This window comes from Schistocerca nitens, chromosome 8, assembly GCF_023898315.1.
Source record: "Schistocerca nitens isolate TAMUIC-IGC-003100 chromosome 8, iqSchNite1.1, whole genome shotgun sequence".
In the NCBI taxonomy this organism is placed as follows: domain Eukaryota; kingdom Metazoa; phylum Arthropoda; class Insecta; order Orthoptera; family Acrididae; genus Schistocerca; species Schistocerca nitens.
This window is the reverse complement of record NC_064621.1, coordinates 32,881,834-33,170,191: the sequence shown is the minus strand read 5'-3', so window position 1 is coordinate 33,170,191 and position 288,358 is coordinate 32,881,834. Positions and strand designations below refer to the sequence as shown.

The 288,358-nt window shown below is 43.4% G+C and overlaps 1 protein-coding gene across 1 annotated transcript; it reads left to right on the top strand.

The window, feature by feature from the left end:
• The first annotated feature begins 63,654 nt into the window (after nucleotides 1-63,654).
• LOC126199113 (odorant receptor Or2-like) lies at nucleotides 63,655-261,413 on the top strand. Its single transcript, XM_049935869.1, has 6 exons — nucleotides 63,655-63,669; nucleotides 68,457-68,689; nucleotides 100,918-101,017; nucleotides 110,339-110,446; nucleotides 242,730-242,885; nucleotides 260,911-261,413. Exons 1-6 carry the CDS (start codon nucleotides 63,655-63,657, stop codon nucleotides 260,965-260,967), a joined length of 669 nt encoding a protein of 222 aa, XP_049791826.1. The 3' UTR covers nucleotides 260,968-261,413.
• Nucleotides 261,414-288,358: the final 26,945 nt, after the last annotated feature.

Below are 288,358 nucleotides of genomic sequence, written 5' to 3'. Positions count from 1 at the left end.
AATTAGTATGGATAGAGGTTTTACTTGAAAACCGGAATAAAATAATAATTGGTTTCTTTTACCTCCCTCCCTCCATGCCGACCTAGATGATACAATTACTGAAATGTTCAAAGAAAACCTGAGTCTCATTTCAAATGGATACCCCATCCATACAATTGTAGTGGGTGGTACTTCAATCTATACCCGATATGTTGCGGTAGATACATGTTTAAAGTCGGAGGTAGGTATAAAACGTCGTCCGAAATCGTTCTGAATGCGTTTTCAGAAAATTAGTTTGAACAATTAGTTCAGGAGCCCACTCGAAGTGCACATGGTTGCGAAAACATATTTGACCTCCTAGCATCAAATAATCCTGACCAAATAGGGAGCGTCATGACGGATACAGGGATTAGTGACCACAAGGTTATAATAGCGAGACTGAATACTATAACATCCAAACCCATCAAAAATAAACGCAAAATACATCTATTTAAAAAGCAGATAAAAATTCGCTTGCAGCTTTCCTAAGAGACAGCTATTGAGAGATATATACCAAAGAAAATAATAAGAGATGGTACTGATCCCCCATAATACACAAAACAGGTCAGAACACTCGCAGAAGCAACGAAAAAGCGCTCCAAATTTAAAAGAACACACATCCTCTGAGATTGGCCAAGTATTACTGTAGTTAGAAATGATGCACGAACTGCAACTCGATATACTTTTAATACCTTACGCAACGAAACTCTGTCTCAAAATCTGATAGAAAACCCAAATTTAAAAGAACACACATCCTCTGAGATTGGCCAAGTATTACTGTAGTTAGAAATGATGCACGAACTGCAACTCGATATACTTTTAATACCTTACGCAACGAAACTCTGTCTCAAAATCTGATAGAAAACCCAAAGAGATTCTGGCCTTATGTAAAGTACACCATCACAAAGACACAATCAACACATTCACTGGGCGATAAAATTGCTGGTGCTACTGATAACAGTTATCCGAACCAAGAACAACCGCCAACATGAGTAATTAGAAGTAGATGTCCTCGGTGTAATAAAGTGGCTTAAATCACTTAATAAAGGCAAGGCTTTCGATTCCTTTCAGAGTATACTGGTACAGTAGTTCCTTATTTAGCAATCATATACAACCACTCGCTCGCGAAAGATCCATACCTAAAGACTGGAAAGTTGCACCAGTCACACTAATAACCAAGTAATAAAATAGAAGTAATCCGCAAGCGTGCAGACCAATATCGCTATCGTCGATTTGTAGTAGGCTTTTCGAACATTGTTCGAACATTAAAATTATATCGAAGAAAACGATTTATTCATAAACAGCCAACAAGGATTCAGGAAATATCGTTCTTGTGAAACGCAAATGGTTCTAATGGTTCTGAGCTCTATGGGACTTAATATCTGAGGTCATCAGTCCCCTTGAACTTAGAACTACTTAAACCTAACTAACCTAAGGGCATCACACACATCCATGCCCGAGGCAGGATTCGAACCTGCGACCGTAGCAGTCACGCGGTTCCGGACTGAAGCGACAAGAACCGCTCGGTCACAGCGGCCGGCTTGTGAAACGCAACTAGCTTTTTATTCGCACGGTGTAATGAGTGCTATTCACAGGGCGTGTCAAAATGATTTAATATTTTTAGATTTCCAGAAGTCTTTTGATACCGTACGTCACAAGTGACTTCTAATCAAATTGCGTCCCTATGGAATATCGTCCCAGTTATGCGACTCGATTCGTGATATCCAATCAGAAAGGTCACAGTTCACAGTAACTAATGGAAACTCATCTAGTAAAACAGAAGTCATATCTGGCGTTCCACAAGGTAGTGTTATAGGCCATCTGGTGTTCCTGATCTACATTAACGATTTAGGAGACAATTTGAGTAGCTCTCATATATATATATATATATATATATATATATATATATATATATATATATATATATATATATATATTTGCAAACGATGCTGTTGTTTACCGTGTTATAAAGTTATCAGATGATCAGAACAAATTACAAAACGATTTAGACAATATATCCGTATGGTGCGAAAAGTGACAATTGATTCTAAATAATGAAAAGTGTGAAGTCGTCCACATGACTACGAAAATGAACCCGCTAAATTTCACTTCAGCGATAAATCACACAAATGTAAAGGCTGCAGGTACAATTAAATACTTAGGGATTACAATTGCGAATAACTCAAGTTGGGGCGATCACGTAGATAACGTTGTGGGTAAAACACACCAAAGACTACGATTTATTGTCAGAACACTTATAAAATGAAACAGGTTCACTAGAGAGGCTCTGTGGTTAGCACACTGAACTCGCATTGGGAAGACGACGTTTCAAATCCGCGTCCGGTCACCCAGATTTAGGTTTTCCGCGCGGGGGTAGCCGCGCGGTCTGGGGTGTCTTGTCACGGTCCGCGCGGCTCTCCCCGTCGGAGGTTCGAGTCCTGCTCCGGGCATGGGTGTGTGTGTCGTCCTTAGCGTACGTTACTTTAACTTAGATTAAATAGTGTGTAAGGCTGGGGACCGATGACCTCAGCACTCTGGTCCCATAAGACCTTACCACAAATTTCCATTTCCTTGTCATAATCCGAGCTCGTGCTTCGTCTCTAATGACCTCGATGTCGATGGGACGTTAAACCGAATCTCACTTCCTTTCTTCTTTCAGATAGGATCGACGGAGGACATTGAGCAAGTTCAAAGAAGGGAAGGTCGTTTTGTACCATCCCGAAACAGGGGAGAGAGCGCCACGGATATTATTCGCGGAGTGGGCTGGCAATCATTAAAGCAAAGCCGCTTTTCGTTGCGGTGTATCTTCTCATGAAATTTGAATCGTCCTTTTCCTCAGAGTGTGAAAATATTTTGTTGGTGCCCACCTACGTAGGGAGAAATGATAATCACAATAAAATAAGAGAAATCAGAATTCGCACGGAATGATCAAGGTGTCGTTTTCCCCGCGCGCTGTTCGAGAGTGGAGCGGTAGAGAAATAGCTTAATGGTGGTTCGATGAACCTTCTGCCAGGCATTTAATTGTGAATTGCAGAGTAAATTGCTTAGACGTATATGTAGATGTAGCCGTGTACGAATTACAGTCCAGGGGTCGTATCTCGGAAGCTTTCTGGAAGTAGATGTATTGCTACAAGAATTTGATTATTGAAATTGGAGTAATGAGAATTTTAATCTGTGTTGCGGATTAAACCGAGGCTGGCGATCCTTATTTCGATTGATATTGCAGTGTGGCGGAACAGAATTAATCCGAATTCGTCAGTAAATAGCCTTACGTCGCGAAATTTCTGTCGCCCGCTGCACATCTACATCTACATCTACATCTATACTCCGCGAGCCACCTTACGGTGTGTGGCGGAGGGTACTTATTGTACCACTATCTGATCCCCCCTTCCCTGTTCCATTCACGAATTGTGCGTGGGAAGAACGACTGCTTGTAAGTCTCCGTATTTGCTCTAATTTCTCGGATCTTTTCGTTGTGATCATTACGCGAGATATATGTGGGCGGTAGTAATATGTTGCCCATCTCTTCCCGGAATGTGCTCTCTCGTAATTTCGATAATAAACCTCTCCGTATTGCGTAACGCCTTTCTTGAAGTGTCCGCCACTGGAGCTTGTTCAGCATCTCCGTAACGCTCTCGCGCTGACTAAATGTCCCCATGACGAATCGCGCTGCTTTTCGCTGGATCATGTCTATCTCTTCTATTAATCCAACCTGGCAAGGGTCCCATACTGATGAGCAATACTCAAGAATCGGACGAACAAGCGTTTTGTAAGCTACTTCTTTCGTCGATGAGTCACATTTTCTTAGAATTCTTCCTATGAATCTCAATCTCAACCAAGAGTGCGTGATTTTTGGATGCCGCGGAAACCCCGAGATACGAACGATGGAACATTTTTCAACGACTTTGCAGTCAATACTTTATTTCTTGACGTGACATGGAAGGAATGGCTTTGGGTGTAATATGTGAAGCAGCAAGGTACTCCTTCCATCATATCTGCCGCATACAAAAATGTTATTGACCTGATATAGATGGTTAATGATGGCTTACTAAATTTCATTCAGCCTTAGAATTTGCTACTGAGAAAGATAAAAGCTTTACTTATTCTGAAGTGTTCGGCCTGATCTACTAATACAAAATATCGGCGTTCTCGGTCAAAGGGTCAAGTTCTTTTACGGAAGCAGTGTCTTCCTACCACATAAAGAAATCATTCTCTACATGGGATCTTCAAGCTACAATGATGATACGATTGCACCTGGAGTGCGCTAGAATGACGTCCGTCCCTACGTACGTACAATTATAGCAGTCTCCAGGGACACGCGAAGAGTACGGAGCCCACTTATTACGCCTTCGTAATTGTTGACGCTCCGTCCGCTGCGGAACGGTGGGATTGCGAAAGCAGGACGCCTGTTTGCTGTGCTGGGTTGCCTAAGTGAATTTCTCTGCTATCACAGGGGCAGCAGTAGTGAAGTGCTGCGCTGCAGGGTTGCATCTCATCCTGCGCTGGAACCACCTCACTCACGTTGCTCGACCGAAGGTGGGTGACTCATAACAGAGAGCAATCTCCTGTTTGCTTGGTTGCCAGATGAGGAACGGAAGTGACAGTGTATAGATAAGAAATCTCATGCGGTCGCGTGGTACACCTAACATTGCCGTAATCTGTGATGAGTAAATGACGATGCCCCTTCCAGGACTTTTAAGTCGCTGACTTGACTGCAATTGGAAGTCGCTGACTTGACTGCAATTGGAAGTTCAAGGCTTCGTTTGGTGTTTGAGATGATTTTAAGGATTGAAAAACAGACAACCTGGAGTAATGTTTGTTTACTATCATTCAGTGCAAAATAATAAAATACTGCTTTTCTTCTATATGGAAGTCGTCAAGTACTTACTAGAAGGCAAAATGCCCACTGCAGGGAAAAACATCGCTTCCAACTGCCGTAGTTTATTAAAAACTAGTTTCAACACTGCCCACAACTGCTGACTTTCAACTAAGAACTTTTTTTTAAGTATGGTGCTTTTGACGTCATTACCGAGGTGTCAGTGAAGTCCTTCGTAAAAATTGTGATGTGTCTTACATACTGAATTATCGTCTGTACAGTTTCAAATGACACTGAAGGCCAATTTTCGGTATGATTCAATGGGTAGAATTTGATGACTGTCATAAATTATTGGTTCTGTTCTCTCTCTCTCTCTCACACACACACACACACAATGACAGCGAAAAATCGCAACACCAAGAAGGAGTTTTGCGACTTAAACGAAAGTTGGTAGAGGTGTTTCTACATCTGAAAGATGACGTCTATTAAGATTTCACGCCAGGCACATAAGAGTGGCTCTAGTGGTGCCATTATGAGGTTAAATGCGCGCTGTGAAGTTCGTGGGCGTTAGTTACCTTTAGAGACTAGACGTGACGAGTTGATGTTGATCAAGAATGCCTTTAGGGTGCAGAGACGCCTTTATCAACACTTGACTTAGTTTGACTGAGTTCATGTATAGGGTCACAAGAAGCTGACTGTTACTTCTGCGCTCGCATCTCGTGGTCGTGCGGTAGCGTTCTCGCTTCCCACGCCCGGGTTCCCGGGTTCGATTCCCGGCGGGGTCAGGGATTTTCTCTGCCTCGTGATGGCTGGGTGTTGTGTGCTGTCCTTAGGTTAGTTAGGTTTAAGTAGTTCTAAGTTCTAGGGGACTGATGACCATAGCTGTTAAGTCCCATAGTGCTCAGAGCCATTTGAACCATTTTTGTTACTTCTGCGATACACCAGAAAGACTTGACAGTAATGTAGAAACTGCGTATGGTTGCTGCCAGCAGTGGCCACGAAAATGTACAGTTGCAAGAAGACTGGGCTCCAGATGACCACATGGCACTAGCGAGAGGGAAGAGCATCGTGTTCGGCATTGATTCTGGTGCATCCTTCTGTATCTGCGGCAGTTGGCACCACAGTGACACAACGAAATGTTACAACGGCTCCGAGCCAGACGCCCTATAGCGTGCACGCCATGACTCCGAACCACTGCCACCTGCCACTTCACTTGCGTGAAGCGAGAGCCCATTGAAGGGCAAGGTGCAGGACTGATAAGTTCTGATGAAAGCCGGTTCTGCCTCGGTGCCAGTGATGCCCATGTGTTGGCTTCAACGAGGCCAGCTGAGGACCTGCAACCAATGTGTCTGCGTGCTAGACTCATTGGACATGGAGTAATGGTCTGGGTGTGATTTCGTAAGACAGTAGGAGCGTTTTTGTGATTATCCCACGCACGCTAACTCCAAATTTGTGCGTCAGTCTGGTGATTCGAGCTGTTGTGTTACCATTCGTGATCAGTATTCCACGAGGAATACTGTTCATGATTTCCAAGAGGATAACGTTCCCCCACATACCGCTGTTGTAACCCAGCATTCTCTGCAGAGTGTCGACACGTTGTATGGGCCTGCTCGATCACCAGATCTGTCTCCAACTGAGCAAATAAGCGTCATCCACAACCAGCATTAACAGTACCTGTAATGACCGACCAAGTGCAACAGACATGGAACACAAACTGACATCTGGCAACTGTACAACGCAATGCAAGCACATTTGCATCCTTGCAGTCAACATTCTGGCGGTTACATCAGAACATACTTTTATCACGCGAAGATTTAGGTTGTTGTTGTTGTTGTTGTTGTGGTCTTCAGTCCTGAGACTGGTTTGATGCAGCTCTCCATGCTACTCTATCCTGTGCAAGCTTCTTCATCTCCCAGTACCTACTACAAACTACATCCTTCTGAATCTGCTTAGTGTATTCATCTCTTGGTCTCCCCCTACGATTTTTACCCTCCACGCTGCCGTCCAATACTAAATTGGTGATCCCTTGATGCCTCAGAACATGTCCTACCAACCGATCCCTTCTTCTGGTCAAGTTGTGCCACAAACTCCTCTTCTCCCCAATCCTATTCAGTACCTCCTCATTAGTTATGTGATCTACCCATCTAATCTTCAGCATTCTTCTGTAGCACCACATTTCGAAAGCTTCTATTTAGGTTATGGGGAATAAAGGGGCTTCCTTCTGAAGTAATTGAAGAGATAATGTTCGAGAGCTTGCAAAAGATCTCTGAGTAGCAAAAACGACTGAGAGTTTCTCTTTTAATGAAATCTTCACTGAATTGCTAACGGCTAATGAATAGCGCGCACGTTTTGGAGACTATGGTTTTCAGTTTCAATAAATGTGTTCTCACAGTGAGAGCATCTACATCAGAGACAGACACCGTTCCCGTTGCCCACCGTGGTATGTGGTTGTAATAACGCCTGATTCTGTATCATTTTTCTGAGTAACCGTGGCAGATTGATGACTGCAGCGAAATACACCGGAGATTTATTTCCGAAGGCGGGCAGCCTATTGGTATAATAAGAGTTCCAATGTTAAGGGTTTGCCGTGAGTGCCAAATTCGTGGCAGGCCAAGACAATTTGCAGTGAGAGATGACCGTCCGCTCGCTCGTGCAGTAACAAGTGGTCGACTCGCTACATCGCACGAAATCATTTGCCAGCTAAACAGTGGATAATAGCTACATACGAGCATTCCCCCTTGTATTTAAACAGTTCAAACAAGTACTTTTTCAGAGAGAATGTTCACCTATTTAGTACCCTACAATGTCCTTCCGCAGACTAACACAATCTCTAAGTAATCGCTCCTGAACAAAGCACAAGTTACGAACACACTCCACAGACGTGAAAAAAGATGATTGGACTCTGGGGTTACTTCGTGTCAGTCCTGTGGATAACATGCAGAATTCTGTCATGTGTAGCCTATATACACTAAAGCGTCAAAGAAACTGGTATAGGCATGCGTATTCAAATATAGAGATACGTAAACAGGCAACGCCTATGTAAGACAACAAGTGTCTATCGCAGTTGTTAGATCGGTTACTGCTGCTACAGTGGCAGGTTATCAAAATTTAAGTAACGTTGAATGTGGTGTTATAGTTGGCGCACGAGCGATGGGACACAGCATCTCCGAGGTAGCAATGAAGTGAGGATTTTCCCGTACGATCATTTAACGAGTGTACTGTGATTATCAGGAATCCGGTAAAACATCAAATCTCCGACATCTCTGCGGCCGGAAAAAGATCCTTCGAAAACGGGAGCAACGACAACGGAAGAGAATCGTTCAACGTGACAGAAGTGCAACCCTTCCGCAAATTGCTGCAGATTTCAGTGCTGGGCCGTCAGCAAGTGTCGGCTTGCAACCATTCAACGAAACATCAGCGATATGGCTTTCGGAGCCGAAGGCCCACTCATGTACCATTGACGACTGCATGACACAAAGCTTTGTGCCTCGCCTCGGCCCGTCAACGCCGATGTTGGACTGTTGATGACTGGAAACTGGTCGGACGAGTCTCGTTTCAGATTCTATCGAGAGGATGGGCGCTGCAAGTCAGCAAATGACTCTTGAATCAGGTGGAGGCTCTGTAATGGTGTGGACCGTGTGCAGTTGGAGTGATATGGGACTACTGATACTACTCTGACAGGCGACACGTTCGTAAGCATCTTGTGTGATCACCTGCATCCATTCATGTCCATTGCGCATTCCGACGGACTAGGGCGATTCCAGAAGGCAACGCGACATTCCACAGGTGCAAAATTACTAGAGAGTGGCTCCAGAAACACTCTACTCAATTTAAACACTTCCGCCGGCTACCAAACTCCCCAGAAATCAACTTTATGAGCATATCTGGGATGCCTTGCAACGTGCTTTTCAGAAGAGCTCTCCAACTTCTCGTACTTTTACGGTTTTATGGACAGCCCTGCAGGATTGATGGTATCAATTCCCTCCAGCACTACAATACACGAGTCCATGCCACGTCATGTTGCGGCACGTCTGCGTGCTCATGGTGGCCCTACACGTTATTTGACAGGTGTACCTGTTTATTCGGTTCTTCAGTGTAGCAGCAGCCCACCATCCTACTAAAGATTGCACTGAGTGGTGATGAATCTCCATTGTTCACCAAACTTCTACAACTTTACTAAGGAGAAATGGCGACTGTTTACGAAGTCCTACGACAGTTGCTAACAATCATTTTTGCAAAAGGTGGTGACAGTAAACATTGTGGTGATTCGAAGACTGTTATGCATTGATGTTTTGTTACAAACTAAGTTAACAAAGCCTTTTGGATAGTGGTCGTCATAAAATTTTCCTTTGATAAGCATTTATCTGCTCAGTTTGTAAGCTGTCGCCAGTAAAGCGGAGCACTCATGTCGTCAAAATCGGTGTCATTGATTATTGAAGTAAGTGGTACGTCTTGTGGTTGAGGCGCAATGAGAACAGTTTTATTGAAAAGTACATAAACGAAAATATCCCTGTTTTGGAGATGAGCTAGTCACAACAACAGTTTGCGAAAATTCGTGATTAGCACTGACTTTACACAACTCCGAACTTAGGCTGAAGACTGTAGTGATGAAATTGTAAAAATATTCACTCTGAAGCAGAACCAAGGTCGATGGCCAATACCAAGTTCCTGGCCACCTCTGATGCAGGACCAAATCGCGGTCATAGTGAAGGCAGACACTGACAGCTCCCTTTAACAATGGCGGCAGGTGCAGCATGGTGTCGTATGTAGTGAAGGTTCCGGTCGAGACTCTGACTGAAGAGCTGTGAGTGCAGTCAGTACCTTGTTAAGACCTCGCTGGACTAGTGGGCTTTCCGCTATGTAAGTGGCCTATGCATCACATCCCTTCCCCCCCCCCCCCCACCCCCTCCCACCCTTCCCGCCGCCCTCCATGAAAGATGAGAAGATGGTGCTCATCTTAAAGCTCAGGAAGCATGTGCCGCCCACAGAACTTGTGACCCAAGAGACTCTGGGCAAGGTCCATCGCCGTGGGTGCCGGGAGCGGTCTGATGTCCCTGAAGCTGGGGCCAACAATCCTATTCAGGCAGTGGTAGTTGGCGTTGTCCCTGGCACCAGGAGGGAGGTGGTCCACGTTTCGAACAAAATATCATGAAAATCCTCTCGTAAGGAGGTATTGGTGTTTGCCGGGGTACACCTGGTTGATCTGGTTGAAAGCATGTGGATCTGACCATGGACATACCCAAAAGCACAGATGGCCTCCAGTGGTGGCAGTGTCGAGAAATGGAGGTGTCAAAGTCGTCCAATTTCCATGTCCCTAAGCTGGAATAGGTGGAAATCCTGGCTTGGACGAACTTGGAGTAGCCGGCAAGACTGCCAGCAGCTAAGACCAAACCATCTGGACAGAGTCTATAAGGAGGCGAAACATGGGAATAGACATACAGGAGATAGATGGCTGAGTCCAGGGAGTAGAAGTGAGTGCAGGAGCACGTGAAAAGTTAACATGCTGAGTCCAGAGGGCATAAATGAGTTGGAAGCACGGGAAATGGAAAATAATGTTACTTCGAGGCAAGAGGTGGGTGTGGTAGCATTTGATGTGTAAAATATTTATGCCCAGATGGAAGAGGAGTGTTCTGGGAGGGTAGATGTCGTTGTGGAAGCACTACAAATTGAAGAGTATTGTGTCTGGAGGGCAGAGATGGGTGCGGGAACCCTTGGGAAGGAAAATGATTGTGCGCAGACGGCACAGTCGGATGTGGAAGCAGCTGAAAAGTAGGAAAGAGAGTGCAGCAGAAAGGAAAGTCAAAAATGTGTGCTGGTATTAAACTCAGAAGAATGGACCTTGTGGGAAGGAATTGGTGCAACTACAAAGGTGTGCTGGTAAGAGATGCTGGAAGGATTATGTTCAAATGGTTCAAATGGCTCTGAGCACTATGGGACCTAACATTTGTGGTCATCAGTCCCCTAGAACTTAGAACTACTTAAATCGAACTAACCTAAGGACAGCACACACATCCATGCCCGAGGCAGGATTAGAACCTGCGACCGTAGCGGTCGCGCGGTTCCAGACTGTAGCGCCTAGAACCGCTCGGCCATACTGGCCGGCCACTGTTTACAACGTAAACTAATGGATATCGGCGGAACCCCCTTCATGTTATTATTGGACGATACTCTTGTCCGTAGAAAGTCTTCAATACCGGTTCGTAGAAATGCTTCAGTATCGGAAGACAGTAGCCAAATGCAAAAGGGCTTGTAGAGGATGGTCGATTGGTGTTGGGGCTGTTAGCTAAATAAATGTAACAACTGCAAATAAGGAAGCGAAGAGATCGGTTAGAATCTAATTACACTATTGCAAACAAATCAATGGGAACAGTAAACACCGTAAAATACAGTAGCTTCCAAAAGTGGAATGACCACATAAAACAAACTGTAGGAAAAGTAGATGCCAGGCTAAGATTCATTGGGAGAATCTAAAGGAAATATAATTCATCGGTGAAAAAGGTGATTTTCAAAACAATTGTTCGATCGACTTTTAAGTATTTCTTATCTTTCTGGGACCCTTATCAGGTTGAATTAACAGAAGAGAGTGAAAATTTTAAGAAGTCGCTTAACAGAGTCCAACGGCATAGGCTACAAAAAAGGCACTTAGCATCAGGGACAGGTTTACTTTCGTAATTTCTGAGAATGTACGTTCCAAAAATTATCGGTCGGTATACTACTTTCTCCCACATATTTCTTCTGAAATAAGCACGATGAGAAAAATCGGAGGAATTAGAACTAATGCAGAAGTTTACCGACAATTAACCTTCCTACACACCATTCGCGAAAGAAACAGAGGATATCAGATAGTGGTAGCCCAAGTACTCTGCTACACACCGCAAGATGGCTTGCAGAGTGTAGATGTAGATGTTTGCTAGATAGAAATCATATTAATCGGATCTTGAGAAACTGGACGTGTGTTTTAATAAAAACTATACGATAATGTAAAGATCTTTAGTTCATTACCTGCGCAGTCTACAAACTCCCTACAATATTTCATTATTTTCATTACATTCATCTTTAGCAGCAAATGCGGAAATGCTTGAAATGTTGGAATATTTTCAACTCAATTGAAATCGAAAATACCATTCTTCTCGAGACTAGATGTTGCGTACGAAAAATATTTGCTCACCAATCGCATGTCCCACGCTGTTTTCCAGCATTCTGATGCAAATTTGTCTGAACGGACTTGTTGCCACGTACATTATTCTTAACCTTGCTTGCGAAGGGTTAGCAGCGAAATTTTTTTGTGAAATACGAGAACAGATGTGGCAGCAAGCAAAGTAGTTACGGTAGATATCCACGTTTCCTGGCTATATTGGGTGTGAAACAGAACTCCACCGACAACATTTCGGAGGATGTTCAGGTTATTTTCCCAGTGGTTTGGTTTAGTCGACCCGCGGCCTCCGATGGTTCGTTACACAGTAATTACGTTTCGTTTGATTTCTTACCCCTTATGTCAGTACTCCATTAAAAGTACCTGCAAAACAATTCAAATGTCGACAGTGTGAGATGTGTGCCTTATTTGGAAACAAACTTGTACCACTCACTCACAGTGCTTGTTGTTGGCGACACTAAAGCCTTGTGTTTGATTATCTTGCAATGTTAGTTTTAGGTTAAAGGCAGCACGGAAGTAACTAACGAGGCGTTCACCGACGTGCGCCTCGCGTACGGCACGCTGTGCTCAGCTGTTTTCGCAGCGACGGTGACCGCATAGCATTAGTTTTGCATCTGTACATGGGCATCCAAAAATAACCGAATCCTTTCATGTTACTATCCTTTGGTAACTGCGTATTACATGTTTTTCACTCTTATGAAGGTATTTCCACAGAAACAAAGATAATTCTAGTAACAAAGTCGAATAAATCGTAATTACGTTATCATTCTGCAGCAAGCCACACGCGAAGTACTCAGAAAATATACCTGAAAAAACTCCGAAATTTTGGCAGTCGGATTCTGGTTCGTCCGGTATACAGACAGTCCCAGGAAAACGGTCAATATTCAGGGATATGACAAGAACGATCATTCGAAGCAAAGAAGTCCATTAAACATCGGCTATAAAATACATACCTAAAGAGATACAGGGTGACAATTATTGAACTAGATGAACAAAAACGTAAATTAGTTGCAAACTAGTGCCTACATACACTTTATTCAACAAGTAAAGTCATTACAGATATTGGAATTTAGGTTATGATATATTCTATATGCCTGTAATCATTGGCGATGATGTGGCACAGACGAATATCGTAATTCTGCATGACCTGCTGAAGTGTTGGAAGAACGATGCTGTCGATGACCTCCTGTTTGTCTGTTTTAGCTCAGCAATGGTTTTAGGGTTATTGCTGCACACTTTGTCTTTAATAAAGCCCCACAAAAAGGACTCGCGTAAGTTCAGATCCGGAGAATATGGCGGCCAATCGAGGCCAATGCCAGTGGCCTCTGGGCACCACGGAGCCGGACTGCGGTGTCCAAAGTGCTCCTCCAGGATATCAGACACTCTCCTGTTTTGCTGGGATCGAACTCCGTCTTGCATGAACCACAACTTGTCGAAATCAGGGTCACTTTGGATAATGGGGATGAAATCGTATTTCATAACCTTCGCCTATTGTTCGGTAGTCACCGTACCATCAAGGAATATCGCAACGATTATTCCGTGACTGGACATTGCACACCACTCAGCCACCCATTGAGGGTGAAGAGACTTCGTGATCGCGAAATGCGGTTTCTCAGTCCCTCAAATGCGCCAGTTTTGCTTATTGACGAACCCATGCAAATGAAAGTGGGCTTGGTTTCTAAACCAAACCATACAGTGCACAGTAATTCTCACCATGTCCCGCGGCCAACCGTGTAGATTGAACGTCCTAACGCAAACCTCTCAGAAGTTATGACGACGAATTTTTTCATGTAGTTCAATAATTGTCAGCCTGTATGAGTACTCGTTTATCTTCACTAGTGTGAAACACATCTCTTCCACTGAACGAGTGCTCACAGCTCTTAAGGTACGCCTCTTAAAGCCTTTGTCTCTTGGACAATTTTTTTCTTATTTCGGTCCATACCGCCTCCCCTAAAATACGGAAAGCAAAGACCCTGTAGTAATAGACTTGTTTCACAGTATCGAAGATGAAGAACTGCTATAGCTTTTAATGTACGCATTTTAGAACCCATGTTTACTAAGCTTCTTTTATTTGAGTGATCGTTCCTGTCATATCCATTGATATTGATCGTTCGTCCTTGGACACGCTATATTGCACGTCACTAGCTAACAGTGTGTGCTGGAATAGGATTCGAATCCTGGTCGCTACCTTGGCTGGCCTAGGCGCTGTCAGTAACGTAATTAATGGCGAATTTCACTGACAAGGGGACCCTCCATACCGTAAATCACGTATTTTGATGCGCCAAATATGTTGTAGAGGCACTTACCCAGAGTACCTGGCTATCCGGTTCTCTAGCGACGGGCCTTAGTTTTTGAGAAAATCGATTTTGAAGTTCATTGCTCGCTTTGTATACCCGTAACATTACACATGTTTAGAGCAAGTCAGCGTAGCGCAGTAGTAGAGGTTCACGTCTACCTTGATGGAGGTACCGTGTTGCAATCCTGCTCGTGTACTTTTTTTTCAAAATCGACCGAATATGATGAATTAATAAATTTCAACGAAGAAGTTGAATTGGGAGAATACGATGCTAACCACAAACGGAATGAATATTTGAAAAAATTAATAACTGAATATATCTTCATAATTTCGCACACCTTACACTGTTTGTTGATATTCTTTGAAATAAAACTGAAAAGAAATGTTGATGGTGTTGGGACAGCAACCAGCCACAAATTTACTTTCAGTTTCTTTATTCAAAGGGTACAGTTACAGGTTTCGAATCGTTGCGATCCATCTTCGGACGGTTTACACGCTTTCCTTTGACATATGGTGTGTTTTTTTTACAGATGAATTGTCCTAAAATATAAATAATACATAATTATAAGCACGCCACACACATATGATTGCGTTACAGATTTTCGTTGCATGTGACTTACGTGAAATGTCGGTTTGGAGTGGTTGTTTTCATAACATTCGTCCAAGAGATGTGAATACATTCCCACTGCATTCTTATTGTTGCACACGTAAATTTTTCTCGCTGAACACTTTAGATTTGTTACCGAGAAGATTTCTACCACGCACCACATGTTTTGATACATACAAAGAGCTTACAAACATATGAGTATCAAAGATGCTATGATATATCGCAACATTTGAAGATGTCATATGTTTGGAAAGGATCATATATTCACCTACGCAACGGAAATACCTTTTACACTAGTACAGATACATTGACCTTTTTTTTGAGTTGATACTGTTACATTAATTATAAAGTTGTTGTTTTTTGTACTGTATAGGTAAAATAGTACATTATTTAATTACATGTAGCATCATGAGAATAATAGTAACATATACATATAAATTTGCTACTTGATCTGCAAATAGGCGTACTAATGTTATTTGCTTTGGAGGTTGGAAAATAACTTTTGGAAATTTTTCAGGAAAGGGGTTTTAGCTAACTCTGTTCGTTAAGGATATAGTCTGGGGTGCCGTTTTGGTGTGTGTGTGTGTATTTCTATTTCTTCTAATATATTCATAGTGCCTCCTTTTTCTCCTAGATGTAAACGTTTCCCATTGAATTGTTTTCTTCAGCAATATGGGCTGCGAATACAGATTTGTTCAAGTTACCAAGTCTTAAACCATCGGTGTGTTCTTTCTATCTAATTTCAAAACTTCTGCCTGTCTGTCCAATGTAGAATTTTGGGCATGTATCGCATTTGAGTTTGTATATTCCTGATTTATGGTAGAGACTCTTGGAGGTATTTACATCATGGATTACTTTTTGTTGTAATTTATTATTTGTGGAAAAGCTGATTGTGATTTTTTCTTTTTAAATAAGTTTGCTATTGGGTATGATGGTGGGCCTATGTATGGGAGGGTAGCATATTTAGGTTTGGCACCTGTGGCACACTGATTTGGCTTGAAGTGACTGCTGTTACAGCAGTGGATCTGTGGTTCTGTGGTTTTTGTCTGCAGTTTGTTGTGGAGTTTTTCTATTATTATGAGTTTATATCCATTATTATGAGTAACTGTTTTAATTATATTGATTTCATTTTGTTGGTCTGTGTCACTCAGTGGTACTTTTTTAATTCGGTGTAGCATTGTTCTGATATATGCCATTTTTTGTTGGCAGGAGTGGCAAGATGAGTTGTCAGTACTGACATCTGTGGTGGTTAGTTTTCTGTAAATACTAAATTGATGTGTATTGCTACTATTGCAAATCTTCAGGTCAAGAAAGTTAATGCTTTTATTAGTTTCATGTTCAACTGTGAATTTAATATTTTTGTGCATTTTGCTTAGATCTGCTGCAATGTATCTATTTCATTGCTTGTACCATCAGAAAGCAAGATTGTATCATCAACATATATTCTGTAGTAGATTATTTTGTTTGACATATGCTGGTTGCTTGAGAAGAATTTTTGTTCTATATGGTTGATGTAAATGTCAGCCAGTATCCCAGCTAAGCTACTTCCCATTGCCAAACCATCATGTTGTTGGTACAGTTTGTTGTTGGTGCTAAAGAAATTATGCTCTAGAATAAGTGAAAGTATTTCTATGAGTTCATAGATCTCTGCGATACTAATTTTCTTATATTTAAGCAGATTGTTTCTTATAATGTTAATAGTCTCTTTGACTGGGATGTTTATGTATCGGTTGTCTATGTCTAGTGATGCTAATTTAGCTGTTGGTGGGATGTGGATATCTTTAATTAAGCTTATGAGTTCATGTGTGTTATGTATGGTGTAGTTATTTTCAAATGTATAGTATTTGGTAATGAGGTCTTTTCGTTTACGACCTTATGAAGTATGCAGGTCTGTTTCTTGAGTTAACAGTCGGGCAAATGGGACAATTTACTTTATGAACTTTATGAACTTTATGAACTTTATGAACCTTTGGCTGTGCACGTAGTTTTGGTGCTGAGGGTTTACGTATTTCATAGTTGTTCAATAAATAGTTACAGTTTTGTAGTAGCTCTTGGAGTTTATTTTGGAATTTTAGTGTAGGATCTGACTTTATTTCAGTAATATTGTTGCTATGAAAAAATTTCAAGGTTTTTCTCTACGTATTCTCTTTCATGCATTACGATTGTTCCATCTTTGATACTCATATGTTTGTAAGCTCTTTGTATGTATCAAAACATGTGGTGCGTGGTAGAAATCTTCTCGGTAACAAATCTAAAGTGTTCAGTGAGAAAAATTTACGTGTGCAACAATAAGAATGTAGTGGGAATGTATTCACATCTGTTGGACGAATGTTATGAAAACAACCACTCCAAACCGACATTTCACGTAAGTCACATGCAACGAAAATCTGTAACGCAATCATCTGTGTGTGGCGTGCTTATAATTATGTATTTATATTTTAGGACAATTAATCTGTAAAAAACACACCACATGTCATAAGGAAAGCGTGTAAACCGACTGAAGATGAATCACAACGATTCGAAACCGGTAACTGTACCATTTGAATAAAGGAACTGAAAGTAAATTTGTGGCTGGTTGCTGTCCCAACACAATCAACATTTCTCTTCAAATAACAGCCACGGTCTCCATCGTGTCATCATATGACAAAATTGCATAAAATTGAAAAATTCGGTCGTTTTTGAAAAAAAAAGTACACGAGCTGGATTCGAATACGGTACCTCCAGCGCGGTAGCTGTAAAACCTTTACCGTTGCGCTACGCTGACTTTCTCAAAATATATGTAATGTTACCGGTATACAAAGCGCGCAATGCACTTCAAAATCGATTTTCTCAAAAACTTAGGCACATCGCTAAAAAACCGCATGGCCAGGTACTCAGGGTAAGTGCATTTACAACATATTTGAAGCGCATCAAAATCCGTGATTTACAGTATGGATGGTCCTCTTGTTAGTAATGCGGTCCGACACACAATTTCAGCTAATATGTAAAACTCAGTAAAGTAAAAGAATTCCTTAGTAGCTTGCAAGTTCCTGCACGCTTCCTCCGTAAAACTAGGCTCGTAGTTCGCAAACCGACTGAAAATAGTATTTTGTCATGCTTCCAGCGTACGTTTCAGAGAACATGCTGAATTCGATTCATAACCAAATGGTTTGCCACATACATATGATGTAAAACGGAAATCAATTCAGATTACAAACAGAAACTGTTCACACATCACTTTGTATATAAAATTTCTGAAACTTAGTGTCCTGTCTCTAATTTACGATATAATCATACAAACTGTCAACAGATGTCCGTAAGATCGTGTTCTGCACGGAAGATGGCACACCGGTCAACAAACAACCACGCCAACGATGGCGTGAGGGCACCTATCAAACGGGTTAGTGTTTGCAGGGTGGTCCTACATGCACAACCGCTGTGTACACAGTCACAGACGGTTCAGTGTGGCACAGAGAAGAAGCCTGCCAGACTGGTGGAAGGCCACAGGAAGAATGGAAGCAGGACGGTCGCAAACTGATGTGACCCGATGGCTTAAAGTGAATCTTTCTGTTGTTTCTCGGATATGACGACAGTTTATAGAGACCGAAACTGTATCCAGAAGATACACGGCGAACCACGCTTGACATCCGAAAGAGAGGACCGTTATTCGGCCACAAGTGTACGACGGTACTACCTTAGACTGCACGGAAACTGACATCTAACCTCGCAGCATCCACTGGACGCATTGCATCGAGGTAAACGGTATAGAGAAGGTTTCAGCATAGTGGCCTTTAGTGACAGAGACCTGATGTATACCTCTGACGCGTCTTCAAAGAAGGGAACGTCTAGAATGGTGTCGTTAACTTGCCACACGGACGATCGAATAGTGGGCCAATGTACTTTTCACGGATGAGTGCCGATTTGTCTGGAGAGTGATTCTCGACGGATTCGCTTCTGGAGGGAACGTGTAACACGATTTCAGGACCCAAACATTGGGAAAAGAGTCCGATGTCGTGGAGGATCCCGAATGATGTGGGCAGGGATTATATTGACCACTCTAACACCTCCTCATGAAATTGTACGGTGAATCGACAAGGTTTAACTGCTGTAAGGTATTGTAACAAGAGCTTGGGACCTAAAGTGCGATTGTTCCGAGGTGCTGTGGACCCAGACTTCGTACTGATTGAAGATAATGCTCGATCTCTCAGAGCACTGGTGGTTGTTGTTTTCTTGGAAACGAAAGATATTGCATGCATTGCGTGGCGTCCTCGTTCTCCAGATTTGAATCCCACATAGCATATTTGGGATGTAATAGGGAGGCGGGTTGCATCACGTCAGCATTCACAACCACTCTCCAAGACTCGCGAGCAGCTCTGCATGAAGAATGTGCTTTATTTATTTATTTTTTACACGTTTAGTTCCGTAGGACCAAATTGAGGAGCAAATCTCCATGGCCATGGAACATGCCAGTACATAAAATTACAACATAGTAGTAATAACAGATAAAATAAAATGTTTATGAACCCAAAAAAAGTCAAGCCATAAGTTTAAGTAAACGCAATAAACAATATAGCGTAGGAATGAGCTTAATTTTTCAAGGAACTCCCCAACAGGAGTGACCCATGAGTAAACTCTTCAGTTTCTATCTGAAAGCGCGTGGATTACTACAAAGTGTTTTGAATTCTTGTGGTAGTTTATTGACAATTGGCGTAGCAGAATACTGCACACCTTTCGGCACAAGTGTTAAGGAAGTGTGATCCAAATGCAGATTGGATTTATGCCGAGTATTAAATGAGTGAAAGCTGCTTATTCTTGGGAATAAGACAATATTGTTCACAAGAAATGACAGTAAGGAATATATACATTGAGAGGCCAATGTCAAAATACCCAGACTCGTGAACAACAGGTTCGTGAACTTACACCACTTAGTGCCTCAACCGCCTGTTTCTGAGCCAAAAATATCCTTTTATAATGGGAAGACTTACCCCAAAATATAATACCATACGACAAAAGCGAATTAAATAAGCAAAGTAGACTAATTTTCGTGTCGAACGTTCACTTACCTTAGATACCGTTCGAACAGTAAAAATGGCAGCATGAAGTCTTTGAACACGATCCTTAATGTGGGGTTACCATGACAGTTTACTATCCATCTGAACATCTAGAAATTTGAACAGTTCAACTTCAGTAATTATGTGCCCATTCTGTGACATCAAAATGTCAGGTTTTGTTGAATTGTGTGTTAGAAAGTGTAAAACTGAGTCTTACTGTGATTTAGCGTTAGTTTATTTTCTACAAGCCATGCACCAATGTCATGGACTGCACTGTTTGAAATAGAGCCAATGTTGCACACAACATCCTTCACTAGCAAGCTAGTGTCACCAGGAAACAGACATATTTTAGAATTACCCGTAATACTAGAGATCATATCACTTATATAAATAATGAACAAGAGTGGCCCCAACACTGATCCCTGGGGCACACCCCCATTTGACTGTGCCCAACTCAGACCCCACATCACTGCCATTCTCAACACAGTGAATAACGACCTTTTGCTGTCTGTTGTTAAAGTAAGAAGTGAACCAATTGTTATCTACTGCCTGTATTCCATAGTGGTTCAATTTTTGGAACAATGTTATGTGATCAACACAGTCAAACAATTTAGTTAAATCAAAAAAATATGCCTAGCATTCGAAACGTTTTGTTTAATCCATCCATTACCTCACAGAGAAAAGAGAATATAGCATTTTGAGTTGTTAAACGACTTCTAAAGCCGAACTGTACATTTGATAGCAAGTTATGTGATATAAAATGATCAATTATCCTTACGTACACAGCCTTTTCAGTAACTTTAGCAAATACTGATGGCATAGAAATAGGTCTAAAATTATTGTCTGCATTATCCCTTTCTTCCTTTTTATAAAGTGGCTCTACTACTGAGTACTTTAATCTTTCAGGAAACTGACCATTCTTAAACGAAAAATTGCAAATATGGCTAAGTACAGGACTAACATGTGCATCACATTACTTTAATAGTCTGCTAGGTACTCCATCATATCCATGAGTCCTTAGTCTTTAGTGATTTTTTAGTTATTGACTCAATCTCCACCTTGTCAGTATCACACAGGAGTATTTCAGACATCAGTCTCAGAAAGGCATTTTCCAAGAGAGTTACATGATTCCCTGTACAAACTAAGTTTTTATTTAATTCACCAGTAATGCTCAGAAAATGATAGTTAATTACTGTAGATATTTCTGACTCATCAGTAACAGAAATACTTTTACTACTAACTGACTATATCTTAGACCTTGTGCTGCTGACCAGACACTTCCTTCACAACAACTATATGGTTTTAATTTTATCCTGTGAGTTAGCTATTCTGTTTGCGTACCACATACTCTTTGCCTTCCTAATAACATTTTTAAGCACCGTACAATACTGTTTGTAATGGGTTGCCGTAGCTTGAATGTGACTATTTCTAACATTTTGATATAATTCCCGCTTTGTTCTAAATGATATTATTATCCCACTAGTCAGTCACCCAGGCTGCCTTTTAATGCTAGTACTCCGTTTAGAACGTTCTAGTGGAAAGCAATTCTCAAAGAGTATGAGAAATGTGTTATTGGCACTATAAACATCCTGCCACTCTTGTTCCTTAGCGAGGTTTAAAAAACTCTATATTGCCATTGGATTAGCTTTCCCACATCGTTTGTAATTATATGTGACATTTGTTTGAGTACAAAAGTCTTTTTGTGTTAAAATTTACGCATTATGGTCTCAAAGGCCATTCACCGTTTTACTAACAGAATGCCCATCTAGTAATGAAGAATGAAGAAAAATATTATCTATGACTGTGCTACTGTTCCCCTGCACCCTAGCTGGAAAAAAACAATGTCTGCATCAGATCAAATGAGTTTAGGAGATCCACCAAGGTCCTTTTTCTTGCACAATCATATAAAAAGTAATATTGAAGTCACAACATATCACTAATTTCTGGTACTTCCTACAAAGTGAACCAAGAACCCTCTCTAGCTTGAGCAGAAATGCTCTGACGTCAGAGTTAGAGGACCTATAAACAACAACAATTAGAAGTTTAGTATTACTAAATTCAACTGCCCCTGCACAACATTCAAATATCTGTTCAGTTTAGTGCTGTGATACGTCTATGGACTCAAACAGAATACTTTTTTGACGTACATGGCCACTCCCCCACACCGGAAGGAATTCCTTGAAAAACAGCCAGCTAATCTGTATCCAGGTAAAGGAAATTATTTTAGTGGTGCTCCGATATACCAAAAATGATCTATAAGCAGTTCACTAACTTTATTGCCTGAACATGTGATTGATGACCTAGTTCACAGCATGCCTCGTCGTTGTCCGACCTGTACTGCTGCAAAAGGTGGTCACAAGCTATATTGAGAAAATGAACCGGTTGTTGGGATGCGTGTGCAAATCCGATAGGGTGGAAGAAACAAACATTTTCGTCTATCCTTATGCATGGTGCAGTTGTTTACGTCCTGTATTCTTTATACTGTTTCACTTTATGGCCACCTGTTTATATTGTATTGTAGCAAAATATGCGCAACCCTGCAACATTTCCATTTGTTGCTTTAATTTTAGACACCAGTCTATTTTATTTATATGGAATATCGTTAATGTCAAGTGCTACAGGACATTGATTCACAATGGGAGAGTTATGAATTTTTGTCTAATATGAGACATATTTCTGTTAAGAAGTTTTTTATACTCGTATCATCTAGGAAATGCTTGCCTGTATCAATTATAATACTCATAATAATCAGACGAGTACATATGTAACGCGGTCCGTGTGACAGACTGCTATTTTGTTCATACCTGAAGCAGTTCAGGTACCTTTTTCAATTCTTTCATCTCAACATTTTCTAAACAATAATTGTCTGCTTAGGAATGAGAAATCACTTCAAATGTAAACTCCTCGTTATAGGACAGATAAGTCACAATACTTCCTGTACAAATCGGGAAATTATCGGCAGGTCATCCAACGGATTGCGTTCTATTTACATGTTCACCATATTTCTTCGTAGCAGTATCAATGGCAGTGACACTAGCGGCAAAAAATTACGCAAACTCTCAGCAGAACGTGGTTGGAATCCAATTACTCTCGGTGTTAAAAAAAACCTCACTTCCGAAATGTGTGAGTATTTAGTGGAGATAAAAGGTAATACTTTTTTATAGGACAAAGACATCACAGGTGCACCATGCACCATGAAGCTTTTGGTGCTAACGAAGTATAGCGCTTTAGAGGTGCTATTGGAAACGTCGTCCGTCTAAATTAATGTACAACTGACTTCTAGGTGATAGTAACTGTTTAACACGCTGAAAAAATTGGTGTTTCACGAATAATTACTGCAAATTCAACCAAACAGGCAAGCACTTCTTCTGGTGCTTCTATCGATGGCACATACTTCGAACGCTCCCCAATCCCCCCAAAACAAAAAACAAAAATCTCCCTCCCCCCCACACACAAATATCATACGGCGTCAGCAAAATGATTAAAATAATATTCGTCACACGGCAGTTTGAACACCGTGCCCAAAAATCACTAGCTTCGAAACTTTCTAGCTGGGAAACGATGCACATATGACACTTTTGGTACAAAAAAAAGAGGAATTTCTTACATCTGATATATGAGATGGTGCAAATCGTCTGAATGTTCTACTAGAACATACTTGGGTATCAGAAGAAAAATTGACTTTAATTGACGAAAGGAGAAAATATAAAAATGCAGTAAATGAAGCAGACAAAAAGGAGTACAAACGTCTCAAAAATGAGATCATGAGATCGACAGGAGGTGCAAATGGCTAAGCAGGGGTGGCTAAGGAGGGATGGCTAGAGGACAAATGTAGGGATGTAGAGGCATATCTCACTAGGGATAGATACTGCCCACAGGAAAATTAAAGAGACATTTGGAGAAAAGAGAACTACTTGTATGAATACCAAGAGCTCAAATGGGAACCCAGTTCTAAGCAAAGAAGGGAAAGCAGAATGGTGGAAAGAATATATGGAGGGTCTATACAAGGGCAATGTACTTGAGGACCGTATTATGGAAATGGAAGATGAAATGGGAGACATGATACTGCTTGAAGAGTTTGACAGAGTACTGAAAGATCTAAGTCGAAACAAAGCCCCAGGAGTAGACAACATTCCATTAGAACTACTGATAGCCTTGGGAGAGCCAACCCTGACAAAATTCTACCATTTGGTGAGCAAGATGCATGAGACAGGCGAAATATCCTCAGATTTCAAGAAGAATATAATAATTCCAATCCCAAACAAAGCAGGTGTTGACAGATGTGAAAATTCCCGAACTATCAGTTTAATAAATCACGGCTGCGAAATACTAACTCTTATTCTTTACAGACGAACGGAAAAACTGGTAGAAGCCAACAGAGGGGAAGATCAATTTGGATTCCGTAGAAATGCTGGAACACGTGAGGCAATACTGACCCTAAGACTTATCTTAGAAGATAGATTAAGGAAAGGCAAACCAACGTTTCTAGCTTTTGTATACTTAGAGAAAGCTTTTGACAATTTTGACTGGAATACTCTCTTCCAAATTCTGAAGGTGGCAGGGATAAAATACAGGAAGCGAAGGGTATTTACAATTTGTACAGAAACCAGATGGCAGTTATAAGAGTCGAGGGGCATGAAAGGGAAGCAGTGGTTGAGGAGGGAGTGAGACAGGGTTTTAGCCTATACCTGATGTTATTTAATCTGTATATTGAGCAAGCAGTAAAGGAAACAAAATAAAAATTCGGATTAGGAATTAAAATCCGTGGATAAGAAATAAAACTTTAAGGTTCGCCGATGACATTGTAATTCTGTCAGAGACAGCAAATGACTGGAAGAGAAGTTGAACGGAATGGACAGTGTCTTTAAAGGAGGATATAAGATGAACATTAACAGAAGCAAAACGAGGATAATGGAATGTAGTCACGTTAAATCAGGTGATGCTGAGGGAGTTAGATTAGGAAATGAGACACTTAAAGTAGTAAATGAGTTTTGCTATCTGGGGAGCAGAATAACTGATGATGATCGAAGGAGAGAGGATATAAAATGTAGACTGGCAATGGCAACGTAAGAGTTTCTGAAGAAGAGAAATTTGTTAACATCGATTATGGATTTAAGTGTCCGGAAGTCGTTTCTGAAAGTATTTGTGTGGAGTGTAGCCAAGTATGGAAGTGAAACATGGACGATAAATAGTTTGGACAAGAAGAGAATAGAGGCTTTCGAAATGTGGTGCTATAGAGGAATGCTGAAGATTAGATGGGTAGATCACATAACTAATGAGGAGGTATTGAATAGAATTGGGGAGAAGAGAAATTTGTGCCACAACTTGAAGAAGGGTTGGGTTGGTAGGACATGTTCTGAGGCATCAAGGGATCACCAATTTAGTACTGGATGGCAGCGTGGAGGGTAAAAATCGTAGAGGGACCCCAAGAGATGAATACCATAAGCAGATTCAGAAGGATGTAGGTTGCAGTAGGTACTGGGAAATGAAGCAGCTTGCACAGAATAGTGTAGCATGGAGAACTGCATCAAACCAGTCTCTGGACTGAAGACCACAACAACAACAGGCAGTCTTTCTGTTTTCGTCCGACTAAAATCATTCAATTATCTGGTCTTCTAGTCTATTACTTTCGTGATAGCTGAATACTTCAAACCTGCATAAAAGTTAGCGTACAAGCTACTACAAACCACAATATGCATAGGCAAACCAATGAAGCAAAAATATCCTTATTGCTTCGTATTATAAAAGCGTCAAAATAGTAGATGAAGAACGTGGTACGTTTTATATGCTACGCAGTTACTATGTCGAACCCCAAAGTCATCTATTAAGCTTACTCATGTATGTCCGAAATATTACGTGGAAGAGTTATGTCAAGTTTTTTCACATGTCCTTTACTCACAGTAACTTCTCGGCAGCTGCTAGTTTTAACTGCTCCGCATATTTGACTGTGGCTGATTTTTGCTACTGATGGTGAATAATGTTACATTATGTCTTGTGTACTCCAAGTTCTCTTTGTAAAGCTCTCGTTGTGTTAACAAATTCTGTAATATCCTAGCAACGAAATACATAGTGCATAGAATACTGAAAAAGAAGATCGACTTGGGTGTTCGATACCACCTGTCAGCTATGAGCCGTAACGTAGTGCTATTGTCGTGGGCGACGTCTTTCGTTAACGGGTTTACGTTCATAATCAGTCAGACCATGGAATCTGACATTATGCATTTTATTTGGCTGTTCTAATAACGAACAAAAACACTGAATTCAAATACTTGGACTTGGAATTATTTACGTCGCCTTGACAACCGGTAATGTTACAGGTCGCCATTATGAAATCATGTTATGTTACGTCTTGGGACTTGTTGTGACATCATTGATTAAAGCTGACAGTTGTTGCTGACAACCCTGGTTTAAACGCAGATGTCACGTGAAATAACCATACCGAAAAAAGATATATGGAACGTCAATACAATCTGTTGTGTCGATTCCCTAAGGTCTCGACACAATGAGTGGCTAGGTGCACGCGAAACTAACGCAGACGGGCGTAAATTCTGAAACAGGAGACTGGATGAAAAACTATAAAGAAAAGAAGAGAGATTGTCATCTACTTAACTTTTAATGATGTTCTTCTTGTTGAAATACATCTCTTGCATAGTAGTAAGCAATTAGCAATGATACACATGGCGCCTTGCTAGGTAGTAGCGATGGACTAGCTGAAGGCTATTTAATCTGTCTCTCGGCAAATGAGAGGAATACTTGGTAGGTCTAGTCGCAAGCTATGTCGTCCGTACAACTGGGGCGAGGTCAAGTCCGTGTCTTGTGACCTGCCATGTGGTGGCGCTAGGATTGCGATTACACAGTGGCGACACGCGGGTCCGACATGTACTACAGGACCGCGGCCGATTTAAGTTACCACCTAGCAAGTGTGGTGTCTAGCAGTGACACCACACAATCAACTATTTTAATTTTCTTAAAAAGGCATTTAGCAATGTAGACAATACAATACACGGGTCGTCGTATTGAAGCGCCTAAATTTTGCGCATCTAAATATTATTATTGTTTATGAAGTATCCCAGTCGGGATCTGTCATTGAGCTGTACCGCGTCTCAGAAACTGCTTGTAGTAAACTCCAAAATTGCTGATTTTATCTTTCCAGTTAACAGAAGTTGTCTTGTTAACTTCATTTTTATTGTAACATTTATGCATATATTTGACATTGTGTGAACTGTTGGGGTGATGTGAATTGTTACATTACTCTTAAAAACCATTTTCGCGAAGACCGCATGTAACTCGTGTTGTTGATTACCAATTTCGACAGATCTGCACTCTCAAAACGAATCTGAAATTTTAACAAACAAGCATTCCAGTCAAGGCGGATAATACATATATGATTCCATGTAAACACTGTATACATCCTTGAAACATTAGGACCTACCTTGTAATGTAGTTCATGATCTTTACAAACTTGCAAGCCACATAATGATGTTGCGTGATTTTACAACAAAAGGTAGTAAGGAAAATTAGCAAGGCAAACATAAAAATTCTATTGTAAATTTACTTTTAGAAATGACACTGTAAATATAAAACACAGATCATGTTGTACTGATGTCCTAGCCCACTCGCCACTCGTTCAATTGGTTCCACATTGGGGACTGAGCTAGTACGATATTTGCACAGATTAGTCCGTATACAGTTCTTTACATTGTGGTAGTCGACAACTGACATGTACTCATATAAATTTCAGTCTATGTGTGCAACAATACAAATTCTTTCTTCACTCCAACCTCGTTAAAATTCCTTTTGATGTAATTAGATGAGATACTAAAATTACAAATTTATGAGAAATAATATTTCGGGAATATACAGTGTCATTTCTAAAAGTAAATTTACAATAGAATTATTGTTGAGATTATTAATCTACACACAGTACATTCATCACTACAATTGACAGAAATAGGTCACTATGGTAACTGGAGGCAAAACACTATAGGTACAAGTCATTGGATCATACTTTTTTTGAATCTCTATATAAAAAGGCAATGTCCTGATTCATTGACTGACTGAATGACTCATCATTGCTCAGTCCAAACCACTAAGGATAGAAACTTAAAATTTGGAGAAGGTTTGGATTTTTTACTATAGGCGTCGCTTAAGAAGGGATTTTTCGAAAATCCAACCCTAAGGGGTGAAATAGGGAAGAAGGTTTATTTTTGAACAATGTTGCTGTTAAGGTAATTTTGAAGCTAGATCTACGAAAATTGCTATTTGGTTTCTCAGTCACAAACAAAAAAATATGAGTTTCGGCATTCTTGGAAACTTAAGCTCTTGGGGGTGAAATAGTGTGTGAAAGCTGTTTTTGAAAATATGTTATTATTAAAGAACTACTAAAGTATTAAATACTTAAAAAAATTTTAAAGCCACATCTCTGACCATTGATATTTGACTTTTTGGTTATTAAAAAAGGATATGTTGCAGTCTTCTTGGAAATTGATGCCCTAAGAGGGTGAAGTAGGTGATGAGATTTTTTTTAAGAAAATAATTTACTTTTAAAGCGTTTTTAATGCTAAATGTATGAAAATTTGAATTTGGCTTCTCAATTAGACATAAAAAGACATGAACTTCACTGTTTTTTCAACCCCTCTTGTGGGTGATATGGGGGACGAGAATTTTTGTGGAAATATTTCACTGTACAAACATTTTTGAAGCTAAATCTATGAAAATCAGTATTTGGCTTGCCTGCTAGGAATAAAACATAGGTATTCCACTGTTTTTGGAAATTTAACCCCTAAGGGACTGAACTCATTGACTCGTTGACTTGTCATCACCCAGCCCAAATCGCTAAGGATCGAAGCTTGAAGTCTGGAGGGTGTGTGATCTTATGCTGTAGGCATCGTTTAAGAAGGGGATTGTCCGATATTCCTCTCTTAAGGGTGTGAAATAGGCTATGAAAGGCTTTCTGAAAATCTTTCGCTATTAAGGCGCTCCGGAACGCCCTATACTTGCAATGTTAAAATAACGCTTATAAATTACATCTTTCCTCACAAAGTATTTGAGGTAGGAAGTTGAAATTTTTACAGATTATTTATTGGAATATGGGCTACAACTTAACATAGGGATTTTACAAAATTTTAGTTCAGTTATTAAAGATGATTTTTTTTTCAATTGTAATGAAAATTCACAACATTTTTTTGCAATTTTTTATTTATATATTCAAAAATATACAGTTTTTTGGAAAAATGCTGTGTTAAATTATGCAGAAGGTACTGTGTAACATTTACTGAAAGTTTTAAACAAATATGTTTGGAAGATCCTTAGAAAACATGTAATTAGTATGAGAAAATAAAAGTTTTGGGAATCGAGCGACAAAGATTGGATTAACTTTTTAGTGCATTCCAGGTCCATAGGATGGATTATCTTCATCCTCTGCAAATTCCTCCTCCAGCTTCCTCTTGTTCCTCCTTCTGTTTACTCTTGCTTGTATTTCTAGACTCTTTACAGCCCTGTCTGCAGCCCGAAGGCGTTCCTTGTCTAAAGCAAGCATCGCTCGTACCATGTTAGAACCTATCTTCATTCCCATATTTCTAAATACCTTGCACCTTACAATGTTGCCATCATTGAAAGTCGCAACAGCATCATACACACCAAAGTGAAGTGTTTCTATTCCAACAAATACAGTCTTGGGATTCTCGACCATATAACACTATTTACACTTTCATTGGGGTTTTGAGTTTTTCCGTGAATACACTTTTTCAACAGTTCAGGTGCTGCTAAGTCTCTGAAAATAGGTTTTATCACCTCCATTATTGCATGAGGCAGACTATGCTTATGAGTGTACACTTCACCAGTTAGCAATCCTTTGTTATATTTACACCAACTGTCTTCTTCTTTGGGACACAAGCTATGTTGGGGATTTTCATCGGTTGAAGAAGTATGAAAAAAAAAGAGCCCAAACAGCCTTCTTCATTTCGTCGACACTTGGTGTATTTTGCCTAGTAGCCATTCCATAATAGTTCTGTATTTTGTCAATTACACTGTCAGTTAACCTTCCCTTCCCATCCAACCCTTTACCATCACCGAGTTTTTGTTTTTTGTACGAAGCTTTCAGACGCCGAAGTCTTGTTCCCATTCGCTTCTGTACGTGTCCAATACACTCAAATTTCTGCACTACAACATCATCACCATAGGGATTCAGTCCTTGAACATATTTGAACTTTTAGAATCACCGTCACCAAGGTAATTAGCATATCGCACTTTATCACACGCCTCAGAACGCTGGAATATACTGGCAACACCAACCACTTCCATTCCTCCACTACTGCCACTATAGTTAGCTTTGCAATTATTTTCATGTGTACCTTTATATTTTTGTGGACATCTACAATACTTTGATATTACTGCTACATCCAAAACTTTCCCTGTATACATACTGGTGGCAGATACTACACCATGAAGAGATGTGTGTCCCCGTTTATGCCAGGTACCATCGAACGCTGCAGTCAAATCTCTGTTACCATTATTTTCCATTACTGCCTCTTCCAGAGCGTTCTTCATAGATTCTATACAGACATCTTTTACTTTAGACCCTATTAATTTATTATAGGTCGTAAACTTGGTTGGGGGATTTGGAATATTCATGATGCTACAGAAAATTGCACCTGCAGTAGCACCCTTACCAACTGAACGCAAGGAATAAACAAATCTAATGTTGTGTTCGTAGATTTTGCTACCATTTTCTTCAGTTGCAGTTACTGCAACACTGTTCCAAAAGGTGGTCATGTATGAACACTTATCACATTTCAGTTGTATTTCACTAGCAAGTCCTACGTGCTTTATTATGGAGAGTTCCAGACCAACTTCACTACAATGAATACATCTTACACAGTTTGAAAAAATTCCTTTGAGAACCGACATATCAAATATTTCATTCACATCCGATTCGCCCATAAAACATTAATAGTTTTCAATCATTGAACCAAGCTTCTTCTGTGAAGTATTTTCTTTCCCACTTTGACTGCTATGGGCAGGTGTACTTGAGAGGTTAGGTTCACTCACTTGGTTATCGTCTTTATTGTTTACAGTAATAACACATACCTTTGGCTTTCCAACATTTCTCCTTTTCTTAAAAGCCTTCAGAGGATTTCTAATAACTTTACTTTTACTCATTATTATACTTCAACAAAACAGAGACTCAAGATACAGAATTAATTACGAATATTTTCGAGATAACGACAGAGTAAATAAACATGAAACAATCGACAATCGCACCAGCGATATATATTGAACCATCACAGGTTAGCCACAACACATACTTTATCTCACATCACTAAAATGTACCTGATGAACACGGACGTTAATAATAACACCATTTGACAGCAGTTTAACAGCGCCACAGTGGGTCACGCCCATGTAGAACACATTTCAAAAAAAATTTAAAAATAGTTGTAGTCTTCGGAATTGAATAAATTATATATCTATTAAAAGGTAATAGTCTGCAGATTCAGAAAACGCAAAAAAGTAAAAATTGAACTTTTCATGATTTTGAGCGTTTCCAGAGCCCCTTAAGGGAATTTTGAAGCCAGAACTACGGAAACTGGTATGTGGTTTCTCAGTCAGACAATAAAATAATTTGATTCAGGATTTTTGAAAATTCAACCTATAAGGGGTTAAAATAGTGGGTGAAATTTGTTTTGAAAATAAATAATTACTTAAGAACTAATAAAGGATTTTAAAGGCTTCTATAAGCTACTATAACAATTAGTACTTTACTTCTAGGTTAGAAATTAAAAAAAATACGTATTTCAGTGTTTCTGGATGGAAGTGCAATATAGTAGTAAACTTTAAAGAAAATTTTCTGTTACATTAAAAAAATTTTAAACTAAATTTATGAAAATCGGTATTTCACTTCTCAGATATGAAGAAATATTTGTTAGGGGATGAAAGTTGCCATGGAAATATCTCCACAAGAATTCAAAAGGCATGATTAACAAAAACTTTGGGCTCCAGCTTTTGGAATCGCTTTTTAGTCAGAAGTGCATGTTGAAAAGACCGTGGCGGTTAATTAACTTCCAAAGCTTAGAAGGTGTTCAATTTGTGAATAACTTAAAAATTCGATTAAATAAAAACCAAAGAATATTTGCAGGCCATACAGTCTACATGTGTGAAGCATTGGACGCTGAGCTAGCACAAGGTATTGCGGAGCTCGAGGCATAATGTGATGTGATGCCTGCTGTCTGCTCAAAATTACATCGATAACCAAAATCACTGATATATTTGTACGATATGGCAATGACCATGACCCTTATTACGTAATCATTCTCTGACAGACTGTTAGGTTTACATAAAAGTAATCATTACGCCACATAAAATAAAATACAGAAAAACATATATGCAAATATGCCATGCTCGAGGTACATGTACTAGCAAGTCGGTTTAGAAATATTGGTAAAGTCAGAAGCCGCGCGGGATTAGCGGAGCGGTCTAGGGCGCTGCAGTCATGGACTGTGCGGCTGGTCCCGGCGGAGGTTCGACTCCTCCCTCGGGCATGGATGTGTTTGTTTGTCCTTAGGATAATTTACGTTAAGCAGTGTGTGAGCTTAGGGACTGATGACATTAGCAGTTAAGTCCCATAACATTTCACACACGTTATATTATAAAGTCAGAATAAAACAGTTCACAAGACACCCGGCTCACACAACAGCTATCACAATACATTCGTGTATAGTACAAGCTCCCATTCAGTAAAAGACTAGCAAATTGTTACAGAGTTCAAAGCTGAGGAATGACTCGATGCCTGAGGTTTCCGTTTGTTATAGTACTCGAGATTTTGTTAATAACAGGACCAACAGTAGATTCTTAAAGTAGTTAGGCATGAAATAGTACTGAAGTACAAATATTCCTTAACAATATATAAATAAAATAAGAAGATCATATACGCAAAGGATGCAGTGTTTACATAACAGCATATCGGAACAAAGTTTTTCGCGGCGGCACTTATGTATAAAACATTCTCAGTATTCTTGCCGCGCCAGTTCTAGATAAAATCTCGAGCTTTCGACGATTACCTCCATCGTCAGGAGCTGACTGTTTCCACTGCTGCTGTGGTAGCCTCTATATAGCCCGAAGACGGCTTCTGATTGGTCGGCTTATGATCCCCTCCGTCCATCCTTATATTATCGTTACGTTGACGATACATTTATGATCTGGCCACACCGCGTAGAAGCTCTCAAACAATTCATGGAACACATGAACAGCATCCATTCGAACATCCAGTTCACTGTCGAGATGGAGGAGGAAGGGAGACTGCCTTTCTTAGACGTTTTAGTACAACGACAGGCGGACGGGCGTCTTGCCCACTCTGTATACCGTAAGCCGACGTAAACCGATTTATACCTGAATGCACAGAGTTTCCATCATCCTGCTCAGAAGAGAGCCGTTTTGAACACGTTGGTATATAGAACCAAAACTGTTTCTGACGAAGACCACTTAAGGTCCGAGATTAATCACCTGAAGAACGTGTTCCGAAAGAACGGCTATGGTGCACGCGATATAAAGGCAGCGTTCTCCAAAAGAAGGAAACGTGAAAATGCTGCAACCTCACAGGATGAAACACCGATTGTGGTTCTTCCTTTTGTGCCGCTATTTCCGGCAAAATAGGAAGAGTCCTGCGTAGACGTGGTATATGACCGATTTTTCGTCCTCCTAAGAAAATTAAGGAGATTATGCGCCCTGTTAAGGACAATCTCGGCCTCAGGGTCCCTGGAGTTTATAATATACCCTGTGAGTGTGGAAGCAATTATATAGGTCAGACTATTCGTACCGTTTCCGACCGCTGTGCAGAACACCAACGCCATATTAAAAATAGAGAGATGGAGAAATCGGCAATTGCGGAGCACAGCCTCACGAACAAACATAAAATATTGTTCGATGAAACTAAAATTCTGTCCCATGCCTCCAAGTACTGGGATTCTGTTATTAAGGAGGCTGTTGAAATAAGAATGAGCCAAAAGAACTTTAACCGTGATAGCGTATACCATCCGAGCTGTGCGTGGAAACGAGCACTTGATTCAGAGAAGCAGCAGAGACGTTCCTTCCAAGGTTTACGTTCAAATGGAAGCGGTGGAGCCACCGGCGCACACAGTGACACCGTCTGAGACAGCAGCAGGTAATCGCCGACCAATCATAAGCCGACCAATCAGAAGCCGTCTTCGAGCTATATAGAGGCTACCATAGCAGCAGTGGAGACAGTCAGCTCCTGACGATGACGATGGAGGTAATCGTCGAAAGCTCGAGATTTTATCTAGAACTGGCGCGGCAAGAATACTGAGAATGTTTTACACATACAGCATATCCACTAACATCAGAGTCCAAACGTGCTGTAGCAACGAATCATTACTTTATAATACATAACATATAATAAAATAGTTTGTAATACATAACACATAATAAAATACTTTGTAATACATAACATATAATAAATTTTAAAAGACTCGATATGCAGATGTTATGGTGATCGAGGTCAACATAAGATCATGTGTACCCATGAAGATGTCAGTAACGTTAGAATGATGTGGTGCATAAGGTATCAGGCTTACAAATACAATTTCTTGTATAGTACTTGCACACTCACGAAAAGATTCTCATGTGTCGTAGAGCTTGCAGAGCTCATGCTTTATATCGCTTATAGTGTTGAAGTTTTAGTTTAAGTAGGCATAAGGTACATCCAGAAATCAGTTGCGCTTCCAAAACATGAATGTAAAGATTATATGTAAAGGACGTGGTGCTCAATGTTTATGCTTTTTATGGTGCTCGAGATTTAGTTCAAAGTAGGCCCAAATGTGGATACATCACAGCAGACTGACGTGTTACAGCAAAGAATTAAAAAAACTTACAGCATAATTACATTATTAATATTATTATTATTATTATTTAGTAACACATCAGAGGTTAAGTGAAGAGGAAATATTGGAATTAACTGAACATCTACAGTTGTCACTTGCCTACAACAATTTCAAATTTATAAGTAAAATCTATCATCAAAGTGAAGGGTTAGTCATGGTAATAGCCTATCAGGGGCCATGGCTGACAGTTTCATAAATAATTTAGAAAACAAATTCTTTTTGCTGCACAAGAAACAGTAATTTTAAATGATATAGTGATAATTGTTATTATATATGAAAGCATTGGTGATGTTCGGAACTACTGTACCAAATTGAACAACATACAGAACAAAATAAAATTTTCTTTAGAAATCGAAAAAGATAACAGCATTAATTACCTAGTTCTAGCTATAAAAAAACAAACACAAAAAATACAAAGTTTATACTCAGCATTTACAAAAAACTGACAACATTAGGTAAGGCTATTAATTCTTCTTCTTGTCATCTGATAGAGTACAAAATGGCATATTTTAATCATATGTTACATCAGTTGATAAAAGTGACACTAGAAAAGAAAGTGACAGAACAGTAATTAACTACATTGAGGTACACTGCCTTTGCAAATGGCTACTCTCACAACTTAGTCAATGATCTGTATACTAAACTTAAAATAACGAGAATAAAACTAAAAATAAAAATATAGAGAGAAAAATTCAGAATGCAAAAGTAAAATATATTCCCATGACATACAGAGACAAACTGTCAGACAGCCTTGAACTCAGCTTCGTAAATTTGATGTGGTCCTTATGTTTAACACAGAGAATAGGGTAAAGTAAAAACTAAGGCATAAACTGAGTAAGAGGTCAATAAATATAACAAGACAGCTATATACAGGAGGAATTGTGAATATAAGGGCTTTTACATAGATGAGACAGGTAGATTGTATTTCATATGGGTTAAAGAACATAAGCAATACATAACAAAATAACTTTTCGTGATCACCTTATAATCAGGAAATGTAAGATTACAGATATATGGCATAATATGAAAATATTGAATGATGTGCCCAAAGAAAAGAAATTAAGAATTCCTGAAAACTTACAGATATGTATATAGTCACCACAAAGAAATCTCAGGAGATTTGCTCAACTATCAATTAGATTCAAACCGAAAGAATTTTCTTGCTATCTTCTAGGATATTTTATAACTGCACACACTACTGTGCAAGACAACAATGTTATCAGGTATTAGCCATACAACATTGTATGTTACACATACATATACTTCCAGTTAATTCACAATGTATGTTAAAAAGCAATGACTTAGAATGTGATATGAGAATAGTCACGTAAACTATATCTCAGGTCATGCACCATACCATTCTGACTGTAGCAATACATTCTGCATTAGAGATGCTCTTAGGTAGACCTTGAGCACCACATCTTTTGCATATAGAATCCTTTCATTTTATACATGTATTAGGGAAATTATTAAGTAAGCAATATATTAATTCAGTTTATTACCCTACTAGATCTAATTTCATGATGAATTTTGTGTCTTTTCATAAATAAAACTTGAATACTACAATGTATATAAACTTCGAAATCTGTATTACACTTAAGCTTAGTATAGAACATGTTCTATAACTGAATGCATTATGATTGTCTTTTTGTAAATCTGGTGCTGTGTGCATTGTATCTTTCTGATCTTGCCAATATCTTTGTAGTTGGGCAGGATCTTATGTAGACCTTGACCAACATGCCATTTAAATATAGATCATTATATTATTATTTTATTCTATATGATATGAGAACAGTTGTATAAACATTATTTTGATCCATTACTGTATTGCATGTGACTTCTTGATATGAGTGGACATACACATACTATTATGTAGATCTCAAGCACTGCATGTTTGATGTATAGGATCTTTCTAGTTTATTTTTATATTCTTTAGAAATACTTTGATTTATTATTACATAACACCTGACTTCTTTATTTATGTAACGTTTCGCCAGTTTTTAAATAAACCTCGATTACTCTAACAAAGATAAACCTCAAGCACTGAATCAAACTTTAATTTTGAGTTTTACAACATTTGTGTCCATTGAAAAATAGCATGTACTATACACAAATGGATTATTGCTACTGTTATGTAGGCCCATACACCGAATTATTCTTTGTTGAGATGCTCGTCAGAGGACATGCTCTTAGATAGAGCCCAAGCACCCCATCATTTGCATGTACGACTTCTGTTTGATGTTATATGTTGTTAACGTAATTACATTGAAAATTTTTCGATTCTTTATGGTAAAATGTGTGTCTATCGCGGTGTATCTACTATAGAGTCTACTTTGAACTAAATCTCTAACACTGTAACAAACAAACATCAAGCAAATCATTAAAATATAATCTTATTATTAAGCAATATAGTAACCTGTTACCATACCACATCTGATTTACCTCATGCCTACTTAAACTAAGACTTGAATACTATAATATATATAAAGCTTTATAATATATGCAAACCTCAAGCTCCACAATACATATCAATTTTTCATGCATGATTATGTACTATGGAAGAAATTATTATGATTGCCTTTTGTATGCCTTGCACCACATGCACTATGTCATTCTAAACCTACCACTATCTTTGTGGGAACGCATGTTCTATGTAGACCTCGACAACCATAAAATTTGCATATAGAATCTTTCAAAATTTGTTATTTGTTGTTCGTTTTGGCATTATTCTGACATTACCAATATTTCTTATTTCGACATGCTCAGATGTAGACCTTGAACACTGCATCATTTGCACATATGATTTTTTGTAGTTTATTTTGGTAGTGTGTTTACTTTCATGTAAACCTAACAGTTTGTCATAGAATGATTGCTGCTAAGAAGAGCTGTATTCATTGCCATATTGTCATTTACCTCAGTGATTCTGATTATGGATGTAATTTTGAGTAGTCAGCTGGCACCGTATCACATTATACCACGAGATCTACAATATCTTGTATTAAAAAAAAGTATGACTGTGATCTATAGTGTTTAGAATACAGTTAATATTGTGAACTATTTCTGTCAATTACAGATGTACTGTGTGTAGATGAATAATTTTTACAACAGATTTCTTGTAAATTTACATTGAAAAATGGCACTATATATTTTGAAAATATAATGTATCATAAATTTGTAATTTAGAAGTCTTACTGCCACAAGTAATTTTAATAAAATTGGAGTGAAGAAAGAATTTGTATTGTGGCACATGTAGTTTGAAATTATGTGAGTACACATCAGTTGTCGACTATTGCAATGTAAACAACTGTATATATACTGATCTGTGCAAATATCGTATTAGCTCAGTCGCCATTGTTGTGCCAACTATATAAGTGCGCTAGGACATCAGTAAAACACGATTTGCGTTTTATATTTTTGGAATTTTATGTTTGTTGTGCTAATGTCCCTTGACACCTTTTATTGTAAAATCATGAACTATGTTGTTTGCAAGTTTGTAAAGATCATGAACTAGTGTTAATATGTTACAAGGTACGTTCTAGCGCTTCAGTAATGTATTCTGTGTTTACATAAAATCATATATGTATCAGCCACCTTCACTTGGAATGCTTGTTTATTAAACTTTCAGACCCGATGATGACTGCACAGATCTGTCAAAACCAGCAGTCAGTAAAAAGATTTACTAGCGATCTTGGCGAAGCTGGTTTTTAAGAACAATATAACTGTAACATCTGCTATTTAAAACAACTGTTGTGTGCACACTACAGAATTTAAGAATAAGAAACAATTGTAAACAGTAGTCTACTAATGTTTTGTGGCACCTAACATGGCGGCAACGTTCAGCGCCATATCGCCTTACTGTATCTCCATGGTTTTGAAGCTTATCTTAGGATGCTATAAGGCAGCCACTAAACTGCGTGTGATACGTGGGCGTACAGTGCGCGGCAAATGCGAGCGTTATTCTTTTTTATGTACTTAAAAAACTCTCCACTTCAACTACGTAAAGGAAAGTCGTGTATGCTGAGAACAGGAACATTCATTGAAAAAGTAAAGGGTAGGTAGACTTTTCGCTGTCAAAGATAACAGTGGAGTAATAATATTAAAACCTAAAACCACAGAGTCCAATAGTATCTCTTTTTAGATATGTAATAAGCGCATGTGTTAACGCCTCAGGCGATGAACACGCGAATTTCTTTGACGTAACTTGACGATCAGCTGATCGCGCTGCGAAGCGCGCGGTCTCCGCCGTCGCTACAGTTTCATCGCATTTTGAGTCTGATGTGTATAATTCTTTAACTGACTGAAAGAGTAACTCTTGCACACCACCAAGGAGTCCATGTTTACTCTGTTACTTTACGTTGTTTCTTCCAGTCGCATCCACTTGTGATTAAACACATATTAATGTGTATTAACGAAATTTACATTACCGATAGCAGGAACTTACACAACAATAAGAATAGACGTACACACTATATACGCATTTATATAATCTACACAGTTCATTTACGTTCTATATAAGGAATAATAGTTAATGAATTTCTGTTGGATTTGGCCTGCAAAAAGCGTTCAGGATGTACGGAAGATATATTCAAGTGGGGAGTGCTTTTGTAGCATAGACCAGATTTACTTTCGTTCTGGATATATTATGTTGAGAATTTGTTTCCTTTTCTATGAGACAACGGTTTCCACGCTGAATGAGTGCCCAGAGTGCACAACCAATCAGGAGAAAATCGATGAACTCACCCATTGGCGATGGTTCTGCTGCAGCTGGAGGTCCGATAATTTTGGTTGTAAAGTCAGTTTTCGTATAATGACTGAAGCTTTGCACACGCCAGGCATATGCTGTAGGTCTCTGTGTATGCAACAACTGAATCCCAAAGTGCTCTCAATGGAACAAAACGTGCTGCTAGTAAGACGTCAGAGGAAACTCGGATGCAGCATCTGGCGCGATGGAGCGGTGATCCATCGGGTACACAACAGGACCACCTCTGGCTCGCATAATTGGTAATTTGCACATCATCCGTTACATTTCCGACGTGTTTAGATCTGTGGCTGTGTCCTATGTTCGATGTACCTGTGACTTTACCTTTCACCAAAATAACGAAAGACCGTTTGTTGCCTGCGCATCGCGTCTACATAGTAGTGCCAGATAAAATTCTGCAAATTAAAACATTTTTTTGAAGAGTTGTTGCGTTCCGGTATCATATGGCGTTTGGACAGCACCTGGGAGTCACCACTACACTTGTTCCGGAAGAAAGACGGTACGTGGCATCCTTGCTTGGATTACTCGATATTAAATGCCAGGACCTTTTAGACAAATATCCTAGTCAACACATTCAAAAATTCACATATACTTTGGCTGCGGCAACTGTTTTTACAGTCCTTGATTGACGTAAAGCCTAAAGCTGATTATTTTAGCAGCTATGAATGTTCCCAAGATAGCACTGATCACGATCTTCGGCTTCTTCGAGTCCTTGGACATGCCCTTTGGACTTAAAAACGCGGCTGACACCTGACAATGGTTGATCGACAACATGTTTCACAGATTGCCGTTTTCTGTATATCTCGACCGCGTTTTGGTATTATATTTTGAAGCACAATCACATGTCAGGCAGGTGGCCAAGGTACGGGAAGGTTACAAGATTACGATACAACACTGAACGAAGACAAATGCTAACAGATAAAACTGAAGTGACGTTTTTCATGGAATGGAATTTCGCTGTTGCTGGAAAAGTTGGAGAGTTGCAACGTCTGAAGAACTACCGACAACTTGGACGGCTGTTAGGGATGGTGAATTTTTGGCGCCGCCATATACATCCAAGAGGATCCTATTCAAGCACCTCTTACGAACGCGCTTGCTAGCCACTGCACTAAGGGGAAGTCTTTACTGAAGTGGACTTCGGAGATTAACACGGCGATTCGCGCTTTGCAGTACAGTGTTGAGCAAGCAGTGTTACTCGCACACCTGGTACCAGCTGCACCGTTAGGTGTGATGTTCGACCTCAATTGGGGCCGCGCTACAACAGAAAGTGGACGATTGTTTGCAGCCATTAGTTTTTTCCGAAGAAGCTACTACCACAGCAAACGAACTGGAGCACCTATGATGGAGAATTGTTGGCAATTTTTGAAAGATGAAGCGCTTTCATCCTCATGTCGACGCTCGTCCACTGAGAATTTTATGGATCACAAGTCAACTGTGCCCGCATTCCAGAATGCAAACTATAAGTGCTCAACTCGTACATCGAGTCTGTTGCCAGTTCACGACGGATGTTCGACATATTAGAGGCACTGAAAACATATTGGCCGACTTCCTCTCCCGCGCGTCTGGAGCGGTTGCTATCCTGATGTACGATGACCTCGCCAAGGCACAAATGGCAGACCATTAGCTGCAAGACCTACCGAGGGTCAGTCTTCGAATCTGCCGTTCCGGCAGGTCGAGGTACCAGGTTGCGGTGTTACGTGTTGGTGGAGCGTCCTTTTTCAGTCCGGAACCACGTGGCTGCTACGGTCGCAGGTTCGAATCCTGCCTCGGGCATGGATGTGTGTGATTACCTTAGGTTTAAGTAGTTCTAAGTGTAGGGGGCTGATGACCTCTGACGTTAAGTCCCATAATGCTTAGAGCCATTTGAACCATTTTTTTGGAGCGTACTTTGCCAAGGGCCGCGGCCCTACATCGCTCCACAATTTCGCAAGATTGTGTCCGAAAGCGTGCACAGCCTAGTGCATGCAGGGGCGGAGGCCACTGTCAAAATGATAATGAAACGTTTCGTGTGGCCATCGGTTGGCAAGCTGGGTGCACTTTGTCCTTGTGTCCGGTCTTGTAAAGCGACACACGGCCGTGAGAGTGGTGTGCTGACCACATACCGCCCCCCCCCCCCCCCCCGCGCTTCGATATCCGCCTGTGGCTGTGGGCTGAGGATGACACGGCGGCTGGTCGGTACCGTTGGGCCTTCGTGGCCTGTTCGGGAGGAGTTTAGTTTTTACTCCACGAATAGTGATGATGTAGCAATAAATCTGTTACTTTTCTTTTTTTGGGGGTCGGGGCGGGAGAGGAGGGGGGGGGGATTAGTGAGAAGTAGTTTCGAAAAGCTTTGAGATTGTGTGTGATATTTGTTGGAACTCGATAAGTAATCTTGTCCTCAAATGCTGGATCAACGTAGTCTGGCTAGTTCGCGCGCCGTGATTTAAACTGCCTCAGGAGGTATACTCACTTTCTAACTGTGATACTTCACTTATTGTGTTAAAATTTTAACGTAAGATTGAACCTCGTATTGAGGAGGTTATGGTGGCAAACATTTCAGTTCGGTCAATGATTGTATGAAATACCAAAGATATAATGTTGCCCCTGAAAGCCGTAGATAGGCAACTCTTGAACTGTGGCCTGGTGACCCTGTTGGCCGTTTAATACGAGTGATAGAGGTTCTGATTACGCAGAATGAGTAGAATTCCTTAATTTGCCGTGCTTCCTGGAGCTACAGTTCTGACGACTAGCAGTGTACTTTGTTCCCGCTGCGCAGCCCGGCCAGCGTGTGATGGAGCTGGTGCGTCTGCTGCTGCGCCTACTGCACTGGAGCGGCGCCCTGCGACACCCCTCCCCGGCCGCAGGCTGCTACCCGCTCTACTCGGCCGCCCTGCTCGGCCTCACCGCCTGCTTCGTCGCCACACAGGTAACACCACGGGACTGTCCGCATTCCGTTTTACGATAGCCCGAACTCTGGAGGGGACACTTCAGTGAGGTATCTGAATGTCTGTGGAGGAATGACATTGTTCCTCAGCAGAAGCTAGAGACGCTAGTGACTTTAATTATTTGTTTATTCCTCGCAAGTGCCACTTATTGTTTCAGAAGCTAAAATAGCACAGATGATTCAAGAACCTTCAACATTGCAGCGCGTCAGCAATCGTTGGTTAATATATTAAAAAACTAGAAACCCGCCTCGACTGCGAAAAAAGCACCTAGTGTTTACCTAGGTTTCGGCGTAGATAACTACACCTTCTTCAGAACAATAAAACCCACAAGTGCCTAAGAAGACCTTTGTCAATGATTAAAAGAACACCATGGCTATACATTTATAAACGAAAAAAGGGTAACACAAACAGTACATATGTACAAAGTTTAAACCGTTACTTAAGTTAATGGTGTAACCTCCACCTCACACCGGCTTATGTTCGATGGGCCACGACCCGCCATAAACTGTAGCTACAAATGGTCGCTCACTTACACGTTCGACCCGCTACCTATGTACATGCGCAAGACAAGGGAGCCGGCCGATGTGGCCGTGCGGTTCTAGGCGCTTCAGTCTGGAACCGCGTGACCGCTACGGTCGCAGGTTCGAATCCTGCCTCGGGCATGGATGTGTGTGCTGTCCTTTGGTTAATTAGGTTTAAGTAGTTCTAAGTTCTAAGGGACTGATGACCACAGATGTTAAGTCCCATAGTGCTCAGAGCCATTTGAATCAAGACAAGGGAAGTTACTTGAATGCGCATGCGCATACGAATACGTGGAATTTTATACATGGGTCGTGGCTAAATAGCCCTTATATTCCCAACCATGGATCAACGTATATAAAAAAATAGAATGGATAGAATAAGTGACGAGCTAAATAGGAAATGAAGCTTAAAAATAACCGCACACGGTTGCTTATGCTAGGAAAGAAACATATATGAAGCTATCTACGACAACAGGAGGAACTCTTAAAAACTATTACTAAAGCCAATAGTTAGCCTGGGGGGGGGGGGGGCTGAGGGGACGTAATCTAAAGACGCCGTGGTAATAAAGATATAGGGATAAAACGTGAGGTGTTCAATGGGCTAAAATAACCTTCATCGTAAAGGAAATTAGGAAAAAAGAAAAAAGATGAACAGCTTGACCAACCGCGCTCGCCAATCAGCGCACGCATGTGAAAATCCCCAGATCACCAGATCACCAGTAAGCATGAAGAACAAATTAAAGGTGCGAAACCTTCAAAAAATTTTCTGTTTCTTAGTAGGAGTTGGTCGTTAAGGATATTGTCTTTATCATGTTGCAGATGCTTTAAGATCTGCATTTCTTCCAAAACATCCAGTTTTAAGCCCTTAACCTCGGCATGAAGTAACTCGATACTAACTGGAGGGCTCGGCGCATGAGCCGTTTGCACAAGGTGTTCCGCATAAGTAGAGCCCTTAGGACCGTCACCGCTTCTAGTAGGAATATGCTCTTTATACCTGAGACCCAGATCTCGTCCCGTTTGCCCGATGTAAAATTTTGGACAATCCCTGCATGTGATTTTACATGCTCCTGATTGGGAAAGTTTATCGCTCTTATTGTGCAAGGAGTGGATTAAATTCCTATGTAACCTATTATTAGTAGAATAGGCGACTATGAAATTATGGGCTCTGAGTAAACGCCCCAATTTGTAACTTATATTGCCTATGTAACGGATAGATATCGTTGCCACTTGTTTGTCATCTAACGCATCCCCTAGGGTGAAGACGTAATATTATTTATTTTCTTGCTATACATCTGTCTTACCAACTGAGGCCTATAGGCATTATTTATAGCAATATTCTCAAGTGTGACCAGTTCAGTTTCTACCGCATCTGGTGCAAGAGGGATAGCTGTGAATATTAGAATGAAAAAAGGCCATCTTATGGGCGTACGGATGGGCCGAGTCTGCAGGTATAATATTGTCGGAAAACGTATTTTCCCGAAAAATATCAAATTTAATGCGGTTGTCAACCACAGTTAAAGTGAGGTCCAAAAAATTTAATGACCGAGTATCGGATTATCGCTCAATTGTAAAACTGATATTATGGCGAATCTCATTAAAAATCGAAAACATAGGGTCTACATCACTTTGAGAACCATCAATGATTAATAGAATGTCGTCAACATATCTTTTGTAAAATTTTATTCTCCTAAGAATCTCTCTGCAGTTTATGGCGGGTCGTGGCCCATCGAACATAAGCCGGTGTGAGGTGGAGGTTACACCATTAACTTAAGTAACGGTTTAGACTTTGTACATATGTACTGTTTGTGTTTCCCTTTTTTCGTTTATAAATGTATAGCCATGGTGTTCTTTTAATCATTGACAAAGGTCTTCTTAGGCACTTGTGGGTTTTATTGTTCTGAAGAAGGTGTAGTTATCTACGCCGAAACCTAGGTAAACACTAGGTGCTTTTTTCGCAGTCGAGGCGGGTTTCTAGGTTTTTAACAAATAATTCACATTTTCGTGGACAATAACAAATGAATAATTAACTATTTCTTCCTGGTACTTAATCTGTTCCATTGTTGTTCATTTATTTTGGAGCATTTAAACACTAGATGGTTGCTTCCGCTAACGGATCCACCCTCATCCTACATTAGTCAACAACCACTGTCTACTGGATTCCATGGGTGTAGGAAAAAGACATCAACAACGTTTCCACTACAAAAAGCAGTTTCACGATTCACTGTTACGTCTTCGAATCCACACTTCCGTGACAACTTGCACCAACGCAATGTAGATTCTCAAGAAACCTGAAGTTTGTGATGTTGGACATCGGCATGTGAACCGACGATGTAACTATTCCAAGGGTGTTCGATGTGTTCAGGTTGGTATTCTGGGCAGGCCAGTCTATTTCAGGAATGTAATTGTTCACAAACCATTGTCTCACAGATTTTGCTTTGTGGCAGGTTGCGTTGTCATGCTGATACAAACAATTACAGATTCCGAACTGTTCCTCTACTGTGCACAGTGCTGTGAAATGTTTTCGTATCCGCCACCATTTAGCGCTTTCTTAAGAGCAATAGGAGAACCACAACTCGACCTCGATAAACACCGTGATACCGTAACACCACCTCCTCTCTACCTCACCGTTGGCACTATACGCGATGACAAGTGACGTTCTCCAGGCATTCGCCAAAAGCAAAAAGCCTCCATCGGATTGCCATATGGTATAGCGTTATTCATCACTCCAAATCAATGGTTTAGAGTCATCCACTGTCAAGTTGCGGCGCTCTTTACACCAGCTCAAGTGTCGCTTAGTACTGGATAGAGAAATGTGTGGCTTATGAGGCGCTGCTCCACCATTGTATCCATTCCTTAACTCCCTACGCATACTAACAGCTGACTAATGCTAGCATCTTCGAACTCTCGAGTGGTTCAAATGGTTCAAATGGCTCTGAGCACTATGGGACTTAACATCTATGGTCATCAGTCCCCTAGAACTTAGAACTACTTAAACCTAACTAACCTAAGGACAGCTCACAACACCCAGTCATCTCGAGGCAGGGAAAATCCCTGACCCCGACGGGAATCGAACGCGGGAACCCGGGCGCGGGAAGCGAGAACGCTACCGCACGACCACGAGCTGTGGACAGGTCTCTCGAGTGATTTCTTCCGCTAATTTCGTGCGATTCTTTATTGCCATCATCCGCAATGCTGCGCGATCCCGACCTGTCAGCTCATAAGATCTGTCTTGGTTCAGCTGTGATTGTACCTTCGCGTTTCCGCTTCACATCATCGACAGTCGACCTCGGCAGCTTTAGAAGGGTCCAAATGTTGCTGATGGATTTATTGCTCAGATGATATCGACTATGTAGTCCTCATTCTGAGTCACTGAGCTCTCCTGCCCGACCCATTCTGATGATGATGAAGTTTGGTTTGTGCGGCGCTCAACTCCGCGGTTATCAGCACCCGCACAAATCCCCAACTCGCCACATTCACGAATGGCGATGAAATGATGAGGACAACACAAACATCCAGTCATCTCGAGGCAGGTGAAAATCCCTGACGCCGCCGGGAATCGAACCCGGGACCTCGTGCTCGGGAAGCCCAACCCATTCTGCTGCTACTGCTTCTCATGTAGTGGTCAGCTGCGCATTACATAGGGGTGTCCCTATACTTCGGATCACATAATATACATTCCTAATAACCCTCTCAAATCAGAATGACAACAATTCCATGCTGATGAGTATTCTACTAAAAGCATATTCATGCAAGGCACAGGTCAATTGTGCCTGCTTTGCTCTCTCATTGTGGTTACCTACAGAGACAATTGCTAGCACATTTTCACTTAGTACTATCTCAGTACTATCATATGGAATAGGCTTCTGTGTAATACGAGTGTCACTGCGAAGCAAATACCTCACATTTAATTTCGTGGAAACTACGACACACATATAAGGCACAATAACAGAGAACAACAGAGTAAGACTTCAGTCACATACTGTCGTTTTTCTGCATACTCACTATCGTATATTATGCATTTTCGTGAAGGATGAACCAACTGAGGCCAGCAACAGTCTTGCCACTTTGACGACACCATCTAAATGTAGAGAGTGTTGGGACATGGGTCATCTTTCACAGACACAAATGGAATTCTGACAGTGCTAATGCGGACTGTGTGGCGAATGTGGGAGGAAAGTCCATCCAAGTATGGCAATGAGTTCCACAGTCGCGAAACTGTTGCGGGACCTGGAGTCATCGTGCTGCAAGCGGAGTTCGTATTCTTCTCTGGCGTGACCTTTAAAATTCAGGCTTGCAGCCTAGTCTATGTCGTATTGTAGCGTTCTGAAAGGACAGTTGCTTTTGGTTCCAAAACATCCAAAACAACCATATCGGGCCTGTCCGAGAAGACAGTGTAAATCACTTTGCTTACACATGGCTGTATCTTGAATTACTTCTTTGTTGGAGAAATAGCATGTCGCCATTCTGTGGAATGTCGTTTGAATTCCTGCTGGTAATGGTAACACTATGTAATAGTGTTCAGAAAATTGGCACTTTCAGTCTTGTGTTGATGCAAGAAGTCCCGACAAAATTAGATGATCTAAGCATGTCACATACACCTTGTGATAACCAAAGTTGCGTAAGATATTGTCTTATATTACAGCCGACTATCAGCCGCACATAGAATTTCTCGGTCGTAATCCGCCGATAATCACGGATGAGTTGATCTGGATGCTATTCTTCATGAAGGATGGGTAGGGCGACAGGGACGTGGCCTATCATGCACACCCACTTCGCCACTACTGAATCGCAGTAGGCATCGCCTCAGATTATTCACGTTTGCCGTATCGTCTCCTTACACCTTTCGATGGATTTCAATTTGCTCAGTTTGTTCAGCAATCAGGAATTCAATCATACATCGCTGTTTCATGTGTACGCCATTTCGGAACACTCCCTGCTGCCATTGGCGGTAGCAGGACAACGAAACCAATAGTATATAAGAAGGACGATCAATAATGCAATCTGGCTCGGACACTCAAAAAATCGACACAAAAATAAGAGACATTAGTTTCGGAAAGAACTTTGTTGCTTGGGCAAAAAGAAATATACAGGGTGGTTATGATTAACATTTCACTACTTGAAAGGACACTCAAAATCGTAGGGCAATGAAATTTTGTAAGGAAGAGAATTAACAAATAAACCGTTGAAAGAAACATATTTTAATTTCCACATGAGATGATAACATTTGTTTATTGCGTACTATGTTCACGTTCCAGGTTAGAAACGTTGCTCAATGTGACGACCATCTGCATCCACGACGGCCTGGACTCGCACTAGAGATACCATTTCAGAGCTGTTCTCAGCACTTTTCGAACGGCGGACCATGAGATGTTCAGCCGTCGTCACGCAGCTCGTGCAGTGCCCGAAGATCGCACACTGCATACTGCATTCGCAGCCCTGGCAACAGTAATTTGTGACGCAATTGGCGGTCGCCATCTCCCAGGAGAAATTCCAAAATCTCCAGTTAATTCGAACTTTGGAATCATATCCTTCAATCCCCGTGCGGAAAGAGGACGTCTCCGTATTCCTCTAATGCGTCGGTACTCTCTTAGAGCGGCACCGCTACTGCTGTTGTTTTGATATAACATTTTTACGAGTAAAGCGCGCTGACCTTCTCCAGACCCGTATTAACTGTCTGCAACGGTAATGCACATTGATCCTCGTGTTTCAGTCCTACGCCGCCATACCAGTACTGGCGCCTAATGGCAAGTCATGACACTGACACTACTAACAACGCAAATCCCGCAGCGCACAGTCGGAACATCATTCCCGTCAAGTTGAGTGCCCACATGGAAAATAATTCTCCGTCTACACTGGCTCAAGTATGTAAAGTTTCATTATAACCACCGTCTATTTGTGCTAGAGAAGCGTATAGTAAAAATTTTGGTAAACATTTTTGGAATACAGTGATCAATTAATTGTTATATTTTGATTAAAATTCAGTCTTGATCACGTTATGTCTGTTTTAATGAGTAACCGGTTTCGGTTTTTTCTATAAAACCATCATCAGACCCATTGGCTCCCTTGGGTTCGTAGGTGGAGCTCTCCTTGCTGCTGTGCAGTCAACTGATCAGTTGCTAGTGGCCATAGTTATCGAATTATCCAAGAAAAAAGTACGAAAGTTACCTTCAAAAGCGTTTTTCTTGAATAATTCGAGAACTGTAGTCTCCAGCAAAACATATCTCAGTACAAAATTGAACTATATTAAATTTCCTACGAAAAGATTCTGTTAATTTTTTCTTTGGGACTAATAGTCTGCACATAGGAAGTGAGAGAATAAGAAAATCTCTCGTGTGGTTTTTGGAGGCATTGCAGGTTACATAAAACAGTGATAGAGGTAGCTGAATAACCATGCAGATCGCTAGTGGTGTTTATGATTAATAACAGTAAGACTGAATTTAGGATGAACTGTGCAATTCATAATCATAACTATAGTAATTTGTATAATGATCATGTGTCCCTATGTAGAGCTCAGAATTAAATTTTATACTTTGCAAGAAGACATCTGTCAGGAAATCCCCAGACAAAACAAAGAAAAAGATTCCAGAATGAGATTTTCACTCTGCAGCGGAGTGTGCGCTGATATGAAACTTCCTGGCAGATTAAAACTGTGTACCCGACTGAGACTCGAACTCGGGACCTTTGCCTTTCGCGGGCAAGTGCTCTACCATCTGAGCTACCGAAGCACGACTGACACCCGCTACTCACAGCTTTACTTCTGCCAGTATCCTGTCTCCTACCTTCCAAACTTTACAGAAGCTCTTCTGCGAACCATGCAGAACTAGCACTCCTGAAAGAAAGGATATTGCGGAGACATGGCTTAGCCACAGCCTGGGGGATGTTTCCAGAATGAGATTTTCATTCTGCAGCGGTGTGCGCTGATATGAAACTTCCTGGCAAATTAAAACTGTGTGCCTCACCGAGAGTGAGTACCAGCTCAGATGGTAGAGCACTTGCCCGCGAAAGGCAAAGGTCCCGAGATCGAGTCTCGGTCGGGCACACAGTTTTAATCTGCCAGGAAGTTTCAAGAAAAAGATTATTTATGGTTAACTGGTTCTAGAATTTATCAGAATATATTGTCTCAGCGACGAAAATTCTACTTAAGAATAATGTTGATTTGAAGGAAGTCCTTAACTTTAGCAATATGCAAGAAGGAAGTTGTGTTATGTGTAATCCCATCGAATAGTTCCTTATCGAATCCACCACGCAGATTAACGATGAGGATCGGCGTACTGGTCAGCCTGGGATGTGTTTTTAGGTGGTTTTCCACATCTGACTAGGTGAATACTGAGCTGGTACCCGGCGACCCGGCACAATTTACGATTGGCAAACACTTCGAAAACGTTCTTACGCTTTCACACCTTGTAACACTAGGTACAGACAAATGAGACCCAAGAACTTCTTCCTAGGAGAGATGGGTTGCTGACAGAAAGGACATCTGGCCGCCCTCTACCACTTCTTAACCATCGTTTAGGCCTGGAAGACCACATGTGTTCTCTACATTTCTCCACCAGTCATTTCTGTTCCTGACTTTACTGGTCCATTCTCCTTTTCCCAGGTCCATCACTTTGATATCCCTGTCAATATCACCGTTCTATCTTGTCCGTGGGCTCCCCTTTCTGCGTTCCACGGATCCTGAGAATGCTACTCGTGGTAGTGTTCCCTCTTCCATTGTAATTAGCCCACATCAATCTTCTTTTCTCATACTACCGATAATATCAGCTTGTGAGTATAGGTCTGCCAGTGCCCGGTTTTTTAATATCTTTCATTTCTGTGACTGGTGTCCCTCTTGAGGTCAAAGACCTTCCTTAACGTCTTTCTCTCAGAAGACTACGGAGGGGACTACTAATTTGATTTTAAAACTTCTCAAAACTGCTCTACTACATAGTACGTCCTCTAACCCAGGCTGCGGTCCTTGCCTTAATATCAATTTCCATTAGCTGTAAGTTCTCCATACTACCACTTGTTAGAACATCATCGCCTGAGTATTCAAGCGGATTTATTGTGATATTATCCAGTTTTATACCAGTTTGATTTAATATTTGGTTTTCTCTGTCTTCCTTTTCTAAAATTAAATTTAAAAAAATAGAGCTAATGCGTCTCCTTGTCTAAGACCGGTTCTGATCTCAAAATGCTATGGAATTCCTGCAGTGATCTGCAATCTGCAATCCTTCAGTGCAGATGCACAAGACGACCGAACTCTTACGGGAATCAGCGAAACGCTGCGAGTAATGAGAATAACGGACATAGGCAAGAGGTCAGTAGTGTGTGGATAAGTTGAGAATTTGGGTCTGACGGGGGTCCGCCTGTGATAGTCTTCGCAGGTGCGCTGACGTCTGTGTCAGGGTTTGACAGTGGTCAGAGCATCTGCTTAGTGAGCAGGAGATCAGGGTTCAAAACCATGTCCGGCACAAATTTTCAGCTTTCCCCATTGATATAAATCAGTGACCACTGTTAGACGGTTTTAGACAATGTTAGAGAATATATTATAGAAACCTACTCCTTCGGAGTTACAGATGCCGACATGTCAGGTTTAAAGTGCAGTTTCGTCCAGAAAGGAATTTTATTTCACGATTGTTCGATAAGGAATGGTAAAGGTGAACATTCAAAGGGCAAATATTACAACAGATGGTGCAGTTTGGTCGATAATTTGTGCGGCAGTGGATCCCAACCCACTACAGTTTCACAAACTCAACCAAGGGAATCCAAATTGAGTTAACCCTACTCCTTACATCCAAAAATGGCCTATAAAATCATCCAGTGGGACACAGGATCGCTCAAGGCAAACAAAGATAGCCTTAGACATTTTCTGTTCGAAACTCAAGTAGACATTTGTACCATCACAGAAACATGGTTAAAACCGAGCGAATCATTATCGCTCCCTGGCTTCCCTGTCATTAGAGAAGATAAAAATGATGCAACAGCGGTGCAGCATTGTTGGTGCCAACATCAAGATATAGCTCCTTGCTCTGCTAATCTAATAACTCGCTACGATCACGTTTAATGCTCGCACTGGGTACGACATTCACTGCAGAGCTCTTAGAACACTAGCGAACGCTCATTATCTGTCAAAGAATAAGTGACGTGGGCGTGCAGAACGAGCGTAAACTCGACCGCCGTCGTTTGCGACTCCACTTTTAGACTACGTGCAGATACAGCATTGTGACAACACTTCCTCCAGAAACTTTTGTATCCCAAACTGTTGTAAAATCGTGCCGACGACCAGACCTAGAATTCTGACGTGTGGAAATTTTTTGTGCGTTTCCTGTGCTCAGGAAAGAGTACTGCTGTGCGTTTAACAGTGAAATTCCTATTGTGCTCTTAATGTTGACGCCTTTGGTCTTCACCGAATGTCATCGTGACTTTTCGTATCTTGTAAATCTCCTTCTTACAATCATTTCCTTTCCGATTTGTTCAGATTTTTCCTGCAATTACTTAGCTTTACCTACTCTGCACATCCTATTCGTGTCGATCCTAACACATTTACATTGTATTATTCTTTTCTTTTCATGAAGTTTTTTTCCCTTCCTTGTTTCGACGATTAGTTCAAGTACTTCTTCTGTTACTCGTGGTTTCTTCGCTGTTACATACCTTGTACCTATATTTGTCTGCTTCTTCATTGGTAGTCATTTTCACGGTATTTACATCTTTCGAGAACTTGTTTCAACATCATCATTTTTCAGTAGGTGAACATCCCAATTATTCCACACTGATTCTTCCTGACTATTCTCCTAAACATCAGATTGCTCTTCATAATTAATAATTTGTGATCTGGGTCTACAACTGCTCCTGGGCATGCCTTGAAATTCACTATCTGATTTCGGAATATCTGTCTGGCCGTGATGCAGTCCCGTGCCTCCAAATATGCTTCCTCCTCCTGTGATTTCTGAACAGTGGTTTCTATTATACGGTCCAATCACACTAATGAGACCACCGCCGATGTCAACGTGCAGTAACCACTTACAGTCGAGAGATGACACCACTAGCGGTGCAGAGTATATAAAGTGTATCGGGGGAACGCAGAAAACAGTGCAGAAAAAATATGGTTCAAACGGCTCTGAGCACAATGGGACTCAACTGCTGTGGTCATAAGTCCCCTAGAACTTAGAACTACTTAAACCTAACTAACCTAAGGACAGCACACAACACCCAGCCATCACGAGGCAGAGAAAATCCCTGACCCCGCCGGGAATCGAACCCGGGAACCCGGGCGTGGGAAGCGAGAACGCTACCGCACGACCACGAGATGCGGGCAAACAGTGCAGACTTTGTCGGAATGCTGAAACGGAGAGATTTATCTGACGTCCAAAAGGGCATGATAATTGGCTTTTGGGCCTAGGGTAGAACCATTTTCGAAACGGCCAAGTTTGTAAACTGTTCGCGTGCCACCGTGGTTAAAGTATACCGTGTATGGCAAAATGGCGCTGTCCAAAACTGACGCCGAGGCATATGTGGTGAACAACGGGCCATACATGAGACGGATGGACGCCGGTGGATACACATTATGTGTCTTTAAGTCAGTGGTTGCAATTGCCTTCTGCATCTTCATGCCGTTGATCGCTGCTGATTCTTCCGCATTTTGAGGGCAGTATCTCACCCCAAGGGTAAGAAAGTGTCCCCAACCTCCATTCGCTTCTTCGTTCTCTTTTACAAGGCCTTCGGCAGTGTCTCCTAATGCTATGACTGTAGGAGGATACAAGATGACTTGGATGGGATTTGTGATTGGTGTAAAGAATGGCAGCTAACTCTAAATATAGATAAATGTAAATTAATGCAGATGAATAGGAAAAAGAATCCCGTAATGTTTGAATACTCCATTAGCAGCGTAGCGCTTGACACAGTCACGTCGATTAAATATTTGGGCGTAACATTGCAGAGCGATATGAAGTGGAACAAGCATGTAATGGCAGTTGTGCGGAAGGCGGATAGTCGTCTTCGGTTCATTGGTAGAATTTTGGGAAGATGTGGTTCATCTGTAAAGGAGACCGCTTATAAAACACTAATACGACCTATTCTTGAGTACTGCTCGACCGTTTGGGATCGCTATCAGGTCGGATTGAGGGAAGACATAGAAGCAATACAGAGGCGGGCTGCTAGATTTGCTACCGGTAGGTTTGATCATAACGCGAGTGTTACGGAAATGCTTCAGGAACTCGGGTGGGAGCGTCTGGAGGAAAGGAGGCGTTCTTTTCATGAATCGCTACTGAGAAAATTTAGAGAACCAGCATTTGAGGCTAACTGCAGTACAATTTTACTGCCGCCAACATACATTTCGCGGAAAGACCGCAAAGATAAGATAAGAGAGATTAGGGCTCGTACAGAGGCATAGAGGCAGTCATTTTTCCCTCGTTCTGTTTGGGAGTGGAACAGGGAGAGAAGATTCTAGTTGTGGTACGAGGTACCCTCCGTTACGCACCGTATGCGGAGTATGTATGTAGATGTAGATGGTTCAAATGGCTCTGAGCACTATGGGACTCAACTGCTGAGGTCATTAGTCCCCTAGAACTTAGAACTAGTTAAACCTAACTAACCTAAGGACATCACAAACATCCATGCCCGAGGCAGGATTCGAACCTGCGACCGTAGCGGTCTTGCGGTTCCAGACTGCAGCGCCTTTAACCGCACGCCCACTTCGGCCGGCTGTAGATGTAGATGTAGGGGTCTTCAGTCGCCATTGCTCATAATTTTTATTCAAAATTTAAGCAGTGGCTGGGACTAAAATTGGCGTACAATACGTAATTGATTTTCAGCCAAACACACTACTCCTAGTGGTCGGTGCTGGGGTTGTGCAAACAAATAAAACATATATGACGCAGCTTAATTTTTTCGAGGTGATAATTTTAACTTTGTGAATAGGACGGAAATAAATACGCTCTCCGAACGAAGGCTGTAAGAGATAACGCAGCAGCGCCGAGCGGCGTCGCCCTGCAGAGTTGAGGAGCGGGACCTGCAGAAGGTGTGTGGGTGTGTGGTGCTGTGCCGGCAGGTGGCGGCGGTGGTGGACCGGCAGGCGGGCGCCGACCTGGACCAGGCGACGCTGGCGCTGTGCGTCGCCTCCACCATGTGCGTCGCCATCTGCAAGATCCTCAACATCCTGCGCTCCGAGCAGCTATTCCTCAGGCTGGCGCACGAGGTGAGTCTCCGGTCTGGCGCCGACTGAGGTGCCGCAGTGGTTAGCAGACCGCACTCGCATTCGGGAGGACCACGGTTCAAACACACATCCGGCCATCCTGATTTAGGTTTTACGTGATTACCCAAAATCGCTTCAGGCAAATGCAGGGACGGTTCCTTTAAAAGGGCACGACCAACTTCCTTCCCCATCATGTAAGTCTGCAGGCTTTCGTGGCCGTTGTCACTGAAGTTAAAATCTTCTGGGTTATTAGGCCGCGTCATGTTTCTTCTAAAATGTTCGACGTTTCGACCCCTCTGCTGGGGTCTTCCTCGGGATCTTTTGGTGTCCACTACAGTGTTCTAGCAGTAGTGCACACCAAAAGATCCCGAGGAAGATCCCAGCAGAGGGGTCGAAACGTCGAACATTTTAGAAGAAACATGACGCGGCCTAATAACCCAGGAGATTTTAACTTCAGTTCCTTCCCCATCCTCCCCCAAATCCGACGGGACCGATGATCTCGCTGTTTGGTCTCCTTCTCCAATCAATGAAACCAGTCTGCCCAACGAGGCGACTGCCCTTTGTTCAGTTCAAATGGTTCAAATGACCCTAAGCACTATGGGACTTAACATCTGTGGTCATCAGTCCCCTAGACGTAGAACTACTTAAACCTAACTAACCTAAGGACATCACACACATCCATGCCCGAGGCAGGATTCGAACCTGCGACAGTAACAGCAGCGCGGTTCCGGACTAAAGCGCCTAGAACCGCTCAGCCACAGCGGCCTGCTTATTCAGTTCTTCCAACCTATTTATAGGGAACGTAACTCGAAAGATGCGAGTAATTATATGAAAGCGTGGTGTCTGTTCTTGTCCAAAAGAATGTACACCACGCGGGATCCGCAGCTGTGATACATATTACGTAAACTTAAAGGGGGGGGGGGGAGGGGCGGGAGACAGGAAGGGAAAGGGAAGGAACTAATAGTATCAGCTACATCAGGACTTGGTGCGGAATCAGTGGCGAGAAGAGAAAATGTATGGCGAACCGAGACTCGAATCCGGGATCTCCTGCTTACTGGGCAGTTGCGTTTACCACTCTGCCACCTGGACACAATCTCAAATGCGCGAACTGTCTCCCACCAGACACCACCTATCAACAGCGCTGTCCACGTCTTCATGTTCGCTAATTTTACATCCCCGTTGGCGGTCGACTGTAAATGTGCATCTGCACTTAAGGTTGTAGATTTATTACCCATAGACGCGAATAAATCATATGAATGTACGGTGTCTGTTCTACCTGATATAACCAGGTGTTTGCGATAGACACTGTGTCCAGGTAGCGCAGTGCCAAACGCAACTGGTTCCAGTCCCGGTCCGGCGCACATTTTCACTCGTCGCCGCAGATTCCGCACAAGTCGCGATGCTGCTGATTTCATTAGTTCCTTCCCCTCCATTTCCTTCCGCTCTCCCCCCTCCCCTCCCCCCTCCATCTTCCTTCAATTTACATAGTATGCGAGTAATTATCTTTCATTTTCTTTACAGACATATTTCTCCAAAACATGCGAGAGACTTAGGTACACAACTTTTCACGACACAGTTTCAAGTCTGGAAGAGTTTCTTGACAGAGAATTCCATTTACACATTCACTCACCTAGGCTTAAACAACAACATATCATTAGTTGATATTTATTGTGGTCTGTCGAATCGTTGGATTGCGTTGATCACAATAGTCTCTTCGAAAAACTTAAATTTTACAGAACTATTGGCTTTCCAAACAATTCGCTTGAATCAAACTTAAGAAAAAGAGTGTAAAAATTTGTGTTGAACGAGAGAAAAGTTAAGTGAGTGGGGAGGAACCATTAACAGACCTCCACATGGTTGCATTTTGAGTCTACTCCCGTTTCTTAAATATCTGAGTGACATTGCATTAAGTACTATTTATACACGAGACAAGCGTTGTAATTAATCGTGTTAGGAACAAATCAGAAGAAATTGTTTACAGCCTTTTTAAACGAATTATTAGGTGGTTATCTCAAAATGTACTATTTGTTTACTCTAATAATAAAACACTACATTCAGTTCTATACAACACAAACAAATAACACAACAATTAATGTTTCACAACTACAGGAGTCAGTAAAAAGGAGCGGAATGGTCCACATTTTAGAGTGTACAACTTAATAAAAACTCTAAGCGGAAGAAGTATATTACTAAGTAGCTGAAAGAGCGAAGTCCAGCAACTTTTATTGACCTTGAAATTAAAAAATCTTTAATATTCCCATCACTATTGTCAAATAGTATAATATAATCTTCTGGGGCAACCCATCACTTAGAAAGAAATTATTTATTGCAAAAGAAAGAGCATTGGGAATAATATGTGGTGTACACTCACAAACATCTTATAGATGCCTGTTTAAGGAGCTAGCAATTTTAGCTGCTCCCTCACAATGTATGTTTTTACAAATGGAATTCTTTGTTAATAATCCATCACAATATGTGAAGAGTAGTCAGGTCCACTGCTACAAGATTACAACGGAACAGATCGTCTTTATTACTTTTTACTGTTTTTACTTAAGTTGACAGCGGATCAGAAAGGAGCACAATATGATGTCACGAAAAACTTTGATCATTTGCACAATAACACTAAATATCCTACAGGCGCCAGAGTAAATTCCAAATCGAACCTAAAACCATTTTTACTGTACAACTCCTTCTACTCCATAGACGAATTTTTAATTAACAATTGGTAGCACATGTAGCTCAAGAAATAAAACTTTAATTGTATCACCAGTTAAATGAGTAGTATTAAATGCTAATACAGTATGTCCCTCTGCCCCCCTTCCCCCACTCCACGAACAGTGGACCTCGCCGTTGGTGGGAAGACTTGCGTGCCTCAGCGATACGGACAGCTGTACTGTAGGTGCAACCACAACGGAGGGATATCTGTTGAGAGGCCAGCAGCCTTTTCAGTAGTTGCAGGGGCAACAATCTGGATGATTGACTGATCTGCCCTTGTAACATTAACCAAAACTGCCTTGATGTGGTGGTAATGCAAACAGCTGAAACCAAGGAGAACTATTGCCGTAATTTTTCCCGACGGCATGCAGCTTTACTTTATGATTAAGTGATGATGGCGTACTCTTGGGCAAAATATTCGGGAGATGAAATAGTCCCCCATTCGGATCTGCGGGCGGGAACTACTCAGGAGGACATCGATATCAGGAGAAATGAAACTGGAGTTCTACGGATCGGAGCTTGGAATGTCAGTTCCTTTAATCGGGCAGGTAGGTTAGGAAATTTAAAAATGGAAATGGATAGGTTAGATATAATGGGAATTAGTGAAGTTCGGTGGCAGGAGGAACAAGACTTCTGGGCAGGTGAATACAGGATTATAAATACAAAATCAAATAGGGGTAAAGCAGGAGTAGGTTTAAAAAATGGTTCAAATGGCTCTGAGCACTATGGGACTCAACATCTTAGGTCATAAGTCCCCTAGAACTTAGAACTACTTAAACCTAACTAACCTAAGGACATCACACACACCGATGCCCGAGGCAGGATTCGAACCTGCGACCGTAGCAGTCCCGCGGTTCCGGACTGCAGCGCCAGAACCGCTAGACCAAGTAGGTTTAATAATGAATAAAAAAAGAGGAGCGCTGGTAAGCTACTACAAACAGCATAGTGAACGCATTATTGTAGTAAACCTAGACACGAAGCCCACGCCTGCCACAGTAGTACACGTTTATGTACCAACTAGCTCCGCAGATGACGAAGAGGCATGAAGGGATCACCAAGGTAGTGTTGGAGGGCAGCGTGGAGGGTAAAAATCGAAGAGAGAGACCAAGAGATGAATACACTAAGCAGATTCAGAAGGATGTAGGCTGCAGTAGGTACTGGGAGATGAAGAAGCTTGCACATGATAGAGTAGCATGGAGAGTTGCATCAAACCAGTTTCTGAACTGAAGACCACAACAATAACACAGTACGTTCATTATTTTTAATTTTAAGTCACCGTGCGATGTATTAATCTGTAAGCATGTAGCCATCCATATCCAGCAACTAATCAGCTATATTTAGCTAGTAGGGATCTGGAGGATTATGGGGAGGGCCCTCCAACCAACTCTGGAGTTTGATGGTCTTATCCCAAGTTGACGTGGCAAGAAAACCGAGAATGTTTTGCATATCTAAGGCTCCAGTTGGACAGAATTCGGAACAACATCCGTCAGGTTAACTGCTTGCATAAGGGCCAAAGGCGGACCAACGTGTTATTAACTAGCTCTTCTTCTTGAATAAATCATACAATTTTTCTGAAATTGTAATCATTTATTTGTGTGCACATTTACATCAAATTTACCGCTGACCGTCCCACTCGGATAATTTCTTCGTGGCGCGTCGACTTTTTTGTCTTAGAGTGTACCTTGGCTCTGTGTTTGATAGACATCGCAGCTGAGAAAAGGATACACAAGTACTGTACAACAGAGAATGAACCACAAACAAAAAACTGTACAGCGTCTAAATGATACATCGTGAACGAAATTCATAAGATATGACATTAAGAAACGAATATATTACGTAACTGGATAAGGAAGTTCGCTCTACAGCTGGGAAAGTAAGGAACTTTAGCAACAAACAAAGAAAAGGTTGTCAATTGTGGTGATACCCGTAACTAGAAGAAGCTGCAGGGTGTTGTGCTGCAGTATGTGCCAAATGTAACCATAAAGCAACGGGTGAAGAAAATGTATTAAAGCAGGATAGAATAAAATAATGCGCTATGTGAGGGACATCTTAGGAGAATCGAAGACAAAAGAGATATGTAAATATTGGAATTAGTTCTCTTCTGAAAAACGACAACGGAGAAGCCAAAGAGAACATGAGCTTTTGGAGTTGTGGTATGAAACAGTTAATAACAGAGATTTTCTGAGTGAAGAAAACCACGAACGCTCTAAGCGGAGGTCTCGGGCTGAATTCACAATACTGCTGGTTTTTTTCCCCTTGTTGGGAGGAATGGAACTGTGAACACCCAGCCTCGTGAGACCAATTGCGCGTGAATGGAATAAGAAATGGTGTCTCGAAGGTTCGGAAAGCTGGCAACCACTTAGGGAATCGCGTGCTGAGGGCAGGTTTGTGCGTATTACATACAACTGACGCCTTTGGCAGTGAAAAACCTACGGCTTCTGTTGTTTTAACACCCAGGAGCTTTTTCGAAACTGACAGAACATATTTAGGCGTCTTTTTGCTTTGGAGTCATCCAAATTAATTTCGTTTTGGTGATGAACTAGCCAGAAATTCTTTAAATCGGGATCTCAGTTCTTTTAGATTTGTTGTGTCATTGTTGTTGCCTTCTGTCGGTAGACTGGTTTGATGCAGCTCTCCACAGTATGCCGTGCGTATCTCTTCACGTCTGCAACTCTATTGCAGTCCGTGCTCATTTTCACTTTCTCTTCATTAGACATCGTATCTATCCATCTTAAAAAAAATCACAACACCAAAAAGGAGTTGCGAGACATAAACGAAAGTTATACAGCTGTTCAAATTTAGCGCAACTGCAAAAGAATGGCGCTAGTAGAGCCACTGTGAAGATGCAAATCAGATTTGCGTTAAGTACACGCGGCAACGGTCGTGAGCGTTAGATACCTTTGAGACTGGAGGTGGTGGGTTGATGTTAATCAAGACAGACTTTAAGGCGACAAAGAGCCATTATCAACACCTCACTGAGTTTGAACGACGCCGAGTAATAGGACCATGAGAAGCTGGATGTTCTTTCTGCGACACTGCAGAAAGAGTTGGCAGTATTGCAGACATTTTACGTGATTGCTGGCAGCAGCGGTCACGAATATTTACAATCGCAAGAAGACTCTGCTCTGGATGGCTCTGGTAAATCGTACTGTATCAACGGCGGCAGTTCAGTCAGCAGTTGGCACCCCACTGACACAACGGTTACAAATCGGTTACTTGAAGGACAGCTCCGAACCAGAAGCCCTGGAGCGTGCATTCCACCGACCCCCAAACCACTGTCATTTGCGATTTAGTGATGTCAAGCGAGAGCTCACTGAAGGGCAGAGTGGAGGTGTGTTGTGTTTTCTAGTGAGAGCTGGTTCTGCATCGGTGCCAGTGGTGGCCGTGTGTCGGTTACAAGGAGGCCAATTGAGAGCCTGAAACCAACTAGCGCCATAGAAACGGTAGATGTACATCTGGGGTGCGATTTCGTATGACAGCAGGAGCACTCTTATGGTTATCTCATGCATCCTGCTGCAAATTTGTACGTCAATCTGGTGACTTCAACTGTTGTGCCGTCAAATGCGAACAGCATTCCAGGAGTATTTTCCAGTAGGATAACGCTCGCCCATATACCGCTGTTGTAACCGAACATGTTCTACAAAGTGTCGACATGTTTCTTTGGCCTGCTCAGTCACAATGTCTGTCTCCAATCGAGCACATATTGTACATGATCGGACGACAACCCTGACACGCACAAGCCGCATTAACCGTCCCTGTATTGCCCGACCAAGCGCGACAGGCATGGAACTCCTTTCCACAGACTGACACCTGGCACCTGTTCAGCTCAGTGCATGCACATTTGCATACTTGCATTCAACAATTTGAATGCTACACCGGTAACAGCGTTTCACATTTTCAATGGCTTATATCGCGCTTACATTAACCTGCGATCTCACAATATTAACCACTTAAATATGTTACTCAGACAAATGATTCCAAAAAACTAATTACTCTGCATTAATTATTTTTTGGTGCTGTGATTTTTTTTTCGTCATTGTGATTTTCAGCATTCTTTCGTAGCACCACATTTCAAAAGCTTCTATTCTCTTCTTGTCTGAACCGTTTATCATCGACGTATCACTTGCGTACAGGGCTATAAATCAGACAGAAACGTCCAGAAAAAACTTCGTAGCAATGATTTTACCTTCGGCGTTAGCATATTTTTCTTTTTCTGAAGTTCTTCGTCTTACAAATGTAAGGCGCTTTTTCATGTCCCCTCTACTTCAGTTATAATCACTTATTTTACTGTCAAATTACAAGGAACCTCATCCACTGGTTTCGGTGTCTCATTTTGTAATCTAAATCCTTCAGCATTTCATTACTCTTGTTTCATTTTTGTTGATATACATCTTATAACTTCTTTTCAAGACACTATCCATTCTTTTCCACTGATCTTGGCTTTGCCGTTTCTGAGAGAATAACATTGTCGGCGGCAAACCTCAAAGCTAATTTTTTATTCCTTCCCTCAGTGTTAATTCCTGTTCCAAATCTGCGTTTCATCTCCTTTACTGCTTTCTCAATGTACAGATTAAATAAGATCGAGGATAGGCTGCAAATCTGTGTCACTCTCTTTCGAACGACTGTTTCCGTTTTACGTCTTCCGCCTCTTACAACTGCAGTCTGTTTTCTGCGCAAGCTGTAAATAACCTTCAACTCCCTGTATTTAATCCCTGTTACTTTGAGAATTTCAAGGAGTGTGTTTCTTCAAAACTTCAAATGCTATAAACGTATGTTTCTGTTTCTTCAATCAATCGTCTAAGATAAGTCGTAAGATCAGTACTGCCGCGCGTACTCGTACGTTTCTCGACAACTGTGTGTTCTGTTTCTAATATTTTTGACACTGAAGTTATTAGTCTATTTGATCAACTGAGAGCGTTAAACAAATACGACTGGTGGAACTTTAGTAGTGGCAACACCGCCGTGGAGATGCAACGGAATCATGTGATGTCGGTTACACCACAACCTAGTACGTAAAGCTGCTGTACATCAGCGGAAATGCACGTTGTGTTTCCACGACACGCGCATGCCCAGTTGTAAGAGGAACAGAGCCCCGTGTTTCGTAGTGCTGTCACAATGTTTTCGAAACAACGGCAACAGAGTTGGATAAAAATTGTATGTGCCAAAGGACGTACAACACGGCAGTAATTGCTGAGACGAAGGAAGCATTCCGTTGCATTCGCCTCAGAAGTAGGTATTCCAGTGAATAGAGAGACCGCCTACCCTACTCTTGTCCGTCCTCTTCTGGAGTACTGCTGCTTGGTATCGGTATCAGGTAGCACTGACGGGGCACATCGAAAAAGTACAAATAAGTTTGCTCGTTTTCTATTATCGCGAAGTAGGGGAGGGAATGTCATGGTCTTAATCCGCGGCCAGGGGTGACATTCATTAAAACAAAGGCGATTTTCTTTTCAAGAAATTTTAATCACCAGCTTTGTCCTCCGAACGCGAAAATGTTTTATTAGCGGCCTCCTACATACGGAGAAATGATCATCTTATAAAATAAGAGAAATCAGAGTTCGCAAGGAAAGATTTACGTGTTAATTTTGCCCGAGAGTGCAATAGCAGAGAAAGAGCTTGAAGGTGGCTAGATGAACACCCTGCCGGGCACTTAATTGTGAACTGCAGATGTGAACTGTAGATGTAGATTTTTCGGGCAATAGAATGCTCCATTCGAACTGTTAACACATGCTGCTGTTCAAGATATCCAAAGATGCGGCCGGACGGGGTCGGTCGACTGCATTTTTGTTAACGCCATCGTTCAGTCCATCTACCTCGATAGGATTCTGGCCGATGTCCCTTCACTCTGTGGTAGCGGATACGTGCTAGGCAGTGTAGACCAGCGTTGATGAAACCACCACCTGATACCTACCACACAGAGGCCGCCTAAGGTGAAAGTCAGCTCCTGAAAGTTCATGATTAAGAAATCGGGCGTTCGGAATATTGAGTCTACTTGCAAAAAAGCGTTTAACATTAGATTAAATCTGCTTTTTATTCATATTGAAACACATGAAATTGGCTATGGTAAAATGTTACCATTCAAAATTCACTGTCTGTATAACAAATATTCACTCGAGAAGCATTCAGAATTTTAGTAAGTCCGACCCGACTAATTGTCACGTTCTACTAGTCACAGACCCACAACTATTCACGAGTTAAACATTCGGTCGTTTCAGAGGTCTTCGTAAGAGGTGCTCGCCAAAATATTCCGTACAGAGCACGAAACACGCTACGCGGAGTTGTTACTACGACCAGAAAGTTCACACGCTCATACCTCCCAAACTATTCAATTTATAAACACCAAACTTTCATTAAAATGTTCATAAGTCCAGTCGCTTCAGTCACGATATGTTCGAACCGAAATTAGATCACTATTACCTCAAGAGTATTTTTAAGGAGCGATCTGACATCGTGTTATCCGTAGACCGGCTAGAAAGCGATTCCTCTTTTCGTGCGGGAACAGCTTAATTCTGATTGGCTGTTGATCTAAACGACCAACCAGACCGTTCCTTCCAGATCATTCTCGCGGTAAATCTTGCATTATCCAATCACTAATCTGATAGTAATTCATGTCAGCAAAACTTCAAAATCTTCTATTCTGTTTAATCAAAATAAACTAAGTGCGAAATATTCTTCAAGTTGATAAATAAACTTATTCCACCTCTAGCTTCCATTCTGGCTGCTTTTATACAAAAGCATGCTCACACAGACATACGCCACCTGAGTCGTGATTGCAACCTCTTTCCCATTGTTGGTTTGTACAAGGTTTTACATAAAATGAAATATTAAATTTTAACGTATGTCCCACATACACTCTCTCAATCATTGTCACGCACTCACACGGCAAAATATAATCAAATAATAATTTTGACCGATTTTTGTATTACGTAATGCAAAGTGACAGAAGTTTTAAAAAAGAATATTCCAATTAATTGATTTTTATACACTGATAACTTTGGAAGGGCTTCAGATGATAATGAAAGTTAATCTGTTATTGTGCATAACTTAGTTTTAAAAAACAAGTGTAGGTTTTAGGAGTTTTAGGTAATTCTCTTTATCTCCAGAACTATAACAAATAAAAATCTGACATCATCGTTCCATCAATAACAAAAGGCTGTGTAGCAAATTTGAACAAAATCGGATAATACCTAATATGGGTTATTTAGATTCGTAGAGGGTATGAATCTTGGTATCGACTGAATGTTACGCTATGCAGCGTCAGCTGTGCTGTGAGCGAGGCGAAAAAAAAGACACAACCATTCTGCAGACACCGTACTAAACGGCTCCGTGCCTTACTGCAACGAATGTCTTATCGTAATAACTTTTTGCGTTACACGCTGGCGGCCTGTTATACACAATGCTCATAACTTCCACGAAGAGCAGTGAAGCTTCGGAACACGTATCCAGTATGCATCAGTTTGCCACTGTAAAGCGTCGACGGCCTCGCGTTGTTGAATGCGGCACTCTCGTTAGAATCCTCGTAAGTTAAGCAACGTCGGCCGTCCCGAGGATTTGCCTGGTCAACTGCTTGGTACAGCTCGTGTGGCTGACTGCTTTTCCTTTGCCTTTACGATAAAGGGGAGGAGATACGGTGGCGGCAAGTTTCTGATCACCAGACTTCGCGCCGCTGCCCTGGGTTTAACTCCAAGCCTGTCCACAATGCCTCACGGAGTGAGGCAACGTGAAACTGTTCAGGTGATCCGTCCGTCGGATGCGGACGTTAAGCTTGGCGGCCGCATTGGTGCTACTCGAGAGGCGCAGGCTGTGTGGCGGCACCGGGTTTGACCCTCGCCCTTCTCCCATCATCACTGAACACAAACACGGCCGTACACTATACAGGGACCCATTACAATCACCTGCAAGGTGATTTTTTTTCCACCGTGTAAAAACTTTGGGGATTTATCGACGAGAGGATACGGAACGAAAAAGGTCTAATGACCTTACGTCCTAAAACGCATGGTTTCCGTGCAAGAGACCATCTATTCAGTCAGACATTGTTACAGAGACTGCGGTCTAATACGCACTATACCATGCAGGCACAGTTACAGTATGCTTGGTTTCCTTCTAGAGTCTGATATTCTTCCTTATACATCATGCCTTAGCCCCCTTTCCTGCCATAGTAATTGATAATATGTCGAACACATTTCTCTTTCTGACTCACCTTGTGGTGGATATGATGCAGCATTGTACTCATTGGTTACGTATTCGAATCGAGAACTTGCCGACATGGTGTTTACTTACGGAAAGGCAAATGGCAACGGGTGGCGGGCAGCAAGGTTTTATCAGGAGACCTATCCCGCTGACAGCAACAACAGCATTCAATGTCTGGAACAGGGTCATTCCAGGAAGCAGGAAATCATGAAGGGCGTATGACAAATGTTCGGATACCAGACTTGGAGGAAAATGTGATTGACACTGTGAAGCCGAGTCAGTAGCAGACTGTTGGCCCGCCAGTACGGGCTAAACCAGACGTCCATGTGTTACTAACCTTATCGCTTACAGGGCTTACTAGCTAGACTTTCCATATTAGGAGCAGTTTTGTCACTGGTTTCTTTACCAGGCAACCAGGATTCCAGGATTTTTGTTCTCCATCCTATTCAAAGAAGACGCCACCTTTACGCGGAGTGCTATCTTCAACTTTCATAACAGGCACCTGTCATATAGTATGCAGAACCTCCACGGTATGGCTACCGTGTTTTGGGACCAGTCTTCCTTCCACGTCCCCTAATGGGCCGGAACTATCGGGATTTCTTGCGGGTAACTTTGCCTCCCCTGCAGGAAGTAGTGCCATTGATGATTCGGAAGGTTATGTTGCTGCGCCCACTTCGCCGTTAACATCCGCATGCATCTCAGTCGTGTCTTTCCTGCTCGATGGATCAGACGAGGGGCTCCAGTTGCATGACCCGCTCGTTAGTTGGATCTCAACCCGTGCGATTTCTGGTTGCGGGGCCATCTGCAAAAGTATCGTGTATACAGGCCCACTCCAGATGTGGAGACACTGATGCAGCCCATTCATGCTCCCTTTCACACTGTTCGGATTCAGCCTGGCCGATGTGAATGTGTGAGACAGAACATGCTATGGAGCGTACACGCAAGCGTCGAGGCAAATGGAAACCATTTTCAGCAAATACTGTAACTGTGGTTGCATGCTACAGTGCATGTCAGATAGCAGTCTCTGTATCAATGTATGAGGTGAATAAATGGTCTCTAGTACGGAAATCCACGGAGAAGAAATAAAAACTTTGAGGTTCGCCGATGACATTGTAATTCTGTTAGAGACAGCAAAGCACTTGGAAGAGCAGTTGAACGGAATGGACAGTGTCTTGAAAGGACGATATAAGATGAACATCAACAAATGCGAAACGAGGATAATGGAATGTAGTCGAATTAAGTCGGGTGATGCTGAGGGAATTAGATTAGCAAATGAGACACTTAAAGTAGTAAAGGAGTTTTGCTGTTTGGGGAGCAAAATAACTGATGATGGTCGAAGTAGAGAGGATATAAAATGTAGACTAACAATGGCAAGGAGAGCGTTTCTGAAGAAAAAAAATTTGTTAACTTCGAGTATAGATTTAAATGTCAGGAAGCCGTTTCTGAAAGTAGCCATGTATGGTAGTGAAACGTGGACGATAAATAGTTTAGACAAGAAGAGAATAGACGCTTTCGAAATGTGATGTTACTGAAGAATGCTGAAGATTAGATGGGTAGATCACATAACTAATGAAGAGGTATTGAATAGAATTGGGGAGAAGAGGATTTTGTGGCACAACTTGACAAGAATAAGGGACGGGTTGGTAGGACATGTTCTGAGGCATCAGGGGATCACAAATTTAGCATTGGAGGGCAGCGTGGAGGGTAAAAATCGAAGAGGGAGACCAAGAGATGAATACATCAAGCAGATTCAGAAGGATGTAGGCTGCAGTAGGTACTGCGAGATAAGAAGCTTGCACAGGTAGCATGGAGAGCTGCATCAAACCAGTCTCAGGACTGAAGACCACAACAACAACATTTCTTGACATAAGCTCATTAGACATGTTTTGTTCTGTATCGTCTCGTCGATCAATCCCTAGACTTCGTACACGGTGGACAAAATCACCCTGTATTCACTTAGAACACACAAACTCTACATTTCGCGAAGGAAAAGCGTCACCGTGCGCGAAGGGCAGGAAAACATTCCAGTGAGGAGCTGAACCTGTCCGCTGGCGGCTCTCGGGCACCAGTGCCTGATATGCGGTCGCCTCAGTAGCGACCTTGACCACTGTTCTGCGATAGGTGACGACGCAGCCGGAGGGCCTCTCCGCCTGGGAGCGCGCGGCGTGGGCGGCGTCGGCGCGCCGGGTGCGGCGTCTGTCGGCGGTGTACGGCGCGCTGGCCGCCTCCATGGCCGTCACGTGGCCGGCGGCGCCGCTGGTGGCGCGCGGGGGCGGCGGGGGCGGCGGGGCGCTGCCGTTCGTGGCGCGCTTCCCCTTCGACGTGGGCGCGCCCGCCGGCTACACGGCCGCCTTCGCCTTCCAGCTGGTCGTCGTCGGTGTGGCGGCCGTCGTCGTGCCCTGCTGCGACCTCTTCACCGTCGCCTGCGTCCAGCGCCTCGTCACCCTGCTGCGCATCCTGGAGCGTCGCGTCGAGCGCCTCGGAATCGCGGGCAGCGTGCCGCGCCACACCCCCGCCACGGGACGCGCCGTCGCCGGCGCCGACCCCCTGCACCGGGCGCTGCGTGACTGCGTCTCGCTCCACCAGCGCATCATCAGGCAAGCTCACAGCGTGTGGCACCTGTCTGCAACGTTAATCTCACAGGATACGGCGGTGCCTTACACGCGCCACTGCCGAGCTCCTTTTTGCAGCTAAGCTCAGTACACGAACTATTAGTCACCCCACTCAAAGACCACACTGGTCGGTTAGGAACGCTGTAGATGGTGCATCATTCTTCGAGGGTGGTTTGATATGTCTAGTAAATTTCCATTAGAGAACGGATCATTTTCGTCGCGCCTTCACGGTTGGTAAGCTCGATTATTCCGAGGATCGTGTAAAGAATTTCAACAATTTGCAGTGTACATTCTTGACTGTCTTTTGAATTGGTCAGTGAGTCCACTGCAGCTGAAAATGGAGAAAACTGAGGTGTAGTGCTGTTATCAAAAATTTTCATTTCAAGGTTTGAACTCTGCACATATCAAAAGAGTAGGATCGAGCTCACACGGACTCTGCGCCATCACTGAAGACCATTTACTTTTGGAACGTGGTCGAACAAGCACCGAAGATGGAGTGCGTTCTGGCCATCTAGTTGAGGTCACCACAAAGGAAACCATTGACAGAATCTATGGTATGGTAATGCAAGGCCGCCAAATAAAAATTCCCGAGATTGCTAAGCCTGTAGGCGTCTCAGCTGAACTAATACATGTCTTGCACAGAGAATTTTCTATGAACAAGCAGTGTGCGAGTTGTATGCCCCGATTGCTCACAGTCGATTAAACGCGCATGTGGCATAACGTTTCGACACAATGTCTGGCTATGTTTAGTAGCAACCTGCAAGACTTCTTGCGCCGATTTGTGAATGTTGGTGAAACCTGGGTCCATCATTACACAGCAGAGTCAAAACGAGAGTCAAAACAATGGACAAACGCTGATGAAAGTGCACCAAGGAAGCCAAGACCAGTTTTTCAGCTGGTAAGGCGATGATTACTATTTTTCGGGATTCCCAGGAAATAATCCTAAGAGATACTTCTCAGCCGTAACAATGACTAAAATACATGAGTATTGGACTTTGAATTTCTTCTTCATCCAACCTAAAAATGGTTCAAATGGCTCTGAGCACTATAGGACTCAACTGCTATGGTCATCAGTCCCCTAGAACTTAGAACTACTTAAACCTAACTAACCTAAGGACATCACACACATTCATGCCCGAGGCAGGATTCGAACCTGCGACCGTAGCAGTCGCACGGTTCCCGACTGCGCGCCTAGAACCGCGAGACCACCGCGGCCGGCGCATCCAACCTATACACTAGACGTAGTCCCAACTGACTTCTTCCTGTTCCCTAAATTGGGCTTGCTGGGGAGAAATTTTCATCAATTGAGGAAGTGATAGTTGCAGCTTTACTCTCGTGGATATTCTGATCCTCCAACACTGATGTAAGTCATGACGGTAATGCAGTGTGTATGGAATCAATGCAGTATGATGGATCGACATCATGGAGTGCCATAAATGGGATGTCATGTTTGAACGTGACCATGAACGCAGCGTGATGGAAGTTACCCAATTTCTTGCTGTGTCAATGCGAGCTGTCCAACTTGTCTCAAAAAAATGGTGTACCACTCGGAGCCACGTAACACGGCGTCACAGCATTTTTCGTAAAGCAACCTAGCTGACAGCGACAGAAGACGAGTGCCACGCTTTATCCTCACAACTGCTTTGAAACCAGACTGGAATAATTGCTGTCGCTGAATACAGCAGATCTCTAAGAGAAAATGGGAAAAACGCGTGCAATGCACATTTGGAGTCATCTGCCTCTCAAACGTTGTGCATGGGCCAAACAACCCAGAATTTGGACAGCAGTTGGTCTGTAGTGCACTGTGCTGCAACAAGCCACGGCTTTCAAATGACGCAAAGGTGGGCACCGACTTCCTAATGTGATATTTGACCTCGACTGCGTGGACGATGTAGTTCATTGAGGAGGTCATTCTGTGATATTTTGGGCCCATTCACTCAGCATACCATCGTGAACATGAAGCAGAATATTTATTTCAGCACTCTAAATCATAGTGTTGCCCTTTCTTCTCGTCTCCATGGTGAGTATGCTGTAAATACTCCCGCATTGCAAGATGCGGACACCTGTGTTCATGGAACAACAGTGGCCACCCATGGCACCTCGACTGGCCCGCTTAATCACCCGATCTTAGTCCCACAGGAACATCTGGTATTGTTTGGATCAGTGGGTGAAACATAGCAGTCTTCAACCACTTTATAGACTGTGCAATAATGTCATGCACTCATCTTGTAATACCAGTTCTCACTATCTTACGCAACCCATTGGCTGTCCAGTATCATTATTGTGTATCTTGTACATTTGAGCATTCTTGTGTACACCGATCAGAAAATTGTTTTATTCACTGACTTATCGTCTTTATTTTATTTGTATCTAGTGTGTGTTGGGTATTTTATTGAAACAAATAATTGTTTTATGGGAATATACGCTTCCTTGGCGAGTTTCGCTGGTGTTGATGCAACAAAAATGCAACGCTTCGATGAGTTTCCTATTCGTCATCTTCAGGAGAATCGTCAAGTTCACGTCTAGTTCGTTCCTTTAAAGCCGCATGACTGCAGACTCTACTGCCTAGAGCTCAGTTGGGCGGGCCAATCACGTACCTTGATAGAGATGTGTCAGCCGGTGATGGCTCTGTACATCGAGTCCTGTCTGTTTCGCTCGCTGCCTCCATTGCTTTCACACCATATTCCTCAGGTATTCTTGATAAAGCCACACCCCTTGCGGAGTTCACAAGATCGCCACGTATTCGTATTTCCACTGCCCCTTTTATCGCCGCATCCCAGAAACACCCTTGGAGCGGCGCAGCACCTAAGCACACGCTTCTCACAAGCTCCAAATATCGATACGAGATGCATCGCTGCATCTGGCCAATGCTCTGTCTGCTATACTCGCAACTGAATTACAGATGCCAGGTGCCCATAGCCCTAGTTGGTCTTTGACCCAAGCCTGTTCCTGATTTTAACCGTTGAGTGTAAAGTTATTTCCTATTGAGTTTGTCCATTATCTTGGCAGTCTTTGCTGTGGGTGTTCCTGCATACGGAAGGAATGCAAGGCGCTTGGTTTCTTCTTTTGGATTGCTTTCTTTCTTCTTCTTCTTGCTAGCTGGACGTCTTTTCTGTATGTCCTAGTACCCGTTCTTGCAAAAGATTTCGCGTAGATGTTGTAACTTGGTAACTCATCGCACATCTGTACCAGGGCGATGAGCAAATATTTGCGTTGTGTCAGGCGCTGGAAGCTATTGGCGTTTAGATATAGGTCTGTGTGTGTCTTCTCGCAGTAGACGGATTATTCCGGCGTACTGTGGGGTTCCTCTTTATTAGAATGTCCAGGAACAGCAGGCATCCCTTTGTTCATCTCCATGGTGAACCTGACATTATCACATGTGTTGTTAAAGTGGCAGAGGAATTCATTTCGGTTTTCTTCACCATGCAGCCAAACCACGAATGTATCATCTGCATATCTGTAGAATACCTTTGGTTTCAGGCGCGCAGTTTCGACAATCGTTACCTCAAAATGCTACATATAAGAGTTATCGATGCCTGGGTCTAGGGGGCATCTCATGATGATTCCGTTCGTCTGTTCGCAGAACTTTCTACGAGTACCACGTTGGAATTAAGTGATGATAAACGCACATTGCACATTTTTACCACACTGCTGTCGAAATTACTTTCTAGCAGTAATGGTGTGAAATGTTTATGATATTGAAGGCGACTAGGAGATTACCAGATGTGTCTCTTGAACCACTTTCACAAACCCTCTCACGTTATTAACATGGTGTGGGCAGCGGCCCGTGAGAGGATTCCGTTGCTGTGCCAGACGTTTAGCTATGCCATACTTTGGCGAATGTACAGTGCTCACTGCTGGACATAGCGGAACTCCCTTTTTTATATTTTCAGCAGACTATAAATCCATTGTGGCACAGGCAGTATGGGTTACTGTATTCTGGCGACATTCTCATTCAGTCATGTGTTGTTGAGGAGTAAATTGATCTTTCTTGTCACAGCTGGTCTAGGACCTTGCTTCACTTGCTTATATCCCAGCTCCTGCAATAGCATCTCAAGCAGGCCTGACAACATCGTCATAATGCTGCCTGGACGACTCTGTCGTTTTCCTCACAGAAGACACGTATAGTCCAGCGTTCTCTTCGTGAGACGTTATTCTTCGGCATTTTGGCTTCGTCAAGGTCCTACAGGTCTTTCTTTCCACCTTTGTGGTAGTGTGGGAGGAGATTGTAGCCCCCTAATCACTAGTGTTGACCCCCTGCAGACTAGTGCCCGAAACTTGCTCCATTGGTAGCTTTCCTCTTGCAGAATTGACTGGTTGCATGGTGAGAGACTGGATGCAAGATGCAGGTGACAAGTGAGTAGCGTTCGTGAAATTTTGTGCAGTACTAGCCTGGTGACACTGCACTAAGCAGTACACTGTAGAATGAGTTTTGTTTTCGTCGTGTTGGCGGGTTTTCACCAGTAAGCTGCGCCACAACCTTCTCACCCCGACACCACTGTAAGAAGACGAGCCCGCTGAGCAGAGTCAGTTTACTGCACCAGGTACATACCTTAGATTCATAGATTAAATTTAAGGGGATCGTAGAATGGATGGTAAAGCCTTGTGAAACTAAAAGCCTCATGAAACTAAAAGAATAACTTCATTGTGAAACAAAAATAAAACAATACCAAAATAAAGGCAGTAAGTTCGAATGCTCAGATTTTTGCACATCTGTGAAGTCAGAACTGCTGCTGGGTAATATTTTACATCCTGTTCCTGCACCCCCTGCACTGAAACGTGTGTGAATCCACAAGACGCTAGAGACGTTCTTCCTTAAGCCTGTTCCACTCTTCGACGACGGCGCTCCTGACGTCATTCAGTGTATGAGGAAGGTTCCTTCGATGATACACTGCTAGTTTCAACTGGACGCAAGCGTGCTCAATCGGGTTGATGTCAGGAGACGCCGCAGGTCACCCCATTCGGTTGATTATTGCCTCTGGGAGGGAAGACTGATTACGTGGGCGCGATGCTCTCGTGGATAGGTGTCTTGAAACACTAACGCATTGCCAACACGTAGACTATAGGGCTGGACAGTAGGTTGGAGGATTCTATTGTTGTACTACATAGTTCAGAAATAATCCTCGATAACAATGAGATGCGTTCTAAATGCATCCCAAATACTGACTGACCCTCCTCTTTGGTGGATGGTGGATGCATAGGACAGAATGCCGGAGACGCACATTACTATATTGTCGTCTTCATACTCTTCTACAACTATTATCAAGCCACATCCTGCAATGGTGAAGAGATGCAAGTTTCATCCATTTCATGTGCTTCCTTGGGCACTTTCGTGTACACCACGGTACTAGGGGAGATAGAGCGGGAGAGGCTGTACTCTTGTTCATGATGGACACCTAGAGGCCAAAGTGTCGTTTGAAGACAGTACCGTACAGTTTCGGTCGATGCAGAACATAGGGCAACACTCGGTCAACGAGAATAATGAAATCACCATCCTGACAGATGTACGTGATAACCTTAATGAATGTACCGAAGCCATGGTACGAGAAACAAACACAAACCATGACCTCCCGATTTAACTACGTCTCATTGAGCGGTTAGCTCACTCCGAGCTTCGTATAATTTGAAAAGAGGCAAATACGTGACTCATTGTATCTCACCGCCACTGCATGCCTCCAGTCGGCTATTGCGTGGTTTCTGTGATGTTTGACCCTTTGAAGAGGTACAGGATTTTGCGCCGCTACGAGCGATGGTCTTTTGCGAGGTACACGACTCCAAATGTTCTTTGCATATAGTGCCCTTCGCAATGTTCGCTCGGAAATTGATTGAGACGGATCTGTAGCATTTGTACCAGGTTTGACACTGATTGTCAATGACAAGGCCTAATACTCGTCTCTGGTCCCCGTCGGTTAGTCTTTCCGGTCAGTGTTCTTATGCAGTGTTACATCGCTGTGAATTGTACACCTTTATACACTCTTGGAAATGGAAAAAAGAACACATTGACACCGGTGTGTCAGACCCACAATACTTGCTCCGGACACTGCGAGAGGGCTGTACAAGCAATGATCACACGCACGGCACAGCGGACACACCAGGAACCGCGGCGTTGGCCGTCGAATGGCGCTAGCTGCGCAGCATTTGTGCACCGCCGCCGTCAGTGTCAGCCAGTTTGCCGTGGCATACGGAGCTCCATCGCAGTCTTTAACACTGGTAGCATGCCGCGACAGCGTGGACGTGAACCGTATGTGCAGTTGACGGACTTTGAGCGAGGGCGTATAGTGGGCATGCGGGAGGCCGGGTGGACGTACCGCCGAATTGCTCAACACGTGGGGCGTGAGGTCTCCACAGTACATCGATGTTGTCGCCAGTGGTCGGCGGAAGGTGCACGTGCCCGTCGACCTGGGACCGGACCGCAGCGACGCACGGATGCACGCCAAGACCGTAGGATCCTACGCAGTGCCGTAGGGGACCGCACCGCCACTTCCCAGCAAATTAGGGACACTGTTGCTCCTGGGGTATCGGCGAGGACCATTCGCAAGCGTCTCCATGAAGCTGGGCTACGGTCCCGCACACCGTTAGGCCGTCTTCCGCTCACGCCCCAACATCGTGCAGCCCGCCTCCAGTGGTGTCGCGACAGGCGTGAATGGAGGGACGAATGGAGACGTGTCGTCTTCAGCGATGAGAGTCGCTTCTGCCTTGGTGCCAATGATGGTCGTATGCGTGTTTGGCGCCGTGCAGGTGAGCGCCACAATCAGGACTGCATACGACCGAGGCACACAGGGCCAACACCCGGCATCATGGTGTGGGGAGCGATCTCCTACACTGGCCGTACACCACTGGTGATCGTCGAGGGGACACTGAATAGTGCACGGTACATCCAAACCGTCATCGAACCCATCGTTCTACCATTCCTAGACCGGCAAGGGAACTTGCTGTTCCAACAGGACAATGCACGTCCGCATGTATCCCGTGCCACCCAACGTGCTCTAGAAGGTGTAAGTCAACTACCCTGGCCAGCAAGATCTCCGGATCTGTCCCCCATTGAGCATGTTTGGGACTGGATGAAGCGTCGTCTCACGCGGTCTGCACGTCCAGCACGAACGCTGGTCCAACTGAGGCGCCAGGTGGAAATGGCATGGCAAGCCGTTCCTCAGGACTACATCCAGCATCTCTACGATCGTCTCCATGGGAGAATAGCAGCCCGCATTGCTGCGAAAGGTGGATATACACTGTACTAGTGCCGACATTGTGCATGCTCTGTTGCCTGTGTCTATGTGCCTGTGGTTCTGTCAGTGTGATCATGTGATGTATCTGACCCCAGGAATGTGTCAGTAAAGTTTCCCCTTCCTGGGACAATGAATTCACGGTGTTCTTATTTCAATTTCCAGGAGTGTATGTGCACACATTTGACACTCCTCATTAATACAACAACGAATTAGACAACTTCATACACTTGTAGTCATGAGCACATCCAAACACTATAGCTGTGTTCCGCCAATCAATCACGTCGAACCATCTTACTGCAAGATTCCATACAAACAATTGGCACATACGCACGCCGCTTCACTGCCATCTCTTACATCAGCAGTGGATCGTTATAGGGTCGACTGGCATCACTTATAGACTACCTACACGACTCCAAAGTGACCTACGTATCTCTTAACGAGGTGATTAATATTTTTTCCGTGAGCTTACAAAGCACACAGTGTGGTCGAACTCCTCGCTGGTGATACCTTGTGTCGTCCGACATTAAGAAGCCAGTTTCCAAACCCCTCTAGGGTTCACGCTCCGCAATTCACCTGGGCCCGGAAAGTAAGTACATGGGGAAAGTAAAGGTAGGTGGTCGGATGAGAGAAGTGCTAGAAGTATCCTAGCAAATATTACGTTGCACCCTTCATTATTTTAAATAAAAGCACTTTACATGACTTAAAACCCTTTGCTTTATCTTTCATAAAGAACGGAATTCTTCACTGAATGAGGGGGCTGCAAAAAGATACTTGTTGTGTTGGCATATCAAGTATCTTTTATTGACTGCTGCACTACAGTTCAAAGTGACACAGATACATGAGACAATTCCTAGACGATAGAAACCCGTTACTTGGTTACGGAGACATTGGAGTGTGACCGACCCCATTGTCGGAAAATGTGCGACTGCTGCTGGTGGGTTCCTCAGTTGCCTGGTCAGTGCTGTCTGCGGTTGATACAGATTGCTTTCCTCCCCAACCAGCATCACCCACGTCAGTGTGGCCTTGGTCAAACTGTCTGCACCATTTCACTACGGCTGGACAAAACGCTGCATTTGGTCAACACACTGTCGGAATCTCACGGTGAATCTGTGTACAATGTAGGTGTTTTGTTCACAAGAATTGTACTGACCCACATATTTCAACTTTGTGGTACAGTTCATGTTGCTGCGCTACTTAACTCCCATAATATGATGCACTTGTTATCTGTATCACAGCAGTACTGTGTGTGCACGGAACCCAGAACACGTACTGTCATACGACAATGCACCACTCTTGTCACACAGTAGTATTACCGTGTGTCGCGACCCGCAGTGGCAGGTGGACTGTGCTGCTGGTAGCTCAGATGAAGTGCAGTTTATCTGCCAGTGATGTTTGTGGCATTAGCTGAACTGTGGCCCGTCAGTAAAATATCCCTGGTTAGGAAAGCAGTTTGTTCATAATAGTTACAGTGATGAGATCACAGCTGCAGGGGAAGTCAGTGGTCTCCCATTGTCAGGCGCGGTCACTGCAGCGTGCCAGGAAGGTAGGGCACGTGCAGTGGTGGCTAGTAGTGGCAACACTGCTGCTAGCTCGCTTCTGTAGTGGCAGTTAAAGCCCACGGAGCAAGAGGGTTAACCTGAGGCCTGCGATACGGCGGATGCCGATGGTGTACACTCGTTCTGGGCAATGGACGGCACCAATGTGCGCCCACACGAGGGGATGGACAACGATATGTAGCTGGGCAGCTACATGGCCCAGGCTCGGACCAGCGGTTCACAAAGAAGGTGCCATCAGCAGGGGGCAGTCACCCAGTGAGTAGTCAATCTTTAGTTAACTTCAGAATAAGAGGAACTGTTGGCCAATATCTTACGTGTGGTACCTACCATATATATGTTTTACGTGAGCACTGTTCAGGGATGTGTTTTTCGGTAAAACGTAAGGGGAACCTTTGTTTCAAAGAAGAAGTTCCAAATAACATAACGAAGCAACGAGTTAAGAAACTGCTGGATAAATAAAGAAGTACCGAGCATCAGAAATTAATTGAGAAAGGCCATTAGATGATTAATGAAAAGGTTCAAATGCCTCTGAGCACTGTGGGACTTACCATCTGAGATCAGTCCACTATAACTTAGAACTACTTAAACCTAACTAACCTAAGGACATCACACACATCCATGCCCGAGGTAGGATTCGAACCTGCGACCGTAGCGGTCGCGCGGTTCCATACTGAAGCGCCCAGAACCGCTCGGCCACAACGGCCGGCGGATGATTAATGATCTTTCAAGAGGATTTGTTAAGTAAAGTGAGTTTTATAATATTATTTTATCAACTGGTTAGTCACGATTTAATGGCATAATGTCTGTGTAGGAAAAGAAAGTTCACTGTCTAATGTTACGAAATAGCACTTGAGTTAGTAAGAAACCTCTCACGCAAAATTTGAGTACAGACGCCAAGTTGAATGCATACAGACTTAGCTAAAGCAGACGCCTGTAGTTACTAAGTCGGTCACTGGCAGTTGGCTGTCCCATCTCAGAAGGTAAGTGGTCTTTTTCTCGCAGTTATTAGCTGGCGCCGATTACGTCACTGGTCATAATGTGCACAGCTGAACACCACTGACATTGACGGCCTAAACTGGTTGGTACATACGTCAGGTAGGCTTGCTAGTGTTTCCCCAGTGGCAGCACTCTTGGCCTGTAAGCCACTGTAGGCTGCAGCAGCCGGCCTTAATCGTTGGCCAACTATGACTTCGTCTACCCTGGTTTTTCCAGTGTGGCCAGCTCTTCCAGAAGACCTGCATCTGTTGTAAGGACTCACAAATTCAGCTTTCAGATACGCTGGCTATCCTCTTTCACATTGTCAGCCTATAGAACGTTCTCGCGTACCGAATACTCACTATTGTGCCATGGAAGGTAGTTAACGAGCTGATCGGCGCTTCTCTCCACATGGTGTCTTACTGCTAAATCGGCACAATGACAGTTCGTTACGCCAGACGAAGCCGGACTGCAACACTCCCTTCCAGATATCCAGCCTCCGGATTCTGACCTGTTTACATCTCTGGAAAAAGGTCTCTATACATATTTCATGCGTTCACATAAGAAATTCAATATCCTCTGCTTCCATTTACTCAAATTTAGCGTGAGAGTTTGCTCACTAACTGGAGAGCTATTTCCTAACATTAACCCAGTGAACAGTCCAACTGGTAAGATAATATTAAAAGACTATCTTTTCGTAACAAATTCTCTCTCCTAAAATATCATTAATCAGTAAAAGGACTTTCTCAATTATAATTTGATGCTCGGTGTCTCTTCATTTATCCAGCGGTTTCTTAACTCGTTGTTTCGTTGCCTAATTCGGAATTTTTTCCTTGAATCAAAAGTTCCCCTTACATTGTCCCAAAAAGCACACCCCTGGACAATGCTCAAGTGAGAGATACATACCATACATAAGATATTGTTCAATAGTTCCTCTTATTCTCTCGTCCGCAGCTCGTGGTCTAGTCGCCAGCGTTGCAGCCTGTGGATGAAGTGGTTCCGTGTTCGATTTCCGGCCGGGTCGTGGATTTTCTCAGCTCGGGGACTGCGTGTTTGTGTTGGCCGCATCATTTCATCATCATTCGCGAAAGTGGTGAGTCTGGACTGCGTAACGTAAGTGATAGCAGTGAAGCGGTGTGCATATGTGCCATTCGGTGGTATGGAATCTTGCAGTAAGATGGTACGACGTCAATGATTGACAGAAAAGAGCCATAGTGTTTGGATGTGCTCATGACTATTAGTGTATGAAGTTGTCTAATTTGTTGTTGTATTAATGCAGACTGTCCAATGTGAGCACAGGAAAAGGTGTACACTTCACAGCGATGATAAGAACATTGACCGAAAAGACTAACCGACAGGAGCTTCAATCCGGAACCGCGCTACTGCTACGGTCGCAGGTTCGAATCCTGCCTCGGACATGAATAACATTGAGCTGTACGCCTTGTTCGCAACTAAAGACATTGGCAATTTCAAAAGGAGCAAACTAACACATTTTTTTACAGTTCTCAGAATGGCATCTGAGGTTACTTCCCTCATAATACAGATACAGTTTAAACTCTGACAAAAAACACTGATTTGCTATGACACTTGCAGTTAGGAAAGAGAATCTGGGTAAGTGCGAGTAGGATTCGCGCGCCGAGTGTTCCGTACAAACTTTATTACGTACACAGATATTTCAGTCATGTCGGGAATCGAGAATTTAGACGAATTTAGGCTGTCATCGTTGTGTATAATGGCAAGATATTAAAATGTGAGACATAAATGGCTCTGAGCACTATGGGACTTAACATCTGAGGTCATCAGTCCCCTAGAACTTAGAACTACTTAAACCTAACTAACCTAAGGACATCACACACGTCCATGCCCGAAGCAGGATTCGAACCTGCGACCGTAGCGGTCGCGCGTTCCAGACTGAAGCGCCTAGAAACGGTCGGACACTCCGGCCAGCTGAGACATAAATGACCGTATCTTTTGATTATTGTTTTTACATCGCCAACGTAGCATAAACATCAGTATGTGACAAATTTCTACTTGATAGATCTACCCGTTCCTGAGAAAAAAGGTCGTAACAGCCGGACAGACAGACAAGTCGAACAAAAAAGTGATTCTATAACGGTTCCATTTCTACCTACTGAAAACACGAACAAAATCACTGTGGTACTATACTGCATGTTGCTGAAGCAGTCAACTGGAACCCGCGATGTCATCGACAACATCGTTTTCCGTAGCAATTGAGCACCCTCACCACGTTAAGCAACCGTTGACCCCGCAGTGACCACTGCTGTCATCTAAACATTCTGACAAAAAAATGTAGGGATCGCTTGCGTGACTTTTACAGAGGGCGGTGACTGATAGCTCTGAAAAAGCAACGATAAAGTGCAGTCAGCAGCGGGTAGCCCGCCATGTGAATCGACGACCGTCCATCAGTAAAACATCTCTAGTTTGGAAAGTTGTTTGATCCCTGACGGAATCGAAACTGGAGAGGCAATCAGCACCTTACATGACGTAGGTGGCCACGGTGGCTGCAATCTGCCAATGTCAGTGGGGCCGTGGGCAGAGACATTGTAGCTGGGCAGCTAGGTGGCCCAGACTCGAATCCACCGCACACCAGGGAGGTGGCTGTGCCCAGGTAGTCACCCAGAAGTTAACCAAGAAGTGTGAAGATGCCAAGCTGACTGCACACAGAATTAGCTCGGGCACAGGCCTGCAGCTACTGGCACTAAAGTCTGTTCGTGGCGGCTCGTTCTCCATGTTGGGTTTCACCTGGTCTTCTTCGCGCGAATGTAAGCTGGTGTCAACTGCGTCACTGGGTATGATGTGCAGAACTGTGAAGCTGAGGGTCTAAATCGGGTGGTACGTATCAGTATGTGAGGTGGGTTGTCTATAGTTTCCACAATGACAGCATTCTTGGCCTGTAAGCCACAATACGGTGTGGAGGAGCTCGGTGTAATCTTGGGCAACTACGAGTTCATTTGCTCCGGTTTTCCTGTCTGGTCACCTCTTCCAGAAGTCCTACTGGTGCTGTAAGATGTCGTAACTTCAGCTCTCAGACAGTGGCTGGTATCTTCCTCATCGTCAGCATAATGAATGAGTGTTCTTGCATCCGAATATTCACTCATTGTGCCACAACTCCTACACTGCACAACAGAATTAAATGATCACTTTTTCGGAACCCTATAACTGTCTCCCATTACGAAGCATAAATTTGAAATTTAGCTGAAAGATGCCTGCAACCTTTCTCTGTAATATTGCGAAAGTGTGGCGCCCTGAGAACTCACTCTCGGGCTCGGCGTCGCTTCAAATAGCAAGGTGTCGAAACAGGCGAAACAAAGGCCAGAGCTCAGTAGTTTATCTGACGCGTAATGTGGCTTCGTGGTGTAACATTGGCACTAGAGTTCAGCATAATTCTGGCCAACGCCATTGCGGACGTGTCACGCGATGGGAAGGTCGCCACCCCACTCTCATCACTTCCTTTGATACCTTTTCGATGGAGATCAGAACAGCGAAACCGAAACCCAGCGGTTTTCTTAAGAGTGACCGAGAAAAACGTTTCAGACACATGACAGCTCGGAATCGACACCAATAAGCCTCAGGGGCGTCAATGAAAACTCCTCCTTCCTCCCTGCATCCCCATTTAACGTGACTGTTCCCCGTGTGCCGAAACGGGGGGGTCTTGGAGGGATCCTTTCTCCTTTTACTAACGCTTATGCTAGCATCGCACAACTGCCCCTTCCCTCTCTCCGTCCCCTCCCCCACGCCCCTTGATCACGCCATAGGCGGACGTGAAGCAAAAATACTGAAAAAGCATGAACACCCTTTGCTGCTTCAGATCACTTTCAAATTCGTCGAATGGTTTTGAACGGTCCCTAGTGGTTCCAACCTGTACACGAGTACAAAAATTGCGGGCGCGATGCGCTTCAAAGGGGTACGAACACTTTCCATGAGGATGCCGACACACAATGTCCTTAGAGAAGGCTTGAAACATCCAGCGGTGTCAGCAGTGTCAAGGGTTGTCAAGCACGTCTTCCTGCTACAGTGTGAACTGTCGTTTTTGTCAGCGAGATGTGTGGCAATGAACGCCGCTAGGAAAGGGGTGGTTTCATTGACGCACTTCATGTCACCCACTGAAGCCCACGCGGTTCTGACATCTATCGCAGAGGTCTCAAAAAGCATGTCCATGATAGTGGCAGCACGGCTTTCTCATCGCGTGCAAATGTGCAATCTTTAACCCACGTTACACATCACAGGAACTTCTAAGCTCTGACCCTTTTTTGGCATGTGTCGGCAACTTGCTGTTTGAAGTGTCGCCGAGCGCGGGGGTGAGTTCTCATGGCGCCACACTTATTTAGCATTACAGAGGAAAGTTGCAGGCAGCCTTGAGCCAATTCAGACATATGTGTCACAGTGGGAGACGGTTACAGGGCTTCGGAAAAGTGATCGTTTAATCTTGTTGTGCAGTGTGGTTAACGAGCTGGTGGATGTTTCTTTCTACATGACGTCGTTCTCTTGAACTCATGCTGGAGCATTCTGTTACCGTCTTTGACGTGTGGTGCAATATGCGAGGCGAGAAGTTTCTTTCTGAAGTCCTTTAATAGTTAATGTTGATATCGCATGTGTTTTCTTACTATTGTGTCTCAGCCTTTATAGCTGAATGATGAAACTACAGATACTTCAGTTTGAGCCGAGAGTCGAAGAGACGTAGATCTCATTCTATTGATGTGCTCACTATAACTGGGTAATTTTGAAAGCCACACAAGCACTTTCATCTCTGTGTATCATATATCAAACCACTCACATAATTCGAAAGTAGGCTCCTCCATCTTTCGCCGGTGGGTGAAGATGGTACACTGGGAGCCCATTTTCTCGCTTATATACCTCTCTCCCACAAAGGTACTTTCAGCACTTACATCAACAGTCTGCTGTTGGTAGGCGATGTGCATCACCCCATATACAGGTTGAAAAGTATTTAAACCGACAAACGCCGGCCGCGGTGGTCTCGCGGTTCTAGGCGCTCAGTTCGGAACCGCGCGACTGCTACGGTCGCAGGTTCGGATCCTGCCTCGGGCATGGATGTGTGTGATATCCTTAGGATAGTTAGGTTTAAGTAGTTCTGTTCTAGGGGACCACAGATGTTAAGTCCCATAGTGCTCAGAGCCATTTGAACCATTTGAAACCGACAAACTCTGGGAGGTAGTAGGGGACGTCAAAACAAATATTTTTCCCTAATGTCATTTTTTCCTCTGAGGATTATTTAAACCGGTGGAGACCGTATTACGCTCTTCAGTTGTTAGAGGCCGTATTACGCTATTCAGTTGTAGGCAACTGCTGTCCACGAGTGTAGTAGTGCTTTGTCTCTGTTTTCTAATGGAGCGATACACCTGGAGTGAGTACACTGATATGGTTGGTGCGTACTACGTAGCTCACCACAACGGACGAGCTGCACAGCGGGTTTATCAACAACAATATCCTAATCGCCGTATCCCGCATCATACGACCTTTGCTGCTGTGTACCAACGTCTGCGTGAGACCGGGTCATTTAGCAGATTACCTGGACAGGGACGCCGTCGCACGGTAAGAACGCTGCAATTTGAGGAAGCTGTCTTGCAGTATGTGGAGCGGGATCCTTCAATCAGCACTCGTACAACTGCATGTAACATGGGGACGAATCAGACGAATGTAAGAACAGTCCTTCGAAAGCAATTGTTACGCTTATTTCACTTAAAGCGTGTCCACAACCTGGAACCATTTGATTATCCACCAGAGCACAGTTTTCGCAGTGGTACCTGGAACAGTGTGAAATGCATCCTACATTTCCATCCTCTGTGTTGCTTACCGATGAAGCCACATTCGGGCGTGATGGAGTCTTCAACATGCATAATCGCATGTTTGGAGTGAGGATAACCCACATGCCACAGTTACTAGCGCTCATCAAGTGCGGTTCTTCGTTAATGTGTGAGTCGGTGTGGGGACTGTTTAGTTGGGCCGTATCTGCTACCTAGGCCATTAAATGGCAGGCACTATTACAATTTTCTCGCCAGAGCATTGCCAGAATTGCTGGAAGACGTCCCGCTCCATACCTGACAACGCATGTTGTTCCAGCGTGTCGGGGCGCCGGCATATTTCAATCGTCGTGTGCGTCGATTCCTGGACCGACGGTTCCCAGAAACGGGGTCTGGCTGAGGTGGTCCTGTACCATGGCCTGCTCGATCCCCAGATTGTCCCCTGTGGACTTTTTTGTGTGGGGAGAGATGCGCAACCTTGTTTATGCAACTCCTGTAGCATCAGAAGAGGATCTGGTTGCCCGGATAGTAGCAGCAGCAGGAAGAATTCAGGATACTCCTGGGGTGTTTGCCCGTGTCAGACAGAACATGATCCGATGGTGTAACCTTTGCTTACGTGTCACTGGAGGCATTTTTTAAAATCTACTGTAATTGAAATTGGGTTGTGTTAATGGTCTCTTGGTCATAAAAAATGGAAAAGTGTTTGTTGGTTTAATTAATTTGCCGCCAGAGAAATCTTCCTCTACCAGTTTAAATGCTCCTCAAAGGAAAAAATGACATTAGGGAAAAATATTTGTTTTGATGTCCCGTACAACCTCCCAGAGTTTGTCGGTTTAAATACTTTTCACCCTGTAGATTTCGACGCACTCGTACCCTGCTATTGGCGTATAACAACATGTGCCGAGATTCATCTGACTTTTCATAATTTAGAGCGTCTATTGACGGTATACCTGCGCCTGTGCTAATATTTGTGCTCCGTGACGAATGATGAGTAGAGAAGGCGTATGTGACGGTCTCTTCTGCACTTCGTAACGAGAAAACGGTTCGGGATGATGCGAGTGCTCATCATTTCTTGTTGTCCAGCGTTGAAGTGGGGAGTGAGATGCTACACTGCGACCCACATATCCAATGCAGAACTGGCGTAGTTGCCCACAATAACTGGCCTTTGCGGCAGCTGTTTTCCCTGTATTAGACATGTCCGGCACATCCGTGACCCAGTGGTTTGTGAAAAGGCTGGAGCCTCTCTCGACCTCGGTGGTGAAGTGAACCAGTACAAGGCCTGAAGACAATGAAGTAACGGTCTCAACTATTCCATTCGCCGAGTAGACAAGGGAAAGGGGGGGGGCGGGGTTCTACACGACACAGTAGCTATCTCTTATCCACTTGCCCCGCAACGGAAGGGAGAGGCATCTACATGACACAGTACATCTACATCTACATCTACATCTACATCTACATTCGATACTCCGCAAGCCACCCAACGGTGTGTGGCGGGGGGCACTTTACGTGCCACTGTCATTACCTCCCTTTTCTGTTCCAGTCGCGTATGGTTCGCGGGAAGAACGACTGTCGGAAAGCCCCCGTGCGCGCTCTAATCTCTCTAATTTTACATTCGTGATCTCCTCGGGAGGTATAAGTAGGGGGAAGCAATATATTCGATACCTCATCCAGAAACGCACCCTCTCGAAACCTGGCGAGCAAGCTACACCGCGATGCAGAGCGCCTCTCTTGCAGAGTCTGTCACTTGAGTTTGCTAAACATCTCCGTAACGCTATCACGGTTACCAAATAACCCTGTGACGAAACGCGCCGCTCTTCTTTGGATCTTCTCTATCTCCTCCGTCAACCCGATCTGGTACGGATCCCACACTGATGAGCATTACTCAAGTATAGGTCGAACGGGTGTTTTGTAAGCCACCTCCTTTGTTGATGGACTACATTTTCGAAGGACTCTCCCAATAAATCTCAACCTGGTACCCGCCTTACCAACAATTAATTTTATATGATCATTCCACTTCGAATCGTTCCGTACGCATACTCCCAGATATTTTACAGAAGTAACTGCTACCAGAGTTTTTTTTTCGGCTATCATATAATCATACAATAAAGGGCCCTTCTTTCTATGTATTCGCAATACATTACATTCGTCTATGTTAAGGGTCAGTTGCCACTTCCTCCACCAAGTGTCTATCCGCTGCAGTTCTTCCTGCATTTCGCTACAATTTTCTAATGCTGCAACTTCTCTGTATACTACAGCATCATCCGCGAAAAGCCGCATGGAACTTCCGACACTATCTACCAGGTCATTTATATATATTGTGAAAAGCAATGGTCCAATAACACTCCCATGTGGCACGCCAGAGGTTACTTTAACGTCTGTAGACGTCTCTCCATTGAGAACAACATGCTGTGTTCTGTTTGCTAAAAACTCTTCAATCCAGCCACACAGCTGGTCTGATATTCCGTAGGCTCTTAATTTGTTTATCAGGCGACAGTGAGGAACTGTATCGAACGCCTTCCGGAAGTCAAGGAAAATAGCATCTACCTGGGAGCCTGTATCTAATATTTTCTGGGTCTCATTGAAACGTCCCCTTTTGAACAATATACACGACTGTCCTTAACCTGACCCACAATATTTATAGCGCAACGCAATCTGACTTTCCACACACAATATTTTGTTAACGCAACGCAATCTGACTTTCAAAATTCTCTACAAGAGAATGGCCCTGACTAACATTAACCTGTACTTTTCAGAAATCACTTACCTCACAAAAATCTTGGTTACTCCCACTACTGCAATACAGCAAGCGCCACTACTGCCAGCTAAATAAAAGATTCAAACTATGGAAGGCACTAACTACTGATAGGGATAGTTAGCAAATGAAAGATATTAATAGAGAACAAACAATGTATTTACCTTGATATCATGACAAATTACAAAACTCCGCCATCTCTCTCCCCACATCCACCACTGCTGGCGGCTCACCTCCAACTGCCCAGCGCTACGCGCTGTTCACAGCCAGCTGCCTAACACTACAATGGTTGAGTATTACAACAATGCAAAGCAGCCACAGACTGCACACGGCACAGCCGGTGATTTTCATACTGAGGTGGCGTTACCAATAAAAAAACCTAAACAGCCTACTTACATAGCCCCCATGCTCCCCACAAAAAATTTTACAAATTTTGTTGGGCACTGGCCAATACATATTTGTTAAAATTTTTTTTCACAATTACAATAACAAAGAAATCAAATGCACACACTTACTGATACAATGTTGGTCAAAAGCTAAAATTTTCTCACAGTCCATAAAGACAGTCCTGATCATTCATCACATTGCAGTGTTTTTCTCAAAGTCTGAGCAGTAAAAGACAATGCACACAGACGTAGTGGATTTCCATGCAGTCTTGAAGAAGTAGTGTTGTCCTTCCAACGGAAAGACAGTGCTGACTCTTGACATGCTGACAGGTAATGGGCCACAACAGAGCAAACCCACAACAGAGTCAGTCGAAGTTTTGAAGAGTATTGGTGTGTAGGTCATCACAGAGCAGACCCACTGTAGTCCTGGTAGAGATTACGGTATTGGTGGGCCACCAGAGGTGCAGACCCACTGTAGTCCTTGTAGAGATGGCTAGCAGCCATCTGTTATGACTGTGCAGGTACACAATCACCATTGAAGAGTCTTGCGGATAATATAGCAAGTCCATAACCACCACTTGTGCACTCACAAAGTTTTTGGAATTGTCCTTAGAACCAGCAATGCTGTTATCCAGTCCCTTGCTGAATTATTAACACACGTGCAAACACTAACAGTCCCTACTTGTCACATATTGTCCATATATTATGACCAACAAAAACGTGTGCAGTGAAATGTAACTTACAAGTTACTTAATTTGATGACCTGGTGTCAATTACAATTTTATAACATAAGAATACAATAACAACGGTATAGAATACATCATTAAAAACATAATAATACAGATAACATTTGTAGGAATAGGGGCTTTACAAAAGAATAGAAATAAACAAATACATCAGTGTTACAAAAATAATGACATAAGTACATACATAAAGATCAGAATAACTTTTGGAATATCAACTTCCACATGAGCATTAAAACAAAACAGAACAAATACTGTTTAAACATGTTTACAAAGTAAATAACATGGTATTAGAAAAATTCTACAACATAGGTCTTATCAGATAAACAACTAAAGACAGGAAGTACACAAATACACAAGGGAACACAAACACATAGTGGGATAACACAAGGAAAGGACAGGGTTTCTTTTACTGCAGTATCTTGCGAACAAAACTTTTTTTGTTCTTGGAGATCTCCCTTCGTTCCTCATTATTTCCAAAAGTCCTATCTGTACCTCTTTTCTGTATTCCAACCATAATTCTTTCAAAATAAATATGGCTCAATGTACAATACTCATTTTGGCCCTATCTGTTTCTTGCGGCTTCTCAATGCATTTCTTCCAATTCATCATAGTTAGTTTCGTATATAGTCTACCCCCTCTTAAGCTAACTTAAATCTACTGAGCTCAGATATATATACCAAGGGACGAGGCAATGCAGCATCACATAAAACAATAAACATCAATGACAAATATTTCAAACTGGCAAAGCAAGCTACAGTAAATCTAAATTACCAAGCAATTCAACATTACAACTAATCTAAGGCAATGTGCAGCAAACAATAAAAAGAAATCATTAGTAAAACTGGCTTAACAGAATAATACAAAGTCAAATTCAATAACACTATGCCTGGCAAACAGCAGCAACTTATACCTAAACATGACATAGCTCAAGCAGAAAAAATATTACAGTAAAAATGGCCATGTTTAAAACTTACGTCACATCTTAACACTAGAGTGATGCATCACAAAAACTTACTCTACGAAAAAAATTAACAAGTAGTTGAAAAGAAAATTATGTATGCAGTTCCTGTTATTAGTCCCTTCTTATTGGTCTTTCCATTCCAAGAGCTCCTTTTTCGAAGAATGTGGGTCATAAAATAATTATTTAATAGATCTGTTGACAGAAAGTGTCCACATTAGCAAATGAATTTTTTTTTTATAAAACCTATGCTGCAACACAGCTGGAAACTAGATATCAAATGAAATAAGCAACTATGAAAGGCAAAGCATAAAAATATCATTCAATAGTCATGTGACATTTCATAAGTTAGTGGAAAAATCTCTCAACTAGAGAGACAGTAGTCATAATCAGGTGTATAGACATAAAAATATTTCTCGTCATTTCATTAGGCATCCAGTGTAATCATATGTTTTCAAGTTCGACGGTGTCGTTTTTGCGATGCTTTCTACAAAAGAATGTCAGAAGCGAGGTTAATGGCCTCCCTTTTTGTTTTTCTACCTGTGCCGCTGGAAGGCTAATGGCCTTTTTTTTTTTTTTTTTTCGGGCGGCTGTCGCCCAGGTGGGTGCCCGCGACGCATTACGTGCAGGTGGTCACTTAACTTTCGTACGGAAATATTTACGACAGCAGTTTCCGCTACAATGGCAGTCTTAAATAAAAATATTTCACAGGTCAAGAATTAGCGTTGCAAACCTGTAAAAACAAAATCCCATGAATATAACAGTGTCCAAAAAATTTTCGTCGGCATTGTGATACATTCACGCATTTACACACATTTCATAATTCTAAAAGTACGATTCTCGGTTTCCAACATACGTCTTCACAAGGCAGAGTTCCTAACCGCTACTCATTACTCCTTACCTTATTACACATATACAAATTCGTCGACACTTCTTCAATACTTCATCATTAGATACATAGCATAATCAAATTCTTCATATAACATTAGCTTATTAATCATAAACATACCTCAACAGCACAAAACACATCGTCGTCGTCAAAATAACATCATAACACCTCAGTCAAATCTCAAAAACGTCGTAGCTTTCTGCAATAATTTCAAAACCTAAAAAAAATTCTCTGCTCATGTCAGTAGTGTCATTTACCTCAAACGTACTTTAAAAATCATGCTCCCTTACCAAATACATCATTCAAAGCTCTCATAGTATCACAATGGTTCTGAAAAAATATGAAGAGTTCACAAGGTACATACAAAATACAATTTCGTAAGAGTGAAGTTATCCAACTGTGTAATTACGTAAACATCTGTCACTGATGTAGTAAAAAAAATGTTTATCTCTCAGTTACATGATCAGATAGCTGTGTAATTTATGTGTTGGAGAAATATGGTACCGATGTGTAAAGTTGTATAAGCAAATACCATATTAGCTAGGGTTCCTTGTGGTTGCCACACACATGGTACACAAAGTAAGCGTGTACACCCCTGAGGATAAATGTAATTATACCCTCAGGTGTTACAAATTACAGCAATGGAATGAAATGTATGACGGAAAACTTTCTTTGCAATTTAAAAATCTTAAAAAATAAAAGTTTGAAGTACAAAATTAATCACTCAAATACGTGTCCTGTAGCGCTAAACTGTGCGTCATGTTGTAAGATAATCTCTGTGGAAGTGTCGTAGTTATCGTCCTCCGAAAGCTAAGTTCTGCAGAAGTCAATGTACTTACCTGATGATACACAAAAGTGAAATGCTTTGCGTATAGATATCTTAGTTATTACGCTTATTGTTGTGATGAAGAAAGTATTGTGCTGTAACGTATTGTTGTGCTACGGAAAAGGCTGCCTCATTGTTGCTATACCACAAAAGTTACTACTAAAACATGTTTTACTTTCCAGAAGAATTCAGAAAAACTGTGCAGATATAAAACAGATACACCGCAAAAGCAACAAGGTGAATTCTGTCACACATTAGTAGCGTCGTGATATAGTTGTGTAGCTGTCAAATAGACTAACCACTGTGTCACCTGGTATCTCTCAGAAAGCACCTTGAATCCATAATGTATTTGCAAGTAAACGAATATGTTGCATTAAAAAAAAGCAGATTATCTTTCAATAAACGGTTTTACATGTGAAATGTGGTGTAAACCTTTACTCTTCCTAGTACGCAGAGTTTCAACTTCAACGCAATTATCATGTGGTATACGTCGGATTCTGTATGGTCCATTGTAAACTAGAAAGAATTTGTGACTCAAGTGTTTCTTCTTATGTGACAATGAATGAACTTTGATGAGAACTTTCTGACCAATATACAATTTCTTTGCATTTGCTTTTCCGTGTAGTTTTCTCCTTTTGTCTGCTGCAGATTTTATATTTTTAAGAGCCAAATCAATTATGTCTTTGTGTCGAAGTTTACGTGTATTCGGGAAAGGTACAAGCTCTCTGATTCTGTTCGGTGGTTTTTCATTCTTCAGCACAAGAGTAGGTGGTAAAGCAGTGGAGTCATGAGGCATTTCATTCAGCACGTTTTGAAATAAGTGTAAATATCTGTCCCAATGCTGATGCTTTCTGTGACAATAAAGTCTGCAAAGCTTATTGATTTCTTTCATAATCCGTTCGGAGGGGTTACAATGTGGTGAGTACAATGAAATAAAAACAGGTTTGATTTTATGGTTGCGAAGCATGCGAGACCAAACAGCAGATCTGAATTGCGGTCCGTTATCTGAAATGACTTTACTAACGTGTCCAACTTCACGTAAGAAATTTTTAACAAAGGCGTTGGATACAGATCGTCCAGTGGCTTTACGTAACGGAGTGAAAGAAACAAATTTGGAAGTAAGTTCAACAGCGACTAGAACGTACGAAAATCCATTCGATGTTCTGACAAGGGGTCCCAATAGATCAACTGCAGCAAATTCTTTTAATTTAGAAGGAATAATAGGAAACAACGGAGCACGATGTGAGACAGTAGATGGTTTCGCCTTTTGACAAAGTTTACAAATAGACAAGACTCTTCGAATTCTCTTTTCCATATTGTTAAAATAACAAGTCGTTCGAAGAATATGATAACATTTTCGTGGACCAAAATGTGCGTAGCTGAAATGAATGTACCAAATGAGCTTATTAACAAAATCGTCAGGAATGCAAAGTACCCATAGCTTGTCATCAACAGTGCAGCGTTTAAACAGTATGTTGTTTCTAACCAGATAATAATGCCGAATCTGTGTGTGTGTCTTTTCATGCCATTTGCTTTTGATGTCTTTCCAAATCGGATCTTTATCTTGTTCATGAGCAATGTCCTTTAAAGATGTGGTGATGAAGTTTTCAAAGGCGACTTTCTGAATGTAAAGAATACTGAAATTTTTCTCGAGGTTGCCTTCTGTGTTACTTTTCTCAAGCCCAGCCGGTGCGCGTGACAGTGCGTCCGCAACAATGTTCTCCTTGCCGGGAATGTAGACTATTGTGAAGTGGAATTCTTGCAGAAACAATGCCCAACGTTTTAACCTGTCATGATTTAATTTTGAAGACATAAGAAATTGTAATGCACGATGATCACTGTATACTTTTACGTGCTTACCAGAAAGAAAGAAACGGAATTTGTTAAATGCCCAAACGATAGCTAAAGCTTCTAATTCAGTAACGGAATAATTTTTTTCAGATTTTGTTAGCACTCGGCTAGCAAAAGCAATGGTTTTCTGAACAGTAGTGTCATTTTCTGTGGCTTCTTGAAATAAATGGGCACCAAGACCGACTTTAGAAGAATCCGTGCTAAGGCAGAACTCTTGTGACAGATCTGGATGAGCTAGAATTGGCGCGTTAAGTAGCGATTCTTTCAAAGAATTGAATTCCAACTGTGCTTGTTCGTCCCAGTTCCAAATAGTATTTTTTCCAGTGAGAGAACAAAGTTTTGGTGTAACAAGGATTTGCATATTCAGAAAACGACGGTAAAAATTTACGAGACCTAGAAAACTACGGACTTGTCTTTTTGTGGATGGAACTGGAATGGCTCTGATTGCTTCTAACTTTTCAGGATCCGGCTGAATGCCTTCAGAAGAAATAATATGTCCCAAAAACCTCACCTTTGACCTACCGAATTCAGACTTTTCCAAGTTAACTGTAATTCCAGATTCTGCAAAAATACGTAACAAACTGTTGAGGATGCGATTATGTTGTTCCCATGAGGTTTCTGCTATCAGAATATCGTCCACATATAAGGTGAGGTGACGTTTTAAGAACTCAGGTAATATGGAATTTAGCCCGCGAATGAATGCTGCTGAAGAAATGTTCAAACCAAAAGGAAGTTTCCGAAACTGATAACAAACGCCGAAACAAAGGAAAGCTGTGTATTTTCTACATTCTGGATGAAGTTCGATCTGATAAAAGCTGGATCTGAGATCAATGGAAGACAACACGTTTACACCATTAAAATTTTGAAGAAGTTCTTCCAACGTTTGCGGCCTGTCTGTTTCAGGAATAATGATAGTATTGATTTGTCTCGAATCTAAGACAAGCCTGATCGATCCATTTTTCTTCTCAACAACATGTAATGGATTGTTGTATGAGCTTACTGCAGGCTCAATAATGCCCTCGTCAAGCATAGATTGTATTTCTGTTCTAACACGGTCCCTATAATGCGCCGGAATTACGTATGGTCTAACACAAAATTTAGTATGCTCACGAACACGAAATTGGTATTGAAATCCCTTGATTGTTCCTGTTTTGTGAGTAAAAACTGTGGAATGTGCTTGTAAAATCTCAAAAAGGTCTTGCCTATCATTGTCATTACAATTCTCAATTGTTTGAATTTTATTCTGAATTAACTCATTAGTATCAAATGCGCCGTCGATATCACCCCTGTCAGTACTTGCAGAGTGATTGTTAGTGTCAAGTTCCGTCGAAAATTCCGAACTGTTGTCTAACAGGAGGTAAAGCCGATTAATTTCTTCGTCATGGTTTGAGAGCCAATCTTCAAATTTCAAAGCTACTGACTTACCTTCTTTTTCTAAACTTATTTCAGCATCGTGAAAGCTTAAGATTGCTTTGTATTCATTCAAAAAGTCTACTCCCAGTATAATTTCCGTCGACAATAATGGAACAATGAGAAAGTTCATAGAGAAGCTGTGGCTTTGGCAAAAGAATTCTAAGTTGGTTTGTTGGCGTACATCTACACTTTTTCCAAAGATTGCACCTTGTAATTTAATCTTACGTAACGGAAGTATGGGGCAATCGTTCGATTTGTTGCATTTGCTAAAAGCTGTTTCACTAATTACTGAAATGGGACTGCCAGAGTCAAGTACTGCCGTAAATTTTACGTTATTTACTGTAATGTGAATCACAGGATATGCAATGTTGTTATGTTTTACGTCGTGTTCTTGGAGTAAGATGTCCCTAATGTCTTCCATTTTTACGTAATTACTAGCTACGGCAGCTGCGTCGTTAGTGTCATAAGAACGTTTTGTGGCTGCCAGCGGTGTGAGTCATTGCCTATTGTCTCTCTGTTGTCGCGCGTCGTTATTGGGATTTGGAGACCTAACTTCTACAAATTCACCGTGACGAGAGGGCCCTGCCCTGTTTAAATCCCGCCAGTTCTGATGCAATTCAGGTCTGTCGTTACGATCACATCGTCTGTCGTCATGTCGGTAGTTTCTGTGGTTTCTTTCTTGTCGGTTAAGTGGTGGAGAATTTCTCCCTGAATCGTAACTGCGCGCTGGACCGTTGCGTCTAAAGTTATTCTGTCCCTCGTAATAATAATTATTTTGGTTCCCATATTGTCTGTTTCTCTGATTGTCTCTGTGATAGTCATTACCGCGGAGAGGTGATCTTTCCCTGTAATTATTACTACTCTGCCAACGGTTGTTATACGGGTGGTGTCTGTTTCGGTCACGATTTGTGTTGTGAGAATAGCCTTGTCGCGTCCAGTTATTATTTCTTTCATCGCGGAATTGCGACGGATGTGATCTGTAATTGTTGTGCTCGTGCGTTCCGCGATTGTCAGTGTCAATTTCTAGTTCTTGTAAGAGTCCTTGAAATGCTTCAATGTCGTCTTTGCAACGTCCTGCCAAAATAATATGTCGCAAATGTTCAGGCAGTTTGATTAAGCAAATGCGGATGAGTTCTGAGGGGCTGTATGGGTTTGACAGGTACTGATTCTTGTGCAACATATCTTCAAAATATTTCACAAGACTGGAGAATTCAGATTGTTCGAAATGTTTCATCATTATGATGCCATGTTTTACTCGGTCTTGTGTGGCTTGAGACCAATATGCTGAGAGGAAGGCATGGTAAAATTTTCCTTCACTATGACAATCGTGAATGACCGAACGCATTCTTACAGCTGGTTCATTCTCTAAATAGCCACACATAAATTCTAATCTGTGTTCTAACGACCAGTTAGGGGGAAAACAATGAGAGAATTGATGGAGCCACGCTTGTGGATGAATGTCGTTGGCAGAATTTTTAAACGTTTTGAATTTACGTGTAGTAATGAACAGCTTATAGTCAAAGTCATCATGTCGGCGAGTCGCATATCGGTCATTATTACGTCGTTTCGGCGGTTCCATCTCAAAATTCGGTGTGCCTTGCCAATTTCTGTCATAATTTCCGAAGTGTCCTGTGTTATTATTTTGTGGCTGTTCCATATTGCTAAGTCCCTCTTCCCGTATTGGGGCGCGAGTGTCCTCCGAAATACGTAATTCTTGTACTACCTGTGTCAGCTGATCTTGTACTTCGCGGATTTCTCTTTGGTGTTGCGTATTAATTTGATTCTGATTTTGTTTGAATTTCCTAATTTGTTCGCACTCTTCTGTGTCATTAAAGACTACCGGTTTTGTGTCATTCAGATTATCATCTACCTTCGTAGATAAATTATTTAGCTGATCCGAAAGTTCAACTACTTTCTCTGATAATGTACTAATTTCCTCCATGTGTCTTTCTACTGTGTCTTTTAAGTTTTCCTGGGTTTTTGCAAGTTGCGTAACCGAATCGGTAGATGCAACTGAGTCAAATTTAGCTTGCAAGGTCTCATGATTTTCATGAACAGTAGTTTGCAGTTCTTTTATGGCTACTTCGTGATTCTGTAGTGCATTTTCATGCCGCGAAAAAATAGGTTGGAAATGCTCACAAATTTGTGTTTTTACGTCGTTACAGACTTTTTGACATTTCGATTCAATGTGATGTAACTCATTAGTTAAATCCTCACGTGTTTGTTCAAGAGTTTGCTCCAATGAGTCTAACTTTTGAAGCTGTTGCTGTGTTTGACTCTGATTTTGTTCCATTTGTTTCTGATTTTGTTCGATTGTGTCTAATTTTTGAAGATTTTGTCCCATTTGTTTCTGATTTTGTTCGAGCGTTGTGTCTAACTTTTGAAGCTTTTGTTGTGTTTGTCCCATTTGTTGTATTAATTGTAATAACAATGCACTGGTGTCTGGAACATGTTCCTCAGTGCTTTTCGGCAGTGAATTTGCACCGGAAACATTCACATTTTGACAAGCAGAAAATGTGTCTTGACTTATTTGAGAAAACGGTGAGGATCCAAAACCTGAATCTACAATATTTGCAAAATTGTGTCCTGTCATTCCTGATTCCTGAGGCGAGCTGTTGCCGACCGATCGATCGATAATGCTTCCCTCTGCACTAATTGTTTCACTGTCCACGCCATTGTTTGACGCCCGCTCCATTTCCCTATGCACAATTACCAAATTACTACTTTGAACATCAGTTAATTCATTACTCGGTGGCGCTAACACACTGCTTTCGTTTTCACTGTCATTTCTCAGTTTACTTTGGAGCCTAGTATTACGTTTTTCACACGCCATTATTGTCACAGTATTTCACACGACAACACAGAAAAACACAATTTGAAGAGCAAAAATAGAGAACACATTAACATAGCACTGAAAATAATATCTAGTTAATTGCAAGCGCAGCTGCGAAATACTTGCTGCAAATCTACATGCATGCCACAACTGTTTTACTGTACAACAATGAAAAACTACAACTACAAAGGAAATTCTCTCTATAATTACGTGCTAGCAATAAACAAAATCTACACTAATTACACAAACTACAAGGAAAAAATCAGAAGATTCCAGTGAGGTATCCTCGGCTAAGGGTCGACATATGAAACGTCCCCTTTTGAACAATATACACGACTGTCCTTAACCTGACACACAATATTTATAGCGCAACGCAATCTGACTTTCCACACACAATATTTTGTTAACGCAACGCAATCTGACTTTCAAAATTCTCTACAAGAGAATGGCCCTGACTAACATTAACCTGTACTTTTCAGAAATCACTTACCTCACAAAAATCTTGGTTACTCCCACTACTGCAATACAGCAAGCGCCACTACTGCCAGCTAAATAAAAGATTCAAACTATGGAAGGCACTAACTACTGATAGGGATAGTTAGCAAATGAAAGATATTAATAGAGAACAAACAATGTATTTACCTTGATATCATGACAAATTACAAAACTCCGCCATCTCTCTCCCCACATCCACCACTGCTGGCGGCTCACCTCCAACTGCCCAGCGCTACGCGCTGTTCACAGCCAGCTGCCTAACACTACAATGGTTGAGTATTACAACAATGCAAAGCAGCCACAGACTGCACACGGCACAGCCGGTGATTTTCATACTGAGGTGGCGTTACCAATAAAAAAACCTAAACAGCCTACTTACATCATGAACAAATAAAGCGAGTTGGGTCTCACACGATCGCTGTTTCCGGAATCCATGTTGATTCCTACAGAGTAGATTCTGGGTTTCCAAAAACGACATGATACGCGAGCAAAAAACATGTTCTAAAATTCTACAACAGATCGACGTCAGAGATATAGGTCTATAGTTTTGCGCATCTGCTCGACGACCCTTCTTGAAGACTGGGATACCTGTGCTCTTTTCCAATCATTTGGAACCTTCCGTTCCTCTAGAGACTTGCGGTACACGGCTGTTAGAAGGGGGGCAAGTTCTTTCGCGTACTCTGTGTAGAGTCGAATTGGTATCCAGTCAGGTCCAGTGGACTTTCCTCTGTTGAGTGATTCCAGTTGCTTTTCTATTCCTTGGACACTTATTTCGATGTCAGCCAGTTTTTCGTTTGTGCGAGGATTTAGAGAAGGCATTGCAGTGAGGTCTTCCTCTGTGAAACAGCTTTGGAAAAAGGTGTTTAGTATTTCAGCTTTACGCGTGTCATCCTCTGTTTCAATGCCATCATCATCCCGGAGTGTCTGGATATGCTGTTTCGAGCCACTTACTGATTTAACGTAAGACCAGAACTTCCTAGGATTTTCTGTCAAGTCGGTACATAGAATTTTACTTTCGAATTCACTGAACGCTTCACGCATAGCCCTCCTTACGCTAACTTTGACATCGTTTAGCTTCTGTTTGTCTGAGAGGTTTTGGCTGCGTTTAAACTTGGAGTGATGCTATCTTTGCTGTCGCAGTAGTTTCCTAACTTTGTTGTTGAACCACGGTGGGTTTTTCCCGTCTCTCACAGTTTTACTCGGCACATACCTGTCTAAAACGCATTTTACGATTGCCTTGAACTTTTTCCATAAACACTCAACATTGTCAGTGTCGGAACAGAAATTTTCGTTTTGATCTGTTAGGTAGTCTGAAATCTGCCTTCTATTACTCTTGTTAAACAGATAAACCTTCCTCCCTTTTTTTATATTCCTATTAACTTCCATATTCAGGGATGCTGCAACGGCCTTATGATCACTGATTCCCTATTCTGCACTTACAGAGTCGAAAAGTTCGGGTCTGTTTGTTATCAGTAGGTCCAAGATGTTAACCCCATGAGTCGGTTCTCTGTTTAATTGCTCGAGGTAATATTCGGATAGTGCACTCAGTATAATGTCACTCGATGCTCTGTCCCTACCACTCGTCCTAAACATCTGATTTTCGCAGTCTATATCTGGTAAATTGAAATCTCCACCTAAGACTATAACATGCTGAGAAAATTTATGTGAAATGTATTCCAAATTTTCTCTCACTTGTTCTGCCACTAATGCTGCTGAGTCGGGAGGTCGGTAAAAGGAGACAATTATTAACCTAGCTCTGTTGTTGAGTGTAACCTCACCCATAATAATTCACAGGAACTATCCACTTCTACTTCACTACAGGATAAACTACTACTAACAGCGACAAACACGCCACCACCGGTTGCATGCAATATATCCTTTCTAAACACCGTCTGTGCCTTTGTAAAAATTTCGGCAGAATTTATCTCTGGCTTCATCCAGCTTTCTGTACCTATAACGATTTCAGCTTCGGTGCTTTCTATCAGCTCTTGAAGTTCCGGTACTTTACCAATGCAGCTTCGACAATTTACAATTACAATACCGATTGCTGCTTGGTCCCCGCATGTCCTGACTTTGCCCCGCACCCTTTGAGGCTGTTGCCCTTTCTGTACTTGCCTGAGGCCATCTAACCTAAAAAAACCGCCCAGTCCACGCCACACAACCCCTGCTACCCGTGTAGCCGCTTGCTGCGTGTAGTGGACTCCTGCCTATCCAGCGGAACCCGAAACCCCACCACCCTATGGCGCAAGTCGAGGAATCTGCAGCCCACACGCTCGCAGAACCGTCTCAGCCTCTGATTCAGACCCTCCACTCGGCTCTGTACCAAAAGTCCGCAGTCAGTCCTGTCGACGATGCTGCAGATGGTGAGCTCTGCTTTCATCCCGCTAGCGAGACTGGCAGTCTTCAACAAATCAGATAGCCGCCGGAAGCCAGAGGGGATTTCCTCCTATCCATAGCGACACACATCATTGGTGCCGACATGAGCGACCACCTGCAGATGGGTGCACCCTGTACCCTTCATGGCATCCGGAAGGACCCTTTCCACATCTGGAATGACTCCCCCCGGTATGCACACGGAGTGCACATTGGTTTTCTTCCCCTTTCTTGCTGCCGTATCCCTAAGGGGCCCCATTACGTGCCTGACGTTGGATCTCCCAACTACCAGTAAGCCCACCCTCTGCGACGCCCGGATCTTGTAGACTGAGGGGCAACCTCTGGAACAGGTCAAGCAGCGATGTCCGGCCGAAGATCAGTATCAGCCTGAGACAGGGCCTGAAACCGGTTCGTCAGACGAACTGGAGAGGCCTTCCGTTCAGCCCTCCTGAATGTCTTTCGCCCCCTGCCACACCTCGAGACGACCACCCACTCTACCACAGGTGAGGGGTCAGCCTCAATTGGGCAGTATCCCGGGCAGGCACAGTTGTAGTCCGATCGGGGGATGCGTGGGACGAGCTGGCCGTCCCCGACAAACCCGCATCCGGACCCCCACAGTGATGCCCATTGGCAACAGCCTCAAGCTGTGTGACCCAACCCACACTGCCTGAAGCTGGGAGCGAAGGGATGCCAATTCAGCCTGCATCCAAACACAGTAGTTATCTCTTATTCACTTGCCAGAAGCGTAAACGACAGAGGAATTTCTGCAATAGGATCTAGTCCAGAACAATGTATCAACTGCTCGCCTCGTTTTCGTTATCGTATGTCCTATTTCCTTTCGTCTCATCTTCATGTGACAGGTCGAATGGCTGGCTTGCTATTAGACTCCTCGCCAACTACAGTTCTTTACTTACATGTCGTGTCGGAATATTCTGCGCAGAATGCATGTCTTCCGTCTCTCTGTACATCAATCGTGTGTCATCAGCTCTGACCTATTGCAAATATCGCATGTAAGCTGATGACCTTCAGTCGTATCTATGTGCAAAACCAATCAATGTTAAGAAAGCTATTGAAAATTTCGATACTGACGCGCGGAATGTTGGCAGTCAGGGGAGTACACCTGGGTGGCCTTACAGTCGCGTGTGTTGTTGCAGCGAGGCGGAGTGCCTGAACCAGGCCGTCGGCGGGGCGCTGCTGCCGCAGGTCGTCGCGTCGGCGGCAGGCATCTGTTTCCTGCTCTTCCAGGTGGCCAAGGTAAGCACGCAGTTCCAGAACAGGAGTTGTTATCTCTGCCGCGGAGCCTCGTAGCCAGAGCCCGGAAATACTTAACGTGGAAAATGTTAACACCACTGACGTCATAGTTAGAAAGGAAGCAGTTGTCGTAAAACGCGTCAACGAGTTTGTCGCGCCACTTTGCCTTCACCGACACATTCGGGTCGGCCGTCGTAATCTCCATAGTCGCTTCCCTTTCTGTGAGTGTGTGTGTGTGTGTGTGTGTGTGAACACCAAAACTCCTTCTGTAAACTATGAAGGATTCTCGTCAGACGTCGTCCCTCTACTCTTCGTACATTTTAGTTATTTGCGGGCCGATCACACATCAGAAATGTAACTAAAATTCGACAGACATTCCACCAAAACCAACTGCTTCCTTTTTTTTCTGACTCCTTAATAACTGTTTGCAAACTCGATAGTTTTGTCCCATACAATATAGTTTCTTTTTTTTATTTTCTCAATTGATGCTGGGTGTTACGTCTGATAAGAAAATTTCGTGAGTGTCGTATTCGTCTCGGTCTTGCCAGGCATATCCGTGAAATGCTGTACGATGTAGGGAAGAGTGGTGTACCTTTTCGCCCCTAGCAAGTTCACTAATAGAAATTTAATGTATGCTCCATTTTTAATTGATAACATTCGCATTTTGTCGTGCTGTAGTCCTTTACTGAAATTATGGAAGTTGCTCCGTAAACGTAAGGTTTTTCCAGATATGATATAATGTTCGAAGGTACAACACAGTCGTGTACTTAGGAACAAATATTCTATTCAAATTTAATAATGTTGCAATTGAGAAACTCTTGTCAACACTACATTTCATACTTTATCTGTTAAATTATTACTATACTAGACACCAGTAACCAGTAAGTGAAATGAGATTCAGTATAAGTAGTATCGAAAACCAGTTACAAGTAAAACACATTCTGAAATGTAAAGCTATTAGAAACTAACACAAATTTCTATTCTGAAGACAGGTAAAACTCTTACGACATTAATTAAATTTAGTTTGTTTGCAAATACGACATGTTACGTGGTAAAAGACTTTGTTCCGTTTGAACGTACAAGACGGACCAACTAAGTACAGCTTAACTGTCCAAACTGTACATAATTAGTTTTAAAGATATTGAAAAAGAAAGACTGAAACACGAGCCAAGAAACGTGTTCCTAGGTAAGTTATGCCCTAGTCTCTCCCCTACCCACTGATGGAATTTTATATATCATATTGCTCCACTCATGCGTTATCTTAAAGATTATCTTTTGCTGAGCTGTCCCCGTTTCTCTTTTGCTGTGGCATGTGCCACGCGGCTAGTTTCCATAGCCACGCGGTGGTCTAGTTGCACCCCTCTCCCCTGTGAGGAAATGCAGGCAAACATCCTCCCAGCCCGATCTGATGCTTCCCTCCCTCTTGCCACCCTCACTTCGGCCTCACACGCACCATGCGACGACTGTCGCTTACCGGTCTGGTCCGGCGCCTATGCTGCAACTTTCCAGACACACATCGCTCACTTAAGCCTTCTATCCCATGACCTGTACATATGCTCGTATATGAGTTACTGCTCGTAACGCCACATGCTGAGTTATTGGAGGAGCTCAGTGGCCATTGTTTACAGTCCATAAAGTAACGCTTGATATTGTTTTTAATATACATTCTGACTAATCTGCTAATGGCGGTGTTGCTAACACGTGAGAAAGCGGCGGCATTTGGTCGAACGGATGTCTACATATCGACTAACTTAATTCCGTGTGCTAAAATACGAAATTCTTGACAAATATTAGAATTTCCAGCCGGTCCCAAGCCCGGATATAGTTGGACGGTTAATCGTTGGGCTAACCAACATTGTAAAGAACTAACGGGTTCCTATACACTCACACCCAGCCTCAGATTGGAATGGATATAACGGAAAACGACCCAAGCTTCTGAATAAAGGACTACGAATAGGTACATGAACGTAAAAACACTGACGCTGCAGGACAAACAATGATACTTGATGAAGAACTAACAGAGTACAAATGGATATTACAGCCCTGCAGGAGATAAGATGGCCTGGACAAGGTATGCACAGAGAAAAAAATTACACGATCATATACAGCGGAAATAAGCATGGTCACCATATATTTGGAACAGGATTTTCGGTTCATAATAAAATAATGGCCAATGTGACGACACTAGAAAATGTCAATGAAAGAATATGTTGCATCAGAATCAAAGGCAAATATAGAAATAACTCATTAATAAGTGTTCATGCCCCAGCTGACTAGAAGGAGGAAGACATAAAAGACGAATTCTTTGACATCTTAGACCATATGTACTCCTGATTACCACAGTATGACATCAAAATTTTGCTGGGAGATTTAAGTGCCAAAATAGGACAAGAACAGCAATGGCAACTATATATAGGCATGTTCAGCCTTCACACTGAATCAAATGATAATGGTATAAGGCTTATCAACTTCGCCACAGCTAGAAATGAAAATAGCAAGTACACCATTCCCCATAAACACATACATAAAGCAACATGTATCTAACGGTATGGATTAACTAGGAACCAAACAGACCATGTTTTGATACAGAAAAAACATAAAAAAGCAATAACAGTTGTTAGGACAATGAGAGGAGCTGAGAGAGGATCAGACCATTCTCTTGTGCTAATAAAGATGAAACAATCATTACCAAAACCACCTAGTAAGAACAACAGTGGTAAAAGAACCCAAAGAGTAGATGTGAGTAGGCTAAAAGCGAAGGAGGTGAATAAACAGTTTAAAATTAACCTTAAAAATAGATTCGCTGAATTAGAGAATGACAACAATAGAAAAGAAGATATGAACACAAAATGGAAGAAGATGACAACAGTTATGAGGGAGACTGCGCATGAACTACTAGTTGATAATAATAACAGCAATATAAAACGCAAATAATGGTTCAATGAAACATGTAGAAAAACAGTACAGGGCAGGAAGAGAGCCAGACGGGCAATGATGAACAGTAACAACCATGAAAACCAAAGAACGAACAGGAAAGCCATGAGAGAAATGAAGGGTATAATAAGGCGAGGGAAAAGAGCGTACATATGTAAACAGATAGAGGTGGCTGAGGAGGACTATAACCAGAACAATAGTAAACACAGGACAATGAATAGCTACAGAAAAGAGTACAGAGCTAAGTCTGTGATAATGAAGGACGAGGATGGAAAACTGATCACTACAAATTAAGGAAATTTAAAAAACTGGAGGAAATGCTTCAAAGAAGTGCAGAACAACCCGGCAGATACCGTCAACATCGAAAACATGGCAGACAATCAGAACGTTCAACCATTAGTCGAAGAACCAACTCTGATGGAGGTGAAGAAGGCAATAAAAATACTAAAAAATGGGAAGGACCCTGGCATAGACCTGATATCAGCAGGGCTCATCAAAGAAAGGGGAGAGAAGATACATGAATGGTTAGCCGAACTGATAAAAGAGGTATGGAGAAAAGAAGTAACGTTGAAGGAATGGAAAACTGCTGCTGTATATCCCATATTCAAGAAAGGAGACAAAATACTGACACAGAACTACAGAGGGATATCTCTACTACGCACATGCTATAAAGTAATATCAAGAATTATACAAAACAGGCTCAACCCATACATTGTGGAAATATTAGACACAGTACAAGCAGGGTTCAGAAAAGGTAAATCAACGGTCGACCAAATATTCACATTAAGACAAATATTAGATAAGAACTGGGAGCACAATCATGATACCTTTTGCCTGTTTATAGATTTCAACAAAGCACATGACAGCACAGTAAGAGAGGAAATATGGAGGGTAATGGCAGGGTGTGGGATACCTGAAAAGCTGATAAAGCTAACTAAAATGTGTGTGATGGAATCGAAGTGTACAGTGAAAGTACGGGGGAAGTTCTCAGAAGCATTTGAAGTAAAAACAGGAGTGAGACAGGGAGATATTATCACCAAATGTTCAAATGTGTGTGAATTCCTAAGGGACCAAATTACTTATGTCATCGGTCCCTAGACTTACACACTACTTAAACAAACTTATGCTAGGAACAACACACACACCCATTCCCGAGGGACGAGTCGAACCTCCGGCGGGAGGGGCTTATATCACCAACTCTGTTCAATTTGGCTGTCAACAGCATCCTGAGGAGAGTAACATGTGAAAGTTCAGGAGTCACCATAGGAAAAAAGATACATGTCCTGGCTTCTGCAGATGATATTGTGCTGATAGGAAAGAACATTGAAGACCTGGAGGAAATGGGAAGTGTACTAATGGAAGAAGCTAAGAAAGTAGGTCTGAGTATAAATGGAAGTAAAACAAAGTTCGTGTGGTATTCGAGTTGCCAATACTGTCGCATTTGCTACGGTAGATTTTGATTTTCTTGATTGGAGCAGTAAAGACTCACAGCTTGTTGGAAATTGTGGCATGCTCCTGTAGTCCAGCGATTGGTGGTCGCGTGTAGAGGATGGAATGAGATGATGGTAAAAAAAATGAGATCATTAAATAACCGAATGAAATATAAAAATTAGAAAAAAGAAGAATAAACAAAACTCCGCAGTATTCTCGAAAAAATCCAGATGCAGTTTCGCCATTGTGCGTTGTCATGAATAACGACTGGATTTTTATGCAACTCTGATACGTTTTTTTAAATATTCGCGTGCATTGCTCATAGGGAAACAGATCTCAGTATTTGCGTACTGAAAGAAACTTCTCATTCAATTCTGTACTCTTGTGATTCACTTGCGAAGAAACATACTAAATACGCTGCCAGAAAGAAATTCCACATAATCAAGGACTGTGTTCAGTGGCACAAGGATATAATACGCGCATACTCAGGAGTCGTAGTATTAGTGATTCATTAACCACAGCCATTGGCAACCATGTGGAGCTCAGGGGGTCTGTCTGTGCACCCTCTGTTTTGACTATGCAGGCAGTAACTGTAGTGACTGTTTGCAAGGTTCAAACTAGGATACAACCGTGCCCCACTGTAGAGTACGTACTCCTGTGAACGACTTCAGTTATTGGAACGGGATTGCACAGTGGGCCTGTGGGGAGCTCCACAGCCGTGTAGAAGGATTGTTGCACACAGTGAATCGCTGGTGTGGCGGCGCTTTCTGCAGTGGTCTGTCGAACGTTCCGACAGCCGTAGAACAGGTTCTGGACGTCCACGTGGTACAGAGGCACGTTAAGCCGTCGGCACACGGACCGTGCATCCGAACGTTGAGCGTTGAGCGTGCCGAGTTTCTGACGTCACAGCATGGAATAGCACGCTCGGGAGTCTTTCCGAACGTGCAGAGCAATATCTGGCATGTCAGATATTCTCAGCGTGCGTCTGAGCGTTGACCAATGACATGGCACAACGCCACCTACGTCACACGCACGCCGTCTCCCTTCAGTACAGAGTTGTGACGCGCCATATTGTCATTCATTTCAAGCCTATACGTATATATGCCGTTCCGAGCACAAGCAAATTGAGAATCACTGCAAAACTCATTGTTAACTGTGTGATTCGTTCCAACAAAATAATGAGAAACATCATATTCGCGGCAAAATAATTATTGTTTCTTGCGTATAATGAGAGTAGGCTATTTGAAGGCAGCGACACACTGAAGATCCACCCAAAACGCATTGTTCTTGGTACAATGTGTTATAATTAAATTTCAGTTAGTAAAATATCTACGATTAAATTTTTTGGCAACAGATAAGATACTATCATTAGAAATAGCAGATGTGATGCTGGTATAGCGTAATGAATAGCATCATCGTATATTAATGGGGTGTTTCTGTTGGGGCGGTGGTTCGCGTCCTGACACGACAAAATTTTTTTTCCTAACATTCGCGTTTTTATTAGGTTCTGATACTTTATTATTAGTTTAATACAAGTATAGACTGTAATATTTGATTTTATGTAAATACAAGTTCACCTTTTTTTTGAGGGGTGACTTTGTTCGATAGGCTTAATCTAAAGGACAGCTTACGCTACTTGTACAAAGGTATTTTTTCTCCTTTTTCTTTTACGCTTCGTAATTGACATGTTGCAAAGATTCTGCTACTGGGTACGAACAGTGATCAAGTAAGACTGACCTTGGGGTTTTACTAAAATGTGGGAATGATGAAATAATGTTTATCTTATGCGGAAAGTATTCCAATTTTGTAACGCACTGCTTGTAATGGAACTTTTATAAGCCTCTGTCCTTATTGATTGGACATGGTACTTTCCTTTTCGTGGACGATGGAAGAAATGTGCATTTTAATAGAGCTAACGTGGGAATTATACCCGCCCGTTGAGTAAACAGTGTGATTAACGAACTAGAAACATCCCTCAACTGTCGCTTGAGTGCGTTGCGATCGCGTATACCACGTTGGGGTCCACGTACCGTATGCACAAGTCGCATCATTCCTGAGCGTTGAGCAGCACGTTGAACTGGGCACGCTCAACGTTAACGTTCGGCAGCACGGTCCGTGTGCCGACGGCTTTAGGATGGACGCGCTGTGCGAGCAGCGGTGGCGGCGGAACATTGTCCAGGGAAGAATTCCGGGCACGCGTTGCATCTGCTGCGACATCAGGGTCTGTTGCGACAGGATTAAGGTCACGTGTGTCTCTGGCCAGGCTGCTGGTACACTGTGGACACGTTTCACTGTGGCGCGTGTGTTCCGTTTGGTTTCAATTTGTTATCGTATTGCCCGCATCTCGTGGTCGTGCGGTAGCGTTCTCGCTTCCCACACCCGGGTTCCCGGGTTCGATTCCCGGCGGGGTCAGGGATTTTCTCTGCCTCGTGATGGCTGGGTGTTGTGTGCTGTCCTTAGGTTAGTTAGGTTTAAGTAGTTCTAAGTTCTAGGGGACTGATGACCATAGCTGTTAAGTCCCATAGTGCTCAGAGCCATTTTTTGTTATCGTATTCTCCGACAGGGATTAACTACTTGTTTGCCTTGTACTTGAGGCAGTTGCATCTTTTCTGGCACTGGATGTAGAAAAATCACTGTAATATGTTTGTTTGCGTGGCCATCTTCCGCAGCAGCTGTTAACATTTATTTTTATAGGTTATCTGTCTTGAGCTGACTTTTAATCAGTTTGCAGTCACTCAAGACAGATAACTATAGTAACAAAATCACTGTATTTGTGGTAAGGCTGAAACTTCTTAATGAAGATTTTACTTAAACTGCTGAATGCTTACTCAAATATTTGCTTAAACTGCTGAGTGAAATTGATTGCAAGTGAATCTACTTTCTCTTTACTTATTCTTATCATCGCAACACTGACCCACAATAGCGCAACGCTATCTGACAGCTCAAAAATGATAATCTGACTTCAAGTAATTAATACAAAAGAATGGCCCTGAATTAGAAGAAATACTAACAATAACCCATACATATCGTAAGTCACTTACCTCATAAAAAATCTTCATTACCCGAACTACTGCAATTCAGCAAGCGCCAATACAGCCAGATAAATAAAAGGTTTTAACTACTGTAGGCTCTAACTACTAATAGGCATAAAGTTAGCAAAGGAAATATTTTGTTGCAAAGCAAACAATGTATTTTTTTACCTTAATAATGTGACATCCAGTTCAAAAAAATATATAATCGTCCGTGAAATCCAGTTCCAAAAATTATATAATCATGAATAATATTCAATCTCCAAGTCGGACACGTCCAGATCGTTCGCTCGCGCTAACACTTCAAACCTCCGCCACTGTTAATTATTAACCTCTAACCTTCATTACTGCTGACTACTCACACCCAGCTTCCATCACTGCTGGCTCTTCACCTCTAGTTCTCGCATTTCTTTTGTCATGTTTTTCGAGGTTGGTTGCCGAATGTTGGATTATAAATGTGTTTAATCTGATAAAAATCTTCTCTCTGGAACACAGGAATTTAACGGTACGTGCATAAAACTCTTATTTGCTGCCCTGTAAATGATACTTTTGTGGATATATCACTATGTTTATAAGTTAAAATGTCTGCAGTTTCACAAATTTAGTCTTGTCTTTGCCTTTTTTGAAGTACGTTCTCTACTTCCTCCTTTATTATTGCGTCTAATCTTCTTGAATCAAAATTCACTCCAGGGGCACTGTCTTTGAAGAGTAGCACAAAATTTAGAAGCATTATCTCCTTGGAGGTTAACGATATCCAGAACAGAGAAAGACAACTAAAATAGGGGACTTTGTTGGACATATTATCATCTATTTCCGAATTTTTCAACACATCTTAGACAGTGCAAATTGAGACCGCAATCTGTGGCTCGTATGTATTCGCAACACTCTTAACAGTTGACAATGTCTGGTATTCAGAGTTCTAACATATGACCACCGTTTCAGTGTGTGGTAATTATTTGCGATGGCAAGGGAATGTCAAGAAGCTTTGACTTTGAATGCGTGTTTTCTGCATGGTCTTTAAGAAACTTCCCTTCAACGAAGATACAAGCTTACATAAACAGGCTGAAAGATTGCACGAATACTTTCCATGTTGCAGTCCAAAGGCAATTTTACCACGCCTAGACATATATCTTTCAGAGCTCTGCCAGCTTTTATTGTGTAATTTGTGTAATCACTCAAAAAGAGCAGTGAGCGCTTTTACTGAATGCCATTCAGTCATAATAAGTTCATGGAATCAATAAAAATGGGAAATCTGCAAAGTTTTTTGTGTATTACACAGCTCTCCCGTAAGAACATATGGCTTAGGTGTTCATTGCTAAAAAATGACTAACAACATATATCGCATTAAATGTAATTTAACACGAACCAATAAATAATTTTTTGTGGTGTATTGGTGTTTAGCATTTCATGACCTGGTTATAGTTGCAGTCATCTTTGACGTCGAAATGTGCAAATCAGTGAAGTGTTCATTGTTTAAGAATCGTATTACAATCACTGCATTAAACAACTGTCACAGAGCTACATTTTGTCGACAGACATAATTTTTATTGCTGTCTCTTGTACTTAGAGAGAGGTCGTGTATCACTGTTTCTTGCTGGCATATTGTAGACATACCCAGCGTGAAACAATTATGTGAGCCCCGAAGGGATAAATAAGCTTCCAGCCAAAAAGCTTCCTGCAACTAAAACTTTTCACCTCCGATTTTTTTAGGACGTTGATGATTACTCCGCACAAACCATCAATTTATACTTTCAAGAGTAATTATTTTACTTAATGTTCATTCCACGAGATTATCAGATTTTAATTTTGTAACTATTTCTATACCCGACAATTTCCGAAATTTTACTTATGCGTCTTCTTCTCGCTGTAGTTTGTGCTGTTGAAAGCTGACCTGTACATGCAAATGGCAGTGGTATTTCCTGTGTTGCAGAAAACCTCGTTCCATGTGGTGGAGACAGGCAAGCTGCTAGGCTACCTGACGTTCATGCTCTCGCAGCTGCTCTTCTACTGCTGGTTCGGTGACGACATGCTTTCCATGGTAACACTCTCACATCAGAACGCATTCTCTCATTCCTCGCCACGTCATACCCGCCACTAGTCGGTTAACAAAACTGCGTTGGGAACGGGAGACACGTTTTAATCCCGTCACCTCTCTCTCTCTCTCTCTCTCTCTCTCTCTCTCTCTCTCTCTCTCTCTCTAACGCAAGTTTTACTCTCTATATTTGGCTCCACAACTTACAATTAGAGGGGACCTGAAAATAATGTCGTTTCTGTGCATGTCGATATTCATTTGTTATTTATCAGCTCATTGTGTACTCCAAAGTCGTGCCAAAGACATCTTAAGGTTATAGTGACTTGTTGAATCGTAAATAATTAAATCTTACATTTTTTTCAATTCATGGTGAAGTGGTCAGACAAAAGCCATCAGAGCATCATGTGCTTTTAGAGCTTCGCAAGGGTAGTAACGCAACTGTTGCTACCAAAAACATGTGCGATGTTTCTCCAAGTGCGTTAGACGTTCGTAAATGCCAGAGCAGGTTTTCTAAGTTTGGTAATTTCTATCTCTCCAATCTTAGGCAATGATATGTCAAGGGCGGAAGTGGAAGCAAATCTTTGTCAGTCAAGCGAGGAACTGTCGAATACTCATAACTAATTATGATCGACCATTCAAGAACACTGTTGCAGCAGACTCGTAAACACAAACAAAGCCAACTGATCCATCATATGCAAGTTATTGCTTCAGTAGCACAGTACAGAAGCATTTTTTGATCGCTTGACCACTGGAGATGACAAATGGGTCCTCTATGAGTAAAATAAAAAAGGCAGTGGCTCTCTACGAATGAATCGCCACGAACAACTGGTAAGCCAGGTTTACGCCCCAAAACGGCGCTTTATTGTGTTGGCGAAGTATTCGCTGGGTCATTCATTTTTAAGTTCTGTAACCTGGACAAACTGCGAATGCAGACCTTTACTGTGAACAATTAAACTGAATAAATCAATCTTTAATCGAAAAATGCCAAGAGGTTGTCAAAGGAGAAGTTATTATTCTGCAACACGATAACGCAAGACCGCACTGCACAAAACTAATCCTGGAAAAAGTTAATGAATTGGGGTAGGAGGTACTGTCTCATCCATCATATTCGCACCATTGGTTTTCCGTTTATTCCGAACGCTACAGCTTTTCCTAAGTAGCATACGATTTCAAAATGTGGATGGCATCTCTAGGTATTTTACCCAAAGCCAATTGATTTTTTCCAACCGGCATTGAAAATTTGTACACTAAATGGCAAAAGGTTGTTGATAACGAGGGTGATTACATCACTGATTGAAAATAAAAATTTGTCAAGAATTTATGTGTAAAAAAAAGCACTGCTTTCCAGTCCTCCTAATGCAATGTTACTGAAGTACCTTTTCACGCGCAAGCAAAAAATCTACTATAGATGCCAACATTTACTACACAAAATCTAACGAATCTTTCAGCTTTTCTTTCCCATTGTGTTGATTTGAATTTATTGTCTTCTTTATTTTACTCTTCCGTTACCGAAATTTGCGGAAGAAGAGGCTTCAGACATGTCCTCGTCGAACTAGTTTGTGTTCAATCGGCTGGAGTTGCTGTTCCTTAGTTTCAAAGAATTTACATCTCAGAGATTAGATTGAGGTTTAGTTTTTCTTTCTGTTTCTGAAGGAATATTACTTTATAGGTGTGAAATACTTCATTTATGGTTAAGTCAGCGTTATGTGAAACACTGCTTCGTCCAATAGTATTAAGTGCAGGGCGCTGGTTTAAAAACTGTAATAACGTAATTCAGCGGCTCCTGCTCGTGCAACTGCGAGTTAGTTTCAATATGTAAATGACAATACAGTAGTAAAAATATTTTTGGTGATGAATTACTGCTACACCTGAGTACAGGGAGTAGAAGTGAAAGAAAGATAGGATAACTAATAGACATTAAAACAGATGTTAATACGTTAATGAAGTGACGGCCCCTAAAACGTGATTGAGAATTGAAATGTGGGTAATATGTTGGAGAAAGGGTGGTGGTTGTGTTGATAATGGTTGAGAAGAAAGGAAACGAAAGGATCTTTAGAATGTATTTACAACTGCAGACTACAAGACATTTCTGCAAATTGCAGTAAGTGGTCTGCAGGCCTATTATCAACTGAAGATTCGGATTTTATAAAGAGAAACATTTATCTCACTGTTCTCATGAAATGTCCACCAAAGAGAAACCACTCTGTGAGATCTGCCAGAAGCAAAGAATGGCAGCAGCAGACGACTTTCGGGCCTATACAGCAGGGCAAGAACCAACGAGTGTTTCAACAGTATACATAGAAAAGGTTACCAACAGCAGAACTTGTTAGATATTAATCCCTGGACACAGGTGTGTGTGATGCAGTTATAGTTTTTAAGTAAAGTTCTCAATTACTGCAGTAGTTTGCCATTAATCCAGCGCCCAGTGTTGTTAATATGATTACATAAACAGACGAACTGGTGCAATTAAGAAAGTTAAGTAAGTCAAAAGGATTTAAAAATACCTTGAGGAAATCTAGAAAGAAGAGTACGTACATTGAGAAAAGAAGCAACTGAAGTTGAAGATGACGAACTCCGTACATGGGCAATATTAGAAGTATGTTTTCTTCCACTTATACAAGAGAGATTTTTAATATAAAACTCGATTTCCTCGATGTGCATTCAACATAAATTTTTACAGCGTGTATATTACATAATTTAAAGTTGCTGCCATATTATAGTGAAGTATTCTGTAAAGTTACCAACTTTCATATTAAACTACCAATGATAAGCGTTATTAACAAATGTTTGTTTTGAAAAAGTCAAAAAATAGCAATTGACTTGAGTTCCCGCAACAGTCATTATATTCAGAATGCACAAAGTTTCTAATGGTACTTTTCGTAGTTTTAACGTAAAATGGCCTTAAATATGATAAATTTAACAATGTGTAGATAGGACGCACAAATGCACAGATGTTGGTCAGGCTTGAATGACTCTTACAGCTCTTTACTCAACACTCGTGCGAAAAGAGTCTCCTTCATGATGTAACGTATGATGCTTAACTGGAGCTAACATCTGTGTCAGAAATTATTGTTACTGCATTATGTGTCCTCTTACCCCTAGTGCTGCCATTGCAGTGTGTTGTGGCCACGTTACTTTGCAAATATTTCAACTCGTTCCCTACAGCCCACATTTGCACATAAAGTAGAACGTCATTTTCTCTCTTAACTGTTTAAGATTCTCTCTTAGTGAATGAACCAGAAGAGTAGCTGCACAGAAAAGCAAAATAAAAGATCTGCACCTGGCGATGAAAGTCTGTTCTCTGTAGATAAAAAATTTTAGGAACTGCGACAGCTTCGCACAGGTAGACCTACAGGGGTGCACAAAAATATGGGAACTCCAAAAACAACACACTGCCATGCCCAATATGGTGTAGCAATAACTGTGGACATTCAAAACAGCTTCCAGTTGTCTCGGTTGGATAAGTACGGTCCTCAAGGCAATTTTATACCCTTCTTCCTGCAAAATAGCGGCAAGTTTAGGTAACGATGAAGGAGATGGATAACGATTAGGCACCCTTCTCTCCAGAGTAGACGACAAAAACCCAGTAGTACTGAGGTCTGATGACTGTGATGGCCATGAGAGATTCATCCTCGTGCTCACAAAACCAGTCGTGGACGAGGCGAATGTGTGAACACGGGCCCCGTCGTCTCGGATCATTGCATCACCACTGAAGAACAAATCTTTGTACCACTGGACGCACTTGATCAGCCAGAATGACCACACAATCCTTGGCAGTAATTCGAATTTGCAGAGTAATCATGGGACCCATGCAGTACTACGATACGACCGCCCTAATCGTCATTGAAACCCCGCCTTGTTTCACTCTTGGGATGTAAACTCGGCCAGAAGTTGGAAATAGCGTGAAACTAGACTTATCGAGGTCGACGTTCAAACTCATCGCTAAGGTGTTCCACGGCTTTCAGGTGCGGACTCTGGGTAGCCCAGAGTTGCCTTATGAGAGGGAGCATTACCATGCTGGTACAGTCATCATCTCCGAACTGTTTCTCTACCGTACGCACTAAACAATGCTGTAAAATCTGTCCATATGCTTCAGCATTTTCCGCTTCTTAAGCGCAGTTGGGGGACCACATCCCAACACACCCACACGCTTTCCCGTCCGCCTCAGTACTTCACTGTTGGCACTAGACAAGGTGACAGGCGAACGTTTTCCAGGCAATGCCCAAACCCAAACCCTTCCATCACAGTGCAACAGGGTAGGGCGTATTCTGGATCCTACCTGGACTGCTGGTAGTACTTTGGAACTCACGGGCGATTCTTTCGCTGATTTCATGCTTTTTTTTTCAGCCAACCTCAGGAATGCTCGACGGTCTCCGTCTTTATGTGTGCCGTGCCTGGTGTTGGTTTATTTGCGGTTGTTCCTTCGCGATTCCATTTGACTGTTACACCACCAACAGCCGACTTTGGGAGCTTTAGAAGGTCTGAAATGTCACTGGTGGATTTACTACTGAGATGACATCCGACGATTAGCGCACGTTCGAAGTCACTGAGCGCTCTGATCTGCTGATACCGCCTCTAATGCCAACACAGTACTACCTGCTTCCCTTTATACAGGCACGACAGTCCCTCGTGACATCTAGTGGTCAATTCTTCATTACACAGTGGTGTGCGGCTACATTTCAGCAGATAGTACATGTCTAGATGTTCTCATTTTTTCAATATAGTCTCCTTTTAGGACTGGGCACTTTATATAATTTCTATCCTTGCGATAATTATTCCAGTCTGAACTTAAGATTTCGTTGCTATTCACTTCCGGTGTGAATCAACTTTCTTTTGCTAATACTATCAGGGCACTATAACTTCCAATAAGCGATACTAATTCTCGGACCCGCAGTTTACCAATACCATATCAATCTTTTCTATATCCGGTCAGCATTCTCTGAGAACGCTGGAGGGTTTCTCTAAGCTAAAAAAATCCCATTTGCGCACCGTATGCATTCCACTACTTGGTCCTCGGTATGCTCATCAGTGCAACAGAATTAATCTCCGAAGTACTATACTACTCTGCCATCTAGTACACCGCCCACGATCAACAACAGGGAAATGATAACTGAAAGCACCCAAAATTTGGAGGTTCTGTCACTGAACTATGTAATGAAGCCAGTTGTACTTGAAATTCAGCATGATATGAATATCGATTACGTGTCAGTGTTCTATATTAGGACCCAAGGCTCCCCAGATATGCCTGGAAGGACGTTTCCCGAGTTATGTTTTCGAGGCCTTGGGGAACCAGTTGCTGCCGGTTTCTACTTTACGAGATGTTTGCACTAGCCATTCCACAGCAGAAAGCTAAACAGATTCTTAAACCGAAAGCCCTCTCCATCATACGATGCCCTGCGACCAAGCAGACCTGCGCAATTTGCTAACTATACGCTGTACATAGTTAGCGTTTCATTTCTGCTAACAAAACCGTGTATTACGCTATATGATTTGCATCTGCATATGCACTGGTACTCCACAAGTTACCGTATTGTACGAGGCAGAGCGTATGTAGTGTACTAGTAAAACTCCCTCCTCCTCCACCACCCCCTTCTCCACTTCACCCCCTTCTACCCCCATCACAAATCTCTCTTACCCACTCCCCTTTCCTACTCTACTCTAGAATGGTACGCACGAAAAATGAATGCCGCTATCCCTTTATTACGGTGCCGAATTTTAGCGTTGTTATCATTAAGCGACATGTATGTTCGACTGCCTTTTCAATCTCCTCTTCTGGCATTCACTTTCAATGATGATTACATTAAACTCGGCTTTAAAAGATACAAACTAAGTTCTGTTATTGCTGTGTTAATGTCTGTTCTTGGTATGGTCTTGCAGCTCTCTACGCTACTCTATCCTGTGAAAGCCTCTTCATTTGCACATTACCTCTAGTGCAACCTACTTTGTGTATTCCCTTCCGCAATTTACCTCCCCCCACCCCTCCATCTTCTCTTTATTACGAAACTAATAATTCCTTAACGCCTCAAAATATGCTCTGTCAACCGATCCCTTCTTAGAGTCAAATAGCTCCACACATTTCTTTTCTCTCCAATTCGATTCAGTACCTTTTTATCAGCTATTCGATCTACCCGCTGAATCTTCAGCATTATTTTACAGTACCACGTTTCGAAAGCTTCTATTCTCTTCTTGTCTGAAGTGTTTATCGTCCACATTTCACTTCTGTGCAAGGTTAAATTCAGGGAAAAAGTTTCGGAAAATATATCAAACACTTAAATTTATATTCCATATTAAGAAATTCCTCTTTTACAGAAATGCTTTTCTTCCTATTATTAGTCTGCATTTCATGTACTTTCTAGTTCGGCCATTATCACTTAATTTGCTGCCGAAATAACAAACTCGTCTAATACCTTTATTGTTTCACATACTAATCCAGTTCTCTCGCCTGATTTAATTCGACTACATTCCATTACCCCCGTTTTTACTTCCGTTGATGCTCATCTTAGAATCTCATTTCAAGACACTATTCATTCCGTTCAACTGTCCTTTCAAGTCTTTTGCCATCTATGATTGTGATACATTGCAATGTCACTGACAATCTAAAAGAATTTTATTGTTTCCTCTCAACTTTAATGGCGTTTTTCATATTTTTGTTGGGGTTCTTTACTAATTGCATAATGGACAAATACATAATAAATCAGATAACGTGGAACACTGTCTCATTCCCTTTTCAACTACTGCTTCATTATAATTGATAACTAGTTTCTGTACAAATAGTATACAACCTTTCGCTCTCTGTATTTCATCATTACTCCCTTCAGAATATCAGCATCATAGTCATCAGTTGCATTACATTTTCCAAAATCTGCAAATACTATAAACGAAGGTTTTGTTTATTTCAGTCAACTACTGCTGGAGCAAATGAAGCAGGCGATATTGAATACAGATAGGTAAAAATGAGATCGACAGAACGTGCAAAATGATTAAACTGGAAAGACTAGAGGAGAAATGCAAGGCCGTAGTAACATGCATCACAAGGGAAAAGGCAGACACTGCAGAGGGAAAATTAAAGCGACCTTTGGACAAAAGAGAAGCTGCTGTATAAATATCAAGAGCTCAAATGGTAAGCAGGTACTAAGCAAAGAAAAAAAACTGAAAGGTGGAAGGAATATGTGAAGGGTTACATAAGGGAGCCAAAATTGAGGACAGTACTATAGAATGAGAAGAGGAAGTAGGTGGAGATGACATAGAAGATATGATACTGCGAGAATAATCTGACAGAGCACTGGAAAACTTAATGGAAACAAGGCCCTGGAATACGTGACATTCCTTCTAAATTACTAAGATCCTTGACGGAGCCAGGATTCCACCTGGTGTACAAGATATATTAGACAGGGGAAATGCTCTTCGACTTCAAGAAGAATGTAATAATTTCTGTTCCAAAGAAGGCAGTTGTTGACAGGTGTAAGCTCTACAGAACCGTCAGTTTAATCAGTGACGCTTGCGTAAAAATTGATATGAGTTATTTACAGAAGAAAGGAAAAACTTGAAGGACTCAACATCGGTGAAGGTCAGTTTGGGTTGTAGAGGTATGTAGCAACACGCGAAACTATCTGACCTTGCGTCTTATGTTTTAAGATAGATAATTTATATAGAGTTTACAAAGTTTATGTATAAAGTTTAAGATAGTTTATATAAACTCTGCCACTGCCCTTAGAATTAAACAAACGGGCGAGTGCGGCACATGTGAGAGAAAGGGTGCGCTATATACGTCAGGAATTGAGCTTGGTGTCCACATAGTTACTACCACTCCATCTGAAGATTTCAGCGAACCTTTCAGTGGTATCTTGCAACTGGGTAGATAGCGCCACTTGGTCGCTGGCAGATTGCACTGAACGACAAACTAAGGATCGTCAAATGACAAAATACGATAGACACGAAGCCTGAACGCAAGTAGACGTGCCAAGAAGACGTACCGTGTTTAATCTCACGGAGAAGACTTTGGACGACGCTACAATTTCAGTGCTAGAGAAGGGGCTGGATTTTGCACCTACACCGGGGATCATTCCCATCCAAGATTTGATTAGTGGAGAGGAAGAGGCTGTTTCGAAACTTCCTAAGGGTGCTACCAACGAGATTAGACGTAACACATGCCGCATCTTGACTCGAGCTCCACCTCAGCTGAAAAAAATGCTCTACGAGAATTGAAAGGAGACCAAGACATCGTCGTCTTACCTGTTGACAAAAGAAATACTACTGTGCTTCTCTCACACACAGAATACAATAGCAAGACACACAAACTGCTCGACGATCCTGCATACAGTAAATTAAAAAATAATCCGACACGTAGGATCCAGAGAAAGACTTTGGAACTCATCAGGAAGAGCTGGATTCCAGCACAAGTCACGAATAGTCTGTGTTAACAGGCTGCAGTTCCTCCTAGATTTTATGGCCTATCCAAGATCCGTAAGAATGGGGTCCCCCTTCGTCCCATTGTAACATAGGAGCACCTACTTATTTTGTTGCTAAATATCTGACATCACTATTGGGACTTTTCGTAGGCAAGTGCGACCATCATACTCGAAACTCTGGGGATTTCATAGCTCGCATGAAAACTCTTAGATTGCAATCGTCGGATCTCTCAGTAAGTTTTGATGTTGTGTCTTTATTTATGTAGGTTCCCTTGCAGAACTCTGTAGAGTTCATTAGCAACAAGTTTGAAGAGTACATAGTGGCATTATTTAAACACCTGCTTATTTCAACATACTTCTCATTTCATACTCAATATTTTGAGCAAGTGGACTATATCGCTTTGAGAAGCCCTCTGCCTGCATTTAGTTTATGGAGATCTTAAAAAAAAGCCACTCTCAAAATCTCTTGTTTTCTGCGGTTTGTGGATGATACATTTTTTGGTGTGGCCACATGATATTCTACCTATGATTCTTCAGTATTTAAATTCGTTCCATCCGAATATAAACTTCACAATGGAAGTGGAAAAAGATGGTACTTTATCTTTTCTTGATGTTTTGGTATGAAGGAAAGCAGATGGGATCTTGGGACTGAGCGTCTACCGCAAGACAACGCTTACAGATCTATATTTGCAGACCACAAGCTATCATCAGCCTGCACGATGTGGTACTGCACTGCGTACACTAGTTCAGAGCGCGCGTGTTGCATCTGATCCTGAAAGCCTGTTGAATCAAATAAAACGATTGGTGTTCCAAAATGAGTGTTATTCTGAGAGGCAGATACGTAATGCATTCAGGCACAAGCGAGTTCAATCCATGGAGCAGAATGAAGATACAAAGACACCTACCAGTTTGGCCTTCTTGCCGTATTTTGATGCCATGTCCTCAAGAATTGGAAGAGTCTTTGGAACATTAAGTATGTTTTTCGACCATCTGTAAATTTGGGGAACCTTTTAGGTTCGGTTAAGGATGATTTTGGCCTGAGGAAACGTGTTATGTATAAGATTCCCTGTCAATGTGCGACGGCGTATATAGGCCAGACATGCCGCACGGTACAAGAACGCTGCGATAAACATCAGCGTCATACACGCCTACGCCAACCGGAGAAGTCAGCAATTGCAGAACATTGTCTGAATACAGGACATCGTATGATTTATGAAAAGACGGAAGTTTTACCCCGGCACCATCTTTCTGGAACTGCGTCATTAAGGAAGCAATACATCTGTCTAGCTGATAATCTCATAAACAGGGATGCGGGATTTCAACTGAGCACAGACTGGAACCCTAAATTGGCTACTACTAAATCACGAAGAGAAAATCAAGATTTTTCGATAACAGACCCGTCATAATATTGGTCTAGTATGGTTTTTTAGTGAGTAACGTCTGGCCGCAATGTTGGTAGATATAGCATACAGCGCATGGGCAGGAGGGCGCTCTGCGATTATCTGAAAATCACTGCACATGCGTGATTTCCGCGCCTGCGCGCGTTCAATATAAAGGGGCGCCGACGTGCGGATACCGTCAGTCGTACACAGCCACCAGCAAGGTTCAACCACCTGAAGATGTCTGACAGGCGCTCCAAGGCAATATTGTGGAATTTGCACAACGTCATTCGGTGGCAAACCCGTGAAGACTATTTAAACTCTATTTACATGAACCCTCTACCAACAATGAACTTGTAACATATTGACACAGGTCACTTCTTTTGAAACTATATACTGTTGCATGCAGCTTTACTGTATGGTTAATGATGATGGCGTCCTCTTGGGTAAAATATTCCGGAGGTAAAATAGTCCCCCATTCGGATCTCCGGGCGGGGACTACTCAAGAGGACGTCGTTATCAGGAGAAAGAAAACTGGCGTTCTACGCATCGGAGCGTGGAATGTCAGATCTTTAATCGGGCAGGTACGTTAGAAAATTTAAAAAGTGAAATGGATAGGTTAAAGTTAGATATAGTGGGAATTAGTGAAGTTCGGTGGCAGGAGGAACAAGACTTTTGGTCAGGCGAATACAGGGTTATAAATACAAAGTCAAATAGGGGTAATGCAGGAGTAGGTTTAATAATGAATAAAAAAATAGGAATAAGGGTAAGCTACTACAAACAGCAAAGTGAACGCATTATTGTGGCCAGGATAGACACGAAGCCCTCGCCTACTACAGTAGTACAAGTTTATATGCCAACTAGCTCTGCAGATGACGAGAAAATTGAAGAAATGTATGATGAAATAAAAGAAATTATTCAGATAGTGAAGGGAGACGAAAATTTAATAATCGTGGGTGACTGGAATTCAGTAGTAGGAAAAGGGAGAGAAGGAAACGTAGTAGGTGAATATGGATTGGGGATAAGAAATGAAAGAGGAAGCCGCCTGGTAGCATTATGCATAGAACACAACTTAGTCATAGCTAACACTTGGCTCAAGAATCATAAAAGAAGGTTGTATACATGGAAGAATCCTGGAGATACTGACAGGTTTCAGATAGATTATATAATGGTAAGACAGAGATTTAGGAACCAGGTTTTAAATTGTAAGACATTTCCAGGGGCAGATGTGAACTCTGACCACAATCTATTGGTTATGAACTGTACATTAAAACTGAAGAAACTGCAAAAATGTGGAAATTTAAGGAGATGGGACCTGGATAAACTGACTAAACCAGAGGTTGTACAGAGTTTCAGGGAGAGCATAAGGGAACAATTTACAGGAATGGGGGAAAGAAATACAGTAGAAGAAGAATGGGTAGCTTTGAGGGATGAAGTAGTGAAGGCAGCAGAGGATCAAGTAGGTAAAAAGACGAGGGCTAGCAGAAATCCATGGGCAACAGAAGAAATATTGAATTTAATTGATGAAAGGAGAAAATATAAAAATGCAGTAAATGAAGCAGGCAAAAAGGAATACAAACGTCTCAAAAATGAGATCGACAGGAAGTGCAAAATGGCTAAGCAGACATGGCTAGAGGACAAATGTAAGGATGTAGAGGCTTATCTCACTAAGGGTAAGATAGATACTGCCTACAGGAAAATTAAAGAGACCTTTGGAGAAAAGAGAACCACTTGTCTGAATATCAAGAGCTCAGATGGAAACACAGTTCTAAGCAAAGAAGGGAAAGCAGAAAGGTGGAAGGAGTATATAGAGGGTCTATACAAGGGCGATGTACTTGAGGACAATATTATAGAAATGGAAGAGGATGTAGATGAAGATGAAATGGGAGATATGATACTGCGTGAAGAGTTTGACAGAGCACTGAAAGACCTAAGTCGAAACAAGGCCCCGGGACTAGATAACATTCCATTAGAACTACTGACAGCCTTGGGAGAGCCAGTCGTGACAAAACTCTACCATCTGGTGAGCAAGATGTATGAGACAGGCGAAATACCCTCAGACTTCAAGAAGAATATAATAATTCCAACCCCAAAGAAAGCAGATGTTGACAGATATGAAAATTACCGGACTATCCGTTTAATAAGTCACGGCTGCAAAATCCTAACGCGAATTCTTTACAGACGAATGGAGAAACTAGTAGAAGCCGACCTCTGGGAAGATCAGTTTGGATTACGTAGAAATATTGGAACACGTGAGGCAATACTGACCATACGACTTATCTTGGTAGCTAGATTAAGGAAAGGCAAACCTACTTTTCTAGCATTTGTAGACTTAGAGAAAGCTTTTGACAATGTTGACTGGAATACTCTCTTTCAGATTCTGAAGGTGGCAGGGGTCAAATACAGGGAGAGAAAGGCTATTTACTATTTGTACAGAAACCAGATGGCAGTTATAAGAGTCGAGAGGCATGAAAGGGAAGCAGTGGTTGGGAAGGGAGTGAGACAGGGTTGTAGCCTCTCCCCGATGTTATTCAATCTGTATATTGAGCAAGCATTGAAGGAAACTAAAGAAAAATTCGGAGTAGGTATCAAAATCCAAGGAGAAGAAATAAAAATCTTGAGGTTCGCCGATGACACTGTAATTCTGTCAGAGAGCAAAGGACTTGGAAGAGCAGTTGAACGGAATGGATAGCGTCTTGAAAGGAGGATATAAGATGAACATCAACAAAAGCAAAACGAGGGTAATGGAATGTAGTCGAATTAAGTCGGGAGATGCTGAGGCTATTAGATTAGGAAATGAGACACTTAAAGTAGTAAAGGAGTTTTGCTATTTGGGGAGCAAAATAACTGATGATGGTCGAAGTAGAGAAGATACAAAATGTAGACTGGCAATGGCAAGGGAAGCGTTTCTGAAGAAGAGAAATTTGTTAACATCGAGTATAGATTTAAGTGTCAGGAAGTCGTTTCTGAAAGTATTTGTATGGAGTGTAGCCCTGTATGGAAGTGAAACATGGACGATAAATAGACAAGAATAGAAGCTTTCGAAATGTGGTGCTACAGAAGAATGCTGAAGATTAGATGGGTAGATCACATAACTAATGAGGAGGTATTGAATAGGATTGGGGAGAAGAGAAGTTTGTGGCACAACTTGACTAGAAGGAGGGATCGATTGGTAGGACATGTTCTGAGGCATCAAGGGATCACCAATTTAGCATTGGAGGGCAGCGTGGAGGGTAAAAATCGAAGAGGGAGACCATGAAATGAATACACTAAGCAGATTCAGAAGGATGTAGGTGGCAGTAGGTAATGGGAGATGAAGAAGCTTGCACAGGATAGAGTAGCATGGAGAGCTGCATCAAACGAGTCTCAGCACTGAAGACCACAACAACAACAACATACTGTTGCATGTCTTCTAATGACGCTACAGTTCCCATTCTTATACACTATTGTTCTTTAAGGTCCTTGAGCACACTTAGCTTTTTCTTCGTGACTGTTCACTCATTATACTGTCTCGTCAGGTGGCGTGCCGTTCTGAGCGGTTCGAATCCATAGGCTGAAGAGTGGGAGGAGTGAAATTCGGGCAACTCTTCTCTTGAACAAGAAATACATCGATCATCAGAAGAAGTACACAAGCGGCCGATGTTGATGAACTAATGACTACCATTTGTTGCTGCTGCTTACTTCTGTAGCTTTTCACGTGCTCTAAGAGATGTTCCATGTTAACATGACCATGTTGGATGGCACTCATCTGATCCTGAGAAGTGAGCAGGTCCTCGTCAATGGTATCGTTAAGAAGCTGAAGATGTTTTGGGAGCAAAACAGGGAAAGGTAGGTTAGGTACATAAATTAGGTAATAGTTCCCGTTATCATAGCTGGTAAGCGAAAAGAAAATCCTAAATGTCAGTCCCGCATCCCTGCTCTAGGCTTTAGCATATACCGACGAATCGTCATATTACCCTGCTCCCTTGTCTTTGCTTTTTCCTTTTACTCCTCCTCGTCCTCCGTTTCTCTCCTCCCTTCTGCGAAAACTGGTTTCACACGAGGAAAATTATCCATGTCCCCCTCAAACGGCTGAGTTAGGCTCACGTGGACTATCAAAGGGACGTGGGGGAGCTGCAGTTTAACGTTAATCGGCGACATCATCTCTATTACCTGTAAAGACCAATACCTCACAACACAAACTTCTTCTTTTCCCGTGCGGCACATAAGGATTCGTTGACATAACCCAGTGACTCACATGGTACTTACGTAACACTACCCGAATGTCCCGTTAAAATCGAATCTTGCGCGTTGCCTCAACATTTCGTCACGCAAGCTCTGCGGTACCACTAACTGCGACCCATTTCTCGTCGTGCGATTTAATGCTTTGTCCTCCGTGCAGATCTGCTGCTGTTTATAAAATTGCTGACAGTCTGGGACAACACTTTGTGCTGCCCTCCATTCACTTACATCTATGCCTTTGCATTCCATAGCGCGTGTCTTATGGCTGAGTGCGTCTGCGTTAGCGTGCGCCCAGCCCTGACGATGTGCGGTCTCGTAACCCAACTCGTTTAACCGTAGGGCCTACATCGACAATCTACTCGTTGCATCTTTAATTTTCTAAGCGTTGCATGATCAGTCACCACTTTAAATCGTCTGCTATAGACGTAACAACGAAAGTACCCAATTTCAAAAAAACACTGCGATCATTTCCTTCCACCTAGTGGAATAATTTCTTTCAGCGTTATTGAGCTGACGCAAAATAACTCCTACAGCAAACTCGCTCGAATCAGATGAAAGAATATACGGCTTTTCAAAATTCGGATAGACGAAGACGAGACTAGATGTCAACAGATCGTTTAACTTCTTGAAACACTGCCTCACACACAGCTGTCCAGTGAAACGTCATTCCTTTCCGTAGTAAGTGCGTGAGATGTCTTGCAGTTTCTGCAAATTTCGGAACATACCTACTGTAAAAATTCGCGACCCAAATAAGATTTCAATTCCTTTACGTTGTGAATGGCCTCCACTAGCTTTGAAATGATACGAATTCCGTCCTGTCCTACAATGCGACTCAAATACCGAACTTCTTGCAATACAAAATGACATCTCTCTAAACTCAACATTAATTGTGCTGCGCGCAGATGATTAAACACTTCGCTTTACCGTTCCAAATTTTCAGGAATATTATTTGAATACACGATTATGTCATCCAGGTATATATTGCACTGTTTTTGTTTTAATCTGCATAACACGCTACCCAATAAACGCTGAAAGGTTGCTTGCACGTTCTTAAGTCCAAAAGGCATGTGGCGTAACTGAAAATGCCCAGTCGGTGTCGAGAACACAACTGGTGGCAACCACTTCACAAATCCCGTGTTGTGAAATACTAAGGACCCAAATTGTCCAATGTGTCTATTAGGCATAAACTATGTGATCAAAAATATCCGGACACACTTACAAATTCGTGACGCCCCCCCATCGGTAATGCTAGAATTTCAGTATGGTGTTGGCCCAACCTTAGCCTTGATGACAGCTTCCACTCTCGCAGGCATACGTTCAGTCAGGTGCTGGAAGGTTTCTTGGGGAATGGCAGTCCACTCTTCACGGAGTGCTGCACTGAGGTGAGGTATCAATGTCGGTCGGTGAGGCCTGGTACGAAGTCGGTGTCCCAAAACATCCCAAAGGTGTTCTATAGGATTCAGGTTAGGTCTCCACATAGGCCACTCCATTACAGGTATGTTATTGTGGTGCAACCGCTCCACCACAGGCAGTGCATTATGAACAGGTGATCGTGTTGAAAGATGCAATCGCCATGCCCGAATTGCTCTTCAATAGTGGGAAGCAAGAAGGTGCTTAAGACATTAATGTAGGCCTGTGCTGTGATAGTGCCACGCAAAACAACAAAAGGTGCAAGTCCCTCCATGGAAAACACGACCACACCATAACACCACCGCCTCCGAATTTTTATCACTACACACGCTGGCAGATGACGTTCACTGGGCATTCGCCATACCCATACCATGACATCGGATCGCCACATAGTATACCGTGATTCGTCACTCCACACAACGTTTTTCCGCTTTTCAGTCGTCCATTGTTTACGCTCCTTACTCGAGGCGAGGCGTCATTTGGCATTTATCGGAGCGATGTGTGGCTTATGAGCAGCCGCTCCACCATGAAATCCAAGTTTTCTCACCTCCCGCCTAAATGTCATAGTACTTGCAGTGGATCCTGATGCAATTTGGAATTCCTGTGTGATCGTCTGGATAGATGTCTGCCTGTTACACATTACGAACCTCTTGAACAGTCGGCGGTCTCTGTGAGTCAACAGACGATGTCGGCCTGTACGTTTTTGTGTTTCACGTGTCCCTTCACGTTTCCACTTCACTATAACATCGGAAACAATGGACCTAGTGATGTTTAGGAGTGTGGAAATCTCGCGAACAGACCTATGACACAAGTGACACCCAATCACCTGACCACATTTGAAGTCCGCGAGTTGCTGTTTACATCAGCATCACCATGTCCCTAATAGCATTCCTCTTGCACACAGAATTCATGGTCTGATGTTAAATAGTTTAGCTCATGTGTGGGATAATATAGCAATTTCGCACTAACACCATTTCTCTAGAGTACACCTCCTTACACTGTTAAGGTCATCAGTCCAATCTCTTACAGAACAAGCTACGGAATGGATTAAGTATCATAAACACCTTGATTCTTCTCCTTAATACCTATGGAATAACATTGCTTGTGAGAACCAGTCGTAATTTGGTAATATCTATCTTTGACTGCATGTGTGAGAACACAGTCCTCGATTTGGATACATTTTAAACAGATGTTGTTGTTGTGGTCTTCAGTCCAGACACTGGCAGCTCTCCATGCTACTCTGTCCTGTGCAAGCTTCTTCATCTCCCAGTACTTACTGCAACCTACATCCTTCTGAATCTGCTTAGTGTATTCATCTCTTGATCTCCCTCTACGATTTTTACCCTCCACACTACCATCCAATACTAAATTGGGCATCCCTTGATACCTCAGAACATGTCCTACCAACCGGTCCCTTTTTCTAGTCAAGTTGTGCAACTAATTTCTCTTCTCCCCAATTCTGTTCAGTACCTCCTCATTAGTTATGTGATCTACCCATCTAATCTTCAGCATTCTTATGTAGCACCACATTTCGAAAGCTTCTATTCTCTTCTTGTCTAAACTATTTATCGTCCATGTATCACTTCCATACATGTCTACACTCCATACAAATGCGTTCAGAAAAGACTTCCTGACACTTAAATTTATACTCGATGTTAATAAATTTCTATTCTTCAGAAACGCTTTCCTTGCCAATGCCAGTCTACATTTTATATCCCCTCTACTTCGACTAACGTCAGTTATTTTGCTCCCCAAATAGCAAAATTCATTTACTACTTTAAGTGTCTCATTTCCTAATCTAACTCCCTCAGCATCACCCGACTTAATTCGACTATATTCCATTTTTCTCGTTTTGATTTTGTTGATGTTCATCTTATAACCTCCTTTCACTGTCCATTCCGTTCAACTGCTCTTCCAGGTCCTTTGCTGTCTCTGATAGAATTACAATGTCATCGGCGAGCATGAAAGTTTTCATTTCTTCTCCATGGATTTTAATTCCTACGACGAATTTTTCTTTCGTTTCCTTTACTGCTTTCTCAATATACAGATTGAATAACATTGGGGATAGGCTACAACCGTGTCTCACTCCCCTCTCAACCACTGCTTCCCTTTCATGCCCCTCGACTCTTATAACTGCCATCTGCTTTCTGTACAAATTGTAAATAGTCTTTCGCTCCCTGTATTTGACCCCTGCCACCTTCAGAATTTGAAAGAGAGTATTCCATTCAACATTGTCAAAAGCTTTTTCTAAGTCTACAAATGCTAGAAACGTAGGTTTGTCTATCCTTAATCTAGCTTCTAAGATAAGTCGTAGGGTCAGTATTGCCTCGCATTTTCCAACATTTTTACGAAATCCAAACTGATCTTCCCCGTGGTTGGCTTCTACTTGTTTTTCCATTCCTCTGTAAAGAATTCGCGTTAGTATTTTCCATTCGTGACTTATTAAACTGATAGTTTGGTTATTTTCACATCTGTCAACACCTGCTCTCTTTGGGGTTGGAATTATTATATTCTTCTTGAAGTCTGAGGGTATTTCGCCTGTCTCATACATCTTGCTCACCAGATGGTAGAGTTTTGTCATGACTGGCTCTCCCAAGGCTGTCAGTAGTTCTAATGGAATGTTATCTACTCCCGGGGCCTTGTTTCGACTTAGGTCTTTCAGTGCTCTGTCAAACTCTTCACGCAGTATCATATCTCCCATTTCATCTTCACCTACATCCTCTTCCATTTCCATAATATTGTCCTCAAGTACATCGCCCTTGTATAAGACCTTCTTTCTTAGAACTGGGACTTCATCTTAGCTCTTGATATTTATACAAGTGGTTCTCGTTTCTCCAAAGGTCTCTTTAATTTCCTATAAGCTGTATCTATCATACTCCTAGTGAGATATGCCTCTACGTCCATACATTTTTCCTCTAGCCATCACTGCATAGCCATTTTGCACTTCCTTTCGATCTCATTTTTGAGACGTTTGTATTCCTTTTTGCCTGCTTCATTTACTGCATTTTTATATTTCTTCTTTCATCAATTAAATTCAGTATATCTTCTGTCACCCTAGGACTAGCCTTCGTCTTTTTACCTACTTAATCCTCTGCTGCTTTCACTAATTTATCCTTCAAAGCTACCCATTCTTCTTCTACTGTATTTCTTTCCCCCATTCCTGTCAATCGTTCCCCAATGCTCTCTCTGGAACTCTGTACAACCTCTGGTTTAGTTTATCCAGGTCCCATATCCTTAAATTTCCACATTTTTGCAGTTTCTTCAGTTTTAATGTACAGTTCATAACCAATAAATTGTGGTCAGAGTCAACATCTGCACCTGGAAATGTCTTACAATTTAAAACCTGGTTCCTAAATCTCTGTCTTACCACTATATAATCTGTCTGATACCTTCTAGTATCTCCAGGCTTCTTCCATGTATACAACCTTCTTTCATGATACTTGAACCAACTGTTAGCTATGATTAAGTTTGCTCTGTGCAAAATTATACCAGGTGTCTTCCTCTTTCATTTCTTACCTCCAATCCATATTCACCTACTACGTTTCCTTCTCTCCCTTTTCCTACTATCGAATTCCAGTCACCCACGACTATTAAATTTTCGTCTCCCTTCACTATCTGAATAATTTCTTTTATTTCATCATACAGTTCATCAATTTCGTCATCATCTGCAGAGCTAGTTGGCATATAAACTTGTACTACTGTAGTAGGCGTGGGCTTCGTGTCTATCCTGGCCACAATAATGCGTTCAACATGCTGTTTGCAGTAGCTTACCCTTATTCCTATTTTTTTTATTCATTATTAAACCTACTCCTGCATTACCCCTATTTGATTTTGTATTCATAGCCCTGTACTCACCTGACCAGAAGTCTTGTTCCTCCTGCCACCGAACTTCACTAATTCCCACTATATCTAAATTTAACCTATCTATTTCCGTTTTCAAATGTTCTAACCTACCTGCCCGATTAAGGGATCTGACCTTCCACGCTCTGATCCGTAGAACGCCAGTTTTCTTTCTGCTGATAGCGACGTCCTATTGAGTAGTCCCCGCCCGGAGATCCGAATGGGAGATTATTTTAGCTGCGTTATATTTTACCCAAGAGGACGCCATCATCATTTAACCATATAGTAAAGCTGCATGCTCTCGGGAAAAATTACGGATGTCGTTTCCCCTTGCCTTCAGCCGTTCGCAGTACCACCACAGCAATGCCGTTTTGCTTAGTGTTACAAGGCCAGATCAGTCAGTCACTTAGAATGTTGCCCCTGCAACTACTAAGAAGGCTGCTGCCCCTCTTCAGGAACCACACGTTTGTCTGGCCTCTCAACAGATACCCCTCCGTTGTGGCTGCACCTACGGTACGGCTATCTGTATCGCTGAGGCACGCAAGCCTCCCCACCAACGACAAGGTCCATGGTTCATGGGGGCGCTTTAAACAGATAACCGTTAATTATTTTTATTGCATTTCTTCTTACAATCTTTTAAACTGTAAAAAATTTTAACACTGACTTATTAACCCAATACTTCAATGCACTAAGCAATTGATTATAATTATTTCCTTTTTTTTGAAGTTACGCTGTCGTGCAGATACGTTATTGCACACGAAAGCAAAAACAGCATATGAACATGATCTCTTTTGGTCTCAGGTGTGGAAACATTAGGGTTCGCAGTAACAAATAACATTTTGTATTCTGAAAACGATTTAGATAAATTAACAATTATTACACTTATTACAGAGCTCTTAGGTCAGCGGTACTACTCCAAAAAGTACACATCCTTTATCAAACAAATGAAAGTTAATACAGTACATATTGTCTTCTGTAATCACTGTGTGTACACAGATAGTAAATCGTGCTCATTGTCTTTGTTCTTTTCATTCGATGCACTTCACATGAAAAACTGTCAATGTTTTCCATATATTACAGAAAAAAATATAAGCCCATCTTCCAGTATATTCACAGGGAAAAACAGCCAGGAGACGGCACACGCTTTCGTGTAATACATATATTGCCTTTACTGAAGTATGTATTGCGAAATCCCACTTAGTTTACAGGGAGAGGGACAGGCTTAAAACTGAATGCAGAGCATATTTTTTAAGCTTTTCTCGGTCTTGAGTGTTCGGATACCTCTGACCCACCTCTGCTGCCCTCATTTCATGGTACTTTTTCTCTAATTTTATGTATTTTCAGTCAGTTTCGTAGTCTTGCAGGTTTTTCGCGATTTTACCTGAACAGATGGCATGAAAGGCTGTATTCTGTAATGTTATTTCATGTGTCTGAAGTGTTTGTAATAGCCATGTGCGTGGTAATTTACTTACAGACACTGATTTAAACGGCAGGTATGCTCTGAAACAATGGACTTTGGGTTTTAAATTCTCAATTTTTCTTTACTCTCATTAAAGTTTCGAAATAATACGGACATTCTGCAGTGATTGGTAGTTTCCACAGCAATATAGTGAAAGTTTTTTTTTCGATTTTGCAGGGTGGACATGTATAGGAAATGTAAGATAAGTTAATACATCTGTCAGATGTATCACTATATAGCTTCGACCTCTGCAATTTGGTCATCTGTAACCGGTGGTGTGCTGCAGATATTTTTTCGCTTTGTTGGGTGTCACAAGATAATGGGAGGCAGGGTGAGAGATATGAATTGTATCCTGCAGTCGAACATAAAAGAATGACTGTGTAGATGCTGCCCTATTTTGATAATTGAATCATTTGAAAAGAATGTAATGCTGTCATGAACAACAATTTATAATTTGAACACAATACCGAGTTTGCTCATGAAACTAAAAGTAAATGGACCGTGGCTATCATCTTGGAAACAAGGCTGTTTTTTATTGGCATCACGGTTTCATTGACATTAAATAGGACTGTGAAAGTGAAGTTTTTTCTCTCGCAGAATGGCATGCACCAGCAGGACAATCAGTCGTGACAGGGACAGTTTTGGTGCAGCTGCAATTTTAGACAAACAGCTCGCTGTGTAAGCAACTGTAATTTATCTCGCCCGCCGACATCGCGGTCTATTGTGTGTGCCGGCATCGATAGCGCTGACTGACCACCTGGACTTCCAGCTACAGCCGGCCACGCCTACTTGCTGTGGTAAATTGTGTGCCTACACACAGAAGCTGTAGCAGAGGACATTTGAGCAAGCATACTCATGAGTTCTCTGGAATTTCGTTGTTGTTAAAAGGGTCCCGTCTTTCTGAGAAATACGTTTAACATATTGGAGAAAGTGTCCTGTTCTGATGTCTTTTGGCCATCTGTGACTGATTTCAGCAGACTGGAGACAGTATATCACTTCCTCCTCATTTTGCTACATTCACTTAACAGGCTGTTAACTGCCAATCTCTCGCTATGTGCTCTTATGAAGTAGATAAAGTTTCTTGCAAAGTGCTTTATGAGCTAACGAATATGTTATTCTCACTTCCTTTGGTTTTAGGCATTCTTTTCTGCTGAATGCTTATTCCTTATTGAGCGGACAGTGTCGTCCACCTGATCCACTCGCTTCCTCCTTTCGCCTGTGCCTCTGGCGTGACTTGAATCAGCCTGAGGCAATGTGATGAGTTTTAATAAAAAAATTCTAAATTCTACTTCTTGCTATACTGTAGTGTGACAGTGGTACTACCTTCTTCCATTCTCTTTATATTCCTCTGGTGCTCCCTGGCGCACAGTCTCTGTGTTCAGTAATTTCTGCAGATATACACATTTGACTTTTAGTCACTATTCACCACTCCAACATACACAACACAGTGTACAAAGCAACAGAAGAGGTAACGGTTATACACGGTGCTCAAACACCCTGATTTAGTGCTTATATTAAGTTGTCTCAAACTTAATTATCATTATACAAATATGGTGTCACTGACTTAAGGTTTTTAGCAATGTCAGTTTTGGTCAGTTCTACCAATATGGTTCCATCACTTCCCTAAATGGCATTTGTGGGTAACATGTACATTGCCAAATAGCATCTCCAAGACAAAATAAGTGTTACAACTATGTCTAGCTAGCATGTCTAGATACAATTTACACTGAAGAGCCAAAGACACTGGTACACCTGCTTAATATCGTGTAACGCCCCCTCGAGGACGCAGATGTGCTGCAACATGACGTGGCATGGACTCGACTAATGTCTGAAGTAGTGCTGGAGGGAACTGACACCATGAATCTTGCAGGGATGACCATTAAATTTGTAGGAGTACGAGGAGGTGGAGATCTCTTCTGAAAAGCACATTGCAAGCCATCCCGAATAAGCTCAATAATGTTCATGTCTGTGGTGTTTGGTGGCAAGCAGAAGTGTTTAAACTCATAAGGGTGTTGCTGGAGCCACTCTATAGGAATTATGACGTGTAGGATGTCGTATTGTCCTGCTGAAATTGCCCAAACCATCGGAATGCGCAATGGACATGAACGAATGCACGTGATCAGACAGGATGCTTAAGTATGCGTCAACTGTCAAAGTCGTATTTAGAAGTATCTGGGGTCCCATATCACTCCACCTGCACACGCCTCACACCATTACAGAGCCTCCAACAACTTGAACAGTCCCCTGCCGACATGCAGGGTCCATGGATTCATATGCTTGTCTCCATACCTGTACACGTCCATCTGCTCTGCACAATTTGAAATGAGACTCGTCCGACCAGGCAACATTTTCCAGTCATCAACAGTCCAATGTGGGTGTTGACGGGCCCAGGCGAGGCGTAAAGCTTTGTGTCATGCAATCGTGAAGGATACACAAGTGGGCCTTCGTCTCCGAAAGCCCATATCGATGACGTTTCATTGAATGGTTCTCACGCTGAAACTTGTTGATGGCCCAGCATTGAAATCTGCAACTGTTTTCGGAATGGTTGCACTTCTGCCACGTTGAACGACTCTCATCAATCGTTGTTAGTCCTGTTCTTGTAGGATCTTTTTCCAGCCGCAGCGATGTTGGAGATTTGATGTTTTACCGGAGTCTGATATTCACGGTACACTTGTGAATTGATCATATGGGAAAATCCCCACATCATCACTACATCAGAGATCCTTTGTCCCATTGCTCATGTGCTGATAATAATACCACATTCAGACTCACTTAAATCTTGATAACCTGCCACTGTAGCAGCAGTAACAGATCTAACAACTGTGCCAGACACTTGTTGTCTCATACACGCGTTGCCGACTGCAGCGCCGTATTCTGCCTGTTCGCGTATCTCTGTATTTGAATATGCATGCCTATACCAGTTTCTTTTGCGCTTCATTGTATTTTCAGGCTCTAGGCTCAGGCTATTTTGACATTGCACTTGCTTCCTCTCCAAAGTAGTACACAACTCATAAAACACAAGATATTAAAAAATAAAATGTTTTTTTCAGTACAAGGAAACACTGTGCAGTCACATGCTTTTATGTTAGTGTCCCTCTCATGTGAGTGAAATGATATGTGTACTCATAACGTACAAAATTAGCAATTGATAAGTTCCTTTCTTCAGTTTTCCGTTACAGTACAACTGAGGAATACTGTGCAGCACATTGATTTGTAATAAAACTTCATATAATGACAACTCAATATGTTCAGTCTGTAATTTACATCGCTGAGAATTATTACTCCTGTCAGGGGTGTGTCCATAAGTGATAGTTTATATGCAATTTCTATGCATCCAATCCCATTTTTTATCCCACAGTCACATTATAGTAACGTAACAACTATCCTTTACCATTGCTCATCCAATGCAACCCTCCCTTCGGCTTCCTTTAAGGGGAGCCGGAGGTGGTCAAATCCAAAAAATTACGATTTTTTTGTTTTGCTACCGAAAATTAATTGGAACATTCCTCTTTAACGTAAACTTTGAATTATTGTTCTACTCGCCATAGAAGTGGAGTTATTACCATTTTCCCCCACGCCTGCAGAGGAAATGGGCGGCCGCTGAATGCATCTAACACCCTCTCGTGACTTCCTGGGGAACTGCTTGGGATTTTCTCGGCCTGTTACGCATACAACGCCTTATGTTACGCATACAGCGAGTGTGCAAGGGTTGGCTACATTGTTTTCTGTGACAAATATTACCCGTATTTCCTTACAGCTTACTCCTATTTTCCTCAGAATTTCGAACATCTTGCTCCATTTAATATTGTCGTACACTTTTGTTCTGGTTACGATGCCACGTTTTAGTAACCGTGTATATAAGAAGAGGAAGAACGTAGGGAAAAGAAAATTAACACTAATACCAAGTTGCGATACTACAATGAATAAGAGCGCGGAACATCGTCTCTTTCCTGTTTACCGTTTCGAATTAGTTCAGTGTTGCACCTGTTGTTGGTAGTATTATACTTCTTGTGTAAAGCGGGTAATATACAGTATGTACAAGATTCAGGAGGGAACAATAAAACCAATTTTTCATTACTTAGCACAGCCAGAATTGTTACACAAATGTCTACACGGAAAGACGCAGAATCCTAATGAGAGCGTAAACAATTTTATTTGGAAAGTGATTCCTAAAAGGGCGTTTGTAAGCATAAAAACACTGCACTTTGGCATTTATGATGCAATAGCAACCTACAACCAAGGGAACAGTGTGAAGTGTGAAGTTCTGAAGGCATTAGGATTTACAGCTGGGGTGAACACTGTGCGAGCACTAAGAAATATTGACAGAGAAAGGATAAGAGGAGCAGAAAGAAGAGAAAGGCATATGAAGTATGATGGAACAACAGGCCAGAAAAGAAGACAGAAGAGGAAGCCTTTGGAGGATGAAGAAGAACACCCTGATAATCCATCCTATAGTGCAGGAATGTATTGAGAAACTTTGATAGCCATTTCCCATAAATTAGAATTTTTCGAATATAAGGAACATTTTCTCAAAATCCACTCAAGCTAGAGAGATGAAATTTTTATACAGCACTCCTAGTGGTCGAACTTACATTGTAACACAGCCATTTGGCAATATGTTCAGTAGTTTCATTTCAGTTTAATTATAAAGCAATTATTTGTAAAAAATTTGGGTCATTAATAAAAAAAATAATTGGAAGGAAACTAGAAAAGATACTCCAAAATCCCTCTGTCATAACTGCAATACTAAACCACTCTATATGTAAAAAAAATTCAAATTTTTCTATTTGATAGTTTATTCATAAATGTTCCTCAAAATTAGTGATTTTAACGTGGGCAGCATAGGCACCTCCGGCTCCCCTTAAAAGAACTGTGTAAATAGCATTCATTGTGTCTGTAACACAAATTTTCTTTTGACATAACGTGGTGAAAGTGTATACATCATAGCTCAATTGCAGACTTGCATTTCAAAACCTCTGTGATTTCCTATTTATTATTTACTAAAGTTTTGCAATTTCATACCCCTTTAAATGCCATAAAAGTGAAAATTGTGTATACAAATGCATCTCTCGCCATATAAATGAACAAAAGTGTAAGTTTATGCGTATGGCACTGAGGCTGTGTGTCTTTCCATAGTGAGATTGAAATACAAGTGTAGTAAAATAACATAACACATAAACAAAACTCTCCAGTCATCCAAGTTCTTGGCCATTGACCTTCCAATACCTGAACAACTAAAAAAAGCAAATAAATCAAATAGGGATGTGTGTGTCTGACAAAGAGTACTGACTAAATTGCTTCACAAACTACTGTGGCTCAAATCACTCACACAATCTTTTCTGTATATTATTCAATATGTCTTTGAATAGTTTCTGTGCGTGTACAACAAAACATAAATAATTCATATATTTTTCACTAGGATGTTAGGGTATGTTTATTCAGTTGAGTTTAATAAACTTTTTAGTAGTACACTTTCATGTGAACACGTTTGAGACCTTTTATTGATGAACTCTGACTTTTTCCTAATAGACTATCAGACATTTGGCAGCTTGATGGAAAGAACAGTAGTGTGAAGTAATATTGATCATACTCATTGTATCTCATTAACTTCATTTTTTCCTTTATCAGTGGCAAAGAAATCATGTGTAATAGCATATATACAGAGAATATGATGTCTATTTAGTGACTTCAAGTGAAAAATGTATGCATTACTTCAAAACAGCATCCATCTCCTTCTTATTTATTACAACTGAAACACAAAATTATTCACTATATGTCCGTAAATTATGTAACATAAAATTGCAGCATTACTGTCATTATAATACAGTGTTTTCGTGACTATGTAACTTTCTTATGTGACTTAAGCTTTCTTTTTTCAAATTTGCAAAATGATCATAATTCCACACTATTAATAAAATGAAAACTGACATTTACAAGTCAGATATATGCAACAAGGATAGACTAAAAAATAGTTAGAGAATAAATGTACCATCAGATGGCTAAATTACAGAGGTAAATGACACAGGGCTTGGTCTGTAAACGTTGCTATATTCTTAGTGTGCAAAGGAAACACATTTCCCTGGATGAATAATGACGTTCTTGTAAAATAAAAATTATTAAAAATCATATATCTTGTAGTGGACTGACAAGGCAGCCAGTCCACAGTGACGGGTAACCGAAAGGCTCGCGTACACACACGCCGACTGGCGTTAAGTCTGAAACAGGATACGTGATGAAAGCTATAAAGAAAAGAACGGAGCTTCTCGTATATTTAACTTTAATTCATTGTGGTACATTTCTCTTGATAATACAAGTGAGACTCTCTCCAGATATGGTTAATGCGCCTTGCTAGGTCGTAGCCATGGACTTAGCTGAAGGCTATTCTAACTGTCTCTCGGCAATTGAGAGAAAGGCTTCGTACGTGTAGTCGCTAGCAATGTCGTCCATACAACTGGGGCGAGTGCTAGTCCGTCTCTCGAGACCTGCCTTGTGGTGGCGCTCGGTCTGCGATCCTGACAGTGGCGACACGCGGGTCCGACATGTACTAATGGACCGCGGCCGATTTAAGCTACCACCTAGCAAGTGTGGTGTCTGGCGGTGACACCACATATCTCACTCTATATATTTCTGAAATTAGTGCAAAGCTATTACAGACTTTCTCACTTCACATCAGATGATAATTTTACGACATTCCTTAACCCAAATACTTTTTTTTGTTTTAGGATCAACTGATCTGTAACATTTGGATGAGATTGATATCACTTGCAATGTCTTAATGTATATATCAGAAACTGTTTGATTTCTTTGCTAATTGCTCTAGATCTTTTATTGGTATTCACAAGAACCATGTCCCTGATTTTCCATTGTGTAACTTTTACTTTTCCACTATGTCTCTGTTTTTTTTAAATTGTGCCATTGTTCCACGGTCCTCCTCACAATTTCTTCCCTTCACTCACTGCAGTCCCTTTCTATGACCCCCATAGCTCTTCGTTTATAGTAGCCTCTAAACAGCTCCTCTTTTTGAATCTGGAATGCCATAAGATGTTATGAAAAATAATTGATGATGTTTCAACCTTAATCTACACTGATAGTTCTTCACTCTTTCAGGCTTCTCACTAAATACATGTTGATACGCAAATAAAAATTCTTTCAAGTTCCTTTTTTCTTCTTGGTTAAGCTTATAAGCTTCATTAACTTATGAACTGTCTGATTCATAATACCCATCCTTGCTTTGTTCCTCATCGCTAGTATATTCTTCATTAGTTAAATAGCCCCATCCTCATTACAGACAATTCATTTCATGTGACTGCTTTCACCACTGCCATTTAAATTAACAATGTCTTTTTCCCAGTAATCCCACTTCATGGCTCTGTAAAAATGAGTTCCTTAATTCCCCAACTACAGCATACCTTCGCTTTAACAATCCTACCAGTCCCAAAAATTAAGTCCTCATTAAGCTCAGGAATGACAAGACAGCCTTTTACAAAGAGTACACCACGAATTTCACACTCTAGCTTCACATGAAGCTTCAGTGTTTTATTCTGCCTCCCAGTACCTCCCTTAAGCTTGACACCAACAACAGGTAGTTCAACAAAATTCTTGCTGTATTTAATTTTTTCAGTTTCTCAGAAATTACATAAATTGGACTGCCAGTGTCTACCAGTTTCCTTCCCATTTATCAATTTTGACAAACATGTAAGGACTCCTCTGTAGCTCCCTATCATTTCTATCTTCTTTTTCAGATAACAAATCATTTCCTACGTCTTCATAACTTTGCCACCCTCATCTTGATTACTATCACATTCATTGTCAGGAACTGGTTGCAAAGTTTCTACAGTTAAATACCTCATCCTCATTACGGACAATTCCTTTCATGTGACTGCTTTCACCACTACCATTTAAAGCTTCAGCTTAAGATTCTCTAAATTACCCTTATTTTTCTCTTTCCACCAGACTGGATGTAATTCATGGCAAATCATCTCTCTATTCTCAACAATATTATTATCCACATTTCTGTAATGATACCAAGCAATTTTTAAAACCTCATCATGTGCAAGTTCTTCTTTCCTCCTCCTAACTATAATGTTCCCTGTTTTTCTGACATTAACTTGCAACATCTAACCCTCTTGTGCCACCTTATCATATGCATTAACCCCCAATGAATCATCACCCCTATTTACATTAACATTTCCATTCCAAACATCATTTTTAATCTCCACATAAACCATCCCATTCAACTCATCATTAAAAATAACCTCACTTCTCAAATTACTATCAATGCCATCTGCAATATAATCACTTACAGCAACACAGAATATTTCAGTATTAATTTCGTAAATCACAGGAACATCCTCATCTCCTCAGCCTCACAAATCATAAGATTATCAGCCTCTTCAGCCTCACAAATCAGAGAACTATCAATTCCTTAGACCCACAAATCATAGAATCATTATCAACCTCCTCAGCATTACAATTATCGCTCTCTGTTTTCCCTTTTGGCACAATATCACCAGACTTATTGGTTTCAGCATCAGAAGAAACTGATTCACTCACACTTCCTGTAACTTCATTATTCATCAAATTATTTATACCATAAAAATCAAAGTTATCATCAGTACTTTCATCCCCCAGATTCTTCCTATTCTCATGATTATGAGAAGTTTTTACATTCATATCTTTCCCCAATTTCTAAATCTCTCCTTCTGTATTCATCAAACTTTATTACTTTTGGAAACTTCCTGCCAACTTGGTGAGACCCCTTACAATTGAATATGTATATTTCACATTTCCTTCTCTATTTATATAATGTTTTGCCTAGTTCCAACGATTTTCTCTTGCCCCAAACATCAGGCACCTGTTGAGGCGACGTTCAGTTTTCCTTTTCATTGCCTCTGTTCTTTTGTCTCAAGTTATTATATTCCATATTCTCTCTCCCCCATGATCTATTTCTGTAATCTATTTCTCTATTTCTAGCCTTATATCCACCATTCCATTGATTATCCCTTCCATTTCCTCCACCATGATAATAATCATGAAGTTATTCCCATCTCTTTTCACGTAGTTACCCCGAATATTACTCTGAATCCCTTTGGTTGTATGTTACTCCTATTAAAGTTACAGTCTTGATTTCCATTCCATTGTAAGGCTCTGTCAAATTTTCCTCGTATTTTAGAGATTTCTCTACAAATTCATCCAGTCCACTATCAAGTCCCCACTGCACTTTTCTCGGAAGTCTGCTATTCAAGGCGTCAATTTGAATGATCTCATCAAATGATTTGTTTAAATGGATTAGTATCCTCTGTTGTTTTTTGCAAAATGCTTTCCTGCCCTCTCTATAAATTCGCGCTTTATTCTTGCTTGCTCTGTTTCAGACCAAAATTCATACAATAAACGCCTCTGAAATTCATCATAAGACATTTCAGTATAAATAGTTTGGTTTGCCCGTGATCATGCCTCCTCATCCAAAAATTTCCTTACAAATTTGATTTTTAAATTACCAGTCGTACCACTTACAAAGCTGTCCCTACATTGGTGTAAAAATCAACAGAGTGAATTTTACTATCACCTGGAAACTGTGTAATTGAAATGTCACCCCACAATGCAGCACAATTATTGCTGAAGCTTTTAGCTACAAAATTTTCCCTCAACTTAGTAAATTTCTTGTTCATATTATTCATTTCGCAGCTGAATGCATCAGTACTGGTAGTTACAGCTTTTCTACATTAGTGACTTTGAAGTCTAACTCCAAAACTTGGTTATTACAATGGTCTTCTAATTTTTTGAATTTACTTTCTAAGCTTGATTTGTTATTATTTATTATATTTTCAGTGCATTGCAACTGTCTGTTACATTCTTCTGAACAACTCTAAAATTGTGTTTTGTATGAGCAATTTCTGTGTTTAATTCTGCTTCAAGCTTCTCAACTTCGGTTTCTACAGACTCAATTCTAGAATCAACCTGTTTCCGATTTGTTCTACCTCATTTTTAAGTTTTATGTCCTCCTTTCTTGTATTACTGTTTTTCGATTGTGTCCTAAGGTCCTACAAAGTATTGTTTGTTTCAGCAGTTTGCCCACTTAGGCTGTTATCTATTTCGGTAATTTCACCACCTAAGGCTGTTTCAGTTAATAACCTTGACAATAAGTCTACGGTTCCACTGTTTGAGTTTACAATTCCAGTTTGGTCAAAACCAAGGAATGGTAAACATGCATACAAATTAACACTTCCTATTGCTTTAGTGTCACAACTCTAGTCCTGTACTACCACGCTCTTAACTTCGGTTCCACTTTCATTACCATTAATGCTGCTGTTTAAACTTGAAACATTGTCTACTACCTGTTCCTGGTTTTTTATTGGTACAATGTCTTGGTTACTATCACTCGCCATATTGATAAACAAACACAGTTATGAACACTCTGAATGAAAATTGTAGCCTCTACAAAAGATTTCTACCACACAGAGAGAGGAATAAACAATCAAAGTATATATCTCAATTGTCTGCGACTACTTAGTTCCATGCCACAAACACAATTATTTTTCTTTCTGGGTCCACTTTTGTGACGCTATTTTAGCTATCGTCTCTGCGTTCACATTTTTATGACAATACATGGTCTACTTCATATCTCCACGCCAGTGCATTCTTTTAAATGTACACTGTATCAGCTTCCATTATTACGTAAATCAACCTGAAACTCAAACTTCTGTTAGCAAAAGCCTCAGTAGCTGCACAGCTGTAATTCCAGGTCCTCCACCACTACTGAAATATAACAGGACATAATAGTTACTTAGCAATTACTCAGCTTCGTTTCTTGGCGATCACAGCTGTTGCAGTGGTTGTAACAGAATTTGTGAGTATCTGCTCCACCAAAATTTGCAACGACTTGCCGGGTTGTTGATAGTGTAGCTAATGATTTGATAATGTCAAGAGAAATTGCAAGAAATTCAAGTTGTTATGGTACTTCCGTTGCAAAATTACATGTTCATTTTGTAATACAGCTACAAAACTGTAACAACAATGGCTGATGGCTGATTCGCCACTCCTCATATATTATTTTTACAATTACTGGTTACGTCATTCATTATTAGAAACAGTAAATTTATGGATTAAAAGCAGAAACTTGCTGGTGCATGCACACTGATTTCATACGATTACGTATTAATTCGTTCCTCCCACATTGGCAAGATAAAGTTTTACACGGTTTTTAGCTTTTAGTATTGGAGTTCATAAAATGTGATCGATAACAAAGCTTTTATGAGGTTGCTCATTTCATGAAGATCATTAGTTGGAAAATGTTTCTAACATTTGAATGTGTTCATTCCATAAATACTACCGAAAACTAGAACAAAATGAGAATTATTTATGTTTTATAATGTAATATCGATTAGTAACAGAACCGGTGTAGAGATGCTCGTATTTGTTTGCTTGCAAACAATGGAACGAAATTAATGACATGACATGAATCAGTATAATAAACTCTAAAATGACCAGATAAATGAAATAAAATTGTTATAACGCTTATATAATTATTGTAAATATCAGCCAGCTACATTGCTCGTTAAATTGTTTTTATTCTTTAAATCACTCAAGATAAGCCCATATAGGCACATTGCCGTCATCAGGTGTTCTATAAATACATAAGTAAGTGATAGTATTAGTATAATGGTCCATAACTGTGAACAGAAAAGTTATAATACATTTGTTACCTCACATGTCATATTGCTGCTGCCATGGTTCGAAATATTTCCAATGGCTCTAAGCACTATGGGAGTTAACATCTGAAGTAATCAGTCCCCTAGACTTAGAAGTACTTAAACCTAACTAACCTAAGGACATCACACACATCCATACCCGAGGCAGGATTCGAAGCTGCGACCGTAGCAGCAGCGCGGTTCCGGACTGAAGCGCCAAGAACCGCTCGGCCACATTGGCCGGCTTGCTGCCATGTCCTGCGTTTATATAATTATTAGTTTCTCTTTAGATGTACGTTACAGATATACAAAATATCTGACTTTAGTCGGTTTTTATGTATGCTATGTTTCTTTTGACATCTTGGATGACAGTGGATCAGTGATATTACAGGGTTATATAGTTACCATTATACATAAGTGATGTGTGGAAAATCGGTTGTTTTTTATTAATTTTATAGGCTTGGTTCTCACTATATTTTTGCCTGGAATTTTGTTTTAGTTGAGATTTTTATGTTATATTTTTATTTTTTCGTAATAATTTTTTATTGTCTGTGATTTTTGGTGTTTTCTTGTTATGTCTTTGTCGTATACTCTCCACGTTGTTATTGGTGTTGCAATGGATATGTATTATATTGCTTTACCGGTTTTCTTGCTTTATAATGTGAATAAAGTTTTCTATGCACTTTTTGTACTTTAGGTCGGTTTGTTCATTCAGTAAATTTGTGCCGTTGCTGTGTGCAACTGAATATATCAATCTGGATGGGTTGTTTTCACTTTCTCTGACGTGCACTTTATATCTAAAGTTGAAGTTTCTACCGGTTTGCCATACGCAAAATTTGTGGCATGTGTTACACCAGGATTGTTGTGTGTGTGGATTTTCGAGGTGCCTTTATGGGAGCTATGTTAGAGACTGTGTGTGTTTTGATGTGCAAAGGCGATGTCGGTTTTGTAAAAAAATTTGTTAATTTTGTTTGAGATGTTTCCACACGACTTATCTAGGAAATATCGGACTTAACTGCATTATGCTTTTTAACTATGGATCAAACATTTAGGATGAGGTAAATCTGGGAGAAGTACTGGAAGTACAGAAGATCCATTATGCAAACGTTTATAGATTACACCAAGGCACATGGCAGTTTGCACAGGCCGAGTCCTTAGGGAATGGTTGTGAGGATGGTGAGATCACGAACAGTAGAAACAAGAGCAAAGATGAAATGCCAGGAAGAGATAGCCACGAAGTTCACGAAGATCTGCGACTATGTGAAGCTATCTCACGCTACTATTTAACATAGTGCGCGAGAGTTATCCGAGAAACAGATAGCAATGACAAACGTGCCAGTTTCAATGGAAGGACGCGTCTAATAGTCTACACTTCTGTTGGAGAGAGAAGGAGATATTTCACACAAGGCAGACAGAGTGAAACTCGGAATCAATGTCGACAAGATGTAAATCATGGTGCTAGCTAGAGATGCAATACAGAGAGTCCCACTGCAAGTTTGAGGTCTGAGGTGGGGTCAAAGTAGAAAACGTAAGTACCTAAGACTGGAATCGAATTGTGTGGGAACAGTTCAACAGAGCAGTGACTGTAGGCATATTGTGAAGTCGGCGCATGATCTTAATGCTCAAGAAAGACCAGATAAGCAAGTAAGTTGCTTTATAGAGCGTTGACAGGACACTGTGTTAACGTCTGTGAGCAAATTTTCTCGAATTTTGCCGAAGGTAGCACCAATCTTCAGAATTTGTACGCATGCAGTCATATCAAATTAGCTGTCGCTTGTGATTGGTCACCACAGAGAATTTACGCTAATAATGCATAGGGCATGGATTTTAACAGTAAGTCCTATTTGTTTCTAGACGTTAAGGGCGAATTTTACAACAATTTATGTAGTAATCCAGGTATTGCGGTGTAGAAAAATATATTATTTTTATTGCGCATATGTACGCCACTTTTAGAAATATGTCATATTTCGGCAAACTTTTGCCAAAAAACCATATGTTTGTAGTACATACCTTTCTGAACACAGTAATAAAGACAGTGAAATGTTGCTCACATAACAATGTTTCAGGTGATATTGTCACAAATGAAAACAACAATTACTATATAGCTTTATTTATCAGGACTCTACTAGACAGGCAGAGTAACACACTAGTCGGCTTGATGATCTAAGACGTTGTTGCGGGGGTCGACATGACGGTCTCGAAGACAACGAAGACGGCTTCCGATGTAATAGATATCACAGAGTGGCCACGCAATTCAGTTTGAATACAAACTCAGTCTGGTTCAACATACTGAAAGTGCTCCAAAAGTGTGAGGTTGCGAAGTTTTGTTCGTAATTTTGGAGATACGTTCTTAAGCACTGATGGGAAAATGTTATTCTGTGAACTACGTGAATTGAAAGTTATTGCATAAAAGCGCTTTAATGTGCAACACTGTAATACCGCCATACGCAGCAGCTGGGCGAAGAGAAGTGCTGAAAATAACAACAGACAAACGCTGTTATTTAAGCAGAGACGGCCATCTTGAACTATACAACCATTCTACACTGAAGAGCCAAAGAAATTTCTACACCTGCCTAATATCCTGAAGGCTCCCCGCGAGCATGCAGAAGTGCCACAACACGACGTGACATGGACTTGACTAATGTCTGAAGTAGTGTTGGCGGGAACTGACACCATGAATCCTGCAGGGCTGTCCATAAATCCGTAAGACTTGGTGGAGATCTCTTCTGAACAGCACGTTGCAAGGCATTCCAGGTACGCTGGAGAGTTTGATGGCCAACGGAAGTGTGGGGTATCGCATTGTCCTGCCGGAATTAGCCAGGTTCGTCAGAATGCAAAATGGAGGTGATGAAACAGGATGATCACGCAAGTGTCAACTGTCAGAGTCGTGTCGAGACGTATCATGGGTCCCATATCACTCCAACTGCACACACCCCACACCATTACACTGTCTCCAGCAGCTTGAGTAGTTCCATGCTGACATGCAGCGTCCATGGACTCATGAGGTTGTCTCCATACCCGTACACGTCCATCCGCTCGATACAATTTGAAACAAGACTCGTCCGACTAGACAACAAGTTTCCAGTCATCAGCAATCCAATGTCGGTGTTTACAGGCTCAGACGAGGCGTAAAGCTTTGCATTGTGCGGTCATCAAGGATACACGAGTGGGCCTTCGGCTCCGAAAGTCCATATCGATTATGTTTCTTTGAATGGTTCGCACACTGACACTTGCTGATGGCCCAACAGTGAAAACTTCATCAGTGTGCGGAAGGGTTGCACTTCTGTCACGTCGAACGATTCTCTTCGGTCGTTGTTGGTCCCATTCTTGCAGGATCTTTTTCCGGCCGCAGCGATGTTGGAGATTTGATGTTTTACCGGATTCCTCGGTAAACTCGTGAAATGGTCGTACAGGACAACCCCCACTTAGTCGCTGCCGCGAAGATGCTGCGTCCCATCGCTCATGTGCCGACTATAACACCACTTTCAAACTCAAATGTTGAAAAACTGCCATTGTAGCAGCAGTAACCGATCTAACAACTGCGCCAGAGCCTTGTTGTCTTATATAGGCGTTGCCTGCTTACATGTCTCTGTATGTGAATGCGTATGCCTCTACCAGTTTCTTTGGCGCTTCAGTCTAGGACTGTTTAGAAGCTCTTTGGAGAAGCTGAAGAATCCACGCTACAAGACAGTTTTTGCAGAAGTACGCAACACATCCAGTTCCAGATGAGTATACCCTGAGCAGAGGCTACTTGTCTGCATGCTATGAGGAGGTTCTCAACAAAAAATAAGAATTATTGTTGCTGACACAAAAGGTCTGGATGTCCATAGATCAAACACAGACATACACTCCTGGAAATTGAAATAAGAACACCGTGAATTCATTGTCCCAGGAAGGGGAAACTTTATTGACACATTCCTGGGGTCAGATACATCACATGATCACACTGACAGAACCACAGGCACATAGACACAGGCAACAGAGCATGCACAATGTCGGCACTAGTACAGTGTATATCCACCTTTCGCAGCAATGCAGGCTGCTATTCTCCCATGGAGACGATCGTAGAGATGCTGGATGTAGTCCTGTGGAACGGCTTGCCATGCCATTTCCACCTGGCGCCTCAGTTGGACCAGCGTTCGTGCTGGACGTGCAGACCGCGTGAGACGACGCTTCATCCAGTCCCAAACATGCTCAAGGGGGGACAGATCCGGAGATCTTGCTGGCCAGGGTAGTTGACTTACACCTTCTAGAGCACGTTGGGTGGCACGGGATACATACGGACGTGCATTGTCCTGTTGGAACAGCAAGTTCCCTTGCCGGTCTAGGAATGGTAGAACGATGGGTTCGATGACGGTTTGGATGTACCGTGCACTATTCAGTGTCCCCTCGACGATCACCAGTGGTGTACGGCCAGTGTAGGAGATCGCTCCCCACACCATGATGCCGGGTGTTGGCCCTGTGTGCCTCGGTCGTATGCAGTCCCGATTGTGGCGCTCACCTGCACGGCGCCAAACACGCATACGACCATCATTGGCACCAAGGCAGAAGCGACTCTCATCGCTGAAGACGACACGTCTCCATTCGTCCCTCCATTCACGCCTGTCGCGACACCACTGGGGGCGGGCTGCACGATGTTGGGGCGTGAGCGGAAGACGGCCTAACGGTGTGCGGGACCGTAGCCCAGCTTCATGGAGACGGTTGCGAATGGTCCTCGCCGATACCCCAGGAGCAACAGCGTCCCTAATTTGCTGGGAAGTGGCGGTGCGGTCCCCTACGGCACTGCGTAGGATCCTACGGTCTTGGCGTGCATCCGTGCGTCGCTGCGGTCCGGTCCCAGGTCGACGGGCACGTGCACCTTCCACCGACCACTGGCGACAACATCGATGTACTGTGGAGACCTCACGCCCCACGTGTTGAGCAATTCGGCGGTACGTCCACCCGGCCTCCCGCATGCCCACTATACGCCCTCACTCAAAGTCCGTCAACTGCACATACGGTTCACGTCCACGCTGTCGCGGCATGCTACCAGTGTTAAAGACTGCGATGGAGCTCCGTATGCCACGGCAAACTGGCTGACACTGACGGCGGCGGTGCACAAATGCTGCGCAACTAGCGCCATTCGACGGCCAACACCGCGGTTCCTGGTGTGTCCGCTGTGCCGTGCGTGTGATCATTGCTTGTACAGCCCTCTAGCAGTGTCCGGAGCAAGTATGGTGGGTCTGACACACCGGTGTCAATGTGTTCTTTTTTCCATTTCCAGGAGTGTAGATGGCTGTTATGTTGCTAATGTTGTTGTTGGCGTCCTAAAAGTTGACAGTCCTGGAGAAATGTTCCTCCTGACGTGTGAAGCCCTCGACAGAGTAAACAACTTGCCACTTGCCAGTTTGGTTTGACAGCTCTATGGAGGTACTGGGGCCAGATGGTGTGATCAGAGACTACATTTTGTTGGTGGCAACAGAGGATGCTTCATCCAAGGCTAAAGGAGCCAAGGCGCTGCAAATTCTCTGACACAGCTTAGTGTACCTCAGTTGTGTTGCAGTTGTGTTAAGCTGCGTGTCCACTGAGTGTGGCAGCAGACCATGGCAGCGTTTGGATGGTTCAAATGACTCTGAGCACTATGGGACTTAACAGCTATGGTCATCAGTCCCCTAGAACTTAGAACTACTTAAACCTAACTAACCTAAGGACATCACACAACACCCAGTCATCACGAGTCAGAGAAAATCCCTGACCCCGCCGTGAATCGAACCCGCAGCGTTTGTAGCTGTGCCTTGCGCAGTCGGTACGGTTTGCATCGTGCGGCTGCCACAGTCCAACTTGCCGCATAGCGATTTGACAGTGAAGCGGTGTAACGGCCCAGAACAAAAGCGATTTCAAACTGCTCGGCTTGAACAGTCGATACAATAGTTCTGCTGCTCGTGTGCAGCAGAAATGACGACGAGATGTTGCTTGACCTGAGGTATTGCGGAAACCAATGAACACAGACTGTCACAACAAAAGTACGCGGTTGGTGCATGGAAGGACATTAGCAGCGAAATAAATATGCTGATTCAAGAACTGAAAAAAAACATGTATTGATTTTCTAGAGTGTATACAGGTTGAATTATTTTTAATTACATAATTGTGGGAATACACTTACGAACACTGATAATGTATAACTTTATTTTACCCGTCTTTATCATAAAACTTTTGATTTATTAAAACAGACAGTGGTTTGCGACTGCAAAATGTATAAGTCATAAAATTTTTTAGATACAAGAAACTTAATATATGAAATTCACAAATTTTCTGAAAGAGTTCAAAATATAGGTAATTTGGAGACCACTAACTACTATGGGTACACAAATTTAAAGGTTTGTTATTTATTTACAGATGCAGGAACAAGTTATGCTTCCAGGTTGTTTGCTTTCCGTGAGCTCGAGTTCATGGTAGACAATGAAACTGTGGATACATAGCAAGAGTACATATTTTCCATTATAGTACTATCAACTTTTAATCCCAATATGACTGATGAAAGGAAAAGGAGTTAGAATGTAGATTACAAAAACCTTTTGATAATATTTCGGTTAATAATTATATTTCCAACGAATTGTACCGTTTGTAACAAAGTGAGTTGCAAGGTACAAACGCGTTTCCTCGGCATTGTTGCCTACTCTTCGAGTAGCAACTTTCAGCGTCTTGAGTAACGACCCCTCACGCTCATTCCTCCATCGACCAGGAATTGTTAATTCATTGATTTACGTTTCCGGACTGCCTACTGAAGTGTAAAGTGCACGTGTCATTATGAAAGTAAGTAGGCATGAGAATCTTTTTCGTTTTTTCAGCTTTCAGTACATAGACCATCAAAAGCATTTGTCACTACTCTTCGTCCCACCACGGGGCTTGCCGCTCTTTGGCGGGTTCGTGCTTGGCTACCACAGGGCCCCAGTCTTAGCAGCACCTTTCCCCTTCCGTGCTGCATGTCTATCCTCTTGCTGTTCCTTTTCCTCACTTGAGGAACATGTCCGGGATGTTTTGGAAATGTGTTCTGCACTTTCAGTAGCAGATCTCAGAACAGTCCTTCCAAAGTTTTTCTTTATTCGTTCTCCTTCTCCTATCCTTCCTCCACTTCGGCGTTTGAGGATCCTCTTTTCCTCCTGCCCTTTGCGCTGGAGGCCGAAGAGCAATAGGTGACTGGATAACGCGTAATTCCCAGCCCCGTCTCAACAGGTAGGTTTCGCACGTACCCCCTGGTACAGGCCAGGCCAGGGGAGGGGTGATTGTTTGATTTGCTGCCTTCCCAAATTGCCGATTGGTCCCTGTGTCAGGTGCTAGGGAGGTGTGACCCGAGGTATGAACAGTCACATCAGACAGGTGCGTCCCCTTCAGAGGGGGGCCCACAGTTGGAAAGAGCGCGACATAAGAGAATCATGGGGGATTTTCTCGCATTGAGCCAATCTTCTTCTTCACGTCTTTTTTTTTTTTTTTTTTTTTTTTTTTTTTTTTTTTTTTTTGTCATCAGTCTACTGACTGGTTTGATGCGGCCCGCCACGAATTCCTTTCCTGTGCTAACCTCTTCATCTCAGAGTTTTCCAATCTCTGTCTTCCTCTGCAGTTTTTGCCCTCTACAGCTCCCTCTAGTACCATGGAAGTTATTCCGTCATGTCTTAGCAGACCTCCTATCATCTTGTCCCTTCTCCTTATCAGTGTTTTCCACATATTCCTTTCCTCTCCGATTCTTCCTAGAACCTCCTCATTCCTTACCTTATCAGTCCACCTAATTTTCAACATTCGTTTATAGCACCGCATCTCAAATGCTTCGATTCTCTTCTGTTCCGATTTTCCCACAGTCCATGTTTCACTACCATACAATTCTGTGCTCCAGACGTACATCCTCAGAAATTTCTTCCTCAAATTAAGGCTGGTATTTGATATTAGTAGACTTCTATTGGCCAGAAATGCCTTTTTTGCCATAGCGAGTCTGCTTTTGATGTCCTCCTTGCTCCGTCCGTCATTGGTTATTTTACTGCCTAGGTAGCAGAATTCCTTAACTTCATTGACTTCGTGACCATCAATCCTGATGTTAAGTTTCTCGCTGTTCTCATTTCTACTACTTTTCATTACCTTCGTCTTTCTCCGATTTACTCTCAAACCATACTGTGTACTCATTAGACTGTTCATTCCGTTCAGCAGATCATTTAATTCTTCTTCACTTTCACTCAGGATAGCAATGTCATCAGCGAATCGTATCATTGATATCCTTTCACCTTGTATTTTAATTCCACTCCTGAACCTTTCTTTTATTTCCATCATTGCTTCCTCGATGTACAGATTGAAGAGTAGGGGCGAAAGGCTACAGCCTTGTATTACACCCTTCTTAATACGAGCACTTCGTTCTTGATCGTCCACTCTTATTATTCCCTCTCGGTTGTTGTACATATTATATTGTCGAACGCTTTTTCCAGGTCGACAAATCCTATGAAAATGTCTTGATTTTTGTTTAGCCTTGCTTCCATTATTAGCCGCAACGTCAGAATTGCCTCTCTCGTCCCTTTACTTTTCCTAAAGCCAAACTGATCGTCACCTAGCGCATTCTTAATTTTCTTTTCCATTCTTCTGTATATTATTCTTGTAAGCAGCTTCGATGTACGAGCTGTTAAGCTGATTGTGCGATACTTCTCGCACTTGTCAGTTCTTGCCGTCTTCGGAATTGTGTGGATGATGCTTTTCCGAAAGTCAGATGGTATGTCGCCAGAGTCATATATTCTACACACCAACGTGAATAGTCGTTTTGTTGCCACTTCCCCCAATGAATTTAGAAATTCTGATGGAATGTTATCTATCCCTTCTGCCTTATTTGACCGTAAGTCCTCCAAAGCTCTTTTAAATTCCGATTCTAATACTGGATCCCCTATCTCTTCTAAATCGACTCCTGTTTCTTCTTCTATCACATCAGACAAATCTTCGCCCTCATAGAGGCTTTCAATGTATTCTTTCCATCTATCTGCTCTCTCCTCTGCATTTAACAGTGGAATTCCCGTTGCACTCTTAATGTTACCACCGTTCCTTTTCATGTCACCAAAGGTTGGTTTGACTTTCCTGTATGCTGAGTGTCCTTCCGACAGTCATATGTTTTTCGATGTCTTCACATTTTTCCTGCAGCCATTTCGTCTTAGCTTCCCTGCACTTCCTATTTATTTCATTCCTCAGCGACTTGTATTTCTGTATTCCTGATTTTCCCGGAACATGTTTGTACTTCCTCCTTTCATCAATCAACTGAAGTATTTCTTCTGTTACCCATGGTTTCTTCGCAGCTACGTTCTTTGTACCTATGTTTTCCTTCCCAACTTCTGTGATGGCCCTTTTTAGAGTTGTCCATTCCTCTTCAACTGTACTGCCTACTGCGCTCTTCCTTATTGCTGTATCTCTAGCGTTAGAGAACTTCAAACGTATCTCGTCGTTCCTTAGTACTTCCGTATCCCACTTCTTTGAGTATTGACTCTTCCTGACTAATGTCTTGAACTTAAGCCTACTTTTCATCACTACTATATTGTGATCTGAGTCTATATCTGCTCCTGGGTACGCCTTACAGTCCAGTATCTGATTTCGGAATCTCTGTCTGACCATGATGTAATCTAATTGAAATCTTCCCGTATCTCCCGGCCTTTTCCAAGTATACCTCCTCCTCTTGTGATTCTTGAACAGGGTATTCGCTATTGCAAGCTGAAACTTGTTACAGAACTCAATTAGTCTTTCTCCTCTTTCATTCCTTGTCCCAAGCCCATATTCTCCTGTAACCTTTTCTTCTACTCCTTCCCCAACTGCATTCCAGTCGCCAATGACTATTATATTTTCGTCCCGCTTTACATACTGCATTACCCTTTCAATATCCTCATACACTTTCTCTGTCTGTTCATCTTCAGCTTGCGACGTCGGCATGTATACCTGAACTATCGTTGTCGGTGTTGGTCTGCTGTCGATTCTGATTAGAACAACCTGGTCACTGAACTGTTCACAGTAACACACCCTCTGCCCTACCTTCCTATTCATAACGAATCCTACACCTGTTATACCATTTTCTGCTGCTGTTGATATTACCCGATACTCATCTGACCAGAAATCCTTGTCTTCCTTCCACTTCACTTCACTGACCCCTACTATATCTAGATTGAGCCTTTGCATTTCCCTTTTCAGATTTTCTAGTTTCCCTACCACGTTCAAGCTTCTGACGTTCCACGCCCCGACTCGTAGAACGTTATCCTTTCGTTGATTATTCAGTCTTTTTCTCATGGTAACCTCCCCCTTGTCAGTCCCCTCCCGGAGATCCGAATGGGGGACTATTCCGGAATCTTTTGCCAATGGAGAGATCATCATGACACGTCTTCAATTACAGGCCACATGTCCTGTGGATACACGTTACATGTCTTTAATGCAGTGGTTTCCATTGCCTTCTGCATCCTCTTGTCGTTGATCATTGCTGATTCTTCCGCCTTTAGGGGCAATTTCCCACCTCTAGGACAAGAGAGTGCCCTGAACCTCTATCCGCTCCTCCGCCCTCTTTGACAAGGCCGTTGGCAGAATGAGGCTGACTTCTTATGCCGGAAGTCTTCGGCCGTCAATGCTGATTATTTATCAAAATTTAGGCATTGGCGGGGATCGAACCCGGGACTGAAGACGTTTTGATTATGAATCAAAGACGGTACCCCTAGTCGACGTCTACAAAACGTAAACGGAATGAGGCTAACATTTCAGAGGCCCTCACAGCTACACCACGCTTCTTAGTGTTTTCACGTACTGTAGATGGTCAGTCCTTGCCATGATAAATCCGTTTATTATTCAGAAAGGTTTTGATGCTATTGCTGGCCCTGCGAAATAATGCTCTCGTTTACGCAATGGCACTTTGCTTTTCGAGACTACTTCTGATTATCACACAGCTTCGCTCCTCCACCGCTACCCTGTTCATAACGAAGCCCACTGAACACTGAATTCTTCCCGTGGTGTTATTTACACCAGGCTGTTCGATGATCTGATCGAGGTAGAAATTCGGACTTACCTCACTGATCAGGGTGTCGTTGCAGTCCATCGGATGATAGAAAAGGTAGATGAATGCTTAGTGCCAACACGCACCCTTATTTTCAATTTTGATAGATTGGTGCTTCTGTCAAAGATCCAAGCGGGCTATGAAGTTACCACAGTCCGACCGTACATTCCAAAACTGATGCGCTGCTACCAGTGTCATTGTTACAAACACACTCATGTTTTCTGTCGACAGCTAGCCAAATGTGTAACCTCTAGGTATGCTCACGAGGGCGATTGTCTGCCTCCTCCCCACTGTATGAATTGCAATGGCGACCATGCCGCCTCCTCCCGAGATTATCCCTTGTGTCCCCATTAGCGGGTCATCCAGGAGATGAGGGTGAAGGAAAAAGTGCCTTACCCGGTCGCTCGCAAGTTGTTGGTTAGTCGCAAGCCCTGCTTTCTATCATCCAGCACTGTTCTTGCTATATCTCTCGCTCCTTGAAGGACATTGCCACGCAGGGATGCGACCTCAAAGTAAAGTCGCGCAGTGTCGTGGTACCATCGCCGTGTGCAATAAGCCACCAAACGTCCGCCTCACGGGACGAAGTCACCTGCTACACAGCCAGCAGGCCGGAAAGGATAGAAAAAATAATCCGGAAAAGACTTCTTACGTGTCTCCAGCCAACAAACATCTGAGTCTTCCTGTGCTAACCAGAAAGGCTTCAAGAAATCAAAGCAAACGGTCTTCTCCTTCACCGACTTGGAGAGCCTCTTCGACGGCGTCGCCACATGGTACCCGCGCCGGGCCGACCTCCGTTTCGCCGGTGCACACCGCCAGCTGTTTTTCTGCCCTGGACAGACAGAAGGAGAATGCCAAGGTCTCTGTAGAGCTGATGGAGCGGGATCCCCCAGCCTCTGCGCCATACGGTAGTGAACCTTCGAAGGCTGGAACTCGACAGCCGCAGGGGTGACACCCCTTCATTTTTTCCTTCCTCCTAGTTCCTTGTCATGACTCTGCTGAAATGGAACATTTTTGGCCTTCGCTCCAACAAAGAGGACTTACAGCTGCTCTTGGAATTGCAGCGTCCACTTGTTCTGTGCCTCCAGGAAACAAAATTGCGTCCATGACCACTCTGGCCTTTCACATTTCTTCCTGGTCCTCTTTGGTTTTGCCCCAGAGAACAACACTCAATGACACAGCTGAGTCAAGCTGCTCATCAGCAATGATGTTCATAGTCAACCCATCTCCCCGATTACCCGGTTTCAAGCTGTTGTAGTCCGTATTTTCCTTCCTCACTTCACCTTTTCACTTTTTACCGTTTACATCCCTCTGTCATTTGGTGTCACCAGGGCACACTTCCTCCAGCTCATTGGACGACTCCCTCATCCCTTTCTGCTGCTTGGTGTCTTTAATGAGCACCACCCCCTTTTGGTCTCTCCTAGAACCAGTCAGAGAAGTGCCTTCTTGGCTGGCCTCTTCAGTTAAGTTACCTCGTCTGTCTTAACAGGGGAGCACACAGGTTCCTTTCAGACTTCTCAGACACCTTTTCCCATTTGGATGTCTCCTTCTCCACTAACCAGCTTGCCCTACACATCGAGCAGTCTGTTTTCCCTGACACGTACTCAAACGACCATTTCCTGTGTGCTATCCGTTTACTGACTCCTACCCCACGTAAGTGCACACCCAAATGGCAGTCTCTAAGGCCGACTGGAGGCTTTAGTTCTCCCTGGCGACATTCGACGAACAACATTTCCCCAGTTGTGATGACCCAGTAGAATATCTTACAAACGTTATCCTTACCAAGCGCCCATTTCTTCAACTTCCTCGTTACCACACCGTGTCCTGGTCTCTTGGTGGACTGAAGTGTGCCGCGATGCAATTAGCGCGTGGAGACATGCTCTCTACCTTTTTGACAATCATCCTATGATGACAAACTGCATTCGTTATAAACAGTTGCGAGCACAGTGTCGTTACGTTTTTCTGGATAGCAAAAAAGCCAGCTAAATTTTCTTTACTAGTTCTTTTAACATTTCCACTCCCTCTTCCATCATGTGCTGTCTGAGAGCAAGGTCCATTCCCCAATTTCCTGCCTGACAGTAGTAGATGATGTCATAGTAGACCATGTTGCTATCCCCAACACCTTGGGCCCTATTTTGCGGAGATTTTGAGCTACACTCACTATCACTGCGCCACACACCGTCAGGTGGCTTGCGGAGTATGGATGTAGATGTAGATGTAGATCACTCTCCCTTTTTCCATTGGAAACGAGTGCAGGAGGATCAGGCGATGCTCTCAGAATCGTGAGTGCATCATGTGTGCTAAAATGCTGCCTTTACCATGAGGGAGCTAGATCATGCTCTCACTTCATCCCGATCGTCCACCCCAATGCCAGACGATATTCGCATTCCGACATTGTAGAATCTTTCTCTTGCGGTCAAGCACTTTCTCCTTCATACGTACAAACGTATCTGTGCATAGGGCACGTTTTCCAGACGCTGGCGTGAAGCCACTGTCATACCCATGTCTAAGTCCGATAAAGACAAACACCTTCCTTTTAGTTATCGCCCCATTTCCACTGTCTTTACATCTGGTGGCGCAATTGAAATCTTCTACTGTCTTTACATCTTTGGCCTTCCGTTTGTTAAAACTATGAAATTCCTTGGGCTCATGCTCGATAGGATACTTTCTTGGTCCTCCCAAGTGTCTTATCTGGCTGCCCACTGTACACGGTCCCTCAATGTCCTGCGTGTCCTCAGCAGTACTTCCTGGGGAGCAGATCGTACCATCTTCCTCTGTTCATACCGGTCCCTTCTCTGTTCGAAACTAGACTATGTGTGTTCGTGCATCTGCACGTCTGTCCCTCTGACGCCATCTCAATGTCATCCATCATCATGCATCCGTTTGGCTACTGGCGCCTTTTGCACTAGTCTGGTTGAGAATCTGTATGCAAAAGCTGCCGAACTACCGCTGTCATACCGCTGTGACTTTCTCCTCACCAGATATGCATGCCTTTTGTCTGCCATGCCTGGCCACCCATCCTATGTCTCCTTCTTTGACGTCTCCTTTGATAGGCAGTACGTGACGTGTCCCTCTTCTCTGTTACCTCCCGGAGTTTGCTTTCTGCTCTTGCTCCACTACCTTAACTTCACACTACCTATCACTTTCCCAATGGATGAGAACCCTTCACCATCTTGGCTTCGTGTGGCAGCCCATGTTCACCTCGGTCTTCATTCGCTTTCTATGGACACTACTCCAGCCTCACAGCCTCGCTCCATCGCCATTAATCTCACAACCTTCACGCGGAACTAGGCGATACTACGTTTCTGTTCACTGATGGCTCTCGGACTGACCGTGGTGTTGGGTGTGCCTTCGTCAATGGCACCGACGTTTTTCGGTATCGGCTTCTGAAACCCTGCTCAGTATTTACAACAGAGCTCTTCGCCCTGCATCAAGCCACACAGTACGTCTGGCGGCACAGGCTTTTCAGTTGCGTCTACTGGTCTGACTCTCTCCGTACCATTCAGATCCTCCTTGTGTTGTGCACCATCCATCCCTTAGTACAATGGGTCCAGGAAAGCTGCCACTTGCTCACTCTGCATGCAGGCAACCTGATGTTTATGTGGGTTCCTCTGGTCACGTCGGACTGACGGGAAGTGAGGCCGTCGAGGCTGCAGTGCTCCTAACTCGGCCCGCTGGTTCTTCCATTCCCTCCGATCACCTCTGTGTTGCTGGTTGTCAGCAGGTGGTGTCTCAACTGGTCCTCCCTTCATGGGAGCAAGCTCCGGGGAATCGAGCCTCTCGCAATGGCTTGGACGACCTCCTCTCGGCCCTCTCGCTGTGAGGATATCATTTTAGCTAGGTTCAGTATTGGGCACTGTTATCTTAGCCATTGCCATTTGTCAAGTGGTGCTCTGCCATTTCCTGACGAAATGTCCTTTTCTAAACCACTTAGATTCTCCTTTACGTTTGCCGTTTTAGCAAATGACGCGGCGGTTTACTTATATCCATCGTAGCTATATGGCGAGCGACCTTTAATCTTTTGTTCAGGACCTGCGTTTCTCCAAGTCCTTTTTTTTCTTGCGTCGATTGAGCTTAACATGTAGTCGTTTCTAATTTATTCTTTGTCTTCGTGTTCTACGGTTCTGACATGGGCGTGTATGACCCTAGTTGTTGTTTCACCCTGAAATCCTACGCGTGCTCTTGAGAACTTGCTATTGATCACTCTTTCCGTGGAACCTCTGTAATGGCTTCCTGCAAATGTTTCATAGTATATTCGTTTAATGCGAAAGCTTTGTGTGCGAAGAAACTTCATTTACATATGGTAGTTGCAGTACAGTCTGAAAAGAAATATTCTGCAATTTTTCTTGTACTTGCTTGTATAACTGCGTATTCTGAAAACACCACCTTCACAGCCAACATCCCTGACAGCCACCATCCCCATAAAGAAAATTGTGGTCCACACCCTCCGGCGCAAATAAGACCCTGAGTTCATTGGTTGTTGTAGGATGTGTTTTTCGTCAATAGCATCTGCAGCCTGGGGGAAGTTTCACTTTTCCTCAGATTATTGGGCAGTGCTTAGCCATTGTCGTTCTGAGCTTGGAGTATATAAAAAAGTAATTACCGTAAGATGCAGGTTTTTTTTCAGGATTGTGAAACGTCTCACTGTGATCAAAGTTTATCTGCGAAGGAGCAGAATGAACGTAGTGCTACTGAAGCAGTAACCGCTCCTCGGTCATCAGAAGTGCCTCCTGCTATAGGAAGATTCAGATCTCACAAGTCAGTCACCGCTGCAGCCACACAGCAAAAGCAGACAGTGCTAGTGGGAGCATTCGAGATTTTGAAATCGAGTGCAAAGGCGCCCACCGGCCCCTATTTTCATATGGTCGACACATTGCTAATGAGCTGAGAAAATACGATCAACGTATCTTACCCCAAGTGAAGCATGGGATTAATAACGTAATTTTTGATGCTGATACGGGAAAATGCTTTCATGTTGAAAGTTTTCCTGCGTCTTTATGGCCGATCGACGGGAAGTAACAGACTTGGAACGTGGAATGGTAGTTGGAGCCAGAGGCACGGGATATTCCATTTCGGAAATCGTTAGAGAATTCAGTATCCCGATATGCGCTGTGTCAACGGTGTGCCGAAAACACAACATTTCAGGCCTCACCTCTCACCACGGACAACGCAGTGGCCGGCGGCCTTCACTTAACGACCGAGAGCAGCGGAATTTGCGTAGAGTTGTCAGTGCTAAGAGACAAGGAGGTCTGCGTGAAATAACCGCAAAATTCAGTGCGGGACGTACGACAAACGTACCCGTTATGGCAGTACGGCGAAATTTGGCGTTGATTGGCTATGACAGCAAATTGGTTGGACCCAAGAGGACTGGAAAACAGTAGCCTAATTACATGAGTCCAGATTTCAATTGATAAGAGTTGATTGTAGGATTATAGTGTAGGATCCCATAAAGCTATGTCCACAAGTTTTCAACAAGGCATTGAGCAAGCTGGTGGCGGCTCCCTAATGGTGTGGGATGTGTTTACATGAAATGGACTGGATGTTCTGGTACGTTCGGCTACTTGGGCACCATTTGCAGCCATTCATTGACTTCGTGTTCCAAAACAGTTATGGAATTGTCACTGGCGAACAGTTGCTTGCAGTTTGTTTCAAGAACACTGGATAATTCAATCGAATGATTTGGGCCTGTCGATGTGATCGAGCGCTTCTAGGCGCCACAGTCTGGAACCGCGCGATCGCTAAGGTCGCAGGTTTGAATCCTGCCTCGGGCATGGATGTGTGTGATGTCCTTAGGCTAGTTAGGTTTAAGTAGTTCTGAGTCCTAGGGGACTGATGACCTCAGAAGTTAAGTCCCATAGTGCTCAGAGCCACTTGAACCATTGGAATGATTTGGCCACCAAGGTCGCCCAACATGAACCACGCCGAACACTTATGGGACATCGAGAGGTCAGTTTGTGCACAAAATCCTCCTCCGCCAACACTTTCGCAATCATGAGTGGATATAGAGGCAGCACGGGTCAGTATTTCTGCAGGGGCCTCCAAAGACTTGTTGCGTGCGTGCCACGTGAAGTTGCCGCACTACACCACGCCTCGATAATGGCATCACAAAGCCACACCCTACTTTTCATATTCTTTGTTTGAAAATTCGGAAAAGGTATTTGAAACTTGCGAAGGAGTGTCCTGTGGCTGAGAATCTCAAAGTAATTGAGAACCTCTACCTCCCAGTAATCACCTCTAGAAATTGGATTTTTATTTTTCTTATTTTTGACTCTGTCATTGGGGTTAGTTGTTCCAAATCACGTAACGACAATAGAGTAAAATTTTTAATTGTGTCTTGTATCACTTCGAACGTTATGTCTCCATAAATCTGTCTCCATACTGGATTCTTTGTCGATACAACTCTTTCACCCGCCAACGCGCTTTCGTCTCGACTTCCTACTCTTTACGATGTCATCCATCAGCATGGAGTCAGCCGCTGCACGTGTCGTATTCACGACGTTGCCGCGCGGACCGAGAAGTCAGCGACGAGCAGTGAACACCCGCCGCGGACTGAGGCCGCGTATCGGCTGCGAGCGGCAGCGCACCAAGTGTTTGTCACACGCGGCCGCCGCGCTCAGTGGATACGCGGCTTAAACGCAGACTCGCAAAAGAGGTGTGATCACACTACCCTGATGTGGAGTAATTAACTACCCTGTTCTTACTCCAGGGGATTCTCGGCGTAATGTTGCTGAGTAGCATTACAACTACTACGCCAAAATAAAGACAGCGTTTTGTGAATTTGACAGCAAATAAATCAAGTGCTGTCAAAACTGCGAAAGAGATCTTAACACATACGTTGCCCAGAAACTTGGCACACGTCAGAGCCAACTTCTCAGTGGTAGCAAAAGCCATCACACGACTAGAAGCTGCTGCTATGAGTTGTGTGACGCTTTGGGTATTGTGCGAGTATAATATGTGCAAAGTAAGTTGGATCGACCTCGTGTTCATGTGGCTGCCAGAGTGAAATATCCGATTCCTGGATGTTCTACAATATGCAAAATTAGCGATAGTCGTTTTGGGCGTGTTACAATGAACAAAAGCTGGCATGCAGTGACCTCGTAGCCTTCAAATACATCTCTGTGACGTCCTGTGATATGGAGAGGAGCTTTCCCAGGCACAAAGCTATCCTCAGCGACAATCTCAGATCTTTGAAAACGGAAACCTAAAAATCCACCTTGCGATTCAACGCAGCTCTGCATAAACTGAAGATTGAAGGTTGTGTTAACTTATTTACAGTACTTCTAACAAGTGGTGTGCATTGATAAGAACAATGTCTTATTGTTTCGATAGGTGTTACTGTATTCAGAGTACTTCGTGGTGTTTTTTTTTTTATTTTTCGGACAAGGCTGCGCAAAACAAGTACTATACTCAGAATTTGTTGGGAAGTGAACTTTGTACAAAATTCGTATATAAAAATTCAGCAAGAGTGTTTTAAATGAATTTTATTTTTTATGGTCATGTTTTAAGTTTTGCATATTTCGTTGTTTTTTTTAGGTCAATAAAATCAAGTCCCTAATACTGTAAGACAAAAATTCTTCAAATTTCTAGTTTCAACCAACAGAAACACTTAAATGCAGGTAATAGAAACTGAAGCCTTGATCTTGTGGGTGCAACTGTACTGAACTGCAGGAAACCCGATGAGTGAGCCCTTACACTTCGAGTGGCTGGATGTACGTCCTTCCCACCTGCGGTGGTCGGCCATGTACCGCCCTCCACTCGAAACGACGCAGATGAAAACGTGATCCGCTGGCAACCGTATTTACTAGCTCATAGACATATTTTAAGGATAGTCGTCGTTAAACATAAGTTAAGGTCAATTGCACATAAATATTGAAGTCAGTAATCCTCAATGATCTGACTGAGTTACAGTCAAATCGTAACTTACAAGTTTCCCTATGTGTCACCACTACGTTACTAGTTAGCATTGCTCAATAATGATTCTCTGACGCTGATCGACGTACCAGTGAATCTCGTTGCGGCGTCTTTGAAATAATTACCTGTTACTTTTATTAAATGCTAGCAATAATTTTGCCATTTCGCCGCAGAATAAAGATTCTTACAGCTTTGTCCACGTACTTCCATCGGCGTGGTCGTGGTACTGAACAGCGGCCAAAACCCGACTTTGTAGACAAAACTGTCACCTCGAGAGAAAGGACCAATCGTTACTTGGCGAAGCAGACTCGTACAGGTATGTTTTCATGATATTTGTTCTTCTTTAAAGAAGTTCATAAGTCTTGAACATAATGCTATTCCTTAAGATTGTTCTTCCATTCTTATCTCTAAAGTATCGCGTGACGACCAATGTTGCTTCCAAGTTTAAGAGTAACCAGTGGAATTTTTCCGTTGTTCTTCAACAAGTGTTCTTACATACCCTTCTGTACGTTTTGTGGGATTGGTCTGTTTAAATCTGGTTCATTTGTGATATTACGAGGGGTGTTCAGTAAGTAATACAACACATTCTTTTCTGAAAGCAGGTTGGTTTTATTCGGGATTCTAATACACCGTATTATTCCCCACTCTCCGCTCAATGCGACGGCCTTACGCCACCTTACTGGAGGGCCTGCATTCCCGCATGGTGCCATCTACTGGTCGACGACGGAGTCAACGTCTTGCTGCATCAGTAACTTCCACATCATCCACGTGCTGCTTCCCACGGAGTGCATCTTTCATTGGGCCAAACAGGTGGAAGTCGGAAGATGCGAGATCCGATTGTAGGGTGGATGAGGAAGAGCGGTCCAATGACATTTGTGAGCTCCCCTCGGATGTACAAGCTTGTGTGAGGCCTTGCTCTGTCATGGAGAAGTTCGCTTGCATTTTTGTGGTGACTAACACGCTACAGACGTTTCTTCAGTTTCCCGGCGGACCTCCCGTAAACTCGATCCTCCTCACCCACTAGTCTCCCCGATCCTCTCCCACCCCCGCCCGCTGCCGCGCCTGTATTCCCACGTCCCACCCGGTCTCCATCTCTCCATCCTCCTTACCCTCTCCCAAGGTGGCTTCCGTCAGCTCCCCCTCCCTGATGATGTCCTCCTCCCCTCCATCTACCCCTCCTATCAACTTTGACCCTGCCCCACCCCCCACTTCCGGTGTCCTTTCCTTTAGGCACCCTCCCTCCCTTCCCTTCTCTTTCCTTTTCCCCCATCCCCTCCCTCCACCCCTCTTCCCCCGGGCTTCCCCTCCCCCTTCCTCCCTCCCCCTATCTCCCCTACCCGTGGCATCTCTGCTCTCCCCTCTCGCTCTTCCACTCCCCTTCCTCCTCCTCCTCTCTTGGCAGGTCCCCGGACTCGTACACGAACAGTGAACATTCGTGCGCCAGAGATCATCGCCATCAGTGTCTCATGTGTGTGCCTTCGTTTGTGTTTAGTGTTTGTTCGCCGTCACGCCGCCACTGTTCCCGTGTACCGTCGCCATCATCCTTGTTATGTGCGCCGTGTCAACTAGTGTCAGTGATGTTTTCTCGTCCAGCGTGAACGGCTCCATGTTTTTTTTTTTTAGTGTCTCCATTGTTTTGCCCGCCATTTTGATTGTATTTTCTGTGCCCCCTCTATGTATTACTTTTTGTAAAACTCAAGGCTGAAGAGCGGCGTACTCTGCTGCTGACAGCCCGCCTTGTGTAAGGTGATAAAAATCACAATAAAGAAAAAAAAAATTCCTGGCGGCAGCACAGTACACCAGAGTTGATCGTTGCACCATTTCAGAGGAGATAAACGGAATAACCACTTGAGAGATCCAGAAGGCCGTCACCATGACTTTACCGGCAGAGGGTGCTGCTTCGAACTTTACCTGTGGAGGAGAGATGGTGTGGCTACACTCCATGGACTACCGCTTTGTTTCCGGTTCGAAGTGATGAACCCATGTTTTATCGCCCGTGACGATCTTACACAAAAAACTGTCACACACAGATGTTCCTTCGTCGCTGTTTATGGTGTTGTGTTAGGCGGCGGGGCACCCAGCGAGCGAGCACTCACCTTCGAGTACCCCAACTCGTGCAATAGTGTGTCAGCGCTACCGACAGTTGTGCAGCGAGATGTTCGACTGCAGTCCGTCGATCACCTGGAATGAGAGTGTCTGCACTTTCCAGCTTGACAGGAGTCAGAATGCGTACGGCCACCAGCACACGGGACACGTGACTCGTTTGCGCGACCTTGTTGCAATGATGACAGACACCTATCCCGACGACTCACCGTGCTTTTGTTAATTGACAGGTATCCGTAGACATTCTGCAGGTGCCTTTGAGTATCTGTGATGCTCTGGTTTTTCGCCAAAAGAAACTCAATGACAGCTCTATGGTTGGACGCACTTCCGGTACAGACGCCGTTTTGAAGGCTTCTTATGGCACCACCACCTTCCGGAACTTCGTGAAACAGTAGGCGCTGAAACGGGGATATCCTACGACGTCTCACAACAAATTCTGCATCTTTTAAATAGAAACTGGCCGAAAAACAGTGCAATTACTTATTGGACACCGCTCGTACAACGATTAGAAAGAAATGAATCTGTAGAACATCTCATAAAATTATGTATCTGATCTGCTCAATAACACATCATTTTCCCGTAGGCTATTATCAGTGCTGCCGGCCTCGGTGGTCTAGCGGTTCTAGGCGCTCAGTCCGGAACCGCGTGACTGCTACGATCGCAGGTTCGAATCCTGCCTCGGGCATGGATGTGTGTGATGTCCTTAGGTTAGTTAGGTTTAAGTAGTTCTAAGTTCTAGGGGACTGATGACCACAGATGTTAAGTCCGATAGTGCTCAGAGCCATTTGAACCATTTATTACCAGTGCTGTTTTTGTTGTTTCGATTACCAACCTTAAGCCTGGTGTGATGCTGTTCGTCATTCTATAGAAGATGAGCGCCCCCCATCACTACCAATACCAGAATTGGAATCCCGCAAGCTCTGAACAGGACGTGCTCTGCCACAACTACTGAATGTATGGACCCAATCAATTTCATTTACTAAATCTTATGCTTTCACTATTCGTTTTGTATTAAGTAACACCCCCATAATCAGCGATCGTTTCTACTGCTCGTAGTTTTCTAATTTCGCTTTCCGGTTTGAGTAGATTTTAATATCTGCGTGATATTCCATTTTGTGTCGTCTGCATTGCTCCTTCTGTTTAAATCTGCATGTTCCTTCTTACCGCCTTCTCTGCGGAGCAGCGGACGAGGCTGGACCCACGTGGAGTGCCCTGGAGGGGAATACCCGCCTATTTGTGTGCTCGCCGGCAGGCCGCCTGTATTTCCAAACTCTCGACAGTAGTGCTCTGTCTGGCGCCAGCGTTCCGTTCCGCTGGATTTAATCGGAATCTTTAGCTTATTTCGATACAGACACTATGTTCGCCACGCAGCTCCCGTCCAGCCACCGTAAACTGCTTGAAATGCAGTCCCACTTTAATACCAAGCTATGCGAAAGAAGTCAGCTTACGTGTAATATCCCTATTCTTAGACTTCCAATTGCATCGAACAATAGCCGATTCTATAGCTAAATAACTGATTTCCTTCCAACAAGAGTTGTGTATTTGACGTCGTACGAATTTCGGCACTCATATATAGGACGAGCATAAAGTCCTTCCCCTCTTGCATCCCTTCTTATCCATTAATTTCTAAGAAACTACGCTAGATACAATTACTCGGTTTGTTGCAAATCTCAGGTTTTTATGGATACAATTCTGCATGTATATGCCTTTTTTCCATCAATCCTACCATCACGGCAACATCGTACCTGGACGTATTAAAAATTTAAGTCGCACTTCAATTACAGGAAATTCAATCATGGGTACTGTTTCAAAAGGACGGTGTACCACACAATGTTAGTTATTTGTCTGCCAGTCCTTGGATGAAATATTTCTAGGCAGATTGGTTGGTAGGGACGGTCCAAATCTTGTCCACCACGTTCACCAAATCGTCTTGACTTTTCTGTCGCGCAGCCTTACAGATAAAGTGTTCAGTTCACCAGTTCCTGGTGTACAAACTCTCACGGTATGAATACGAATGTTGTAGAGGCGGTGACTGCAGAGGTGTTGGCAAAGACATGGAGAGAAAGTGTCGCCTGGACGTTATGCGGGAAGCAAACGGGTCGCATGTGGAATAATATCAGTAATAAACTTCACAATTTCAGTCACCTTTTACAACATACCGCACAGCTGTACCTAACGTAGTTCCTTCGAAATAAATTTTTGTTGGAAGGGAAGGAATTAATGTACCTCCTGACAAGACTTAGGCTTACGTGCTCGCCTTCAAGCTGCGAAGCAGATGGCTGTTTTAGAGCCCTACGACGACCGAAGAACTATGTTCAACAATGACACAGCAGAGGCTCAATCACATAGCAGCTTAGAGCGTGCACAGGCTGCTGTTGGTCATGGAGGACGAAGAGTGTGAAGAGACTTCTCGATCGCAGATTCTCAGTCCCCTACTCTGTATATAAATTTATAAGTCAATCTTATACAACTTTTTTTGTAGTCGGTAATCGCAAAATGTGTTTTTACTCAGATTCAAATTGGCGCGCCTTAGGAGTTTTAACTGCTATTGAAATGCAATGGCCTGAGGCATCCACTTTTGCAAGGGGATCTCCTGCTTTGATACCCTTGTGATCTATACCCTACGTATTGAGCTGTCACGCCCTCACCCTCAATAATTTAGTTTACGGACAGTAAACGGCTTGACAATGTGACTGCGACTTCCTTGCAACACTGACTCCAAGAGCACGTTGCTAAACACAGCCACAGTCGATTTCAGCCCGGCTTCCAGAGTCAAACAATGGTAGAAGTCGTCAAAAACTGAATTAAAGTACATGATCACTGGAAGTAGTTAGCCGGATTTAAAATAAAGTGATACAAATTACGCCGCTCCCTTAGATAAGTGGCTGATTTGCAGAGATAACAAGACATCCCATGGGAGTGATTCACTGTGCGCCTTTGAAAGTATATTTATACAAAGTGTAGAAATTTCAAATACCGAAATAGATTCGACGTTAATCAAAGTACATTTGCTTCTTCCTCTCTTCCTATCAGCAACGTTAGTTCTAAACACAAAACCAACGTGCGTAAACATTACATTGAATATCTGACATTAGGCTTTACCATAAATCGTTTGAATAATGAGAAACAACCAAACGTGTTCTTTGTTTCGAGATTTTAGCCAACGATAGCTCGAAGCCTATAAAAGTAAAGAGACACTTGCAGACAAAACATCCAGACCATGTAAGTAAACCCACCAATCGTTTTAAGTGTCATGAACAACAACTAAAAGGAAATGTTAGATTCCTCAATCAGCTCCAAAAAAGCTCTCACAACTGATGTATGGGTATCCTTCTTACTTTCAAAATCAAAATCATCAAACATTATTGGTGAAAACATTACATTCTCCTGCAGCCATCAAAATGTGCGAAATCATGCAAAGAGAAATGTCGAGCGAGAGTCTGAAGTCGATGGCACACTCAGCTGCTACAATGGTTTTTTGTGAATAGTGAGTGAAATGATGGCGGTACTGGGACACTTTTGACAGAAAAGGATATGCAATTTAATGAAATTTATCAATTAATTAGCACCCACTCTTGGTTGACGTCATGGGATCCCCCAGCTGGCACATGAGTCCCAACCCCCTCACCTCCCCCTCCCCCTCCTGCCCTTATCGATGCGGATTTCGAATTTTTGATTTCGAAATTTGGCGGGAATTTCGAAATTTTTGCCGGAATTTCGAATTTGGCGGAAATTTCTAAATTTGGCAGGAATTCCGAAATTTGTCGGGAATTCCAAAATTTGGTGGGAAATTCGAAATTTGGCAGGAAATTCAAAAATGGGGAATTTAAAAAATGGTGGCAATTTCTGTGACCCAGGGCTTTGCTGACGTCCCACCCTACACCCCCAACCAGGAATTGGCAGGAAACTGAAATTTGGGCAGGACCTTTCTTTTCGCCACTCACGTGACCAGAAATGGTGCGACACATTCACTCTATGCTAAGCTGTTGTTCTTCAAGCATCATGTTGTGTTCTAACAGCGAGATGAATGTGAATGACAGAGCTGCTGTCAGTAGCTGTATTACAAGCATGCATTCAAGGGAGCAGTGTAGTCATAGGTCACTACGCCGGGGATGGAAGAATATGATAATGGTAGAGTGTAGGAGAAAGAAGCAGAGGAATTGGGTGTAGCAGATTGTTGCAATGCACAGGAATGGAGCCAAGATGCGTATTGCAGCCGATACATGCTCATGCACATGCGCAAACTGCCGAGATATTCCCACATAAAGCATTCACTCTTCGAAAACGGAAGAGGCAGGCAGTTGATGCTAATTTCCTTCAGTGGAAACATAGTTGTATACGTAATATATACCATTGAAGAGCATCAACTGCTCATTCCCATCCACTTTCCCCTCCACCAACCGATCCTCTCATCCCATCATCAGTCGCTCGCTACCCTCAGTGCTGTGCAGAATGTATTCTATCGAAGAGCTGCTATCCTCTGACTGGGAGCATACAGGTGAGGACTGCGCCCGTAGCCTCCTGCATGCAGATTGGAAAGCAGTTATATTGGATGAGTGTCTGAAGAAGAAGAGAAATACTGTCCAGAAGATAATGGCTATGCAACAAAATGAGCAGGATGGTATCAAGATGCATTCTGCAATTCATGCAGATCGATACTATTGTTACAACGTCTTGCCATTTTTGAAATTCACAGTGAGTTTTACACCTCACAAGAGACGTCTGCCTCCAATCCAAAGGATCAAACAACAGGCGTCGTTCACAATTATGCCACCAGAGGTGCTTGAAATTGGCAGTAGTCAATAGGAACGCAACATCCGATCACATTGGGGATATAAGACGGACCAAGTTGCCTCAGTTGCAGTCACACAGCATGAAACACCAGCCGAGATCGTCCAACAATGCACAGCAGCAGCAGAATAGGAAGAAGCTGTGGAAGAGTAAGTACCCCTTACTTAATATCTCTGTTTACTTATCGCTTGTAACGGTTTTTCTTCCTTGCTCATCTGTGGATGTGGCGTCTTCCAGCTTTTGGTTGGTCTGCAGCAGCGACATGTCCCAGCTTGTTGGGACCTGCGGCGGTGGCACCATCTGGCATGTTGGGATCCACAGCAGTCTGGGATCCTGTTGCGCACCTGGTCAGCTTGTTGGAGCAAGACAGTGGGCAGTTATTGTTGGTTGGAAACACTCAGCCAGTCCTTGACATGCAGAAGAGCACAAGGCCGGTACTTGACCTCATCATACGCGCCATTGCAGAATATTCCAGTGATACTGCATGGACAAAGTGAGGGTGTAGTGGATGAGAAGATAGTAAATATAGCACAGTTACAATGAGACGAATCTATGTTTCCGATAACAGGCTTGCAGATACAGTACAAAATCGTATTAAAATCTAGATCCACGCAAACAGCAAGCTAATGTAAGTGATTTAGTAACTATTTCAAAACGCAAGACAGCATTTGTGAAGTCATGCATGCCAAACTAGTCAACCGAGATATTCACAAAGAGCAGAGAACAAATCCTAGAACCTACCTCTTAAAGGATACCCGGGGTACAGAAATAGCAGGATGCTTTCACACAGAAGAGTAACAGAAGAGCTCGGAATCAGGTCTGTATCCAGTAGAGAGGGTCATACGGCGTCAAGGGACTAACAGAGTTAATTAAATGGCTTGGTTTTGCTGCATCACAAAACAGGTGGATCGACGCTGGCGATTTGCTACATGAAAGGGTGCGCAGACCACAACAACCTCAGTAGCATAACATGCGTGATAGGCGATGCATTAGAGGAGGAGGTACCATTCTCGTCAAACTACCAGCCGAATTACACTTTCACGGATGTAACTGGAAAAAAACATCAAACACGACTCGCACGCAGTGATGAGGGGATAAATCTGCTGGACAAAGCGTGTATGGCACACGACAGCGCATACACAGAAAATAAAGATCTTCACGTCACCGATTGAATTTTAGCTGATAAAGCTAAGGCAATACGTGCAGGAAGGAACATTGGTATAGGTAACGCATCGCAGCATTTCCAGTTGAAAAAATCAAGCATGGTAAGGTTAAGTTGGGCTTGAGTATGAAGAAGTTATGAGCGCTGCACGTCGGGCGCTAAGAAAAAAGAAGACAACCGAAAAGTGATTGAAAAACTGCGTCCTGACAGCGATGTATGCAGCTAAAAGCGCCCTGAAGCAGAAAGAAGCGAGAAAAAAAGATCGATTAAAACATCCAGAGTTCTACAATACCAAAGACGTCGCGTAATATTATACCCCTCCTCATTCCTGCCCTAGTGAGATTCGGCGGTGGCTTCACTGGCGGGGGGTGCAGCGGATATTTCCAGGACACTCAAGAACGCACAAAATTCACAGGAGCAACTGCAGGAGGCAGCAACCATTGGAAAAGGACTTTACTTGAAACCATACAAGAATGGACTAGGACTCTTCATAAACAAGAAAGCCCTCTAGCACTCCCATCAGATATGGCGTTTACAAAAACAATTTTCTGAAGTTTGTTACGAAGACACTTCTGTGGTGTCCTCAGGGGGCTCGCCGCTCTTTTCCAGGTTCATGCTTAGCTACCACAGGGCCCCAGCTTTAGCAGCATCTTTTCCCTTCCGTGTATACTCTTGCTATTCTTTTTCCCCGCCATTGGGGAACATGCCTGGGGTGTTTTCCGGAATGTGTTCGACGTTTTCAGCAGCTGACACCAGAACAGTTTCACCAACGTTTTCGTATCTTAGTTCACCTTCTCCTATCCTTCCTCCGCTTAGGCGTTTGAGGTTCTTCTTTTCCTTCTTCCTCCCTGTGAACTCCTGAAGGACGGCCCACACGTCTGAAGCGTAACAGGTAACTAGGGAACGCATAGTTCCCAACCCTGGGTCGACAGGTAGGGTTCACACATACCCCTGGTACAGGCCAGGCCCAGGGAGGGGTGATTGCCTGAGCCGCTTCCGGAGATGTGACCTGAGTTGTGAACATTCACCTAAGGTGAATGAGCTCCCTATGAGGGGGACCAGAGTTGGAAAGAGCACGGCATTGGAGATGCTGGGGATTTTCTTGCAATGAGCCAATCATCATCTTCGCAGTCAATGTCTACCAGACATAAACAGAACCAAGCTCCTTATTCAAAGATCCTCCCAGCTGCACCACGGTTCCTCGTAGTTTCACGTACTGAAAACGGTCAGTCTTTTGCAATGGTAAATCCGTTTCTTGTTGCAGTTGCTGACCCTGTGAAATCCTGCTCTAGTTTATGCAATGGGACTTTGCTTTTGGAGATTACTTCAGATTCTCAAGCACAACAACTGCTTTCCACTTTGCTTCTTCACGGCTATTCTGTTCATGTCAAGGCCCACAGAACTCTGAGTTCTTCTGTCATATTATTTACACTAGGCTGCTCGATGGTGTGACCAAGGCAGAAATCCAAATGTAACTCTCTCGTCAGGGTGTCATTGCTGTCCATCGGGTGATGAAACACATAATACATTCTTGGTGCCCACACTCACTCTTCTTCCCTCTTTTAATGGGGTGCTTCCTTCCAAGATCAAAGCACGTAATGAAGTAATCAGAGTCTGACCGTACACTCAAAATCCGATGCGCTGCTACCAGTACCACATACAAATGTCCTGTCAACACCCAGCCAAATGTGTAAACTATGGTAGGGACGCTCATGAGGGCGATTGTCGCGTCCTTCCCCCCACTGTATCAACTGCGATGGTGACCATGCTGTCTCCTCTGGAGATTGTCCCATGCATCGATGAGCGGGCTGGCCAGGCGATCTGGGTAAATGAAACAGTGCCTTACCTGGTCCCTCGCTAGTTACTGGCTAGTCACAAATCCTGCACTCTCGCATTGGCACTTACAGTACTGTTCTTCCTACATCTCGCCCCATGAAGGACATGCCCACGCAGACATGCGACCTCAAATTCAACACTGCGGTTGTGAAATCGTCCAGTGTCATGGTAGCAACACCGTCTCCTCGTCCAGGGTGCAACAAGCCACCAAACTTTCGCCTCACAGGGAAAAGTCACCTGCTACACAACCGGCAAGCCAGAAAGGACACAAAGAATACTCCCGCAAAGCCAACTGAGTCTTTCTCTGCTATTCAGAAAGACTCCAAAAAGTCAAACAAAAGCAAACGTTCTTCTCCTTCGCCAACTTGGAGTTCCTTTTCGAAGGTGTCGCCACGTAATACACTTGCCCGGCCGACCTCCGTTTCACTGGTACGCACCACCAAACGTTTTCTGCTCTGGACTAAGCAGATTGACAGAGGGAGAGTGCTGACGCCTCTTTAGATCTCATGGAGCAGGATCTCCCAGCCTCTGTGCCATGTAGCAGTGAGTCTTCGAAGGCTGGCACTCGGCAGTCGCTGAGGTGACACCCCTTAATTTTTTCCCTCCTCCCCTTTCCTCGTCGTGGCTCTCTTTCAATGGAATGTTCGTAGCCTTCAATCTAACAACGAGGATTTATGGCTGCTCTTAGAATCACTCGTCTGCTTGTTCTCTGCCTCCAAGAAACAAAATTACGTCCTCACCACCACTTTGTGCTCTCGCATTTCTTCCCAGTCCATTTTGACCTTCGCCCCAAGGACGGCATTTCATATCATGAGGGAGTGATGTTGCTCATATGGGATGACATCCACAGTTAACCCATCTCCCTGACTACTCGACTTCAGGCTGTTGCAGTTTGCCTTTTCTTTCCTCACTTGACCTTTTCCCTTTGTTTACATCCCTCTGTCATTCGATGTCAGCAGGGCATATTTTTCCAACTTATTGGGCAGCTACCTCACCCCTTTTTTCTTCTTGGTGACTTTAATGCGCACCATCCCCTTTGGGGTTCTCCCAGAACCTGTCCGAGAGGTGCCCTCTTGCTGACCTCAATCAACATAGCCTCCTCTGCATTAACATAGCCTCCTCTGCATTAACATAGCAGCACCCACATTTATTTCAGATTTCACATTTCGACCTATCCTTCTGCACTGCACAGCTTGCCCATCATCTTGAGTGGTCTGTTCCTCTGACGCATTTTTCGTGTGCTCTCCATTTGCTGACTCCTACCCCGCCTACTTGCATACTCAAATGGCAGCTTATTAAGGCCGACTAGAAGCTTTACTCCTCCCTGGCGACCTCCAACGAACAACATTTCCCAAGTTGACCAGGTAGAATATCTTACAAACGTTATTCTTACAGCCGCACAACGTTCCATTCCTTGCACTTGCTCTTTACCACGCCACAGCCCGGTCTGTTGGCGAAATGAGACGTGCTCTGCGCGGTTTTAACCGTCGTCCAACGATGACAAACTACATTCATTATAAACAATTGCGGGCACAGAGTCGTCGCGTTTTTCAGAAGTACAAAAAAGCTAAGTTCCTCTTCCGTCGTGTGGGCCACCCTCTGACGGCTCTCTGTGACCAAGACCCATTCCCCAATTTCCGGCCTGGCAGTAGCAGACGATGTAAAAATGGAGCCTATTGCTATCTCCAACACCTTGGGCCGCCATTTTGCGGAGATTTCGAGTTCCTCCCACTATCATCCTACCTTCCTCCATCGGAAGCGACGAGAGGAGGCTCGGGCGATACCTTTCTCATCTCAAAATCGTGAGTGCTATAATGCCACTTTTACTATTAGGGAGCTCTCACTAAATCTCAATCCTCCGCCCCATGGTCACATTCAGATGTCGCAGCACCTTTCTCGTGGGCAAACATTTTCTGCTTTATACATACAACTGTATCTGGGAAAGGGCACGTTTCCCAAACATTGGCATGATGCCACCATTGTGCCCATACCTGAGCCTGGTAAGGTCAAACACCATCCTTCTAGCTACTGCCCCACTTCTCTCAGCAGTTGTGTTTGTAAGGTGATGGAACTTATGATTCATGCCCAGCTGGTATGGTGGCTCGAATCTCGCATTTTGCTCACGACTGCACAGCGTGGATTTCTGGCGAGCCGTTCTGCAGTTGACCCTCGCATCACTTTGCCCACCCATCTCATGAATGGTTTTCTGAGGAAATCTCAGAGTGTGGCCGTTTTTTTCGATATGGAGAAAGCCTATAACACCTACTGGTGGACTAGTATTCTCCGTACTCTCTATACATCGGGCTTCTGTGGCTGCATGCCGCATTTCCTTCAGGAATTTTTGAAAGACTAAGTTTTCAGGGTACTTGGGGGTTCTGTCTTGTTGGATCCCTTTATCCAGGAAAACGGTGTGCTTCAGGGTTCCGTCCTGAGCGTCGTCCTCTTTTCTGTCTCCATTAACCCTATACTGACTTGTCTCCCGCCGAGCATCTCCGGCTCGCTTTTCGTTGATGATTTCGCCACCTATTGCAGTTCTCCACAGACCTGTCTCACTGAGAGGCGTCTTCAGCGCTGTCTCGATCATCTTTACTCATGGAGCATCGACAAAGACTTTCTTTTCCATTGATAAAACCGTTTATATGAATTTCTGGTGGCGCAACTGGTTTCTTCCACCATCTTCACATCTTAGGCCTGTTGCTCTTCTGTTCATTGAAATTCCCAGGGCTCTTGCTCGATAGGAAACTTTCTTGGTTCACACATGTGTCTTACCTGGCAGTCTACTGCGTGTGGTCCCTCAATGTTCTAAATGTCCTCAGTGGTACTTCCTGGGGAGCAGATCGAACGAACCACACCTCTTTGTACTGGTATCATGTCTGTTTGAAACTAGACTATGGGTGTCTCGCATACGCATCTGCCCATCCATCCCTCTTACGCCGTCTCAATACTATCCACCATCGAGGCATCCATTTGCCACTGGCGCCTTTTACACTAGCCTGGTTGAGAGTCTGTATGCAGAAACTGCTGAACTACCACTGTCCTACCGCCATGACTTTCTCCTGAGCAGATACGCATGCCGTTTGTCTGCTACGCGTGGTCACCCATCCTATGCCTTCTTCTTCGATGCTTCCTTTGACCGCCCGTATGAGGCACGTCCCTCTTCTCTGTTACCTCCTGGAGTTCGCTTTCGGCTATTGCTCCGGCAGCTTAACTTCATGCTACCTGCCACTTTCCCGATGGGTGTGAACCCTTCACATCCTTGCTTCGTGAGGTGGCCTGTATTCACCTTGGCTTTCGTTCGCTTTTTAAAAACGCTGCTAACGCCCCGCTCTATCGCTGTTCCACGATCTTCGCGCGAAACTTAGCGATAGTACCTCTGTGTACGCTTATGGTTCTCGGACTGACTATGCTATCAGGTGTGTCTTCGTCACTGGCACCGACTTTTTTCGGTATCGACTTCCGGAACACTGCTCGGTATTTACAGCAGAGTTCTTTGCCTTGTATAAGGCCAAACAATATATCTGGCGACATAGGCATTCCAATTGCGTCATCTGCTCCGACTCAGTACCCTACAAAGCCTTTGAGTGCTGTACACCGTCCATTTCTTAGTGCAACGGTTCCAGGAAAGCTGTCACTTGCTCACTCTTGATGGGGCCACTGTCATGTCCATGTGGGACCCTGGTCACGTCGGTCTGACAGGAAACGAGGCTGCTGCCAAGGCCGCAGTCCTCGTACCTCAGCTCGCTCCCTCCGATGACCTCTGTGTTGCTGTCTGTCGGCAAGTGGTTTCACTTTGGCATGACCACTGGTCCTCCCTTCGTGGGAACAAGCTCCGGGTTATTAAACGTCTACCAGAGGCTAGGACCACCTACTCTCGGCCCTCTCGCTGTGAGGAGAACATTTTAGCTAGCTTGCATATCGGACACTGTCTTTTTAGCCATTGCCATTTTTTAAGTGGTGCTCCACGATCACTTTTTGCTCGTTGCACTGAAACTTTGACGATTTACGTTTCCGTTTGTGTTTACCGTCTGAGTTATTGGTCGTTTTAGCTGTCGATAGCGTTTTACACTATCCGTCTTAGCAGTATTTCGAAGGACATTTAATTTTAAGTCCAGGACCGTTTCTCTATGGCGTATTTTATAGACATTTCCCCGCGTCACTGTTTTTAGCTGTCTTCTCTTCCGTCGATTGGGATTAACGTGTAGCCGTTTTTAACTCCTCTCTTTGTCTTCGTGTTCTATAGTTCTGACATGGGCTCATATGACCCTAGTTGTCTTAGCGACCTAAAACAAAACAAACATTCTGAGTTGTGTTTATGCGGAGTACATTACTGAAGACTATACGGAAGTCAAGAGAATGTGGAATTGTGAATCTAGATGTAGCAGGAGGACCTGGAATTCATTGGATAGCAAATGCTAAAAAAAGAAATACAAATAACATCAACTATTTCGACTCATTCGACGACCTACAACCTCCAGAAAAACTACAACGATACTTCACAGGCAGAAGACATGTATTCTACAATTTTCGACGATGCTAAGAATTTAATACATTTCTGCATGGTCATCTATGCATCGTGTTCCTCCTGACGTTTTCAAATGGTATATTAGAACGGGCCTTAATCATCCATTTACCAGTTGATGTTTAGATGCAATGTCGTTCACTCTGACTTTAAAAGAACGATCTTCTGTATTATGTGCGAATTACTTCCCGCCACTTGATTTAAGCATTGTGGAGTATAGCGCTGATTGGACTGGAGACAAACAAAGCATCCCAAATATCACAGAGGCTACCAATTAACTGCATCTGGAAATTAACGTAAAAAACGAAATTGTGGAAATTGAACCTGGTGCTACGATACTGACGATCTGAACGAAGTTTTAAAACAATCTGAAAAAGGGATTGAGCTCCGTGCAAACATCAGTGCACTTGTTCCAAAATGAGAGTAGTGAATGCATCGATTGACTTTAAGCAGAAAGGTGCAATAGGCCACTACTGTGTTTCACAAAGGAACAGATTTTGAAGACGGATTCCAGTAAATTTTACAAATCTGATCAGACAGTGAATATTTTCCCCTGTCCGTGTTGAGTGTAACATTGTAACGAACTCATATCTCAACGATAGATTGATTCATTCAATTTACGGATTCTCCCATCAGTTGGAACAAGATTGTTGAGACTCCTACCAACGCTACGTTACTTCCAGTGACAGTTCAGACATTGGACTACCTGGAGCTGCGTACTGTGGACCAGAGAAACCAACTTGTTGACTTTCGTGTTGAGGAAATCATCGTACTACAAATCCTATGGCAGGATGGGCGTAAGGTGTAAAACAAGCGCACGGCGCAGCATTTCACAGCAGAAAAAGTGATAACACGTACGAACCCTGAGTTTCTTAAATCAGTAGGCTTAAATCCTCGCAATGACGTCGTCGCACAATATATCTCATCCAGTAGAATATTATGAGTAAATCATATGTTAGGAATACTTCTTGCATAAGCCTTATGGTTCTACGACATTTCGACATTTAATAAGAACGAGCACTCCTGTTCCAGTAAAAAGGGTATGAACTTAATGGGGTAGAGAGTGGTCATACACCTAATGTTGGCATAGCATCAACCCTTAAAACGTATGTCTCATCATCACCCTCAGATTTGAATAATTTAGAATATGCAGAATGGTTCATAGACGAGCCTTTGGGCAGGCAGAACAGCAGAAGAGTACCGCCGCTTTACTGCTTATGGGGTACTTTGAGAACATGCGGTGAATTATTACGAATGCTAAAGAGGAACGTATTCTGGCACGGAACGCAACGGATAGCAACTCATACAGTCAAGGACCTCAAGAGGAGAACCAGATCATCATCAATAAAATTATATGGAAAATGCCGCATATGAATGTGGCTGACGAGGTGCGTTTGAAGCTTTTAAAAGTCCTGAATACCGGTACGTATCTGCCGTTAACTTTCCACTCATCAGAGCTTTATGAGTATCCAGTGCTACCAATGGCGAGCAGACAAACATGGGCTATTAAAACCTCAAAGCAGCTGGAGCCACTGTGATTCGTCATACTTGAGTTTCAGACCAATAGAAGGGGGAATTTAGCAAATGGTTCCACCATATTTTACAACTGCAATTTAACTAATGCCAGAGTTTACTTGAATTCAAAATTGTACCCTTATGACAGTTTACTGCTACAGTGGGACAAGAATATATAGAGTCTTGCATTTGACATGGATGAAGGTGCTGAAGGGGAAAAATGCCTACTCAATCCACGGAAATTCAAGGAGCTGGCACCAATCATCGTAATAGACTGTTCTAAGCAGAATGAGGTAGTCGAATCAGGATCATTAGATTTACGAATCGGATTTGAATCTTCATCAAACTTCCCAGAACACATCGCAGCACATGCTCTAGTTCTACATGACCGCGTAATTAACGATTTCCCACTTACTGGTGTTGTGGTTTATAAATGACCAAGTGCTGTGACATACCGAGAACATTTCACAATGACAACTTACAGTGTGAACTTTGTTGCTGACATTCAAGGTTTCTATGGTGATGAGTATAGACAATGCACATATAAAGATGTTGCGCTCCTACCGTGCACAGAAGATGCTGGTATCAAAGAGACATTATCAGCTAGAATTGCATCACTGAGGCCTTTCAAGGATGTGAAATGTCCTAAAACAGGGAGGAGCGCAAAGTGGCTAACACGTTTCTTTCATGGATTCCACTACGACGATCCTGGCATACCTTATAAAGAAATGATGACGGCACTTCAAATATTCGATTATCCTGAGACCATCCTCTACGTCAAAGACGAGGAGAAGATCAAATGGATGCAGCGAATCTTCAAATTGGCGTCTATTCAAGACTTGGAATTCTACAGGCGTCCTGCTATCCATCAGCTCAAGAACTAGAAGAGGTTTTAAAACAGTGTTGTGTCTGCATATGAAAATGTAAAATTACCTTTAAATTGGGTTAATGAAAATAAAAGAAATTTTAGCTCACATTCTGTGTTTCTCTTTCTTTCTACGTAGTTCCTACTTAGATAGTATGTAGCTTTGCCGTGACCCTACGTCTGTGTCTTTGGTCAAGCACAGGAGATATACGAGGCCTGTTCAGAAAGTAAGCTCCGATTGATTGCCAAATTGAAACCACAATGAACATCAGAAATGTTTTACTTGTAACAATTAGCTACACCTTTCAGCTACTTCTCTACGTAGTCGCCGTTCTGACTTAGACTTTTGTCATAGCGTTGTACCAACTTTTCAATAGCCTCATCATAGAAGGCAGCCGCCAGTGCTTTCCGCCAATTCTCCAAGCTGGCCTACACCTCGTTGTCTGTGTCAAAATGTTGTCTTCAAAGACAGCGGTTCATGTGGCCAGAGATGAAACTCAGGGGGAGACAATTGCGGACTGTATTGTGGGTAATCTCACATTTCCATTTGAAAACGATGCAGGAGCATCTTCATTGCCCCTGCAGAATGCGGCTGAGAATTGTCTTGAAGAAGAAACAGCACGAGAGTTATGTAATGTTAGCTGCATAGCTTCAGGCGAAATTTCTCACCAGGCCCTCGTACTTGGCGGCAGACACTATTTTCTAGACATCTTTACGCACTCACTGCGAGCTCAGAAATGAGAAGAGCGACGTGATGCTAACTGGGGTTATACTAGAGACACTACCCAACACATCTGTGCAAAGCTTTATCGGATTTTCATAGTCGTTTCCATTTCGCGACCGATCGGAGCTTACTTTCTGAACGCCCCTCGTAATTTCAGCCATGTATGCTGTATGTCTTTGGAAGCGGGTACGATCACTTGTCGCCTGTTCCCAAAATCGTGTAAGCGCAGTACGATAGGCGATATCCCATGGAATTTTTTCCTCCATCTTAAGCGTCACCTCCCTCATTTTTAAACTGATTCTTGTGCATCTTGCACAGCTTTATATACGTTTGTAAGGGCAGGGCTTTGTGAAATAACAACATAGAATTATGGTAACGAATAACATTTTTTTATTCAGTAGTAATTCAACTTTAAATTAACAAACCCTGTTCTTTTTACAATAAATAAAGTAATACTGCTTTTAAATTCACATTTATTGTTACTGTTTTAAATTTTTTATTCACAGTTCTTGGTTTTACAAATAATAGTACTGGTTGAAAAAATATTTTAATTTACATTGCAGTACTGTTTACAGCTCTTGCAGATGTATGGCTTCTCATACAGTAATACTATTACTAGCGAAATTCCACCCAAACAGAAGACTTAATTTATACGTTTAGCTGGATGGCTCTATACATTTTCCACCTCCAGCAGCTGAAATAATGTAATATATTCACCCCAAACAGCTGCGCTAAAATGAACTGGGTGGGACTCACACTTAAAACTGTATGAGTTGGACAACTAGCGGTAGGTAAAACTTAAAAACCACTCTATTTACACAAGCACTCGAACAATCACACATGGACATTAAGTGTAAAACTATATTTTTTCTCCATTTGCCATTTTTTACTTTGTTTGAAGAGTTTTCTACAATTTTTAAACTATTTTATATACTTTGCACATTATTTAACTTTTTTATAGTTTTAAATTTTTTCCAGCACATTGAGCTTACATATTCACACATACATAGTGTGCTACTTATCAAGAAAAAATCAACAGGATGTATTTACCCATAGGCATACATCTTTACACAGGCATTCAGACTCAGACATATTCACATGCATACACACAGACACATAAGCACTCACACACCGAGGCACACCATATATCACAAACATACAATATCTACAAAATGATAAAAGCGCCACACTATTCGTTACAAGCTCTCACCCAACCAGTCACTCTCTCTCTCTCTCTCTCTCTCTCTCTCTCTCTCTCATTCACACCCACCGCCTCTCAAACTTCAAGTAAACAGTGTGAATACAGGAGGGTATGGATCCCCTCATCACAAATGGCTCTTTTATCGTCATGATGTGACAGTCAGACTTAAGAGAGCTACTAGTTTGCTGTACAATATGCGCAGGTTTCAGTGGAACACTGCGAACACCACTGTACAGGCACTGCAAGTAGTCTTCAACCATGAGGACACATGATGCCACACGTCACACACCCTTAGCCCATGTCTGGGTGGCTCCATCTGTTGTATGCTATGCATAAATTTTGGATGTTAGACCCACAAACTCCACAATCGACAATCCATCTGCCTCATATTTCATTAAGCCGATAACCTTCTTGTTCTGAGGAACAATACCGTAAGGACTACCAGTTGCATATCCTGACGTCTCAAATTGATTACTGTGACACCTAATTACCTCATATGGATCACAGTTCTTTACCTAATAGATGAAGCTATCTGTATCCATATAAAGTAACTTTCGTTCCAAGAAATGAGTTTTAGCAAGACATCATGGAAGGGGTACATGTGGATTTCCGGGATGTCCAGTATACACATACCCAAATAGACTGGTTGCGTAAACTCTGCTGAAACATTCGTCATCACCACAGCAATAAAGTTCTCATTGAAAATAGTGAACCGCTTAAAATTTGATCTCGTGATGGACTTTCTTACGCGCCACGACCCCTCCCGTTCGGTTCTAATCAAAATGTCCCATTCATTTCTTACATTCTGCATGGTTTTACCGAAAATTGATTTATTCATTAATTTATAAAAATCTTTTTCGGACTCACTAGTCGTGCCCGTCCTCTTTTCGGTATTTAATTCAATATATTCCTTCAACCAAGGAGACTGAAGAAGGTAGCCCAGGTGATTCTACCTACCTCCATCCCTAAGCTGAGACACTGCTGGAGATTACGATAATGCATTATGTACCTGAGCTTGTGTCTAAAAGTGGCCATCAGTTTAGGGGCAGTGCTTCCTCGCGGAACTTGTTCTTCTGGACATAACAGCAAGTCGCTTGCCATTTAATGCATACTAACAAATTATATGAGGTCTCTCTCCATGACATACCCTACATCAGAATCAGCCGCCAGACCCAATATTTTTCCACCTAATCTGTCTAATTAGTTTTCGGGGACCCATTGAAACCCATCAACTGGCTGTCGCTGCCTCATGGTGTGCCCATGTAAGTTATTCACATCCAAATATGGAATATAACTTGAATCGAGGGATGCGTTGAACCCCGGGTTATTTGCCTTGGCGTGTCTATGGAAACATTGGCAAAGTCCCCCTCGGATCCCGCGCTCAATGAAAAGAAGCATATCAATATCTGTGAAAAGTTCTTGAGTACTGCATCCCAGGACAACCCAGGTGCTGTGTAATACAGGGCGGGATCCAGAGAGTACGTGGGCATGCACTTCGGAAGTTTTCAAAAACATCTCCAAACAAGTGCAAGTCAGTGTCCATGTATTATCATGTTCCATGTATAATAACGTTCACTGAACCCTCTGCCAGACACTTAATTGTGAATAGCAGAGTAATAACGTAGATGTAGATTTGTATTCACCCAACTGGAATGCTGAGTTGCCGCCATACATTCGCGGCAAGCTCATAATCTGCACTAGTTAGAGCGTCGCCTGTACTGTACCAGTAAATGCAAGTATGTCAGGTAGCTCGGTTTCATATAGTTTTGTCTAACTATACAGATACTCGTAAGGCAAAACTCCTTTCCTAGTCACAAGTTGAAACTTTTCCTCATTGGGCTACGCAGATCGGGTGATGTGCATGACCTCCTAAGGTAGAGTGGCAACATATCTCTGTAGTGAAATCTGCATGAAACGTAAGGAGTCTAGGAAGCGGAGCGTAATATTTGGCGTCATTCGTTTCAAGAAAGAAATAATCTTCTCTGCACTCTCAGGAAAGACACTGTCCTGGTCTTTGTACATACCGAAGTTAACCAACTGCTCAGTAAGAAAGTGAACGTCATACCCGCTTAAAATATGGAAGAGGACGCGTCGTGGTAACTTATACTACAAGTTGCATGCGCTGTGAGCTGCACCGCGGAACTTCCCCCATAAGATGACAATGATCTCTACAGGGAGTTTCAGCTTTTGTGTCTAACGGCAACCCACAAATATGGTAGTTAACTGCATCATTGCATAATTTTTTATCCTTCTGCGATTTGGTCATGGGGATGTTGTGCTGTAAAGCACTTTGTTCATACACGGTGCTCTTCCCCTCCCTCCCCTTTTTCCTCCCGAGCAGTGGCTGTAGCAGCACGTGTGTAACAGAGTCAGCACTCGCTCTCGCGTCGCCTTCAGTGCGCTGAAGTATCCATTAGGAATCTTGTCAAATGGGACTCTGTTTGTGTTGCGAGCGTTCGGCATGAGCTGAAAATGTTCCAATTTATGTATGCTATTTTTTAATGCTCAGTGGGAAGATTCGTTTTTGTTTGTAAAGTCTGATGGGAAAACACTGTGCTTACTATGCCACTCTAACAAAAATATCGAAACATCGAAAGAGCGTCGTTACTACGAAAATAAACATTCCTCAACACTGGATGGGATTGCTGAGTCGGACAGAAGCGAACTTATTACTAAATTAAAATCAGAATTTCCACAATCTGAAGAGGTAAGCGTTCTTTATACTGTTCATTCTAAAAGAGAAACATAAATAAATCTTCTTGTAATTTTACTCATATCTATAGAAACTTGCACTATTTCTCTTTATATATTCCTGTTAAACTGAATTATGAGACGGTTTTGTGCGGTAAGACTTTAAAGTTTACAATTGATGTTGCTGTCCCCCAGATATTTGAGATGAATTACACACTGGAAAGTGCAGTTCGAGCAAGCTACACTGTTGGACTAAAAATTGCAAAAAGTGGAAGAGCTCTTACGGATGGCCCAATTGTAAAAGTGTTTTTTAGAGTGTTCGGAGGCAATATGATCATCTTTAGTGACCCAGCTTGAGGCGTTAAGCTTGTATGAACATACAGTTTCTCGAAGAGTGCAAGAAACTGATGAGGAATTAAAGGAGCAGTTGCGCAATAAATGTCATAACTTGGTGGAGTACTCGATTGCTCTTGATGAGAGCACTGACAATCGCAGCATAACTCAACCTGCAATTGTCATAATGGGGTCGAAAAATATTTCATTGTTGCCGAGGAATTGTAGGATGTTATTTCTTTGAATAGTACCTCACGTGTAGAGTAGGTTTTGAATGGTATGTAGTTGTCACTCCAGCGCCTGTACAGCATTGCAGCTGAAGGGTACCCAGCAAAATTATCAGAAGGGGTATGTTTTGTAGCGCATGTGAAAGAAAAAAGTGCCCGAAGCTGGGCTTCCCCCAATTATGACAATACACTGCGTTTTACGTCAAGAACAGCTATGTGCAAAAGTTTTCCACGAGTTTAGTTCCACCGAGGATAAAGTTGAAAAAATTATGAATTTTTGTAGAAAGCAAGGCTTGAATCATCGGGAATTTAAAGGAGTTTTGGAGGATCGTGAATCAGTTCACAAAGACATTTCATTTTATTGTGCCTCACAATGGTTAAGTTACTCAAAGTACTCTCAAACTTTTTCGATTTCAGGCGAGAAATATCTCTGTTCACTCATATGAAAGGTTCTTTACAGTCAGACTTGGATGATCAGTAGTGGATCGCTGACCTTGCTTTCATGAAAGACATCATGGGGTATTTACATGATTTAAATATCTCGCTGTATTTACATGATTTAAATATCTCGCTGCAAAGTAAAAATAAATTAATTGGTACTATGTGTGACCATACTGAAAGTTTCAAATTGCAGCTTTTGCTTTTTAAAAGTCAGCCTCAAGGAGGAAATTTGGACAATTCTCCCTCTCTAAAATCTTTGAATTTAGGTTCTTAAGAACACATCAGTGAGTACAGAAAAGAGTTACAGTAATTGCAGATAGAATTTGAAGTTAGGTTTGAAGAAATAAAACAAGTAAAACCTGCACTGAGAGTTTTTATGACGCTTCTGTCGGTGCGCCCAGAGGATGCCCCAACAAGTCTTCAATTTGAGCTGATAAAATTACAGGGCGATTCAGTTTTGACAGACTGCTACTACCATTCCATTTCAGTGGTGATTTGATTTCATTTTGTAAATACATTGATCGACAAGAATTCTCAAGGGTTCATGCCCTTGCCCTGAAATGTGTTGCTATGTTCAGAACAACGATAGTTTGTGAACAAATATTTTCAATTACGAGTATTAAAAAAACGAAAACAAGGTCAAGTTTGTCTGATGTTTCTTCGTTGGAAGCTACTCGTATGCGTCGGATTGCAACTGCCAAAACTGTTGTTCCAAATATCGGAAAATAAGTGGCTTCAAAGTGATGCCAAAGGTGAACAACGAAAGTTGTATATTAGTGCGAAATAAGGAGCGCAATAAAACTATTATTTCTGCCTGTACACAAAATTTGCGTTATTATTGTTACTACTATTATTTGTTGTAATACCGATACGCCGCCTGAAGCGCGCTGATTTGGCCAGCCCCAGTCACCAAATATGACTCTCTCGCCTCGCTGAGTGCTGCCACGACACGTTCCTCTCCCACAACAGTGCCGTGTCTGCCTCCCTTACGTTCCCTCACCCCACGAGTGCTACAGCAGACCACCGGTGCTTTTGCCGGTGCCAGCCGGTGCTTGCGAAGCGCCTGAGTTCGCGAGCGTGCTATAAAGGCTTAAATGGTTCAAATGGCTCTGAGCACTACGGGACTTAACATCTGAGTTTATCAGTCCCCTACAACTTAGAACTACTTAAACCTAACTAACCTAAGGACGTCACACACATCCATGCCCGATGCAGGATTCGAACCTGCGACCGTAGCGGTCGCGCCGTTCCAGACTGAAGCGCCTAGAACCGCTCGGCCACACCGGCCGGCTGCTGTAAAGCCTATCAACATTCCGTGAGAGGTTTTCAAGCACCGTGAGCAAGCAAACCGCAAGAATTATCTCCGACATAAGACTCATAGCGGTTAAGACTTGAATCATATGAGCATGCAAGTTGGTATATTGACGCATACAGTTCGTGCTTTTGCGCGACGGTGGTATGTGAGGCAAAGGGGTTCCCTTTCAGCGGGTGATAGGGGCAAAGAGACATTCGAAGTCAGCGGGCACAGCAAATGCACATCTTTTCTGGTGGCGAGCATCCTTGAATTTAATGCACTTGTTTTCTTCTAAAGGAATAAAAACACGTACCTGTTCCTTAGATTCAAAGTCCTCCAGATGCCATTTTAAATACCTTTGATCCAAAAAGGTATTTAGACACTTGAAGCAAACGTGTATTTTGTGTTCATGTTTCGACACTTGTCTGTAAAGGACGCGGGACATATCTTTGATCCAAACATAATACTGATTATCACCTTCAGAGAAGGGCAGCATGTTTACACGTAGATTATGCTCACCTGTAAATTTCGAAATGTGGAGGCGCCAACTACAGTATACTTGTCCTGATTCTTCAGGCGCTAAAAGTGAACCAATATTCTGGAATTTTGTGCTTTAAATTTTAGTATGTCCAGAATCTTTACAAGGAACTCGATACCGTCAAAGTTATACCCCTCAGGGATCGTATTATTGCGCAAGTGTTATTTACCTGTACGGCCTGGATGTACACTGTAATTTCCCTCACAAGCGAAGATTGATCATACGAAACAATCATTATCCTCTTCATTTTGGATATTAGTATATGCTTCTTATCACATACGTCCTTAGGGAGTTTTATATAACTGCACACTCCTGTTAACGGATCATAGTCATGAATATAGGTGTCGATGTGTGGCATTTGGCTGAGCACTTTATATGACACATTTACTTCCATCTTGGAAAACCGAGATTCACTAAACTACTCGACGATTGATATACTCTGAGATATGACGCCATTATCACCCCAGATGTAGTGTAGGCTTTTCTCCTCAAGAGCACCCTGCTGTTTGGGAGGGTGAATCAACTCGCAGCAGAATACTGTGTTACTTTTAACTGATTTAAATCCCGGATCATCTAGGACTTTGAGGAGGTCCACCTCCAGCGCCGGTAGGCACTCTTCCAGAAACTCGACTGGGTCGCGATACCTCCCGACCGGATTCTCAATTCTAGTGAAAGATATACGGCCCTCAAAGTCCCTAGCAACATCCGAGTATTCTAGAGGGGTCATGACACTGCTAATGTGATGTCGTATACTATCAGGACGGGAGAGAGCACTACCGCTAGCCGTGGGTTCATTATCATTAGCACTATGGATAAAACTATGTCTAGGAGAAGCCGACCACTGTATCGAACCACGGATGACAACACTGGGAAGGAAGCGCCTGCTGGGGTGAGAGGTATGCAGCGAGGCACTCATAGCTTTTGTTTCCGGCGAGGGGGAGCAGTAGGAGCCACAGTAGAAGGAGGTGACGATGGTGAGGCCCTCTGGAAGCATCCAGGCTGTGGAGAGGGCGCTCGTTGATGCTGCTGCATGCTGGAGCGTTCACCACCACCATCTTGGTGAGTGGGAGACCGTTGCTGCTCTTCTTTCGATTGAACCACCCACGGACACTGGAGACTACGCGATGGTGCGATGGCCGGCGCTGCAGTGGTCGAAGCCGGTTCTGCCCCTCTCGTGCAGCCAGGAGTGGCACTTTGCGAGGCAGGCATGCTGCTCGGTCGCACGTTCGATGCGTGCCCTCACAACCACTGCTCTAGGCAACCATGCCACTGCAAGCTGTTGTGCTGGCGGTATTTGTGACACCTCTACAACAGACGAATAACTGAAATAAGTACAGTACTCTATTTTGAATATATGCTGTAAACAAAAAAATGGTTCAAATGGGTCTGAGCACTATGGGACTCAACATCTGTGCTCATAAGTCCCCTAGAACTTAGAACTACTTAAACCTAACTAACCTAAGGACATCACACACATCCATGCCCGAGGCAGGATTCGAACCTGCGACCGTAGCAGTCGCGCGGTTCCTGACTGAGCGCCTAGAACCGCTAGACCACCGCGGCCGGCTGCTGTAAACAAATAAGAAAAATTAAGTAAATCAACATTCCAGAATGATAACTATTATTATATGCTGTAACGACGACAGTTGCATTCTAATCACCTTTTACACTTTGGGTCCAAGGATTGAGCTGCTGTCTGTGTTTCTACTTGTTCTGCCACCCAGTCCTGTATTTCCTCCTCCTCATCCAAAAGGGCGAGATGGCGTTGCCTTTCAGCTGCCTCAGGAGCTGTCAACTCAGGCACCCTCTCTGGGTTGGATTGATTTGGAGGAAGGGACCAAATAGCGAGGTCATCGGTCCCATCGGATTAGGAAAGGATGGGTCAGGAAGTCGGCTGTGGACATTCTAATGAATCCCAGCATTTGCCTGAAGCGATTTAGGGAGGTCATGGTAAACCTAAAACATGAGGGCCAGACGCGTTTTTTTTTGACGCTACCCTTTTTTTTTTAAAAAAAAAGAAGGTGGGGGAGGGCGCGTAAGGCAGAGCGATCAGGGGTCGTAACCCGAGGCCTGGTCGCAGTGTCCCCCTCGTCCGTCAAGGAATCAGGGATGGGAAGGGGAAATCTTTTGTGGGAATTATTATTTATTTATTTTTATTTACTGTTTTTAATAAATGTATCTAGCACCGCATCGTGCTCTGAGAAAAAGAAAACAATATCTCGGCACGTTCCTACACCGAGGTAATGTATATGGGGAAAACGAAAAAAAGTGCTTCATACAGGTACGTCTTCACGTATATCATGTTGTTCCACCGAGAATCGAACTTAGTCATGTCAGCTCATTCAATGGGTATCTTCTCCTACATGTTGATGATCCAGCTGCGTGGAGGGTCGCGGAGGGCACTCCCTAAGTAATTAGAAAAATACTGTCTGTATTTTGGGTTCCGTACGATCTTGCAATGACGTTCTTGTAGGTAGTTCCAGAAGTCTAATACATCTTTAGGTCCATCGTGAAATAAGTAGTGTACCGCATGCGCACGGATCCACGTGACAGCGTTGGTCTTGGAGCGCGAGAAATACTGTTGATCCGGAAATAGTAGAAACCGAGGTGTAATGTGTTCCGGAGTCACTCGTAGAAAATACGATAAAATTTGTCGCACCAAGCGCCATACGTCTTCTGCCGCACCACATGTGAGACGGTGTTCGTCCGTGTCTGGTATCCCGCAGTCTACGCAGAGAGGCGATTCGGCCATGTTTATCTTGTGGAGGCGTGACCGGGTGATCTGTTTACCATTGACTGTGATGTACCATGTGGATCGGACGGCTGTGTCCAGTGGAATCGCGTGAATCGTCTTCCACACCACCTTCCAATTAACCTGAGGGCTTTTGGTCTCCACGATGTTTGGTGGGCGCCTCTGCTGTAGGACATGATATACACTCCTGGAAATGGAAAAAAGAACACATTGACATCGGTGTGTCAGACCCACCATACTTGCTCCGGACACTGCGAGAGGGCTGTACAAGCAATGATCACACGCACGGCACAGCGGACACACCAGGAACCGCGGTGTTGGCCGTCGAATGGCGCTAGCTGCGCAGCATTTGTGCACCGCCGCCGTCAGTGTCAGCCAGTTTGCCGTGGCATACGGAGCTCCATCGCAGTCTTTAACACTGGTAGCATGCCGCGACAGCGTGGACGTGAACCGTATGTGCAGTTGACGGACTTTGAGCGAGGGCGTATAGTGGGCATGCGGGAGGCCGGGTGGACGTACCGCCGAATTGCTCAACACGTGGGGCGTGAGGTCTCCACAGTACATCGATGTTGTCGCCAGTGGTCGGCGGAAGGTGCACGTGCCCGTCGACCTGGGACCGGACCGCAGCGACGCACGGATGCACGCCAAGACCGTAGGATCCTACGCAGTGCCGTAGGGGACCGCACCGCCACTTCCCAGCAAATTAGGGACACTGTTGCTCCTGGGGTATCGGCGAGGACCATTCGCAACCGTCTCCATGAAGCTGGGCAACGGTCCCGCACACCGTTAGGCCGTCTTCCGCTCACGCCCCAACATCGTGCAGCCCGCCTCCAGTGGTGTCGCGACAGGCGTGAATGGAGGGACGAATGGAGACGTGTCGTCTTCAGCGATGAGAGTCGCTTCTGCCTTGGTGCCAATGATGGTCGTATGCGTGTTTGGCGCCGTGCAGGTGAGCGCCACAATCAGGACTGCATACGACCGAGGCACACAGGGCCAACACCCGGCATCATGGTGTGGGGAGCGATCTCCTACACTGGCCGTACACCACTGGTGATCGTCGAGGGGACACTGAATAGTGCACGGTACATCCAAACCGTCATCGAACCCATCGTTCTACCATTCCTAGACCGGCAAGGGAACTTGCTGTTCCAACAGGACAATGCACGTCCGCATGTATCCCGTGCCACCCAACGTGCTCTAGAAGGTGTAAGTCAACTACCCTGGCCAGCAAGATCTCCGGATCTGTCCCCCATTGAGCATGTTTGGGACTGGATGAAGCGTCGTCTCACGCGGTCTGCACGTCCAGCACGAACGCTGGTCCAACTGAGGCGCCAGGTGGAAATGACATGGCAAGCCGTTCCACAGGACTACATCCAGCATCTCTACGATCGTCTCCATGGGAGAATAGCAGCCTGCATTGCTGCGAAAGGTGGATATACACTGTACTAGTGCCGACATTGTGCATGCTCTGTTGCCTGTGTCTATGTGCCTGTGGTTCTGTCAGTGTGATCATGTGATGTATCTGACCCCAGGAATGTGTCAATAAAGTTTCCCCTTCCTGGGACAATGAATTCACGGTGTTCTTATTTCAATTTCCAGAAGTGTATATCCCGCGCCGACGCCTGTTTCGTCGGTGGTACTGGGATACGGAAATAGCTGTGTTCAATGTAAAAGTTCCCGAAGTAGTAGAAGGGTGGGGGTATGTCTTGCGTCGTCAGTGGGGGCATAATGGACGGCGGAGCTAAGGACTCCAACAGCAAACCTGTCAAACCGGGTGGTGACGCCACAGCTTGATGTGTGAGCTGACATACAGGGCCACAGCTCTGTCGTGGACATGGACCTTTCTGGGGGAAAGGTCAGTGACTCATAACTGACTTTGAAGAGCATGCCTGTACTGACGTAGGCTCCGAACGCCGCTAATAGACGTCGAGCCATCAGTAACGGCATTGGGAGAACGCGCGCTATGTGTGGAAGGCGCGATGCGAGGTTAACATTAACGAAGTGTGTCCTTTGGAGAATGTCGAGGGTCCGCAGACGAAGGTTGAAGATCTGGACCCGAATTTGTTGTAATAAGCGGCGGTCGTTAAGAGCCGCGTTGCGCCGTATGTCGTCGTGAAACTCTATTCCGAGACATTTGATAGTGCCACGAAGCTGTAGGGGTTCGACACACGCTGGGGTCAACCCGTCTCCTATGGCCATGGCGACCGATTTGGCGACGTTGAGACAGCTGCCGGAAGCCACACCGTACGTGGTAATCCATTCTAGTGCTTTGTTGACATCGTCGCGATTGCGGAACACGAGAACCAGGTCGTCTGCATATGCTGTACAGCGAAATGTGACGTCACGTAGGGTAAGACCGGTGAGGCGTTGACGGAGACCACAGAGGAGCGGTTCCAGTGCCAGAGCATATAGTAACGTCGACAAGGGGCAGCCTTGACGGACGGAGCGGAAAATCGGGAGGGACTGCGAGAGACGCCCGTTAACGAGCACTTTGGAAGTCGCCCCTCGGAGTAGGCGCATCACGACGTCTGTGAATTGCTGTGGGTACTGCATGTGCTGGAGAACGGACGTTAGGTACGCGTGATCCACTCGATCAAACGCTTGGCTAAATTCTAGTGATGCCAGCGCTCCCGGGATGCGGCGTGCCCTGGCTAGGGCTATTAAGTCACGGTATCGACACAGTGCTGTGTGGATGTTGTTGACACCCCCTAGGGAAGTCTGATCTGGCGAGATGACGTAAGGTAGGGTCGGTCGTAGACGGTTTGCTAATAGTCTGGTGAATATCTTCATGTCGCAGTTGACGAGTGTTAGGCTTGTGAACCGGTATAATTATTCCTTCTACGAAGGTCGCAGGGAGCGGCACCGCGGGGGACATAAGCCCCCGACAGATGTCTGTTAACTTGGGAGCCAGTAAATACTAGAAAGTTCTATAAAACTCCACAGGGAGCCCGTCGGGGCCAGGAGACTTATTCGCCGCTCCTTTACCGATGGCGTCGATAACTTCGTCTTCCGTAATGTCGTTCAATAATTCAGTTTGTAAATCCTGTGGGACAATGCCGTAAACCAGTTGTGAGACTGCTGTCACCGTCGTCGGGTCGGAACATTGAGCAGAATAAAGTCGTGCGTAATGGTCGAAGAAGGCTGCAGCAATATCGCGTTGTGTGGTGTGATGACGGCCGTCCTCAGTGGTGACGGCATGTATCAGCGCCCGTCTTCGCAGTGTACGTTCTCGGATGACGTGGTACATGGTGGGTCGTTCCGTTGCGAGTCTGTCTTGTGTCCGCGCTCGGACGATCGTCCCTTCGAGGTGTCGGCGCATATGGGCTACGATCTGTGCTTTCGCACGCTGAACTGTCAGCTGCCGTTCCGGTGTGGGTGGCAAGGAGGCGCATTCGCGAAGGACGGTGAAATAAAAATCAAGGGTCTGCCGCCTCCAAGCAGCAGTCTCACGACCATACGTAATAAAGGTTCGCCGTAGGGCCGGCTTGGCGCAGGTTAACCACCAACTAATCGACGTAGGATACGTTGGGAGGCGGCGGACGCACAAACTCCACGTGTCTTCGATGGCGCGTCGACAATCCGGAGAAGCGAGATGAGCAAGGTTTAATTTCCAGGGATGTCGGCTGCGCCACACCCGTTGGCGACGAAGGGTGACGGCACATATATAGGCCTCGTGATCAGAAAAGGCTACTGGCCACACCTCCGCGTCACTCACCGTTGCCGCGAGAGAACGGGAGACGTAAATCCTATCGATGCGACTAGACGAGTGACTCGTGAAATGGGTGTATCGCGGTCTATTTCCTCGGACATGTTCCCATGTATCTACCAGCTGGAGATCGCCGATGAGTGTCCCAAGTTCGGGGCACGGTGAATGGCGTGGCAGCTGATCTTTAGGTGCTTGGGTGCAATTGAAATCGCCCCCTAATATCAAGTCATCGTGCCTGCCCTGAAAAAGCGGTGCTATTCCTTCTGCGAAGAAGAGCGATCGGTCACGACGGCGATTCGTTCCGGAAGGGGCGTACACATTGATAAACCGGACGCCTTGCACCGTTACGGCCATTCCTCTAGCGTCGGGGAGATATCGGACTTCGTCCGCCTCGAGGCCCTCTCTGAGGAGAATGGCGACTCCACTGTTAGTTGGCGAGGCGTGGGACACATGAGCCGTATAACCATACGTACCCGGGAAATCGTCGACGAAGACTTCTTGGAGAAAGACAATGTCAACGTCTGCTGCATTGAGCATGTCTTGGAGCAGCGACAACTTCGTACGTGTCCGAATGGTGTTAATGTTGATGGTCGTCAAGCGATAGGTCTGTAGATCGTCTCCTGCGGTGGGGGCTGCCGTCAGTGTCGCCGTAAAAGGTGGGGCCCGTGATCTGCTGGCCGCGTCCGCGCCGTCATCTGTTGCTACTCGGGAGGGGCCGAGGTGTGGGAGGAGAGACCCCTCTCCTCATCCACCACAGCGGCCGTAGAATCGTCTTCAATGTCATCCGCCCAAGGTCCGCAAGTTAACGGTGGCTGCGGTAGAACACTTGTGGGCTGAGTGACTAAGGGTAATCCGCAGTTGTTTTCGGTTGCGTACCAACGGCGGGCGCTGTGCTGGCCATCCGTTTGTCCGAGGGAGCGGAATCGGATTTGTCAAAATCAGACAAAGTGACAGGTGAGAGCGATCTCGTGTCATCCATTCTCCTCGTCGTTTCGTCGGCCGTCCGGTCGTCAACTGGAGAAGACGTCCGCTGGAGGCAATCGTCTGAGGGTGTGCGACGTCGCTTTTTATGTTTTCTCGTTGACCTTTGTTTGCGGACGTGGGTTTCTGAGGCCGAAAGAGTTTGTGGTTCCCGTATAGCATCCCCCTCAGGGAGAAAGGCAGAGGTCGGTACAACCCTAGCGTCGAGTTCCATTCTCTCGTCCGAATCTTCATGTGGAGTCGATGGGCGGCGTTCTTCAACCTCTGCAGACACCGTAATGGTGTTGGTCAATCCAGGACCGGCGACAGGTGCGCATTCTAACGCTTCCTGTCTTCCGGGGGGGTTGTCGTCTGTCATGACGGTCGATCGTGTCACCTCTGCGTAATTGAGGGGGAGGGCCGTGAGCGTAGGAGGTGGTGTCGTGTCATGCAATGGAAGTTGCGTAACCCGACGTTGAATACACGCCGAGCGCACATGACCCTCCTGGCCGCAACCAGAAGAAGTACGAGGTTGGCCGTCGTACATTATTATTGCTCGACAGCCACCTATGACTAAGTAGGATGGCACATGTTTCTTTAATTCAATTTTCACTTGTCGGACGCCGTTGAGGACTTGGTACGTCTCGAAGGTGTTCCATTTTTCGGCCACGTGGCTAATTACCGTCCCATAAGGGCGTAAAGCTGAGGTAACGACGTCCGGTGGAACTTCGAAAGGGAGTTCGAAGACTCTTAGTGTGCGTAATCCTAGTCCAGCATGGTCAACAGTAACCTCTCCGATGTGACCATCGGAGTGTTTGAACTTGAGAGTGTTCGCGCATCTGTTCACAACTGCGTGATATAACTCGTCATCGACCATCTTGACGTAAACGACGCTGCTTGTGATGGATAGGTGGATACCGATGATGTGCTGTGTTGGTATTTGAACTTCGTCACGGATGAATCGTTCGACTTCAAAGGCTCGTGGTCGTACGTAGTCGGGCTGGAAGCTGATCTTGATGGTAGCTTTTCTGTACGAATGAGCCATGGCGACTCAGTGTTAACGGACGCGAGTATTAGCTGCGGCGAGGAAGTAAACAAATTACGCGCGCTCGCGACTCTGCGGACGGGACCGCGACTCTGCGGACGGGACGTAAACAAGACGTCCTCGCCGCTCACCGGCCGAAAGCAGACTGCGGTTTTGAACCGTCGTCCTTCCGCATGGGAGTCCAGTATGCTAACCACTGCACCACCTCGCTCTGTAGCATCTCTGGAACAGTCCATCTCGCTGATGCCATCTACAACGAGATATTGACTGTCAGAAACAACAGCAACAAAGAAAATCGGTATAGAATTTTCCTACAACGAGATACTGATTATAAATAACTAAGAAAAAAAAGAAAAAAGTTCATACCAGATGGAAGTGATTTCTGCTGATCATCATCCGCGAAACATACTGCCCCTAGATAATCCTCCTCCTGCTCCATAGCAACACATACAACAATGAAGAATATGTCTCACACAACTGTATGAAAAAAATGTCTAACAGCAATATATTACAAATGCGCTTACTTCCCTGCTGCAAGTGCCATTCGGCCTATAGCAGCCGCTCATGGTCGGTTAGTTACTGTTCTAATGATGCAACAGCGAGATCAAAATTTTTATAAACACGTACCCATACCCCCCCCCCCACACACACACAGAGAATTTGGAATGTAGTTACAGGGCTGCTTCTCAGCTACCAGCTTACGCTCCAGGTCGGCCAGCATTTCGGGAACGAATGCTGCAACAGCAAGAAAGAAAAGTTTTTAACCACTTGTCACGAAAATGTATCACAAGCTCGAAAGATCTGAATACTCTGTTAGGAAATTTTATAACTGTCACGATATGAATCCATAGCTTTCATATAAACACTTAGATGCATACCTGACAACTTTTGTAAAGGGCTATCAGTAAAACTGATGCATGGAAAAAAGCTAACGATTTTCAACATACCCTCGCTTGACGAAAATAATAATACTTCTGCACAACAAAATACAATAATTCATGCTATAAACAGGATACTTCAATGAAATCACATCTACCTACATCATAGGCCAATCATTTGTAAGTGAACAAAACGATCAAGAAGAAATCCATGTTAAACAGCAGCAGGCATGGTGAATTTTGGTTTGGAGTTACATAACCGGATTTATCGTAATAAATGAAGCAGATATGCGATAACTGAAAAATGCTTGTTTAACATAACACAGGCAAGAAATTACATTGTCGCAGCACAAGCTGAGTAGCACCGTGGTGTAGTGGATATGACACTAAACTGTTGCATGGAGGGTCGTGAGTTCAAAACTCACCTGGGCTGTACACCTTTAATTTCTATATTCGGCTCGAGTACATTCTAGAAGTATCCACAAGTGTCGAGAATCACTGTACTGGAATGTTCTGTAGCTGTATATGTACTGTATGTGTTCTGGCCGGAGGCAGTTCGCTCCGCGCTCTTGTATGTGCAAGTGCTGAATCAACCTTCGCTAAGTGAAGTTAGTGTTCGTCACTCATCTATTTACACCCTCTTCTACGTTACATTATTCTGATGGAGGCGCTGGGTATTGGAACTTGTGTTACCGCACCTTATCGACGATAAGGTGGCTCCCATCAGGCCACGACAGAGCCGCCGTTTGCGTGGCGAGAAACCCGAGTTCGAGCCATATTCAACAGATCGCAATCTATCCGGGACAGAAGATGAGGACTTTACGATGACAGCAACTGTGTGCCACCACATGAGACATCCTTCCGGGGTCTCTGCTGACGATAGCCAAGATCCAAACAAGTGGCTGAAGGTATATGAGCGTATAGCCAAATTTAATAAATGGGATGACACCGTTGTTCGGCTAACGTATTTTTCTACTTGGAGGGCACTGCCAAACAATGATATGAAACAACGAGGAGAAGTTCACAAGCTGGGAAGTATTCCAGGCGGAACTGCGCAAGTATTTCGGCGACACACAACGACAGAAGTGCAAGGCTGAAGATAAATTAAAGGGCTGGGCACAGCGTCCAGGAGAAACTACAGCATCCTACATTCAAGACTTCTTGGAGCTGTGTACAATAGTGTATCCTAGAATGAAGGAGGAAGATAAGGTTGCAGATCTCATGAAGGGTGTTGCTGAGGACATGTATCAAGCCCTACTCCTGAAGGAGGTTTCGACAGCAGACGACTTCATAAAATGGTGCCAGTATATCGAGACAATGCATCAAAAAAGAATTACGCGCAAGAAGTTTGAACGGCTTCCAAAAGCCGTATCGATTGTGTTGGAGGAAGAAACAGATTTCACAAGTGTTCTTCGTCAGATAGTGAGAGAGGAAGTTCAGAAGGCACTTGGACTGCATGGCGAGCAAAAAATCGAGACGCTTCAAGAGGTCATGACGGAGGAACTGGAACAGACATTGAACCCAATCTCTCGTGCTTCATTTCCCTTTAACACGGTAAAAAAGTCGAGACCCAGGCGAAGGTACGTTCCTACAATGCGGCATGAGGAACCTGTTTGGGCACCAAGGAAGACTGACGTCTGGAGTACCCAGGATAACCAACCATTATGTTTCCACTACGGACGACCGGGACATGTGGTGCGCTATTGTCGGGAAAGGCGGCGGATATTTGATGACGCCCGCGCCAGAAGACAGCAGACCGATCTTAGCCGACGCCAACTCTGGGACGACGAAAATGAAACTGATGATGTGGGTGCAGGCGGGTCCCATGGTTCCACTGGTGACCACCAGATACCATGCCAAGCGGTGTGCATATGATGCACATTCAGCTATAGGACACCGCCTGAGAGACACCCTTCACTGGACAGCCACAACTGCACGGCACGGCTCCCTGCATGTTAAATACGTGATTACGAGCGCCGTATGTAGCACCCGGAGGTGCATGTGAAGCATCTTAACGGCAGTGCGAATGCAGTACACAATGCTGTCAGAAGTTAAACAAGAGTGTCCCTGTCCTACGAAATGCAAATTATGTCCTCTGCAGTGCATATTTCCCTGATTTACCATCTGAATTTTTTCGATATCTGCCACCTATCCTCGATTTATAAACAATTTCCATCAACATTTTCTGTTAATATTACTTTATCAGAAGTGAAAACCGAATTTTACCGTAAAAATTCAGAATTCCTGCCAAAATTCGAAATTCCCGCCAATAGGGCAGTTGGGACCGGTGGAGCGGGAGGAGATGGGGACTCACAAGCTGACTAAGCAGAGCCCATTATGTCATCTGGATAAATTTAGTTAATTTGCATGTTTGATATCAAGAGTTCAGTACCGCCATTATCCCACTACTGTCATGTTGATGCAGCAGCCACTGCATTTAAAATCAATTGCTACCACGTGTTTATGATTGACCAAAATTCAGCCTGCAACTTGATGACAGTACTGAGACTGGAAATTAGTTGCGGCTTCTTGTTGTGGTACGGTACTGCTATGACAATGAAATGCACGAGGACTTTGTTTTTTAGAGCACTTGAAGGGGGCACTACAGCCGAAGATATTTTGTTTCTTTTGAATTCCATTTTTGCTGACAACAGTGGGTTATGGACAAACTGTGTTGATGTATCTACTGATGGACTGGCAGTAAAAAGGTGTGCATAGTAAGAGTACGTACTGTTTCTGCTTCTGCAAAATTCACAGATAAATGACACACTAGTAAGCATTCGCTTCGAAATTAGCACAACCGGTAGTCAATAAAATGCTGAAGATGTAATCAGTGTTGTGAATTTTGTGAAAGGACGAGCTTTTTAACACTAGGCTTTTTTCCATTCTTTGCGAGGAGATTGGTTCTACTCATGATTCGCTTCCGTTGCACACGGAGGTAAACTGATTGTCTCGTGGTAAAATTCTTCGTCACGTGGTGGGACTGCAGGGTTAATTTCGCCTTTCGCTACTCAACAGCAGTCCTAAACTCGCTGTTCTGTTTCTGGATGAGAAACGGCTACCAATGCTTGGTTCTTCGCTGACGTTGTTCAAATCCTGGATGATCTTAACATATCACTTCAAGGCCGAAATAGTAATACCATCTTTATAAGCGAGAAAGTGCTTGCACTTAAGAGAAGGCTTGCGTTTTGAAAAACCCTGATGGAGAAGGATAACTGCCAAATTTTTCTTGTGTGAATGAGTTCTCGAAGAAAAATGGATTGTTCGATGTTGGTAAAATTAGTAGAATTGGCATAGAACATCTCGAAAACCTTAGACAATTCGAGGATAATTTTCCAGAACCTTCTGGATCCACAATCCGTTCGATACTATTATAAGAGACCACTCGTCAATATTAGAACAAGAGGTGCTAACAGAACTGTCAAGGATACAACACTGCGAAATGAATTTAAATTGAAACCTCTTGAAAATTTTTGGGTGCGAACTAAGCAAGAAGGGCAGTGAACCCTTCGCATCAACTTACTTGTGCAAGTCAACGTTTCCCTTAGTGGCACTGTTGATGTTGTGGTCTTCAGTCCTGAGACTGGTTTGATGCAGCTCTCCATGCTACTCTATCCTGTGCAAGCTTCTTCATCTCCCAGTACCTACTGCAACCTACATCCTTCTGAATCTGTTTAGTGTATTCATCTCATGGTCTCCCTCTACGGTTTTCACCCTCCACGCTGCCCTCCAATACTAAATTGGTGATCCCTTGATGCCTCAGAATATGCCCTACCAACCGATCCCTTCTTCTAGTCAAGTTGCGCCACAAATTTCTCTTCTCTCCAATTCTATTCAATACCTCCTCATTAGTTATGTGATCTACCCATCTAATCTTCAGCATTCTTCTGTAGCACCACATTTCGAAAGCTTCTATTCTCTTCTTGTTTAAACTATTTATTGTCCACGTCTCACTTCCTTGCGTGGCTACACTCCATACAAATACTTTCAGAAACGACTTACTGACACTTAAATCTATACTCAATGTTAGCAAATTTCTCTTCTTCAGAAACGATTTCGTTGCCATTGCCAGTCTACATTTTATATTCTCTCTACTTCGACCATCATCAGTTATTTTGCTCCCCAAATAGCAAAACTCATTTACTACATTAAGCGTCTCATTTCCTAATCTAATTCCCGCGGTATCACCCGATTTAATTTGACTACATTCCATTATCCTCGTTTTGCTTTTGTTGATGTTCATCTTATATCCTCCTTTCAAGACACTGTCCACTCCGTTGAGCTGTGGCATTAATCAACACGAAACATCGATCTCTACTGGAGCTGGAAGGGTCTATGTTTCAAAGATCCAGCGTAGACTCGATCTGCTTTTTTCACGAAAACAAGTACACACATCATATTGCGCGTGCTCATTTCAGAAAATTTCCTTAATTTGAACCGTATGCATTTTTACTTTGTTTATTCCCTTCTTGGCTGACCAGATTGAATGTAACAGATTTTAAAATGACATTTAAATGTTGGCTGCTGTTCTGCTGTCATTTGTAAATCGTGATATTTCTACATGAATTAAGATGAATGTAGATGGAAACAAACTGTAACTAACTAATTTTAAAAAAAATATGCATTGAAATACTGTATTTGCTCTGTCCAAATAACTGCACACGCAGCTGTGGTTCTTTGTAAACTAATTTTCATTTGTAACTTTCACCATCTTTGAATAATACAAGTATATGATACGTTTTAAAAAAAGTTCAATTCTGACGTGCTGGAAGGAGATTCTCTTATTATTATTGTAATTTATAACTGAAATAATTAGATAAAAGTAAAGATACCTTGGGCCGGCTTCGTGCAAGTATAAGAAGTGCTGAGGAAGGAAAGAAGAAAAGGGGACCAAAACAATTTAGCGCGACGGACAAAGTTTGAGAACCCCTGACACAGAGCACCCAATTCCTGTTTGGAATATCGCTGTGACGCTGGAACCAAATACGCACATTCCCGTGAGATTCGCTCAGCCACGTAAGAAGGGGCTCTCCGCCAACGCAGGCGTGTTCGCGCTGACGGGCCTTCATAAGAGCTGGCGAGGGCGTCCTCTGCTGGCGCGCCGCCGCCCGACTCACCACTATTTAGGGACACGCTCTGCCAGAAAGCGGCGACCGCCGAAATCTTAAACGAGCTGTTGATAAGAAAATGCGCGCGGAAACTTACTGCACACGTACTCTCCATCACAGTGCCATGTGTGTAGTAACTCCCTCGGGGTACTGCAGAAGACAACTCCAATGCGTGATTCGAAACTCATAGGCACGCACCATTTACTGGCTGTCTCAAAGGCGTAGGCTTGCAATTATTATAGCAAAACTGACTCCCTACTAATTTCCAACATTTTAATGATATGCCAGATTCTGTTTCTTTCGCATTCAAAAGAAGAGGGACAAACTGTAATGATGTAAAACGCGTGTAGTAGCGTATTCCACATACCCCAGGCAGCAAGTTCTAATACACCTTTCCGCAACTTCCACTTTTTTTCTTATGCAAGATATACGACGCGATCGAAAAACCACGTCAATGTTCTAAGTCCATCAACAAACAGAATAAAACCACAGGTCACTCTTAAAAACATATTTAGGTGTGTCTGCGATTTCTTTGCCCATGTTTAGTCTATAATATTCAGATTCCTACGTTTTGTGCTCCTAAAACCTAACCCTGTTTTGGTTTCTTCAATCACTCTGTCGGTATGTTAGCATTCTACGCTGCTTCTTCGTTTTTACGAACTGTTCTGGAATGTCTATAACTCGAATCTACATGTATTTGTCCACTACATTGCGGTGCAATGTCTTGAAAGGCCTGATTAATTTCAAATCACTTCTTAAACCACAGCATCGATTTCAGCTCGGTACACATGTCCCATACTATAAGGCACTTGTCACATAAATTCTGTGGGAAAATGGTCACCTCCCTCGCCCAATAAGATTCAAACTCCCCCACTTCCAACCATCATTTATCACAAGAGCATTACGTAGCCATCTTCATTCAAGAACTGTCCCCATTGGGAGAGGATCAGGTTTGTTGCAAACACACATTATAAACAATTTTTTCTCTATAGTCCTTTTTACTCTGTAGCGAAATGGTCAGAAAGCAATAATGATATAACAAAATAACTTATTGTTTATTAATAACTTTTATACTACAATATTTATTGTTGTCTATTAACAAAAATGGCTCTTATCACTATGGGACTTAACATTTGATAGTGCTCAGAGCCATTTGAACTTAACATTTGAGGTCATCAGTTCCCTCGACTTAGAACTACTTAAACCAAACTAACCTAAGGACATCACACAAATCCATGCCCGAGGCAGGGTTCGAACCTACGACCGTAGCAGCAGCGCGGTTCCGGACTGAAGCGCCTAGAACCACTCGGTCACAGAGGGCCGACTTATTAACAATTTTTAAAAGTTTTTATGGTCTTATTTACAAATGCAATTTACATTAAATATTTTTTCTGATAATTTATACGTGCAGTCCTAAAGCAAAGACTCCACGCTGACTGCGAAAGAGTATTAAAAAGGCGCTGACCCGGGCACCAATGGAAAGAGCGCCGCACCTCCAGGAGGTCAGAGTCAGCGCTCCCTGTCAACGCTGACTTAACCGGCCGCTCATTGCTGGTCGGGCCCCAGTTCGGTTGCAGATTTCGAGAGCATCGGTACTGAGTAATAGGAAGGCAGGTAGTAAGTGTGTCAAGTAAATGCATGCAGGGGGCAGAGGAAGTACATCAAGCCACTTCATAACGAGGAGCTAACTTACGTACTTTTCCTTTTCAGAAATACAGAGTTCTATTAATGTACAAGAGTATGTACATATCATTTTGGATTCCTGCCACAGTAGCTGACACAGCAGTATACACATTACAATTAGCAACAGGTACATTTCTACACTGAAAAAACTATAGGCCAAACTTAAATACTACGTTTCCACGAAATTTGTAGGTTTTTGAATTCCATACACGGCTTGCATTTCCAATCGTTCCTTTCTGATACTTTATATATACATGGAAAATCACCTAAAACTTGCACCGCAAATATTGCGGAAATGGAAAGTGCTATAGATGTGCAGTTTTCACAGAATGGATTGGTCGTCAGGGGCTGGTATTGTTAGCAATTCAACATATTTAATAATACTTAGGAAGTGTATTTTCTGTGCAAACATACTTTTTTAAACGAAGCAACACCATTCACATTACCAAACTAAAGGTTATAAAAATTAGAATGTCAATATTGTTTATTTCAGGATTGTAGTGCGAGTTGTTTAGTTTGCACCCCGACACTTGGTAGTGCTATTCAGCCTGTGCAGCCACCAGGCACGATGTTATGTTTGCTTACAGTGTGCTTGTGTGTTCCATGAGGTCATTGCGACTTGCTAGTCAGTTAGTGCGTGGCAGTCCTAACAGTAGATCGTGGGTGGACGATGGAATCTCATGTCCATTATAATTGGAGTGTATAGAATCCCATGGAGTGTATAGGATCCCATGCAGCTGTAGTGATGTTTATGTGGGTATCACTAAAAGAACTGTTTCTAAACGTTTGGAAGAGCACAAGAGAAATTGTAGAAGAGGAGAAACGGAACGATCAGCTGTTGCGGAGCATGCTTTCCAGCCAGGGAACCACAATATTCGTTTCGAGGAGACGCAAGTACTAGCGGCCACAGGCGGATACTACGAAAGGCTCTACAGGGAGGCAATCGAAATCGCTAAACACCCAAATAATTTCAACCAAAAGGAGGAGGGCGTAAAATTAAACGGTATATGGATGCCGGTGTTAAAGAAGATGTGTACCACCCGTCCACTACTGGGTGATGGCAACGGCGATCGACGGCGACGGACAGCGGCCAATTGCACTGACTTTTTCAAAACACGTGACGTCACACCGCGGCGCGGGAGCGCGCGGACACGGAATGTAGCGGCAGTCAGTAGCGAGCCAGTGGGTGTGTTGTACCTTCCATCGACCTACGGACCCCCTTGAAGATGTCTCCCGCAGTCGGAGACGAAACGTTGGGAATTGAGACCATCAGCCGACCACGGCATAACAGCACGGATAATTATAATGGACATGATAATTCCGACCGTGAAAGTCTACATTTTAGTACGATGGAATTTACCAATGCAGGAAAAGCCTACGTGGTCGTGGCGTATGGAGAGTAGGAGGAGAGCAATTCGTTCTTATAGGATGTATGCAGCAAATATCCCGGTAGACATCTCGGCAATTCTTTATGAACCTCTCGAACCAGTTACGTGAAAGTGGTAATGTAACGCCAATATAACGTAACAAAAGGAAACAAGTGACGACAGACGAGGAGGTGATTATTGTTGCTGCTGCTGCTGCAGTTGATCCACATATTAGCTCCTGCGCAGTCACATGAGGAAGCGGCATTAGTCAGACAACTGTTCTACACATTCTCCATCGACATAGGTTCCATTTCCATAATGTCTCTCTTCATCAAGAGCTGCGTAGAAACCATTATGAGAATCGTGTTAACCTCTGTACATGGGCATTAAGACAGGACACTCCTACGTATCATGTACCTTGTTTAATGATGAAACCACATTTACCAATCACGCCCAAGTAAACCGCCGAAACATGCACTGTTGGTCTATTAACAATCCCTACTGGCTTCGTCAAGTGCAGCGTCAGCGTCCGTGGAGTGTAAACGTGTGATGTGGGATGGTGAATCATCAGCTCACTGGCCGATGTTTCATAGACTGAACACTGAATGTGCACAAGTATCGCGGCCTCCTAGTTGGCCATCTTCCAAAGATACGAGAAGATGTTAGTGTGTGCTACCATACGTATTGCACATATACTTTTCAAAATAGAGTATCTCGTAAACGACTCGCACTAGAATCCAGCAGAAAACACCACTGACATCCTACTTTACCGTACTTATTACTCTGTTAATGCTAATGGGAACTGTTCCAATTTAAAAAATTGATAGCCAATCTATTCTGTGAAAACCACATATTAACAGCACGCTCCATTTCCGCAATATCTGTGGTGCAAGCTTTAGGTGATTCACCCTGTGCAATATACAGGGTGGTCAATTGATCGTAACCGGGCCAAATATCTCACGAAATAAGCGTCAAACGAAAAAACTACAAAGAACGAAACTTGTCTAGTTTGAAGGGGGAAACCAGATGGCGCTATGGTTGACCCGCTAGATGGCGCTGCCATAGGTCAAACAGATATCAACTGCGTTTTTTTTTTAAATAGGAACCCCCATTTTTATTATATATTCGTGTACTACGTAAAGAAATATGAATGTTTTAGTTGGACCACTTTTTTCGCTTTGTGATAGGTGGCGCTGTAATAGTCGTTTGATGCTTATTTCGTGAGATATTTGGCCCTGTCACGATCAATGTACCACCCTGTATAGGACATTGAGATTAGTAGCAGCAGATGAAGAAACTCCATACATATGCAGGGTGATTATGTGATGATGTTACAAATTTTCAGAGATTATGGAGAAGGGTAAATGTATCAGTTTGCGATAAGGGAGCCTGGTCTGGAAACGACCAGGTCGAAAGTTATAAGCGAAAATACCACTTCTACTGCAAGCTCTTTGCTTTCCACACGCAGATCGTTCTTGTACGGTGTATGCAGCAAGATATCCCAGTAGACATCAAACATCTCGGCAATTATTCATCAGTATCCTCAGACAGTTACGTGAAAATGATAGCGTAACGCAAATATAACGTAACAGAAGGAAACAAGTGACGACAGAAGTCTAGTAAATATGGGTTATAAAATGCATACCTTAAGGAGCTGTGACCACTACTTCAGTACAAGGGATGTGTTTCACCGTAAAAAAGATGAAGTGCCCTAGCTCTCAAGGTATGCACTTTAGAGCCCATGTTCTGGAGTTCTTTTCGTTTTTTGGTCCGTACTAGCTGCTCTCAAAATATGGAAAGTAACGAGCTTCCCACAGAAGAGATACACTGTGAAAGGCTCCAGAACGACTTTCCATTATGAGTTTCGACTTGACTGTTGCCGGACGAGGGTCCCTTACTCAAAATAGTGTATTTACCCTACTCCTGATCCCCGACATTTTGTAGCATCATCACAGGAAAACCTGTGCATGTACAGTACACGAGGATGCATAGTGTACAATCGTGTAAAATATTTGCACACACACGTAGTATACAACGAGGCATGCGTACTCAGCCACACACCTACAATAAGTAATTCTTCCAACTATTCTGTGCACACATGCACACACGCAATTCCTTGATTGAAGATAGTGGCCAGATTAAAATCTGGCATGGCGATGTAGTCTGTTGGGCCAACTCGATGGTAAATTAATTGAATTTCACGGTATTCTCTAATAGTTCCCATGGTTTTCCCGAAAATTGAATTATTCATTCATTTATAAAAAAACTCTTCAAAGTCAAATGTCGCGACAGTTCTGTCATCGGTGTTTACAACAAAGCACTCCTTAAACCAACGATGATGCTTGAAGGAAATACCACAGGTAGGTCTAACACGTTTCATCCCCAAACGAAGACATTCCTGGAGGTTTCTGTAGCGCAGAATACATTTACGCTTATTCCCAAGTGTTACCATCAGCTTTGGGATGGAACCACTGTGAAAGACCAAACGCTCTGGACAGAGCTGCAAATCACTGTGTGCATCATGGAAATGTGTTGGATATGCCAGTACTGCCTCCAGCCAAATTTTGGATCTCTTTCTCCAATAGGAAGATTTCCTCTAAAAGGCAAAGGTTATCGCATGTCATCCCTAAGATGTTGTTAACATCCAAATAAATTATGTAACTTAAAGCGTTAGGTGGAGTGGACTTACCATCGCACATCTGTGGGTTAATTGTCTTAGAAAATCTGTGCGCACTCAGCTAAGTCCCCTGCGAATCCAGTGTTCGGAAAAGTGTAACATGTCAACATGGTCAGCAGATCTATGCTGACATGTGTTCTTCTTTACATTGTGTACCATGAAAGCCCTGGAAAGATAAAGTAGACTACAGAATACAGTGCATATCTGCCCTGGAATTTCTCAAAAATTTCAGTAAGCTAGTGTACGTGTTCATATATAATCTAGCACATTCCCTAAATCAGAGGTGCTGAACTCTCACCAAGCAGTCACTGCACACTCATACTCCTCATCCATTATGGGAGTACCTATGAGTTTACTGGAGAATACGGTTATGTCAAAAAACGTGAGTTTGTGGAGCCTCTCAATCGAATCCGGCTATTTGTAAGGAAAGATCTCCTTCTTCATCACATGCTGAAATTTCAAATCATCAGGATATGCAGCTCTGGTGATATGCATATGCTCCTGCTACAGAATCTCCGCAAGTTTCTGAAAACACACATGCATTAAACGTAGCGAATCCAGGAAGTGGTCTGTTATTTTTGACATGAAATGAACTTTTCAATTGTGTTGGGTATCACCTTTCACACTGGAATCACCCTAAAACTTAATAATAAAATGCGCATCACACCCACCCAAGTTATTGAAGAAGATGGGTGTGTGTCGTGGCACTTTCTACTTCAAGTTGCATGCACTGTGAGCTGTGCCGCGTATCTTTCCCCTTAGACGACAGTGGTCTCTACATAGAGTTTCCGCTTCTCTAATCAACAGTAGCCCACAAATAAGACAAGTGCCTCCTCGTATAAGGCTTCATTCTCCTGTGAGTTGATCATGCGTACGTTGCTGTGATAAATCACATCAACTTCCGATGAAAGTTTTTCGAGTTCAGAGAGCAGCCGTCCCGCAGGATTATCCCCGACATTCTGTGAAAGTAGCGTGAGGGGCACTGGGATCACCTGGACATCTCGAAAAATGGTTCAAATGGCTCTGAGCATTATATGACTTAACTTCTGAGGTCATCAGTCACCTAGAACGTAGAACTAAATAAACCTAACTAACCTAAGGACATCACATAGATCCATGCCCGAGGCAGGATTCGAACCTGCGGCCGTAGCGGTCGCTCGAATCCAGACTGTAGCGCCTAGAACCGCACGGCCACTCCGGCCGGCCAGGACATCTCGGCACAGGAGTTTTTATCCTTGGTAGGCACTTGCAGGTGTATTAGTCCCTGTCCAGAGTAGTCAGTCACATGACTTTCTAGATACTAACACTGATAAAACAGTTGTGGCATCTACGGCAAAAACATCATGTAACGCATTGTTTTGACAACTGGCCGGAAAGAAAGTACGACATGCTTTTGATTTTGAGGTGATGTTGCTTCTCACCCTCTGAGAATAGCAACGAATCTATGTGTTAGGAACAATGACTGGTTAATTTAGAAAAGTAGAGGAGTCCAACTGTTTTATGCTCCACACCTTTCTGCACAGTCCGCTCTTCGTCATCTTCTGGCCTGCTTTTAATGACGTCCAGGTCACGAACGTGAACTGAATATATTCTGCCTGTCGGTTTTTGGTAGGTCCTTGAGTTTTATGGGGAGTGAGCTGCTTTTGAAATTATAATGCCCACTGATATAAGATGTTCTGAATGTACCTGTACACACTGCATTTTTTGGATAAGAAGCGACCATGCTTGGCCAATATGGGCGGGGGACCAAACAGCAACGTCATCGATCCCATTGGATTATGGAAGGATGGGGAATAGAATCGGGCGTGCCCTTTCATAGGAACCTTCCCAGAATTTGCCAGAAGCGGTTTAGGGAAATCATGGATGGCCGGACATGGGCTTTAACTATCGTCCTCTCGAATGCGTCTCCAGTTTGCTAACCACTGCGCCACCTCGCTCGCTAAGCGACCACGCCAAGCTATATTCGTCGCCCTGAGCAGTGTTCTGGATATTAAAATATCGTTTTTAAAGGCAACAGCTTTCAGGACAGGAATGATCCTGGATCCCCAAATAAGTGGATCTAAAACATCAGCGAGATGGAGCACACAGCCGCGCGGTATTAGCCGAGCGGTCTAACGCGCTGCAGTCATGGACTGTGCAGCTAGTCCCGGCGGAGGTTCGAGTCCTCCCTCGGGCATGGGTGTGTGTGTGTTTGTCCTTAGGATAGTTTAGGTTAAGTAGTGTGTAAGCTTAGTGACTGATGACCTTAGCACCTAAGTCCCATAAGATTTCACACACATTTGAACATTTTTCTTGAAGCACACAGCTGAGCGCCTTACCATGCCTCCTTGCTGCATTTCGGAAAAGTGGCACAGTACGACACTCTCTGTAGAAGTTCTGAAGTTCTGAAACACTCTGCAGTTCAGTTGCCCCTCAATATCACACCATTACCTCCTAAATTTGAACAATGCTCTTTTCCTCGCCAGCATCACTAAATGGTTCAAATGGCTCTGAGCACTATGGGACTTAATGGGAACATCTGTGGTCATCAGTCCCCTAGAACTTAGAACTACTTAAACCTAATTAACCTAAGGACATCACACACATCCATGCCCGAGGCAGGATTCGAACCTGCGACCGTAGCAGTCACGCGGTTCCAGACTGAAGCGCCAGAACCGCACGGCCACACCGGCCGGCCCAGCATCACTACATTCTTTTAGTAATGCGTGAGTTTGCAACGTAGAACTGCCTTGCACTTAATGGTGCGAAATCGTGGGTTGTTGACGGTTTAGGGGAGCTTCCTTTTCAAAACGGCTTCACAAGCAATAAAATAGTTGCAGGATGCATTAGTCTTGTCACTGTGGGCTTGTAAAGTCCTGTCCCCAAAAAGCGTTAGCAACTACAGAGTAGCCCAATGACAGTGCTTGTTTTACCTGATGATCTGTAACACAATGGACGAGGGAGCGGCTATTGCTAGGCCCATGATGATATTAATATGATGTCCAATGCTGTGAATGTCTATGGTGCAGGGAAAAGAGAGCACGGCTGGCTTGGCAAACGAGATGGGGTCCTTAGCCCATACCACAATGATGACGATGGATCTGGATGTCATACTGTTTGCAAGTTTGGTAAATATATCATCAATGGACTGGGTTGATGAAAGTATCATCACCGTGTCAGCTGCAAGCTCAAGCCTGAGTCCACATATACCCAACACATCTCCAAAGAAAATACATAACTATATTAATAAGTATCATGCATAATATATGTAGACTTCTCTATTAATTTATAGTAGTATTTATACTCCAAATTGTAAGCATCTTGTTCAGGGGGCTCTAATCACGCCACTATTTGCTGCAATATTATTTAATATCATTTTCAACTCTTGTTCAACATTCATCTAACTAATCACAATATTATGAACGAGTGTACTTAGAAAGAAACAAAGCAAAATCTCACACATAATGTTCACAAGTGTATGTAACAAATGCATTAATTTGGAACAGCAATAGAAGTCAACAACTGATATCACTGCCAATGTGCTAACACTGGAGAAAGGGGTCGTCTCAGTTACCACGACCAAATTGTGCAGAAAGATGTAAAGCATAAACTAGTTGGACTCTTATACTTTCCACGTTTAGCCGATCAGCATCCCAAAAGTGCAGATTTTTCACTGTTCCCCCCGGATGAGAAGCAAAACTACATATGAATCAAAAGCATGTCCTACCTACTTTCCACAAAACTGTCAAAACCTTGTGGTACACGTCATTTTTGTTGCAGTGCCAAAACTATTTCACTGATAGTGAGTATCTAGAAAGATACCTGACAGACTGCTCTATCCAGGAACTGGTTAGTGTGAAAAAGCCTACCGAGGATGCAACATCCTTAAAGTTTAAGAATGTCCCTTTATCGCATATGCTGCCTTAGAGTGCTCCCTGGCTCCCGTGGCACATTGTGAAGATAGCCCTACTGCCTCCCATAATACCTTCAGAGAAAGGGACAAACCATATGCAGCAGCATATCAAGTTGTATGCTCGTATGACTCAAGTCGCAGCAAATTTGACTCATACATCGGTAATAATCCTGAGAGGCCATTGCTTGTTGAGCTCAATAAACTTGCATGGGAAGTTAACAGGATATATTGCGACAATATCCCAATGACTGGCTCTCAGGAGGATGGTGCCTTATACGAGCAGGCAGTTGATTTTCATATTTGGTTAGAGAAGCAGGAACTCCATGTAGACACAGCATTGTCTTCCAATAGGGAGGTATTACAGCGCAGTTTTCAATGCATGCAACTTGTGGTGCCAACTGCCACAGAACATACCCATCTTCCTTCACAATTTGAACAAGTATGATGCCCACTTTCATATTCAGCATTTGGGTGAAATCGGTTAGAATGGTGATAAGGTCATTGTCATTCACGGTACCAGTGAAAAGTACATTTTCTTTTCCTAGTGCATCATGGCAAAAATATATTGGATTTGCCAAGTTTCATCCACATTTGTCGTCAGAAAAGTGCTGAGACAATGTGTCAGGAGCATATGCACATCATCAGAGCTGCATATCCCGATGAAGCAAAGTTTCACAGCTTGTGATGGACGGGGTCTTTCCTAATAAACAGCTGGATTTGACACCTCATAACCACATTGCTCGACATACCAAAATTCACACGCACCACCATAAATGATTGCGGAGTATAGGCGGTGGTGAATGTTTGGCGAAAGTGTGGTATCACAAATTTAGGGGAACACTGATTTCCCACTGCTCGCCGACATTTTTGAAAAATTTCAGAGTGTATGCTTGGGCACATACTATCTAAATGGTACTTTCTATGTCACCTCCAGGGCTTTTATGGGACACTACGTTAAGAAGCGTACGTGTCAGTATAGAACTGTTACCAATATTGACAGGTTGCTCTTCTTTGAATGTGGGGTTTTTGGGGGGGTTTGTAGTGGTGTGGAGAGGCCTTTGAATGAGTGAGGAGGAGTACTGTATACCTAACGACTTTATTTACATTATTTACTTGGATGTAAGCAACCTCGACTGATATGATATGCAACAATCTCTGCCATTTGGAGGTTTCCGATCAATGTATGACGAGGAAATCATCCGACTCGAGAAAGAGATCCAAAATGTAGCTGTTGAATCTGGTGAGGGGTGTGCGTTTGAGGCAGAGAAAGGCATATCCCACTCATTTATATGATGTGAATTAGAACTGTCTGGAGAGTTCCACACGATGGTTCCATCCGCAAAGTGATGACAACTGTGGGTAATAAGCAGAGATATATTCTGCATCATAGATATCTCTAGCAGTGTCTCAGTTTCAGGATGGAACTTGTTACATCACCATTGACATTTCCTTCAAATAGTATCCCAGGTTGACGGACAACATTGATGTAAACACTGAACACTGGGCTCTCACAATGTTCGACTCTGAAAAATTTTTTTAATAAATTAACAAATAATTCAGTTTTCGGAAAAACTATGGAAAATGTTAGATAGTGCCACGAAATTCATTTAATTTAGCGTTGGCATGGGCATTATGATTTAAGAGATTACATCACCAGATCAACGACTGGTCGACATGGAGATGGATAAGATTTCGGTGCACATCGCGAAGTCTGGGTACATCAGTATTTGTGTTCTGGACCTCTCCAAACTCCACATGTAGCATTTGACACAACTGGATGTGTGGACAATAATCATAGAATAACACCTCAAAATAAGAAGGTTATCAGCCTGAGAAAGCTGAGGTGAATGGTCCACAGATTGTGTGGCTGAGATCGGAAATGTATGCACACTGCATAGATGCAGGTGCCACCCAGAGATGGGCGGATTCGAGTGTGCTGTGTCGCGTCGACGACGATCATGGTAGAAGATTACAAGAGAGGCTCGCTCGAGGGTGTTGACGCCGCTCCACATGGTGTGCCAAGTAGTGTTTCGATCGCAAGGACCTGAGGTACAGACTGCAGTGCAGCTCAAAGTTTGTTTGTTTCGTCATGACGACAAATGTTTCATCTGTGGGGGTAGGTTTGGAACCCGTCCACACTCACACTATTCCCTTGATACTGATTCAATGTGTTTTCTTGTCCATCACCTTCGCACTCCACAGTGCAGCAAGGTTTGTGCTACTGTCTATAATGGACGCCTAGATGCCAAATCGTGTGAAGGCAGTTGAGTACTGTCTGGGTTGGCACTACCCTTCCAGTTGCCTCCAGAAAGATAGACCGAGGGACGTGGTGCAGTGATTAGCACACTAGACTAGCATTTGGGAGGACGACGGTTCAAGTCAGCCCGCAGCTCGTGGTCGTGCGGTAGCGTTCTCGCTTCCCACGCCCGGGTTCCCGGGTTCGATTCCCGGCGGGGTCAGGGATTTTCTCTGCCTCGTGATGGCTGGGTGTTGTGTGATGTCCTTAGGTTAGTTAGGTTTAAGTAGTTCTAAGTTCTAGGGGACTGATGACCATAGATGTTAAGTCCCATAGTGCTCAGAGCCATTTGAACGGTTCAAGTCACCATCTGGACATACTGATTTAGGTTTTCCACAATTTCCCTGAATCAGTTCAGACAAATTCCAGTATGGTTCTTCGAAAAGAGCACGGCGGATTTTCTTCCCCCTCCTTTTGTAATTCGAGCTTGTGCTCCGTCTCTAGCGACCGCGCTGGCGATGGGACGTTAAACTGTAATCTTCCTTCGTTCCAAAAAGGCAGCCCACAGTACTGCAATGCTTCCTTATGAGACATAAACTGTACGTAGTGGCCATCAGCTGGTGTTCTTCGTCTCGGACGACCGCTAAGAACCAGGTATTCAATGTTTTGTGTCTCACGATAGCAGCTGAATGTTCGAATTACGTCGCTGTCATGTACACCAATTCGACCGGCTAATTCCAATGACCACATGGTCTGCTCTTGTAATAATGCTTTTGAAGACTATTGACAGACTGAATGAAGGGCCATGTACTGTCCACCGTACCGCTTCCAGTGATCCTTCCTGAACTGACAGTGCAAATATAGTTTTACGATCACTAGACATATGACTGTGCATAGAGATTTCCAGAAGCCAACTGTACTAGCAAGAGGTATACGATCAAAAAACACAGATTATGAGTGTGGCGCAAAACTTTTTTGTAGCAGTTTGGTAATGATTCAAAGAAATGTTTGGTTGTTTTCTGAAAAACTCTATTGTTTAGTTTTGGTTTAGGTCTCATTGCATAATTATTTTCCAATAAATTTAAATTCAGTTTATTTAGTCTACAGTCAATGGTAGCGAAAAATCATGAACCTTAGAGGTAGATGCAGAAAAGTATATATTCACTGCACATAATTCATAATGTTTTACAACAAAAGGAAAAATGTAGGTCTCTGTCGCTCTAAAACACACACACACACACACACTCACACAATAGGCATTCTCCCTGCGTCACTCTCACTAGCAGTTTGTTGAGCACCAGGTTATTCCAAACGATCGAAGCAGAAGTGTAACATCAGTAACATTCTTGATATGATAGCTGTAGTAAACATAGACCTCATTCTCGTCAACAAAGTGGTGGAACTGTACCTCTGTGGTAACTGGTGCGTTCATCAGTGTTATATAAATTATTAGTTACTTGGAAATAATTGAGCCCCTCTTCCATCGCCTGATAGTCGGAGCATTTCAGGATCCTTTCTAAGCGGATTCCTGTGTTACACAAACAATGTTCCCTCCAAAATTCATTTCTCTGAGATCACTGGTTTATGCTACGCATTGATTTTTAGACAGTACCTTCCCGCATCCCTCAAATATATTAATAGCCTTTTCAGCTCCTTGGAGGCAGATTTTTTTCAAAGTCCTTTCTCAGTGAGGACCTGCGACAAATAATAAATATTGCCACTAAATTTCGTGATTCTAGGACGAATGTTTTAGGTTGGGCGTAGATTCTGAAAAAGAAAATTAGGAATATTTGGGAAAAAACATCGGCATATACATCCATACTTCCCAAACCACTGCAAGACCGAGGATGTTTTCGAATAAAGCAATTCCATTCTCATGTGGAGGGCAGAAAGAATTGTGACTTAAATGTCTCTGTGTAACGTGTAATTAGTCTAATCCTGTCCTCGCGATGCGCACGACAACTATACGTACGGGGTCGTAGTACAATCTCTGAATTCGCCCCTTAAACCTGGGTCTTGAGACGTTGTAAGTGAGCTTTGACAGGACAGTTTGCGTCTATCTTCAAGCGTCCACCAGTTATGTTTTTTGAGAATGTTTGTGATGCTCTCCCTTGAATGAAGCAAACGAGCAATCCTATAAGAACTTGTGAGTCACAAGGTGATGGAACGTGTAGTCTCGTATCACGTGAAGTCTGATCTGTAGGCGGATGAGCTGTCTATGTATCGAGGAAGAACGCTATTGTACCACAAGCTACCATTTTTGGGCCAACATTATTCAATATATGGAAGGTTCAAGTCAGTCCACAATGAAACGGAAGATAATTAGATGTTTTCAAAATATAGCACAGAAAAATACAGGTGATTCATACAATAATACTTTTTTATCGAAACCTAATACAACAACTCACCTATTGTGAGGATACAGAAGAACGTAACTTAGATAATTTATAACATAACTATAATTTAACACAAAAACTGTGACTTATGGTCACTGCAAACTACACTTTTTGATGAATTTAATCTATATATTCATCATTATCGCTGTCATACCCTGCAGGATTCTTGATTTCACTTATTTTTGAGAATGATGCACGTGTGCTTTGATTTATTGAAGGTTACCATCGATAAAATGACTGGTAATGTGGAGGAATATATTGCAAAAGTTTCAACATATGCTTTCTTTCAGCTCTTTAACAGTTCGACGATATGGATACAGGGGATCTTGAAAAACATTGATCAAATGAGGACGCCATCCTTTTGAATTTGATGTAATGTTGATCTCATAAAAAGGAATATCTTCCAGCAATGTTTCTTTGTAGAAAACAGAATTTTCTTGGTTTTTGCAGTATCTTAGCCATTTCATTTTCAACCAGTTTACTTAACCCCCTTCATTATTGGTTTACCTATTGGAAATTGAAGCTTCCAAGTTTTTGGTTGAAAGAAACTCTTTTCGCTTCATCTCTGTTAGCAGAAATTGATTTTTGCGTTTGGCAGTTGTTACGAAAACAATCCGATCTCTTGGACCAAAAATAAATTCTTTCTTTTTTGCTTTGGATTCGATAACGCCAAACTCTGCGTCATTTTGGAAGTACCTGTGTTCTGATACCATAAATTTGTGGTCAATGTAATCAGCTGCCATCCCTGGATCTTGCAAAAGTTTTTGCAATGATTAGCTTAGTTTCATATTCCTGTTTTGACCTGTGCAAGAATCAGAATACATGATAACATGGCGATGAGATGAGGCATGTTGTTTAACAAGACGTGCTCTGATTTCCTTGATCCTCGAGAGCCTTCTGTCTCATCCCACACTTACATGTAACCATTAAAACTGTGCACTCCTGGGTTACATACATACGTATTTAGTTTGTAGTAGGCAACAGATGTGGGAAGTTTTGGGAAAGGTAAAAACGTAAACATCTTCTCCTGCAAACAACTTGTCTGAATTCAAAGAATCCCTTGCTTGTTGTGCACACCGAAGATGCAGTTCTTCTGTAATCTTTGCCTCGTCCTTTTTTGCATCATCTTTCACAAAAGTAAGAATGGTCTGCATGGAATCGCATAGCTGACATGCATCTTTGGACGAGGCTTTAAAATGTAAATTGAAATTATTAAAAAACACGTGATAATACATCTTTTCTTTGACAGGTTCGGTACCATCCTGTGCACATTTCTCCACGTAAAGGTTGTACTTCTTTCTGATATTCAGAACAGACTGCAAATATCTCTGATTTGTCACATCAGAGAGGGTATAAAGAATTTTATAAGAGAGAAACTATTTGATGTATTCTTTCACTTTTGTCACATCGTTTTTATTTATTGTTGGCGTATGTCCTTTTATCAATACATGCGGCTGGTTCTGTACTACCCCTATATTTTATAAAGACGAGCATCACTAACTTCAAATGTGTCCAAAAAAACCTTTTTACACACACGAAATGACATCACTGTTATTGTCAAATAACATGTCAGAGTTTTCGGTTTTGGTGCCTTCGATGAGTTTCTTGGACGACGTTGCTTCATCTTCGTATTGTGGATCAGTCCTCGAAGATAGACATTCTGCTTTGTATTATCACCCAATTTATAAAAGGATTCGAACAATGATCGCCGTTCTGCAGGATTTACTAAATCCAAACACTTTCACGAACATTAACAGTTCACATTTTGAAAGGATTTTGCAGGCATGTTTTCCCCACTTCTGTTCACATAAGCTTTCCCAGAACATATTTTGGCAGAACTGACTACCCTCTTCCATGAATATTGCTTCCTCTTCCGTTTTATTCCTTTCTGTATCATCATATTATCGTTTTCATTGCTTTTATGATGGTTGTCTAACTAGGGATCATCTTCCCCAGTGACATCTACCAATACAATATTTAGGAAGTCATTCAATGTAATTCACCAAACAGTTCACAATTAAAAAAAAAAAATTCCAAAACACGCGCTCAGCAATGCTTGTAATACAACGTTCCGGTTGGAAGGTTAAAATATCAGTAAAGAGATAAACAATACACTAGTTTTGGGAGGTAAGCCCTTTCTGAGTGGTGACATGAAATTACGACAGATTTTAGAGATTAAAATGTACATACCTGAATTGGACGAATTATCATCATTTTCTGGTGCATATTCAGAACCGCTGTCTGAAAACGGCGTATTTTCAACGAGTGGAGAGGACATCCTGATCTAAAAATCACATATTGTGTAACAGTAGCATATTATTATATCTAACAGATCGCCAAGACAAACAAACCGGTGTTGCAAACTGACTTACACTAAATGACCTCGGAACATATCGGCTCATATGTGGTCAGTACATGTGCTGCCAGCTAGCGTAAGAAATGTCAAATTGTGACTTACTCGTCTCGACAACTAAAAGACTAAATACTCTGAACTCTGTTACGACATATAAGTCACTTGCCGATAAACGATGACTTACACGGATCGGCTTTGAGCCCTCCATATATTTATGTGAGATAGGCTGCCAGACTTCCAGCCAGTTAAAATAGCTTCCTTTGCTAATTACAGAGCGATATATTACTCTGACAAGAACATAACTGACATTCACGACAAACTCCAACGGGCTCTACTACTACTTGAAAAATAGTTTTCACAATTACAGGTCAAACTAAATTTGGGCAAAAGTCAAGCAACCTTTCCTACACGAAAAAGACAGGAGTTGCAAAACCCACTGCTGTCATTCAATGCAAGCATTCCTTGAACTGAATCAGCCAAATTTCTTGGAGTTCACGTGGCCAAACGCCTTATCTTCAAGAAACATATAACGGTAGTAGCGCATAAAGGAAATAGTGTGCTAGCTGCCTTATATCCCTTACTAAAAGCATGACAGTCTCTACACAAAACAAGTAGTCTCCTACTTTACAACTCGATAACACGACCAATAATGCTGCATGTCTGCCCTATATGGGGCATGCTACGTCTACACAAATCAGCAGGCTTCAGGTTTTCCAAAATAAGACATCGTGAATGATAAATTTTTCAGGGTCCACTGGAAGCTCAACAGTCTACTATGATTTAAAAATTAAAACTCCATATCTGAAAGCTTTTACACGAAACTTCCTTACTGAAGCTCCACACTAATTCCTCAAGCTACCACGTATGCTATCCACGACCAGCACAAACATAAATGTCCAAAGCTGGTATTGTTAGCATGTCAACAATATGAATTGTGGCTGATGTAAAAGAACAATGAGCATTGTAACTGTAGCGAGAACTGGGATTTGGAGAGAGCTGGTGCTGGTTTGAGAGACGTGTTCACACTTTAGAACCACTTTTCGAAACAGCGTAAATCCCCACTGCCAGGGGGAGTGTACCCAGTTACCAATAATGAACATACAAAATTATCCCTCAATATGTGTACAGAGATTTTGATGGTCTGATCATGCCTTGAGCCAACATTTCGTCAACTGCGTCTTTTAGCTATTTCATCTGGGGAGGGGGGGGGGGGGGGCACAAAACCTGTTCGGGCGATGTCTAACTGGCATATTGTCAGGAAATTCAATCTCATATTCCTCACCCCACCTTTCCCCAATAGGTCTGACAATACGTCACCGAACTCGTTACACAATTCTTTAAGACGCCGACCTTAAGGCTCAATGTGGTTGAATATGGGGGAATGCTTCGTCTTCACAGGATGTCTCATCACTGTGCAAAAACCTTGTTTCCCTCCTTGTAGGTGTTGACAAAACGCATAGACGCAGTGTCCCGCATCATATCCAAAACAGAATCTGCCGTACTTCCAGTCAGGGACTAGCACACTCCTCACCCCCCCACCCCCACTTGATGAATGAAATCGGTTTCAAACATGGCAGGAAAAGATCAATCCTGTGCCACTCCAATTTAAATTTTCCATGTGAAATTTTGGGCACAGATCTTGATCCGAAAATCCCTCAGCAACTGCATTTTTTGGAATTAGCCACTTTGACTTGCACCTTCTCACCACTAAGTTCTGTACCAAGTTCAGTACCAAGTTTCACTAATCAGGCTGTACGAACTCCCTGAGTCTAACAGCGTGCACACAGGCTCTTCATTATAAGTTGCACACATACACGGTGCATTGGACCCTGATGTTGACATGATCCGATTTGAATTCCCCCCCCCCCCCTTGCGGCTCCGCCCTTCCCCTTACGTGACATGCTCCCCTCTCTCGTTTGAAGGTGAGAGGAATCTTCGCTAGATGGCCTTTCTGCTAGCACCTGTAATATCTAACATCGGTCCAGCCAACTCTAGCGTCTGGTACCTTTTTCTTGTACCATTCACTACCACTCACCCTACTATCTATTCACGTCCTGTCAGCATGCCCAACCGCCACTACCTCGGTGATTACTTTCTCTAATTGCTCATAATTAGCCGGTGTTTCACAGAAGGTAGTCTTGAACGATCATTGCGGTGCTTGGCTTCCAAGATGTTACCCACGATTTCCTGTTCGGTCAATTCCAAACACATAAATCGTACCGAATCCTTTATCCTCCTCACGTAATCTTCTAACAAAATACCGCAATACTGGACGCCAAAATAGTTTCTCTCAAGTAACCGATGCGTTTCCCCGCCGATAGGAAGTTCTTACAGATCGAACGCCTAAAATAAAATAAAAAAATAGACTATTAAGCCTAGTCTGCCTCTAAACTGCACTATCCTACCATACAGCATATGGCTAACTGGCAGTACTGTTTACCACTTCTGCCGTCGTTCGGCGGGACCACCGCGCAGCTGCCACTTTAACTCGCATGCACTTCCGGAAGCCTCGCACCCTCTAACTGCAGGTTCATAACGCAGTGCCTCTTTCCTCAGCTCTGTGGTGACAGGCACGTCTTTTGTTGCGATTATACAACACAAAGGAATAAAAGCAGCATCTCTAAGGATAAATACAGCCCAAAAAATTACTAAAATCAAAAACTTGCAATTCCACAATTTTCTAAAACTAAAAATTGTACCAGTCAAGTGTACACGCCTCCCACCAACCCAGAACTACACTCTACTAGAAGATGTGGTGATAACTGTAGTTTGGGGAGAGGTGTTGCTGGTGGAGAGATGTCACACACAGACAGATTCAGGCTGATCTAACTCCAGCTACAGCACTCTCAAATTAATGTCTTTAAATGTTTAAACAAACCACTCACACAAGTTTCGCAACCAACACAAGTCACAGTTCCAAAAGAAGTGCTTGAATTACAATTTCAGCAAGCTAAAAGGTCCATATGATATTCATATCGCAAGTTAACTTGCTGTAAGGAATATTCAATACAAATGGCTGACAAATGAGTATTTAGCGCCAAAGGAGAGCACCATAGCATGTGACACATAAATGACGTTACGTTCAGCTATTCAGGAAGACAAAAACCAACTCTCAGAATCTGCTCCCCTTTAATTAAGAACCCCCATAGCACACATGAACACAGAACTCAAACCCGACAGTGGACGGCTGATTGTGCACGAAGCGTAAATTGCGTATTTCAGAGGATTGGTGTTCAACCTGCCATTGACAACGAGGTCATTACTGATGGACGGCTGGACTTCGGATAAGGGAAGTATGAGGAAGGAAGCTGACCTTGCCGTTTCAAAGAAAACATCCCGGCACCTACCACAAGCGACTTACGGAGATCACGGGAAACCTAAATCTGGAAGATCAGAAGCGGATTCGAATCGTCGTCCTCCTGAATGCGAGACCAGTGTGCTGATTACTACACTCCTGGAAATTGAAATAAGAACACCGTGAATTCATTGTCCCAGGAAGGGGAAACTTTATTGACACATTCCTGGGGTCAGATACATCACATGATCACACTGACAGAACCACAGGCACATAGACACAGGCAACAGAGCATGCACAATGTCGGTACTAGTACAGTGTATATCCACCTTTCGCAGCAATGCAGGCTGCTATTCTCCCATGGAGACGATCGTAGAGATGCTGGATGTAGTCCTGTGGAACGGCTTGCCATGCCATTTCCACCTGGCGCCTCAGTTGGACCAGCGTTCGTGCTGGACGTGCAGACCGCGTGAGACGACGCTTCATCCAGTCCCAAACATGCTCAATGGGGAACAGATCCGGAGATCTTGCTGGCCAGGGTAGTTGACTTACACCTTCTAGAGCACGTTGGGTGGCACGGGATACATGCGGACGTGCATTGTCCTGTTGGAACAGCAAGTTCCCTTGCCGGTCTAGGAATGATAGAACGATGGGTTCGATGACGGTTTGGATGTACCGTGCACTATTCAGTGTCCCCTCGACGATCACCAGTGGTGTACGGCCAGTGTAGGAGATCGCTCCCCACACCATGATGCCGGGTGTTGGCCCTGTGTGCCTCGGTCGTATGCAGTCCTGATTGTGGCGCTCACCTGCACGGCGCCAAACACGCATACGACCATCATTGGCACCAAGGCAGAAGCGACTCTCATCGCTGAAGACGACACGTCTCCATTCGTCCCTCCATTCACGCCTGTCGCGACACCACTGGAGGCGGGCTGCACGATGTTGGGGCGTGAGCGGAAGACGGCCTAACGGTGTGCGGGACCGTAGCCCAGCTTCATGGAGACGGTTGCGAATGGTCCTCGCCGATACCCCAGGAGCAACAGTGTCCCTAATTTGCTGGGAAGTGGCGGTGAGGTCCCCTACGGCACTGCGTAGGATCCTACGGTCTTGGCGTGCATCCGTGCGTCGCTGCGGTCCGGTCCCAGGTCGACGGGCACGTGCACATTCCGCCGACCACTGGCGACAACATCGATGTACTGTGGAGACCTCACGCCCCACGTGTTGAGCAATTCGGAGGTACGTCCACCCGGCCTCCCGCATGCCCACTATACGCCCTCGCTCAAAGTCCGTCAACTGCACATACGGTTCACGTCCAAGCTGTCGCGGCATGCTACCAGTGTTAAAGACTGCGATGGAGCTCCGTATGCTACGGCAAACTGGCTGACACTGACGGCGGCGGTGCACAAATGCTGCGCAGCTAGCGCCATTCGACGGCCAACACCGCGGTTCCTGGTGTGTCCGCTGTGCCGTGCGTGTGATCATTGCTTGTACAGCCCTCTCGCAGTGTCCGGAGCAAGTATGGTGGGTCTGACACACCGGCGTCAATGTGTTCTTTTTTCCATTTCCAGGAGTGTACTTATGACGAAGACAAGTCGTCGTTATCTGTTGCGGAGAATCGATGAAGAAGCACGAAGTCTTTCAGAACTATATTATAAGTTCCACAAGTATCTGACAAGCAAGTAATGCGTAGAAACTAAATCCATCCCTCTTGCATGCAAAAAGTGTTAGCGTTTTTGCCAGGAGACTTAAGTCAGTAACGTCATTGTGTGATAAAACCAAAGAGCGCCATTTTACAAGTACAATCCTTTTTAACCATGAAACCTATTTCACAGGGGATGGTATAGTTAATTGTCAGAATATGCACTAGAGGGCAGAAGAAAGTCCACACTGCACACAACTTCGAGGGAAATCAATAAGAGTAACGTATCAAATCTGATGCAGCACTATCGACCATTCTCTTATAAGCCCACCCGTACTACCGCCAATACGGGCAGGAAAGCAATACTTGCGTTACCTGTATGCTCCTTTCCCTTAATTACTGAAAGAAGTTAGTCTGGCCTACCTTTCGAGAATGTGGTTCATGCACGATGGAGTTATCGCTCACTTCTTGGCCAGAGCGTGACACCGTCTCACGGTTCCTCACCTTCTAAATGTGTTGGTCACGTAGCACCGTAGGGGGCCAGACCTTAATCCACCTTCATTTTTATTTTATTTATTTATATATTTTTTGCAGCCATCTGATATCCCCCTATCGTAGGAGATATTTCTGACATCATCAACCAGTGACGCAGAGTACAACAAGGCTATGACATTTCCCGATGCGTCACAGACATCGTTGTTTATTTTCAGCAATCTTTTCTGCGAAGAGTCGAATTTCATCATACACATCTTTGCCGTCATGTCGAACAATACTTATCAATAGTGACAGCAGCTTACGGTCTACTATCTCTTTACTGTGTACGCCTGTCTTCAATGTAACTGAGCAAAAACTCGGTATTCGTCATACGTATAAATACAGTTACTTTTTCCTTCTCCTGCCAACTGGCCGCGATGCAAAGTGCCAGACATAGAGGAAGGGGAGAGAGAGAGAGAGAGAGAGAGAGAGAGAGAGAAGGCGCTGTCGTTGTTCACATACAGTGGCACGGGCGGTCGTCTTAGAATTTGCGGACCATTTTACTACCGCTGCAGCTCTTTCCTCCTGAATTATAGAATCTCTCAGAAACACACCAACTTCCCGTTCACATTTCCCATTTTATGAAATCCACTGGCATAGGGAACTTTTAAATTAGGGAAATGAGAAAAACATTTGTTTATAGCGCATTGCGACAATATTCACAAAATATTTTTCCTCCTGCAGTAGACACACTGATGAGGCAAAACATGATGGCCATGGCAATCAAGAGATTGAGTTCCGCCACGTCATTCGGCAAGGAAAGTGCATAAGCGGAAATGGAGAAATCCACCGACGTAAGTGAATCCGCGGAGAGAGACGTTGTTGCGGAATGCTGACTGGGGAATGTGAAAGTTGGTGGAATCTTTGTGTGCCACTGTCGCGAGAACCTGTGGAAATCGATTGAGGGATGGTGCAAGCAGGAGTTAGGTCGAAGGCTGTATCGTGACAGAAGACTGCCACGTGGCCTCGCCACGCGCGTAAGGAAACATGGACCCTACCTACACAGCTTCGGCACAATGTAGCAGGACTCGGCAGGCGTTCAAACGCATTTAGAATTTCTTTGTAGTTGTCGATTTTCAATGTTTTCCATAGACAAGGTGGATGCTGTATACCTGAGATTCATTAACTGTTACCACAGTACAACGAAAATTCAAGTAATAACCGAACACTGAATTTATTGAAGGTCATTGTTTCAATTGTGGAACTATATATTTCCGTGAAATAAAACACACATAAAAAAAATTTGCAATACCTCGGTTCCGAGAGTTCCGGAACCTGTACAGAAAATTGGAATAGAGATAAAAATAAACATCATTTCCGCCCTTTTTATTGCTCATGAAAACCACACATTGCATGTTGTACCACAATACAGTGAGACCTTCAGAGATGGTAGTCCAAATTGCTGTACACACTGGTACCTCTAATACCCAGTAGCACGTCATCTTGCATTGATCCATGCCTGTATTCGTCGTGGTGTAGTGTCTACAAGTTCCTCAAGGCACTGTCGGTCTAGATTGTCCCACTCCTCAACGGCTATTCGGCGTATATCCCTCAGAGTGGTTGGTGGATCACGTCGTCAATAAACAGTCCTTTTCAATCTATGTCAGGCATTTCCGATAGGGCTCATGTCTGGAGAACATACTGGCCACTGCAGTCGAGCGATGTCGTTATCGTCAAGGAAGTCATTCACAAGATGTGCACGATGGTGGCGCGAATTGTCATCCATGAAGACGAATGTCTCGACAATATGCTGCCGATATGGTTGCACTATCGGTCGGAGGATGACATTCACGTATCGTACAGCCGTTACGGCACCTTCCCTGACTACCAACGGCGTACGTCGGCCCCACATAATGCCGCCCCAAAACAGCAGGAACCTCCACCTTGCTGCACTCACTGGACAGTGTGCCTAAGGCGTTTAGCCTGGCCGGGTTGCTACGGGTTGTCTGGCTGAAGGCATATGTGACACTCATTGGTGAAGAGAACGTGATACCAATCTTGAGATGTCAATTCGGCACGTTGTTGGGCCCATCTGTGCCGCGCTGCATGGTGTCGTGATTGCAGAGATGGAACTGGCCATGGACATCGGGAGTGAAGTTGCGCTTCATGCAGCCTGTTGCGCAAAGTTTGAGTCGTAACATGACGTCCTGTGGCTGCACGAAAAGCATTATTCAACATGGTGGCGTTGCTGTCAGCGTTCCTTCGACCAATGATCCGGTGGCAGCGGTCATCCACTGCAGTAGTAGCTCTCGGGCGGCCTGAGCGAGGCATGTCATCGACAGTTCCTGTCCGAACAACATCGCTTTGGTTCACTCCAAGACGCCTGCACACTTCCCTTGCTGAGAGCCCTTCCTGGCACAAAGTAGCAATGCGGACGCAAACGAACCGCGGTATTGACCGTGTAGGCACGGTTGAGCTACAGACAACACGAGCCGTTTACCTCCTTCCTGGTGGAATGACTGGAACTGACGGACCCCCTCCGTCTAATACGCTGCTCATGCGTGGTTGTTTACATCTTGGGGCGGGTTTAGTGACATCTCTGAACAGTCAAACGGACTGTGTCTATGATACAATAGTCACAGTGAACGCTTATCTTCAGGTGTTCTGGGAACCGGGGTGACACAAAACTTTTTTTGATATGTGTAGCTGATGAATCAATCTTAAGCTTCCAATCAGCTGCTAAAATCACACTGACATTTGGACATATTTTGAACAGAACAGACTAAAAAGGTTTAGCTTGAGAAGCGTCAGAACGGAATATAATCGTCAGCTTTGTTTGCAATTGACAAAAAAACCTCCAATCCTGTTACACCGTTGCCTTCGTCAGTAAAAAGAGTCCCATATCAAAGAAGGGAGTACCGATGCGGTGCGTCACTATGGGAGATAAAGCGTTTGTATACCTGGAGATTTAATGCGTCCTTGTGGAGGAAGGAGTTTAACAAACAATAAAAGAACCTTAAAAAACTGACTGTCTCGGACTAGGCTGTTTATAAATACTATCTGGCAAATAAATGAGGAACGGAGAATTTTTAATCGTCCGATGGATATTCGAGATAAATTCGCAATAGCCGTAATAAATTCATACTCTACTTTTCAAAATAATGTGCCAAAAAGAGATAGCTATAAATTTGAAGGCATATTGTTCGTCCGTTCAGAATTGGGAAGTCCCCCAAGTCCAAACAGCTGTCAAAAGTCAACATGGAATTTGTTTCAGGATGCAAGGGAAGTGTGGCTGCTTCGACAAGTGCCTCTCACAACTGGCGGAGCTGAGGCAGCTGGCTGTGGCAGCGGCCCCGTGCGAGCGCCCCCGTGCACGTCACTGTCTTATTGGCAGCAGCTGCTGCTTTACAGCCCTACTGCACCACAGACTCGGCCCTCTTCGTCTGTTTCCGCGCCTGCCAATGTGTCTCACCTTCCCACTGCTAACATGGCGCAAGAACTCTACGTAAGCAGCCGACGATGAGAATGCAGCCGACGAAAACTCCCAGTCTTCAAAACTGTTTCTTAGGTTGCTAATACTATCGGATATGCGTGTCTCCATAGTATAATTACACGATTCGTGGTTACAGTGCTAGCAAATGAGTACACCAAGCAAGAACTCGGTGGTTCCTAACGACTGATATCACCATACATTCAATCTAAAGTCTCCTGGAATGCTGCTGGACGTCAGACTCATCCAAAGTGTTTTAGTGTTAATTCTGAGTGAGTCTGCCGTTACAATATGGAACAGTTTTTCGATCCGATATCCGTCCATGCAATTATGTAGAGCTTTGAGTTTCAAAAATTTCGGAAGAGACATTGGATTCCTGTTTATAAAACACTTCGCAATATTGTAGCACACTTGCAACTCGAGTGTCAAGAGACAATTGGAAGACTTTTTCGCCTTTCTGTACCACCTGCAATTGTTGCACAAAGTCTTACCCACCATATAAAAAGGTAGGTCACCTGTATTGCTGTATATGACCGAGAGAGGGTTACAACAAACTTCAGACATAAACAGCCAAAGAAACGTCAAAGAAATCGGGCCGCGAGTTTCGAACGACATTATGACCTAAAAAGAAGATTTTATTTGGAATGTCATTTGAGAAAAAATTAAAGTGTAATCACAACGAATTGTTTGCCAAAAACTACAGCGGAATTGATTATTTCTCTACTTTTTGTGAAGACGATTATGAGCTCAAAGTCATACATCGAAGTCATCAGTAAAAACGAATTCAGGACTGCATTACATGTGTAGAACATCTTTACTGTAGTGTCACAATGGTAAATCAAATAATGTTTCTGATGAGACATTTCAAAAAAAGAGTTGTTCTGAAAACAAATTTAAAAGGAAAGAAAAGTACACTCGTTTAATAAATTACAGCTATAAATGCAACTGGATTTGAAATTTGTCTATTGTTAACATTTTTTAATGAGAGATGACGAATAAGTGTTTTTATTTATGTAAGTGAATAATATTTCGAATAATATTTATTATTCGCGAATAACGACATTCGTATAAATTTCGTCCAGGTCTGGTGCTAAACGAAGTATATCAGGCATGTGCCCACTGCAAATTCACAACTGATGTGCAAGTGAGAGCAGGCGTGTGAAATCCGCCTTGGTCACGGAGAAGCCGTCACGCTTCTGTCATGACCATTGGTAACCTTCGGCAACTTCCGCTAATGCTAACGAAGTGTATTCGCGCGCTCACTCGGACACCACAGCCGCGTGCGGGCCACGCGGATAGGCCAGGGTGTCGCAGGGGTGACCAGGCGAACGGCTGATCGAAACACGCATCGCGCGACGGATGCAGGCCGGTGGGCGCGGTTTTTAACATGGATGACATCCATTTAGGATCCCGTGGGGCCTATGGTAGTAATCTACGGCACCATGACAAATGTGGACAACATGAACATTATTATGGACCATCTCCATATTTTCATGCTTGATGTTCACCTTGACGGTGACGGCCTCTTCTAGTAGAATAACTGTCCATGGCACATGTCGTGCTACAGTGGTTTGAGGAGCGTGATAGTAAATTCGCAGTGACCTCTTGGCCACCAAATACTGCTGATCTAATGCCATGGAACGCATCTGGCACGCCACAAACCGCCAGCGTGTAAATGACGAGAATTGTGTGGCCTGGGAGCAGAAATCTGGTGCCATATACTTCTGAAAATCTACCAATCGATACCACGCAGAATCGCTCCTATACTGCGTTCCAATTGAGGAGAAACGGGCTATTGCGCAGGTGAACATAATGTTTTGGATCATCAATTTAACTGGGTGGATAGAACAGCTCCCGATTGATACTCCGTGTCACAATATGGAAGTTTGACACGTCTACTTCCATGGCATGATTATAGAGGCTGTACCGGCAAGAACAGCCACAAGCCAGTGTTATGTGCATTGTCTAACATATTGTGCAATAGAAGCCGCATGGACGAAACAAACGATGCTTTCCGACTCGACACTGCATCTTGCCCTCTTCAGGTATAGCATACTCCAGTTATATAAATGCTCCGATAAGCTTTTCTTGCTATCGACTGAGTATATTGTATGTGAATTTTCATATCTGTGTGATGACAGTGATGGCCCACTTACACGCATCTGCCAAAGATTTCTTTCTTACATCGTGATTCCATACCTTAGATTGCGCTTCACAAAATCAGACCCAAAGAGCAAAGCTTACTCAGAATTCGCCAGATGTTTGGGTGCTAATCTTCTACATCCTGGAGGTGATAATTTTTTTAGAATTTTAAGTTATTTTTTATGTTGGAAGTAAATTCACTGCCAAGTAAAGCCTTGAAAATTGCGGAAAGTTCATGCACTGTTAGGAGGTAGGGTCTGAAACCTTTTGTTGACTAAATAATTTATGTACACGTTAGTATTTGGTGCTCATGGTTATGTGTCGTGTCGTATGTACTGGGTGGTTATTATGCGTTAATGCGAAACCGATTCACGCCGAAAAAAAATAGTTCTAATTTTGGCTAACAGTTGAAAATCTGGCGCTGGGAATGCAAGAAAGAGATATAAATATGTAATAGATTAGGAACGAGAGCTGGGTATAAAAGGTCAAACGAGTGAGAAAGGCATAATGCTGAAACCGCTACTTACACTATTTCTTTAATATGAGCACGAGATGTTGCATCCGTAAAATTACGTGATCAAGAGTTGCTCGGTAGCCGTTCCGGTGGAATCTGAGCAACGTGTTCCTTTATATTGGCCTTCCTCCCTGTCAAATGCGTTCTTCTAGGTATCCGCAGAGCCAGAAAGTGACGGATTCAGATCAACCGATCTTGTAGGCTATGCATCTGGAAACCTTCTGGTGATAACACGTTCGTGAAAGGTTTCACTATGCAGCTCTGTCACTTGGCGACCGATATGAGGTGTTGCCCCATCTTGCACGAAAACAGTGGCTTCTACACAGTTGCGCTCTTCCAAAGAAGCAGTCCTATGCTTTACTAGGGTGTCTCTATAACGTGCAGATGTCACGGTACAGTTTACAGGCCTCTCGGACGGACCGAGAATATAGGTGCTACGGAATGCACACCACACAGTCACATACGACCAGTGCAGTGGCTCTTCGTGTACATCACGCAGTTTGACAGTATTCCAAATTCGACAGTCCTGTGTATTCACTGCTCCCTGTAGTGTAAAATGTGCCTCGTTACACCATAGAATATTGCGCGGCCTCGTGTCATCACTTCGATCAGCGCCAGAAACCGAAGAGCAAATCCAGATCACTGCTGCGGATCATGAGATTTCAGCTGCTTCACCGCCTCGACCTTGGACAGGTACCAGTGTAACACAGACCGCGCTACTTTTCGTTCTGTTGACGATGGGATGGACAATTCTCGTGACACGGCACGAACAGTGGCTCTACCCGGGGCACGTTTTGCAATGTTGCATTGTCAATGACAGTAACAGCAACGCCATCAATAACTTGCACCGGGATAGGACACCTTACCCTTTCATGTTCCATACCAAGCTAACCCGTGTTTTCGAATTTCGTCATCAGTTTCTTTAAACCATTTAATGGCTTCAGGCTTCTCCTCAAACCCTTCAGTCGGCGATACACTCTCAGTGCAGCACTGTTATTGCCGCTGTTCGCATAAAACAGTTTCACTACCAGCGTACGGTCTCTCTGCTCGACAGTCGTACTGTTCCCTCACGTTATGGCTAGTAAAATGACAGCGTGGATGTCATACTGGCAAACAAACGGTGTACAACACCAGATTTGCACCTGAAGGCCAAAACTGGAACAAATGTTTTACAACATAGGTCGATTTCGAGTGAATGCATTAGCAAATCTACCAAGTGTCGCTGCCATACGATAATTACAGCCCACACTGGACCTCTGTTAGCATCTGCACTTAACCCATAACTGTTACACCTGGGTCCTAGAGACCCGAGAGAAATTTATTTTTTCCAGCACTGCAATGTGTGCAGCAGCACTGAATTGCACACCTATGTATTCTCCCAGAATACAGTTGGCTGCCAGCCCACAACATTGTCGCAGGTGTGTCAATATTGCATCTGTAACAGCACACGCGTCCCAAGGACCCAGTTGCACCTGCAGTGAATGTTTTTTTCTTAAGACCACTTGCAATATTTTGGATTTATTGTGCCAGATTTCATAGAAACGAGTGAAGAAGATATCATCGATACTCAGAACGAACCACTGGACAGTAATATTGATGATATAAGATGAAGTGACAGCGATTGTGAAACTAGTGAACATGAAACTGAAAGTGATGAAAGCGCTGATGCCAGAAAAAAAATTGCTCTAAGCAATATGGGACTTAACATCTGAGGTCATCAGTCCCCTAGACTTAGAATTACTTAAACCTAACTAACCTAAGGACATCACACACATCCATGCCTGAGGCAGGATTCGAACCTGCGACCGTAACAGCAACGCGCTTCCGGACTGAAACGCCTAGAACCGATCGGCCACAGCGACCGGCTGCTGATGAAAGGGCAATCTACCGGTAATAATATCTATGGGAGGAGCAAATTCAAATGGTCAACAGCATACGTCGAAGAACCCGAAAAAGCAATACCATCTCTCCAATTCATCTTCCTGGAATACGTGGCCCAGCTAGACAGGTAAACAAAAAGACCCTTCTAGGTTTTTGGAACTACGTTTCACTGATGAAATGATTGCAGATATAGTACTTAAAACCAATGAAAAAATTATATCATTGCCACCTGAAACTAAAAGAAATTCTTTTTGGAAAGTAGCAGATAAAGTGGAAATGAAGGCTCTTATGGGTCTTTGTTGTCTCTTGGGAGCCTTCAAATCAAACAATGAAGATCTGGATGGTTTATATGCTACAAATGGCACTGGTAGACCAATTTGTAGACAACTATGCCCTTGAAGCGTCTATTATTTTTATTGTGTTGTCTTCGTTTTGATGATTCAACAACACTTGATGCCAGAAAACCCAGAGAGAAACTGTACTATATCTCTTGGCTATTCAATTACTTCGTAAAAGCTTGCCAAGAAAACTATTATGTTGGAAAATATGTCAACGTATACGAAACGCTTGTTGGATTCCGTGGCAGATGTGTATTCAGGATGTACATTCCTTCCAAGAAAAGGAAATACAGAATAAAAATATTCGTCCTGGCTGATGCCAAAATGCATTACTGTTTGAATGCCGAAATTTACAGTGTAAAATCAGCTGTAACCACCCCACAGCGTATTCTCATTTCAACAGCAGTTGTCATGTGGTTGTTGAACTAATTAGAGGAACCAACAGAAATGTGACTGGAGAAAACTGGTTCCCAAGTGAAGAACTGGTTAACGAGTTGTCCAAATGCCATTTGACTTATATTGGCACTATAAGAAAGAATAAGGTTGACCTATCATCAAACTTTTCGACAGCGAAAGGCAGAAATGTGGCTTCCTCAATCTATGGACACTCTGGCTGTATAACACTAAATTTCACACATCCCATAAAAGAACAAGGTAGTGAATAGGATATCAACAATGGACCATGGTGAATGCGATATGGAACATACGCCTGAAATTTTACACGACTACAATAGAACTAAAGGCGGTGTTGATGCTCTTGATGAAAATCATAATTATACAACTTCTAGAAGAACAAGGCGATGGCCAATGGCAATCTTCTATATCATATTGGATATAGCTGGTGTAGTTGTTTTCGTTTTACTCCATGGCAAAGAAGATAACAATTATATGACTCGTCGAGAATTCCTCATTCAACTAGGAATAGCACTTGTAAGTGACCATTTGAAAAATTTGTGATATTTTAGGAATGAATCCTAACGAGGCACCAGGTACATCCCAAGCACGCCAAGGGGCTTCCGCTACTGAATCGAAGAGAAAAAAGGTGCTCAATGTGTCCATCTAAGTAAGATAGGAAAGCACCACGAGAGTGTGCCAGATGTCGACCACCATTGTATTTGGAATATTCCAGTGTTTTGTGTTCAAAGCATTTTGGTGGCTTGTACTAGTAAAAATATTGAATTTAACTGGCAAAAACAATAACTTATCTAAGACCTGAGATTTTTAAGCAATTGCTGCTACTTTTTACCATTTTCATAAATAAGGCATGTCATTCGGCTGAAAATGTTCCCAGAAGCTACGCCTACAGAAATCTGTATACTGTATTTGAACTTTTCTTTTGGTTTACGGTTTTGAAGAACAGTCCATTTTGATTGTAAATGTGTAATTTTAGTTATACAGGTTAATGTTTGTAGCTCATGAGTACGACTTGACAAATTTATGTTTTTCACTTTTTGTGCTTTAACTACTTCACTGTCTTTTTATATAGTTTCTGAAAGAGATGTTCTCTGCCTCGAGATGACTGGGTCTTGTGTGATGTCCTTAGATTAGTTAGATTTAAGTAGTTCTAAGTTCTAGGGGACTGATGACCATAGATGTTGTCCCATAGTGCCCAGAGCCATTTGAAAGAGATGACCAGAAATAATGAAACTAGTTTTGTATTAGCATTAATACACTCCTGGAAATTGAAATAAGAACACCGTGAATTCATTGTCCCAGGAAGGGGAAACTTTATTGACACATTCCTGGGGTCAGATACATCACATGATCACACTGACAGAACCACAGGCACATCGACACAGGCAACAGAGCATGCACAATGTCGGCACTAGTACAGTGTATATCCACCTTTCGCAGCAATGCAGGCTGCTGTTCTCCCATGGAGACGATCGTAGAGATGCTGGATGTAGTCCTGTGGAACGGCTTGCCATGCCATTTCCACCTGGCGCCTCAGTTGGACCAGCGTTTGTGCTGGACGTGCAGACCGCGTGAGACGACGCTTCATCCAGTCCCAAACATGCTCAATGGGGGACAGATCCGGAGATCTTGCTGGCCAGGGTAGTTGACTTACACCTTCTAGAGCACGTTGGGTGGCACGGGATACATGCGGACGTGCATTGTCCTGTTGGAACAGCAAGTTCCCTTGCCGGTCTAGGAATGGTAGAACGATGGGTTCGATGACGGTTTGGATGTACCGTGCACTATTCAGTGTCCCCTCGACGATCACCAGTGGTGTACGGCCAGTGTAGGAGATCGCTCCCCACACCATGATGCCGGGTGTTGGCCCTGTGTGCCTCGGTCGTATGCAGTCCTGATTGTGGCGCTCACCTGCACGGCGCCAAACACGCATACGACCATCATTGGCACCAAGGCAGAAGCGACTCTCATCGCTGAAGACGACACGTCTCCATTCGTCCCTCCATTCACGCCTGTCGCGACACCACTGGGGGCGGGCTGCACGATGTTGGGGCGTGAGCGGAAGACGGCCTAACGGTGTGCGGGACCGTAGTCCAGCTTCATGGAGACGGTTGCGAATGGTCCTCGCCGATACCCCAGGAGCAACAGTGTCCCTAATTTGCTGGGAAGTGGCGGTGCGGTCCCCTACGGCACTGCGTAGGATCCTACGGTCTTGGCGTGCATCCGTGCGTCGCTGCGGTCCGGTCCCAGGTCGACGGGCACGTGCACCTTCCGCCGACCACTGGCGACAACATCGATGTACTGTGGAGACCTCACGCCCCACGTGTTGAGCAATTCGGCGGTACGTCCACCCGGCCTCCCGCATGCCCACTATACGCCCTCGCTCAAAGTCCGTCAACTGCACATACGGTTCACGTCCACGCTGTCGCGGCATGCTACCAGTGTTAAAGACTGCGATGGAGCTCCGTATGCCACGGCAAACTGGCTGACACTGACAGCGGCGGTGCACAAATGCTGCGCAGCTAGCGCCATTCGACGGCCAACACCGCGGTTCCTGGTGTGTCCGCTGTGCCGTGCGTGTGATCATTGCTTGTACAGCCCTCTCGCAGTGTCCGGAGCAAGTATGGTGGGTCTGACACACCGGTGTCAATGTGTTCTTTTTTCCATTTCCAGGAGTGTACTACCATATTAAATAGTTAATATTTAAATTTTATCGACTTCATTATTTTCTTCTAAAACCTGTTCAAAATTTATCTGGGTCCCTAGGACATTTTTGGATGTACCAGCTAGGGGTTAAATTATAACCACCTGGTATAATGTTTTGCCCCGATTAGTGGCGACGAAACTGCAAGCAACATTTCTCTTGAATAGAGTGTAAGCAAGGTGTTAGGTATACTGGCGTTTGCAAGACTGCCGATCAGAATAGTCTGGCAGGGTTATTAAACGACGACACTGCGCCTCTGAACTCCACTTTGGGAGGCGCGGGCCGCGAGTGCCAGGAGAGGACAGTGCCAGAGCGGCTGCGCACCGCCGCAGTGCCAGCTCAGTCAGCGGGGCATCTGGGGCGGGAACACCTGGCGTGTTGTGCGTGCTGCCTAACTGACAAGCTGACGTCGAGAGAGGGAGCAGGGTGCGAAGATGGCAAATACGAGCTGTACTTTTCTGCGGAACATTGAAAACTTAAGCTTCTGCAAATATTCAGCAGATGGAAGCACTGTTAAGATTCGCTGAAAGCTGTATCCGGAAGAAATTATGTTAGAATACAGACAACCGTGCCCAGGGACCCAAATTTGAGGTATATTGACTATACTCCGTTCATCATAACAATAAACCAGATGTAAACATTACGCCGTGCATTCTTCCGCGTTTGCTTGAACCTCATTGGCTTTCGTTTCATGTGGAGTGAAAACCAAGCTGTGACCAGTACAGTCAAGTGCGATTATAAGGGTTTTATGCTGTGTTACACGCACATGGACTGAGCGATAATGCGGGACAACAGCTTTACTGGCGCAGTAAACTTTGGCAGCAAATGTTCAAATGTGTGTGAAATCTTATGGGACTTAACTGCTAAGGTCATCAGTCCCTAAGCTTACACACTACTTAACCTAAATTATCCTAAGGACAAACACACACACCCATGCCCGAGGGAGGACTCGAATCTCCGCCGGGATCAGCCGCACAGTCCATGACTGCAGCGCACTAGACCGCTCGGCTAATCCTGCGCGGCTTTGGCGGCACAGGACAGCCAGCGGTCCAACTAATCTGCAGTGATATGAGCGCTGCATTTGAAACGTGAAATGAGACGAGCAAACAAACAATATAGCTTCGAATGTCATCTAATTTTTAAAAAGCATGAAACAATGTTTATTAGACGAAACTCTAGCACTACCACGCGCTTCTTAGATGGCCAGACAGAAAGCATAAAATGCTCCCGTTCTCACCTTACATAGCGCTCTAATTACAAACAATAGTGATGAAAATTCTTAACTTAAACACTGGGTAATTTTTCTGAGCGCGAATGCAGAAGCATGTGATGCAAAAGCGCACTGCACCGTACAGTTGAATACTGAAGCCAATGAAGGTGTTAATTACAGTCACTCGTCAGGTAATCTCTTAGCTTCTTCCTTATCCGAACCGTGAAATACCTTTCAATTCCTGAACTGTCATGTGCTACGTTGATAACGAGTCGATCAACAACAGAACCCACGAAGCCAACCAGGTGCCACATTTTCTCCTCTTCTTTTATGACGTACCGTTCTGTATCCCGCCAGAGTTCCGCAGTGACGAGTGAAGAAGCTGCGTGCGTCATTCCCAGTACGTCTGACAGTCTTGTTATTTCTCGGGCCAAATCCGTGAACTTGACTCCAGAACAGTTCTGCTGGGTTCATATTGTAATGGTACAGTCGCAAATGTAAAAATGCAGCATTTGTGTGGTGTGTTCGAAGCTGTGAAAATGATTGTTTTCCATGTTTCGCGACACTTATCTACATCTGTGGTATAAAACAATGGACATAGTCCAAATAAAGAGGATTTGGTTTTTCATTTTGCCTTAAAATTAAACTGTTATGTTTTCGTAATTTAAGCAACCTTTCTTAACAGTCTTTCATAAAATATCGATGATTAAAAATTTATATTTGAAATAAAAACAGTAATTTTGCGTGCAATATGTAATTAGAAACAAAACGACGTGCATTATTCATAAAAAAATGATGATGAATTTTACCATTACGAGATGTAAGTATTTCAAATTGAACGAGAAAAAAATGACCCAGGCTAGCCTTGAACCAGTGAACCATGAACCGCACAAAATTAATCTGCTACGCTACCGGTACCGCTATATTCTGAACGTTGTGTGAGTCTTTATGGCACGTAATACAGTCCCTCGGAAAACTTCAAAGCCGATTATCTCTGTAAATTTATGATAAGCATTAGGAACAACCTATTTCTCGGCATTTTTCACCCGTATCCCACACGCGTGTTTCACTAGGGAGCTGTAAGCAGCCTCGGCCATTTTCATACTGCTTATTAACAGGGCGACAATCAAAGCACAACAGTGAAGAGGCTGTAACTGTACATGATTTTTTAAATAAAAGCTACATAGCTAAAGTGTGATTAAGAAACACGTTGATGGCTGTTAATACATTCGAATACCTTAAAATTTCATTTAAGGTAACTTAGTAACATATCTCATACAAAAGTAGGACCTACTTCGAAGGGTGTAACAACGCCAGCGTACGTGTGATACGGCTTCTGAAAAAAAAAAAAAAAAAAAAGCTCTGAGCTCTATGGGACTTAACATCTGAGGTCATGAGTCCCCTAGAACTTAGAACTACTTAAACCTAACTAACCTAAGGACATCACACACATCCATGCCCGAGGCAGGGTCCGAACCTGCGACCGTAGCAGCAGCGCGGTTCCGGACTGAAGCGCCTAGAACCGCTCGTCCACTCCGGCCGGCCGGCTTCTGACCAGTCATCGCGTTTGTGTTTGTTTACATCAGGTTTATTTTTATGATGAACGGAACATAGCTATTCATCTCCACGCAACTAATGTTGGGTAGAGAGCATCTGACAGATAGAGAACGTATCTTGAAGAAGAAAAGTTTGTTACACTTAAGGAAACATATGATTGGCATGATAATGTGATAAAGTTCTATTCAACTCTGGTATGTACCGAAAAACGGCCATGTGAAATAAATTCTGAAGACAACTGCTATAAACATTAATAGTCATTTCCGTACACAAATCATTAATTGATAAGTATCGAATGCATCATCATTGGATACGTTCATGATGCACGTATAATATGAGGAAATGTTATATCTCCAAGTTCACAACATCTTCTGCAAATATTGGATATATAAGGAGCAGTTAAAAGAAGATCAAACACCTGCCACAACGGAACCATGGAATGGTTCCATTCAAAGGTAATCACCACACGCTTTAAGACATTTAGCCCACTGGCAGACTAAACGAGCAGTTCCTGTTTCGTAGAGCGCGATCAGCCGCTGGCGAATCTACATTCGCACCTACTCTCTCACTTCATCGTCCGACTGAAACCGACATCCAAGGATGTCGTTCTTTAGGTTGCCAAAGACGTGAAAATAGCACCCTGAAAGATCCTGTCTGTACGGAATATGTTGCAGTGTTTCTCAACAAAATCGCTGAAGTGTAGTCTTCGTCTGACTGGCAGTGTGAAGGTGGGCGTTATCATGCAACATGGTGATTCCATTCGACTGCATTTCGACAGTCCGAGGTCAAACTGCAAAGCCAACAGCGGAAACATCCCACATTTTCCTCGCCGAAGAAATGGAAAGTTGTTCACATAAGTTCCTGTAAGGCCATTACGACCTCCTCCTTCGACTGCAGGGGCCCTCTGCTCGTAGAGTTCGTCGCGCGTGGAACCACTACAAATGTGCTGCGCTTTGAAGATACTTCGCAGTAACTGCGACGCGCAATAAAGTAAAACCGCCCAGGAATGATGTCTACGGAATAATCTCGTTTCACGATAACAGCCGCCCCCACCCTACCAATCGGACAAAGGCTACGCTTCAGCGAATCAGTTGCGAGAAACTGCAACGTCATTTGTAAGGCCCGAATCTCTCACGGTCTGAGTTTCACATCTTTGACGTGCTGAAGAAAAACATGCGTGGAAGTCGGTTTCAGTTAGACAGAGAAATGCAAGAGTGGTTGCAGTTGTGGACTGTCAGTCATTGATCGTCTCGTCTCTATCAGTGGCACAAATGTCTGAGTGTGTGTGGTGATTACTTTTGAATGGAATCGTCTCATAGTCCCGTTGTGGTGGGTGTTCGGTTTCCATTTGACTGTACCACACAGTCATTCTACCAAGGGAACAGACGTAGATCATTCTCTTTGCTGCATCTTGCTCACGAAGCATCCTTGGTGTCTTTCCCTTTCTTTCAACTGTCATTTACATTGTCCTCCTCATGTAATGTTCGGTTGCCACCATGCTATCAAAGACTATCGCACCGATTATTCCGTGACTGGACATTGCATACAACACAGTAACCCGTTGAGGGTGAAGAGACTTCTTGATCGCGAAATGCGGATTCTCAGTCCGCCAAATGCGCCAATTTTGCTTATTGACGAACCCATCCAAATGAAAGTGGGCTGGGTCGCTGAACTACGCATGCTTGCGCATACTGATTCCCATCATGACCCGTGGCCAACCGTGCACTTTGAACGTCCAAACGGAACCCGTTCAGAAGTTATGACAATTTTATTTCATATACACTCCTGGAAATGGAAAAAAGAACACATTGACACCGGTGTGTCAGACCCACCATACTTGCTCCGGACACTGCGAGAGGGCTGTACAAGCAATGATCACACGCACGGCACAGCGGACACACCAGGAACCGCGGTGTTGGCCGTCGAATGGCGCTAGCTGCGCAGCATTTGTGCACCGCCGCTGTCAGTGTCAGCCAGTTTGCCGTGGCATACGGAGCTCCATCGCAGTCTTTAACACTGGTAGCATGCCGCGACAGCGTGGACGTGAACCGTATGTGCAGTTGACGGACTTTGAGCGAGGGCGTATAGTGGGCATGCGGGAGGCCGGGTGGACGTACCGCCGAATTGCTCAACACGTGGGGCGTGAGGTCTCCACAGTACATCGATGTTGTCGCCAGTGGTCGGCGGAAGGTGCACGTGCCCGTCGACCTGGGACCGGACCGCAGCGACGCACGGATGCACGCCAAGACCGTAGGATCCTACGCAGTGCCGTAGGGGACCGCACCGCCACTTCCCAGCAAATTAGGGACACTGTTGCTCCTGGGGTATCGGCTAGGACCATTCGCAACCGTCTCCATGAAGCTGGACTACGGTCCCGCACACCGTTAGGCCGTCTTCCGCTCACGCCCCAACATCGTGCAGCCCGCCTCCAGTGGTGTCGCGACAGGCGTGAATGGAGGGACGAATGGAGACGTGTCGTCTTCAGCGATGAGAGTCGCTTCTGCCTTGGTACCAATGATGGTCGTATGCGTGTTTGGCGCCGTGCAGGTGAGAGCCACAATCAGGACTGCGTACGACCGAGGCACACAGGGCCAACACCCAGCATCATGGTGTGGGGAGCGATCTCCTACACTGGCCGTACACCACTGGTGATCGTCGAGGGGACACTGAATAGTGCACGGTACATCCAAACCGTCATCGAACCCATCGTTCTACCATTCCTAGACCGGCAAGGGAACTTGCTGTTCCAACAGGACAATGCACGTCCGCATGTATCCCGTGCCACCCAACGTGCTCTAGAAGGTGTAAGTCAACTATCCTGGCCAGCAAGATCTCCGGATCTGTCCCCCATTGAGCATGTTTGGGACTGGATGAAGCGTCGTCTCACGCGGTCTGCACGTCCAGCACGAACGCTGGTCCAACTGAGGCGCCAGGTGGAAATGGCATGGCAAGCCGTTCCACAGGACTACATCCAGCATCTCTACGATCTTCTCCATGGGAGAATAGCAGCCTGCATTGCTGCGAAAGGTGGATATACACTGTACTAGTGCCGACATTGTGCATGCTCTGTTGCCTGTGTCTATGTGCCTGTGGTTCTGTCAGTGTGATCATGTGATGTATCTGACCCCAGGAATGTGTCAATAAAGTTTCTCCTTCCTGGGACAGTGAATTCACGGTGTTCTTATTTCAATTTCCAGAAGTGTAGTTCAGTAATTATCACCCTGTAATATTACAAATTTTTATCGAAATGATTGCGTGTTAGATGTCCGGTGCTGGATACAGGTCTCCTCTCATCTTTCCCATGTGTTACGATTTCAGCGATACGCATCCATTTTGTTGTTATATCTTTTCAGCTGCCATCCACGCAGCTTCAATTACCTCGTTATCTTGGTCTTTTCATTTTTGTGGAATAGTGTTATGTGCCCAACATTTTGTAAATAGTTTGGCAGATTTCTTTCGCAGTACCTCTCCTCCATCTTCAACAATTGCTATTGAAACATGATTCGCTCTATACGCCCTTCAATTTGTAAAACCACGAGTGACTTTATAGGCGTCATGTTGCATTGCTGTAGACACCTTTATTAATCATCAGCTGAATTGATTTCTTTAACTACACAAAGTAATCAGCCAAATGTTCGAATGCTTGCTCAACTTTCTTTCTGTTCCGGCGTAACTAGAAACGCCGGAACGAAGAGGCGGCACGCACGAGCAGAGAAGGAAGGCGGTGAAGAAAGGGTGGCCAATGGTGCGTGGAATCGGACCGCGCCGCACCAGCGCGTCCCCTGCAGCAAGTGAATATATACGAAGCTCCTGCTAGACTCGGCCGCTTAGATCGGCCCGAGTTTGCAACATGTTTACTGCTTCGCTATCAGACTGAATTGTTTCCATGTCGCCTACTGCTAGCAACATTTACTGTGTTAACGAGTGGGGCAAGACACCACACTTTCTGTTGTTAATTTATTTGTTATCTCAACTGAGAAAATATGACGTCTAACAGATATAACGTTCTGTTTTGTTTTCTTCATGCTCTTCTTTTCAGTTGTTTCTGGTACCACAGTTTTATTCTATGTTCTCACGTACACTCGACGACATTTTCGAATATGTATGTTTAATTCCTGAGTCGAAACAAGGCCCCGGGAGTAGACAACATTCCATTAGAACAACTGACAGCCTTGGGAGAGCCAGTCATGACAAAACTCTACCATCTGGTGAGCAAGATGTATGAGACAGGCGAAATACCCTCAGACTTCAAGAAGAATATAATAATTCCAATCCCAAAGGAAGCAGGAGTTGACAGATGTGAAAATTACCGAACTATCAGTTTGATAAGTCACAGCTGCAAAATACTAACGCGGATTCTTTACAGACGAATGGAAAAACTGGTAGAAGTCGACCTCGGGGAAGATCAGTTTGGATTCCGTAGAAATGTTGGAACACGTGAGGCAATACTGACCTTACGCCTTATCTTAAAAAAAAAAAAGATTAAGGAAAGGCAAACCTACGTTTCTAGAGTTTGTAGACTTAGAGAAAGCTTTTGACAATGTTGACTGGAATACTTTCTTTCAAATTGTAAAGGTGGCAGGGGTAAAATACAGGGAGCGAAAGGCTATTTACAATTTGTACAGAAACCAGATGGCAGTTATAAGAGTCGAGGGGCATGAAAGAAAAGCAGCGGTTGGGAAGGGAGTGAGACAGGGTTGTAGCCTGTCCCCGATGTTATTCAATCTGTATATTGAGCAAGCAGTAAAGGAAACGAAAGAAAAATTCGGAGTAGGTATTAAAATCCATGGAGAAGAAATAAAAACTTTGAGGTTTGCCGATGACATTGTAATTCTGTCAGAGGCAGCAAAGGACTTGGAAGAGCAGTTGAACGGAATGGACAGTGTCTTGAAAGGAGGATATAAGATAAACATCAACAAAAGCAAAACGAGGATAATCGAATGTGGTCAAATTAAATCGGGTGATGCTGAGGGAATTAGATTAGGAAATGAGAAACTTAAAGTAGTAAAGGAGTTTTGCTCTTTGTGGCGCAAAATAACTGATAATGGTCGAAGTAGAGAGGATATAAAATGTAGTCTGGCAATGACAAGGTAAGGGTTTCTGAAGAAGCGAAATTTGTTAACATCGAGTATGGATTTAAATGTCAGGAAGTCATTTCTGAAAGTATTTGTATGGAGTGTAGCCATGTATGGAAGTGAAACATGGATGATAAATAGTTTGGACAAGAAGAGAATAGTAGCTTTCGAAATGTGGTGCTACAGAAGAATGCTGAAGATTAGATGGGTAGATCACATAACTAATGAGGAGGTGTTGAATAGGATTTGGGAGAAGAGAAGTTTGTGGCACAACTTGACTAGACGTAGAGATCGGTTGGTAGGTCATGTTCTGAAGCATCAAGGGATCACCAATTAAGTATTGGAGGGCAGCGTGGAGGGTAAAAATCGTAGACGGAGACCAAGAGATGAATACACTAAGTAGATTCAGAAGGATGTAGGATGCAGTAAGTACTGGGAGATGAAGAAGGTTGCACATGATAGAGTAGCATGGAGAGCTATATCAAACCAGTGTCAGGACTGAAGACCGCAACAACAACATTTTTAATTGAACATGTTTTATTACGTTCCTGTTATCGTTTGCTTGAAAATCTCGTCTCGTATCTGTCTTGTATCCTTTGAGAAGTGCTCCTTTTGTTTCTTTCGTTGTATGATCACATACACGTAACTAACTTTTTTGACGACACTACGCTGACAATGCTTAGTGATGATTATAGTGCATTTGCATTTGTTATTTTATTGCCTCTTGCTCTCCTTTATAACGCACGTACAATTCAAAGAAAACTGGAAGCGTGTAACAATCGGTATTGACAATGTTCAGTATCAGATTTCGTGGAGATATTTTGTTATGTTCGTGAAACACCACTTTTTTACGAACGTTTGCAAACTCCTTCCCGGGCCGCAGCAGTGATCTGCGAGACTGACGGCAGTGCGTGGTGTTCCGCAGAGCGAGCGCGTCGCGCTGGCGGCCTACCGCTGCGCCTGGCCGGGCGCGCCACCGGACTTCCAGCGCTCGCTGCTCCTCGTCTCCATGCGGGCACGGAAGCCGCTCACGCTGCGCGCCGGCAAGTTCTTCGTCTTCTCCAGACAGGCCTTTGTCCAGGTGCGTACAGAAAGGCACAAAAAGAGCGTACATTTTTCACGTGCACTCTTTGACATACAACCTTGCCGGTTGCCGGTCGCCGCAGGAGCGTAAGTCCGCACCGATCGCGACGTGGAACAAATAACGTGGACGTGCTGACTATTCTACAAGTCCGCACAAACCGGCGACACTGTAGGTTGCGGCAGGTACTGAAGGATGTCTAGTCTTCTTTCCGAGTTGTTACGCGACGTCTGCGCCCCTGGTTTAGCAGTAAACAACGCGTCGTCTGAATAAAACGCCGGCCGCGGTGGTCTAGCGGTTCTAGGCACCCAGTCCGGAACCGCGCGACTGCTACGGTCGCAGGTTCGAATCCTGCCTCGGGCATGGATGTGTGTGATGTCCTTAGGTTAGTTAGGTTTAAGTAGTTCTAAGTTCTAGGGGACTGATGACCACAGATGTTAAGTCCCATAGTGCTCAGAGCCATTTGAATAAAACGTCTCGCAATCGGAATCACTCGTTGTGTGAGTTTTTATAGGACCTTCGTCTTAACACTGAAGCCTTAATGTAATTGTAGCACGGCTGCAATATATGTAACTTTCTGACACATCGGTAATGACAGTTCAATCCAGCAATATTTTTGCGAAATATTTCTCGGCGGAGTGGTTCTGAACGTTGCACGCGTCGCAGCTGCTCGGGGCCCACCTGCTGGCACCCAGAAGTTTCATCTGACATTCGATAGCAACAGAGCGGGACGATATATTTTAACAAGATAAATATTGTATTACGCTAATATGCGACACGCACGGCCCAAAATTAGTTTTATAGCTTGTGATCCAATCAGAATACCTCACTACGTAGTTTTATCTTATAAGCAATGCATTATATCTCGTTTCTTTTTCTTTTACAACCGATCCTTCTTGCAGTTTTTTTCGTCAGGAATCTGTATGATTTAGTTAAGCCACAGTGAGTAACTCTGCTGTAACGCATTTTCCTGCCGTTGTTTCTCTTCTTACGGTAAATATATCCGATAAACTCTGAGAATACCTCAGTCTGTAGTCGATAATAACGCCGCACAGTGCACATTTTGACGTCCACATATGGATTCACGGAGAACGTAACACCGATCGAAAGTGATGTTTAAGGTAGTCATCTACTTTTAAACCACCCACATCGCTCATTTTTCAAGCTACCCAGAGTGCGAGGCAGTAGCTAACGCCAGAGTCAGCAAATGTCTACAGGGATGGCTAACTGCTGGACACACATTTAGGCCAGAGGAACTACCAATATACTGACTTCGTTACTCTTCCTGATGTATGAGTCCTACGTGACGAACCAAACTCTGTTCGTATCGCTGACGGTCGAGTGGAAGCTCTTCAGAGACATTTGCACCACTGAAGCACTGAAGCACTTTGGTATTCTGACAGCACAAATCTATGACCAGTAAGACAGCTTACTGAGTCGAGCTAGCGAAAGCGCTCAATGCGTAACGGCTTTCTTGAGATTTTGTTAAAGAATTTTTTCTGGAAACTTGCAGCTCCATTAAATAAAACGGAAAATAAGAAACTAGAATGCACTGGTCTACAGTGCGATTAGAACTGACAACTAACACCAGCCTCGCATAACAACGGATCTGCGGAACCACTGCGCAAACGAGACTCTGCCGGCAGGAGCTCTCTCTCTCACTCTCTCTCTCTCTCTCTCTCTCTCTCTCTCTCTCTCTCACACACACACACACACACTCACTCACTCACTCTCTCATCACAGTATCAGATGATGAGCCTCATAACGCAACGTTAAACATCAAAGCAGTTGTTATATAAGTCAAGTACGAGCGTTCCTGACTCCAGGCTATCTATACTTAAGGTACTCACTTAGATTTAATCTAGAGTTCCTCAGTTTTTAAGCTCTGGGCTGTGAATGGGAGCTGTTTACGCCGTTGTTACATACACTGACGGAAAAAAAAATCGCAACACCAAGAAGGAGTTGCGCGACATAAACGGAAGTTGGTAGGCGTGTTCCTACACCTGAAAGATGTCTGTTCAAATATCGCGCCCCTCGCATAAGAATGTAACTAGTAGCGCCATTATGAGGATGCAAATCATGTTCATTTAAATACTCCCTTTAACGGTCATGAGCGTTAGTTACCTTTAAGATTGTACATAGTGAGTTGAGGTTAGTTAAGAATGCCTTTAAGACTAAGAAGACGCCATTATAAACACTTCACTGAGTTTGAACAAGGTTGTTTAGGGCTACAAGAAGCTAGATGCTCCTTCTGCTATATCGCTGACAGACTTAGCGGGTATGTAGTCATTATATATGACTGTTAGCAGCGGTAGTCATGAGAACGTACAGTCACAAGAAGACCGCCACGTGGCAGCACCGAAAGGGAAGACCATCGTGTTCGGCATATGGTTTTGGCGCAGCAGCAGTTTGAGCAGCAGTTGCCACCACAGTGACAAAACTGTCATGAATCTGTTACTTCAAGGACAACTCTGAACCAGACGGCTGTAGCGCGCATGCCACTGACCCGAAACCACCGCCATTTGCGACCTCAGTGGTGTCATGCGAGAGCTCATCACTGGGCGGGGTGGAGGTCTGATGAAAGTTGGTTCCGCCTCGGTGCCAGTGGTGGCCGTGTGTTGATTAGGAGGCCAGTTGAAGGCCTGCATCCAACTTGTCCGAGTGCTGGAAACACTCGACCTTCGCCTGGAGCTGCGGTCCGTGGTGAGACTTCGTACGACAGCAGAAGCACTCTCATGATTGTTTCACGCAGCCCGACTGTAAAACTGTACGTCAGTCTGCTGACTCGACCTACTGTCGGTTGATTTGCTGGAGCGGACCAAACAGCGAGATCATCAGTCCCATCGGATTACGGAAGGATTGGGAAGGAATTCGAACGTGCCCTTTCAAAGGAACGATCCCGGCATTTGTCTAAAGCGATATAGGGAAATCACGGAAAATCTAAATCAGGATGACAGGACGCGGTTATGAACCGTCGTCCTCCCTAATGCAAGTCCAGTGTGCTAATCACTGTGCCACTGCCCTAAGTGTGAACAGCATGCCAGGGGCTGTTTTCCAACAGGATAACGCTCGCCCACATGCCAGTGTTGTAACCGAACATGCACTACAGAGTGTCAATACGGTGCCTTGGCCTGATCGATCACTGCATCAGTCTTCAATCGAGCACATGTGGGACATCATCGGGCGACAAACACAGCATCAACCACAAATTGCATTAACTGTCCATCTATTGACGGGCTCCGTTTAACTGGTATGGAACTTCATTCTACAAACTAGCATACGGCACCTGTACAACACAATGCATGCACGTTTCGATGCTTGCATTCATCATTCTGGCAGTTACACCGGTTATTAGTGTATCAGCATTTCACATTTGCAGTGGTTATCTGGCGCTCACATTAACATGTCGTGTTGAAATGTTAATCACCCAGACATATGTATTCCCGAAATTTCATTACGGTACATTAGTTATGTTTTGTTGTTGCGATTATTTTTTTCGTCAATGTAATTTCACTGTAGAAACAGCAAAGCTACTGATATTAGTTTCCGCTCGTGCAACAGTCGGGATGAGAAACATTGAGGTGTATAATTTTCCAACACAATTACAGTTATCACAAATACAAACTAATAAAACACGTACCTTGACACTTTGCAACGAAGGCTTATTTCAGTGGAATAAAAAGTAATTTGAAATCCACCTTGCCTATTTGGAAATTGACCTAGCCCCACACGTCACGAAACAGTAAGATATCAAACAATTAGAACTTTGAAATCGATTATGTCCCCGTGCAGTCTTGTGCAGAATTTTCATTTTAGTTTATGTAGCTGTGTAAGTAGAAGCAAGAAGAAACCCTAATTTATCCATTTGCATAATTTATTCGAAGAGCAGTGGAACTAAATTATTAAATATAACCTTCCCTTTAGAGATTTAACAATATAACAAGCAGCTGAGCCAGTGGTAAATCTGCTTTTGTCCACAGATTCGTAGTTATCTGTAGCAATGGTAGAGTCCACTCTACATATTCATTTATGAGTAATGTACCGCGACACGAATTTATGTGTTGTCACAGTATTAAATCAATAGAAATTGTTGCAGAGTTCTGCCTGTCTCGCCGGATTCCCATTGTCGTGCCTTCTTATTGGTCTTTTCCAGTTGACCGACAAAAAGACGCCGATGAAAATGTGTATATTCTACACGGTGAAACACCCAACATTCCATTCTTCTAGATTCACCGGTCATGTGCATTGGTACCAAATATGGAGACGAAAGCTCTTCGAGTGAATGAATATGAACAACGATAGTGACAACGCCATACTAATAATGAATGAAGTTTTTTGCATTACAGGAGGACACTTACGACTAATAATAAATCAGGATATGATGATTGCGCAGTAGACACAATGCAAAAGTTTTGTTAGCATTTTGTTACTGTATTCCATGCTGGCTGTTTGCACAGAAATAAGAAAAAGTCTGAGACGACACACACCAATACTCAGAGGGGATGTGAATCATCAACTTGTCTTAGACTGCGAGGCGAGCATGGTGCAGCGGAGCAAACAAACACGACACTGCTTCGTTTAGCTCTCTGCCGTTGCTCTGACGGTAGTTAATGCAGACAGTTCACATCATCGATATAGAACCAAATCAAATATTAGCATGGGATGACTTTCTTAGGGCAGATTGATCCATCGATAAAAACAACGTCACACCTCTCCTGCTCGGCTTGCAGCGAAATCTTATTTTAACAAAACTAAAAATGTGTACAAAACGACATTGTCCAAAATGTTTAGGAACAGTAAGATAATATGCACTGTTGACCTCAAATGGATTGTATCCATATCTGGTCTTGTGTCATAAGCAACTGCAATATCAGAATACCACCAAAATGTGGAAACTAACACAGCGATGCCACGACCGCATGACATGTACTCCGACCTCGGCTCTGTCTCCATCCTTTGGACCAAAACGTTCAGCTGAGCGTGTGGTGATTCATCACCTGTACCTCGCTGTCCTCGATGTGTTTCCAGGCACGGAAGCGGTAGATACTGACGGCTCAACTATCGACGGAAGAGCCGGTGTTGCAAGGTGCACTGATCTATTCTCCTTGCCAAATGGAAGAAGTGTCTTCACTGCTGAATCGGTGACCATCAAACGAGCCCTTTAGCCATGCTTGTTCTTGTAGTGGCAAGTTGCTTCTAATCTGCAGTGGCTCCCTGAGCTATACACCACTGCTAGCTTCGTTACCCATTAATCGCGACTATGCAGGATCTTTTTCGTGAGCTCCATCAAGCTGGACGGCCTGTCGTTCTTGTTAGGACCTCTGTACGTGTTGGGATCTCAGAGAATGAACATGCCGAGTGCTTGGCAAGTTGCCTAGCAGGACGCCGATTTCGGAAATGGGGTCCCAGAACTGGTCGACTCTACGTCCTCAGTTGTCTGGAACTCAGAATGGTTCCCCCAGCCTCCGCGAACAAACTGGAGAGAATAAATGAGACCATGATCACGTGGCAATCTTCCCTTCGCACTTTCCGCAGAGAATTCCCTGTCTTTTGTCGGCTATACATTTATTACACTTTACTGACCCTGGCCACATTATCCAACGTGAGCACCTTATTGCTGATGTGGTGTCTATCTCCTAATAGACTGCCCAAATTTGATGCTTTGCAGCGATATCTTAAACTTCCTGACACGCTACCTAAGGTGCTAGCGGACGACGCCAAAGAGGCTGACTTGGTTTTACGTTTCAAACGCGAAGGTGCCTCCTACTCGTCTGTATTAAGTGGGACACTTTGGCCTCGCTGACTGCCCGAGGGATCAGAGGGGCAGCCCTCGTCTGCTCTGGCCCAGAGCTCACTTGGCGGGCCTTGCTCGGCGGGCAAACCTGGCCCCTACCCTTCCCGCCTTTTTGTCCTCCTTATTCTTTTATGTTTGCCGTTTTTAATGTTTTGTCTTTCCCAAAATTTTATTATCTTATCTGTGCTGCTCATTTTCTTGGTGTAATGGAGCGCGTGGTAGTGCTGGTCGGACGCAAAGGGTGCATCTCTCACCGCATACCGTGGTCCAGGCACCTCCAACTGCTTTGTGGGCTGAGAAACTCCCCTCCTACTTCTTCTTGATTTTATCTCAGTCTTATTATATCTTGCTTACAATCGGGCTTCTCGAGGTTTGGCTTTTGTATCTTTCTTCCGAGATTTATTGCTGTTTCGATACATATAGCATGAAGGAACTGATGATCTCGCAGTTTAGTCCCTTTAATTCCAACAACCAACCAACAGTTACTCACTGTGGCTTGACGAAGACATACGAATTCCTGGCGAAAAAAATGCGTAAGGAATCGCTTATAAAAGGAAAACAAACCAGATATGAAGAATTACTGGTAACATTAAATAACGTATTGAGTTATTCTGGCGGGATCACCAAGTATAAAGCTAATTTTGAGCGATACTCATGGCTTGCATACTAGTGTAATACAATATTCACCATATAACAACGGGTCGTCTGCCTTTGTTGCTGGTGAGGGTAAAATGCGAATCTTAGCCACTTTTTGTGGAGCATCACTCAATGTCATTAAAACATTTTATGTTATCCAGGGAGGTGTGCTGCCGAGAAACCTTTCGCAATATATGTTATTGGTCGGAATTGTCATTACCAGAGCTTCAGAAAGTTGAATACATTTCAACTGTGCTACCATTACACTCCTGATAGCAGCATTCGGACGAAAGGCGCAATAAAAACATGCAACGAGCGGTTTCGATTGCGAGATGTTGCATTCAGATGACGTGCGGTTTACTGCTAGATTACGGGCGTAGACGTCGCATAAAAACTCTAAGAAGGATACTAGACTTCCTCCAGGAAGTGTTGCAACCTACAGTGTTGACAGTTTATACACGCAACGGGATTTAACGAATTATCAGCGTGGCCATGCTGTTTGTCCCACTCCGGGGAGGACTTTTGAGTCTGTGGCGGCCGGCCGCTGACCAGGTTATATGTCAGAGTGTACCTTCAATCATTCACATCTGCGCACTTTTACGTTGTTATTCATTTAAAAACTGTTATCTTCGTACTGTAAACTTATGTGGTTATGGGCCCTAATTCCGCCCCCGCTCCTTTTTTCGTCGACCTAGGAATTTCCAGTTTCTAACTAATGTTTAGTAGCGTGCGAATGTCTGACCTCATTCCACTGTGTTGTTAACCGCATCTGTTGTGCACAGCGTGTACGAGGGAGTTCAGTTTTTATGCTGAGGTGAGTTAGAGCAGTGGCCAAATTAACAGCGTGGTATTCCTAGCGTAACTACTGATTACCGTTCAAATACTGAGCTCTGTTTAAGTCCTGTGTTGTAATTTCTGCTGTGTAAACGCTACAGTCAAGGGTGTATCGTATATTACTGCAACAGCCATTATAGTAAATCTAGTGACGATTACAGTTTCGTTCCCCTTGTAAATCATATTTTCGCCCTCGGAACGAAATTTAGAACTGTTATAAAAATTTGCTTCTATTTGCTATTTATTAAGATTATTTTACTTTTCTTCGGATAGGAAAACACAAACAGAGAGAAATGGATTCGTTTCACGAAATATTCGGTTTAATATCACAAAACATGCTAATCATCAACACAGACATCGAATTCATACGTGACACATGTTTAGAAAGGCTGAAAATAACTTGAAAAGGTTGTTCATTCATGGTGTTTCAGTGAGTGAAAAAAGTCAATGATGTTCCATCATGATTGTCTAAGTGTTTTTGACTATAGGAATTATCCTTGTAGAACTGTCGCAGTCACAATGACGGTGTACGCTCTCGCATTGTCCGGCATGAAATAAACGTATGTATTTTCGTTAGTATTTATTTATATTAAAAAATGTTGCAGTGTATCGCTCATAAACCTATCAGAATTAATGGTTTGTTCAAAAAACATCGGGCCTGTAATTCGAGTTGCACTAACTGCACACCACTCTCTTCATGAAAAGGCTCTTGAGGTAACTGGTGACGTTTTGCACAATTTCACCGTCAACTGTTGCGCGAGTCCGCGTATCCAGAATAAAGCAAACACTTATGACTGTTATCCACAAAACGAGCCACTGTTGAATGATCTGTGCGTTCTAACACTTTGCAGGAAATCAGTAATGGCTTTGGAGGTTCTTCTCCGTCGAGTTTGCGAACAATGAGGTTGTCAGCGGGACGTCCACACACGTCCGTTGTTTCGATGTGTGGTGGCTGTTTACAAAGAGCAGGACGTTTCTCAGAGCCTCTGAGAACATCTGAACAGCTTTTAGTTTTAATGTTGATTCACCAGTAACCTGTTCCCCATGGTACGAGTTCTGAAGGAACACGCTACATTCAGGTACTTGAAGTCTGTCCAATAAAACGTTCACAACAACCATAGCGGAGCACATATGAAAAAATTTGCATCTGTATCAGAAGCGATTGCACTGCTACGTGTACGTCGCGGATGTTGAGAGTACTTACATCACCCGATCTGTTTAATACGGCTCAACACAGAAAAATATCTCCGCCTGCAGTGAAAGCATCATCCATCGAACGCCAAGATCTTATTTGCGGCGATAATTTTGATGCAATACGACATATAGAAATCCTTGGGTAACAGAAGAAATATTGAATTTAATTGATGAAAGGAGAAAATATAAAAATGCAGTAAATGAAACAGGCAAAAAGGAATACAAACGTCTCAAAAATGAGATGGACAGGAAGTGCAAAATGGCTAAGCAGGGATGGCTAGAGGACAAATGTAAGGATGTAGAGGCTTGTCTCACTAGGGGTAAGATAGATACTGCCTACAGGAAAATTAAAGAGACCTTTGAAGAGAAGAGAACCACTTGTATGAATATCAAGAGCTCAGATGGCAACCCAGTTCTAAGCAAAGAAGGGAAGGCAGAAAGGTGGAAGGAGTATATAGAGGGTTTATACAAGGGCGATGTACTTGAGGACAATATTATGGAAATGGAAGAGGATGTAGATGAAGATGAAATGGGAGATACGATACTGCGTGAAGAGTTTGACAGAGCACTGAAAGACCTGAGTCGAAACAAGGCCCCGGGAGTAGACAACATTCCATTAGAACTACTGACGGCCTTGGAAGAGCCAGTCCTGACAAAACTCTACCATCTGGTGAGCAACATGCATGAGACAGGTGAAATACCCTCAGACTTCAAGAAGAATATAATAATTCCAATCCCAAAGAAAGGAGGAGTTGACAGATGTGAAAATTACCGAACTATCAGTTTAATAAGTCACAGCTGCAAAATACTAACGCGAATTCTTTACAGACGAATGGAAAAACTGGTAGAAGCGGACCTCGGGGAAGATCAGTTTGGATTCCGTAGAAATGTTGGAACACGTGAGGCAATACTAACCTTACGACTTATCTCAGAAGAAAGATTAAGAAAAGGCAAACCTACGTTTCTAGCATTTGTAGAGAAAGCTTTTGACAATGTTGACTGGAATACTCTCTTTCACATTCTAAAGGTGACAGGGGTAAAATACAGGGAGCGAAAGGCTATTTACAATTTGTACAGAAACCAGATGGCAGTTATAAGAGTCGAGGGGCATGAAAGGGAAGCAGTGGTTGGGAAGGGAGTAAGACAGGGTTGTAGCCTCTCCCCGATGTTATTCAATCTGTATATTGAGCAAGCAGTAAAGGAAACAAAAGAAAAATTCGGAGTAGGTATTAAAATTCATGGAGAAGAAGTAAAAACTTTGAGGTTCGCCGATGACATTGTAATTCTGTCAGAGACAGCAAAGGACTTGGAAGAGCAGTTGAACGGAATGGACAGTGTCTTGAAAGGAGGATATAAGATGAACATCAACAAAAGCAAAACGAGGATAATGGAATGTTGTCAAATTAAATCGGGTGATGCTGAGGGAATTAGATTAGGAAATGAGACACTTAAAGTAGTAAAGGAGTTTTGCTATTTAGGGAGTAAAATAACTGATGATGGTCGAAGTAGAGAGGATATAAAATGTAGACTGGCAATGGCAAGGAAATCGTTTCTGAAGAAGAGAAATTTGTTAATATCGAGTATAGATTTAAGTGTCAGGAAGTTGTTTCTGAAAGTATTTGTATGGAGTGTAGCCATGTATGGAAGTGAAACATGGACGATAACTAGTATGGACAAGAAGAGAATATAAGCTTTCGAAATGTGGTGCTACGGAAGAGTGCTGAAGATAAGGTGGATAGATCACGTAACTAATGAGGAGGTATTGAATAGGATTGGGGAGAAGAGAAGTTTCTGGCACAACTTGACTAGAAGAAGGGATCGGTTGGTAGGACATGTTTTGAGGCATCAAGGGATCACAAATTTAGCATTGGAGGGCAGCGTGGAGGGTAAAAATCGTAGAGGGAGACCAAGAGATGAATACACTAAGCAGATTCAGAAGGATGTAGGTTGCAGTAGGTACTGGGAGATGAAGAAGCTTGCACAGGATAGAGTAGCATGGAGAGCTGCATCAAACCAGTCTGAGGACTGAAGACCACAACAACAACAACAACGACATATAATGAACACAAACTGTCGTAAAACCTTAACAGGTACTATTTGGCAATCTTTTGTAGGCGCACACACTTCTTAGTGCTGAATCGGTAAATCTCGCTAGTACTCGAAAAACTGTGGGCCAGCATTCTTTTGTTTGCCTCACTGCCAATAATGGCTACTGCACTGGTACACACTGTATAGTTATTGTATCTGCAGTGTTTTTGAGAATTGAAATTCCAAATCTTAGGACTTAAGCAAAAGCATGTCCTTCGTAATCCAACTCAAAGTGCAGTTAAACAGGTATTACCGCCCTAGAACGCGATTTTTAAAGATAATTTACTTCCGTCTTCAATTTTTATGGTTGATCGGATTAGGATACTTTTGCAATGGGGCGACCTGCTGAGGGTGAAGGGATGTACAGAGTATTCATTTTAACTGAAGACATTGAAATAACTCGAAAACTTCACATCTGATCAAAAAAAGTTGTAATTCCAGTTTGTTTGTCTCTAAGTGGAACATCTAATGACGCGACACTCGAACCTCCACCCTACTCCATGAGCGGGTGGCAACTTTGAAATCTTAAATGGGAACCCCCTTTTTTTATTGCAGATTACGATTCTACGGCAAAACGTACGTACGTTTTGTATACAGCATTTTCTTCGTTTCGCCACAGATGGCGCTGTAATCGGAAGAATAGAAATGGGTACACAATCGTAATTTACATGTTACACAATGGCGCTTGAGCGTCCAATGGCACGTGGTACCCAGCCTCCATGCTCCGAGTGTTCAAAATGGCTCAAATGGCTCTGAGCACTATGGGACTTAACATCTGAGTTCATCAGTCCCCTAGAACTTAGAACTACTTAAACCTAGCTAACCTAAGGACATCACACACATCCATGCCCGAGGCAGGATTCGAACCTGCGACCGTAGCAGCAGCGCGGTTCATGACTGAAGCGCCTAGAACCGCTCGACCACACTGGCCGGCTGCTCCGAGTGTAAACCAGGCCAGCACATCATAACTTCTAATTGGAAACTCCATTCGCAACATTGTATTCTTCCGACAGATCGAATACGGGACTACTCTACGCGCCGCTACAGCCGTGGCTGGAGGCAAGCGCTACTCGACTTTCCCAATTAGAGTAAGTGTCCAAACGAAGTACCACCAACTTCAATACACTTTGTGGTCCGCTTTTCAAATGACCGTCCACAGGACAGAAGCAAATCTGCAGGAATGTCATCACAGGTGTTTCTGATAGTGTCGACCATGATTTCACACCCTGTTGGCACTTCCTGGTACACCTTATCTTTTAAATATCTCCACAGAAAGAATTCTGACTACGTCAAGTCCGGTGACCTATCGAGCCAATTAATAGGGTCACCACTGCCGATCCACCGACCATTGTAAACAAGGGCTAACACCTCCCGTGCTTCAGTTGCGTAATGCGCTGGGCAACCGTCATGCTGAAACCACATACGTTGTCAAATGTCCGGGGCAACATCCTGCAGTAGTACCGGTAGTTCTTGTCCCAAAAACATTCGATATTTGCGTCCATTCAACGTGCCGTCGAAAAAATATGGACCAATGAGTTGTTCCCCGTGATGCCACACCATACGTTAACCGACCAAGGACGTTGATGGTCAGCTTGCCGTAACCAATGGGGATTGTCTACACTCCAGTAATGCTTGTTACGCCGATCAACGCTGCCATGGTTTGTGAATGTAGACTTATCGGAAAATAGCATCTCGGCAAAGAAAGAGGTAGTTGTTTGCATTTGTTGACATGCACATTCACAAAACAGTACCAGGTTACGGAAATCGACGCCATGAAGTTCACCTGGTATGGATGATGCGATGATGCGGACATACCAGAATCGCGGTGTAACTGATGGGCGCTTATCCGTGGGTTGTGGTGCACTGCCGCTAGTGCAGCTATTTCACTATCTTCTCCTGTAACACGTCTGCATCATTTCTTCTTGCCGGTCTGTACGCTGCCATCAGACATAAAGGCGTTCACAACATTGTAAAAGACATTGTAAAAGAATGAACGAGAGCACGCTTTCTCTGGTAAACGCTCGGCATACATGGCAACAGCAGCCTCAACATTTCTCCTAAATTTTCCATAAATCAGGATCATTTTAATTTTTTATTTTGGGATGCAACATTCATCTTCCACTTGCACGTCTGTTCTCCAAATGATAGGCAGGTGTGCAGGCAAAAAACGCTGAAGTATGTTTAGAGTCGCTACCTGTTCTACGTCAGCACGATACCTGAGCTCCGGTCGCAGTGTACTGCCCGGTATGAAACGTCGTAGTTCGCTACACGGCCACGGTGGCGCGTCGAGTCCGATATGTCGGAGGAATAATACGTTGCAAATGGGTTTTCCAGTTAGAAGGTATGAAACGCTAGCTGGAACCGTTATGGTACCGCTTTTCTACAGAGGCATGCAAACCAAAACATACAACCTTCAATAGTAATTAAAACCTCACCAGGAACCAGAAATGTTCGTGCCTGAGAAGCAGGAATCATGAAAGGACTGGCCAAGATGGTTTAATTGAACATCATTTAGCAAGACATTTTACTAACGCAATTATTGCGACTTTATGTAACTATAATGAACATTCAAGTGTAGCACAATTACTTTTTTAACAATGACAAGTATTAAAGAGAAAAAAACAGTCACGCAGTAGTTTAAATGAAACAATGAAACAAGTCCACACACGGAGCACGAACTAGATAACCGTTTCCTGTTGATTGGAGCCACCTTTACCTCCAGGATAAGGCCGTAAATCAAAGTGAAAACATAAAATCGGGCACCCGCCGAACATCAAAAGTACAAAATTGCAGTAGATACAGCAGTTAATACTCAAGCAATAAGAAAGCAATACAAGTGAGTAGCATAACTTGATAAGGCTGCGCTTAACGGTACGTCCACAAGCATTCATTCAACGGCCAACCCGCGAAGGCGAGGGGCCCACCGTCCGGTATAACCACCGAACCTCATCCTCGCAGCGGATCTGCCTAGGTAGGACAACGGACTGCCCGCCTACGAACCCAACACAAACGCCGAGCCAGAACAGCCACAAAGCAAAAAACAGTTGAACTGTACATCACCAATTAGTTTCTATGCGGATGAGAATAAGGATGATTCACCGCACAGATGAACGCATAACCAAGTGACACACCGTAACCTGCACATACGCAAGGGATGGCCTACAAGAATTTACTAGCAAAAAAGCACCCTGCAAATATATACGTACGTATATGTGACGATCTCCGAAAATAAGGAGAAAACTATTTTGAACTGCTACGCTTATAAGTAAATTATTACTTTCCTACAGTTATTTTAAAACTATCAGTGAGAATAACAATAAATATGTACAAATAACCTTTAGACATTACAGACAATTTAAAGCTGATTGGAGCTAGTGAGGAAAAACAACCGTACTGCTCAGTGATTGAAATAAATTTCTGGTCACAGCTAAACTAAAATCAGGCTATCCTATAATATCAAGTACACCGAAGAGCCAAAGAAACTGGTACACCTACCTAATATCGTGGAGGGCCCGCGCGAGCACACAGAAGTGCCGCAACACGACGTGGCATGGAGTGGACCAATATCTGAAGTACTGCTGCAGGGAACTAACACCATAAATTCTGCAGGGCTGTCCATAAATCCGTAAGAGTAAGACGGTGTGGAGATCTCTTCTGAACAGCACGTTGCAAGGCATCCCAGATATGCTCAATAGACTTCATGTCTGGGGAGTTTGATGACCAGTCGTAATGTTTAAACTCAGAAGAGTGTCCCTGGAGCCATTCTGTAGCAGTTCCGGACGTGTGGGATGTCGCATTGTCCTGCTGGAATTGCCCAAGTCCGTCTGAATGTTCAATGGACATGAACGAATGCAGATGATCGGGCAGGATGCTTACGTGCGTGCCACTCGACCGAAATATTTACAAAGCCTCCACCACCTTGACCAATCCCCTGCTGACATGCAGGGTCCACGGATTCATGAGCCTGTCTCCATGCCTGTACACGTCCAAACGCTCGATACAATTTGAAACGAGACTCGTCCGACCAGGCAACATGTTTCCAGTTATCAATAGTCCAATGTCGGTGTTGACGGGCCTAGGCGAGATGTAAAGTTTTGTGACGTGCACTCTTCAAGGACATACATGTGGGCCTTCGGCTCCGAAAGCCCATATCGATGATGTTTCGTTGAATGGTTTGCATGCTCCCACTTGTTGAGGGCCCAGCACTGAAATCTGCAGCACTTCTGTCACGTTGAACGACTCTCTTCGGTCGTCGTTGGTCCCGTTCTTGCAGGATCTTTTCCGGCCGAAGCGATGTCGGAGATTTGATGTTTTAGCGGATTCCTTATATTCATAGTACACTCGTTAAATGGTCATGCCGGCCGAAGTGGCCGTGCGGTTAAAGGCGCTGCAGTCTGGAACCGCAAGACCGCTACGTCGCAGGTTCGAATCCTGCCTCGGGCATGGATGTTTGTGATGTCCTTAGGTTAGTTAGGTTTAACTAGTTCTAAGTTCTAGGGGACTAATGACCTCAGCAGTTGAGTCCCATAGTGCTCAGAGCCATTTTTGAAATGGTCATACGGGAAAATCCCCGCTTCGTCGCACCTCGGAGATGCTGTCCCATCGCTCGTGCGACACGTACAAACTCAATTAAATCTTGATAAACCGCCACTGTAGCAGCAATAACCGGTCTAACAACTGCGCCAGACACTTGTTGTCTTATATAGGCGTTGCCGATCGCAGTGCCGTATTCTGCCTGTTTACGTATCTCTGTATTTGAATACGCATGCCTATACCAGTTTCTTTGGTGCTTCAGTGGTTCAAATTCAAATGGCTCTGAGCAGTATGGGACTTAACTGCTGAGGTCATCAGTCCCCTAGACGTAGAACTACTTTAACCTAACTAACGTAAGGACATCACACACATCAATGCCCGAGGCAGGATTCGAACCTGCGACCGTAGCGGACACGCGGTTCCACACTGTAGCGCCTACAACCGCTCGGCCACTGTTAACAGCAGAAGACCACTTCGGGTTGAGTTAACAATCTCCGCCGAGTCGTGCACAACTGCCCGACCTCTAGCACAAGGTATCCGTCTAAAGCCACACAGCCGCAACTTGGTCCGGAAAGCCAGCAGGCACTCAATGGCCAACTCTGTACTCCCTTTACATGCTCGCTGCCACAAACCCGCTCACTGCCCCAACGTCCCAGCCCTCGCTGTTCACCTTCACAACCAAAACCGGCCAAGAGTGCAAGGCAGTGAAGATACGACAACACCAAAGGTACCAAAATAAGAATCGACCGAAACACGCGAGCTGCACCTGCTTACAGGCCTATCCTACCCTCGTAGCATGGAGGCGTGATCCCACGTGCAATTGGATATTCTAGGGCCACTGAGTAGCACGTCGTAAATTACGATTGTGTACCCATTTCTATACCTCCGCCATCTGTCGCGAAACGAAGAAAATTCTTCAGACAAAACTTATGCACATTTTGCCTTAGAATCGTAATCTGCAACAAAGATTTCAAAGTTGACCGCCGCCACCCACACATGGAGTAGGGTGGCGGGTATAGTGTGGCATCGTTGGATTCCCCCCTCCGAGACAAACAAGGTGGCGTTATAACATTTTTTGATCCGATACCTAGTTTTCGAGATATTTCAGTGTCTTCAGTTGAAATGAACACCCTGTACAGTTAAGTCAGGAGGAAATGTACAAGCTTTGAGCTATCATAGTATTGGTAATTCTGAAAAAAAATGCTTGAAATGAACATATGCCTTTTTGTTAACCGTATTCGACAAACAGCTGTTTGAAAGTCATGGGCGTCAGTCACATGTCGTTATTCACCAGCAGTCACATGTGAATGCAACAAAAGTGACATTAGGCTACGTAGTGTTGTCTTTACTGATCGATTCACTTAGTGCGATATTACTAACAACTCATCATTCCAGTTGTTTTAGATAACATAGGTAACAGTCTTAATGGAGTTCGATACCTTGATTTCCTTAAAATTTATTACCAGTATAGTCTGAGGATTTCGCTTTGACAACACGAGGCAGTACGTACTTTCAGCACTAAGAAGCTTCTGCACATTCCGTGCGCCAAGTGACACAGTACCTCACTAAACGTGTCCTGGTCGTTGGATCGGTCGCCATGGAGTCACTTCTTGGCCACCGAGGTCACCCTGCCTTACTTCGTTATGTTACTGTTTGTGTGGTTGGCTTACGAGCGAAGTTTGCAAGCGCCGAGTGGACACAGAGGAGGAACTTCTCGCTCGAGTTTTACACGCGTGTGCTCAAGTAAAGGAACCTACGAATGAGCTCAGATCACCAATACAACAGCTGAGTACAAAAGCTGCAAAACGTATTGCAGTTCACTGTCGACTCTCCTTTCGTGAGGAAATGTACCAAATTAAACAAAATATTAGATCAAAAGGTTTCATTTACTATCACCGGTAGCCGCACGGTCTCAGGCGCGTTGCAACGGTTCGTGCGGCTCCCCCAGTCGGAGGTTCGAGTCCTCCCTCGGGAATGGGTGTGTGTGTGTGTGTGTGTGTTGTCCTTAGCGAGAGTTAGTTTATGTTAGATTAAGTAGTGAGTAAGCCTAGGGACCGATGACCTCGGCAGTTTGGTCCCATGGGTACTTACCACTACCAGTTCCTATCACCTGCATTCGTCGTGTTCTCCATCGTTTCACTAGGTTCCTCGGAAACTATTAAGAACGTAACATATGTTGATATGACGTTTTTCGTTCAGAATCGCTAATACTATCTCTCTTCAAAGCATGTACCTCTCCTCCTCAGTACGTAGCAAACAAACAATAATGTGTAATTTTATGCAGCATTAACTTAAAATATAATAATTTTTTCATTTGCAGTGCTACGTTTACACTCAGTGATAAAACAAAGCAGTAGGCTTTTACGAGAAATACTGATCCTTAGACAATATGTCTAATAGTGTATTTTAAATACGACAGTATGCCATCTTACGCCCTGTATAACATTAACACACTTGATAATGGCACTTTAAAGCCGATATCATGATCGTGTAAATGTAACACTGCAAATAAAAAACAGTCTGATGGCGGTACTGACTTTAAAGGAACTTAAAATATGTAAAAACATGTAATTATAAAGATAAAAGTAGGAATATGTAACTTTAAAATGAAATATATCAACGAAGGCAACAGGATTCGCGAACATTTACACTTTTTACGCGAGTAGAAGCGAAGGAAAAGAATATATAATAACATAAATACCCGGACTCTAACGATGATATTGTGACATATTATGTAATATTCTGAAGTCTTAAGTTTAATTTTATCGTCGGTCTGAAGCACAAATTAGACAGTATGCAACATTCGGTTAGTCAGACTTGACATATAGTACGTACAATACGTCAGATAAGAAGCGAGCGGGAACGCAAATGCTTAACTAGCTCTAGTACTCTAATTGCTCATCATTAGACATCAGGTTCAGTATGAGAGTATCGTTTGTGTTTCAGGTGATGAACGCATCCTATTCATACTTCACTGTGTTGCGCAGCCTCTCGGAGGCTTGAGTGGCTGCCTAGCACCGGTCACAACCACGGCTCCCAGCCCATCACCAACAACACGACCTCGCTGCGCTTCACCCCTGTCTGCTGCTGTCTCACCTGAGAACACGCCACAAACACTTCACAAGCAAAGACTCAGATATTACTAACGGATTTACTACTCTAACCGTGCGATATTTCCACAATTTTCCCACCAAAATGTGTTCTCAAGGTGAACAGATGCCTCAAGCAGGACTGTTTAACTTACAAAGATTTCTCATGTATGTTTCATTACCCTTTCGCCGTATTACGATTTCTGTTATCGTCGTACGCAACTTCACGTAACTGAAAAATATTTCGCTTCAAGTGATGAAATACAACTGCTACAAGTCAAAGGATCAAAGAGAAGTGTTCCATTCGTTATGGTTTTGGAAACTGTAGATGTCAGTGGAAAATAAAATTATGAAATTATAGTTTCATTTCCCTACGATCAGTCAGTAGGAAAATATCAGAACCCGGAAAATAATCTGCAATTTTTTGGCTTCCCACCCAGCCAGAGAATGCACACACATACTAAAAGACATTCATCCGAATTCTCCGTACATTATTCTCTCTGCTCAATATGCCAAGCGCAATTAATTTCTTTAAAATTATCGTCCCTAGGTCTATTAATTTCTAATGAGCCATTGCAAAAAGAAAGAAATAAAACATTGTTAAGGCATTATAGTTAAATTTCGACTAAGTAGAACGTTGCGTTCAGTGGAATAAAATTTGGTGGAAGAAGGCAAATGAGGTAAATTCTACACTGAGTGAGGTGAGTTCTACATTGCACAAAAATACATTAAAATGCTAATATTGTAACGCTATTGCAAAAATATAAAGCACCTAAGATTTATTAATGTTGTGTCAGTATTTTCCCATTTTTACCTTACGCCCTATCCCTGTTTCGCAAAGATTTGCCAAGGTCTTGTACAGTTCATAGGACATTGCATGCAACTGAGCTGAAATTTGGAATTTTCAGCTACCTCCAACATGGACTTCCTGCCAAACGACCTACCTGAGCGATTATCCGCCAACATGAAACTAGGAAAAAATTGCAAGGGGAAAGAGTAGGGTTTGGAAACCAGGCGGTAGAGGAATCGAATATCAGATTTTCATACCTAATATTCCAGTCCTAGTATCCACCACTAGGAAGCAAGGAGTAACTCTCCCACACAGAGAGAGTGTCCCAGTCTAATAATCAATACTAAACTAACTGCTGTACGACAATTCCCAAATTTCCGTCGCTTCAACAATCTTCATATTCTTCTAAGTCCACAATGGAAGCTCAGATCTACAAAAATTTATCTACACTCTACTGTCTGCGATCGACGTATCGAGACGATATAGCTTGTCTTACAATATTAGGCAAATTATCAGACTTTGAAAATAGTTCGCACGTCAAATAATTTAGAAATTATATGCTGGAAGAATATAGAGGGTGTAAATTAATAAAACCGACAAACTGTAAGGACTGATTCCTGACTTTCTCACATGAAGTAATTTAGCAATCATACGCTGGAAGAATATGAAGGGTGAACCTTAACAAAACCGACAAACGGTAGGGACGGATTCCTGACTGAAGGGGGAAAAAAAGTGCACGAGTTCGGAAATGCATCGTTACCACGGTAGATGGCACTGAGCAATAAAAGTTCCGCTGACCACATGCCGAATGTTCCGCGTGTGTTGCAGGCTGTGTAATTGATGCAGCGTACTGTGAGCAGGAGAACGGTCTGGTGTTCTTGTTGGGAATAAGCCGAGATGGGATTTGTGTACGGCCAAACAGATGGAAACGGTAGAGAGGCAGCACGGCTATACCAACACAAGTACCCTCAAAGATATAAAACACAATAAATGGAATGAAACCTGTAACAACGAGTGAGGACCAGCCGTTGCACAAAATGGCATTTTGTTGGGGACACACCTTGTGATTGGTTGCCCACGTGGTCTGATTTCTATAACGCTTGCGATGGAGGTACCGCCTGGATGCAGATGGTTGATTCAGTGTCTCGGACACGAGCGTCCTGTCCACTGACATCAGCATCTCTGTGATGGGTCCAATGGCAGAGGGGCATGCGTCTCCGTACTTATACACTATGTGATCAAAGTATCCGGACACCCCCAAAAACATACGTTTTTCATATTAGGTGCATTTTGCTGCCATCTACTGCCAGGTACTCTATTTCAGCGACCTCAATAGTCATTAAACAGCGTGAGAGAGCAGAATGGGGCGCTCCGTGGAACTCACGGATTTCGAACGTGGTCAGGTGATTGGGTGTCACTTGTGTCATACGTCTGTAAGCGAGATTTCCACACTCCTAAACATCCCTAGGTCCACTGTTTCCAATGTGATAGTGAAATGGGAACGTGAAGGGACGCGTACAACACAAAAGGGTACAGGTCGACCTCGTCTGTTGACTGACTGTTGAAGATATTCGTAATGTGTAATGCATCCACACCATCACACAGGAATTCCAAACTGCATCAGGATCCACTGACAATTAGGCGGGAGGTGAGAAAACTTGGATTGCATGGCTGTTCATAAGCCACACATCATGCCGGTAAATGCCAAACGACGCCTCGCTTTGTGTGGAGTGACGAATCACGGTACACAATGGGACGATCCGATGGCAGCATGTGGGTATGGCGAATGCCCAGTGAACGTCATCTGCCAACGTGTAAAGTGCCAGCAGTAAAACTCAGAGGCGGTGGTGTTATGGTGTGGTCGTGTTTTCCATGGAGGAGGCTTGCACCCCTTGTCGTTTTGCGTCGCACTATCACGGCAAAGGCCTACATCGATGTTTTAAGCAGTGTTGAAGAGCAATTCGGGGATGGTGATTCGACACGATCGAGCACCTGCTCATAATGCACGGCCTGTGGCTGAGTGGTTACACGACAATAATATCCCTGTAAAAGACTGGCCTGACAAAGTCCTGACCTGAATCCTATAGAACACCTTTGGGGTGTTTTGGAACGCCGACTTCGTGCCATGCCTCACCGACCGACATCGATACCTCTCCTCAGTGCAGCACTCCGTGAAGAATGGGCTGCCATTTCCCCACGAAACATTCCAGCATCTGGTTGAATGTATGCCTGCGAGAGTGGAAGCTGTCATCAAGGCTAAGGGTGGGCCAACACCATGTTGTATTCGACCTTTACCGATAGAGGGCGCCACGAACTTATAAGTCATTTTCAGCCAAGTGTCCGGATTCTTTTGATCAGATAGTGTACGTAAACCATACACAAGCGCTTTTTCGGATGCTGCTGCACTTGCAATTCTGACAATGGCGAATGTTTCAGTGGTGTTTGCCACAAAGATTGAAACGACTTTTGAGTGCCAGACACATCTCAGCACGGTCTAATCCCTGTAGCACCCAGCGGAATCATTGTGGCTCTCAGACCCTGCTATGTGCCGCTAAAGTGGGGCAGTCCACCAGCACCTGCGTGGAATAAATAAGACGGGCATTCATTTGGGAAGACGGAAATGGTGCCGCCAATGATCGATGTCTGGAGGGTTCGTACTGTCTGTTGCACCAACAAGGCCAGAGTCGGTTTTTGTGTCCGATCAATAGAGAATACTCAGCCCCAAAGCTTCACATACACCCGCTGCTCACTGCAGTCACCACTGCAGCTGCCTACTGTGTCCAGTCTCTAGAAGCACTGATGCTCCAAGACTGTAACATAGTGTTGGGCGCAACACGAACAAGAGCTTTCGAGTTATACAGCACTTCGGGGGGATTCCTCCCTTATATCGGCATTGCCCTACTGACTTGACTGTTAATTCTATCCCGTGGATCAAAGCAAGTTTGACGATAGTTGGGTAGACTGGTTTGCGGAGAGCAGCAGTGCAGAAAATTGATACACGTCTGCCAACCTTTGGGGCAATAAGTCGCGTAATGTGTACGAGCGCCGGGAGCGAGACTCCGCACCTGCTATAACGATACAAAGGGATGTTTCACGTAACTCAAGGAGACATCAATGCTGAAATTGGTGATACTGCCCAAGACACAATATGTCTGAGACGACTGTACACTCCGATATCATCTGGTGATAAATTTAGGAACCAGACTCACTCCATCCTAATGGGAAGGCGTCGGATGATTTCGGTCTTGGACTGTAATACCTTTCCTGGAACTGAGTGTGAAACTGATCACAATCTGCTGTACATAGAAATGCGGATTAAGCTCAGATCCACCAAGAAGAGGGGAGGTAGACAACTAAGACTCACAAATAAGGAAGCGCTCCAGGAATTTGGCGAGATTGTAAGACCAAAACTCCACTTAACAGGGAAGCACCAGCATCACAAACATGATACCCAATGCAGGAGGTAGTTTCCTCGTCGTTTCCGACGTCAGAACGACATCCTTGTATATCACAGTCCACGCTACAATTAATCGAAGAGAGAAGCAGTATGACGAAAAATCGTATTCATACACTCCCAGCGTCAAGACAGATATAAGAACCTGTGCACAGAAATACAAAGTAATTCCAGAAAGAACAGATCACACTTCATTAACGGTACATATGATGAGACAGGACATCATAATCACCATCAAGTACATGATCTATCCAGGAAACTCACCACATCACTAGTGCATTAAATCCTCTACCGGGGTGGTAGACGATGAAATGGCAATCCTATCGGAGACAAGGAAGACGCTGTTCCGAGATAGAAACAGTACTGCAAAAAGTTGTATTCTGAAATTAAGGAAGTCAAGCAGTTGAGTATCTTAAAGTGAAACTTACAATATAATGCTTCAAAATAGAGAACGCAACTCAGTATTGAAGCACTATGAATCTTCTGGTCCAGACAGTAGATCATGGGAGGTGATCAAAGAAATGAGGCAGGAAGGTGTTTATGCGCTGCACTCGTTGCGTTCAAGAGTGTGGGAAACTTTGGAGTGGCCAGAAAACTGAGCGAAGTGTCTCTTCATCCTCCTATAGAAAAAATGGTCAATGACGAACTACTCCAACTACTGAAGTATTGCTCTCATATTTTGCACACCTTGAACCAGCGGCTGAAACCTCACGTATCTACAAATATGCAGCTTGTGTTGAATGAGAAGGAACTCGCGAAAAAGATTCTCAATATGACAAAAATAATCAAGAAATCTCGAGAGTTGTGTGTACCAGCCTACATCCCCTTCCTTAACTATAGGAAAGGCTTTGAGTGCGTTACCTGGGAAAAGGTGCGGCAGATGCATGGAGAGTTCGGTGTCCCACAACAATTGACAGCATCGATATATACAGTCTATACAATAATCCAAAAAATGGTTCAAATGGCTCTGAGCACTATGGGACTTAACATCTGGAGTCATCAGTCCCCTAGAACTTAGAACTACTGAAACCTAACTAAGGACACCACACACATCCATGCCCGAGGCAGGATTCGAACCTGCGACCGTAACAGTCGTGCGGTTCGAGACTGAAGCCCCTAGAACCGCTCGGCCACATCGGCCGGCTACAATAAGCACCTCGCATCTATGAAGACAAGTGTTTGGTACGTCTGTTTTCTTACGTGTATCATAAGATGACAGACAAAATTGTGTCAACAGTGGAAATGTATGTTATTTGTCTTGAGGTTTAAATTACTTATTTATTGCTTTGGATACCGGGATGGAAAGGAGAATAAATTTAAGTGCTATAGCCGTTCTGATCTTCCTAAGTAAATGAGTCTGATTTTAAGATTTTTATTATGTGAATTTTTTTATAGTTTGTATCAGCTGATGCTGTACCTAATTTAATTCTATTTGATTGACTTCTGTGAGCAGCACTACGTCTTGCATGTTTGAACCTATCTGTATTATGGTTGTACTAGGTTCACCAAGACTTGTTATCTAGGCGCGCAGTCCGGAACCGTGCGACTGCTACGGTCGCAGGTTCGAATCCTGCCTCGGGCATGGATGTGTGTGATGTCCTTAGGTTAGTTAGGTTTAAGTAGTTCTAAGTTCTAGGGGACTAATGACCACAGCAGTTGAGTCCCATAGTGCTCAGAGCCATTTGAACCAAGACTTGTTATTAGTGACTTACTGTTTACAAACCAACAGCTGTTGCAATCAGATACAAGTATCAGTGTTTGATACGTTCTTATTCTTATTTGTAGGGTTTGGATTATTTATTAGTATCATGACAGTTTAAAAACATTTCTGTGGGAGGGCCGTGCAATGTTTAATCTGGCGAACTTGGAAGAGCTGTCGCTTTGTGAATTGGTCATTGTTTGTCTGTTAAATGTATTCTATTTATGTGTTTTAGAAGTACCGACGACTGCGCTATGAAATCGTTGTTGTACGAATTATGCTTATGTGACGGCCTTGCCCTACTGCAGCGGGGCGGGTCTTATTTTCGAACTGAATGTCACTGTCTTTCGTCGTACTGTTCACTACAAAAGTTCCACCTACCTCAGTACGACGGCATATCAACAGCCCGTTTTCTCTGCATGCGTATGTACTGCGCTGACGGCGTAAAAGCAGCGTTGAAGAAAACGCCGTCAGTACTTACGTTTCAAAGTCCGCGTAAACTCTGGTAGCAAGCTCTCCTGTAAATTCTTATATTACTTGTTGATGTTGTTGTTGTGGTCTTCAGTCCTGAGACTGGTTTGCTTTCCGGGCGGAAAATTGTTGCTTCGTTCTCTCAGTAGAATGTCAAAATTCTGAAACGAGTCTTTTATTCCATTTCAGTTAAAAAAAAAAGAATACCTGCCATCAGCCCACATGTAATTAGTGAACAACATCACTGTCCTCAGTTCACAGTTCATGCAACCTGGTACACACGCAAGGCAGCCAGAAATCTACTTAAGTCCAACCCGAAGAATTACGCGATTTCACAGTCAATACTCCACTGCTATATCTGAGTTTCACGTTCAGTCTTTTTCAGTGGATTTCTATTAAAGAAATTGCTCTCCGAATATTACATATACGGATACGAAACATGCCACGCGGAATTTTACAAAGGCCGAAAGTTCACGCGCGTTTATCTTTGCAACAAAACAATTCTAGAAGTTCCAAACTTCACAAAACTGTCCGTAAATGCAACTGCTTCTACGACAACACAATCTGGACGCGAAATACCAATAACTTCCTCATTTTACACATCGTGCAGACAGACACGTTCAACATGACCTGCACATTCAATAGATACCCAGCGACCATTCCCATGGTGCTCCTTCGACAGCCTGTAACTACCTGGCAGTGCATGGGAACTGCCAAACTCGACTAGTTGATCAAAATGACCAGCCAATCAGAACAATCGTTCGAGATCATTCTCGCGCCAAAACCGTCCTACGCCAATCACTATTCCCAGTTCCATTCACGTCATTTCAATATGCAAATATTAATAAAATGTTTAACAAACCCAAACGAAAAGGAAAACTAATCTGGGAAAATATTTAGAAAAATATTACTCACCAAACAGCTATTCTGGCTGCCTTCTTACAAAAGCAAGTACTCTTAGACATACCTCATCAGCAGTGAAGGTCATCAGCAGTGAAGGTACAAACATCTTTCCCGCACTATGATTGCATAATACATTACATAAAATTAATCTTGAAATTTAACGTATGCTTTCCATACACTCTCACATTTACTCTCATTTACACAACAACATAAGACACAAATAATAATTTTATCTGATTTTTATATTACGAAAATGAAAAAGTAGTTAAAGTTTTTAAATCAAAATCTCAATTAAACAATTCTGCCCATTGAAAGTTCTGGTTATGTTTTCAGATGATGGCAAAAGATAAACTGTTATTATTCCTAACTGAGGTTTTTAGTCTAAGTGTCGGTCTGGGGTGTTGTAGGTAATTTCCTATAACTCCGAAACTATGACAGCTATAAGGCTGAAATTTTTATACCATATCCTCTTGAATAACAAAAGGCAATGTATCGACTTTAAACAATATTAAATAATATGTAATATAGTTTATTTCGAATCTTAAGGATTTGAATATTCATCTGCTCGAAGTGACACAGATACCGCTTCCCACAGCTAGCATAGCGACAGGCGTGAATGAGTCATTGCTAAGACACATCTGGCTGTCTCCTTCACAGCCAACGACTCCAATACTACGGTCTGTTCTGCAAAGTAGCTTACTGCAATAAAGTTATCGCGTATTGACTCGCGACGTTACAGTACCACTCCCAATGCACATTGTTCACTGGCCACTTCAAAGCAGATTAAAGGAACTTGACGTCGTGCATTCTTTCATCTATCTTGTGTCAAGCTTCTGCGACACAGGAAGCTGTGAAGACGAGATAAGAGGACGGATCACGTTACAGCGAGTGGTTATGAAGAAGCTCACAGAGATCTGGCAGAACAGAGCGACAACGAACACCACAAAGACGCGGCAGCTTGTAGAAACACTGGTGTACTCTGTTTTCTTTATGGTTGCGAAACATGGACACTTAAGAACCAGAGACAGGCAGCATATTTATGTATTTGAGTTTTGGTATTGGCGCAGAATGTGTCTATTATTGAGCAACTTTATATTTCTTCTCGTGTCAACTAAAAGTTTCTCGCTTTCTTTCGCCACATTGTGAGAAGAGATGGAGAAATTCTAAGGAAAATATTCATGCAAGGGAAGATCGAGAGCTAGAGATCGAGAGCTGGGATGAAGAGCGAGCAGGCAAATAAATGAACTCACGAAGGTCTCTGATCTCCTCTGCAGGAAGCTTGTGACAGATCAAAAAGTAATGATAAAGTTTTCATTGTCGCCACGGCAGTTAAGTAGTCTTAACTTTTTGTATTAGCAACTGGGTTAGTTCACAGAGGTAAGTTAGTCTTAACTTGTTCTTTTTGCAACTGGGTTAGTTCACAGAGGTAAGTTAGAGAATTGAAATGTATGTTAGTATAAGACTTTCTTGTATGCGTTTGTTTTTTAAAATGTAGTCTGGATACTGTTGGATTTTTCGCCATTACTAGCAGAGCGAGCGGCCAAATATGGTGCGAGTTACGCTCGTCGCCAAAAGTAACCATCTGCAGCAAAGCTTACACCTGACAGGAGCTGGCCACAGAAACAAGAGCCGACGCCTATGGAATATAATGAAGTAACTGTTAAAAGTAACGGTAGTGCTGTACGTTTGTTTGCTGAAAGGTTCCTAGACGGTTTTAACACGGGGATAATGGTCAGTGGCGCACCGGACCTCGAACAATTCAGCTGAATATCAGTCCTTGTGGAGTCACGGCAGAGAAGACTATAGTGTGTATCATTTACGACGGCGGCCGACTTTAGGTTCGTTCTGCGCATCTGACGTCACAAAACACAGTCAGCCGATGAACATAAAACGACGTTGCCAGAGCTGGACTGTAGTGCAAAGCATGGACGAGTGTCTTCAGTTTTAGAAACGTTCAGTCATAAATAAAATGAACAAAAGCAATGTCTCCATAGCAACTTTCTTTTATGGAAACTTTGGAAAAAGCATTCTTTATACCAATAGCTTCATATTCTATTAATTAATTAAACCAAACAAGCAATAAGCTTCCTAATTCAGTCGACAGCAAGGAAAGGTGTTTGTATCATTCTCACGAACCGCTTTTTCGCAATAAAGAACAGCGGTAATTGTTTATTTCCTATTGTACTTCGACGAAACGTGAGTAATTCATAGGCATACGAACTGTTCTTGTCGGTATTTCGCGTGCTATTTTAGAGTCGTCCAAGATGTCTGTTGAGTGACGAGCTGTGTTAGCGTAATGGTTAAGGTGTTTGGCTCTTGAGTGAAAGGTTCTGAGTGCAAAGCATTTTAAGTGATTAATTTTTTTCCTTATTTAAAAACAATATCAAAGTGTCTTACTTCATGAATTTACTACATTTAATGCTGCACAATAACTGTTTGAACATCGAAACAAAATTAAGTCATTTATGGGGGGAAGGTATCAGTGAAGAAAATGTGTACAAATCAAATTTTTGGGGCCAAATAGTTTTTGTGAAATCGAATGATAAGTGTGTCAAGGCAGTCGGAACACGATGTGTCTGCACAGGCGAGCAGTGCAGTGATGACAAAATCGCGCACAGCGCGGAATGCGGGGAGCGCGCCTCTGTAGCAGCGAAAGGGTTAATGCGGCCGTGGTGGCTTTACTTCATAAACTGCGCGTTCCCCCCTAAACGTAAGTCTGCGAACTATGCTATACTATGGCGCTGCTTCTCTTCGCGTGTACATCGTTTGCAACTGGCAACGCTGCAATCTCCCGCGTCTGGGCGGGCATGTGCGAGCCGCCAACATAAAAGAATTGAAGTATAACTGGTGAGCTGTCGTACTGATGCTCGACTGGGTCTACACAGAGGAATAGTTTCTGAATAAGTTTTACATGGTATTTGGAGGATACTGACTACCAGTAGATATTGTACGGTGCACTGAATTCTGATCGTTGTTAATTAACTGGCGATTCTAGGTTTCACGGGACCTTGAACGAGTTTCGCCCGGCAGCCGCTAGGGCGCAGAGGATCGCGCTATAGTTCTAAGCGCGATCCGCAGAAATGCTTGACTTCCGGCGCCGCCATTGCGGTTTATCTTGGCGCTGCTTCCTGCCGCGCCCAGCCTTATCAGTTGTGACGTCACTGCTACTGAGGCAGCTGCACGCTCATTCAACTCGAGGCAGCAGCACGATACACACAGCCATGCCGTACAGGAGGAGGATCTACAGAAGGAGGAGCAGAATGCCAGTGTACAAGAGTGTTGATAGTTATATGGAAAATACACCTGACGACTCTTGGACACTCGGTATGTGTAATTCGGTGGTCAGCTCACTCCGAAGGTTGCGATTTATTGGCTGTATTGGCACACACTACGGTAATAGGGTGATTGCCGAAATTGCGGATAGGCGAATTTGGGATTCTTATTGACCAGAGGACTGAAATTTATTGAATTAATTTACAAAAGGCACTATTATTTGTGACAGCGCAATTCTAAAATTGGCGTAGTACAGCTTAAGCTGTCCCTTAATTGTCGAGATTTTTCCAGTAATAAGTAAACCGTACCAAATTGGAATAATTCGAGTAAACACGTGACAACGCTATTACTGTTAACTTGAAATGACGAATTCGTAATTCAAACAGGCTATGACAGTGGCGAAAAGCCAGCAGCTAAAGAGATTAAATTTTCTTTGCATTGCATAAGTTGAAACAGAAATCAAGAAAAATTGAGAATGCCATAAACTGAAAAATAATAAAACCTAAAAAAATATTTTGTTAAAGAAAAGGTACATGCGGTGACCGAATGTTAGATTTATTTCGAAAAATGTCATAAATATTCGTTGCTTGAGAAACATCAATTAGGACTAAATAATCTTATTATTGTCAGGAAGTCGTTTCTGAAAGTATTTGTATGAAGTGTAGCCATGTATGGAAGTGAAACATGGACGATAACTAGTTTGGACAAGAAGAGAATAGAAGCTTTCGAAATGTGGAGCTACAGAAGAATGCTGAAGATTAGATGCGTAGATCACATAACTAATGAGGAAGTATTGAATACGATTGGGGAGAAAAGTTTGTGGCACACTTTGACTAGAAGAAGGGATCAGTTGGTAGGACACGTTCTGAGGCATCAAGGGATCACCAGTTTAGTATTGGAGGGCAGCGTGGAGGGTAAAAATCGTAGAGGGAGACCAAGAGATGAATACACTGATTCAGAAGGATGTAGGTTGCAGTAGGTACTGGGAGATGAAGAAGCTTGCACAGGATAGAGTAGCATGGAGAGCTGCATCAAACCAGTCTCAGCACTGAAGACTACAACAACAACAACAAATCTTATTATATGTTTGACTTCTACCATTAAAAAAAGGAAGCTTTTGTTTTATCAGTACAGGAAAAGTTACTGATAAAAGTAGTCTTTACATCAGTGTCGTCCTGTATATCAAGGATAATAGGAACTTACGTTGATTAACAAAAGAAGTAAAAGTCGGAAGCTACGGATATATCGCTGGCTTAGCGGTAAATTAGGAGGGGCAATGCAATGCATTCTTTTTATCAAAATACGTTGGTTTTACTCAGCATTGCAATACACCACATTATTCCTCACTCTTTCAGATAAAAAACAACACATTTCAATACAATCTCTGTTAAATGTGACGGCCTTCCTGGGAGTGCCTGTATGCGCGCCTGGTGCCAGTTTAATGGTCGACGTTGGAGTCAAAACTTTGGTCCATCAGTTACCTCCCCATCACCCATCATCCACGTGCGGCTTCCCGCGGAGTGCATCATTCATTGGGCCATACAGATGGAAGGCGGAAGGTGCGAGATCCCGGCCGTAGCGTCGATGAGGAAGAACTGTCCAATGTGAGGTCCTCTCGGGCGCGCAGACATGTGCGAGGCATTGCATTTCATGGAGAAGGAGTTCTTTTTTCTTTTTGCGGCAACAAACACGCTGAAGTCGCTTCTTCAGTTTTCTGACGGTAGCTGAATACACTTCAGAGGTGATCGTTGCACAACGAGCGAGGACATCAAACAGAACAGCCCCTTCAGAGTCGCAGAAGACCGTCGCCATGGCTTTACCAGCTGAGGGTGCGGCTTTGAGCTTTTTGTTCGGAAGAGAGTTGGTGTGGCGCCACTTCATGGATTGCCGTTTTGTTTCCAGTACGACGAGATGAACCCAGATTTCACCTCATTCGACTACGTTCGACAAAAATTGTCACGATAAGCCTCGTGACGCGCAAGCAATTCCGCACAGATGGTCCTTCGTTGCTCTTTACGGTCTTCTGTTAGACGGCGACGAACCCAGCCGGCACACAATTTCGAGTACCCCAACTGGTGGACGAGTGTGTCAGCACTACCAACAGAGATGTGCAGTTGCGCAGCGAAGTGCTCGAGTGTGATCCGTCGATCACCTCGAATGAGCGTGCCTGCACGTTCCAACACTGCAGGAGTCACAGCTGTGTGCGGCCGGACAGCACGCGGGAAATCGCATAGATTTGCGCGACCTTGTTGCGATGATGACAGACGCCTCGCCCAACGACTCACCGTGCTTTCATTTAGCGCCTATGAAAATCTGCGATGCTCTGGTTTTCCGTAAAAAGTAAGCGAGTGACAGCTCTCTGCATGGAACGAACCTCCGTTACGTTCTGCATTACCGGCTACGTATCGTGCCGTCACCTATCGCAACGTCATGAAGCTACAGGGACTGAAGCGGGAATATTCCACGACGTCCGACAACAGATTCCGCATTTTTTCAGCCGAAGTTGGCCGAGAAGAAAAACGCGTAGCACTAGTTACTGAACCCCCGCCCCATGTCTGTGAGTGTTAAAACGATTGGTAACTGAGGAACTGGTGAGTTTTTACATTACGTATATCGCAAATAAAAATAAACAAGTAATGGGTAGGGTGCTTTTGACATATTAGTGGCGGTATACGCTTTAAGAACAGGAATCCAACGCGTGATAATTTCAGGCTATCAGCAGAACTGGTTTGCCCTCTCAATGATGCATGTCTCCTGTGGCTTCGGATGTGTTAGTAATGCAACCATAATGATTCAATTGCCCAAGAAATTTGATTTAGTCATGAACATTTTGTTTATGTAACCTGTTTGAATTGACTGAGATTATGGGGATACGTGATGTCCATAGCTGATAGTATAGTTAACAGAGAGTTTAACGTGTTACTTTCTGGTTTCCTTCGCCGGATGGTTTACTAAATTTAATAGAACACAATCAATTAGCGATAAGTCATCCGAAAACGAAACATTATTTAGATTTCATCGCTCCCTACGTGCTGGCACTTAAAACGTTATCTGAGAATCTTTCGGTGGTCAGGTGCGTAGGCGCGTATGTTTGTTATTACGTTATTTGACTAGAAAAGTGTACTGGGACGGCATAGTATAGTGTTGTATATACAGGGTATACAAACGATAAACACGCACATCACTGAAAAAGCAAGGTAACGTCGCCAAACACGCATGTCATGACTGTCTCCGATTTTAGGGCAAAGCAGTAGCGCAATAAGAATCATATATTATGTTGGCACATTGCAGACTCTAAGAGAAGCTGGCAACCATGCGGGATGGAAACGCTTGGTTCACGGGTTCACGACGCTCAGTAATGGGGATGACGACTTGTGCTGATGACAATGAATTATACAGACATCCCTTTATTTCGAAACTCATGGCACAGAAAACTAAACTTGGCACTCACGCATGCGCAGGTATTCATTTGCGATGTGTGCAGATCACCAAATAAAAAAAAAAAAAAGTTTATGTGAGCCGTGCTCACTTCGAACTATGCCTTTCTTGTCTATCTGTGGTTTCCCGCCATTGTTGCTGTTATGCCGTGGTTCTTCCTCGCAGCAGCGATGTGTATCGATATTTGCACCGTGTACCATCTTTGGTCTTGTGCATATAGTTTCTGGCTGGGGGTGAGCGGGCAGTCGGTCGGTTGGTGCGGACCAGGGAGGATATCCCTGTGCGGCGCAGTCAGCTGGGTCCGCTGGCGGTCCCTGCGCAGTGTCAGAGCGTGTGTGGAGCTGTCCAATCGCTACGAGCTTCGTGGCCCACCGACCCAGGACGTCAAAGTTGAGTAGTGTCTTAAGTACCCAAGCCTCGCCCGTTCATGTTGTGTCATTCGTTTCGGTGGTTCGATGTAGGGAGCTTTTCCTGTGAGCAACACCGAATGTTTGTAGTGGTGAAATCGAGCCGCCGTGCGGTGGAATTAACTATATTGGTTCACTACAATTCAGGTGCACCAGCGGAATTTTCTGCCTTGTGGCCGTTAGTGTCCTGGTTACCTGCCCTGGCCACTGACGTAAATTCAGGTAGTGTTCTTTTTTCGTGGAGTTAACTATATTATCTTATTTCAAATTCAAGTGTACCAGCGGCATTTTCTGCCTTGTGGACGTTAGCGTTCCGGTTACCTGCCCCAGCCACTAATGTAATTTCAGGCAGTGTCCTTTCCTCACCAGTTGTCGCTGTCCAAAACGGTGTGTAGTTTTGACAGCTTCATACATATTTCATTGTGGATAATCATGTCCATAACAGTTTGGTCTTTGAGTTTTCCTGTACTGATTGGTGGCTAGCAAGACGTTTGGTCGGTCGATCCGTGACTTAAAGGTTTAAGCTATTTTTTGAATTTTTGGAAAATCAGCTGTGGGCCTTCAGCCGTTTAAAGTCTTAAAATTTCCCCTTAAGCGGAAACATTGCGGCCTTCTGCCTTAAAAGTTTATGGTAATGTATTTTAAAATTTAATTGTGGCCGTCAGTCGTTGGTATTGCACCTTGTTTATGTTTGTTCTATCCACTTTTGCCATGAGGCTTTCAGCCTAGCTGTGAAAAATACATATATATTTTAATTATTTTATTTCCAATTTTAACTGTGTGTCTTCAGTCACTTAAATTTATCTTATTGATTTTTAAGATTCCTTGTTTGGAGGCCTTCAGCGGTGAAAGAATTAGATTTTGAAACTCGTAAAGTTTCGGCTATGTGCCGTTTTGGTTTAAATGTGTTATTAAATTACAATAAATTACAGTTTTGAAGTGAAACTGACTGGCACCTTATTTGGCCCTTTCACCTGTTCTGCCCTGCGGGTTTAGCGGGCGTATCATTACGTAATGACAAAATCGTCTGATATTTCCTGGCAGATTAAAACTGTGTGCCGGACCGACACTTGAAGTTAGGACCTTTGCCTTTCGCAGGAAAGTCCTCTACTACACAGGACCTGTCCTCACAGTTTTAATCTGGCAGGAAGTTCCATATCAGCGCACACTCCGCTGCAGAGTGAAGATTTCATTCTGGATAAAAACGTCTGTTTCCCACTGGGGTTCACAGTACTCCTGATCGATGTCAATACGTGGTTTGCTCGGATGCCGGTTTGAATCCGTCATGGCGTACAACCAACGACATCATAAAGACTGCCTTCGTCCAAATTGTCCCACTTCTCAATGGTGATTGTGCACACGTCGCGCAGAGTTAGTGGTCGTAGTCAACGTCCAAAAACATCTCGTTTGAATCGATCCCACACATGTTTGAGGAAATTCTAGTACGCTGAAGTAACGTGTTCACAAGAACAGCACGGGGAGCACGCGAGCTGTTGTCTATCAAGATGTAATTGTTACCAAAATGTCGGCGATACGGTCCCACTATCGGTTGCCAATTCTCGTCCCTGTACCATAGAACAGTAAGATTGCCCTCAACAACCATTACAGGTGAACGGTGACTTCATGGAATGCCACCCTAGTACGTTACCAACACCTTGTTGCACACATTAGAAACAGTGTTGGAGGTATTCAATGTTACCGGTTTGTCTCCACACACGTTGTCTGCTATTATCAGGATACAAATAGATCGAAGCTTTGTCCGTGAACAACACTGACGGCCAATCGTGGGGTGTCCCTTCTGCTTGATTTCTTGCCAACGGAGTCTATGGTATAACGTAGGAGTTGGTACTCGCCACGCTCGTCAGGAGTCGTAATTCGCAGCATCCAGTTACGTGTTAACAGTCTGCTTCGATACGTGACGTGCTGTAGCCTCTCCGAACGCCGAATTCAGTTCTGGAGCACTCAGCCCACTGTTCGTTAGACATGATCACCAGTCGCACGTGGGCGGCCCGTGCGGTGTAAGTCTTAAACAGTACCTGCTGACTGGAACCGATTCATTTTATCGCGCCACAACACTTTCAGTCTGATACAGATGTCGGGAAACTTGCCAGGTTGTCAAGTCTTCTTCGTGTAATGTGATGATCCAGACCCGATCATTGGTCGCGACTGTCTTTCGTGGCATGATTGATGTTCACTCTACTGTTCCACGACCGTCTCTAATGCGTCCCTACTGGTGCTTTATTTTCAGCTGAAATGCTGCAGTCGCTAGAGTGCGACGTTCTACCTGTAGGTATCGCTCATGCTACCTGTGTGTACGTTTGCAAACAATGTCAGGCATGACCTTCCTTTCGGTACAGGAACAACCATAATAGCCACACAACTGGCACGACATATCGCGGAGTTGTACAACTTTTGTTGACGTGTGTATCGTTGTACGGTGTGTGGATAGGGAATCGACCAGCTAGTGATCTCATTCATCTAGTGCCACCATCAACATATTTCAATCAACTGAAATCATAAATGATGACAGTCTTGTATCACTAGTACTAGAGTTGCGAACCTTCTGCTACAGAGCCCCATTTGCTTCAAGGCGCAGAGGAATTGATGATTTAACATCTTGTCATACAAACTACTCGCAAAAAGGAACTGTTTTGCGTCACTCTCATAATTTGCAAAGTTCGTATTCTTTGATCCGAAATTCCTCCTTCAATTTTCTTTCGAGCACATGGAACTGTTATGCACAAGCAGTTGTAAAATGGAGGTACGAGGAAACATGCATTCTCAACGCAGTTCGGATGAGTGCGATGTGTCTCCAATCAGCTGGATATTTTGGCTTCAGTACACCGTTCTCAAAGGCAAAATCCCTCTACATTCGTTTCGACTTTAGATTGTAAGCGCATGCTCACTTTACAGCAATAAGGATTGCCAGGAAGGGAAGTTTCCTAGTAAACTGGCATACTCCACACCGGTATCATTCGAACATTCAGACGCTATAGTGAAATGAAAACACTGAAGATCTGACTCGGTCACCCGCTGTCAGATGTGGAGGCCACCAACAGACTGGGAATTATAGATAATGTGAAGAGAATGTAACAGAACAGCAAACTGCCTTTCTGGAGGCAACTGGGAGTGCCGTGACAACCCAGACAGAACACAGCCAACACCGAAGGATAAACTTGGACTCCAGGCATCCATTTCAAACAACAATGTATGTCGAAACTTCCTAGTAGATTAAAACTGTGTGCCGGACCGAGACTCGAACTCGGGACCTTTGCCTTTCGCGGGCAAGTGCTCTACCGACTGAGCTACCCAAGCACGTCTCACGCTTGTAGTTCCACGCGTTGACCATGGAACTGGATCAGTCATATTTTGGATCAGTGTCCCCGACTGAATTCAGTCACCTTCATCAAGGTGATCGGTCATGATCCTTCAACGTAGTACACAGCGCTGCAATTTACATCTACATACGTTGAAGGACATGGCCGAGGCTACGTCATTAGTGCTTTTTCCCCTTCCTTTCAAGTATGGAGTGCGGGAAGAACGACTGCATAAATGCCGTTGCGCCCGCTGTAATTAGTCTAATCGTGTTTTCGTGATCTCTATGGGAGCGATATATAGGGGACGTATACTCTATCCCTAGATTCATCACTTGGTTTCAGAAACTTTCTAAGTCGCCTGTCATGGAGCAGTCTGCGTCTAACTTGAAAAGTCTGCAAGTTCAGTTCTCTCAGGATTTTCGTGACACTTTCCCGCTTGTCAGCTAAACCTGTGACATGCCACGCGGGGTGGCAGCGTGGTCTTGGGCGCCTTGCAACGGTTCGCGCGGCTCTCCCCGTCGGAGGATCGAGTCCTTCCTCGGGGATGGCTGTGTTTTGTCCTGAGCGTAAGTTAGTTTAAGTTAGATTAAGTAGTGTGTAAGCTTAGGGACCGATGACCTCAGCAGTTTGGTCCCATAGTACTTTCCACAAATTTCCAAACCTGTGACCATTCGTGCTGCCATATTTTGCATCCGTTCAGTATCCTCTGTTAATCGTACTTCGTATGCGTCCCACACACTTGAGCAATATTTTAGTATAGGTCGCACGAGTCTTTCGTAAGCAATCTCCTTTCTACACTGATTGCATTTCCCCAGTATGGTTCAAATGGCTCTGAGCACTATGGGACTTAACATCTATGGTCATCAGTCCCCTAGAACTTAGAATCACACAACACCCAGTCATCACGAGGCACAGAAAATCCCTGACCCCGCCAGGAATCGAACCCGGGAACCCGGGCGCGGGAATCGAGAACGCTACCGCACGACCACGAGCTGCGGACTTCCCCCAGTATTCTGCTAATGAATTGCAGATTGGTACAATCCGATCCTTCCATTTCATATCTATACAAACTGTTAGATCGAGATATTTGAATGCGTTTACCGCTTCCAACTTTGTCTCATTGATATTAGAGATACTTTTCTACGTTTCGTGAAATGCACGCTTTTACATTTCTAAACTCTTAAAAGCAGTTGCCAATATTTGCATCACTTTGAAATTTTATCAAGATCTGACTGACCCCTCCCTACCACCAGAGGACTCATACTCTTCAGTGAATTCGTGCTTGGCTGCCACAGAGCTCCAGCCTTTGCAGCATCTCTTCTCTTACGCTGCTGCATATCTATCCCCCTGCTATTCTTTTTCCCCTCCCTTGCGGAACACGTCTTGAATATTTTCGGGAATGTGTTCTACAGTTTCGATAGCCCAGCGTTGGAATGGCTCCTCATATGTTTTCTTTCTTTCTTCGTTTTCCACTACCTCCTCTTCGTCCACTTCGGCGTTTGAGGTTTCTCTTTGTCTCTTCTTCCTCCCTGTGTGCTCCTGAAGACCGGCCCACGCGTTTGACGCGTAACAGGTGACTAGGTAACGCGTAATTCCCAGCCCCAGGTCGACAGGTAGGGTTTCCACGTATCCCCTAGTACAGGCCAGGCCCAGGGAGGGATGATTTCATGAGCTGTTACCTTCCCAATTGGCATCTCTGTTAGGAGTTCGGAGTGTGTGACCTGAGGTCTGAACAATCACCTAAGGCATGCCAACCCCCCCCTGAAGGGCGCCCCCAATTGGAAAGAGCACGCCATTGGAGATGCTGGCAATCATGGGCGATTTTTTCACAATAAGCCAATCACCATCTCAGTCTACATCTACTAAAAGTGAACGGATTGAGGCCAAAGATTGACTTTCCCAGATGCACCTTGATTTCTTGTGGTATCAAGCACCAAAGAAGGTCAGTCCTCTGCTACGATTAATCTGTTTGTTATTCAGAATGATGCTGATGCAATTGCAGCCCTATGAAATCCTGCTCTCGCTTATGTAATGGGACTTTGCTTCTGGAGACCAATTGTGATTTTGAAGCCCAACAACTGCTCACAACTTTGTTCGTCCACGGCTATCCTTTTCATATCGGGGTCCATCAACTGATGAATTCTTCATGTGGTGTTATTTACACATGGCTGATTGATGGTGTGATCGAGGAAGAAATCCCAACTTACCTCTCTTATCAGGGTGTCACAGCAGTCCATTGGGTAATGAAAAATGTAGATGCAACCATAGTTCCTACACGCACACTTTTTCTCACATTTGATCAACTATTGCTTCCATCAAAAGTGAAGGCAGGCTATGAAGTCATCACAGTCCGAGAGTACATTCTATACCCGATGCATTGCTACCAGCGGCAGCATTCTCATATCCTGTCAAAACACCGCCAAATGTGTTACTTGTGGTAGAGATCCTCAAGAGGGCGCTAGTCCATCTCCTTCTCCCCACAGTATCAATTTTAGTGGTGACCATGCTACCTCATCCCGCGAATGTCCCGTGTATATAGATATTCCTGAGATCCAGGTGAAGGAAAAAGTATCTTATCCTGTTGTTCGCTAATTGTTGCTAGTCAAAAGCACGCATTTTACCATCTGGCTCTTATAGTACCGTTTTTGCTATGCCTCGCCCCATGAAGGACATGACCATGGGGGCCTGCGACCTCCAGGTCAGTACTACAGTTGTGAAATCACCCAGTATCACGGCAGCATCCCCATCTCCTGCGACAGCTGCGCAGCAAGCCACCAAGTCTTCGCCCCCAACAATGAAATCACCTGCGACACAACCAGCAGGCCAGAAAGGACAAAAGGAATACTCCCACGGAGGCGTTTTACGTCCCTCCAGCCAAAAAAAGTCTGGGTATTTGTCTGCCAACAAAGACTCTAAGAAATTGAACAAAGGCAAACAGTCTTCTCCTTCCCCGACTTAGAGGTCCTCTTCAACGATGTCGCCTCGTGGTACTCTAACCCGGCCGACCCCCATTTCGCCGTTGCGCACTGCTTACCGTTCTTATGCCCTGGAATTCGCGGGCCGACCCAGGGAGAATGCCGACGCCTCTGTAGATTTCATGGAACAGGCTCCTCCAGCCTCTACGCCCTGCAGCAGTGAGTGTTCGAAGGCTGGCACTTGGCAGCCGTCAAGGTGACTACCCTTCATTTGTTTCCTCCTATTCATTCGCTATTGTGACTTTTGTCCAATGGAACGTTCATGGCATTAGCTTCAACTAGCAGGAATTACGGCTGCTCTTGGAATCACAGTGTCTGATTGCTTTCTGCCTCCACGAAACAAAACTGTGTCCAGTATCCTTTCTCTCGCATTGCTTTGACGCATCTCATGGAGGAGTCTAGTTGCTCATCTGGAATGACGTCCACAGCCAAACCATCTCACTGAACACCTATCAGAAAGCTGTTGCAGTCCACATTTTCCTTCATTGTTTCACTTTTTCTCTTTGTAAGATCTACATCCCACCGTCATTCACTGTCACCAGGCCCGACTTCCTCTAGCTTATTAGTCAGCCTCCTAACCCCTTTTTGCTACTTGGCGACTTTAACGCCCACCATCCGCCTTGGGGCTCTTCAAGAACCTAGTCAAGAGGTTCCTTCTTGGATGACCTTCTCAATCAACATCTTTTTTTTTTTTAAACCTGAGCACCGACGCACCTTTCAGACTCGAAAACCACCTATCCCCATTTAGACATATCGTTCTGCACTGTCCAGCTTGCCTGTCACCTCTGTTCTCTCTGACACGTACTCGAGCGACCATTTCCCTTCCCCTATTAATTTGAAGACTCCTTCTCCACCTGTGTGTAAACCTAATTGACAGCTTTATAAGGCCAACCGGAGGCTTTACTCCTCCCTGGCGACTTTCGACGAACAACTTTTCTCCAGTTGTGTTGACCAGGTAAAGTAACTTACGAAGGTTATCCTTAGCGCTGCAGAATGTTCCATGTCCCAATCCCCTCGTGTAATGAGGGAAACGTGCTGTCCGTGTTTCTAATCATCATCCTACGATGGCGAACTATATTCGTTACAAACAGTTGCATGTGCATTGTCGTCACATTCCTGGGGACAGAAAACAGCAACCTGGATTTCATTTACTATTTGTTTTAACAGTTTCACTTTCGTTGTGTGGGGCGACCTCTATCGGCTCCCTGGGACCAAGGTGCTTTTCCTGATTTCCAGGCTGACCATAGCAGATGATGTCACTATGGAGTCTATTGCTACCTCCAACACCTTGCGCCAGTATTTTGTGGAGATATAGAGCTCCACCCACTGTTATCCCGCCTTCCTCGCTCGGAAACGAGTGGAGAAGGTTCAGGTCGTATCATTCTCCTCTCAGAATCGTGAACACTACAATGCCGCTTGTACTATGAGAGAGCTAGACCTTGCCCTCACTTCATCCAGATCTTCCACTTCAGGGCCGCTCTCAGGTGTTGCAGCACCTTTCTCTTGCAGGCAAGCGCTTTCTACTTCACACGTACAATCGCATTTGGGCAGGTGGCACGCTTCCCAGATGATGGTGCGAAGCCACTGTCATACCCATGCCTAAGCTAAGAACAAACACCATTTTTCCACTGGTGCCTCATTTCTCTCACCAGTTGTGTTGCAAGATAATGGAACGTATGTTTCATGGCTGGCTGGTATGGTGGCTCCTGTCTCGCAATCTAGTAATCACTGCACTGCAGTTGACCATCTCGTTATTTTGTCAATCCGTGGCATGGACAGTTTTCTGCGGAAATACCAGACTGTGGCTGAGCCGTGTGCGGCTCGCGGTCATGCCGTTTATTGCTCGTCATCTTGTCTTTATGGTTCTGTTGCCTCTTTCTTATTCAGTTTCTTTGGGGTCACCAAGTTGCTGGTTTGCTTGCCCATGAGTAGCAGCGTCAGCGCACTGTCGTACTATCTCTGGAGCGACCGTTAGTACACTGCTGGCCACCGTAAATGCAACACCAAGAACGACAAGAGGTAACACAACAAGATTTATTTTGTAGATAACATGTTGACCAAGTATCAAATGATTACGTTTACAGACGTCTGTGACATGTGGTTCCTGCCAGAATCAGTAGCCAGAGTAGCCGCCATTGTTGGAGATCACCGCTGCCACACGTCTCGGCATTGAGTCAAAGAGACGTTTGATGTGTTCCTGGGGTACAGCAGCCCAAGCAGCTTCCACACGTTGCCAAAGATCATCTGGTGTGGCAGCTGGGGATGTAATCTGGGTCACTCGTTGAGCAACCATGGACCACATGTTTTCTATCGGCGAAAGATCCGGAGAGCGAGCCGGCCAGGTAAGCAATTCAATCTGGTTATTGACGAGGAACCTTTGGACAATGCGTGCCACGTGTGGTCGCGCATTATCCTGTTGAAATATGGCTGTGGCCGAGCCCTGAAGGTAAGGAAGGACAACTGGCTCCAGCACCTCGGATATGTAGCGCCGGCTATTTAAAGTACCGGCAATGCGTACTAGAGGCGTGCGAGAGTAATATCCAATACCGCCCCATACCATAATACCCGGTGCAAGACCAGTGTGGCGGTGCATAATGCAGCTGTCCAGCATCCTCTCTCCACGGTGTCTCCACACTCGAATCCGACCATCGTGGTGCTGCAGACAGAAGCGTGCCTCGTCAGTAAAGACAACGTCATTCCATTCTGCCGTCCACATCCGTCTGTCATCACACCATTGGCGACGGAGACGTCTGTGGTTCTGCGTCAATGGTAGACGAAGCAATGGACGTCTTGCGGACAGACCACTCTGCTGTAAACGGCGTCGAATGGTACGCGCAGAAACTGGATGATGCGTTACAGACGCAATGTGCTGTGCTACGGTTCGGGATGTCACTGAGCGATCCGTCACTGCCATGCGCACAATATGCCTATCAGCACGTGCAGTGGTGCACCGAGGTGAATGCGATCGACCACGTCGGTCCGTCGTACCCTCCTGCATCCAACGGTCACATATCCGCATTACAGTTGTTTGGTTTCGTTCAACACGACTAGCGATTTCTCTGTATGATAATCCACAATCTCGGTAAGCCACTATCCTTCCTCTGTCGAACTCGGATACTTGATCAAAAGATGTTCGCTGTTGTCTACGAGGCATAACTGATCGTCTTGTGGATCAACAACAAGGTAAACACACGTGCCGAACGTACACTCGTCGAAATCGCCAAGCCTTAAATGGCGCTATGAGGTGGCGCCACAGGCGCGCGTGATGTGCGTCTGCGCTGAAATTCTAATCAGTTGCATATCTCATCGCTGCAAACCCATGGTGTAAATTTCACTTGATTCGGATGCTTCCTTCAGGGTGTTGCATTTACGGTGGCCAGCAGTGTACTTCTGGGTCGTCGTCTGTCGGGGGTTCAGTCGGGCCGCACCGCCAGTGAGGTCCGGACAGCCAGTACTCGCCGACCGCTGGCGACACACATACACCGTCCGAGGGAAGGAGACTGGAGCAGGAACGACCGTTGGTTTATCGTTCGGTCGGCCATCTCATGGGGCGACGTGCGTTTGGCCTTTTAGCCGTTTCTGGGCCTCGTCAGTTGGTCATCTTGCCGGGCGTGGGATCGGTTCCTTCATTGTGCAGAGATGTCGTGGCCAATGGCCAAGTGTTACCTCTGAATGCCAGTATGCCTGGGTCGCCGTCTCTCCGAGTCCAGAACGGACATCAAGCGAGTCGGTATGGAGTTGCAGTGAGCTCCGGACAAAATGATTCAAATGGCTCTGAGCACTATGGGACCACATCTGTGGTCATCAGTCCCCTAGAACTTAGAACTACTTACACCTAACTAACCTAAGGACATCACACACATCCATGCCAGAGGCAGGATTCGAACCTGCGACCGTAGCGGTCACGCGGTTCCAGACTGAAGCGCCTAGACCCGCACGGCCACTCCGGCCGGCATAAGCTCCGGACAGCGATGACTCGCCCAACCGTTGCTGACACACATAAGTTGAGTAGAAACGACCTTGGTTGGTCGTTCGGTCGGTCGGCTCATCGTACGACGTCTATTTGATCGCCGACCGCTTATGGATACTCTATGTGTGTGTGACTTGTCATTTCTCCTTGTTGTTCCACGGTGATCAGTTTTAGGATTGTCGGTGTTCTTGGTGTAAGTGTTTACGTGGAACTGTGTAACGTCTGTGATTTCCGCTGAGCAGATGAATGCTGTGTACTGGAGTAGCCAGTCGGTCGGTTGCGACAGAGCAGGGAATTGATTAGGTTGTTGGTTGGTTCTCTCCAGCCGTACCTTGGTCGTTCTGCCACCCGGTTATTTAGTGTTACGCTTGGCTGCCTGTCTCACCTAACCTGTTGGTAGAGTTTCGTCCCCAGGCCGACCCTTGGAACACTTCTGAGCACCACTGTTCTGTTCCTTGTGATAGCGATTTTCTTTTGTCACAAGTACTGTGCCAGGCCTTTAGCCGTGTATTAGTTTTACCTGTTCTACGTTCAGTATATGACCTTCAGCCGAACCTTATGTGAAGTATTTTAAGATTAGGCCTTCAGCTGCGTTTTATTCAAAATTCTTGTTTGCTCTATATTTAGGCCTTCAGCCACGTTTGTTTTGAAATCTGCGGCTTTAAGCCCGTAACGTGTAATTTCCTGTCTGTAACGTTTCTCTTTAATTATCTTGCAATTTGAAAATGGCCTTCAGCCGTACTGTGTAAATGCTAATCTTAAGGTTTGTATTTAATTATTTTGAATAATTGTTTGGGGCCTCAGCCCTCAAGATATTTCAGGTTTTCTTAAGATGGTTTTCTGTTGTACTGTGTAAATGATTGTCTTTAAAGGTTCCCTTTTATTACGTTGAAATATTATTGGGCTTTCAGCCGAGGAATTAATTTAAATTTTCCTTAATATGGCTTTTAGCCGAAATTTTTAAGAATTTTTAAGAATCCTTTGCTGATCTGAAATATTATTTGGGCCTTTAGCCGAGAGGATATTTTAATTTTATTTAAGTAAGGCCTTCAGCCGTTTGTCTAAATTTGTGTGCCTTAAAAGGATTTATTTAAGGATATTTTGATTTTACTTAAGTAAGGCCTTCGGCCGTTTCTCTAAATACTTGTGTTTTAAAAAGGAATTATTTAAACTTTATTATTGAGATGTTACTTGGGCCCCCAGCCGTGAATTGATCCTTGTTGTTTTAAAGAGAAAACTGTGCATTGGCTTTCGAGCAATAAAGTTCTGTGTTCTTGTGTAACTAGCAGTAACTGATCTTGGCCCCTTTCCACAACCTGATCCGTTGTCATGCGACAAACCCAGATTTCAGTGGCCTCGTTTTTTGATTTGGAGAAAGCATGCGACTCCGCACTCCATGCGTGTGGAGATTTTGAGGCCACCTGCGCCATATCTTTCAGGAATTTTTAAGAGACCGAGTTTTCAAGGTATGAGTGGGTTTGGCCTGGTCGGACACCTCTATCCAGGGGAATGGGGTGCCACAAGGCTCTGTCCTGAGCGTCGTTCTCTTTGCTATACCCATTACCTCTACTATGACTTGCCTCCTGCCAGGCATCTCTGGCACCCTTTTCGTCGACTACTTTGCGATCTATTACAGTTCTCCACGGACGTGACACCTTGATTGATATGTTCGTTCTCTTAAACTCGCAGTGGGCAACCGGCGATATGATGAGATTCGTTTAAGCAGCTGCTATCGGTCTCACGCCCTTGCGCAAATTGCCGATTATTTTTTGGTTTACTGAATTCCAAATTATTCTGATTGTAACAGAAAATTGTACAAGATATTTCATAATAACTATTGCTAGTTCTCTGAAATAATAGAGGGCGTGCAATTAAACATTTTTTCCTAATACAGCAACATCGATAGATGAGTCGCTTTGAACTTTCACTAAGATGAAGGAGACTGTATATCGTAAAAAAAAAAATAAATAAAAGTAGTGGAAGGACTTCATCGTCAGAAGAGTCTGCAATTTAGAGCACAATCTTAGTAATGGCACATCACCCAAATGTGCTATAAACTGTTCTCTTTCTACGAAATTTTTACAATTAAATACGAGTTACAAATATACACAGACGAGAAAGAAATCGCTACACCAAGAAGGAGTTGTGAGACAAGACCGAAAGTGTGAAGGCGCTTTTCCACATCTGAAAGACGACGTCTATTCAAATATTGCTCCAATCGCATAAGATTGGAGCTAGTAGCGTCACTATGAGGATGCAACTCAGGTTGTTTTAAATACACCCTTTAACAGTCATGAGCGTTAGTTACCATTAAGGGTGAACGTGGGGCGTGTTCCCGCATAACGACAAGCGCTGGCCTGAAGATCAAGAACGTAGCTGCAGAGAAGGCCGTGAGGCGACGTTAGCCAACAGCCCGCTGACTAGGACCGCACCACGACGGGAGCGGCCTCTAGCCGAAGAGAATATAAGAGCCGCTCGTGCCAGCCTCTGCCAGACAGTAGAAGACGGGCACCAGCAGACCAGCACTAACAGACCCCGACTAGAAACCACGCACTAGAAGGGGGCGTTAGAAGAGCCGTGATTGTGATCCATATGAACTTCTGTGAAT

Bases quoted from the DNA above. Each gene is read 5' to 3' on its own strand.
- LOC126199113 (XM_049935869.1), top strand. The intron at 68,690-100,917 runs GCAAGCTCACAG...GTGTTGTTGCAG, and splicing joins CTCCACCAGCGCATCATCAG to CGAGGCGGAGTGCCTGAACC. The intron at 101,018-110,338 runs GTAAGCACGCAG...CCTGTGTTGCAG, and splicing joins TGCTCTTCCAGGTGGCCAAG to AAAACCTCGTTCCATGTGGT.